Here is a 244,153-nt window from a genome sequence, read left to right on the forward strand (position 1 = left end):
GCTAGCAGCATACACATTTTACAAGATAAACATCTAACCACTTGTCCATTGTTGAAGCAAGACCTATTGGCAGCTTTGTCAAAATAAAAACACCCAGTTAGTCCTCCCCATTACTACTACAAAGACTGTGATAAACTACAAGAAATAGTGGGTTGGAGAGTTGTCCTTCCTGTAGTAAGATTAAAGTAATTTGATTAGCTAGGTAATCTCCATGTGTGCTTGGGGTGTTCTATTGGCTATCATTTGAGACAATTCATCACTTGACAAATTAGTGCAATGATTAAACAGCTGTAAATGTTGTTTAATTTAACAAGCCAAGAGTAGACAATCACAATCCCTATTGTAACATAATTTTAAGGAGAAATGTAGCCCATCACACAGATTATCCATTATATTGACCAGATACTCAAGTGGCCTCTATGAAAATAAATGTCTTCAAAAATGGAAGGCAGTCGGGAGGAGTCAATCAGGTGGGACCATTCTAGCCAATGAGAGAGCAGATACGTGTGAACAACTATTTAGTGTCATGTCATGTGCCCTACTTATATCAGTACACTCGTAACAACTTAAACATTAAGAAATGTCTATTCCAGCAAATAAGCCATACATTTTTTTTGTTAAGTAAATTCGACACTCATTGACCTCCATACAAAACCTCCTTGCATGGTGAGCGGGGAAAAACACTACGAGCTGGAGAAGGCAGATTTTGGGCCTAGTTATCCCTCTCGCTTCGCCACTTCCTCTGCCCATTGGCTGTTTTTATACACGACTGGTCAAACGTTTTATAAAACCTACTCATTCAAGGGTTTTTCTTTATTTGTACTATTTTCTACATTGTAGAATAATACTGAAGACATCAACACTATGAAATAACACATATGTAATCATGTAGTAACCAAATAAATGGTCAATCAAAATCAAATTTAAATTTCAGAATCTTCAAATAGCCACCCTTTGCCTTGATGACAGCTTTGCACACTCTTGGCATTCTCTCAACCAGCTTCACTTGGAATGCATTTCCAACAGTCTTGAAGGAGTACCCACATATGCTGAGCAATTGTTGGCTGCTTTTCCTTCACCCTGCGGTCCGACTCATCCCAAATCATCTCAATTTGGTTGAGGTCCATCACTGCAGCACTCTTATCACTCTCCTTCTTGGTCAAATAGCCCTTACACAGCCTTGGTGTGTTGGGTCATTGCCCTGTTGAAAAACAAATGATAGTCCCACTAATCCCAAACCAGATGGGATGGCGTATCGCTGCAGAATGCTGTTTAAGTGTGCCTTGAATTCTAAATGAGTCACAGTGTCACCAGCAAAGCACCATCACACCTCCTCCTCCATGCTTCACGGTGGGAAATACACATGCAGTGATCATCCTTTCACCCACACCGCGTCTCACAATGACACGGCGGTTGGAACCAAAAATCTCTAATTTGGACTCTAGACCAATGGACAAATTTCCACCAGTCTAATGTCCATTGCTCGTGTTTCTTGGCCCAAGCAAGTCTCTTCTTATTGGTGTCCTTTAGTAGTGGTTTCTTTGCAGCAATTTGACCATGAAGGCCTGATTCACGGTCTACACTGAGCAGTTGATGTTGAAATGTCACTTTTACTTTAACTCTGTGAAGCATTTATTTGGCCTGCAATTTCTGAGGCTGGTAACTCTAATGAACTTATCCTCTACAGCAGAGGTAACTCTGGGTCTTCCATTCCTGTAGCGGTCCTCATGAAAGCCAGTTTCATCATAGCACTTGATGTTTTTTGCGACTGCACTTAAAGAAACTTTGAAGTTCTTGAAATGTTCCAGATTTGACTGACCTTCATGTTCAAAAGTAATGATGGACTCATTTCTCTTTGCTTATTTGAGCAGTTCTCACCATAATATGGACTTGGTCTTTTACCAAATAGGACTATCTTCTGTATACCTCCCTACCTTGTCACAGCAAGCATTAAGAAGGAAAGAAATCCCACAAATTAACAAGGCACACCTGTTAATTGAAATGCATTCGAGGTGACTACCTCATGAAGCTGGTTGAGAGAATGCCAAGAGTGTCAAGGCAAAGGGTGGCTATTTGCAGAATCTCAAATATAAAATATATTACATTTCTTTAACAGTATTTGGTTTACTACATGATTCCATGTATTATTTCATAGTTTTGATGTCTTCACTATTATTCTACAATGTAGAAAATGGTAAAAATGAAGAAAGACGCTTGAATGAGTAAGTGTTCTAAAACTTTTCACCAGTAGTGTACATCACAGGTGTGTACCATCTGGCCCTCTTGAGACATGCAAGTGTAACCCTTAGTAAATGAGCAGCCCATGTATCAAATGGGCATGGCCTGTCTTAACTTGAAGGATCTGGGAATTGGCTCATCTGTATAACTTGTAAACTAGTGCTGTGTTTACACAGACAGCAAAAAAACATGCTGTTGTGCAAATGGAATAGACAACAGGTGGAAATTATAGGCATTTAGCAAGACACCCCCAATAAAGGAGTGGTTCTGCAGGTGGGGACCACAGACCACTTCTCAGTTCCTATGCTTCCTGGCTGATGTTTTGGTCACTTTTGAATGCTGGCGGGGCTTTCACTCATGAGACGGAGTCTACAACCTACACAAGTGGCTCAGGTAGTGCAGCTCATCCAGGATGGCACGTCGATGCGAGATGTGGCAAGAAGGTTTGCTGTGTCTGTCAGCGTAGTGTCCAGAGCATGGAGGCGCTACCAGGAGACAGGCCACAGTACATCAGGAGACGTAGGAGGGCAACAACCCAGCAGCAGGACCGCTACCTCCGCCTTTGTGCAAGGAGGAGCACTGCCAGAGCCCTGCAAAATGACCTCCAGCAGGCCACAAATGTGCATGTGTCTGCTCAAACGGTCAGAAACAGACTCCATGAGGGTGATATGAGGGTTCGACGTCCACAGGTGGGGGTTGTGCTTACAGCCCAACACCGTGCAGGACGTTTGGCATTTGCCAGAGAACACCAAGATTGGCAAATTCGCCACTGGCGCCCTGTGCTCTTCACAGATGAAAGCAGGTTCACACTGAGCACATGGGACAGACGTGACAGTCTGGAGAACGTTCTGCTGCCTGCAACATCCTCCAGCATGACCGGTTCATGTGGGCCGGCTAAGGAGTATTGGTGTCTTTGGCCTGGTTTGCTAACTACCTCTCTCAAGAGTGCAGTGTATAAAGTCAGAACATCTGCTGTCTCAGCCACTGCCTGTCACCAAGGGAGTGCCCCAAGGCTCAATCCTGTGCCACACGCTCTTCTCAATTTACATCAACAACATAGCTCAGGCTGTAGGAAGCGCTCTATTACATTTATATGCAGATGATAGTCATAATCAGCTGGCCCTTCCCCAGGTTGTGTTAAATGCTCCACAACAAGCTTTCTCTACCCTTAACCTTGTTCTGAACACCTCCAAAACACAGGTCATGTGGTTTGATAAGAAGAATGGCCCTCTCCCCACAGATGTGATTACTACCTCTGAGGGTTTAGAGCTTGAGGTAGTCACCTCATACAAGTACTTGGGAGTATGGCTAGACGGTACACTGTCCTCTCAGCACATATCAAAGCTGCAAGCTAAAGTTAAATCTAGACTTGGTTTCCTGTATCGTAATCACTCCTTTCACCCCAGCTGCCAAACTAACCCTGATTCAGATAACCATCCAAGCCACGCTAGATTACGGAGACATCATCTATAGATCAGCAGGTAAGGGTGCTCTCGAGTGGCTAGATGTTCTTTACAATTCGGCCATCAGATTTGCCACCAATGCTCCTTATAGGACACATCACTGCACTCTATACTCCTCTGTAAACTAGTCACAAGACCCACTGGTTGATCCTTATTTATGAAACCCTCTTAGGCCTCACTCCCCCCTATCTGAGATCTACTGCAGCCCTCATCCTCCACATACAACACCTGTTCTGCCAGTCACATTCTGTTAAAGGTCCCCAAAGCACACACATCCCTGGGTCCCTCTTTTTAGTTCGCTGCAGCTATTGAATGGAACAAGCTGCAACAAACACTCAAAACTGGACAGTTTTATCTCAATCTCTTCATTCAAAGACTCAATCATGGACACTCTTACTGACAGTTGTGGCTGCTTTGCGTGGTGTATTGTTGTCTCTACATTCTTGCCCTTTGTGCCGTTGTCTGTGCCCAATAATGTCTTTACCATGTTGTTGTCATGTCATCTGTTGCTGCCTAGCTATGTTGTTGTCTTAGGTCTCTCTTTATGCTACCCTAGTGGTTAAGTGGTTTATGCTACCCGGAAGGTTGCAAGTTCAAATCCCAGAGCTGACAAGGTAAAAAAAATCTGTCGTTCTGCCCCTGAACAGGCAGTTAACCCACTGTTCCTAGGCCATCATTGAAAATAAGAATTTGTTCTTAACTGACTTGCCTTGTAAAAGGTAAAAAATAAAAAATAATAAAATGTAGTGTTGTCTCGTCGTGATGCGTTTTGTCCTATATACAGTGGGGCAAAAAAGTATATAGTCAGCCACCAATTGTGCAAGTTCTCCCACTTAAAAAGATGAGGCCTGTAATTTTCATCATGGGTAAACTTCAACTATGACAGACAAAATGAGAAGAAAAAAATCCAGAAAATCACATTGCAAATAAATTCATTTAAAAAATCCTACAAATTATGGTGGAAAATAAGTATTTGGTCAATAACAAAAGTTTCTCTCAATACTTTGTTATATACCCTTTGTTGGCAATGACAGAGGTCAAACGTTTTCTGTAAGTCTTCACAAGGTTTACACACACGGTTGCTGGTATTTTGGCCCATTCCTCCATGCAGATCTCCTCTAGAGCAGTGGTGTTTTGGGGCTGTTGCTGGGCAACACAGACGTTCAACTCCCTCCAAAGATTTTCTATGGGGTTGAGATCTGGAGACTGGCTAGGCCACTCCAGGAACTTGAAATGCTTCTTACGAAGCCACTCCTTTGTTGCCCGGGCGGTGTGTTTGGGATCATTGTCATGCTGAAAGGCCCAGCCACGTTTCATCTTCAATGCCCTTGCTGATGGAAGGAGGTTTTCACTCAAAATCTCCAGACATGGCCCCATTCATTCTTTCCTTTACACGGATCAGTCGTCCTGGCCCTTTGCAGAAAAACAGCCCCAAAGCATGATGTTTCCACCCCCATGCTTCACAGTAAGTATGGTGTTTTTTGGATGCAACTCAGCATTCTTTGTCCTCCAAACACGACGAGTTGAGTTTTTACCAAAAAGTTCTATTTTGGTTTCATCTGACCATATGACATTCTCCCAATCTTCTTCTGGATCTTCAAACGGGCCTGGACATGTACTGGCTTAAGCAGGGGGACACGTCTGGCACTGCAGGATTTGAATCCCTGGCGGCGTAGTGTGTTACTGATGGTAGGCTTTGTTACTTTGGTCCCAGCTCTCTGCAGGTCATTCACTAGGTCCCCCCGTGTGGTTCTGGGATTTTTGCTCACCGTTCTTGTGATCATTTTGACCCCACGGGGTGAGATCTTGCTTGGAGCCCCAGATCGAGGGAGATTATCAGTGGTCTTGTATGTCTTCCATTTCCTAATAATTGCTCCCACAGTTGATTTCTTCAAACCAAGCTGCTTACCTATTGCAGATTCAGTCTTCCCAGCCTGGTGCAGGTCTACAATTTTTTTTCTGGTGTCCTTTGACAGCTCTTTGGTCTTGGCCATAGTGGAGTTTGGAGTGTGACTGTTTGAGGTTGTGGACAGGTGTATTTTATACTGATAACAAGTTCAAACAGGTGCCATTAATACAGGTAACGAGTGGACAGAGGAGCCTCTAATCAAGGAAGAAGTTACAGGTCTGTGAGAGCCAGAAATCTTGCTTGTTTGTAGGTGACCAAATACTTATTTTCCACCATAATTTGCAAATAAATTCATTAAAAATCCTACAATGTGATTTTCTGGAGAAAAAAAAAACAAATCTAATTTTGTCTGTCATAGTTGTGTACCTATGATGAAAATTACAAGCATCTCATCTTTTTAAGTGGGAGAACTTGCACAATTGTTGGCTGACTAAATACTTTTTTTGCCCCACTGTGTGTGTGTGTGTGTGTGTGTGTGTGTGTGTGTGTGTGTGTGTGTGTGTGTGTGTGTGTGTGTGTGTGTGTGTGTGTGTGTGTGTGTGTGTGTATCATTGTAAATAAGATTTTGTTCTTAACTGACTTGCCCATTTAAATTTTAAAAATAAAAAAATAACTTAACTCATAGGCCTGGGTGGGCTTCCTTTAAAATACTAATTATAATGCAGATTAAATTAACATTCTGCACACACAGCATGTGCACCCATTACTGTCACCTACGGCGATACACTCCCCTCTGTATGTATTTGCACAGTGAAGCTAACATTTGGCTCTATACTCCAGCATTTTGGATTTGAGATCAAATGTTTAATGTGAGGTGACAGCACAGAATGACCCTTAAATAAAAGGTTAATCTTCATACATGTTTTACTGTTTAGAAATAAATGAAAGCACTTGATGGATCTAGTCTCCGCATTTTAAGAAGTCCCAAGTATAATGGACAAATTTACTTAGTGTATTAAAGTAGTTAAAAGTTTAGTATTTGGTCCTATAATCCTAGCACACAATGACTACATCAAGTTTGTGATTTGTTTTGTGCGTGGGTTGTGGGTTGTTTTGCTCAATAGAAAGAAATTCAAGTCATCATTCAGTTCCTAAGTGAGTAGATACAGTAAGATGTTTTTGAACAAATCTATATTAATCCTGATAATGCCCTAATTAAGAATCGTGAATAATGACAAGTGAAATACCGTTCAGAGGCTACAAAACATGCTAACATGTATGGTCATCGTTATGATCCATATCATAGTAGCATCCACGTTAATGTAAAAAGTGTTCAGAAACACCTATTGTTATTTACAATAAAAAAAGGTCACTCCAAAATGAAAATACATGATTCAGTTCCTATTGAGCAAAACAATCAAAAACACAACTAAATCAAAACTACAAATGTATCCAACAAGTTTGTAGTCACAAGCGTGATGGTATCATTGAGTAGGAATATGAGACAAAATACTAAACTTAGTGTATTAAGTGAATTTGTCCAAATACTTGACTTTTTCATAAATGGGGGGAATAGATACAGTACTTTCATTTCTAAAACAGTACAAACGATATGAAAATACCCTCCAATAAAAGGTGACAGACATTCTGTAGTCTCATGAAACATTTGATCTCAAATCCAAAATGCTGGAGTATAGAGCAGCCCCCCATCCCAAATAATATTCTTCACTTTCAAATAGACTGAACAAAAATATAAACGCAACATAAGTGTTGGTCCCATGCAGCAGGGTAGCCTAGTGGTTAGAGCGTTGGACTAATAACCGAAAGGTTGCAAGTTCGAATCCCCGAGCTGACAAGGTACAAATCTGTCGTTCTGCCCCTGAACAGGCAGTTAACCCACTGTTCCTAGGCAGTCATCGAAAATAAGAATTTGTTCTTAACTGACCTGCCTAGTAAAATAAAGATAAAATTAAAAAATGAGCTGAAATAAAAGATCCCAGAACTGTTCCATACAACACAAAAAAAAACATCTCAAATTGTGTGCACAAATTTGTTAACATCCCTGTTAGTGAGCATTTCTCCTTTGCCAAATTAATCCAGCCACCTGACAGGTGTGGCATGTCAAGAAGCATATTAAACAGCATGGTCATTACACAGGTGGACAATAAAAGGCCATTCTAAAATGTGCAGTTTTTTCACACAACGCCACAGATGTCTCAAGTTGAGGGAGCATGCAATTGGCATGCTTGACTGCAAGAATGTCCCCCAGAGCTGTTGCCAGAAAATGTTATGTTCATTTCCCTACAATAAGCCGCCTCCAACGTAGTTTTAGATAATTTGGCAGTACATTCAACCAGCCTCACAACCGCAGACCACGTGTAGCCACGCCGGCCCAGGACCTCCAAATCTGGCTTCTTCACCTGCGGGATCGTCTGAGACCAGCCACCCGGACAGTTGCACAACCGAAGAATTTCTGCACAAACTGTCAAAAACAGTCTTAGGGAAGCTCATCTGCGTGTTCGTCGTGCTCACCAGGGTCTTGATCTGACGGCAGTTCTGTGTCGTAACCTACTTCAGTGAGCAAATGCTCACTTCCGATGGCCACTGGTACACTGGAGAAGTGTGCTCTTCACGGATGAATCCTAGTTTCAACTCTGACCTGGCAGATTGCGTATGGCATCATGTGGGCAAGTGGTTTGCTTATGTCAACGTTGTGAACAGAGCCCCATGGTGGAGGTGGGGTTATGGTATGGGCAGGCAGGCATTAGCTACGGACGTCAAACAACTGCATTTTATCAATGGCAATTTCAATGCACAGAGATACCGTGACGAGATCCTGAGGCCCATTGTCTTGCCATTAATTTGCAGCCATCACCTCATGTTACAGCATGATAATGCATGGCTCCATGCCACAAGGACCTGTGCACAATTCCTGGATGCTGAAAATGTCCCAGCTCTTCCTTAGCCTACATACTCAGACATGTCACCCATTGAGCATGTTCGGGATGCTATGGATTGACATAAGATTGTGTTCCAGTTCCAGCAACTTCACACAGCCATTTAAGAGTGAGACAACATTACACAGGCAACAATCAACAGCCCGATCAACTCTATGCGTATGTGACCAACAGATGTATCTCCGTATTCCCAGTCATGTGAAATCCATAGATTTGGGCCTAATTTATTTATTTCAATTGACTGATTTCCTTCTATGAATTGTAACTTTGAAATTGTTGCATGTTGTGTTTATATTTTTTGTTCAGTGTACATTACACACTGTTTGGTGCAGCATGAACACCTTCAAAAATAAATGGACTTTTGTTTCCACCTGCTTCTGCATCTGCTTACAACTCTGGTCTCAGTGTTGATCATAGCCTGACAACAATAACAGCCTTGTGAGAACAAGTTAAGCACATGTGAGGGTTGACACCACTTCCTTAATGAATTGTGGAGATGACACAAAACAGCCCTTTAAAATAATCTTTAAAAATATAATCAATACAGCTCTCACAGAGACAAGATACTATTTTCCAAATCAAACTAACATACTATGAACATTGACCTCCATAATTTAGTAGAGCTGAGAATTCCTTAAACTTCCCACATATTAAGTGGAGTTTTGGGGCTCTCTGCCAGAAAATTTTTAAGGAAGACATTAACAATGAACAGGCTAGAGGCTGAATAGGAAAGGGTGCTTGATAAATAGGGGATAAGGAAGTCCTTAATCCTCCCACTTATTCAGTGGAATTTTGGTGCTTCTCAACAATGTGAGAAGGCATTGACAGTGGACAGGCAGAGAATAGAGAGAAGAGCTAAAGAGATCACACTGCCTGTAGGCCTCTCTCGCACCCATCCAGCAGCACCTTAATTTTGTGCAGTTCCTCGATCTCCTGGTGGTGGCGCTCTGTCTTGTGGCTCACCAGTGAGCGGTAGAAGTGGATGGTGAATACCACAAAGATAACCCCCACCGGCACCATAATGATGGTGGAGGCCAGGGCTGCCTGCCAGCCACTGTGCCCTGGCGGAGGGGTGGGCTTGGGTGGCAGGGCGGGGCCACTACAGTTCAGCTTGGATAGTGCCAGCTCTGCAGCAGCCACCGCCACCTGGTTGGCGGAACTAGAGTCCACGGGCAGGAACTTGATCCAGCAGAGAAGCACTACCTCTGCCAGGAAAAGCAGGATGCCCAGGGCAGTGGAGAAGCCCCAGGCCAGCTCGATGTAGTGGTGCATGCGCTCATGGGGTGACTCGCTGACTGAGTTGAGGTTGTGGATATTGCTGACTGCCTCCACGTTGGGTAGGATGCAGGTGCTGATGAGTAGGGCGAGCAGGTGCACAGCCACCAGCACCGTAGTACAAACGCTAAAGGCAATGAGGAGCATTCGTGGGTAGTTGTACTGGATCTCCAACTGGACCTCCACCATTGCCACCTAGCAAAACACATAACACCATCACTATCACAGTCCACAGTGAGAAGGAAAGCAACTTGATTTTCAGACTGGTTAAAATGCTATTAATAGCAGCAGGGGAGTGAGTGCGTTCTTCCCCCCTCTAGGTTTATTTTTTTAAATTCTGTCTCCAGGAATACAGTGTACAGGCTGCCAGGGAAATTGAGCTTAAAAACAACTTTGAAGCGATTAGCCCTGCTATTATCCCTGAAAAACAGTGGGGTGACTCACCATAGCGAAGCCAGAGAGCAAGGCAGAGGTGCGGCTGGAGGCTTTCAGTTTGGCCCGGCTCAAGTAGAGCTTCCTCCAAGACAGCGCCTGCACAGAGTGGTGGTTGGAGGTGACCAGCTCCAGGTAGCTGCGGCGCACCCAGTCCCTGTAGTCCATCCCTCCACCCTCCGGCATCCGCTCAAAGCCCCCCGGGGCTGGGGAGCCCATGGGCACGTTCAGCTCACTGCTCATGGCAACTAGCTGACAAGAAGGGATGAAAATGTTAAAAGAAATAACACAAAAAGAGAATGATTCGAGATTTTCCCAGATTTCATGTTTATCATCAGTGGGCCAATTTGACAGTGTGGTCCAACATTGTAACATTATAGCTGAATTCCTGAGACATATCTGAACCTAGGCTACTCACATGGCTGGGCTTCTCTTGTTTTATGAGTGGCTTTCATCACCTATCTACAGTTGAGAGCAAAAAAAATTAACTCTTAGCAGTGAGTGCTTGAAAGTATTGATTGTGCCATAATACCATCTGTAGCAACAAGTGTCCGGGTTACATCCTGCGGGCAGAGCAAAATTCAGTAGATGGTACAGTAAGCAAAAAAGGTTCGGAACCATTGTACTATAACAGAGATAAAGAACTCAGATTGTAAAACATCTCCTTTTAGTCATACACTGAATCAAAATATAAAACGAAACATGCAACAATTTAAAAGATTTGACCGAGTTACAGTTCATGAGGAAATCAGTCAATTTAAATACATTCATTTGGCCCTAATCTATGGATTTCACATGACTGGGAATACAGATATGCATCTGTTGGTCACAGATACCTTTAAAAAAAATTAGGTTGGGGTGTGGATCAGAAAACCAGTCAGTATCTGGTGACCACGTGCAGCATGACACATTTCCTTTGTACAGAGATGATCCGGCTTGTGTAATGTTGTCCCACTCTTTAATAACTGTGTGACCTTGCTGGATATTGGTGGAAACTGGAATGCACTATCGTAGACGTCGATCCAGTGCATCCCAAACGTGCTCAACGAGTGACATGTTTGGTGTGTATGCAGGCCATGTACGAACTGGGACATTTTCAGCTTCCAGGAATTGTGTACAGGGCCTTGACAATGCATGGCCCCATGGTGCATGCTGAAACAAGAGGTGATGGTGGTGGATGAATGGCATGACAATGGGCCTTAGGCTCTCGTCATGGTAGCTCTGTGCATTCAAAGTGTAAATTGTCTGTAGCTTATGCCTATACCCATACCATAACCCCACCATGGGGCCCTGTTCACAATGTTGACACCAGCAAACCGCTTACCCACACGACACCATACAGGCTGTCTGCCATCTGCCTGGTAAAGTTGAAACCGGGATTCATTCTTAAAGAGCGCACATGTCCATCTTGCCAGTGGCCATCGAAGGTGAGCATTTGTCCACTGAAGTAGTTTACAAAGCCGAACTGCAGTCAGGTCAAGACCCTGGTTAGCCCGACGAGCATGCAGATAAGCTTCCCTGAGAGTTGAGCAGAAATTCTTCGGTTGTGCAAACCCAGTTTCATCAGCTGTCCAGGTGGCTGGTCTCAGACGATCCCACGGGTTAAGCAGCCCGATTTGTGGAACTCCTGGGCTGGCGTGGTTACTCGTGTTGGAAGTCCGGACGAACTGCCAAATTCTCTAAAACGAGGCAGTTTATGGAAGACAAATTAACATTAAATTCTAATGGTAGACATTCATGCAGATAGCATGCCAATTGCTTGCTACCGCAAAACTTGAGACATGTAGCGTTTAAGTTTGTGTAGATATGGCTACATCCTGGTCAGGGAAATTCAACCGGATACGACCTTGATGCCTACGTCGGTAAATTATTTACAACTTGGTCAAATTATGAATAGCTAATTAATTTTGTGCGTGATACTCAGGGATCCTGCATTACGATCTTGACAAATGACGTCACTGGCTAGCGTTCTACTGGTCACAATGTCACTGAGAAAAAAAAGTCACTGAGAATAGTTTGAGCGATAATTACAGAAGCTCATTCGCATCCCTCAGTCAAGGAAGTTTTTTGCTAAATTAAAATGTCAGTTTCTAAAAAAAACAACGTATGAATGTATCGCAATCGACAGCCTTGTGCAACGTAGGAGATAACTTTTTTTTTTTTATCCAGCAGGCTAGGTAAATATCTCGCGCTTACTTTAGTTAACAAGATAGCTAACGTTACCTGGTTAGTAAACAATAACCAAGCGTGGAATGTCAGCTAGCTAGAAAATAAGTGCAACCAAGTGTCATCATAAAATGTTTAATTCCTTAGTCATTTCAGCGTCCATCAATCCAAATTTTCGCTACGGCTACTTAGAAAATAGAAGACGATGCGACTTCCTGGCACTCTGGCTAGCATCGCGTTGGCGATGTTATGGGCTAGCTCAGTAGACAGCTACACGATTGACCTTTTTGCCAAGACGTCATTTGACCTTTTAATGCAACCACAAACCTTGACGTACTTCGGTGAATATTAAAGGGTGATGAACTTGCTGAGAGACTTCACTGCTATTTTTCCTTCACCGTACGGAGCATCCTGGTCACGTGACATCTGCATCCCATGAAGAGAATATGGCTACAATTAACAAAGTGGAGCCATATAAACAATGATAAGGAGTTTAAACTAGACCACCTCAATAACCCAAATTGTGGTCCTCACAATGAATGAGACTACAGGTTACATGTGTTTTCTACTCAATTTATGAATTACAATAATTGTAATTGCTCTGATAAATCAGTAGGTCTTCAGCATGTGGGCTGGTGCTGGTTCTCAAGGTATGGCTGACCTCACCAATTTGATTGAATTCAAAATGGTTCTCTCAAAAGGAGGAGGCTGGCTATGGAGGTGCTAGTAAAAACAGTTTGAATAACAAAATTATTACAACCGTAAAACATACAACTCGACCGGTCAGTCACTCTTTCAATTCAGTCATCTCTTTCCCTTTCACACCGACAGACAAACTTCCAATTCCACCCATGAATAGATTTTAATAATGCCCAAGAAAACTTAACAATGACAGCGTTAAAATAGACAGACACACAAGTAATCTATGCCAGTGCACACTGCAAGTAACCCACTCCATAATTTGGCAATGTATTAAAGGAGAAGGAAATAATATGGGTGTGTAAGCCTTCATTTCATGACCATAAAACAGTGTTAACAAAAAAAAGACCACAAAACCTATGACAAGTATGTTTCCGGAAAAGCCCCCCCTGCCCAAAAAGTTGACAGTAATGATGTAAAACGAGCATTAAATTATAGAGTTATGACTTGTATTAGCAGTAAAAAGCTATATAATATGCAGATTGTTTTTGTCAGGCTTCATCTTTTGCAAGCAGGGGGCAGATTTGAACAGGGCACATCATTCATGAGGTGACTGAATTCTAGCCAATAGGATTTGTCATGCTAGAAAGAGCCTAATATTCTCTACCTAGTCCCATCCCAAAAATGTAAAATCACAGGGAACGTCTGTTAATCACCAGAGGTATATTTAGCAAGGTGAAGCATTCCAAATGTTCCTCACTGATGTATATACATTTAAAGGATTTACGTGCCAATTCCCAGCATTCTTATGCCAGCAGGCCAGACCACATACCTAAAGTGAAATATCTGGATAATTCATGCACGTTAAAATGTCCACCATACTCAAAGTAAGGTTTCAAAAGTTTGATCAAACTTATTGACCCTTCCCGGAATGTGTTCAGTAACAAATACCTTCAAACAAAGAAAATAAAAATAAAATATTATTAACTTATTATTGACTGATTTAACACTTTCTCTGCAGATAAATAAGCAAAAACATTAATAAAAACATTACTTCTTTCGGTGTATTGGAAGCATTTTTTTTTTATAAACTCTAGTTTAGGTATTATAATGACACAGCAAGAAATGAGCCCCCCCACCCAAAAAAAGAAACGTTTTTCAACTTTCTATATTAGATAGACTAACGAGTGTGAAATTGCATTACAGATAAAGATGATATTGAGCAGTGCTAATGGTTATGTTAACATGTCGTCGTAGGGACCAGTATCACACACACAGTAAGGCAACTGAACATTTACTCATGACCTTGCCTAAGCGCTTGACAAAATGGCACTGAAGCAAGAGTTAACTTAACAGATCTTTCTGCAAATCAATTCATGAGCGTAGTTCGACTGGTGTTTTGCCAGTTTCCTCCATGGTGTCCTCCACAGGCAATTCAAGAGGTCTTTGAGGGAAGCTTCATCTAAACTTCAATAATAGCCACTGGAGTGTGTTAAATGAGACTCCTCTCTTCCCTGCTTCTTTAGTCTATTTATATTTGCAGAGGTTATATGCAACACCAGTAACTTGCAGGCAGACCAAATGAACTTCTTTAAGGCTGAAGTTTTTTTTTCCTTTTCCTTTCTACCACAGTCACATCAACACTAACCACCTTGCATGCTCTGTTAATGACCTGTATCCTCAAGAGTTTAAAAAACCTCATGATAAAAACAAAACACAAAACAAAAAAAGGTGAGAGCACCAAACCGGCCACCATCTTAGCCCGTTTAAAGTCTTGAGGCGAAAAAAGGAAACTTGTAGAAGTGAGTTGTGGGGAGCCAACTGTCAATTTATCACTGTAGACTAGCCCGGGCTAATGCTGAAATGGCTGAGCCCCTTAGTGGAAATGTCTCTGTGCTCCCTGTATCGCCACCCCCTTTCCTTGGTCTCCAGGGCTAAGCAGCAAGTGATCTTAGACGCGGAAGCTCTCTCCCTTGCCGTCTATGTGGCGCAGGCGCAGGTATACGTCGGTGCCGATGCCCTGCATGGACTGGATGGACAGGGAGCCACCCAGATACTCGGCGTACGCCCGGGAGGTGGGCAGCCCGAAGCCAAACCTGACGGGTACACAGAGTTTCTCATACATTAATATTATGGAGTTTTGTAAACTGGCACAATTAACATGAATTGATTATATCTTTATTTTGCATTGCAATGAGCAAGGACTTCCTAGAGAAAGCAAAAGGCGTATAAATTGTTAGGGGATGCTAAATGAAGATGCAAACATTACCCTCATACAGTCGCAAGATAAATAATTGCACGGACATATTTCGTAGGTGTCATCTCCATGACTACTTAAAAGCAAAGAACAGTTCATACAAAAAAAATAATGTTTTTTACTTACATATCCATTCCCCAACAAGTCTCAATAATTCATAAGATGAAGTAAACCAATGTGAATCAAATTAAATTGTATTTGTCACTTGCTTTGGAAACATCAGAGGAATGGAATCAGTGGAATGGAAGTGTGTGTCATTGACCGTTTTACTTTACATTGGAATTCCATGGCACACAGGAAGTCAATTCAACCCCGCATTATGAGTGTAAGAACCGATGCAGGAAACAGTGGGTATCCCAGTCTTACTCACCCGTGCATGGGGCCGGACTGAGGGCCGCTGTTGGTCATGGTGTTGAAGAGGTTGTTCATGCGAGGGTCTTGGTTGCTCTCTTCAGCTGTGCTGTAATGGTAGTCTGTCACCTTGTCCAGGATCCTGTGGGGGATTCCGCCACCACGGTCTGAGATCCTGACAAAGATGGAGGATTGCCCAGGGTTACGCAACCAGCTAATATTAACTGTGAAAATGAACACTAGTTGGCTATCCCTGACATAGTAGTATGATGCTGAACATTTCTTCAAAAGTAGGTCAACTGAAACCAAAGAAAGAAAGGGCAGACATTTACAGTATAAAGGATTACATGTCTGGCATTTTCTGGTGATTGCAATTATTTTTATCCCATTCAATGGTGGTCAATGGCAAACTGATCATAACCTAATGCTAGCGCAGAGAGCCAGTATCATCCTTTGGTCTTGCATTCTCCTATATGCCAACCTTTAGTAATTCCCAAATGTATTTACAGGAGTACAAAAGCACTTAATACACTGACCTGTTCTGCAATAATAGAAATAATGAAATACGAACATGAAGTAAATAGGGGGGGGGGGCGAATAGGGGTCAGGTGTAAACATTTAGCAGTATAATGAGATTCTGGTAGCAGCAGTTGTGTATGTGTCGCATGACTGTATATGTTTATACATTACCGTTCAAAAGATTGGGGTCACTTAGAAATGTCCTTGTTTTTGAAAGAAAAGCAAAAAATATATATATATATATAGTCCATTAAATTAACATCAAATGGATATACGAAATACAGTGTAGACATTGTTTAATGTTGTAAATGACTATTGTAGCTGATTTTCATTTGTTTTATGGAATATCTACATAGGCCCATAGGCAATAAAACTGGCCTTCTTTAGACTAGTTGAGTATCTGGAGCATCAGCATTTGTGGGTTTGATTAGAGGCTCAAAATGGCCAGAAACAAAGAACTTTCTTCTGAAACGTCAACAGTGAAGAGGTGACTCCGGGATGCTGGCCTTCTAAGTAGAGTTGAAAAGAAAAAGCTCTCCCATACTGGCCAAAGAAACTAAAAGATTAAGATGGGCAAAATAACAGACACTGGATAGAGGACAGAAGAACTGCCTAGAAGCCAGCATCCCGGAGTCACCTCTTCACTGTTTATGTTGAGACTGGTGTTTTGCGGGTACAATTTAATGAAGCTGCCAGTCGAGGACTTGTGAGGCGTGTATTTCTCAAACTAGACACTAATGTACCTGTCCTCTTGCTCAGTTGTGCACCGGGGCCTCCCACTCCTCTTCTATTCTGGTTAGAGCCACTTTGAGCTGTTCTGTGAAGGGAGTAGCACACAGCGTGTACAAGATCTTCAGTTTCTTGGCAACTTCTCGCATGGAATAGCCTTCATTTCACAGAACAAGAATAGACTGGCGAATTTCAGAAGAAAGTGCTTTGTTTCTGGCTATTTTGATCCTGTAATCGAACCCACAAATGCTGATGCTCCAGATACTTAACTAGTCTAAAGAAGGCCAGTTAAATTGCTTCTTTAATTGGAACAACAGTTTTCAGCTGTGCTAACATATTTGCAAAAGGGTTTTCTACTGATCAATTAACCTTTTAAAATTATAAACTTGGATTAGCTAACCATGTTCCATTGGAACACATGAGTGTTGGTAAATTCCAAGCATCTGCCTCTAACCCTAGGAAGCTCTTTACCACCTTCTCCTCCCTCCTGAATCCTCCTCCCTCCTGAATCCTCCCCCCCTCCTCCCTCTCTGCAGATGACTTAGTCAACCATTTCGAAAAGAAGGTCGACGACATCCGATCCTCGTTTGCTAAGTCAAACGACACCGCTGGTTCTGCTCACACTGCCCTACCCTGTGCTCTGACCTCTTTCTCCCCTCTCTCTCCAGATGAAATCTCGCGTCTTGTGACGGCCGGCCGCTCAACAACCTGCCCGCTTGACCCTATCCCCTCCTCTCTTCTCCAGACCATTTCCGGAGACCTTCTCCCTTACCTCACCCCGCTCATCAACTCATCCCTGACCACTGGCTACGCCCCTTCCGTCTTCAAGAGAGCGAGAGTTGCACCCCTTCTGAAAAAACCTACACTCGATCCCTCCGATGTCAACAACTACAGACCAGTATCCCTTCTTTCTTTTCTCTCCAAAACTCTTGAACGTGCCGTCCTTGGCCAGCTCTCCCGCTATCTCTCTCAGAATGACCTTCTTGATCCAAATCAGTCAGGTTTCAAGACTAGTCATTCAACTGAGACTGCTCTTCTCTGTATCACGGAGGCGCTCCGCACTGCTAAAGCTAACTCGCTCTCCTCTGCTCTCATCCTTCTAGACCTATCGGCTGCCTTCGATACTGTGAACCATCAGATCCTCCTCTCCACCCTCTCCGAGTTGGGCATCTCCGGCGCGGCCCACGCTTGGATTGCGTCCTACCTGACAGGTCGCTCCTACCAGGTGGCGTGGCGAGAATCTGTCTCCTCACCACGCGCTCTCACCACTGGTGTCCCCCAGGGCTCTGTTCTAGGCCCTCTCCTATTCTCGCTATACACCAAGTCACTTGGCTCTGTCATAACCTCACATGGTCTCTCCTATCATTGCTACGCAGACGACACACAATTAATCTTCTCCTTTCCCCCTTCTGATGACCAGGTGGCGAATCGCATCTCTGCATGTCTGGCAGACAAAGCAGTGTGGATGACGGATCACCACCTCAAGCTGAATCTCGGCAAGACGGAGCTGCTCTTCCTCCCGGGGAAGGACTGCCCGTTCCATGATCTCGCCATCACGGTTGACAACTCCATTGTGTCCTCCTCTCAGAGCGCTAAGAACCTTGGCGTGATCCTGGACAACACCCTGTCGTTCTCAACTAACATCAAGGCGGTGGCCCGTTCCTGTAGGTTCATGCTCTACAACATCCGCAGAGTACGACCCTGCCTCACACAGGAAGCGGCGCAGGTCCTAATCCAGGCACTTGTCATCTCCCGTCTGGATTACTGCAACTCGCTGTTGGCTGGGCTCCCTGCCTGTGCCATTAAACCCCTACAACTCATCCAGAACGCCGCAGCCCGTCTGGTGTTCAACCTTCCCAAGTTCTCTCACGTCACCCCGCTCCTCCGCTCTCTCCACTGGCTTCCAGTTGAAGCTCGCATCCGCTACAAGACCATGGTGCTTGCCTACGGAGCTGTGAGGGGAACGGCACCTCAGTACCTCCAGGCTCTGATCAGGCCCTACACCCAAACAAGGGCACTGCGTTCATCCACCTCTGGCCTGCTCGCCTCCCTACCACTGAGGAAGTACAGTTCCCGCTCAGCCCAGTCAAAACTGTTCGCTGCTCTGGCCCCCCCAATGGTGGAACAAACTCCCTCACGACGCCAGGACAGCGGAGTCAATCACCACCTTCCGGAGACACCTGAAACCCCACCTCTTTAAGGAATACCTAGGATAGGATAAAGTAATCATTCTCACCCCCCCCCCCCCTTAAAAGATCTAGATGCACTATTGTAAAGTGGCTGTTCCACTGGATGTCATAAGGTGAATGCACCAATTTGTAAGTCGCTCTGGATAAGAGTGTCTGCTAAATGACTTAAATGTAATGTAATGTAATGGTTGCTGATAATGGGCCTCTGTATGCCCATGTAGATAGCCATTAAAGAAAAACCTGCCGTTTCCAGTTACAATAGCAATTTCCAACATTCAAAATGTCAACACTGTATTTCTGATCAGTTTGATGTTATTTTAAAATGGGGGGAAAAAGCTTTTCTTTCAAAAACAAGGACATTTCTAAGTGACCCCAAACCTTTGAATGGTAGTGTATGTGTGTGTGCGTGGTAAGGTGCGGAGAATCAGAGCAGGCGGTCAGTCCAGTTTGTGTTCAGCAGTCTGATGGCTTGTAGATAGAAACAGTCTCTGAGCCTGTTGGTATCAGAACTCATGTGCCGATACCTAGTGGTTAGAGCATTGGGCCACTAACCAAAAGGTTGGTGGATCAAATCCCAGAGTGGACAAGGTAAAGATCTGTTGTTCAGCCCCTGAACAAGGCATTTAACCCACCGTTAGGCAGTCATTGTAAATAAGAATTTGTATTCACTCTTTAGAGTTTTCCCTCAAGTCAGCCTCGGAGAGTGAAAGCATCTAGTCATCCGGAGCAGCGATAGTCTTCCTGAATGGCTTGGAAGCGAGCATAGAATGTATTAAACTCATCTGGGAGGGAGGCGTCGGTGGGCACCACATAGCTGGATTTTCATTTGTAGTCTGTAATAGTCTGAATCCTTGCCACATGTGAGTCGGAGTTGTTGATCACTTTAAGTTTAAGTCTGTCTATTTGTGTCCCCAATGTATTTGCAGTGCCCGTACCTGCTTGCCTTCTACAAATCGTGCGCCACAGAGTCATCTGGGTTCATTCTGCTAACATTTAATGTTGCAGTACAGGTTCAACATTGTACAGATAGCCATTCATCCAGGGTTTTTTTAGCATCAGAAACTCCAGATCGGGTGAACAGGAGCTCAATGTTTACAACTTCGGTTCACCAGGAAATGTTTGAGGAAACAAAGCCCCACCCCACCTTACCAGAAGCCGCCATTCGGAATATGGAGAAGTTGTCTGGTTGAATAGCAGAGTCGAGTGTATTGTCCGTGAGCCACGTCTCAGTAAAAACTAAGACACAGAGGGACATCAGGGAATGCGGTGATTAGAGCTTTGCTCAGAGTTCAAAGGTCATTTTCGATTGGACATTAGCCAACAAGATACTAGAATCAGTGTCGGCATCAATTTAAAAGGTTCTTAAACACGGCACTTCCAACGTGGTCCGGAACCCATTCCCATGGTGACCACACTGGGCCCGATAAGAGTGCAGCTTAGAAACACTCCCCCTGATGAGTTGTCAGGTTTCCCATTTAAACGGTTAAGCCCAGAGTACGGGACTCCTAATTATTTAATGTTGTTAAAAGGAGTCTTGAGTAGATAGAGGTAAAGGTCTCCACTTGGTGTGCCAAAGGTAACCCACTAGGTAACCCACTCACCTGATGACAAAGTCCACGTCATTGTTGGCGATGGTGACTCCGACATCAGGTACATTGTAAGGCGTGTCGAGGTGGCTTTCCATGGTGGCCCTGTGGGGACACAGGTAGAGGGGAGGTCAAGAGCAGGCAGAGTGAAGATATTAGCCTCTGTGGTCCTTCAACGTAACCTGACACAGAATCTATTAACAGGATTGTTGAGGGATTCACTGATAGATGACACTTGTGTAATGATCATGCACCCTGAAACAGTCTTATGGGAACGAGGAACATAAGTCAGAGTGAATGGTTTCTCTGCTAACCGCAACATCTGAGAAAGAGCTCCAAGAATAGAAAACGTTCCTAATTGGATTTAATGGCTGATTAGAATCTTATTTGAAAACACATCCACCTGCTAACATACACAATCTAGCATCCCTCTCACAAGTTAGAGTGCCAGGGCAACATTTGACCGCCAAGATCAGTAGGCTGTGGCAGAGTGGAATGTTAGCTAAAACAACCTAACTACAAGAGCACACTGCTTAATACTTCATTAGAGGAGAGGTCAAGCTAGGGATTGAGTTATGTATAGTCATAAAATGGCTAACATGGAGTCTGATGTCCTGTCAGATAAGTTGTCATAATGGATGAGGGAAATAAGCTATTTAAAACTACCAGGGAACAACCATAGGCATACTTTTAAATTCTCAAGGGCACTCGCTCTGGCTGTGCAACAACACCAACAGTGTCCCTTTCGCATTCACAGTTCAGATTCACCCCTATTAGTCCAGAAGGAATGTAGTGGGGTTTGGGCCAAGACCTTCTGCCAAGGACACAGTGTTCCAGAAGAAAGACTGAGTCTGGGGCCTGTACAGTCAGGTCACTGCCATGGTGAGAAAGGACAGTGGGGTGGATGGGCAGGGAGTTCTAGGGGGCTAGAGTTACCCGTGGGGTTAACTCAACCCTCCCTCCCCAAAAAAACAATACTGCCGTTTAAGACAATAGACAACGATTTGTGCTTCAGGAAAGCACATGTAACAAAATGTAGGCTACCCGGCTGGACAAGACTTGTAATGTGCCACGTAAGCGCAACTAGGCCTACACATTGAATAAATCCTCATGTTTCCATTCATAGATCATAAATTAGCTGGAACCACAGATACAGTCACAGCAAACTGTCAGGGAAAGTCAAATAGCATGAAAGGTATACAATGGACCCCCCCTCCCCTAATTAGCACTGGCTCCCGAAACTACCTCCAACTTCCTTCATACTGGACACAGACATAAAAATAGTATCCACAAGTTAATCCGACTCAGGTGAAGTAGATAAAAAAATAAAAAAGTATCCCGTAACATACATTTGACTTAGTTTCAGCTGGGCCAAGAGCTTCCAAGATAAAAGGTGGTAGACAGGGGGAAAAGCATGGAAATAGGTCACATACACACAAATATATATATATATATATATATATATATACGTTGCAGCACTATGGGATTCACAACAAAAAAGAATGCTATGAACACACAACCAGTCAGAGGCTATGCAATGTTCCCAAACAAGAAAAACACTGCTGGCCCAGTTATTATAGACCATTGTCATAGATCATTCTAAAAGTCCGTTACAATGGCCTGGGCACACTTGTCACAGGCCGTTTTTTATTGACTGAGGTGTCACAATGTTGGCTACACCATGTTTGAAACTCAATGTTGGTTTAATTACACATTTCTGTGAGATCTGTTTGGTGATGAACAAGAACAACTCACAAAGGTGTATTTCATGTGACTGTCAGTTTACTGGTTAGGAGAAGGAAAGTGTTTTGGTACCTCATGGCGTTCTTCAGCAGCTCTGGCAGGATGTAGTCTAGGGGCAGAGGGATGAAGGGGAAGCGGGCCGCCACATGGCCATTGATACGCACCCGCGGGGAGTTACCATACTGGTGCTCACACAGACGCCTGCAGAAGACATGCAGGAGCCATAAGGAAACACATAAGATTACGATTGTGTATGGAAACGCATTCTAACCTATAGGCCTCAGCAGTACTTGCATAAAAATATATTTGTATAAGTATAGCCTATTTATACTGTGAGGGGAATTTGCAAAATGAGGCCTACATGTGACTTTATAGGTATGAATAGGCCTACAAATGGGTAGTTTGGTCAAATTAATCATTCATACCCCTTGACTTATTCCACTGTTAGTCTGAATTCAACATTTATTCAATTGACACTTATTCACACTTAAAACCAGGTTTTTCCTCTAGGATTTTACCTGTGCCTAGCTCCATTCAATTTATTTTTTATCCTGCAGTCTTTACCAATTACAAGCATACCCAAAACATGATGCAGCCACCCCTATGCTTGAAAACATGGAGAGCAGTACTCAGTAATGTGTTGTATCTGCCCCAAACATAACATTGTATTTGTTTGTATTCAGGACAAAAAGTTATTTGCTTGGACATATTTTTTGCAGTTTTTCCCTTTAGTGCCTTATTGCAAACAGGATGTGTGTTTTGGAATATTTTTTATTCTGTACAGGCTTCCTTCTTTTCACACTGTCAATTAGGTTAGTATTGTGGAGTAAATACAATGTTGCTCCATCCTCAGTTATTCTCCGTCACAGCCATTAAACTCCAACTGTTTTGAAGTTAAAATTGGCATCATGATGAAATTCCTGGGCAGTTTCCTTCAAGAGGAAGGCAACAGAGTTAGGAAGGACTCGTCTATCTTTGTAGTGATACACCATCCAAAGTGTAATTTTACCATGATCAAAAGGGGTATTCAACGTATGCCTTTTATCTTCTGACCCATCTGCCAATATATCCCCTTCTTTGCGAGGCATTGGAAAACCTCCCTGGTCTTTGTGTTTGAAATTCACTGCTCAACTGGAGGACCTTGTACAGATCATTGTATGTGTGGTGTACAGCGATGAGGTAGTCATTCAAAAATCATCTTAAACACCATTATTGCACACAGAGTGAGTCCATGCAACTTGTGACTTGTTAAGCACATTTTTACTATTCTTTAGTCTTGCCGTAACAAAGGGGTTGAATACTTGACTCAAGACAAAAAAACAATTACAATTTGACACTATGGGGTACTCTGTGTAGGCCAGTGACAAAAAAATATATATATACATTTGATCCATTTTAAATGACTTCTGAAAGCACTGTAGTTTATCCATAGCACACTGACAGTCCACATTGTGCCTAAAAAAAACAAGTGGTCTGCTTCATAGTTATTGACCACATACGCTCTAGCCTAGTGGTTAGAGCGTTGGACTAGTAACCGGAGGTTGCAAGGTTGCAAGTTCAAACCCCCGAGCTGACAAGCTACAAATCTGTCGTTCTGCCCCTGAACAGGCAGTTAACCCACTAGGCCATCATTGAAAATAAGAATTTGTTCTTAATTGACTTGCCTAGTTAAATAAATAAAAATATTTTGAGGAAAGACATCCAGTCTGCTCTAATGTGCTGATCAGTGCTAAAATGAGACTCATAACTCAGGGGGTCTGTGAACACAGGGCTGCATGTAGAGGAAAAGGACAGCTTGTTGATTCAGGGTCTGTCACCTTTGACTCAGAAAATCTGCATTAGTACCTTTGTTCTGATGCAGCCAGAACCCAGCGACTGGAAAGAGTTTGAGAGAGAAAGAGAGCAGCTGCACATTCCTAGAGAGGCTGAACTGAGACATGTGCACAGAGGCTTGTGAAGAGTGTGCTTGACTGTATGTGAGTGAGTATTGAGTGGACATTATTTGGATACGTTCATTGTGCCACACAGAGCTGTGACAAAGATGTTGACCTTGAGAAGACCCTGACACAGAGCCAGTGTAAAATACAGTGTCTTTCGAAAGTATTCGGCCCCCTTGAACTTTGCGGCCTTTTGCCACATTTCAGGCTTCAAACATAAAGATATAAGGAGACACGTGATGCCGCGGAGCTGAGCAGACGTTGACAAACCGAGCTCTTCAAAGTTATTCTATTTTTACCTAAATAACAACGTTGAAACAATATTCTAACATCGGCTGATAAATTGTCAAATACTTACCTTCCCAAAGAGCCATGGACCGCCGACCGAGAGGCAAGAAGGACGACCAAAACGGCGTTGATTCCCAAGATAACGATAACGCTACAGCTAGCAAGAATAGCATTAGCCCTCATAACTCAGACGACAGTTCCAGACTGCCGACATGCTGGCTACTTTCCGCCGGGAAATTCAGGATGGTAACAGAGGTCTTTCTCTGAAAATCGATAAGAAATCGACTGAACTCCATTCTTCCATTGACGACCTGAAATCCTTTTTTTGAGAACGACTGAGGCAGAGCTGCGCATTAGCACAGTTGAAGATACCATCGCTAGACATGACCAGGTCTTGACACAACTGCAAAAGGACAATGCCTACCTCAAAAACAAAGTAGATCAGATGGAGAACCAGAGTAGACGTAGTAATATCCGTGTGGTGGGATTGAAAGAGGACAGCGAGGGCCGTGACCCGGTCCGTTTCTTCACTCAATGGATCCCGGAGGTCCTAGGCATAACCAACTTCACCAAGCCGCTGGAAATCGAACGCGCCCACAGAACATCAGCGCCGAAACCCCGGCCAGATGAGCCCCCACGAGCCGTCCTGATCAGGTTCCTCCGTTTCCAAGACAGAGAGAAGATACTGCAACTCGCAAGAGCCAAAGGGGACATTGCCATCGATGGGAAGAGGGTCAGCCTTTTCCCAGATATGAGCGCGGACCTCGCCAGACGCCGCAAGCAGTTCAGACCTGCCGCCAAAGCACTGAAGGAGAAGAACATCACCGGCTACCTCATCCACCCTGCGCGGATGAAAGTTCAGTACAAAGGCCGAAGCAATCTCTTCAACACACAGGGAGAAGTGCACACTTTTCTCAAAGAACTGAGCAACGTCTGAGTCTGAGCCAGGACGGTCTCTCTGGGGGATAAAATGCAGTTCGTTTGTTTTCTCTTATCCGGATTGAACTGCTGGTATCTCCCGGTCACTTTAATTGATTTGTACATTTTCAACTAACCGAATCTTCCCGGAGTGAGATATATTACATTTACAGGAGAGTATATTTTGGTTTAGTCTATATCTACTGGGCAAAGCAATAAGTGGGTTTAGGCCCACTGCTTTCCCCCTCATTTATGTTAATCTTTCGTAAAGAGACTCAAGCAGCCCTTACCGCGGGCAGTAAATATTCAGCCATAAATATCTATTCACAATGTTTGTATTCAATTTAGAGAGCTCGCAGGTTTTAGTTTACGCCAAGGTTTAGCTAGTAAGAGCAAGATGGAAAGCGAGCAGCAACGTATCTCTACAAGTGTATTCATGTTTGATTGTTGGGACTGTTGTTCTAGTCTGACAATCGGGATGGGTGGGATTTTTATTATTTTTTTCCTCCCTAAAGAGACACACGTCACTTTTGTGCTCAAACCAAAGTTGAAACATTTCCTAATTATCTGCATATGATAGATTTCTATTCAGTTACATATTTCAAACCCAACCTATGCTTAATCCACTAAAATATGTCACATTCAACGTAAAAGGTCTTAACAGCCCAATTAAAAGGAAAAGAGTATATACATACCTTAAGAAATTAAAGGCTGACATTGTGTTTTTACAAGAAACACATCTTACAGCCAGTGAACACAAGAAATTGAAGAGGGAATGGGTAGGACAAGTTTTTTGCATCCTCTTTTAACTCCAAAGCAAGAGGAACTGCAATTTTGATAAGTAGACACATCCCCTTCTGTGTCAACAACACCATCTCTGATTCCTCTGGCAGGTTTGTTTTGGTGCAGGGGCATATGTTTTCAGAGTCTTGGACCCTATTGAATATTTATGCTCCTAACTTCGATGACCATATGTTTATTCAGAATGTCTTCCTTCAGGTTGCTCAAGCACCACCAGGATGGCTACTGGTTGGAGGAGATTTTAATTTTTGCTTAGATACAGTTCTTGATAGGTCTTATGATAAACCCTCACTTCTTACCAAAGCCGGCAAGCTCACCATGTCATTCATGAAAGATCTCAATTTACTAGACATCTGGAGACAGTTGCACCCACAGGATAGGGACTACTCTTTTTATTCACACCCACACAAGACACACACACGCATAGATAACTTTTTACTTTCGACACAACTGTTTCATAGAGTGTTAGATGTCGAGTATCTCCCCAGATTGCTTAGTGACCATTCTCCTCTGGTATTATCAATCTCCATTCCTACCAAGGTAAATGGAGCATATAGATGGAGACTAAATTCTACACTTCTAAAGCAACCTGAATTTTGTGCATTCATCAAAGAGCAGATCAATATTTTTACTTTGACAAACAAACCCTCTGCTCCTGACAGCTTCATTCTTTGGGACACATTGAAGGCCTACCTGAGGCGACAAATTATTTCCTATACTAAAGGGCTGAAGAAAAAAACACGGTGCGGAACTGAATGCTCTTGAATCTGAAATCTCCGAGCTAGAGAAAACCTACCAAAGGAGGCACGACTAAAGATCTATACAGGCTTTTGGTAAATAAAAAACTTAAATATAATATTCTGAACACATATCAAGCTGAAAGGGCCATCACTAAATCAAAACAACGTTATGATGAGCTTGGAGAGAAAGCTCAAAGTATTGGCATGGCAACTGAAAGCAGAGGAAAGTAAGAGGACAATTAATGCCATAGAAATGCTCACTAAAGAGATATCTTTCGACCCTACTGAAATTAATAATACTTTTAAGAAATACTATGAAGACCTCTACACTTCCCAATCAAGCGATGATCTATCAGAGATAGACTCCTTTCTCTCCTCTCTCTCTCTCCTCTCTCAACCTCCCATGCCTGTCAGGGGAAGACAGCGAGCGCCTTGAGTGAACACTTCTCAGTCCCTGAATTGTTGGAGGCCATTAAATCCTTACCTTCTAATAAATCTCCTGGGGAGGATGGCTTCCCTCCAGAGTTCTATAAAGAATTTAGGGAGCTGTTGGTCCCCTACCTTATGGAGGTACTTAAAAAAGCCAGAAGACAACTGCTTTCCAGAGTCCTTCTCTCAAGCAGTGATTACTGTAATCCACAAGAAATGGAAAAACCCGCTAAAGTGCACCTCCTATAGACCAATCTCTCTCCTTAACACAGATTGTAAACTGGTCACCAAGATGCTATCTAAGAGACTGGAGTCATGTCTTCCCCTGTTGGTCAACCCAGATCAGACTGGCTTCATAATTAATAGATTGTCCTCCAATAATCTCAGAAGGTTCTTTGATATAATTCACCTTGCTAACAAAAACAAAGTACCTGGTGTCACAGTCTCCCTCGACGCTGAAAAGGCCTTTGATAGGGTTGAATGGCAATACCTCTTTCGCATCTTGGAAAAGTTTGGTTTAGGTACCATGTTTGTAAATTTGATAAAAATCACTCTACAAATCTCTAAAGCTAGGATTGCTACCAATGGGATTACTTCCTCCTCTTTCCCTCTTTATAGGGGGAACAGACAAGGTTGCCCAATTAGCCCCCAACCTCTTTGCCCTCACCATCGAACCGTTGGCTGAGGCTATTAGAACATGCCCTGACATACATGGCTTTGAGGTGGGCCCCCATACCCATAAATTATCACTCTTTGCGGACGACCTCATCTTATTCCTAACAAACCCAGAACACTCACTCTCTCACTTGCAGATCCTACTACAGTGTTATAGTTCTTTCTCTGGATAAAAGGTCAATCTTGATAAAAGCAAAATCTTACCGTTGTCGGTCTTTGACCATCATACCATCAAGCACAAGTTTCCTTTTAGATGGTCGGCTATGGGCTTCACATATTTGGGCATAATGGTGGATGGTAATCTGAACAACCTCTATAAAACTCAATCTGGCCAGTTTGTTGCAAAAGGTGGAGGTTGACCTTTGTAAATGAATGGACTTACCTCTCACTCTACTGGGTAGAATCAATGTAATTAAAATGAATGTCCTGCCCAGGTTTCTATATCTGTTTCAATCTCTCCCGATCCCTGTTCCCGCAGCATTTTTTTCCTCTCTCGACAAGCTGACCAGACGGTTTATCTGGCACGGCAAAACCCCTAGGGTTGGCCTGGATAAACTGACCCTTGATTACAGTCAAGGGGGCTTAAACCTCCCCAATTTTAGAATGTACTACTGGGCTGCACAGTCTAGGTTTCTGGCTCAGAGGTTTGACAATGGTCCCTCTCCCTCATGGTTGAACATTGAAAAGCTTGAGGTAAATGATGACACTGGGGCAGATCTGTTTTACAAAATGGGACAGAAAATCTATAAAAACCATCAGACAACCCTTTAAATCATACATTCTGTCCTGGCATGGTGCAAACTGCATGAGCTGTTCGTACGAGGGGGATTCCTTTCCCCTAAAACCCCTTTATGGAACAATAGATTGATCCCTATGTTTTTCCAGAATAGTAACTTTAGACCATGGTCTGATAAGGGGATCACTCTTCTGGAACATTGTTACGAGGAGGGAGTTCTTATGTCTTTTGATCAGCTGAAACAGAAATACCACTTGCCTAACAGGGACTTCTTTAGCTAGCTACAACTACGAAACTTTATTAGGGTGACTCTCAAGGGACAATGGACCCTACCTAAGATGTCACCTATTGAACAACTCTGCCACGCAGACCAACCACTGTTCCAAGACCATTTCCCGTGTTTACAATGCTCTTATGTCAGGACTAACACTGCCTGGGCTAGATAAAACCCGACTTAGATGGGAGAGAGATCTGGGTATTGATCTTGATGAGGATCTATAGAGTGACCTATGCAGGGATGGGGTTACATCCACATTGAACTCCAGATACAGACTGATCCAGTTTAATTTCCTCCATCAGCTCTATATCACCCCATCTAGACTGCACAGGTTCAACCCAGATATTTCCTCCCTATGTTTTAGATGCGGCTCAGATGAAGGAACATTCCTCCATTCCACTTGGCAGTGTTCAAAACTACACGGTTTCTGGCAGGGGGTATGCGATACCATATCCTCAATTCACGGGGTTGCATAAATAAAGTGTAAAAAACAAAGATATAAAACTGTCTTTTTTTGTGAAGAATCAACAACAAGTGGGACACAATCATTAAGTGGAACAACATTTATTGGATATTTCAAACTTTTTTAACAAATCAAAAACTGAAAAATTGGGCGTGCAAAATTATTCAGCCCCTTTACTTTCAGTGCAGCAAACTCTCTCCAGAAGTTCAGTGAGGATCTCTGAATGATCCAATGTTGACCTAAATGACTAATGATGATAAATACAATCCACCTGTGTGTAATCAAGTCTCCGTATAAATGCACCTGCACTGTGATAGTCTCAGAGGTCCGTTAAAAGCGCAGAGAGCATCATGAAGAACAAGGAACACACCAGGCAGGTCCGAGATACTGTTGTGAAGAAGTTTAAAGCCGGATTTGGATACAAAAAGATTTCCCAAGCTTTAAACATCCCAAGGAGCACTGTGCAAGCGATAATATTGCTTAAATGTGGCAAAAGGTCGCAAAGTTCAAGGGGGCCGAATACTTTCGCAAGGCACTGTATCAATATCATATTTAGTTTGATTTCAAACATGCCACATTCCCAGCTAGGGGGAAAGCCAGCTCCAATGCATTACAGCACAAAACAACTCCTCCAGCTCTCAATATTGACCACCATTTAATTGGATATTTGAGTTATATAAAATAAATACAAAAGTATACGATACCTGACAGGCATCAGTGGTTTGAGTTCATTTGCCATCCATTGTGGGCTTTGCCTGTCAAGCAGCAGAAGGGCACATTTGCCCATGTATCGCAGCTAGAAATAATGTTTGCATGCTTGAAACTTTATAAAAGTTGCCTAAATATGTTAAGTTCTGTACTTTTTGTAGCGATGAGACAAGATAGTAGCTGCTAAACAATTGGATACCATGAAATTGGGGAGAAAAAGGTGTAAAATTCACACTATATATATATATAATACCCTTTTCAACATTGATTTTTAAGACCGTTTAATCATGATTACTTCTGAAAATCACCTATACACACAGACATTGACGGATCATGTCAATTTGGCTACCTAACAGGTAGACCAAGGTGTCAAACTTGGCCTTTGTCAGCCAATACAGAAAGACTTGTCTGAAGGTAACCAGTACAAAATAATATATATATGGAAGTATGGAGAGGTGTGCCTACCCCCCAAAGAGTTAAAAAAATAATATACACACTTCCTGAGCTTTCTGACACCTTTTTTAACAGTCTTGGATATTTTTTTTTCTTTACCCTTTTCTACCCAATTGGTAGTTACAGTCTTGTCTCATTGCTGCAACACCCGTATGGACTCGGGGGAGGTGAAGGTCGAGAGCCGTGCATCCTCCTGAAACACAACCCAACCAAGCCGCACTGCTTCTTGACACAATGCCCACAACCCAGAAGCCAGCCACACCAGTGTCGGAGGAAACACCGTACACCTGACAAACGTGTCAGCGTGCACTGCAACCGGCATGCCACAGGAGTCGCTATTGCGTGATGGGACAAGGACATCGCTGCAGGCCAAACCCTCCCCTAACTCGGACGACGCTGGGCCAATTGTGCGCCACCCCATGGGTCTCCCGGTCACGGCCAGCTGCAACTGAGTCTGGACCCCACCTCTTTAAGGAATACCTAGGATAGGTTAAGTAATCCCTCTCACCCCACCCCCCCTAAGTTTTAGATGCACTATTGTTAAGTGACTGTCCCACTGGATGTCATAAGGTGAATGCACCAATTTGTAAGTCGCTCTGGATAAGAGCGTCTGCTAAATGACTTAAATGTAAATGTAAATGGACTTGAACCTAGAATCTCTAGTGACACTGCGGTGCAGTGCCTTAAGACGACTGCACCCTTTTGCAATTATGTTAGCATAGCTGAAAACTGTTGTCCTGATTAAATAAGCAATAAAACCAGCCTTCTTTAGACTAGTTGAGTATCTGGAGAATCAGCATTTGTGGGGTTCGATTACACGCTCAAAATGGCCAGAAACAAAGACCTTTCTTCTGAATTTCATCAGTCTATTCTTGTTCCGAGAAATTAAGGCTATTCCATGCGAAAAATTGCCAAGAAACTGAAGATCTCGTACAACACTATGTGCTACTCCCTTCACAGAACAGCACAAACTGGCCCTAACCAGAATAGAAAGAGAAGAGGTAGCGCTCACCTTGTCTTCTCCGGACAAGCTTTTTTTCCGGATGCCCCAAAAAAAACAATCGGAAAGGGGATTCACCAGAGGAAACTACTTTACCCCAGTTCTCAGCAGTCCAATCCCTGTACCTTTTGCAGAATATCAGTCTGTCCCTGATGTTTTTCCTGGAGATAAGTTGCTTCTTTTCTGCCCTTCTTGACACCAGGCCATCCTCCAAAAGTATTTGCCTCACTGTGCGTGCAGATGCACTCACACCTGCCTGCTGCACTCACACCTGCCTGCTGCCATTCCTGAGCAAGCTCTGTACTGGTGGTGCCCCGGTCCCGCAGCGGAATCATCTTTAGGAGACGGTCCTGGCGCTTGCTGGATTTTCTTGCTGTGAAGTCCTATTTTTATTTTATTTTAAGAAAGTGAAATGTCAGAATAATATTAGAGTGATTTATTTCAGCTTTTATTTGTTTCATCACATTCCCAGTGGGTCAGAAGTTGAAATACACTCAATTAGTATTTGGTAACATTGCCTTTATATTGTTAACTTGGGTCCAACGTTTTGCGTAGCCTTCCACAAGCTTCCCACAATAAGTTGGGTGAATTTTGGCCCATTCCTCCTGACAGAGCTGGTGTAACAGAGTCAGGTTTGTAGTCCCCCTTGCTCGCACACGCTTTTTCAGTTCTGGCCACAAATGTTCTATAGGATTGAGGTCAGGGTTTTGTGATGGCCACTCCAATATATTGACTTTGTTGTCCTTAACTTCTTGACGTTACCCATCCCGTTAGCGGGATCATTTGTCAGCAACCGCTGAATAGCATAGCGCCACAGTCAACTAATATTACTAAAAATATTCATATTCATGAAATCACAAGTGCAATATTGCAAAACACAGCTTAGCCTTTTGTTAATCCACTTGTCTCAGATTTTAAAATTATGCTTTACAGTGAAAGCAATCCAAGCGTTTGTCGATAGCATAACATAACATTATGTACACTAAGCATTAAGTAGCTAGGTCACAGAAATCAGAAAAGCAATCAAATTAATTGTTTACCTTTAATGATCTTTGGATGTTTTCACTCACGAGACTCCCGGTTACACAAATGTTCCTTTTGTTCCATAAAGATTATTTTTATACCCAAAATACCTCCGTTTGTTTGTCGCGTTATGTTCAGAAATCCACAGGAAAGAGCAGTCACGACAACGCAGACGTATATTCCAAATAATATCCATAATGTCCACAGAAACATGTCAAACATTTTTATAATCAATCCTCATGTTGTTTTTAAAATATATATTCGATAATATCTCAAACGGGTGTGTAGGTTTTTCAAAAACACCGGGAGAAACAATGGCCGCTTTACTCTGTAGCGCAAAACTCACTCAGAGCCCCCACCTGTCCACTAACGCAATGTGATCTTTCACGCTTGTTTTTCAAAATAAAAGCCTGAAACTATGTCTAAAGACTGTTGACACCTTAGACCCATTGCCACCAAGCTTTAGCTTCCTGACTGTCTTCATATGTGGCTTCAATATATCCACATAATTGTCCTTTCTCATGATGCTATCTATTTTGTGAAGACAATTTTGGAGTGGTTGAAAAACGAGTTAATGACTCCAACCTAAGTGTATGTCAACTGCATGTTCTAATCCAGACGTAGTGGGAGATTTATTCTAAACCAACAATATAATAAGGTAACGAAACACACCACTCACCTTGCAAAATCAACCCATTTCTCAATGATCTTTTTGGGGGAAAGTCGCCTGCAGATGATGCCCACAAAATCAGGCTGCAAAGAAAGATGAAAGGTATATAAGAGGAGATGCACAAGCTTTATTACGGACATGGTAAACAGAGGATGGTTTGCCAAATTTCAGGTCAATGTGCAATGTAGTTCAATGGCCAGAATGTATTAGCATAATAAAGTAATCTCACAAAACAGTAACCAGTCATTTGACCAATGTTTCAGAAAGAAACCAGGTCTGAGCTGTGAAAGGAGTGGATTACAATAAATAGCGGGAGAGATTTAGGCCGAACTGTTGTTGGGTAACAAAATCATACATTTTGGCAGGAGTATCAGGTAACTAACACAATGCTACCCTGAGTCAGGGAGTCTCCAGAACTGGCAAACATGCTTCATCATCCTGAACACCGCCAGCCTGCTTTACCTGGTTAAAATAAGGATACAAAACTGGGCTCTCGTAAAAGTCATGGGGCCAGCAGACTGCACTGATAATAACGGCTTTCTCCATCTCGTGCTTAGTTTTTCCTGTTAGCTCGCATGAGAGGTGCAGGATCTGGAATCAGGAGTGACACTGCATTTTAATGCACCGGGGAGCTAGTGTGTGTGTGTGGATATTTGGAGAGAACCCAGGAAACTATACAACTGCACAAACTATTCAGATGTTTTTTTTAATAATACTTATAATCCAAACTAAAAGTATGGGTTGCGGACAGGTTGGATTTATGCAAGCACGCCCTTGTCAAAGGCTCCAGAGTGAAACATTGGGTTCATGTGCTGGTTGGCACATGTTTATAGTGTGAAAATAACCACGTTCTGAAAATGCTTTGCCTCTTCAAATTATAATACATAAAAATGTAATAATACCATACATGTTCCTTTCCTCAATAATAACATTTTTTCATCTGTTAGCAATTAATGACTAAAAGGTGGATGCGAGACATACGTTTTCTTCATGCAGGGCAAGGTGGTGTGTGGCCAACATCCGGATCCCCAGGCGGGAGGTGAGGGTGGTGTCCAGGAAGTTACGGACCAGGGTCTCATCCTGGAACATAATACACACACTCTTAAGGCCAGGAATACACCATTCTTTAAAACCTACGGTCACATTACAAAACACACAGTTCCAATAACCAAATTAGAACTTCTACATATGGCCATTACCTGAATGTGCCTCCGACACTCCCTGAAGCCTTCGGCCAGCAGAGTTACTACGTCCTTGTGGTCGTCCAGGAGCTGCTGCACCAGTTTACTGTAGCGAGCCTCCATCTCCTGGTCCTTGATCTGACAGACGATGCAGAGTGAAATCAGAACACATCTGACCATTATCAAAATCAGAGTTGGATGAATTACATTCCTATCAGATGAATAGGACAATTTCTCCACTAGAGTAAAATTCACTTACAGAACGGGTTGGAATCAACTGTTAATATACATACACACCCATACAACCATTAAAAATAACTAAATATACAGTGCATTCGGAAAGTATTCAGACCCCATCACTTTGTTAACTTATTCTAAAATTGTTTGGGGGGAGCTCTGTCAGAGTGACCATCGGGTTCTTGGTCCCCTCCCCGACCAAGGTCCTTCTCCCCCGATTGATCAGTTTGGTCGGACGGCCAGCTCTTGGAAGAGTCTTGGTGGTTCCAAACTTCTTCCATGTAAGAATGATGGACGCCACTGTGTTCTTGGGGACCTTCAATCCTGCAGACATTTTCCTTCGACCTCATGGCTTGTTTTTTTTTCTCTGACATGCACTGTCAACTGTAGGACAGGTGTGTGCCTTTCCAAATCATGTCCAATCCATTTAAATTTACCACAGGTGGACTCCCAAGTTGTAGAAACATCAAGGATGATTAATGGAAACGGGATGCACCTGTCCTCAATTTCGAGTCCCATAGGAGAGGGTCTGAATACTTAAATAAAAACTGCTTAAAAACAAACATTTTACAAATATATATATACACATATACACACACACACACACACACACACCTGCAAAAAAAAAAACATTGTACCCCCGTTTTCGCTTTCTCATTATGGGGTAGTGTGTGTAGATTGCGGAGGATTTATTTATTTAAACCATTTTAGAATAAGGCTGTAACACAACAAAATTGAGAAAAGGTCTAGGGGGTCTGTATACTTTCCGAAGACACTGTTGTCAAGAAGTTTCTATCCTCTGTATACCACATATTACTTTTCTTGGAAAGGGGGAAAAAAATCATGGAAAAGACAGGGACTCATGTTTTGTTCAACTTAGTGGTCATTTTATCTCAGCTGTATTTGTTGCAAATATTGCCGTTATAGAATCAAAATATCCATTCAAAATACTATACTTTTCAGCCAAGCAATGACACTTTCAGACAAACAAATACATTAGTCAGCCTGGAGGAGTTGCATGCATGCCAGTCTGACAGCCTCTCCAGCTCCACAGAAACTGGGACAGAGAAATATGGAAGCCCTGGTGGTCAAACACTTGAACTTGGCCAACCCAACCCCTCGCTGTGTGGCTGTTTGTGACTACTCACTGCTGGGAAGTCACTCAACACGTGGTAGGCTCGAATGTAGAGCTCATGCTGCAGGAGAAGGAAATAGACAAGGGGTGTTGGTTAGAATTTCCCCTCCTCCCAAGCCCCCATAAGTGGGCCTCAACACATCCCATGGTGTCCAGGCCTACAGTCCAAGAACGGAAAGGATGTTTAAGAGGATATAGCCTAGTCTTCCAATATGTCTCAAATGCACAACTGCTTAAATCCTGCCTAGTTCAAATTTTTAAAAATGTAGTCACATGCGCCGAAAACAACAGGTGTAGACCTAACAATATAATGCTTACTTACAAGCCCCTAACCAGCAATACAGTTAAGAATAAGTGATAAAAGTAACAAGTAATTAAAGAGCACAGTGAAATAATAGCGAGACTGTAAACAGGGGTACCGATACAGAGTCAATGTGCGGAGGCATCGGTTATTTGAAGTAGTATGTACATGTAGGTAGAGTTATTAAAGTGACTATGCATAGATGACAACAGAAAGTAGCAGTGGTGAAAAGAGTGGGTGAAGGGGGGCCCTGCAAATATTCTGGGTAGCCATTTGACTAGATGTTCAGGAGTCTTAAGGCTTGGGGGTAGAAGCTGTTTAGATGCCTCGGTACCACTTGCCATGCAGTAAGAGAGAACAGTCTATGACTAGGGTGGCTGGAGTCTGACAAGTTGTTTGAGTGAATGGATAATATTACCACATATTTAAAAAAATATATGTATTTTAAAAAAACAATGTACAATCATTTGTGAATCACTGGTTATGAGTTGTTGGTAAGGGTGTCGAAACTACTAATATGAAATTCCCCACACAATTGTTTGCTATTCTTATTTATTAGTTGGAAGGAGAATATTCTGGAGACAACACATGCTTCTTTACGACACATTCCAGGCACCATTTCATTACACAAAAGCACCTTGGTGCTGTGGGAGAAAATCTAGGTAAAAGTTCATCCATTTTAAAGACGCTTAGATGAGGTAAATAGGCCATGGGGAGGGAGGAGAGGACAGAGGGAGGAGTAGAAAAAGCTTAACACTGCACATGGCAGCTAGACAACAAAGGAAAACCTCTAATGTGACAGATGGCCCATCAACTCTAGCTCTATAGAATAACTTTTAGTTCTCAAGCCGAAACTTTGTATGCTGATAGACTAATGACTTAATTGAATTGATTACAGTTCCATAGGCATAGAGTGAGGGGCCATTGTTTGTTACATAATAAAGAGTTGGTGATTTAACCAATAATTTACTGGGATATACACACACACACACACACACACACACACAGATTACATGCACTTAGGTTGGAGTCATTAAAACTTGTTTTTCAACCACTCCACAAATTTTGTATTAACAAACTATAGTTTTGGCAAAGATATCTTCATCGTGCATGACAACTCATTTTTCCAACAATTGTTTAGAGACAGATTATTTCACTGTATCACAATTCCAGTGGGTCAGAAGTTTACATGCAAAGTTGACTGTGCCATTACACAGCTTGGGAAATTCCAGAAAATTATCCCATGGCTTTAGAAGCTTCTGATAGGCTCATTGACATCATTTGAGTCAATTGGAGGTGTACCTGTGGATGTATTTCAAGGCCAACCTTCAAACTCAGTGCCTCTGAAATCAGCCAATACCTCAGAAACAAAACTTTGTAGACTTCCACAAGTCTGGTTAATCCTTGGGAGCAATTTCCAAATGCCTGAAGGTACAATGTTCATCTGCACAAACGATTGTACACAAGCATAAACACCATGGGACCACGCAGCCGTCACACTGCTTAGGAAGGAGACATGTTCTGTCTCCTAGAGATTAACACTCTTTGGTGCTAAAAGTGCAAATAAATCCCTGAATAACAGCAAAGGACCTTGTGAAAATACTGGAGGAAACAGGTATGAAATTATCTATATCCACGGTAAAACGAGTCATATATCGACATAACCTGAAAGGCCGCTCAGCAAGGAAGAAGCCACTGCTCCAAAAACCGCCATTAAAAGGCCAGACTATGGTTTATAACTGCACATAGGGACAAAGATGGTACTTTTTTGAGAAATGTCCTCTGGTCTGATGACAAAAATAGAACTGTTTGGCCATAATGACCATCGTTATGTTTGGAGGAAAAAGGGGGAGGCTTGCAAGCCGAAGAACCACATCCCAAGCGTGAAGCACGGGATGGCAGCATCATGTTGTGGGGTGCTTTGCTGCAGGAGGGACTGGTGCACTTCACAAAACAGATGGCATCATGAGACAGGAAAATTAAGTGGATGTATTGAAGAAACATCTCAAGACATCAGTCAGGAAGTTAAAGCTTGGTCGCAAATGAGTCTTCCAAATGGACAATGACCCCAAGCATACTTCCAAAGTTGTGTCTAAATGGCTTAAGCCCTGACCTCAATCCTATAGAAAATGTGGGCAGAACTGAAAAATCATGTTTTATTTCACCTTTATTTAACCAGGTAGGCTAGTTGAGAACAAGTTCTCATTTGCAACTGCGACCTGGCCAAGATAAAGCATAGCAGTGTGAACAGACAACACCACAGAGTTACACATGGAGTAAACAATTAACAAGTCAATAACACAGTAGAAAAAAAAAGAGAGTCTATATACATTGTGTGCAAAAGGCATGAGAAGGTAGGCGAATAATTACAATTTAGATTAACACTGGAGTGATAAATGATCAGATGGTTATGTACAGGTAGAGATATTGGTGTGCAAAAGAGCAGAAAAGTATATAAATAAAAACAGTATGGGGATGAGGTAGGTAAAAATGGGCGGGCTATTTACCGATAGACTATGTACAGCTGCAACGATCGGTTAGCTGCTCAGATAGCAGATGTTGGAAGTTGGTGAGGGAGATAAGTCTCCAACTTCAGCCATTTTTGCAATTCGTTCCAGTCACAGGCAGCAAAGAACTATATAAGGTGAATGCACCAATTTGTAAGTCGCTCTGGATAAGAGCGTCTGCTAAATGACTTAAATGTAATGTAAATGTAACTGGAACGAAAGGCAGCCAAATGAGGTGTTGGCTTTAGGGATGATCAGTGAGATACACCTGCTAGAGCGCGTGCTACGGGTGGGTGTTGCCATCGTGACCAGTGAACTGAGATAAGGCGGAGCTTTACCTAGCATGGACTTGTAGATGACCTGGAGCCAGTGGGTCTGGCGACGAATATGTAGCGAGGGCCAGCCGACTAGAGCATACAGGTCGCAGTGGTGGGTGGTATAAGGTGCTTTAGTGACAAAACGGATGGCACTGTGATAAACTGCATCCAATTTGCTGAGTAGAGTGATGGAAGCTATTTTGTAGATGACGTCGCCGAAGTCTAGGATCGGTAGGATAGTCAGTTTTACTAGGGTAAGTTTGGCGGCGTGAGTGAAGGGAGGCTTTGTTGCGGAATAGAAAGCCGACTGTATATTTGATTTTCGATTGGAGATGTTTGATATGGGTCTGGAAGGAGAGTTTACAGTCTAGCCAGACACCTAGGTACTTATAGATGTCCACATATTCAAGCTCGGAACCATCCAGGGTGGTGATGCTAGTCAGGCGTGCGGGTGCAGGCAGCGAACGGTTGAAAAGCATGCATTTGGTTTTACTAGCGTTTAGGAGCAGTTGGAGGCCGTGGAAGGAGTGTTGTATGGCATTGAAGCTCGTTTGGAGGTTAGATAGCACAGTGTCCAAGGACGGGCCGGAAGTATATAGAAAGGTGTCATCTGCGTAGAGGTGGATCAGGGAATTGCCCGCAGCAAGAGCAACATCCTTGATATATACAGAGAAAAGAGTCTGCCCGAGAATTGAACCCTGTGGCACCCCCATAGAGACTGCCAGAGGACCGGACAGCATGCCCTCCGATTTGACACACTGAACTCTGTCTGCAAAGTAATTGGTGAACCAGGCAAGGCAGTCATCCGAAAAACCGAGGCTGTTGAGTCTGCCGATAAGAATATGGTGATTGACAGAGTCGAAAGCCTTGGCGAGGTCGATGAAGACGGCTGCACAGTACTGTCTTTTATCGATGGCGGTTATGATATCGTTTAGTACCTTGAGTGTGGCTGAGGTGCACCCGTGACCGGCTCGGAAACCAGATTGCACAGCGGAGAAGGTACGGTGGGATTCGAGATGGTCAGTGACCTGTTTGTTGACTTGGCTTTCGAAGACCTTAGATAGGCAGGGCAGGATGGATATAGGTCTGTAACAGTTTGGGTCCAGGGTGTCTCCCCCTTTGAAGAGGGGGATGACTGCGGCAGCTTTCCAATCCTTGGGGATCTCAGACGATATGAAAGAGAGGTTGAACAGGCTGGTAATAGGGGTTGCGACAATGGCGGCGGATAATTTCAGAAATAGAGGGTCCAGATGGTCAAGCCCAGCTGATTTGTACGGGTCCAGGTTTTGCAGCTCTTTCAGAACATCTGCCATCTGGATTTGGGTAAAGGAGAACCTGGAGAGGCTTGGGCGAGTAGCTGTGGAGGGGGGGGTGGAGCTGTTGGCCGAGGTTAGAGTAGCCAGGCGGAAGGCATGGCCAGCCGTTGAGAAATGCTTGTTGAAGTTTTCGATAATCATGGATTTATCGGTGGTGACCGTGTTACCTAGCCTCAGTGCAGTGGGCAGCTGGGAGGAGGTGCTCTTGTTCTCCATGGACTTCACAGTGTCCCAGAACTTTTTGGAGTTGGAGCTACAGGATGCAAATTTCTGCCTGAAGAAGCTGGCCTTAGCTTTCCTGACTGACTGCGTGTATTGGTTCCTGACTTCCCTGAACAGTTGCATATCGCGGGGACTATTCGATGCTATTGCAGTCCGCCACAGGATGTTTTTGTGCTGGTCGAGGGCAGTCAGGTCTGGAGTGAACCAAGGGCTATATCTGTTCTTCGTTCTGCATTTTTTGAATGGTGCATGCTTATCTAAAATGGTGAGGAAGTTACTTTTAAAGAATGACCAGGCATCCTCAACTGACGGGATGAGGTCAATGTCCTTCCAGGATACCCGGGCCTGGTCGATTAGAAAGGCCTGCTCACAGAAGCGTTTTAGGGAGCGTTTGACAGTGATGAGGGGTGGTCGTTTGACTGCGGCTCCGTAGCGGATGTGCGATCAAGGAGGCCTACAAACCTGACTCAGTTACACCAGCTGTCAGAAGGAATGGGCCAAAATTCACCCGACTTATTGTGGGAAGCTACCCAAAACATTGGACCCAAGTTAACAATATATATGCAATGCTACCAAATAATAATTGAGTGTATGTAAACTTCTCACCCACTGGGAATGTGATGAAAGAAATAATTCTCTACTATTATTCTGACATTTCACATTTTTAAATTAAAGTGGTGATACTAACTGAACTAAGATAGGGAAATTTTACTTGGATTAAATGTCAGGAATTGTGAAAAGCGGAGTTTAAATGTATTTGACTAAGGTGTATGTGAACTTATGACTTCAACTAATATATATATCTATATACACACACACACACACACACACACACACACACACACACGCGCGTAACTATTTTTATAGCTTATTTGCCATTAGTCAGCACCTCTACATAAAACAATTTTCTCTGGCGCATGTTTTTTTTATTAAGAAGCCTATCTCACAAAATATAGGAAGCTAAGAGATGCAGCTTAGCAAATAAATGCTAGCAGGCTTTTATGTAGAGCTGGGAAAATAAACCGAAAATGAGCAACACCGACCATACATTTCAGGCATTTTGCTAATATTGTTCATTACGATAAGTAGCCTAAACTAGAAAATGTGAAGTTTGAGATGAAATAGTCTGCCAATCTAGGTGATTGTTAATGGGACAATTGATGGCTACAACCATCAAACAAGTAACAGTAGTTTAAAGGATAGTAACAAAAACTGTGGTGCACATTAGTGTTACAACTGTAAATAAACTCAGCAAAAAAGAGAAACAGCCCTTTTTCAGGACCCTGTCTTTCAAAGATAATTAGTAAAAATCCAAAAAAAGATCTTCATTGTAAAGGGTTTAAACACTGTTTTCCATGCTTGTTCAATGAACCATAAACAAATAATGAACATGCACCTGTGGAACGGTAGTTAAGACACTTAACAGCTTACAGACGGTAGGCAATTAAGGTCACAATTGTGAAAACTTAGGACACCAAAGAAGCCTTTCTACTGACTTTGAAAAACACCAAAAGAAAGATGCCCAGGGTCCCTGCTCATCTGCGTGAACGTGCCTTAGGCATGCTGCAAGGAGGCATGAGGACTGCAGATGTGGCCAGGGAAATAAATTGCAATGTCAGTACTGTGAGACACCTAAGACAGCGCTACAGGGAGACAGGACAGACAGCTTATCATTCTCACAGTGGCAGACCACGTTTAACACCTGCACAGGATCTGTACAGCCGAACATCACACCTACGGGACAGGTACAGGATGGCAACAACAACTGCCCGAGTTACACCAGGAACGCACAATCCCTCCATCAGTGCTCAGACTGTCCGCAATAGGCTGGACTGAGGGCCAGTAGGAGTGTTGTAAGGCAAGTCATCACCAGACATCACCAGCGTTGCCTATGGGCACAAACCCACCGTCGCTGGACCAGACAAGAGTGGCAAAAAGTGCTCTTCACTGACGAGTCGCGGTTTTGTCTCACCAGGGGTGATGGTCGGATTCGCATTCATCTTTGAAGGAATGAGCGTTACACCGAGGCCTGTACTCTGGAGCAGGATCGATTGAGGTGGAGGGTCCGTCATGGTCTGGGGCGGTGTGTCACAGCATCATCGGACTGAGCTTGTTGTCATTGCACGCAATCTCGTCGCTGTGCATTACAGGGAAGAAATCCTCCTCCCTCATATGGTACCCTTCCTGCAGGCTCATCCTGACATGACCCTCCAGCACGACAATGCCACCAACCATACTGCTCGTACTGTGCGTGATTTCTTGCAAGACAGCAATGTCAGTGTTGTGCCATGGCCAGTGAAGAGCCCGGATCTCAATCCCATTGAGCACGCCTGGGACCTGTTGGATCAAAGGGTGAGGGCTAGGGCCATTCCCCCCAGAAATGTCTGGAAACTTACAGGTACCTTGGTGGAAGAGTGGGGTAACATCTCACAGCAAGAACTGGCAAATCTGGTGCAGTCCATGAGGAGGAGATGCACTGCAGTACTTAATGCAGCTGGTGGACACACCAGATACTGACTGTTACTTTTGATTTTGAAATCCCCCCCTTTGTTCAGGGACACATTATTACATTTCTGTTAGTCACATGTCTGTGAAACTTGTTCAGTTTATGTCTCAGTTGTTGAATCTTATGTTCATACAAATATTTAGACATGTTAAGTTTGCTGAAAATAAACAGTTGACAGTGAGAGGATGTTTCTTTATTTGCTAAGTTAGAAAATTAAGTTTATCGTATCAATTCTATCAATTTATTGAGATATGGATTTTTGTACACGTCTCCCAGCTCTAGTGTTTTGTAACAAGTGCATTCTCAATGAATGACTGTCAAAAGTCAGTCTACACAGAGTATAACAAACATTAGGGACACCTTCCTAATATTGAGTGCACCCCCCTTGCCCTCAGAACAGCCTCAATGTGACAAGGTGTCGAATGCATTCCAAAGGAGTGGTGGCCCATGTTGACGCCAATGCTTCCCACAGTTGTGTCATGTTGGCTGGATGTCCTTTGGGTGTTGGACCATTCTTGATACACATGGTAAACTCGAGCATGAAAAAAAACACAGCAGTGTTGCAGTTCTTGACACTCAAACCGGTGTGTTCAAAGGCACTTCAATCTTTTGTCTTGCCCATTCACACTGAATGGCACACACATACAATCCATGTCTCAACTGTCTCAATTTGCTCAAGGCTTAAGGCTTCTTTAACCTTTTTCCTCCCCTTCATCTACACTTGATTGAAGTGGATATAACAAGTGACATCAATGAGGGATCACCTGGGTTTTATTAATTTTACCTTTAACTAGGCAAGACAGTTAAGAACAAATTCTTATTTTCAAAGACGGCCTAGGAACAGTGGGCTAACTGCCTTGTTCAGGGGCAGAATGACAGATTTGTACCTTGTCAGCTCGGGGATTTGAACTTGCAACCTTTGGTTACTAGTCTAACACTAACCACTAGGCTACACTGCCAGGTTCACCTGGGCAGTCTCATGGAAAGTGAAGTTCTATTCTTAATGTGTGGTATACTCAGTGTATTTTGATCAGCACTGACTCAATGCGGTTTCTGGCGCCCTCCTGTCCCATACATGTCCAATGATTGGAATGAGGCTTGTCCTGAAAGTTTGGCAAATCGCAAAGGAGCGTTACTACACCAGAAAGGTAAACCAGACATGTTGACAAAGAGAGAAGCACCAGAGAGAGACCTCAACATCAAGAGGGAGAAAGGGAGAGAAAAAAATAAATAAAACAGAAGGAACTCACAACTTGCAGGATGGTGGGGTTGCAGCCAATGATGAAGGGCAGGCTGCGGAAGCCCTTGATACGGTGAGCGATCCGTACAGGCAACTCCTTGTGCAAGTACTTGGCACTGCTCTACAGACACAGGATGATAGGGTGAGACGCATACACAACGTGGACAATAAAGTGCAAGGCAAAGTGATCTCAATGACTAGGCTAATAAAGGAATCCCCTTGAATTTTGAACTTCACTACCAGTCAAACCGGTTTTACACCAGAGAAAAATCAGACATCTTCAGATATGACTCAGGTTATTTAGAGTAGTATAGTCTTATCCAGAGGTTGACCAAATAATCGGAATGGGCGTTTAATTAGGGCCAATTTCAAGTTTTCATAACTATCGTAATCGTCATTTTTGGATGCCGTTTATGACCAATTATATTGCACTCCAAGAGGAAACTGCGTTGCAGGCTGACCATCTGTTACTCGAGTGCAAGCAGCAAGAAGTCATGGTAAATGACTAGCTAGCACTAAACACATTTTTTTTAAACAATCAATCTTAACAATCACTAGTTAACGATACATGGTTGATGATATTACTAGCTTAACCAGCTTGTTGTGCGTTGCATATAATCAATGCGGTGCAATATTTAGACTTAGGGTTGCCCCCCGTTAGATAAAATATGGATCGGTTCCATATTTCACTGAAAGAATAAACGTTTTGTTTTCGAAATTATAGTTTCCGGATTTGACCATATTAATGACCCAAAGCTGGTATTTCTGTGTGTTATTATGTTATAATGAAGTCTATGATTAGATAGAGCAGTCTGAGCGGTGGTATGCAGCAGCAGGCTCGTAAGCATTCATTCAAACTACACTTTCCTCCATTTGCCAGCAGGTTTTCGCAATGCTTGAAGCACAGCGCTGTTTATGACTTCAAGCCTATCAACTCCCGAGTTTAGGCTGGCAATACTAAAGAGCCTATAAGAACATCCAATAGTCAAAAGTATATGAAATAAAAATAGTGGAGAGAGAAATAGTTTTATAATTCCTATAAAAACTACAACCTAAAACTTCTTACCTGGGAATATTGAAGACTCATGTTAAAAGGAACCACCAGCTTTCATATGTTCTCATGTTCTTAGAAAGGAACTTAAACGTTAGCTTTTTTTATATGGCACATATTACACTTTTCCTTTCTTCTCCAACACAGTTTTGCATTATTTAAACTAAATTGAACATATGTCATTATTTATTTGGGACTAAATTGATTTTATTTATGTATTATATTCATTTAAAATAATTGTTCATTGAGTATTGTTGTAATTGTCATTACACACACACACACACACACACACAGTGGGGCAAAAAAGTATTTAGTCAGCCACCAATTGTGCAAGTTCTCCCACTTAAAAAAATGAGAGGCCTGTAATTTTCATCATATGTACACTTCAACTATGACAGACAAAATCAGAAAAAAAAAATCCAGAAAATCACATTGTAGGATTTTGGCCCACTCCTCCATATAGACCTTCTCCAGATCCTCCAGGTTTCGGGGCTGTCGCTGGGCAATAAGAACTTTCAGCTCCCTACAAAGATTTTCTATTTGGGTTCAGGTCTGGAGACTGGCTAGGCCACTCCAGGACCTTGAGATGCTTCTTACGGAGCCACTCCTTAGTTGCCCTGGCTGTGTGTTTCGGGTCGTTGTCATGCTCGAAGACCCAGCCACGACCCATCTTCAATGCTCTTACTGAGGGAAGAAGGTTGTTGGCCAAGATCTTGCGATACATGGCCCCATCCATCTTCCCCTCGATACGGTGCAGTCGTCCTGTCCCCTTTGCAGAAAAGCATCCCCAAAGAATAATGTTTCCACCTCCATGCTTCAAGGTTGGCATGGTGTTGTACTCATCCTTTTTCGTCCAAACACAGCGAGTGGAGTTTAGACCAAAAAGCTCTATTTTTGTCTCATCAGACCACATGACCTTCTCCCATTCCTCCTCTGGATCATCCAGATGGTCATTGGCAAACTTCAGATGGGCCTGGACATGCGCTGGCTTCAGCAGGGGGACCTTGCGTGCGCTGCAGGATTTTCATCCATGATGGCGTAGTGTGTTACTAATGGTTTTCTTTGAGACTGTGGTCCCAGCTCTCTTCAGGTCATTGACCAGGTCCTGCCGTGTAGTTCTGGGCTGATCCCTCACCTTCCTCATGATAATTGGTGCCCCACGAGGTGAGATCTTGCATGGAGCCCCAGACCGAGGGTGATTGACCGTCATCTTGAACTTCTTCCATTTTCTAATAATTGTACCAACAGTTGCCTTCTCACCAAGCTGCTTGCCTATTGTCCTGCAGCCCATCCCAGCCTTGTGTAGGTCTACAATTTTATCCCTGAACTCCTTACACAGCTCTCTGGTCTTGGCCGTTGTGGAAAGGTTGGAGTCTGTTTGAGTGTGTGAACAGGTGTCTTTTATACAGGTAACGAGTTCAAACAGGTGCAGTTAATACATGTAATGAGTGGAGAACAGGATGGCTTCTAAAAGAAAACTAACAGGTCTGTGAGAGCCGGAATTCTTACTGGTTGGTAGGTGAACAAATACTTATATGTCATGCAATAAAATGCAAATTAATTACTTAAAAATCATACAATGTGATTCTCTGGATTTTTGTTTTAGATTCCGTCTTTCACAGTTGAAGTGTACCTATGATAAAAATGGCAGACCTCTACATGCTTTGTAAGTAGGAAAACCTGCAAAATCGGCAGTGTATCAAATACTTGTTCTCCCCACAGTATATAAATAAAATACATTTTAAACAATTTTAAAATGTCCAATTAATCGGCATCAGCTTTTTTGGTCCTCCAATAATTGGTATCGACGTTAAAAATCATAATAGCACGACCTTTAGTCTTATCAAATGATATTTCCAGTGATAGAGAGCTACACGTAAACCTTCTCGCAAGATGACATTCGTAAAGCAGCATACGGTAAAAAGAGAGATGTCGGACAAATCGTTTACTCTATAGACCACTTTAAGTGTGTATAAAGATAACACTTATCAAGTAACCTTCAAGACAGTCATCAATCACGAAGACAAAGCATGTATTCGGCCTAATATGATGAGAAATAACCATAAAATATGCTACAATGACTGGACAGAGTGGTCAGATACCAGGATGTGGTGTCCATCTGGAGACTTCCCAGCGTAGAGCAAGGTGGCTGGTGTAAGTCGGACTGAGGCCTGCGGAGAGAGGAGAAAAACAGTAAGAAATCCACTTAAACAGGCCTACAATATTAGTGGACACAAGCAGACAACTGTTGTGATTTCATTAGATACGGATACCGGACACAATAACCCAATCTCCCAAGAACAATGAGTTTACCCAACAACATATTTTCTACCTTTGGCATGTGAAGTGCATGTGACTGTCAGCAATATATATATATATATATTTTTTTTTAAACATTTTAGTCATTCAGCAGACGCTCTTATTCATAGGGACTTACAGTTAGTGCATTCATCTTAAGATAGCTAGGAGGGAACAACCACATATCACAGGCATAGAACGTACATTTTTCCCTCATTAACGTAGCTGTCAGTAGAGTCAGCGCTAGAATGGGGGGGTGGGGGTGGGATGGGCTATTGTTTAAAATACTGTTTGAAGAGGCAGAGTTTCAGATGTTTTCAGAAGATGGGCAGGGACTCTGCTGTCCTAGCTTCAGGGGCAAGTTGGTTCCACCATTGGGGTGCCAGGACAGAGAATAGCTTGGACTGGGCTGAGTGGGAGATGCCCTCCCCATAGGGGTGGGAGGGCCAAGAAACATGAGATATGGAGTGCTCGGGTTGGGTTTTAGCATAGCCTGATGGTAGGGACGGGCAGTTCCTCTTACTGTTCCATAGGTGAGCACCATGGTCTTGTAGTGGATGTGAGCTTCAACTGTAACTGATTGCAGTGTGTTACTGAGAGAGAGAGAAACCCTTTCCAAGTCACCTTCAGTATGATGGTAATCACAACTAATTACATCGAGGTTTTATTTTTTTCAATTCTGAACAACATTTTTAATCACATTAGGAATGTGACCAAAATAGCTTTTTTACCACCTGAGAAGCATTGCCAAGGTGCGGCCGTTTCTCTCAGGCTGATACAGAGAGACTCATCCATGCTTTTATTACTACTGTAATGCTCTCCTGTCTGGTATACCCAAGAAAGCCATTGGTCAACTCCAAAACATACAGAATCCTGCAGCACGGGTACTGACCAAGACAAGGCAGAGATCACACATTATGCCGTTTTTAAAGGTCTCTGCACTGGCTGCCTGTGAGTTTCAGAATTAATTGCAATATTCTTCTATTGGTCTTAAATCAATTCACAATTGTGCACTGCAATACATGTACCCAGTAGGTCACTCAGGTCCTTTTAACTATCAGCCTCTGGAATAGCCTGCCAGAGAACCTGAGGGGGGGAAGTAATGAGATATATATATATATATATATAGAGAGAGAAAGAGAGATAGATAGATAGATATATATATATACAAAAAAGAGACCTTAAAACACAATCTTTTTATCTTTGCTCAAATTCAGTTTGTCCCATTCTTTTGTTTTTTATCTTATGTTTGTTGTGTAGTAAATATGAGGTTCTCTTCTCAATTTTTTTTCTCTTTTCTGTAAAGCACATACCAATGTATGTCTGAAATGTGCTGCATACATACACATATACATATATATACATACATATATATATATACACACACACACACATACACATACACACACACACACACACACACACACACACACACACACACACACACACACACACACACACACACACACACACACACACACACACACACATATACATACACATATATATACACACACACACATGCATACATACACACATATATACGCATACATGCATACATGCATACATGCATACATACATACATACATACATACATACATACATACATACATACATACATACATACATACATACATACATACATACATACGACATTGGCTTATGCCACTTCTATCCTTTGAGGACGTTGTGTCACTGGTTTAATAATGAGATTCAACTAATGACCAAAATTGTTTGTAAACATAATTTTTTCATTGTGGGCCCTGGGCTGCTGGTGCCAAATGTCTGGGACATGAATTACATAAGGATTTGTAATTGTTAGCACAATGGTTTCACTATTTCAGTTAATGAAGGCCCTGCACATGTCCCACTACCAAGTCAAATAGGAATGAAAACTGTAGGTTGCTAGCTGCAGTCACACACAAATACAGCAGCCACATGACCATGTTATTGATTTTCTCGGTCGTTTCATGATCTGGTGAATGATAAACTGAAATATAAAATGATCTGGTAAACTCTTGAAAAAGTAGGGTACTACCAGTTCCCCTCTCGTTTACTAGTCCTATCATATAATTTAGTGTCCGCTGACTAATTTCTGTCTAGGTTAATTTACTGACCTTGGATTGACCCTTGTCTATGCCAGTGTTGTTCACTCCCACTAATCACAAACGATACTAGCTAGGTAGTTAAATGAACAAATCTATATTTTAATAATACCTAAATTAGGCTATAAAGCGAGCAAGTCGGGCACTTTTGCGGTTATTTCACATGGTGGTAGTTACAGTTGCTTGCTACTATAGCTAGCAGAATATCTACCCCAAAGCAATGCACGAGTGTATACATACGTTACAAACATTCTTACCAACGATTCTAGCTAACCATACCTGTTCTCAACAGCTACTGTAGCTAGCTGGTTACAGCGGTTCCCTTTACGACGCTGGTTAATAACTGCGCTAGCCAACGTCATCTAGCTAGCTCCTGAAAGCCAGTGCTGCGGCTTAGTACTGCATGGACAACAATGGCAAGTTTGGTTTACAGAATTTCCTTACCTTTTCTGCCGAGACATCGATTGCAGACTGGTTGTAAAATGACGTAACGGTTTTGGACCTCTCTCGTGCCAGTTCTGTATATCCCTGTATTGAAGATGTAGAACGAAATCTTTCGTTGTGTGTCGAGGTGGGGGTGATTGTTTTCGTGATGGGGGCAAGCAAAAGCCTTCTCACCCTCGGGGTCGTGATAGTACCACCACAGCCCAGCATCTCAAACGCAGTACCTGTCACTCTGCGACGCATTTTGAAAATCAATTAACAGGGACAGAGTCCTGTTCTGAGATTGTTTAAAATATTTACTGTCTCAACAGGCCATTATATTAGGCCACCCTTGCACAAAGACACGCTTACAGCCTCATGAACAGTACAGAATGGTCTTTATATGAAGAGATTGACCAGCCTGCAACAGTGTTTGTCAGAAGACGTGTTGGTTTAACCAATCGCAGAGACGAGAGGCGGGAATAGGGTATTTCCACTCCCACAATTTACTGGTAACGTTTTTGAGGGAGCAGGAAGAGCACACAATGTTCTTTTCCATGTCAATGGATGTTTATAAAATAAAACAGGTTTATATATACAGAATTTATTTGGCATAGTCCAATACAATGCAAAGGATTATGCTAAATAAGTGACTAACCAGTTGAGCAAAATAAAGAAAAAATAAGAGCCACTACTTTCTGTTTCTCTCCATGTGGTGAAATGTGCTTAAAAGGAATTGCTCAAGCACCAGTGAACACATTTAGGTTTCCCCCTCGAATAGATACACTGAAATTACAAAAGTGTTGGCCTATGTATGTATACCAAGAATGGAGTTACACGTGGGAAGATGGTTTTTACCACATTACAAATAAGAACATTTGAATTGACAGCCCTCCAGACATGCTGAACTCTGATGTCACATATGAAGGAAAATACCTCATAACAGCATTTCCGGCAGTTAAATGTAATAAAACATGTATAAAAAGCAATCTATTCATGTTTTTTTTAACTATAATTTATTTGCGAGCATAATAGCTGTACTTTTAGTTCATGGTTGCCTCAGCTTGGTTTTGTGTTGTAACCATTTCTCAACGAGTTCCAAGCATGTGAATGCATCCAAATTCACAAATGGCAATTACCACCTTCCCACTTGGTTATCAACGCAGCATTATGCTGGTTTTCACAGTCAGCTCAATTCTGATCTTGTGCCAAATTATTAGCAAAATATCTGATCTTATTGGTAAAAACTCCAATTAGTGGCAAAAGATCAGAATTGGGCTGCCTGTATAGCCGCATACAAAAACACACTACACAATTGAAATTTAGGACATCAATCCCATTTAATGTGGCAGATGTTCTTAATGTAAATCATATCCACCAACTCTCGAAAAGGCCATAATAATCTGCATGTACAATCATGCATTGTGGTTTAAACAGTTCAAACATCATTTTGATCATACGTTTCCATGTCAGTGGATAAACTGATATATGTATAATTTGGGGAAAGAAAATGTTTACAAAAAACAAAACAAAATCACATTAGACAATCTAACTGAATAGTAAAAGTACAATTAGTACAGTTGTAAAAATAAAAAGGTAAAAATGCAAATACATCCAATCTGTACAGGCATCACACATGAATTTCAGTACATGTATATTCTTATTCATCTTCAGAAAAATTAATATATTGTTCTTATCTTGCCATGAGGCAATCTCTGCATCAAAATAGACTACATCTAATAGATGCTGGCGAGGAGGGGAGATAAAATTAGGGCTGGTACGTTTAAGCCGAGTGGTAAGGTGAGAAGTCAATAGTAGAGAGTGAGGTCAAACAACAACCAGAAAGGGGCCAAGTCCAAGCTCAAGCATATTCCCAATAGCATTGAATAAATTCCTTTCCTTACTGAACATCACTGCCTTGAAAGGGCAGTCTTGATAGGTTGAAGTGATACCAGTAAAACCTACCCAGTATTTACACCCATCAGTGAACGTGGGAAAATTAACCCGGGAGAAGTTATGTTTGGTCCTCAGGAAGACTCTGTTCTTATCCACACCACTGCCATGTTCTTGTCACTGAGGGCCACCAGGTATCTGAGCTCAGGGTCCATGGCCACACTGTTGATAGGGGGACCTTCCACTGGGCCCTGTCCATTCCTCACAGGTAACGGCCATGCCAGGATCTGCAAAGCCCCAAACTGCTTTAGTAGGTAATCTAATTACATGGAAAACATTTGATGACGCCCAGAATATAATTTCAGTGAGAAATTATGACAGAAGACTGACCGGTTGTAGACTAGAGGGAAAGATGAAGGGTGCCATAGCAGAGCCTGTCAATTGCCCACCATGAGTGGCTCAGGGTTTCCGTTAGGAAAATATGGCACCACACATTTGTGAAATTTACCAGACCCATATGCATTGGGTACGTAACCTGATTATGGAATCCACCCAGCACAGTTAAAAATATATGGCAAATAGAAATCGAACTGGTTGGACATCAGAAATATATGAGGTTGAGGGTAGACGAAGGACAGGACTAAAAACAAACAAAATATAACTATTGTAAAATAGATTGTGTCCGTAAAATGTATACAGTATGTATAAGCTGGAAGTAGAAGCCGAAGTGTTGTTGTTCATTAGTTTATTCCAATTATGGGAGGGGTGGTAGGGTTAGTAGAACAATAATAAAAGGAATATATATATATTTTTAAAGATATGTATATATACAGTACCAATCAAAAGTTTGGACACACCCACACATTCAAGGGTTCTTCTTTATTTTTACTATTTTCTACATTGTAGAATAACAGTGAATACATCAAAACTATGAAATAACACAGGGAATCATGTAGTAACCAAAAAAAAAGTGTTAAACAAATTAACATATACTTGAGATTCTTCAAAGTAGCCACCCTTTCCTTGACGATAGCTTTGCACACTCTTGGCATTCTCTCAACTAGTTTCATGAGGTAGTCACCTGGAATGCATTTCAATTAACACACCTGCCTTGTTAAAAGTTATTTTGTGGAATTTCATTCCTTCTTAATGCGTTTGAGCCAATCAGTTTTGTTGTGACAAGGTAGGGGGGTATATAGAAGATAGCCCTATTTGTTAAAATACCAAGTCCATATTATGGCAAGAATAGCTCAAATTAGCAACGTTTGCGCTTAGTGGGACTATCAATTGTTTTTCAACAGGACAATAACCCAACACACCTCCAGGCTGTGTAAGGGCTATTTGACCAAGGAGAGTAATGGAGTGCTGCATCAGTTGACCTGGCCTCCACAATCACCCAACCTCAACCCAATTGAAATGGTTTGGGATGAGTTGAACCACAGAGTGAAGGAAAAGCAGCCAACAAGTGCTCTGCATTTGTTGGAACTCCTTCAAGACTGTTGGAAAAGCATTCCTAATGAAGCTGGTTGAGAGAATGCCAAGAGTGCGCTAAGCTGTCACTGCAAAGGGTGGCTACTTTGAAGAATCTCAAACATATATATTTTGATTTGTTTAACACTTTTTGCGTACTACATGATTCCATGTTACTTCATAGTTGATGTTTTCACTATTATTCTACAATGTAGAAAGTAGAAAAAATAAAGAAAAACCCTTGAATGAATAGGTGCGTCCAAACTTTTGACTGGTACTGTATATACAACACATATATGGGGGATAGAAAATGATGCAGACAATTACATTGATGGCAGCTACAAACAATCTGCAATACTAAAGCTGATCTACCACCCCATAAAAATCAACAAAAAAATAAAAAATAAAGGTTTGTGCCTTTGTCTACTAGGCAATGAAAGAAAGTTGATAACACAATTGCCTCTACAGATGGTCTGATTTTGGCTAGGCTATTTTGAAGCAAGGAAAGACATGCCTCATAATATCTATTGAAACCTTCAGGTTTTAAACAATTAAGTATGTTTTCAAAATGCATATTGCCTCCATCTTATTGCAAGGTGGTGTGTGACACGCTGGTGAAGCCTGCTTTCTGTTGCCTATGCATTTGGTATTTGAGATGCTGTAGCATCAGCTCTCGCACTGACTAAGACATTTTCTGCTCAAAGGCTCTCTGTATGCTGTATATGATAAAGAATATACATAATGAATATACTGTACATACGTGACAATTTAATTTCACAAAATTGTGCAAATTAACATACAGTCCGATAAACATGACCAGTCAAAAAAATTTCCATCGACTGGTATTTCCACCAATTAATAGGCTAAAAAGCATTATTATTTCGCAAAGGGATTTTTTCTTCTTTTCCCGGACAATTGACTGGTTAACAGAAACCCTGGAGTGCCTCAATATTTGGTTCAAGTTAGATGGTGACCATCTTTCCCATTCATTTAAGATTGAGACATATAGCTGGATCTACACAACAGATGGCTAGGACATGGATAATTACCTTGAGTAACCTGTACCCCCGCACAATGATTCAGTACCGGTACCCCTTGTATATAGCCTCGGTATTGTTATTTTGTGTTACTAAATAAACTAAAGGAAAAGTAAATATTTTCTTAACTATATCATGAACTGCATTGTTGGTTAAAGGCTTTTAAGTAAGCATTACACGGTAAGGTTTACCATACCTGTTATATTCGTAGCTTGCGACCAATAAACATTGATTTGATTAATCTCAACAGGAGACCACATTTAAGGTCTGAAAACTTCTGACAAATGTTATTTTGGAGTAAACTATCATTTTAATAAGTCGTTTCACTAATAAGTACCTCTGTGGCAGGAATTGCTTTGCCACTCCTAAAGTTGGCCTTGAGGTCTGTTACATGGTACGTCCACAGTCTCCCTCTTTCGTCACCACACACCACATAGCCTTTACCTAGGAAAGAAGAACATACACTCATTCACATTAAACTGTTTTATACAATAATGGTTTTGATGAAAACAATTTTACTATCTTCTTTCTTAGTCAACGGTTGCGGGGGTAATCCCTTCAATCGTGCCTTTATGTCTGTATTAGAATTTTAAGACTATGGGTTTGATCAATGCCATTTACACATTATGGTCTTGACTGAAAAAGTTGCATGCTGGAACATGCTATGACATGCTGTGTTGTGACATGTTGCAGTGTTGTTGTGACATGCTGTGACTCACTGGGGCAGGTGTTGAGGGACAGGTAGGGGATGTCCGTGCTGGACCACTGCAGCTCCACCAGGATCACAGCACATACCTTCTTCTTCTTCTTCTTCTTATTGAGCCGCTGGGCTCGCGTGTCGTTCCAGCTCCACAGGTAGATCGAGCCCTGCATGTGGCTCTTAGAGGCTGAGAGGGATAGAAAACACGTGGACAAAGTGAGGAGGAGGAAAGGGAAAAATGGAAAGGAGAGACGTGGAGGGAAACGAGAAGGGGAGGGGTGACTTCCAGGGTTAGCGCTTGTAAATGAACAGGCTCATGCTAGATTTATTCGAATTACATCAAACCCAATATCCACTTTAGGGATCTATAAAGTTGATTGAATTCCAGTCAAGTCAAATAAAATCTGCCTAAGTCATAAAAGACAATCTAATAACAGGGTCAGTGTCAGATCAAAACAGGAGCAGTTGACTCACCGACGACATCGTTTGTGAGGAATCCCAAGCCATCAATGGTGTGGTAGTCATGGTCCTTGTCATACACAGGGAATGTGATCTCCATCTCCTCAGACCTGTAGAGGGAAAAGAAGACCGTGAGTTGACGCTCAGGCAGCAGTCCAACTTTCAATGTCTCTCCACGCAGGCACACACAGACAAAGACAAACTACGGATCCTCACCTTTTCTTGGAGTCTTTGTTGAGCTGGATGTTGTAGCTGTGCAGCCCCTTCTCACAGGCAGCGATGAGGTGTGTGTCTGGGGTGGCAGGGGGTAGGCAGAAGTGCAGGGGTGTGGAGGTGGTCTCCAACACCAACAGCTGACTGTTGGGCCATAAAATGTGTTTACACCAGGACAGAGACATCAGACATCAAAAACTCTGAACATAATGACATGGACAAGTGTCCACTTCGTTATCATTGTTATACATTTTGACTCAACACTTGCAAACCAAATTAATTTGCCCACAATATCAACAAAAAACGAATATAAAGCACCGTCAGAGTGAACTCACGTGACTTTGAAATTGTAGTCGCTGTCCACTCCGCCAATGTCCCACAATAATATATTTTTATCGTACGACCCAGCTGGGGGAAAAAAAGAGAACGTTTGAACGAGGAAGCATACATACAACATATCACATTACATCACACTCATTTAGCATATGGATCTCATTTGGACTTCAGGTCCAGAGTAAAGTGCCACCTCAGCACGTGCAGTTTGGCGCCTTGTGACCCTTCTATTGGAGTATGGAACCTAAAACCATGATGTTATGCTCCAACAAACTAAGCTTATGAGACAACAAAATAAAATACACTGAACAAAAATATAAACAACATGTAAAGTGTTGGTCCCATGTTTCATGAGCTGAAATAAAAGATCCCAGAAATGTTCGATACGCACAAAAAGCGTATTTCTCTCAGATTTGTTTATATCCCTGTTGCGAAGCATTTATCCTTTGCCAAATTAATCCAGCCACCTGATAGGTGTGGCATGTCAAGAAGCATATTAAACAGCATGGTCATTACACAGGTGCACCTTGTGCGGAGGACAATAAAAGGTCATTCTAAAATGTGCAGTTGTGTCATACAACACAATGCCACAGATGTCTCAAGTTTGAGGGAGCGTGCAATTGGCATGCTGACTGCTGGAATATCCACCACAGCTGTTAACAGAGGATTTAATGTTCATTACATTACCATAAGCTGCCTCCAACTATGTTTCATAGTCCAACCGGCCTCACAACCGCAGACCACGTGTAACCATGCCAGCCCAGGACCTCTACATCCGGTTACTTCAACTGTGGGATTGTCTGAGACCACCCAGAAACTGTCTCAGGGAAGCTCACCTACATGCTAGTCATCCTCACCAGGATCTTGACCTGACTGCAGTTTCGCTTCAAAACAGACTTCAGTGGGCAAATGCTGACTTTCAATTGCCATTGGCACGCTGGAGAAGTCCTTTTCGCGGATGAATCCTGGTTTCAACTGTACCGGGCAGACAGTGTATGGCACTGTGCTGTTTGCTGATGTCAACGTTGTAAACAGAGTGGGGTTATGATCCAGGCAGGCATAAGATACGGACAACGAACACAATTGAATTTTATCGATCCTGAGGCCCATTAACGTGCCATTAATCCGCTGCTATCAGCTAGTGTTTCAGCATAATAATGCACACCCCATGTCACAAGGGTCTGTACACAATTCCTGGAAGCTGAACATTTCCAGGTCCAGGTTGTGAAGGAGATGTGTTGCACTGCATGAGGAAAATGATGGTCCCAGTCATGTGACATCAAAGATTAGGGCCTAATGAATTTATTTCAATTGACTGATTTCCTTATATGAACTGTAACTCAATCAAATCTTTGAAATTGTTGCATGTTGAGTTTATATTTTTGATCCGTGTAGAAGATAAACAGGAAGTGGCCACTCACTGAAGAGCAAGTTGCCCTGGCGGGGACTGAAGCAGAGGATGGAGAGGGCTTTGCGGCTGGCTCTGAACTCTCCGTACGCCATGTTGGCTCTGGGGTGAAGCAGTTTCACCAAGCCTCGCTTCCCCCCTGCCGCCAAGATACTGCAGGACCGCATGCAAACGTTGCCCTTCCGTGACATCAGCACAGTTGACCATGCCAGAGAGAAGAACTCCTGATGGGTGGAATCATAAATTAACATTTTAATCCCCATTATTTCACCATTTATTTTGTTTTCTAACATGGAATGTGCATGATAAACAAGAACATGGTGGGATAAAGTATGATGTTTTCTACCAAGCTAAATTGCCCTGTCAGGAAAAACGGTACATGCGCAAAAGCAGGACTGACCTCACCAGGGACCTTATACTTCTTCATAACCAGTCCCGTCTCACAGTCGATCAGGCACACAGACTCTCCTCCACACGTTGCCACAATACGAGTCGCATCATTCACATCTACAACATGACAGGGAGAAGAACACAGGGTTTGCTAGAGAAGATTATTTTTAACACCGTTTCTGTGGAGCTTATCATGATTATAAATTGGAGTAACATGCACTCTCAAATTGCTTATAACCACCCCCCTCCAAAACACATTCAGACAGCCGTGAAGAGGGCATGACAAAGCCTATTCCCCTTCAGGAGACTGAAAAGATTTGGGTCCTGAGATCCTCAAAAGGTTCTACAACTGCACCATCGAGAGCATCTTGACTTGTTTCATCACTGCCTGGTATGGCAACTGCTCGGCCTCCAACCTCAAGGCACTACAGAGGGTAGCGCGTACGCCCAGTACATCACTGGGGCCAAGCTTCCTGCCTTCCAGGACCTCTATACCAGGCGGTGTCAGAGGAAGGCCCTAAAAATTGTCAAAGACTCCAGTCACCCTAGTCATAGACTGTTCTTCCTGCTGCCACACAAGAAGCGGTACCGAAGCGCCAAGTCTAGGTCCAAAATGTTTCTTAACAGCTTCTACCCCCAAGCCATAAGACTCCTGAACAGCTAATCAAATGGCTACCCAGATGATTTGGCTAATCACTTTAATAACTCCACCTATATGTACATATTATTACCTAAATTACCTCAACTGACCGGTGCCCCCACACATTGACTCTGTACAGGTACCCCCTGTATATAGCCTCGCTTGTTATTTTACTGTGGCTGTTTAATTATTTGTTACTTTTATTTTCTATCTTATCCATTTTCCCTTGCTTCTTAAAGCATTGTTGGTTAAGGACTTGTATGTAAGTAAGCATTTCACTGTAAGGTCTACTACACCTGTTGTATTCGGCACATGTGAAAAATAAAATTTGATTTGAGACCCCATTGAAGGACAGGACAGTACTCACCTCCATTGTAGTCTAGCGGGGGCTGGAAGGAACAGGCCCACAGCTGGGTGCTAAAGTCATCAGGGCTGTCCTGTTTACTGTGACACTGCAGGACGTGAAGAGGCTGCAGACTCACTGGCTCCTGTGATGAATGCTAGAGGAGATGGAGGAGAGGATAAGGGGGGTAAAGTGGACAGGGTGGGGGATGTATTAATGTGTGAGTTCCTGTGTTAATCAATGAAAAGCTAATGGGCACATGATGAGCAACCATCAAGTCTCCAGCTAGTCACACCGTATCTTTATTGAGCGTAGTACTAGTATGTGCTATACCAAAACAAACCAAGACTAGAAAATCATACCGGAGACTTGGTGCAGATTACTTTCCCAGGTGTCTCGTTGACCTCTGTGGACCACTGTTGCGTGGCAGACTTGCGAGTCCGTTTGGCCAGTGGCATGTCTTCTTTGGACTGATGTCGCTTCTCTCTCAGGCCGTTCCTGGGGGTCACCAGGAGTTTGGACTGGCCCCTAATGGGGGTGGCTGGGATCTGTGCTGCCTTATGCGTGGTGCTGATGGGCCGCTCTGCCTTATGAGGGATGCTTTGCAGACGGCTTGACCTGTGTGGGCTGTCCTCGGCTTGAACACTCGCTCTGGCTATTTTCTGAGGGTTTAGGGTTACGTCGCATTTGACAGCCGAGGCGGAACGCTTCCTCTTGGCTGGGAAAGGAAAATTCTGAAAACATGGGGAAAATCTATCTTATCATAAAGGAAAGGTATACAATTAATCTAAAAGCTTTGTAAAAGATCTGTCCATAAACTTGATCTATTTACCATCTATTACAAATATTTATGATCCAAACACAGCATTTGGAACATTACCTGCTTAAATAATAACAACCCTTTGAACATAAACTCTATGAAAATAATTCAGAGCAGGATTCTCTGTATAGTAATGAGTATTGAATCCTTACGCAGTTCTTCTTTGTATCAGCAGGCTCCTCTGTATCTCTGTACTCTTCATTTGGCTCGGTCAAAGAGCGAAGGTGCTCTTTAGCTATCATCTCCACCTAGAAGCCAGTGATACAATGTCAGAAACCTAAACTGCAATGTCAGAAACCAGTGAGAGAATATGCATGGTTCCAGTTGTACTCCGATAAAATAAAATCATTGTCCTATAAGGAAAAGAGAATTGTAATAAGCAGTTAAAACCTACCCTCCATTTTGTGTAGTCGGTCAGAGAGCTGGGTCCATATTTCACCTTATGACGCACCGCACTGACAAAATCCCTCTCCACAATGGCTAGTTCCTCTGCTGTTCGGTGGTCAGGGAGTGAAAAGCTGGTCTCCCACAGCGCTAACACCTAGAAACCAAAGAATTCAACCGAATTGGTCACTACTTTGTAGCAAATTATGCATAACAGTGCTTGTTTGATGAAAGACACAAACGGTTATTAGGTAATGACTATTTTTATCAGTTCATTTTTAAGCAGGTAAATGGCAAACTATAATAAACTATAATAATTTGAACACAGTGGCTCATACCCTCTTCCTGAGGTTCTCACTGTTGGCATAGCGTACGTGGTTGGCTGTATTGCTGATATCCTTCCCATTGTAAAACCTCAACTTGGGCAGGAGGATTATCAGCTTGTAGTTGTCATTGACCTGCGAGACACAAGCATTAGCAATGCGTTCCAATGGGCAGTCATTGTTAGTAAAATGGAGATATATGAGAATGACTGACAAATAGCATACTGAAAAGGTGACAGAAATGACAGAATTGGTAAACCAGAAGGTAAACAAAGAAATAGCTTGAGATGTACAACTCTATGAGAGAAAAACATCATACAATAACAATGACTGAAGGCAGAATTAAAGGAGAAACAAACAGAGCAGTGGATCCTCACAGTGATGTAGAGGTTGTCCTCAATCCTCAGATCCTCTAGGGTGGTCAGTGTGTCCAGAGTGGTGACATCTTCCATCTCATTGTTGGTCAGGTCCAGAGAGCGTAGGGAGGGCAGGACTAGCCCAGAGGGCATCTCCTGAAGTCTGTTCCCAGACAGGTCCAACTGTTCCAGACAGCGAAGGCGAGAAAGCAGGGGGACAGGCAGGTCACTGGTCTTCAGACCGAGCTTGGAGAGACTTTATGGGGAAGCACTGGGTCAGTACTAGCAACACCAGATAAAATGGTAAAATAGACATGCTTGGCCTACTTAACTATTTCTCTAACAAGGTATTCAAGTAGTTTTGCTCTTCCTCAAAAACTGTTCCCATAGGATTGAGACAAAATACATATCCATTAAAACAGACTTAACATAGTCTTCAGACATACATTATGCTGTGACAAAACCATTCTCCACTCCTAGTTTGATAACATTCCCAAGTCTACAGAGGAACCAGCCTTTACTTACTTTAGTGTCTTTACTTCTTCCAGTTTGGTGTTTTTTGGAGTGCATTTCTCCAGCAGTAGTTTCTCTGTTATTTTCCCCATGTCTAGTCTGTACAAGCAAAGAGTAAAAGTAAGCAGTGTTCAGCTAGTTTGGTCATATATACAGTATATATGGTCGCAGACAGCTAGGGGCGAGACTATTATCTGCAGTAGACGATCGAAACTTGAATGTGAGAAAAACCTACAATGAGTAGAACGATCACGTGGAAGTTCGAGCAACATAGATTTGCATCACTGTTTGACGTCTGTACTTTGCAAAGACAATTAGGCGTGACAAAATTGACAAAGGTCGCGCATCCATTAACTGTTGATTAAGTGTTTCTTTTGTTACAACTAACTCGTGTGAAACTTGTCACAATACTATCGAAAACGATAGCTGCCAGTATTTACGCTCGTGCTACGTTGCCACTCAAGCTAATTGATATTCAAATAATGTCAGGAATTGCGGTTGTAACTATAATTCTGATTTAATTATGACAAAAGCAGTTAATTCAACTAGATTACTTATATTTAGTAGTATTAAACTATACGTACCAGAGCACAGTAGAACCTCTGTAACTTTCCCGCGAAATAATTGACAAGCCAGTCATATGGGCTTCCATCAACTTTCCATCCGGTAAGAGCCAGAGAGCCGCCATATTGAGTGTGGCAAAGTATTATTTTTTTAAACGATTAAGAACCTTTTTAAACATGACCCTTGCCTTTTGGCATTTGTGGTTTCAGGATGGGTGAAAACGGTGAGAGTAACCAGAAGTGGTCTTGTTATACTTGTTTGTGTTTCTGCTGGCCAGAGGGAGAAGGCGCTCCGGCTTTAAACAAATGGGGGCAATAAATGTGAATTGTTTTGATCTCAAGAAAAGGGCCCCATTGAAAGGAGTGATTACTGGGGTAGCGATAAATGTAAAAGGTGACCAACTAAAGGGGAAGATTCCCGGTGTTTGTGATGCTCGTTGTTTGGTTCAACGCAGACAGGGTGGCATGAGTGGTGAAACAGTCATTGTCTGTTCTTTTGAGTTTTGATGTTGAGTCTTTGAACCGACAAAGTGGTTCAAAGTGAGTTTTTGCAAGACAAAGTTAGAATATAAGTTATCATGTACGAGCTTTTGTGCCAAATACATTACGTTGTTAAAGGTGTCAAGCTTATGGGCATGTTATAGCAGTGTATAGGAGGAAGATTCCTAGGTGTGAGAAGTGTGCAGAAGGGCATAAGACAAATGAATGTGTAGCATTGGGGAAAGTAGTGGTATGTGTTTAATTTTAGGGGTGCCCATGGGGTTGGGGATCAAAAATGTCCCGTGCGAGAGGCAGGTTGAGGTTTCCATGGTTAGAGTAGTGCAGAAGTCTAGTTAGCCTGCTAGTTACCTAGAGCTACTTAGAACCCTACTAATTCCACGACTGGTCTATCGACGTCACCGCATGAAGAGGCTAAACAGACTCACCCCCATCGCGACGTCCCCCAAAGGCTAACTTTCTAGCCCCTACTATCTGCTTGCTTGCTAACCCGGTCTGCTAACTGCTAGCCCTTGCTAACTGCTTGCTTGCTAACCCGGTCTGCTAACTGCTTGCTTGCTAACCCGGTCTGCTAACTGCTTGCTAACCCGGTCTGCTAACTGCTAACTTGCCACGGTCTACTAGCTGCTAGCTTGTTTAGCCCCGGCCTACTAACTGTTATCTTGTTAGCCTGCTAACTGTCTGAATCACCGTGTCCCCAGCCAGCCCAACCACTTACTGGACCCATATGTTCACTTGGCTACGCATGCCTCTCTATAATATCAATATGCCTTGTCCATTACTGTCCTGGTTAGTGATTACTGTCTTATTTCACTGTAGAGCCTCTAGCCCTGCTCAATATGCCTTAACCAACCATGTTTTCTTTTGTGTTTTTATCAACTTAATTTTTAAAAAATGTATTCATAATACAAATATCAACTTACATTGCTACATCAAACATGTCTAACAAACCAAACACCGGTATTAACAATGCTCAAACATACAAAAAATATAAATAAAATACAAAAAAAGAAACAATTTAAGTGCAATTATATTCACTCTGAAAATATCTTATTATAATGATTCATGAAGATGTTATTCTTTTTGTTATTCACTAGGGTTAGTGTTTTAATAAGATAATTAAATTCAATCAGAAAAATTGGTAATTTTGGTATAGAATATTGGAATTTTTGTTGGTGTATAAAGTATTTGGCAACAATAATTTAAAAAATAATTAACAATCATTTCAGTGGTTTTGTTATCATTGCAATAGTAACATATTTTATGTTAAAATTATAGGCAGTGTTCATAATGGTAAATAAGTACTTTGCAAGGTTTTCCCAAAATTCAGACAAATTTACATTCAAAGAACAAGTGAGACAAGATTCTCACCTTTTTCACAGAAAACGCAGATATCATCAATAGCCTCAAATTTGGACATCATAGAATTACATGGATATATCTTATGCAAAATGTTTAAGTGCACTTCCTTAACTTTGTTTGGTATACAGTATTTGTAAGGTCTTAACCATGGATTTTTCCAGACAATGTCAGGAATAAGCATGTTCCAGAAGAATTTTCCTCTCGGTGTAAGTTGGTTTTGTGAATGAAGAATTTGTCTTATTTATTACAACAAGATTTCTCAAGTAAGCCCACGCCTTCCAATCTGAGTTCTGGATAAACTTTGTGATCATTCCCAAAATGAAGATGACTTTTCACAAGTGTAGTTAGACCACTGGGAACGGCTTTGATCACAGAAATAACTCTCTGAAAGGTATTGGAAACTCTTTCAATGTTATAAATTTTCATATGTGAGAATATTACCCTTGTTGTCAAAAATATCAAGGACAAAGTCAATATTCCTCTCATGCCAGCTGGGGTAGGTGGTGAGGGTAGGCAACAACATTTCCACCCCGCTGATCCTCAACAAGTCTCCGTATAAATGCACCTGCACTGTGATAGTCTCAGAGGTCCGTTAAAAGCGCAGAGAGCATCATGAAGAACAAGGAACACACCAGGCAGGTCCGAGATACTGTTGTGAAGAAGTTTAAAGCCGGATTTGGATACAAAAAGATTTCCCAAGCTTTAAACATCCCAAGGAGCACTGTGCAAGCGATAATATTGAAATGGAAGGAGTATCAGACCACTGCAAATCTACCAAGACCTAGCCGTCCCTCTAAACTTTCAGCTCATACAAGGAGAAGACTGATCAGAGATGCAGCCAAGAGGCCCATGATCACTCGATGAACTGCAGAGATCTGCAGCTGAGGTGGGAGACTCTGTCCATAGGACAACAATCAGTCGTATATTGCACAAATCTGGCCTTTATGGAAGAGTGGCAAGAAGAAAGCAATTTCTTAAAGATATCCATAAAACGTGTTGTGTAAAGTTAGCCACAAGCCACCTGGGAGACACACCAAACATGTGGAAGAAGGTGCTCTGGTCAGATGAAACCAAAATTGAACTTTTTGGCAACAATGCAAAACATTTTGTTTGGCGTAAAAGCAACACAGCTAATCACCCTGAATCACCATCCCCACTGTCAAACATGGTGGTGGCAGCATCATGGTTTGGGCCTGCTTTTCTTCAGCAGGGACAGGGAAGATGGTTAAAAAAATCCAGAAAATCACATTGTATGATTTTTAATGAATTTATTTGCAAATTATGGTGGAAAATAAGTATTTGGTCACCTACAAACAAGCAAGATTTCTGGCTCTCACAGACCTGTAACTTCTTTAATAAGAGGCTCCTCTGTCCTCCACTCAATACCTGTATTAATGGCGCCTGTTTGAACTTGTTATCAGTATAAAAGACACCTGTCCACAACCTCAAACAGTCACACATTATTTTTTCTCGTTTTGTCTGTCATAGTTGAAGTGTACCTATGATGAAAATTACAGGCCTCTCTCATCTTTTTAAGTGTGAGAACTTGCACAATTGGTGGCTGACTAAATACTTTTTTGCCCCACTGTAGGTCTATAACAGTTTAGGTCTAGAGTGTCTCCCCGTTTGAAAAGGGGGATGACCACGGCAGCTTTCCAATCTTTGGGGATCTCAGACGATGCGAAAGAGAGGTTGAATAGGCTAGTAATAGGGATTGCAACAATTTTGGCAGATAATTTTAGAAAGAGAGGGTCCAGATTGTCTAGTCCAGCTGATTTGTAGGGATCCAGATTTTGCAGCTCTTTCAGAACATCAGCTGTCTGGATTTGGGTGAAGGAGAAGCGGGGAGTGGGGGCTTGGGCAAGTTGCTGCAGGGGGTGCTGAGATGTTGGCCAGGGTAGCCGGGTGGAAAGCATTGCCAGCCGTAGAAAAATGCTTATTGAAATGATTGATTGTCGTAGATTTATTGGTGGTGACAGTGTTTCCAATCCTCAGTGCAGTGGGCAGCTGGGAGGAGGTGCTCTTATTCTCCATGGACTTTACCGTGTCCCAAAACTTTTTGGAATTAGTGCTACAGAATGCACATTTCTGTTTGAAAAAGCCAGTCTTAGCTTTCTTAACTGACTGAGTATATTGGTTCCTGATTTCCCTGAAAAGTTGCATGTCGCGGGGGCTATTCGATGCTAATGCAGTGCGCCACAGGATGTTTTTGGGTGGTCGTTTGCCCACGGACCCATTACGCAGGCAATGAGGCAGTGATCGCTGAGATCCTGGATGAAGACAGCAGAGTTATATTTACAGGGCAAGTTGGTCAGGATGATATCTAAGAGGGTACCCATGGTTACATATTTAGGGTTGTACCTGTTAGGTTCCTTGATAATTTCTGTGAGATTGAGAGTTTAGATTGTAGGACGGCCGGGGTGTTAAGCATGTTCCAGTTTAGGTCAACTAAGAGTACAAACTTTGAAGATAGATGTGGGGCAATTAATTCACACATGGTGTCCGGGGCACAGCTGGGGGCTGAATGGGGTCTATAACAAGCGGCAACGGTGAGAGACTTGTTTCTGGAAAGGTGGATTTTTAAAAGTAGAATCTCAAATTGTTTGGGCACAAACCTGGATAGTATGACAGAACTCTGCAGGCACTCTCTGCAGTAGATTGCAACTACGCCCCCTTTGGCAGTTCTATCTTGTCAGAAAATGTAATAGTTAGGGATGGACATTTTTTGGTGGCCTTCCTAAGCCAGGATTCAGGCACGGCTAGGACATCTGGGTTGGCAGAGTGTGCTAAAGTAGTGAATGCATGAAACCAAGGCTTTTATGGTTACAGAAGTCAACAAATGAGAGCGCCTGGGGAATAGGAGTAGTGCTTGGGGCTGCAGGGCCTGAGCAGGGCTGGAGGCTCTACAGTGAAATAAGACAATAATCACTAACCAAAACAGCAATAGGGATAGGCCAACAAGTGATATATGTTTCAGTAAGATTGGATTTTTAGCATTTATAGCAATGGTTATCAACTGTACTAAAGGGATGGAATGTATTTGTGTGTGTGAGACTAGACATCAGAAGAGTGACAGGGTGTGTTAAATGGCGGTGTCCCATCATTTCAGGTTGTTGGCCTGAGGTAGGACTAAATAGATTTAAATAGTGGAGTAGGGTGAGTGTAGTGTTAGATGGTATGGTATTTGTTAAAAGAATGTTTCATGCAAAGTATAAGTGAGTTGTACTCCAGTCTACTAGGTAGGGGTAAGGCAACATTTAAAGGATGCCAACCTCCATTAAACCTCATCGAAGAAGCCTTCTAACCACAGCTTTCAGCCATTAGCTCTGCCCACGGCTGGCTCATGTGAACTACAATCCCGATACGGTGTTTTAACATTTAGAAGCATCAATGATTGCTTGCGATACGGCTTTCAAAAGATATGTCCCTCATTTTTCATTCGTTATGAAGAATCGTTCAAATAAAAAATATACTTGCTGTAGCAGTTTCACAGATCCACACAGCTATGGATGCCTCCATCCGATGGAACTACACTTCTGCTACAGTTCCCGAGTTACACACACATGTGTTCGGCGCATGCTAAATAGCTAAATAGCACAGGTGGTCGCCTCTGATCTTCCGTCTGTTTCCATAAACAAGAGCTGTAATACAAAGAAATTACCTTGTGGGAACCCTAACCTAATCAAGTGGTGTATAAATGTAACCTTTTTTTCTCACTGATATGAAAGAAGGTCAATTTGCGTCCAAAACTGTACCGCAAGCGATGCGTGTTAATGTAAAAATTGAAAGTAGGGGTTCTTAACAAAACTCACCCATGGAGAAGACGCCTTCGTCCAATGACTTATGTGTAATGTAATGGAACTGAGAGGCATGATCAAGGGCTAGTGAAAGGGCTGGAAAGATAGCTAGATGGTCAAGTTTAAGTTTAACTCTTTTCCTAACCTGTTACGAAAAGTCACTTCTGATAGTCAACTGTCAGACCTGTGCTAAGAGCAGTGTGAGTATCCACTAATGCAATAGCCAATCACTACAATACATAGATTTCAATGGTCTGATTTATTTTACAAAATACACTCAAATACACACTCCTAGCAAGAAATGCAGTACAATGTGTCACCGTGTTATAACATAGTTATAAGAACTGTGAATTTACAGTTAAATTAATCAAACAATCCAACTGTATTCGTGCAATGCTTATCCAAAGCATGTCAAAATAGTGTGCATAGAGGCTGCTTTCAGTCAACAACGAGTGACATTGTAATGTGGGTGGTGCAGGACATAGGATTGTAAAAAAATGAAACAGTGATGATTGCAGTCTTTCTATATCGGTGTACCCTCAAAGCTCAGAGCTATGTCCAGCAGTTGGGAGCCCATGTTTTGCTGCTTTCCCCCAGACATGAACTCAGCAGACAGCTCCCTGTAGGTACTGCACACCCTGCGCTCATGGATGTCATGTCTATGGATGGCATGTTTCCATCTGTGACGTGCTTCGCTGTATACCACCACAAGGGATCTGCAGGGAAGGTGCACAGACACTCGGACCCCCCCCGGTCCTAGTTCTGTCAGGCCCTCCTCCAGGGACATTGTGAGAGTGGTGTCTGAGAGCAGGTTGACGGTGACCAGACGCTCCCCCCACAGCCAGCTGTCATCCAGGTGGGGATCAATAGCAGACCCACGCTGGGGGTGGTAATCCAGGTTGCACTGCTCCACTGGTTGAAACCCGGCTAGGACCGGCTCCTGGGACATCCGTAGCACCAGTTTACGGCTGATTGGAGGCAGGCCGCAGAAGCCACCAAGACGCACTTTGTGTTTTTTAAAGTTCACTTTCGGCCCAAAGTCCTGTAAAGACATTTTAAAAAGTGGGTTATTCTTTCTCGTTAGGAGTGAATGGTTGCTATCATGGGTACCTCCCATGATAGAAGAATGAACCACTGGCCATTGTCAGAGGTGATTCTGCAACTCATGCTGCCAGCCCCTATTCACTTGCCAAAATTGCGTCATCTTGCAGCAAACGTTAGAAGATGACAACAAACCTGTTTCCGTCGACCAGACTGTGACTCTCTCCAGGCGTTGAGGTCCATATCGGTTATCAACTCATTCTCCTCCTCTTCTGATATGAAGTTATTCCATAAAAAGATTCCAGGGAAGGGAAAAGACAGCTGCTGCCCACCATAATTGCGCACAGCTCGTCTCAGCAATGGGTCGTACATAAAATCGTGTCGTATCTAAAGAAAGTCAACAAATCTGTTTAAGGTATCTCATGAAGTCAGTGCTGTAATACGTGTTTTCCAGACACATCATACAGCTAAACAGTAATACGTAATATTACTGTAGTTTAACTATAATATGATGTATTTGTTGACAGTGCTCAGACAGGGGGGCTGGCTAACGGCGTTTGCTTCAGAGCGCTGTGTCTTGCAGCCGAACAGGATCTTATTTATATGATCTATTTTTCAGTTAACACAGACTTACCGGTTGACCATTCTCCGATAATAGTCCATTTCCATTCACGCTCTCACACAATAAACAAGTTCGAATCCCCTTACAACCACAATTAGCATGATGAATTTCCGTCGCCATGAGTAGATTACGTGTCCCACCATAACAGGACGTAGCAAAAACATCAAATGAATTGAGTTCCGCATTGAACAATGCAAAATGCATCAAATACAGTAGAATCATTCAATCATTCAAACCAACAGTAGAATAAATCAAATGTTTATTTGCTCTTTTCACATTAGTGTCTCATGTTGTAGTCACTGATGCTTGCAATAGAGGCTTTGTAAGAATGTAAAAGGTATGAAGAAATATTACAATAATTATTTATTTAAAAACAAAAACAAACCTTACAGTACATAACAAACCATTATTCTCAGACAATTTAGGGCCAAATATGGAGCATGTTGGGCATTGCAAAACTAAAACATTTAACAGCAATGAATATGATGCAAAATATTTCCATTAAATAAAGTTTTAAACCATGCTTGCCAACTTTCAGCTGGTTAGAACTACAGTACAGAATTGGATTCGAATGAGTTTAACAACATGTGCTTCTGTTTTGAATATACCAAACCACCGTATGAGCTCAGAATTTCAGTTTTAAATCACACGTTTCTATGTTAGAAAAATACAATTATTTGACCGATACAATTACATCCATTCCTGCAATAATGTTATCATGGTCTAGAATGAAAACTCCATTCAGTACTTAGATAAAGGGACCATGCTGTACCTTGTCTAAAATACAGTAATTTTAAAGAATCCTAGTCAAATGAAAAGTGGAACAGTTCATGATATTGACAACTCTTCAAAGTGACATCCTCTTTCTCAACATGCACCAATCCTCATTCAATTCCTTCTTGCTTGTCCTTATCCTAAAACAACCTGAAACCTGAAACAAAGTTTAAAGAGATATCATGAATTTATTTGTTACACATTCAGCCAATCTATCTGTGTCTATTGTCATATAGTCATTTAACTTTTGTTTTTATATTATATGTCTTGGTTAAAAAAATAGTTTGAAGATGAGTGTTTCAGGTATATTGCTAGTTATTGCAAGTGAAGATTGATGGAACGTAGATGGTGCTTACATACATTTTTGTCAAAAATGATCATTTTCCACAACCCATTCTAGTATAGAGAACGATAAATATAATGTTATAAAACATTCACAGTCAGCTACACTAGAACTGTTCCACAAAATACACAGACAAACCCTTGTCAATCCAATATTGAGAGATATTATGAAATGTGTTGACGGTATCTCATGTCCTCACCCTAAATCTCTCCTCCAACAAGGACAGCTCACTGATGAGGTCAGTGATGGCATTAGTGAAAGCCTCCTGAGGACTGTAGTCTGAACACGGATCACAATCTTGTGCTCCAGAGGATGAGGGATCTTATAGCCAGCAAAGAGCACCTGGGGGTCCTTCAGAGGTTGTCTGCAAAAACAAGAAAATTAAGTTATGAAGAGTTTTACAATTATATTTTAATGCACTAAAAATCTAAATGAAATTAAATAGTTGAACTCACTGTCTGTGTCACGCCCAGACCTTAGAGATCCTTTAAATTCTCTATTTGGTAGGTCAGGGTGTGACTAGGGTAGGAAATCTATGTTTATATTTCTTTGTTGGCCAAGTATGGTTCCCAATCAGAGGCAGCCCTTTTTCCCACCTTCAGTTGTGGGATCTTGTCTATGGTTTTTGCGTGTATTTGCACTCCTAGCTTTACGTTCGTTGAGTTGTTTATTGTTTTTTGGTGGAACATTTATAATTAAAAGAAAATGTATGCCTACCACGCTGCACCTTGGTCTTCATTTAACGACGGACGTTACAGTCTGATGATGTTGCCAAGTGTGTGATCCTCTTTGTTCAACGTGAAGAGGCAGGCGTTAGGGACTTTTGTGTCCTTGATGATTGTGATTCTAGAAACAAAAACATTCTAAGTAAGAGTATTTCACTTACAGATTCATATTCAGTGGCAATGGCAGGTACACAATCACAGTAGTTACCTAGCTAGTAGCTGAGAATTCTCAACTCCACGATACTCAATGGAGTTGAATGGCGATGAGTGTTGGCAGAGTGTACCTCTGACTACACCGTGTCAGTATCAGTTGATATTTGTTAAAATGTCCATTCTTTAATGCGTGTCCTGTACAATGCGTTCAGAAAATATGCATACACCTTGATTCAACATTTTGTGTTACAGCCTGAATTCGAAATTGATTAAATGTATATTTTTTCTGACCCATCTACACAATATCTCATAATGACAGTTAAAAAATATTTGGCGAATTTATTGAAAATTAAATACAGATATTTCCATGCATGGAGGCAAAAAGGACAATGTCATAAGAGAAAAGCTAAGAAATTGAGAGTTTAAAATAAAGAGAAGGAAGGGCCAGAAAAGTAAATTACTATGATAGCAATGCCAGCTATGTTGTCAAATCAAATGTATTTATTAAGCCCATTCTTACATCAGCTGATGTCACAAAGTGCTGTACAGAAACCCAGCCTAAAACCACAAACAGCAAGCAATGCAGGTGTAGAAGCATGTTGTGTGATGATTGTGAGGGCTATACAAATTTGGCAGTCACAAGAGGGTACTTCAAATAATCACTGTAGCCTACTGTTCAGATGGGTAAAATGGAAACTGAAATCTGAACACTGACTGTAGGTCTATAAACTCACACAAAGCCTTTATATGAATTAATCACACGGACGACTGTGTGATCACGCTCTACGTAGCCGATGTGAGTAAGACCTGTAAACAGGTCAACATTTACAAGGCTGCGGGGCCAGATGGATTACCAGGACGTGTGCTCCGAGCATGTGCTGACCAACTGGCAGGTGTCTTCACTGACATTTTCAACATGTCCCTGATTGAGTCTGTAATACCAACATGCTTCAAGCGACCACCATAGTCCCTGTGCCCAAGAACACAAAGGCAACCTACCTAAATGACTACCGACCCGTGGCACTCACGTCCATAGCCATGAAGTGCATTGAAAGGCTGGTAATGGCTCACATCAACACCATTATCCCAGAAACCCTAGACCCACTCCAATTTGCAGACCACACCAACAGATCCACACATGATGCAATCAATTCAATTTCAATTCAAGGGCTTTATTGGCATGGGAAACATGTGTTAACATTGCCAAAGCAAGTGAGGTAGACAACATACAAAGTGAATATATAAAGTGAAAAACAACAAAAATTAACAGTAAACATTACACATACAGAAGTTTAAAAACAGTAAAGACATTACAAATGTCATATTATATATATATATATATATATATATATATATATATATATATATATATATATATATATATATATACAATGTACAAATAGTTAAAGGACACAAGATAAAATGAATAAGCATAAATATGGGTTGTATTTACAATGGTGTTTGTTCTTCACTGGTTGCCCTTTTCTCGTGGCAACAATCTCTATTGCACTCCACAGTGCCCTTTCCCACCTGGACAAAAGGAACACCTATGTGAGAATGCTATTCATTGACTACAGCTCAGGGTTCAACACCATATGTAACGGATGTGAAACGGCTAGCTTAATTAACGGTGTGCGCTAAATAGCGTTTCAATCGGTTACGTCACTTGCTCTGAGACCTTGAAGTAGTAGTTCCCCTTGCTCTGCAAGGGCCGCGGCTTTTGTGGAGCGATGGGTAACGATGCTTCGAGGGTGACTGTTGTCGATGTGTGCAGAGGGTCCCTGGTTCGCGCCCAGGTATGGGCGAGGGGACGGCCGTAAAGTCATACTGTTACATTGATGCTGTTGACCCGGATTACTGGTTGCTGCGGAAAAAGGAGGGAGGTCAAAAGGGGGGTGAGTGTAATGGATGTGAAACGGCTAGCTTAGTTAGCGGTGTGCGCTAAATAGCGTTTCAATCGGTTACGTCACTTGCTCTGAGACCTTGAAGTAGTAGTTCCCCTTGTTCTGCAAGGGCCGCGGCTTTTGTGGAGCGATGGGTAACGATGCTTCACGGGTGACTGTTGTCGATGTGTGCAGAGGGTCCCTGGTTCGCGCCCGGGTATGGGCAAGGGGACGGACGTAAAGTCATACTGTTACACATAGTACCCTCAAAGCTCATCACTAAGCTAAGGAACCTGGGACTAAACACCTCCCTCTGCAACTGGATCCTGGACTTCCTGACGGGCCGCCCCCAGGTGGTGAGGGTAGGTAGCAACACATCTGCCAAGCTGATCCTCAACACTGGAGCTCCCCAGGGGTGTGTGCCCAGTCCCCTCCTGCACTCCCTGGTCATCCACGACTGCATGGCCAGGCACGACTCTAACACCATCATTAAGTTTGCTGACGACACAACAGTGTCTGATCACCGACAATGACGAGACAGCCTATAGGGAGGAGGTCAGAGACCTGGCCGGGTGTTGACAGAATAACAACCTATCCCTCAACGTAACCAAGACTAAGGAGATGATTGTGGACTACAGGAAAAGGAGCACCGAGCACGTCCCCATTCTCATCGACGGGGCTGTAGTGGAGCAGTTTGAGAGCTTCAAAAACCTTGGTGTCCACATCAACAATAAACTAGAATGGTCCAAACATACCAAGACAGGTGAAAAGAGGGCACGACAAAGCCTATTCCCCCTCAGGAATCTAAAAAGATTTGGCATGGGTCCTGAGATCCTCAACAGGTTCTACAACTGCAACGTCGAGAGCATCCTGACCGGTTGCATCACTGCCTGGTACGGCAATTTCTCGGGCCTCTGACCGCAAGGCACTTCAGAGGGTAGTGTGTACGGCCCAATACATCACTGGGGCAAAGCTGCCTGCCATCCAGGACCTCTACACCAGGCGGTGTCAGAGGAAGGCCCTGGAATTTGTCAAAGACCCCAGCCACCCCAGTCATAGACTGTTCTCTCTACTACCACATGGCAATCGGTACCGGAGTGCCAAGTCTAGGACAAAAAGGCTTATCAACAGTTTTTACCCCCAAGCCATAAGACTCCTGAATAGGTAACCAAATGGTTACATTGTGTGCCTCCCCCCAACCCCTCTTTTATGCTGCTGCCACTCTCTGTTTATCTTATATGCATACTCACTTTAACTATACATTCATGTACATACTAGCTCAATTGGCCCACACATTGGCTAACCGGGCTATCTGCATTGTGTCCCACCACCCGCCAACCCCTCTTTTTACGCTACTGCTACTCTCTGTTCATCATATATGCATAGTCACGTTAACCATATCCACATGTACATACTACCTCAATAAGCCTGACGAACCGGTGTCTGTATATAGCCTTGCTACTTTTATTTTCAAATGTCTTTTTACTGTTGTTTTATTTCTTTACTTACCTACACACACACACACACACTTTTTTTCGCCGCCGCACTATTGGTTAGAGCCTGTAAGTAAGCATTTCACCTGTTGTATTTGGCGCACATGACAAATACACTTTGATTTGATTTGAAGATATAATAGTTGTGATGACTGGTTGAGTAGTTATAAATATCACTGAAAACCCCTTTAGTAATAGTGGCTTTCATTTGCATGGTGGTATTGTGAAAGTGGGGTGTAATTTGACTTTATCACCCAATGAGGCACTACTCTTAATATGTATTCTTCAAGGAAGCAGATGTTTTTCTAAGGGACACCCTAGAGGCAACAAGGTGGTGCAAACTCCAAACATTTTAAAGGCACTGTTTCCTTCCCCAGTGTAGTGGGAGGGACGGGGAAGACCGCATTGCAACCCTTAAAGAACTACGGTTGTATGATGGCCTGGATAAAGAAGACAATATTCTCCTCATGGAACCATTCAGAGAGACAGAGAGATTAGGAGACGTGGAGGTAGTTAATGACAATAAAATAACTGTCTTTGCCTCTTTTGAGGAGCAGGAATGAAGCCATGTTTGAGTGGTCAAACCTTGTTTTTGTCAGCTTTGTCAATTGTTAAATGTGTTATGTTTTTTTAGTAAAGATGATGTAGTAGTCACCCGAGTCTTTGATCTCTTTGCTGGCACTGGTATAACTTAATGTACAAAGCACATTCAGCTTGTCAGTATGTCTATATGGAATAGTCTGTCTCCATTCTCATTAGGAAAGTAAATAGCATTATTAATCAGGATGGGTAGTAACTGTGTGTATATATGCTCAATTAAATAATATAATTAAACACTTATCAACACAATTTTAACAGGACACAAGTCTGCTCACTGCAACAATATTAGTAGCTTATCTCCAATATAGCATGAAGCTAAAAGAGTTACAACACATCTGCAGGTACCACTTTATATAATATTTCTTACGATCTTCAAAAATGCGTTTGTATTCAACGTGTGCCTTGCGCATACATGTTTGTTGTATTCAGTGTGTGACTGTCAAACCTCAAATGGACAAAGGGTGGGCGGGGTCAAACGTTTGACTCCGCCCACATTGAGCCCGGCCCCGAATTGCACGCTGCAGTCAGGGGTACTTGGAGAGAGGGGCTAAATAGCTGGTGGGACCAACTTCCTGTAGTGTTTTTTTTATGAATGGATTTCAAAATAAAGGGATTTTTCAAGATCTGAGTCTTAAGTGAAATCGTAGAAACGAAAGAATTATCAAATGTGTTTATCGGTTTATATACGCCGAATATAGTGCTCACTCGGGGTTTAAGATTTGTAAATGAGGAACTGCACTGGGATTAAATTATAACTAGAAACTATTTTGCCTAATTGCTTTACTGGTTTGTGCCTGAAGAGTCAAATTGGATTGACAAGGAGTGGTTTATTTCATATGCATGTCCCGTGGGCTATCAACATATCTAGTGTTCACTATCACAACCGTCAACGGTCTACGATACGACCATTACTCAGTAGACCTATGCACGCCGTTGTTTCGTTGTTATTCAAATATGTTAGGTGCTTGAACCAACTACAAATCGGGTTCCATGAGCCTTTCTTGGTAGTTGAGACGTATTATGTGCGCAGCCAAACTGACGTATGATAACATGCAAGTATTAGTTTACTAGATAAACTGCTTTGATAAAAATCCGTACATATGCTTTCTTTACTCAGGTTGTTTCAGGTCAAGCTTATGGTGCATAGCCTGCCCTACCTGACGCGGTGCAGAGACTATTGGAAAAGGTTGGATAGATGTTTGAGCACTGTGCAAGGTGAGTTGGTGTTTTAGAATGTAGCCTGGTAGGCTTTTATGTTATTTGTGTGTCACTGGTGGCACCTTAAATGGTGAGGACAGGCTCATGGTAATGGCTGGAACAGAATACATGGAACGGTATTAAACACTTCAAACATATGGTTTCCATTAGAGGTCGACCGATTATGACTTTTCAACTCTATACTGATTATTGGAGGACCAAAAAAAGCCGATACCGATTAATCGGACGATATATATATATATATTATAATAATAATGATGACAATTACAACAATACTGAATCAACAATGAACACTTATTTTAACGTAATATAATACATCAATAAAATCTATTTAGTCTCAAATTTGGTTTAAATAATGCAATAACAAAGTGTTGGAGAAGAAAGTCAAAGTGCAATATGTGACCATGTAAAAAAGCTAACATTTAAGTTCCTTGCTCAGAACATGAGAATATATGAAAGCTGGTGGTTCCTTTAACACGAGTCTTCAATATTCCCAGGTAAGAAGTTTTAGGTTGTAGTTATTATAGGACTATTTCTCTCTATACCATTTGTATTTAATATACCTTTGACTATTGAATGTTCTAATAGGTACTTTGTAGTATTGCCAGCCTAATCTTGGGAGTTGATAGGCTTGAAGTCATAAACAGTGCAATGCTTGAAGAGCGGCTGGAAAACGCAGTAAAGTGCTGTTTGAATGAATGCTTACAAACCTGCTGCTGCCTACCACCACTCGGTCAGACTGCTCTATCAAATCATAGACTTAATTATAATATAATAACACACGTAAATACGAGCCTTAGGTCATTAATATGGTCAAATCTGGAAACTATCATTTCGAAAACAAAACGTTTATTCTTTCAGTGAAATACGGAACCGTTCCGTATTTTATCTAATGGGTGGCATCCATAAGTCAAAATATTGCTGTTACATTGCATAACCTTCAATGTTATGTCATAATTACGTAAAATTCTGTCAAATTAGTTCGCAACGAGCCAGGCGGCCCAAACTGTTGAATATATATCCTGACTCTGCATGCAATGAGAAATGACATAATTTCCCTAGTTTAATATTGCCTGCTAACATGAATTTATTTTAGCTTAATATGCAGGTTTAAAAATATATACTTCTGTGTATTGATTTTAAGAAAGGCATTGATGTTTATGGTTAGGTACATTCGTTCAAAGATTGTGCTTTTTTCGCAAATGCGCTTTTGTGAAATCATCCCCCGTTTGGCGAAATTGGCTATCTTTGTTAGGAAGAAATAGTCTTCACACAGTTCGCAACGAGCCAGGCGGCCCAAACTGCTGCATATACCCTGACTCTGTTGCACAGAATGCAAGAGAAGTGATACAATTTCCCTAGTTAAAAGAAATTCATGTTAGCACACAATATTAACTAAATATGCAGGTTTAAAAATATATACTTGTGTATTGATTTTAGGAAAGGTGTTGATGTTTATGGTTAGGTACACATTGGTGCAAAGACAGTGTTTCTTTCACGAATGCGCTTGTTAAATCACCCGTTTGGCGAAGTAGGCTGCGATTCAATGATAAATTAACAGGCACCGCATCGATTATATGCAACGCAGGACAAGCTAGATAAACTAGTAATATCATCAACCATGTGTAGTTAACTAGTGATTATGTTAAGATTTATTATTTTTTATAAGATACGTTTAATGCTAGCTAGCACCTTACCTTGGCTCCTTGCTGCACTCTCATAACAGGTAGTCAGCCTGCCACGCAGTCTCCTCGTGGAGAGCAATGTAATTGGCCATGATCGGTGTCCAAAAATACAGATTGTTATGAAAACTTAAAACTTCCCACAATAAGTTTGATCCAAGTTAAACAATTTAAAGGCAAAGCTACCAAATACTAATTGAGTATATGTAAACTTCTGACCCACTGGGAATGTGATGAAAGAAATAAAAGCTGAAATAAATAATTATCTCTACTATTATTCTGACATTTCACATTCTTAAAGTAAAGTGGTGATCCCAACTGACCTGAGACAGGGAATTGTTACTTGTATTAAATGTCAGGAATTGTGAAAAACAGAGTTGAAATGTATTTGGCTGAGGTGTATGTAAACTTCCGACTTCAACTGTATTTGTATTATTGCTCTTTATGTTTTCCCCGATACTGTATTGCTTCACTTTATATGTGGGGAGGTTGATCCTATAGTGGAAGTTTCTCTTCATTGGGTTTGTCACAGCGGTAGCTCATACATTGCAAACCCCTTGTCCCCATGCCGTTTGCTGTCTCTGACATGGTTTTTCACTGGATGGAGATGTGGTGCTCGTTCCTCTTAGGGCTTGTTTGTATGTTAGTGAACATCAGATATCCCATTTGGGGCGATTGCCCCTTGTGCCCAAATTGGAGATAGGCTGAGGGTAATTTTCCCTCTCTATGTCCACCAGGTTATACTGTGGATTTGAAATGGTCTTCCGGCAGGTCATGTCGTCCTCAGCACTTAAGTGGATCCACTGCATGCTCTATTAGTGCAGGAGTGCACCACTTGAAGGTAATGTATATTTGAACACACTGCCTCGACTGGTAGGCGAGTACTGGTCATGTGCAAGTTGCCAGTTGTTAACACCTGCAGGAGGAGTTGTCCAATATGTCAACAGGTCATTGTGTCCTCAACATAAACGCATCCACTACATACTTGTTAAGGTTGTTACCGATGGCCTCCCGGGTGGCGCAGTGGTTAAGGGCGCTGTACTGCAGACTCTGGGTTCGCGCCCAGGCTCTGTCGTAACAGGCCGCGACCGGGAGGTCCGTGGGGCGACGCACAATTGGCCTAGCGTCGTCCGGGTTAGGGAGGGCTTGGTCGGTAGGGATGTCCTTGTCTCATCGCGCACCAGCGACTCCTGTGGCGGGACGGGCGCAGTGCGCGCTAGCCAAGGTTGCCAGGTACACGGTGTTTCCTCCGGCACATTGGTGCGGCTGGCTTCCGGGTTGGATGTGCGCTGTGTTAAGAAGCAGTGCGGCTGGTTGGGTTGTGTATCGGAGGACGCATGACTTTCAACCTTCGTCTCTCCCGAGCCCGTATGGGAGTTGTAGTGATGAGACAAGATAGTAGCTACTACAACAATTGGATACCACGAAATTGGGGAGAAAAAGGGGTAAAAAAATAATAATTTTAAAGGTTGTTACCGAGTGTAGCACTGGCTTTTGGCCCTCCCTGTTAACCTCACTAATGGAGGACTAGTCATCCTGGGTGGTCCAGGTACTACTGAGCATGTGCAAGAAAATTGCAGCACCCTCAGCAAGTGACTGATAACTTTTGACCCAGACTTCCTTGGCTGCTACAGGAGTACTGAGTGACCGCCCAAGAGGGTAGACTTTTGATGCCCACAGGTGAGATGCGATAAGCTCCAGTACAGTAATGGAGAAGTGCACCTTGAGGGTTCCCGGCTCATTGAACGCACTGTCTCGTTTGGTAGGCTTTTTGTGCATATCTGTTTTTAGTTTTTCACCAATGTGTTGGTGTGCCGCTCCTTGTTCAATGGAATGTAAGTTATTGTAATGGAGGCCTAGTCAAAATGCTGGATGAGAACATTACATTTGGAGGGCAGCTGTACTTCCTCCATCTGTACACTACGAACCTTACTGGTCAGCAAAAGATGAGACCTCTTTCTTTAGCCAGGCTGAGAGCAGGACATACTCTCTCTGAGGGTAGATGTGGACTAGAGCCAGCACACACTGCTGGCTTGACTGTCAGAGCCTGTTGTCAACTTGTTTTGCTCTTGAATGCTTTATCCAGAACACCATCCTCTACAGTTCCTACATACATTGTAACACATATGTCTATGAGCCTATGGGAGTCACTCTTGGCTTTGAGGCAGAATATAATAATATATTGCACTGCAGCACTTGGAATCCTAAAAAGTAGGTTAGGTGACCCAACAGCTGCCAACACAGACATAGTGCTGTCGTAGTCCTCCTTTGTTAGTGATTTTGTAACATGTAAAATATGTGGAACATACATACATCTTCTTCCTTTTTTACAAGGCACATAACTACAGTACATCCAAACCAACAATTATGACTGACAACACATCTTTGTTGAATTACTGAACTCAGTATATATAAAAATGTATTTCTCATTATAAACTGGGTGGTTTGAGGCCTGAATGCTGATTGGCTGACAGACGTGGTATATCAGACTGTATACCATGGGTGTGATGAAACATTTATTTGTACTGCATTAATTATGTTGGTAACCAGTTTATAATCGCAATAAGGCACCTCGGGGATTTGTGGTATATAGCCATGGTATATTGGCCAAGGGCTGTATCCAGGCACTCCGTGTTGTGCGGAGCCCTTAGCCATGGTATATTGGCCATATACCACACCACCTCGGACCTTATTGCTTAAATAAAGCATGAAGAATGTGCCTACGTTTTTGTCATTTGGTATTTTTTACATTTTTTTCTTGTTTTGATTGCATTGTAATGTTTGTATTCATTAAAAACGTAATTAATTGTCAGAAGTGCATTGTTTCATGGGTTTCAAAATTACTTTTATTTTGACATTTGAAGATCATTCCAAGCCGGAAGTTAGCCAATTCACTCTACAGGCAAAAAAAAAAAGCTGAAACATAGGAAGAAAACAGACAAATAGTAGTTACTTTCCTATTTCGCTGAATGTCTGAAGATGTACGCCTTTGTATTTACCTGTCTCCAAAGATAACAGACGGGTCAGAAATCAAATAAAAAACAGGCAAGAGGTTGAGTTATGCAAACCCCTGTCTTTTCCGACGAAATGAGAAGGCGAATGAGGACTTTAAATTAGCTAGTTAGCAAGCTCACGATTTTCTTCGTCTAGCAAGGTTTGTGTGATTATTACTCTTTTTATCAGATAACAATAGAGACCGTAATCACGGCAGTTGTCTGTAAATACGTGCCCAGAATTGTCATTCATTGACCGCCTCGGGGTTCTCCCCCGGCCGGCGACAGAAGCATGGCAGGAAATCCGAGGAGGGGCGCAGGTCTCATCGGCTTGATGAAGGACGCATTTCAGCCCCATCACCAGCTTCTCCAGCCTCACCAACCTGCAGTGGTAGACAAGAAAATGGTGGAGAAATGCTGGAAACTTATGGATAAGGTAGGTGACAAGCCATCTAATTTCCTCTCGGGTCTTATGGGATGTGCATTTAAATTGCAAGAATACTTAACATGTGAAATGCCAGGTTTACTGTTATGTCCATAGTGTAGCAATAGCAAAACAATAGGTCACAGAATATAGGAGAGATAATGTTTGACAGTCTTTTTTCTAAATGAGGGGAACAATTACCCCGACTAATCATGTAAATACTATTTATTCTGCAAAATGAAGCAAATGTTTTCAGACATTAGTTATTTTTCTTCATAAAACTGTATCTAATACGTTGTTCCCCCAAATGGCCCGAATTTCACAAATTATGCTAATTGAGCAATGTTTAGTATTTTGATTTCAACAGTGTACAAGTTGTCTTTGGCAGGAAGACACTTGGCTATTGAGTTTCACAACTAAGTCTATGTGTGATTGAACTATCACGTGTTTTTTTTTTCAATATTGATTGTTTTGCTCACTGACTCCGCTTGAATTAACACAATTGTACCTGATCCCTGTGTCAAATGGCCTATTCAACCAGAACAACAATACCAAATTATTTTGTCATGTTTTATATATTTGTCATACAATCGTGTAGGCCTATCATTTGAGGTTGTATATGTTCCCTTTCCTACTACTGGTGTGGTAAAAATATCAACACTTACATTTTTTAATTGTATTTTCTCAAAAACAAAGATGAGAACTACTTGGTGTATTGTCATTAGACAATTGAGACCATAACAAGGGACTGGCTAGGCCTGGTTGAATGAACCAGTTGAATTACAAACATCATCCAGACTGTAAATAATTGGTTTAACCACAAACAGGAGCCACAATGTAAACGTTGAATTCTCCACTTGAATGTAAATCACCAGGTCACTTATACCCCAAATTTACTCTCACACTGTGTATCATGATATGCTTTTTCTGTCTCTACATTCAAATATCCATCTTCCCCATTCATGCAGTTGGCCCACACAAGCAATAGAACATATTATCATAAATCATAAAGGCAGAACAAAACAAGTGCATCTGTATCCTGTGTCGTTGTTTTAATTCCATCCCAGTGTACGCATGATATTACTAGTGACACTTTCAGTTCTTGTAATTTCTAGAGCCAGACTTGCTCTCCTAACCACTTACCTTGAGCAATTTTTATGACCCAAGACAGTTTTTTTTTGTCTTGACAAAGATCAAGTGTTGACACAGCCCATGCATAGACAGATGTAGAGCAGAGAATGTAAGCTTTCAAAAAGCAATAAAGGGGTGGGGAAAAATAAACATCTGAGAACCCATTGTTATATGACCAGTCATTCTGGTATGCGGGACTGCTTTCTCCAGTTTCCTCCGACCTCGTCTCACCCTCCCTTTCCCACACAGGTGGTGCGTCTGTGCCAGAACCCGAAGGTGGCCCTGAAGAACAGCCCCCCATACATCCTGGACCTACTGCCAGACACCTACCAGCACCTCCGCACCATACTGTCACGCTACGAGGGCAAGATCGAGACGCTTGGGGAGAATGAGTACTTCCGGGTGGTGATGGAGAACCTGACCAATAAGATCAAGCAGACCATGAGCTTGTTCAAGGAGGCCAAGGAGCGCATGTATGAGGAGAACTCTCAACCCAGGTAAAATGGAGGGGTATATTGCGCCTGCTGATAGCCAGTCTGTTTCTGCTATAGCCAACATGTTGTTTCTTCAAGGCAATAGTTTATAAACCAAACAAAAATATAAATGCAACATTTAAAGTATTGGTCCCATGTTTCATGAGCTGAAATAAAAGATCCCAGAAATGTTCCACATATACTAAAAGGTTATTTCTCTCAAATTGTGCACATTTGTTTACATCCCTGTTAGTGAGAATTTCTCCTTTGCCAAGATATGCCACACCTGTCAGGTGAATAGATTATCAAGACGCTGATTAAAACAGCATGAACATTACACAGGTGCACCTTGTGCTAGGAACAATAAAAGGCCACTCTAAAATGTGCAGTTTTGTCACACAACACAAAGCCACAAATGTCTCAAGTTTGAGGGAGTGTGCAATTGGCATGCTGACTGCTAGAATGTCCACCACAGCTGTTGCCAGATAATCTAATGTTCTTCTATCTACCATAAGCTTCCTCCGTCATTTTTGAGAATTTGGCAGTACGTCCAACCGGCCTCACAACCACAGTCGATGTGTATGGTGTTGGGTGGGTGAGTGGTTTGCTCATGTGAGCAGAGTGCCCCATGGTGGCGATAGGGTTATGGTATAGGCAGGCATAAACTAGGCACAATGAACACAATTGCATTTTATTGATGGTAATTTGAATGCACAGAGACACCGTGGCGATATCCTGAGGCCCAGTGACGTGCCATTCATCCGCCACCATCACATTTTTCAGCATGAACAGCCCCATGTCGCAAGGATCTGTACACAATTCCTGGAAGCTGAAAATGTGGCCTGCATACTCACCGGACATGTCACACATTGAGCATGTTTGTGATGCTCTGGATCAACGTTTACGACAGCGTGTTCCAGTTCCTGCCAATATCTAGCAACTTCGTACAGCCATTGAAGAGTGGGACAACATTCCACATGCCACAATTAACACCCTGATGAACTGTATCCGAAGGAGATGTGTCACGCTGCATGAGGCAAATGGTGGTCACACCAGATATTGACTAGTTTTCTGATCCACACCCCTACCTTTTTAAGGTATCTGTGACCAACAGATATATATTCCCAGTTGTGAAATCCACAGATTAGGCCCAAATTTATTTATTTCAATTGACTGATTTTCTTACAGTGCATTCGGAAACTATTCAGACCCTTCACTTTTCCCACATTTTGTTACATTAGCCTTAATCTAAAATGGATTAAACATGTTTTTTTCTACATACAATACCCCATAATGACAACGAAAACAAGTTTTTAGAAAGCTATAAAAAGCATACCTGATTTACATAAGTATTCAGACCCTTTGCTATGAGACTTGAAACTGAGCTCGGGTACATCCTGTTTCCATTGATCGTCCTTGAGATGTTTCTACAACTTGGAGTCCACCTGTGGTAAATTCAGTAGATTGGACATGATTTGCAAAGGCACACACCTGTCTATACAAGGTCCCACAGTTGACAGTGCATAGCACAGTAAAAACCAAGCCATGAGGTCTAAGGAATTGTCCGTAGAGCTCCAAGACAGGATTGTGTCGGCACAGTTCTGGGGAAGGGTACCAAATAATTTCTGCACCATTTGAAGGTCTCAAAGAACACAGTGGCCTCCATTATTCTTAAATGGAAGAAGTTTGGAACCACCAATACTCTTCCTAGAGTTGGCCACCTGGCCAAACTGCGCAATCGAAGGATAAGGGCCTTGGTCAGGGAGGTGACCAAGAACCCGGTGGTCACTGACAGAGTTCCTCTGTGGAAATGGGAGAACCTTCCAGAAGGACAACTGTTTCTGCAGCACTCTACCAATCAGGCGTTTATGGTAGAGTGGCCAGACGGAAGCCATTCCTCAGTAAAAGGCACATGACAGCCCGCTTGGAGTTTGCCAAAAGGCACCTAAAGGACTCTCAGATCATGATAAACAAGATTCTCTGTTCTGATGAAACCAAGATGGCCTGAATGCCAAGCGTCACATCTGGAAGAAATCTGGCACCATTCCTCCGGTGAAGCATGGTGGTGGCAGCATCATGCTGTGGGGATGCTTTTCAGCGGCAGGGACTGGGAGACTAATCAGGCTCGAGGGAAAGATGAACACCGCAAAGTACAGAGAGATCCTTGATGAAAACCTGCTCGGGACTTCAGACTGGGATGAAGGTTCACCTTAGGGACAACGACCCTAAGCACACAACAAAGACAACGCAAGAGTGGCTTCGGGACAAGTCTCTGAATGTCCTTGATTGGCCTGGACTTGAACGCGATCGAACATCTCAGCAATGCTCCCCATCCAACCTGACAACTTGAGGATCTGCAGAGAAGAATGGGTGAAACTCCCCAAATACAGGTGTGCTAAGCTTGTAGCGTTATACCCAAGAAGACTAAAGGCTGTAATCGCTGCCAAAGGTGCTTCAACAAAGTACTGAGTAAAGGGTCGGAATACTTTTGTAAATGTAATATCTTTTTTAAAATATATATTTAAATTTGCTCATAAATTTCTAGAAACCTGTTTTTGCTTTGTCATTATGGGGTATTTTGTGTAGATTGAGGAGCAAAAAATAATTAATGCTAATGTAACAATGTGGAAGAAGTGAAGGGGTGTGAATACTTTCCGAATGTACTGTATATGAACTAACTCAGTAAAATCTTTTAAATTGTGGCGTTTTATTTTTGTTCAGTATAGTTGTTGATTGTATAACCAGGTGAGGTCAAAATTAGCGCAACGGCTAGAACCCAACTTGAAAAGTAGGCCTAGGTGATCCTATCAAATGTTTCCTTTCTTGTTGTCAAGATTACTGGTATGTCTTGTTTTCGGTGTGGTTTCTCATATGATGTCTTGGTTTTTTAGTTAATGTGGGTTGTTACACTTCCCCGCAAGTGGTAGAAATGTTTAAGCGCAGTTAAGCTTCAAAACAGGAACCCCTCCCCCCATGACCCTGGTGGGAGATGCTTTGTTATCAGTGTTTTGAATCTCCATGGTGGTTTGTGACAGAGTGCTGCATGCTGACTACGATTTCCAAGAAACTACCTCACACCTCAAACCAATGTTCCATTAATTAGGCACGTGTTATTTGAGGATATTTTTTGCCATTTTAGCCACAACAAAAAATACTAGAAAATAGGAATTGGGCATTTATTATTTCGTTGCAGGTCATGTTGCATAAAGGAAAGTGGGGATGTAAGAACCGCCTTAAGCTAAACAAACAGCTCTTTTTAGGGTATTTTCCTCTACTCAGAAATACATTGCTAAAACCCATCCTGTTTACTTTAGTTTCAGTTTAGCAATCATAAATATCTCATTCTAGTGCTGTGGAAGCAATGATGATATCGGGGATTCTTCTAACTCACAAGTAGCACAAATGCATGTGCCATTATAAGAAACTGACATGCTAGTACTCATATACCACATGCAATAGTTTGGTCATAAATAAGGTTAACATACACATTGATTAGTAGTTTGGTGTTGTGTGCCTTTGCAATGGGTTCTCAGCAGATGACACTTCTAAGAAGCTCATCACACATTCTTACAACTGAATGATTGTATACCAACCCCAACTCAAAGCCATCCAGTCCTGAAAGACTAGACTTATACTACCTAGCCTTAAATGTTTGACCTGGGGGTACCAAAGTCAAGAAAATACATTACCATTGGTCAACTTCAGGGATGAGGTTTGTCTGAGGACGCTAAGATGACATACCTTTTCTTCATAGGCGGAACTTGACCAAGCTGTCGCTGATATTCAGCCACATGCTGGCTGAGCTAAAAGCCATCTTTCCCAATGGCCTATTCCAAGGAGACAACTTCCGCATCACCAAAGCAGACGCCGCCGAGTTCTGGAGGAGGTCTTTTGGTGACAAGTGAGTTTTTTTGGGGGGGCTCCGTTATCTTATAAAATGTCCTTAGTTGGGATGCCATATTTAAAAATGGGTTAAAATGAAACAAACGCTCAAACTAAAAACATGCCTGGGGATAATTACTACTTTTGTATCACTAAACCCTCTCCTCTCTGTAGGACCATTGTTCCATGGAGGATGTTCCGCCAGGCTCTTCATGAGTTCCACCCCATCAGCTCAGGCCTGGAGGCCATGGCTCTGAAGTCCACCATCGACCTCACATGCAACGACTACATCTCCGTCTTCGAGTTTGACATCTTCACCAGGCTCTTCCAGGTAATGATTTCTCAAATGCAAATAATGATGGATGGGTTTTAATAACTTTTCCAGGTGCCTAAAGCACTTTAGATTGAATGGTGGAATCTCAACTCATCCACTACCAAAATAGTTGTACACCCCTTCCACCACCAATATGTAGGGAATCTGCTTTCACTGCTCCCAATTCCCATTGCTGACCCACTCATTATCATAATACTTTGGATAAGAGCATCTCCTAAATTAATACAAAGTGACTTACATTAAGTCAATTCAGGACCACTTACTGTAGCAGTTATCGTATTCATAAGTAATGAACTACCTTTCATGCAGTCAAAGTTCTCTGAGGAGCCAAATGTTTACAGAGCTCAACTGCTGTGTAGATAGTTAATTGTAGAAGCTAACAAAACATGGGTACCTTTTATTTCATCAGAGGCAATAAAGACATTTGAGTACAAAGCTAGAGATAGAGCAGCTATCATCATTTAGGGTGGGGTGGTTAAAGTACAGTCAGTACGTCCTCTATTGGATGTCTCACAACTGGGCGGGGCCTTTACAGTAGTTCCTTCGACTTTGTGTGCACAGAGGCTACAAGTGTTGGCACAGTCTGTCTGGGCAGACAGAAACCAAAATTACGTCCTCAAATTAGCCTTGAGAATTGAGCTGGAGCAGAGTTGCCTGTATGTTTAGTTTGTAGTGCAGCAGTGGTTACCGGCCAGTGGACAAAAGGAACACCTATGTGAGAAATGCTATTCATTGACTACAACTCAGAGTTCAACACCATAGTGCCCTCAAAGCTCATCAATAAGTTAAGGAACCTGGGACTAAACACCTCCCTCTGTAACTGGATCCTGGACTTCCTGACAGGTGGTGAGGGTAGGTAACAACACATCCGCCACGCAGATCAACAACACTGGAGCCCCTCAGGGGTGCGTGCTCAGTCCCCTCCTGTACTCCCTGTTCACCCGTGACTGCGTGGCCAGGCACGACTCAAGCACCATCATTAAGTTTGCAGACGACACAACAGTGGTAGGCCTGATCACGGGCAACGATGAGACAGCCTATAGAGAGGTCAGTGACCTGGCCTGGTGGTGCCAAAATAACAACCTTATCCCTCAACGTAATCAAGACAGAGGAGATGATTGTGGACTACAGGAAAAAAAGGCCTGAGCATGCCCCCATTCTAATTGACGGGCTGTAGTTGAGCAGGTTGAGAGCTTCAAGTTCCTTGGTGTCCACATCTCCAACAAACTATCATGGTCCAAAAACACCAAGACAGTCGTGAAGAGTGCACGACAAAGCCTTCTACCCCCAAACCATAAGACTCCTGAACCGCTTATCAAATGGCTACCCGGACTATTTGCATTGTGTGTGTGTGTCCAACCCCTCTTTTACACTGCTGCTACTCTCTGTTTATCTTATATGTATAGTCATTAACTATACACACATGTAAACTACCGTTCAAAAGTTAGGGTTCACTTAGGAATGTCCTTGTTTTTCTTTCAAAAACGTTTCTTTGTCCATTTAAAATAACATAAAATTGATCAGAAATACAGTGTAGACATTGTTAATGTTGTAAATGACTATTGTAGCTGGAAATGGTAGATTTTTTTTATTTTTGGGGGGGGCATACAGAGGCCCATTACACGGGCGTGCAGAGGCCCATTACACGGGCGTGCAGAGGCCCCATTACACGGGCGTGCAGAGGCCCCATTACACGGGCGTGCAGAGGCCCCATACACGGGCGTGCAGAGGCCCCATTACACGGGCGTGCAGAGGCCCCATTACACGGGCGTGCAGAGGCCCCATTACCGGGCGTGCAGAGGCCCCATTACACGGGCGTGCAGAGGCCCCATTACACGGGCGTGCAGAGGCCCCATTACACGGGCGTGCAGAGGCCCCATTACACGGGCGTGCAGAGGCCCCATTACACGGGCGTGCAGAGGCCCCATTACACGGGCGTGCAGAGGCCCCATTACACGGGCGTGCAGAGGCCCCATTACACGGGCGTGCAGAGGCCCCATTACACGGGCGTGCAGAGGCCCCATTACACGGGCGTGCAGAGGCCCCATTACACGGGCCCCATTACACGGGCGTGCAGAGGCCCCATTACACGGGCGTGCAGAGGCCCCATTACACGGGCGTGCAGAGGCCCCATGGGCGTGCAGAGGCCCCATTACACGGGCGTGCAGAGGCCCCATTACACGGGCGTGCAGAGGCCCCATTACACGGGCGTGCAGAGGCCCCATTACACGGGCGTGCAGAGGCCCCATTACACGGGCGTGCAGAGAGCCCCATTACACGGGCGTGCAGAGGCCCCATTACAGAGCGCCAGAGGCCCCATTACACGGGCGTGCAGAGGCCCCATTACACGGGCGTGCAGAGGCCCCATTACACGGGCGTGCAGAGGCCCCATTACACGGGCGTGCAGAGGCCCCATTACACGGGCGTGCAGAGGCCCCATTACACGGGCGTGCAGAGGCCCCATTACACGGGCGTGCAGAGGCCCCATTACACGGGCGTGCAGAGGCCCCATTACACGGGCGTGCAGAGGCCCCATTACACGGGCGTGCAGAGGCCCCATTACACGGGCGTGCAGAGGCCCCATTACACGGGCGTGCAGAGGCCCCATTACACGGGCGTGCAGAGGCCCCATTACACGGGCGTGCAGAGGCCCCATTACCAGCAACCATCACTCCTGTGTTCCAATGGCACGTTGTGTTAGCTAATACAAATTTAGCATTTTAAATGCTAATGGTCATTAGAAAACCCTTTTGCAATTATGTTAGCACAGCTGAAAACTGTTGTCCTGATTAAAGAAGCAATAAAACCGGCTATTTGAGTATCTGGAGCATCAGTATTTGTGGGTTCGATTACAGTCTCAAAATGGCCAGAAACAAAGAACTTTCTTCTGAAACTCGTCAGTTTATTTGTGTTCTGAGAAAACAACGCTGTGCACTACTCCCTTCACAGATCCGCGCAAACGGGCCCTAACCAGAATAGAAAGAGTGGGAGGCCCGGTGCACAACTGAGCAAGAGGACAAGTACAGTCGTGGCCAAAGATTTTGAGAATGACACAAATATTAATTTCCACAAAGTTTGCTGCTTCAGTGTCTTTAGATATTTTTGTCAGATGTTACTATTAAATCCTGAAGTATAATTACAAGCATTTCACACGTGTCAAAGGCTTTTATTGACAATTACATGAAGTTGATACAAAGAGTCAATTTTGCAGTGTTGAGCCTTCTTTTTCAAGACCTCTGCAATCCACCCTGGCATGTTGTCAATTAACTTCTGGGCCACATCCTGACTGATGGCAGCCCATTCTTGCATAATCAATGTTTGGAGTTTTGTTTGTCTACCTGCCTCTTGAGGATTGACCACAAATTCAATGGAATTAAGGTCTGTGGAGTTTCCTGGCCATGGACCCAAAATGTCGATGTTTTGTTCCATGAGCCACTTAGTTATCACTTTTGCCTTATGGCAAGGTGCTCCATCATGCTGGAAAAGGCATTGTTCGTCACCAAACTGTTCCTAGATGGTTGGTAGAAGTTGCTCTCGGAGGATGTGTTGGTACCATTCTTTATTCATGGCTGTGTTCTTAGGCAAAATTGTGAATGAGCCCACTCCCTTGGCTGAGAAGCCACCCCACACATGAATGGTCTCAGGATGCTTTACTGTTGGCATGACACAGGACTGATGGTAGCTCTCACCTTGTCTTATCCGGACAAGCTTTTTCCCGGATGCCCCAAACAAACAATCAGAAAGGGGATTCATCAGAGAAAATGACTTTACCCCAGTCCTCAGCAGTCCAATCCTTGTACCCTTTTCAGAATATCAGTCTGTCCCCAATGTTTTTTTTTTCCTGGAGAGAAGAGATTGTGTTGGCGCTTGCTGCACTTTCTTGGGTGCCCTGAAGCCTTCTTCACAACAATTGAACTGCTCTCCTTGAAGTTCTTGATGATCCAATAAATGTTTGTTTGAGGTGCAATCTTATTGGCAGCAATATCCTTGCCCGGGAAGCCCTTTTTGTGCAAAGCAATGTTGACTGCATGTGTTTCCTTGCAGGTAACCATGTTTGACAGAGGAAGAACAGTGATTCCAAGCACCGCCCTCCTTTTGAAGCTTCCAGTCTATTATTCAAACTCAATCAGCATGACCGAGTGATCTCCAGCCTTGTCCTCGTCAACACTCACACCTGTGTTGAGAGAATCACTGACATGTCAGCTAGTCCTTTTGTGGCAGGGCTGAAATGCAGTTGAAGTGTTTTTTGGGGATTCAGTTCATTTGCATGGCAAAGAGGCAATTAATTACAATTCATCTGATCACTTTACATAACATTCTGGAGTATATGCAAATTGCCATCATACAAACTGAGGCAGCAGACTTAGGAAATGTATATTTGTGTCATTTCTCAAAACTTAGCAACGACTGAACATTAGTGTCTAGTTTGAGAAATCGATGCCTCAAGTCCTCAACTGGCAGCTTTATTAAATAGTACCCGCAAAACACCAGTCTCAACATCAACAGTGAAGAGGCAACTCCGGGATGCTGTCCTTCTAGGCAGAGTTCCTCTATCCAGTGTCAGTTCTTTTGCCCGTCTTAATCTTTTCTTTTTATTGGCCAGTCTGAAATGGATTTTTATTTGCAACTCTGCCTAGAAGGCCAGCATCCCGGAGTTGCCTTTTCACCGTTGACGTTGAGACTGGTGTTTTGCGGGTACAATTTAATGAAGCTGCACAGCTTTTTGTGCATATGGAAAATGTCTGATCTTTTTTTCAGCTCATGAAACATGGGACCAACACATTGCATGTTGCATTTATATTTTTGTTCAGTGTTATAACCAGATGCAATCATTTTCTGTTAGTGAGATAAGAGCGTCTGTTAAATGACTTAAATGTAAATGTAAATGTAAGAAGAGCAAAAACCTAATTTGATCTATTTCCTGTTTGTTTTTTTTCCACGATCATTGCAGAATAAGTTCTACAACTCTTCTGATGGTTTCATACTCTTAAAATAGCCAATAGGCCTACAACAATATAAGATGGGCTACCATTTGTCCCATCTCTCATTTAATTGAACCCACTTCACAGTAGGAAATAGAAATTGGTCTATGCTGTCCAATCCAAAGCGCAGTAGAACAGACTGTTTTTTTTCTGAGTAGAGAATGTTTCAGAATTTGTGGGCAGTGCAGCTTATTTAGGTTCTGGAAAAAGTAAATGCAAAACATAATTGAATTTGAATGATCTGTTTACAGGTGCACAACAATTTAATTGTTTTTGTCTTTCAGAAACTGTCAAGCTACAGCAAATGTAACTGCAAAAGAAAACATTTTGCCAACACCTCCGAAGGCATTTAATCAAGTTTGCCATTGCTATTCCCTTTAGATACTACCAAAGTATACAAAAAATAAGGACCTTCTTGTCACCATAAAAACTGAAGGGTGTTTTTCAGGCAGAGTTGTTATGCTTGTTCACGGATACAGTTTGAAGACAGGTCTGATTTTATAAACAGAAAACATGCGTGTTCATGGCATGTGCCAAATGTATAAATCTCAATATTTAGTGTAAAATGTACACAACGGTTCTAAATGAGACCGGGTGTGAAGGCGTTTTGTTCTCAACCATCACTACTAAGAGGTCGACCGATTAATCGGAATGGCCGATTAATTAGGGCCGATTTCAAGTTTTCATAACAATTGGAAATCGGTGTTTTTGGGCTCCGATTGTTTATATATATATATATATATATATATATATATATATATATATATATATATATATATATTTATACCCTTTATTTAACTAGGCAATTAAGAACACATTCTTATTTTCAATGACTGCCTAGGAACTGTGAGTTAACTGACTTGTTCAGGGGCAGAACGACAGATTGTCAGCTCAGGGGTTCCAATCTTGCAACCGCACAGTTAACTAGTCCAACACTCTAACCATTGCATTCCACGAATAGCCTGCCTGTTACGCAAATGTAGTGGAAGCCAAGGTAAATTGCTAGCTTGCATTAAACTTATAAAAAACAATCAATCATAATCTCTAGTTATAACTACTAATCCAGTTTAGCAGGCAATATTAACCAGGTGGAATTGTGTAATTTCTCTTGCGTTCACTGCACGTAGAGTCAGGGTATATGCAACAGTTTGGGCTGCCTGGCTCATTGCGAACTATTTTGCCAGAATTTTACGTAATTATGACATACATTGAAGGATATGCAATGTAACAAGAATATTTAGACTTAGGGATGCCACCCGTTAGATAAAATACAGAACGGTTCCGTTATTTCACTGAAATAATAAACGTTTTGTTTTCGAAATGATAGTTTCCGGATTCGATCATATTAATGACCAAAGGCTCGTATTTTTGTGTGTTATAATTAAGTCTGATTTGATAGAGCAGTCTGACTGAGCAGCAGCAGGCCCGTAATCATTCATTCAAACGGTACTTTTGTGCGTTTTGCCAGCAGCTCTTCACAAGCACAGCGCTGTTTATGACATCAAGCCTATCAGCCTAATGGCTGGTGTAACCAATGTGAAATGGCTAGCTAGTTAGCTGGGTGTGCGCTAATACTGTTTCAAACGTCACTTGCTTTTAGATTTGTAGTAGTTATTCCCCTTGCGCTGCAAGGGCTGCGGCTTTTGTGGAGCGATGGGTAACGATGCTTCAAGTGTGGCTGTTGTCTGTGTTCCTGGTTCGAGCCCGGGTAGGGGCGAGGAGGGGGACGGAAGCTATACTGTTACACTGGCAATACTATAGTGCCTATAAGAACATCCAATAGTCAAAGATATATGAAATACAAATGGTATAGAGATAAATAGTCCTGTAAATACTGTATTAACTACAACCTAAAACCTCTTACCTTGGAATATTGAAGTCTCATGTTAAATATGACTTTAATATGTTCTGAGCAAGGAACTTCAACATTAGCTTTTTTACATGGCACACATTTTTACATGGCACATATTACTTTCTTCTCCAACACTTTGTTTTTGCATTATTTAAACCAAATTGAACATGTTTCATTATTTATTTGAGGCTAAATTGATTTTATTGATGTTTTATATTAAGTTAAAATAAGTTTTAATTCAGTATTGTTGTAATTGTCATTATTACAAATTTTAAAAAATCGTCAGATTTGAATCGGTATCGCTTTTTTGGTCCTCCAATAATCGGTACCGGTATCGGCATTGAAAAACATAATCGGTTAGCCTCTAATCACTACACATCAGCTTCAACTAGAAATCAATTGATCATTAAGGCATTGAGGAGATTTTAGAGCTGGGCTGAAACAAAATTATGCACGCCCTGTAGTTCTCCAGAACATCGTTGGTGACCACTGTTGCCGTGAATATCAGGTGAAGAACACAAGTTCTTCTTTGTTAACTAGGATAAAGATTTGTTGTCAATACAAAGACAAGCTGTTGTTGCTTAAGGGTTGTGTGTGTGTGTGTGTGTGTGTGTGTGTGTGTGTGTGTGTGTGTGTGTGTGTGTGTGTGTGTGTGTGTGTGTGTGTGTGTGTGTGTGTGTGTGTGTGTGTGTGTGTGTGTGTGTATTGTGCAGCCATGGTCATCTCTACTGAGGAATTGGAACAGTCTGGCTGTCACACACCCGGGGTATATGGCCTTCCTCACCTACGACGAGGTTAAGGCCCGACTGCAAAGGTTCATCCACAAGCCTGGCAGGTGAGACACACACACACAATGACACATACACTTGACGCTGAAGTAAATATTTTGACATGTACACTTGCATTCAAAAAAACATCACAGACCATCCAAGTACATCAACATGTACACAACTTCTCTCACACCACACATCTTTGGTCTGCCTCTGTCAGTTATATCTTCAGACTGAGTTGCACTCGGCTGGGCCAGTGGGCCATTGGCTACATCACTGCAGATGGGAACATTCTGCAGACCATCCCCCACAACAAGCCCCTCTTTCAGGCCCTCATTGACGGATTCAGGGAGGGATTGTGAGTATGACATATGTAACGGATGTGAAGCGGTAGCGGTGGTTTGTTAAATAGCGGTGGTTTGTGCTAAATAGCGTTTCAATTGGTGATGTCACTTGCTCTGAGACCTTGAAGTAGTGGTTCCCCTTGCTCTGCAAGGGCCGCGGCTTTTGTGGAGCGATGGGTAACAATGCTTCGTGGGTGACTGTTGTTGATGTGTGCAGAGGGTCCCTGGTTCGCGCTCGGGTATGGGCAAGGGGACTGTATAAAGTTATACTGTTACACATAGTTAAGATGAAAAAATTACCAAATACTATCTTTTCTGGTTCAGTCAAGGCGTTTCTAAAATCTGTTGTGTGACATTTCCTCTGTAGTTTGTAGTCAAACTGATTTTCAACCTCTTTCAATCATCACATAATTGCTCATTTAATTAGCCTCTGGCTTCAACTGGCCAATGTTTAGACTTTTTGCTCGCTCTCCAGCTACCTGTTCCCAGACGGCCGGGCCCAGAACCCAGACCTCACAGGGCTGTGTGAGCCCTCCCCACAGGACCACATTAAAGTCACACAGGTCAGACACATTCTCACATCCACTAAGTTCATAACATTCACTACAGGTTGTAATTCAGACTTCAGATGCACTTGTGACTCAAACTTTTGCCTAATGTAATTTTCAATTGCTTACAATGCCCTAAACATACATTTGTATACTTGTCAGAATACTGTCTGTTTAGATGGATGTTTCCTAAAATCAGAATTGGGCCAGAAAAATATTTGTCCTATTGAAGTATCTCATACACTGAGATGACAATTCTATCATTTACTTGTGTGATACTCATCCTTTCTCTTCTCTGTGCTACAGGAGCAGTATGAGCTCTACTGTGAGATGGGCTCCACATTCCAGCTATGTAAGATCTGTGCTGAGAATGACAAGGATGTGAAGATAGAGCCCTGCAGCCACCTCATGTGCACCTCCTGTCTCACTGCCTGGCAGGTATTTCCCAGAATTATGTCATCTTGCAAGAGTGTCTAATGTTTCACATTCATTTTGTATATTTTATTGGTCGTAAGTGTTGAGAATAGACGTTTTGCTCCTACTCTGGGTAAAATGAGAAAAAGAAACCCGCACTCTGCTCTTTTAATAAGCTTTATGTATCGGTTCCATGGCCTTCGTCAGAGCTTTTGAGTTTTTTAAAATTGGCACCCTCATGTAGACCTAGCCACACCCACATCCGTTCCACCCATAAAATTGGGTTTGAGTTGAGGGAAAACAAATAAGTGCTACCAAATATAACAATATGCATTTCATAAATATTTAAATAGTGTGTACATAACGTATTAAAGACGTCTGTAAAACCACAATGAGGACATCGACCTACCAAGCAAATTTTCATAAATCGCTGCGTACAGCGCAAGAAAAACGTCAGAGTAATCTGAAATAGGGGAATAATTCATGTTCACATTTACAACATAACATACATCATTAAGACCTTCAGGAAATAATGTCTGGAGAGTGAAAATCCCAAAACATTCTCCTTTGCTCAGAGTATTATTTTGATCACCTCCCCTGCCTCATATCTTAACTTTGTCTATGCCACAAAATCTAAAGGTAGAAATGTAATGTTTTAGGTCATTAAAATGTACTGCGACTGGATAATCCCTGAGCGTCTGCTAAATGACTTAAATGTAAATGTAAATGTTTCTCCTGATTGAACTTATGTTCACAGATTCTCTATGAGAGAATGAGAGGTTATACCTACATAGCACATCCTACTCTTATGGGTAAAACTAAAAGCAATGCATGAAGCTTCTTTAGTCATAGGCTCAAAAAAATAAAGAGAACACTCAAACAACACAATGTAACTCCAAGTTAATCACACTTCTGTGAAATCAAACTGTCCACTTAGGAAGCAACACTTATTGACAATACATTTCACATGCTGTTGTGCAAATGGAATAGACAACAGGTGGAAATTACAGGCAATTAGCAAGACACCGCCAATAAAGGAGTGGTTCTGCAGGTGGTGACCACAGACCACTTCTCAGTTCCTATGCTTCCTGGCTGATGTTTTGGTCACTTTTGAATGCTGGCGGTGCTTTCACTCTAGTGGTAGCATGAGACGGAGTCTACAACCCACACAAGTGGCTCAGGTAGTGCAGCTCATCCAGGATGGCACATCAATGCGAGCTGTGGCAAGAAGGTTTGCTGTGTCTGTCAGCGTAGTGTCCAGAGCATGGAGGCGCTACCAGGATACAGGCCAGTACATCAGGAGACGTGGAGGAGACCGTAGCAGGGCAACAACCCAGCAGCGGGACTGCTATCTCCGCCCTTGTGCAAGTAGGAGCACTGCCAATAGCCCTGCAAAATGACCTCCATCAGGCCACAAATGTGCATGTGTCTGCTCAAACGGTCAGAAACAGACTCCATGAGGGTGGTATGAGGGCCCGACATCCACAGGTGGGGGTTTTGCTTACAAGCCCAACACCGTGCAGGACGTTTGGCATTTGCCAGAGAACACCAAGATTGGCAAATTCGCCACTGGCACCCTGTGCTCTTCACAGATTAAAGCACTGAGCACATGTGACAGAGTCTGGAGACGCCGTGGAGAACGTTCTGCTGCCTGCAACATCCTCCAGCATGACCTGTTTGGCGGTGGGTCAGTCATGGTGTGGGGTGGCATTTCTTTGGGGGGCCGCACAGCCCTCCATGTGCTCGCCAGAGGTAGCCTGACTGCCATTAGGTACCGAGATTAGATCCTCAGACCCTTGTGAGACCATATGCTGGTGCGGTTGGCCATGGGTTCCTCCTAATGCAAGACAATGCTAGACCTCATGTGGCTGGAGTGTGTCAGCAGTTCCTGCAAGAGGAAGGCATTGATGCTATGGACTGGCCCGCCCGTTCCCCAGACCTGAATCCAATTGAGCACATCTGGGACATCATGTCTCGCTCCATCCATCAACGCCACGTTGCACCACAGACTGTCCAGGAGTTGGAGGATGCTTTAGTCCAGGTCTGGGAGGAGATCCCTCAGGAGACCATCCGCCACCTCATCAGGAGCATGCCCAGGCGTTGTAGGGAGGTCATACAGACACGTGGAGGCCACACACACTACTGAACCTCATTTTGACTTGTTTTAAGGACATTACATCAAAGTTGGATCAGCCTGTAGTGTGGTTTTCCACTTTAATTTTGAGTGTGACTCCAAATCCAGACCTCCATGGGTTGATAATTTTGATTTCCATTGATCATTTTTTGTGTGATTTTGTTATCAGCACATTCAACTATGTAAAGAAAAAAGTATTTAATAATAATATTTCATTCATTCAGATCTAGGATGTGTTATTTTAGTGTTCCCTTTATTTTTTTGAGCAGTGTATTTAGGATGCATCATAAGCTGCCCTGAACAGTTAATAGTTCAACAGGTGTCTTGATAATAAAGATTCAGCGAGTCAGTGTTTCCTGTGTCACATGCAATTGCTTTTGAGTTGTTCAGAATGTTTTGATATTTCATCAATCCATAAATAATCTAGACCTACATGTAAAAGTATCGCTTGCACTTTTGACAATTTCACAAGACATGTTTTATGATGTGCCTAAATACTTAACCACTTGATTATTTAATTACCTACATGTTATTTAAAGTTATCCGTTTGGAATGCAACATGTTATAAAAAAGAAATAGAAAATCTCTAAATTGGGCATGCCTAAAAGTAGTGCAATTGAAGGCATATATATGTGTTAACTTTGATAGTGTTGTATGCAACATTATCGCCAAGTGACTTGATGCCTACTGTGCCAAAGTGATTTAGAGTTGTTCAACGGGAGTGACAACGAGTGTGTGTTGATTAACAATAATGTTGTGAAAATGAACTTTTAACCATATAAATTTGATTAAAATAAATGTTGTGCATGCAAATGTTGTGCATGTTAACATTAGGTGATAATTAAGAGTAAGTAAAGTGATTGTCAGGCAAAAATGATTAAAACATTTTACCATTACATTTGATGTATAGTCACATTCACTGTGGTCTGAAGCATGCTATATAGAATTCACGCTGGCGATGCCGCATGTCTAAGCAGTGTCTTATCATCCTAAAACTTACTCTTGAGCTGGGAGGTTTTTTTCCTTCTTAAAACAGGTTCACAGGATTCCTTGGACCTTTTCTGAGATGCTTTGTGGATATCAGCCCTTTGCCCGATTTTATTTTAAACTGCAATATTGCTCTCTCCTAGGAATCGGAGGGGCAGGGCTGTCCGTTCTGCCGCTGTGAGATTAAAGGCACAGAGCCCATCGTGGTAGACCCCTTCCACCCCAAGAACAGCAGCAGCGGGGCCTCCTTTGCCAGCTTCCAGGGGCCCTACGGGGTGGAAGGAGGGGGCTCCCTGTCAGTCTCCCCCAGCAACGACGAGGACGATGACGACCGCCTGGAGGATCCCCACCTCATTATGAGCAGGCTGGCCTGCACCAAGGCAAGACCACCAGCCACCATCTATGACCAGCTCGGCTTTGTCATGTTCTCTCTCTTTCTCCTACACACACCATCTCACATCATCATTGTGTCCTTGTGGTAAAAGTAAAAAGACGATCTATAAAGACTTGGTAGTTTTCAGAATTCGCCAATTAGATACACCACCCAGTAAATCAACAACTAAAAAACCATCTCCCTCCATCTACATGTTTTAGAAACAAGCTCACGTATTACTTGTTTTGATGTCTCCCCTGTGTTTTCAGGTGGAGCGCCCGCCCTCCCCTGTGACGCCCCTGCCTCCCGTGCCCCCCAGGCTGGACCTGCTGCAGCAGAGGCCCCCCAGCTCCCCAGGGGCCCCGGGCCAAGGAGCAACAACCAAGGCAAGTGGAAGACCTAATCAAATTCAAGCTTTCTTTATGTATATAATGGTGTGCCCATGCATGTCATGTGATTTTTACACTTGACTATTTTAGCAGACACTCTAATCCAGAGAGATAGTATTGCATACAGTCATTAATATCTGCTCTCCCCAGATTGCAGCCCTCCACAGAGACAAACCTTTGCCCCTCCCTCCTGCCCTGCGAGAGTTACCCCCACCTCCCCCACCCGAACGCCCTTCTCCCCTTGGACCCCCAGAGGGCCGGCTTCAAAGGAGACCTCTGCCAAGCACCCCTCCAGAGCCCAACTGGGCCTCCAACTACATGGTTCCCCGGCACGTAGCCAAGGCCCCCCCACAGACCAACGGACCCAGTGACAGTGACTGCATCCACAGAGCAAAGCCCCTAGCAGCTATCTACTCCCTGGCAGTCGGGTATGGCATTTGTATAGAATCTGATAAAATGTGGTATGGATGTAATGTAGATGTTCAATAGAGAGAAGTTACTCTTGCCCTGAAGAGTTATGGGAAATGCTGATTTTTATTCTAGTCCAGCACTTAAACAATATATTTTTTAAAAATATAAATAAATATATATATATATATATATAACTAAGCAAGTCAGTTAAGAACAAATTCTTATTTTCAATGACTGCCGAGGAACAGTAGGTTAACTGCCTTGTTCAGGGGCAGAATGACAGATTTTTACCTTGTCTGCTCGGGGATTCGATCTTGCAACCTTCCAGTTACTTGTCCAACGCGCTAACCACTAGGCTTCTTGCCACCCCAAATGTAATGGTGGCCTTCCATTCCTGACGTGATTGGTTGAATCAGAGGCTCTCTGGGACTTAGATTGTCTATATACCCTGTAGTAACTCATGGAGTGACTGATTGGTAATTCAATGTGTTGTATGTATTACCTGGCTCAGTCTGTCTTGCTCTCTGTTGTTAGACCACAACAGGAGTCTACTGGTGAGAAGTCATCTGGGAGTGATGAGGAGAATGAGTACATGAGCCCCACCTCTCTCCCTGCAGCAGGACCCTCCTGGGCCATGGCAGGTGCTGTCGTGCCCTCGCCACCACCGTTCCAACCCACTAACCGCGACTCACGGTGAGTGCTCAACACTGTCACTATGAGGTGACCTGGTTGATTACGATCAGTACAGGGTCCTGACTAAGGTTTTTCTGATGCCCCTCCCTCTGCCCTTTATCTTCTTCCATCCCTACCTCTCTCTCCTCTCCCCCTTCTCTCCTAGGACTGTGGCGTGTGATGTGGACTGTGAGGACCCTCAGGTGTATGAGTCCATGTGTAACATCCAGGCTACTGCTACGGAGCCCCTCCCTCTGCCCTCCCTGCCCCAGCAGCCACCAGAGTCAGGTACATGGAGATGGATGAAGGATCTCTATTCTCACTTTTCTGATTGCACATGAAGTCATCCCCTTTGTACAATCAGAAAACCATCATGAAACTTGAATCACACTGGCGTCTTTTGCATGTCTACACCTGCCAAGAAACATACTAGCTCAATGAATGTGGCCACAATCCGATTACAGTTATGTATCTCAGCAAGTGGAAAATGCACACTACTGTTCAAAAGTTTGGGGTCACTTGGAAATGTCCTTGGAAGAAAATCACATTTTTTTTGTCCATTATAATAACATCAAATTGATCAAAAATACAGTGTAGACATAGTTGTAAATGACTATTGTAGATGGAAACAGCTGATTTTTAATGGGATATTTACATGAGGGGGTACAGAGGCACATTATCAGCAACCATCACTCCTATGTTCCAAAGGCACGTTGTGTTACCTAATCCAAGGTAATCATTTTAAAAGGCTAATTGAGCATTAGAAAACCCTTTTGCAATTATATTAGCACAGCTGAAAACTTGTTCTGATTAAATAAGCAATAAAATGGGCCTTCTTTAGACTAGTTGCGTGTCTGGTGCATCAACATTTGTGGGTTCGATTACAGTCTCAAAATGGCCAGAAACAAAGAACTTTCTTCTGAAACTCTGCAGTCTATTCTTGTTCTGAGAAATCAACGCTGTGTACTACTCTCTTCACAGAAGAGTGCAAACTGGCGCTAACCAGAATAGAAAGAGGAGTGGGAGGCCCCGGTGCACAACTGAGCAAGAGGACAAGTCCTCAACTGGCAGCTTCATTAAATAGTACCCGCAAAACACCAGTCTCAACGTCAACAGTGAAGAGGCGACCCCGGGATGCTGGCCTTCTAGGCAGTTGCAAAGAAAAAGCCCTCTCTGACTGGCCAATAAAAAGAAAAGGTAAAGATGGGCAAAAGAACACAGACACGGGACAGAGGAAGATTGAAAAAATGTGTTATGGACAAGTTTCTAAGTTTGAGGTGTTCGGATCACAAAGAAGAACATTTGTGAGACGCAGAAAAAATTAAGATGCTGGATGAGTGCTTGACACCATCTGTCAGGCATGGTGGAGGCAATGTGATGGTCTGGGGTTACTTTGGTGGTGGTAAAGTGGGAGATTTGTACAGGGTAAAAGGGATCTTAAAGAAGGAAGGCTATCACTCCATTTTGCATCACCATGCCATACCCTGTGGATGGCTCTTAATTGGAGCCAATTTCCTCCTACAACAGGACAATGACCCAAAGCACACCTCCAAACTATGCAAGAACTATTTAGGGAAGAAGCAGTCAGCTGGTATTCTAACGGAGTGGCCAGCACAGTCATCGTATCTCAACCCTATTGAGCTGTTGTGGGAGCAGCTTGACTGTATGGTATGTAAGAAGTGCCCATCAAGCCGATCCAAGCATGGGGTGAAATCTCTTCAGATTACCTCAGCAAATTGACTACTAGAATGCCAAAGGTCTGCAAGGCTGTAATTGCTGCAAATGGAGGATTCTTTGACGAAAGCAAAGTTTGAAGGACACAATTATTATTACAATGGAAAATCATTATTTAGAACCTTTGCAACTCATTTCATGTATGTTTTCATGGAAAACAAGGACATTTCTAAGTGACCCAAAACTTTTGAACAGTAGTGTATATCCTGTGTTCAGGGTATTCAAATCACTCTTTTTATCCCTTCAATCCTGTTGTTCACCCTCCAGACTACCTCATCCCTCCCCCTGCGGTTCCCCTGCACCATATGGTAGAGGAGATGGAGGATGAGTATGACTACCCCCGACCCCAGGCTCCCCCAGCACCCGCCAGGCGTACCCTCTCTGACGTCACCGGCACCTCGGCCGCCTTCAGCTGCCGATCAATGGACAGCCCTACCATAGATGCCTGTATGTAACTCAGCATTAGTTTTCAGTCCTTTTCCTCTCTTGCTTTGTCATGTTAAGAGTTATATTTATCAAACACCACGAACATGTTCTTTCCTCTCTCCCAGCTACGTTTTCATCAGGTCAGGACTCCGAGTGCCCCCCTAAGCCCCTCCCACGCCGGGTCAACTCAGACCACCGGCCCCGCCCCCTTACCCCAGAAGCCCTGCTCCCTCCGCCAGTCCATCAGCTGGCTACCGAGGGGGGCCCGTTCCCGGTGTGGCGCTACCCATCAACGGGGAGATAGAGCATCTGATGAGCCAGGGCTACTCGTTCCAGGACATTCAGAAGGCCCTGATGATCGCCCAGAACAACCTGGAGACGGCTAAGAACATCCTGCGCGAGTTTGTGTCCATCCCCTCCACGGCCCACATCCTCACGTAGCAGCCTCAACACCACACCCTATATCCTTTACCCACTGTGCCATAATGGATAGCATTTCTACTGTGCTGGTTGTGACCGGTCTGGAAGCACTGTAAATTGTAAGGGGAAGAGGACTCGATCCCATGCACAGGCATCTAAGTGAGAGGGAGAATGCTTGACGTGGCCTCTGTATGGCCAAGCCTTTGACCCTTGTATGGTTGTTTGTGCTTGCCTCCAGTCTTATTGTACGGCTCTAAGCATTTCCTTGTTTCTGAGTGCAAGGTAGAGTAAGCCGAAATTCACACGGTGTGCTTAGGCTGCAGTCAGGAATAGTTATGGACTTATTGTGCAGCAGCAGTAACTGTTGTTGGGGCATACCTGATTCATTATTCCCACTCCCTCTTCACCCTAATGGTGACCATGTTAGTTTTGATTGTGTCATAGTCGTACATACAGTTTGTAACTAGATAAGCCAGGTGGAGACTAAACCATTTGATTCTGTGGTTTGTGCTAAAGCCAATGAATGTGAACATTTTAGTTGGATTGCAGTATTACAGGGCTCCATGTCATGCATTTCACTGTAATTGCAGTAGGTGAAGTAACTCTTTTTTTTAAAGTAAGCAAAATCCAAATTGCTTTAGTTCCTAGTTTACTTATAATATATAAGCCTGAATGACGTGTACGTAATCTCAGAATGTATTCAGTGTAGTGCTAACATTGACTGGTGAACTAATGTAACATTTCTGATGTCATCATTCACTGTTAGGCCTTATTGTTAATTCTGTGAATAGCTTATATTTTAAAGTGAGTGTCCTTTTTTTAATGTCATACTTAAAAATAAAGGGAGTATATCTGCATTTTGCTCTCTGCTAATCAGTGTGCAATTGGACTTCTGCTTGTAAGGGTTTGTTTTTTCGGATCCATACTATTCATTTTCCAGACAATAATATATTGATTGGGCAGAGAAGACAAAGTGATCCAAGTCATGTATATACCATGATATTTAGTGAAATGAAGTACTTAATTGGCACTACCTCAGACTTGCTTTGCTGCCTCCTCTGGGAAAGAACACTTTGTACAACGTTCTTGTTTATACGTTACAAACAGAATATGGCCCCATCTTAAGGTGGCTCAGTATGCGTTTTGAACTAATGTATTTTCTTTGTACCTACGTTGATTAGGATAGTTTTTTTTTCTCCCATTGATGTGGCTTCGACACATTTGAGAAATCTGTTATATATATATAATCTGTTATATATATGAATCATTTAAATCTCCTTTTGAATTTGAAACCCCGTTGAACATGGAGTTTTTGTCATTGTCCTCTGGACTCGGGTACAACAGACTGAACAATGTGCAGTAATATGCCAAGGTTATTTGGGGACTCACACCAGAAATGTTAGGTGTTGGATTCAAAGCCAAATATTTAAATACAGGTTTAAATCACATTATTAGTTGTAAAGAATGGCCATGATATTTCTGCATCTGTTTTTCGCTTGAGTTCAATACTGTTAACTTCTTTCAAATTGTGATGTACTTTGACTGCAATTCCCTGATCATCAACTTAAGTGCCACTCCTTGTAAAATCATTTGAGAATTGACTTCATGCCTCTGCTTTCCGCTGTGTCGCTCATATGTGGACTCACCACAAGAGGACACTCTGTCATAAGAGATTGCTGTGGCCTCATAAGCCACACTAGTCATTGCTCAATAGTTGCAGAATTTACTGATGTACGGAAGCACAGTTTGTGCTTTGTCGTTCGATCGAAGATAACAATGTGAAATTGTATGTTAGAATTCATTGTGCGCCTCACCTGTACATAGAGAGAACTAACAACTTTTTTCATTGCCTTATTGCATGTGTAGTTAAAGTATTTTATTTATTCATTTGAATGTACTCAGCATTCATTATGTTGCCATGTGTTCATTCCTCAGCCATTAAAGATTTTCAAATAAACAATATTTTCTTTAACATTTGATTGGTATATTTTATAGAAAATGTTAATACTGTAAGATATGGTCCATGTAGCTCTTGTTACAAACCTAATAACTAGCCTACTAATATTGTTTTGCACTTTGTCTAGGGGTCCCAGGCCTAGTTACATGGTCTGTCACCTGAATGAATGTGCACATGTGATTAATCAGCAATTTGAGGACCGTGCTGGTCCTCACTAACCCCCCCCCCCATGTGCCCAGGAGACAGTGACTTACTGAGTTCAGGGCCAGCTCTGTCTTGTTTTATCTGCATAAGCAGATTATTATTAGTTCAGATGGTGACAAAACATATCTGTACAAAAAGGAAAAATTCTAAAGGCATGGCCAAACAAAACCAACAACCTCATGGCTTGCAAGCTGGGACAGACTGACGATCACCTTAATTGCCAGTACCTGATGTGCTTAACCAGGCTCAGCACCAGGACAAGGTTGCCTCCTGGGGGAATGTAGTGTGGAAGTGTAACCGTCTGTCTTAACACTAACCTCCTGCCCAATATAATACTAGAAGAGAACAGTTTCCAGTCTGGTAACTGGAAGAGCATGCTGTTCTAACATGTCTAGACTATTGTGTTGAACATCCTCTTCTACCAAGCCTGCACTCTGGAAATCTGAAGCTATTGTGCTACTCACTCCAGGAGACAGCATAACAGTGGTTAGATGGGAAAACTCACCCCTTTCCCCTGTCGATCACATTCTGGGTCTCTGTTATAGACCATAGTGAGGTGTGTGTCATGATCAATTTTATCTGTTGTGAATTAAATCTATCAGTGGAAATATGTATTTTCAGTCATGCCTTAGCCATTGAAATGCACTTGTAAGTTTTCATTTCTCTATGAACTTTTATTTAAATATTTAGTGTAAAGATAATGGAAAAAGATCAAATGTAGCTTTTTAATTTGGCATTTTCTTGCAAAAAAAATAATTATAAAAAGGCAAGCATCAAATCACAAGAACTGTACTTAATTTACACACATTTGCAAGATCAGACCATTATAAACCAATAATGAACTGTGCAGGTCCAAACATTCCTGTCCAACGGTAGCTGTTTCATATAGTCAACAAAAACACATCACTCAAAGAAAGTGGTTGGGGTGGGAGGAAACCGGTATAACTGTCCCCTCAAGAAAAGTTTCTGTTTTCTGAGCCAACTGCACAACAAGCTGTTTTTACTGTTGTTGGTGGCCAACAGTGAACCTTTTTCACATAATGATGAATGATGGCCAGTCATCCACATACTGGCATCAAAAAGCGTTTCCCGTGTTGGGATCTGTCTTTGGGCAACATGAATGTAATTCAAACAGTGTTATTAAGTCCAGACCTCTTCCTTCCATAAGCATCAGAACACTACACTACAACACAACTAAACCAGACTGAACATAAAAAGGCACACAGTTGAGAGCAGTGACTTTACTGGAGTCATACTACCAAAAGTCCACTATCTGCAGTCCTATGGCCGGATGTAAGCAGGCTGAACAAAATGGGTCATTTCAACTAAACATAATGACCACTAAAATATTACCTTGAAGGCAATATTTGGATCACAACATACAGTATTTGTACCAATTGAACTCTCCCCTTTGTGTACAATATCAAAAATCATAATACCTTTAACATATCATTCTGTAAATGATGCACGTCAGGCAGTCTTTGCGCTAGCAACAGCTTCTTCCATGCACATAACTTACAGTAAGCATCCAAAATGTATCACACACAAAATGAGCTTCAGGTCTCCTTGGCCCTCACCCAAATATAAAGAAATAAACAGCAAATCATAAAATAAGGAAACATTTCAGTGTATCTTACATCAAAGTGAGACAAATTTCCACAGGCACTGCAGATAACACAATAGGCCATTTCAAAAAAGACAATCGAAGGCCACAGCTACAAACGGTTCTTATGCCACGATTATTTACAAACAGTACAAGAGCTTGACAGTAATTCACAAGAGAATTACTCTGAAATTATGAGTTTTGCTGAGAAAATGTTGACGTGGCGTTTCTCCACGAACATATTGGTGGTCATTTATGGCCAGAGTACCTCCATAAAATAATGTAGAATCGCCAAATCAAGGACCATGAATGGATAGCTAAAGTAAGTGACACCATAAACAGATAATACCATACCAAGTCTGAATTTGAAAGGTCTGTGTCAAAATATCTTAAATAATGAAATATATATATATAATATATACAGTTTATAAAGTTTATAAACACACAGTTAATGAACGTCATCATCGTACACTTGAAACCGGCAAACGAGAGAGTAAAAAGGCTTTGGGGAAACAGTGTAAAATTACAACGGGTAAAATGGAGCAATCAAAACATCCTCCAAACACCTTAAAATCAGTTGTGTGTGTTCCTGTGTGGTTTTGGCCAGATTTGGTGTATACTGCTGAACACAAATGTGGGGAAAGTGATTGATTGGTTGACTCCTAATTAGAGTCCTAACTAATTTTACCCAAGGCTTCCAGTAGTCTAGCCTTGGCTTGTGGGTGGATTTGGTGGGGTGGCGAAGAGCTTCGGCTGGCTACGTCAGAGCTCAGCCCTCTGCATATATCACTTCCTCAGGTCCATGTACTTTACTCCAGGGAAAAGCACACAGGGAAAGAGGAAAGGGAGAAAAAACACCAACAAATGTCAATACAGCGGGCAATGCAAGATTCAAGAAAGACAGACAGTAAGCTACTTCTGTTTAGCGTATAGCTTTCATATTCATAGTTACCTGGTCATTGGGGCCATTCTTGTCACCGTTAACGCCCTTCAGAAGAACAACCTCCTCGGTTTTGGTGTCAGTCTTCATCTCTACCACAATGCCATCTGTGTTAGGGTTCTCCTTAGTGCTGTGGATAGAGAGCACAAACTCAGTTTCCTCTCAATACTCCTCTCCAGTGAGGACAGTATCACATTATTGGAGGCAGAAAGACTCAATTATGGATGAACATATGGAATACATTTACATAACACTTTTTCAAGTGCTCAGAGTGCTTTACATTGTAATTCACCCTCATCCACTACCTATGTGTAGCACCCACCTTATAGAACTCGACACAAAACCTGGCCCTAGACCAGTTGTTGAAGTAGAAAACTCACATTTCCTGCTTGCCAGAGCGGCCACAGGGGATCTTGCCCTTCTTGTGGAGGAAGTAGAGCACACTGCCCAGGACGGCCAGCAGGAGGACACAGATGATGACGACCACGATGATCACACCATTTCCTTCAGCTATACACACAGACAGACAGGCAGAGGGGAGGGAAAACTCAGGTTAATTCTTATACCTGATCATGGAGAATCATCCGGACATGATATGTGTAAACATTTCCTGGTTACCTGTGCTGCCTATACATGTGTGACCAGTGACCCATAACCCCATGTGAGAGTGCCCCTAGCATACAAAACAAGTGAAAACATCCCTTGACAGACAACATAAGGCCAAAAGGACTCAGATTTGTCTACATCAGCAGTTGTCAAAGCAGTTGTGACAACGTTTTACATCAGCAATTGTCACAAAGTGTTTGCAGTAAATAACCCGGCCAAGACCCGAAAGAGCTAGTAGAAGCAAAATCAGAAGCATAGTGGCCAGGAAAAAAAACAAGAAGGAAGAAGCACAGAGAGGAACCCAGCTCAGATAGGAAGCCCATCCTCTTCTAGTAGGACAAAACATAGGAAGATGTGGAGGATAACCACTAGCCAGGACAGTCCACTCAGTAACACATTACATTTTTTCCAGGGAGTCCTGGGATCCAGGTTGTAGAACAGTGTTAGAGTATGATGATATTGGTCATGATTTATGGGTCAAGTCATAAGAAGCAGATGGGAAACAGATCAATTGCTCTATTCAATCCACATCACAGAACTTCAGCTTTACAGGGTGATTGAAATTTAAAGACAATGTTCCTGCTTTAGCAGTGACTGCATTCACGGTAAACGCTGCATATGTCAGCACAATCGGAAATTACCTTTAAATTTATATGCAGAATCAAAAATATTAGTTAAATGTTGATATTTGGTTGGGTTGTCAACAAAACAATTTAATATAACTTTTGTATTACAGTTAAATAGCATAACGTTAAGGCTGTCTTACAAACGAATGTAACATTCAACCTTAAAATGTGTAACACATCCATGGCCACATATTTAAGTTACTATAACTATACATTTCTTATTAAGTAATCAGTAAAGTGTGCATGTTCGAGAGAGCATACATCGCAGGGTTGTAGAGATCGTCACAATTACTGTAATAATGTGAAACAGCCCTGGCCTGCCCCTCTGACAGAGCCATCAACACTTCAGTGCAATCACCCCCAGGAGGAAATTAGTTAGTGCTCCACCCTACCAGAACTACTAACTCCTCTCTTTAAACATGGAGTAAGCCCTTGTTAAAAGGAACAATATGGGTTTATGAGAACTTCTATTGCAGCAGCAATAAAAGCAGGGAGACAGCGTATTAACTTCCCCCAAATTTAACTCAATATATGTGCTTTTGGCACTCAACCACTTCAAAACATTTCTTGAAATGCTAGACAAACTGTAAAAAACATTAGGAAAATATAAGGATGTCCAACACCTAAGTGTTGTCTTGTTCTTTTTTTCCTATTTTTCTGTCACATATAATTTTCAATGTACCCACAGGCGATGAGCAGAGCCAATTCTCCCGCCTTTTCCTGCAAACACTATGCCCGTATGAAAATCATGAATTATTTAGTTACCTTGTTGGCTAATCCTTCATGGTCTGGATTGGTGTGGATTCAGAAATCATTTTTAAAAAGTTGAGAAAAAGCAAAGAAACAATCTCAACTGGATCAGAGTGATTCAAAGGTCAATAACTTCTTCTTGACCTTTGAATCACTCTGATCCAGTTGAGAAGCGCTTTTAGATTGTTTCTTTGCTTTTTCTCAATTAACGCTGGAGCGTTATCCATAGTGGCATGGGTACGAATCCCACCCCACAAGTTCATGCTGTTTCCTTTCTATACTCTGTACTCTGTCTAACTTCCAACTGTCTAGGGTTAGGGTTATCCGCCTTGCATGATCAAACACGCTCCTGTTCTAATCAGCAAGAATACAATAATAGCAAGATCTCTGTCTTACCAGGTGAGTAGGGTGCAGTTGAAGTAACCATGGGAACTGTGGACAAGCAAAACAACACTTAAAATGTAAGAGGTTCCCATCATCAAATATATTTCCACATAATATGCCCATATACAGTATTCCATACATTCTAAATACAAAACATTAGGAACACCTGCTCTCTCTCCATGACATCAGGTGAATCCAGGGGAAAGCTATGATCCCTTATTGATGTCACTTGTTAAATCCACTTCAAATCAGTGTAGATGAAGAGGAGGAGACATGTTAAATAATGGGTTTTAAGCCTTGAGACAACTGAGACATGGATTGTATATGTGTGCCATTCAGAGGGTGAATGGGCAACACAAAATATATACATGCCTTTGAATGGGGTATGGTAGTAGGTGCCAGGTACACCGGTTTGAGTGTGTCAAGAACTGCAACGCTGCTGGATTTTTCACACTCAACAGTTTCCTGTGTGATTCAAGAACGGTCCACCACCCAAAGGACATCCAGCCAATTTGACACAACTGTGGGAAGCAATGGAGTCAACATGGGCCAGCAACCCTGTGGAATGCTTTCGACACCTTGTAGAGTCCATGAGGCTGTTCTGAGGGCAAAAGGGGGTGTAACTCAATATTAGGTGTTCCTTATGTTTTGTACACTCAGTGTGTATGCCTATATATTCCTATGTAGTGTATAGTATATGGCAGGGTGGCTTACTGGCACTGATGCTGAAAGACTTTGCCTCTGTGCCCATCTCGTTGGTGGCGTTGCAGAAGGCTGTGATGTCAGAGGTCACTTTGATGGACACCAGGCTGATTGTGCTGTGCTCCGTGGCGCTGGTCAGCACCTCGCGCCAGCTCTGTCAACACACAAGCATACACACATGTCATGTCACCAGTCACACCAATATGCATTGGAACAGACACACCAAGAAAATTAAATGTTAATGTTTTAAAATCATAGGAATACCTAGGATAGGATAAGTAATCCCTCTCACCCTCCCCCCCTTTAAGATTTAGATGCACTATTGTAAAGTGACTGTTCCACTGGATGTCATAAGGTGAATGCACCAATTTGTAAGTCGCTCTGGATAAGAGCGTCTGCTAAATGACTTAAATGTAAATGTACAGTTGAAGTCAGAAGTTTACATAAACTTTAGTCAAATACATTTAAATTCAGTTTTTCACAATTCCTGACATTTAATCCTAGTAAAAGTGCCCTGTCTTAGGTCAGTTAGGATCACCACTTTATTTTAAGAATGTGAAATGTCAGAATAATAATAGGGAGAATGATTTATTTCAGCTTTTATTTCTTTCATCACATTCCCAGTGGGTCAGAAGTTTACATCCACTCAATTATTATTTGGTAGCATTGCCTTTAAATTGTTTAACTTGGGTCAAACGTTACGGGTAGCCTTCCACAAGCTTCACACAAACAGTTCTATTTTTGTTTCATCAGACCAGAGGACCTTTCTCCAAAAAGTACGATCTTTGTCCCCATGTGCAGTTGCAAACCGTAGTCTGGATTTTTTATGGCAGTTTTGGAGCAGTGGCTTCTTCCTTGCTGAGCGGCCTTTCAGGTTATGTTGATATAGGACTCGTTTTACTGTGGATATAGATACTTTTGTACCTGTTTCCTCCAGCATCTTTACAAGGTCCTTTGCTGTTGTTCTGGGATTGAGTTGCACCTTTCGCACCAAAGTACGTTCATCTCTAGGAGACAGAACGCGTCTCCTTCCTGAGTGGTATGATGGCAGCGTGGTCCCATGGTGTTTATACTTGCATACTATCGTTTGTACAGATGAACGTGGTACCTTCAGGCATTTGGAAATTGCTCCCAAGGATGAACCAGACTTGTGGAGGTCTACAATTTTTTTCCGGATGTCTTGGCTGATTTTCCCATGATGTCAAGCAAAAAGGCACTGAGTTTGAGGGTAGGCCTTGAAATCCATCCACAGGTACACCTCCAATTGACTCAAATGATGTCAATGAGCCTATCAGAAGCTTCTAAAGCCATGACATAATTTTCTGGAATTTTCCAAGCTGTTTAAAGGCACAGTCAACTTAGTGTATGTAAACTTCTGACCCACTGGAATTGTGATACAGTGAATTATAAGTGAAATAATCTGTCTTTAAACAATTATTGGAAAAATGACTTATGGAATGCACAAAGTATATGTCCTAACCGACTTGCCAAAACTATAGTTTGTTAACAAGAAATCTGTGGAGTGGTTGAAAATTTAGTTTTAATGACTCCAACCTAAGTGTATGTAAACTTCAGACTTCAACTGTAAATATGCCCACATAATCTATAAATACAAAAGTATGTGGACATTCAAATTTGTGGATTTAACTATTTCAGCCACACCTGCTTGTGACAGGGGTATAAAATAGACCAAAATTGGCAGTATAATGACCTTAATGAACAGCTCAGTGACTTTCAACGTGGCACAGTCATAGGATGCCACCTTTCCAACAAGTAAATTCATCAAATTTCTGTCCTGCTAGAGCAGGACAACTGTAACTGCTGTTATTGTGAAGTGGAAACGTCTAGGAGCAAGAACACCTCAGCCCAGAAGTAGTCAGCCACACAAGCTCACAGAACTGGACCGCTGAAGTGCGTACACATCGTCTATCATCGGATGCAACACTCACTACCGAGTTCCCAACTTCCTCTGGAAACAACATCAGCATAAGAACTGCTCGTCGGGAGCTTCACGAAATGGCTTTCCATGGCCAAGCAGCGGCACACAAGTCTAAGATCACCATGCTCAATGCCAAGCTTTGGCTGGAAAACTTATTGTTATTTTATTGTGTTACTTTTTATGACCTTTTCCTTATTATTTCATAAATATTTTCTTAACTCTTTCTTGAACTGCACTGTTGGTTAAGGGCTTTTAAGTAAGCATTTCACAGAAACCTGTTGTATTCGACGCATGTGACAAATAAAGTTTGATTTGAACACCATCGAACACCTTTGGGATGAATTGGAACGCCGACATCGAGCCAGGCCTAATCGCCCAACATCAGTGTCCGTCCTCACTAATGCTCTTGTGGCTGAATGGAAGCAAGTCCCCGCAGCAATGTTACAACATCTAGTGGAAAGCCTTCCTAAAAGAGTGGAGGCTGTTATAGCAGCAAAGGGGAACCAACTCCATATTAATGCCCATGATTTTGAAATGAGATGTTCGATGAGCAGGTGTCCACATACTTTTGGTCATGTAGTGTACGTTAACTGCCCAGTGCTCTGCCAAGCCCTGTTTTACCTGGCTGCCAGTGACAGTCCAAGAGATGGTGGGCAGGGGGTGTGCATGTGCCTCACAGCTCAGGTTCATCCACTTCCCAGATCCCTCCTCCATCTCCACCTCCCTGTCAGCATCCTTCATCTGGGGAGCACCTGGGGGACATATTATAGACCCTGCTAAAGACCGCTTGTTAGGTATGAAAACATCTGATCTGACAAACTCAGTGTTTCTCGATCTATTCCTGGTGGGAACCCCAGGGTGGAAGCACATTTTTGTTGTATGCCTTTACTAATTACACCTGATACAACTAATCACCAAGGAGTGATAGTGTTGGGCTAAAGCAAAGATGCGTACCCCCTGATGGGGGAATTCCTCAGAAATGATGGTTTGGTGACTAACCCTGGACGATGATGTGGACAGAACCAGAGGTGTGCAGTCCAGGCAGAGAAGGAACAGTCACCTCACACACGTACTCTCCTGCTGTGTCATAGGTGGCATCCTGCAGAAACAGCATGTGGCCTGTGCCAACCTTCTGCCCATTCTTCACACAGGAAAACAAATAGACTAAGTCCACAACTGAATAACAACACATGATTAGCTACATTTGGCAAGCGACATGTTTATGTCAGTCTTATAATTGTGTTGCATTTAAAGCACTAAGTTGGTGCTTATTACAGGGTGCAATGTACCTTGAACCAGACAGTGAAGGTTTCCAGAGAAGACAGAGCATTGCAGGTAGCAGTCAGACTCTCTCCTTTGAACATGATCTCTGAGTCTTTGGGCACCACCAGGGCTGGGTCCAGATCTGGAGAGAGAAACATGATGTGAAAAAGAAACATGGCTAAGTGACATGCTGGTGTGTGGTCCATGCAACCGTATTCCAATCAAATGTTTTCTTGATTTGAGTTACACCACTGCAAATCATAAAATGTATCGACTGTGAAAATGTTGACATCAATTAAATGATCATAGCCCTTTCCTGCAATCAAATTACCTAGTGGACTCATGAGTGGAATGTTATTCATTTTCATAATTTCATAATTAATAAACATTTGTTTTTTTACGCTGAAAATCCGGTGTTTCTATGTCCAACAGTTTTGCTATATTTCAGTGTTCAGTGATGTACAGTGCCAGTCAAAAGTTTGGACACACCCACTCATTAAAGAGTTTTAAAAATATTTTTTTAAACTATTTTATACATTGTAGAATAATAGTGAAGACATTAAAACTATGAAATGACACATGGAATCATGAAGTAATCCAAAAAAGTGTTAAAGAAATCAAAGTATATTTATATTCTTTAAAGTAGCCACCCTTTTGACTTGATGACAGCTTTGAGCACGCTTGGCATTCTCTCAACCAGCTTCGCCTGGAATGCTTTTCCAACAGTCTTAAAGAAGTTCCCACATATGCTGAGCACTTGTTGGCTGCTTTTCCTTCACTTTGCGGTACAACTCATCCCAAACCATCTCAACTGGGTTGAAGTCTGGCTTCCAGTTGAAGCTCGCATCCGCTACAAGACCATGGTGCTTGCCTACGGAGCTGTGAGGGGAACGGCACCTCAGTACCTCCAGGCTCTGATCAGGCCCTACACCCAAACAAGGGCACTGCGTTCATCCACCTCTGGCCTGCTCGCCTCCCTACCACTGAGGAAGTACAGCTCCCGCTCAGCCCAGTCAAAACTGTTCGCTGCCCTGGCCCCCCAATGGTGGAACAAACTCCCTCACGACGCCAGGACAGCGGAGTCAATCACCACCTTCCGGAGACACCTGAAACCCCACCTCTTTAAGGAATACCTAGGATAGGTTAAGTAATCCCTCTCACCCCACCCCCCTAAGTTTTAGATGCACTATTGTTAAGTGACTGTCCCACTGGATGTCATAAGGTGAATGCACCAATTTGTAAGTCGCTCTGGATAAGAGCGTCTGCTAAATGACTTAAATGTAAATGTAATGTAAATGTAAGTCGGATGATTGTGGAGTTCAGGTCATCTGATGCAGCATTCCATCACTCTCCTTCTTGGTAAAATACCCCTTACACAGGCTGGAGGTGTGTTGGGTCACTGTCCTGTTGAAAAACAAATGATAGTCCCACTAAGCCCAAACCAGATGGGATGGCGTATCGCTGAAGAATGCTGTGGTAGCCATGCTGGTTAAGTGTGCCTTGAATTCTATATAAATCATTGATGGTGTCACCAGAAAAACACCCCCACACCATCATACCTCCTCCTCCATGCTTCACGGTGGGAACCACACATGCGGAGATCATCCGTTCACTTAGAACCAAAAATCTAAAATTTGGACTCATCAGACCAAAGGACAGATTTCCACCAGTCTAATGTCCATTGCTCGTCTTTCTTGGCCCAAGCAAGTCTATTCTTACTGGTGTCCTTTATTAGTGGTTTCTTTGCAGCAATTGGACCATGAAGGCCTGATGTGTCTGTTACTTGAACTTTGGGAAGCATTTATTTGGGCTGCAATTTCTGAGGCTGGTAACTTTAATGAACTATTCCTCTGCAGCAGAGGTAACTCTGGGTCTTCCTTTCCTGTGGCGGTCCTCATGAGAGCCAGTTTCATCAAAGCGCTTGATGAATTTTTACTTCTGAGCTTGAAGAAACTTTAAAAGTTCTTGAAATTTCCCGTATTGACTGACTTTCATGTCTTAAAGTAATGATGGACTGTTGTTTCTCTTTGCTCTGTTCTTGCCATAATATGGACTTGGTATTTTACCAAATAGGGCTATCTTCTGTATACCACCCTTACCTTGTCACAACACAACTGATTGGCTCAAACGCATTAAGGAGGAAAGAAATTCCACAAATTATCTTTTAACAAGGCACACCTGTTCATTGAAATGCATTCCAGGTGACTACCTCATGAAGCTGGCTGAGAGAATGCCAAGAGTGTGCAAAGCTGTCATCAAGGTAAAGCGTAGCTACTTTAAAGAATATCAAATGTATAATATATTTTGATTCGTTTAACACTTTTTTTGGTTACTACATGATTCCATGTGTTATTTCATATTTTTGATGTCTTCACTATTATTCTACAATGCAGAAAACACTAAAAAGAAAGAAAACCGAGGTTTGTCTAAACTTTTGACTGGTACTGTATATTAAGTGTAATATTGGGATGCACACTAAATTAAATACATTTCAGCTCTATAGCTGACATGGTACAGTTGTCTTCTTTTTTGTAAGCCCCTAAGGTGTATACTTTTGTTTCAAAGTAGATTTGTTTAAGACTACCAAGAAACGCTCTGTGTCACCCTGATTTAGCCCACTGCAATAAAAGGTTAATGAGGAGTTCAGTGATGCAGTGACAGTGAGTGAGTGGAAGACAACAGCAGAGCTGTCTATCTTGGTAATCAAATTATCGATGGTGTGAAACTCAGTCAAGCAGCTGACGGACATTGATACTCTTAGTATCAATCTCAGAGAAATTCAACTACTTCCAGTCCAAACCAAAAGAGCATAAATACATGTGTGCATGCACATGTTTCAGTGTGTGCGTGTGTTAGCTAACTCACAGTGGACAATGAGCTGCACGTCTCCCATGACCTCCTCGTAAGTGTCCAGATCCAGTGAGCGGCACTGGTAGACCCCACTGTCCCCACGAGTCACCTCCCTCAGCACCAATGTGTCATCGCTGGCCTCCAACGCTGTCTCCTGCTCCTGAGAGGGGACGACATCAGGTTTACACTGTCATATTACAGGATCTACATTTAGGCTAATCAATCTTTGATTTTGGGATGAACTATCCCTTTAAGTCACACCCAAACAACAGCTGAATTAGTCTGGTTTCTGTGAGCTACATAAACCCTTTAACATGTTCCCGTGACACTCTAAATGACCAAACCATGCCTCTATCCACATCCCAGTCTTGAGACCCAACAGGGGAACCCCCCAAATGTGTTGTTGTGGTCAAATGAACACACAGGAATGAGAAATGTTGATCTCCAGTCAGTCACAGACCTTGAAAGGGTCTAAAGATTTATCCCAGAGCCACAGGGTCAGACATGATGAGCTCCTGTTCACAAGGCCTACACTTCTACTCCAACGCTGCATATAAAAACACATCCACAGATAAAAAAACATATTAAAAAAACCATTCACAGAAAGGATGGCCCTTCTTACTTGTTGTCGGTTGAACGTGAAGGGCGGTGGGGGGTTGCCATCACCTTGGCAACGGATCTCCACAGTGTCCCCCTCTTTGACCAGGCCCTGGGGGGATTCCTTCCACAGCTCGACAACGGTTGTGGGGTCTGCGGGACAAAACCCATAAATCAACGTGGCTATGCAATGCCTGGTAGTCACTAGGCTAATCAGCTTTACAAGCCAGTCATTTACTCAGCATTGACAACAGCAGAGTTTGTGTTTTGTCATTGCTGTCATGGTATGCAAAATTGGTTCAAACAACACTAGATATATTGAGAAAATATTGTGGGCTAAAATTTAAGAGCGCCAAAGATGGGTGGGTATGGGTTACATTAGTTGGCCTACTACTTTGACAGCCCAGAAGCTGTTGACTTGTTCGAGGTAGGCTGATATCATTTCATAGGCTTTAACTTGGGTGTTGTAGAGAGAAACATCAGTGACCATCCTACTAGTTTCATGGTAGGGACAGTCATAAAAACAATTGGAGAGCACCATTAACACACTGAAGTAGTATTAGCTCTAGCTAGCATTACAGTCAATTGATACTTTTTTATTTAACCTTTATTTAACTAGGCAAGTCAGTTAAGAACAAATTCTTATTTACAATGATGGCCTAGGAACAGTGCCTTGTTCAGGGGCAGAACGACAGATGTTTTACCTTGTCAGCTCGGGGATTTAATCGAGCAACCTTTCGGTTACTGGCCCAACGCTCTAACCACTTGGTTACCTGCTGCCCGAAAGCATGCTGAGTTAAGTTGTGTGGTTAGAAATAGCATGTCTGGGGTATAGGATATGGAGTTAGTTGGGTCCTTACAGTGCACAGTGATGTTGATGCCCTTGGACTCAGCCGTCCTCACAGCTCCTGGGACGTAGTAGCTGACCTCACAGGAGAACAGGACATCCTTGTCCTCTTTGGCAACTTTATATTGCAGCTCACTCTGGACCGTGTAGAAGCCACTGGACTCACGGGTCACCAGAATTACCACATTGATCTCTGGGAGGGGTGAGAAAACACTGATTTAGCTACCATTACAGGCTGGTAGATAGATGATATACCCGGAAACAATTCTTCATGTAACGACAACATGTAGTATTTCAGTGACAGTTGTGAGTATCACCACATGGAGTCAAAAAAAGATAATTGCTTGACTAGTTTTTCTCCAGTAGTCCATTAGTGAGAGTGGCAGTGAAGATGTTAAAACTGCTCTAAGATTGGTTAATTTGTATTGGTATTCCTGCTACTCACGGCCATCCGTGGGGGTCAGTGGGCTGATGCCACGGTACCAGGTGATGTTGGGTCTGGGGAAGCCATTCCTTGCCTCACACGACGCAATCTGTACACACACAGAGAATAAGATTGCTTGTTCAATGGTGCTTTCATGGACTGAGAGCTAATTTGAGATGTACTCAAGTATACTGCCTAATGCCTACCCTTGATGGCAGCTCGTTGGTCACAGAGATTCCAGCATGGACACCTTCAATTACTGGGGCCATTGGAGGATCTGGAATATAATATAAAATGGTATTATCAATGCAAACAAGCATTCTATCAATAACCACTGAAACACATGGTAATGGGCAGAGCATGTACTCATACTGTGTGTGCTGTAACCAAATCCTCTATCATTGGGATAACAAGAAATTAACATACAGAGATGAGTTGGGGCTCCTGTGTGGCTTTCAACGCCAGGGTTAAGGGTTAAATTCCCAAAGGGGACAAGTAGGAGAAAGAAGTATGAAAATGTATGCACTCACTACTGTAAGTCTCTCTGGATAAGAGCTTCTGCTAAATGACTCAAATGTCAAATGGTCAGTAGAGAGATGAATTGGATCAAGTACAAACAGATCTGGACCCCCCCAGGCTTGGAAGAGATTGATGCTCCAATGTCTTACCGAACACCCTGAGGTGAGTCTTGCCTTCTCCGTTGCCTGCAGCCATGCCGTTGACCTGGCAGAAGAACTCCCTCTCGTCAGTCAGCTGGACATCCTGGATGGTCAGCAGCACACCCTCCTTGTCCCCGATGTTGGACACCGTGATGCGGCCTGTGAAGTCTGTACCATCGTCCACTATCTGCTGTGCATTGTCACCGTAGTAGATCCGCTCCCGGCTACTGCTACTGGGATTCCTCTGTAGGGAAGGAGATAAAAATAATAATAATAATTTGGGCGGTGCTGATATTTGTTCTGTTATACACTTGTACAAGCGAAAGGGCCACCAGGCATAGGTTGAGTTAATTTCATTCAATTTAGAAGATGAACTAGGTTGAATGGCAAAAACACCTTGCACCGTACATTGAAACAAATTGGTGTTTGTGTGAGATACATAGAAAGAGAGAGATAGACTGAGTGGGTGGCTGGGTGGGTGAGTCAGGGGGGGGGTGCAGGTAATGGTCCAGAAGTACTCACCACAAACCACTGGATCATGAATGCTCTGGGCTGCTCACTGAAGACGTACTGGCAGGGGATGCCTGCTGAGTCGCCCAGGTACACCTCCACACTCCCCTCCATGGTCATGTCCACCTTGGCCCAGGCTGCAAAGAGCAAACACAACAACCCAGTCAGTATCTTGTCTCATCAAGGACCACAACAACATATCTGGCAGGCAAAAAGCAGGCTTTGAATATTCATGTTTTAGCATTCAGTTCAATGTTTTATCTCCAAAAAAGTGATTTCAAAATACTATTATTTATTGCCACTTTTGTTCCATACTATAATGACACACAGGCAGTGTGGGAGCCAGAATGTTTACTCTATTGCAAACTGATGGATCGTCTATGGATCAGTGAGACCAGTGTTTTAACCGCTCTAACGGTGTGAGAACTAGACTCTGGAGCTGGCTAGCAGAGGGGAGAGATGTTACAATGTGTGGAATGTGTGAAGCAGGGTCCACCCTGGTCCCTCCAGCAGCACTGGGCAGTGTCCAGCACTTAAGCGAGTCAGCCGCCAGCACATAGAAAAGGCTTGATTTACACACAGATTGATGAATTACTGCAATGTTCCCTGTTAACCTGCAACAGAGCCAACAAACTAGCATAAAACTGTCCCATAAGAATCGTCATGGGAACCACCAGACACAAGACAGAGTTTGACCTATAAGTGTTATAAAGACAACTGTTTTTATAGGATGTGGAATCTAGCACTATTCTTGCCAGATCTGGGAAGTTGTGTAGGGTCACAGAGCTACCCAAAGAAAAGTTCTATGGGTTGCTATTGCAGGGTTTTGTAATTTGAAGTAACAATGAAATACGCAATAGTAATTGAATTGTGTTATAATCATGTTTCACACTCATGTCTGGTTTGAAGGTCCCTTAAAACATTTGCTGGTAATGTTGTTCTCAAGCTTCTTCCCACGACATTGGAGCTGAGCCACACAAACACTGTCTGAGACAGGCTTAAAATATGTGTTGTTTTTGTTTACCACATTGTTATTGTGTTCTCCACTAGGTAGCCTCCTCCACCCAGATCTCTACAGTGATACCCTGTCTGAGCCAGACAGACGGAGACATGCCCCAAATGAAGCCTCCCATTCATGGTGGAGAGATATCCTTGTTGCAACAGCAATCAAACAGACTGACTTGTCAGATATGACCCCTACTCTGTTCTCTCCCTCTCTACCCCTTACATTCCCCTCTTTCTGGCTCAAAGACATATATCTAGCCTGATCCTCCTAGTCCACTGGGGCCCCCATGCCCCTCTACACCCCCTCTTCTTATAATTCTTCTCTCTCTCCATCTCAACCCTACCTCCCCTCCCCCAACCCTCTCTTGCCTTCATCTTCACTTCAGCATGGAGAGAGGTGTAGAGACTTGAGAGAGGCTTCCTGTTAATTGGTAACGTGGGAGATGGGGGCTGGTGCTGGTGGGGTGCCGTGAAGAGCAGACATTGGCAGGGGTTAGGGGGTGAAGTTGGTACAGTGAGTAGTCTAAGAGTAGGAATGCCAATGTCAAAGACTAGGGGGGCCAGGGGGGGTCCTGGGTGAGCAAGAGGGAATGGAATTGGAATCGGCCTCGTTCATTGTTTGTATGGTGTGTGGGCAGAGGGTGTGTTGCGGGGACGTATGTGTCTGAGTATATCTGTCTGTGTCCAGGCCCATAAGCCACAGAATGTTGAAGATTTGCACTTTCTGGAAGTATTTTCAAACATTATAGATCACAAACACACACACGTGCAAGTGCACACGCACACACCCCTTATTAAACTCAGTCACATACCGGTGATCCTATTGAGCTCTCCCACCAGCATTGTCAGCCTGCTTTTCCCTGACTACCCCTTCTTTATCCCATCCACAGCGCAATGCAACCAGTCTGCTCTTTGTGGCCCTGCTTGGTGGGGCTTTGCACTGTGTCCATTCTCTCTCTCTCTCTCTCTCTCTGTCCTTTGCTATGAGCTGTGAGGCTCAAGGCTGTGTTCAGCCAGCCGTGACCCTAAGACGCACACGCCATTGTCTTCTTCAGAATGCATTTTTCCATCTCAGAGGTTAGAGGGAGTTTGTTATGTACGGCAGCAGTGTAGCCTAGTGGTTAGAGCGTTGGACTAGTAACCGAAAGGTTGCAAGTTCGAATCCTTGAACTGACAAGGTACAAATCTGTCGTTCTGCCCCTGAACAAGGCAGTTAACCCACTGTTCCTAGGCCGTCATTGAAAATAAGAATTTGTTCTTAACTGACTTGCCTAGTTAAATAAAAAGGGAGAAAAAAAAATGTACCACCAAGGTTGTTTGCTGTTTAACTCCTGAACTGTGGTGGTTTAGCTCATGATGGAACCGGAGAGGAGGTGAAGTTGATGTAAAAGATTGTGTCTCTTGGGACTAATCCGGTTAACATGGGGACAGAATATCTACTCATTTGGAGATTTGACTCCAAAGCCAACACGAGCTGCCTTATCTACAGACACACCAGCAGAATACCTGACCTATAGACATTGGGCATCACAGCTCCCCAGCCAGAGTGTTAACCCTGTTAACACAGAGTCTGCTGGCTGAGGAACACTCCACCAGTCTGGAAACAGCCACAGGATATTTGGACGTGTTGACAGGGCCCTTAATGAAGCCCAAACTGCTAGGCTGTCACAGAGGCGGAGGGGGTGTTTGTGTGCATATCGAGGAGAAGTACAGTTTGTCCCGTTCTTAAAGAATGTTGCCCATTGAGTCCAACCTGCATTGTTAACGGATGGGGCCTTGCAGACTATAGCACTGAGACAATGGGAAGTGCTGCCTGGATTGTTTGAGGGGAGTCTTGCATACAGTCGGTCATTATGCAGACAATAGCATCAGACGCTAATCACAGTAGTCACAACATTAGCTTATGTGCACAGCCTCTCTCTCGCTGACAAAGCAGATCAGCTTGGGTTGAAGGCCCAGCTGAGCTCCACTAAAGCTCCAGCTGTTCCTTGTCATCCTCTTTATCCACGGCAACAGACCCACCCTGCCTCTGTCAACCGCTGACAACACACATAATCATCTGTAACATGAGAAATTAACGTTATTTAAATGGGAGATATAGCATAATCCCTACATGTCTAGGCAGGCATGAAATGGTGCCATATGTATGTTGTGGCTGATAAACAGTGCCCTATGTATGTTGTGGCTGATAAACAGTGCCATATGTATGTTGTGGCTGATAAACAGTGCCATATTATGTGGAATCTTGCTAACACGGGGAAAGGAATGTATGTGGGGGTAGGCCTATAAGGTTTATGTGCCTATGTTGGTTTTCCTTGGCCCTGACTCCCTGAGCCTGTTTCTGCTTAGAGGCCTTGCCTGCATCAACTCCTCATATAGATCATGGACACACCTTCCAAAGAGGAGTTGTTGTGCTCAGGCTTTCTATTGATTCCTATTGACGTGTGATCCACTTAATTCCAAAACATTGTTCTAACACTCACATCTTTAGAGTCACCAAAGCCTATCCAGGCAATGGTGATTCCTTCTGTCGTTCTTCAAACTCCAGGTCTTCTATGTGGTGTGGTTTGAAAATGGCAGCCCTGGTAGTTCTAAACCATCTCAGGGAGTCAAAGGGGTCAGTCGGTGGGGTTGGTATGTAACCTGGGCTGACAGTTAGTTCTGATAGTGTTAGCACTGCCTATGAACAGCACCCCCTGGTTCCTGTGAAACACCTGGGGGAGTCCACATAGTACCCACCTGAGATCAAAGAGAGCCTGAGCTCTGCTCTGCAATCTGAGTGCTGTGTGATGCACACACACACTGTGAAAGCACATATCCCTAGACTGGAGTAATAAGACCCCTTGACCTACTGAGCTCCCCTGGCTTTGTGAACTACACTCTGGCACAAATTTCCCAAGGAGGGGCATTCATTCAGATGGCAGCAAAGAGAGGGTTAACGTCAACTCTTTCCAAGATAAAATACTGGAAGTGGTGGTCTACATCAAACATGTAAATCCCTCAAAGCGGGCAGGCCGCCGTGTGTGCACATGAACTTGACACACAGAATCCCCTTGCACAGGCAGGCAAGCACATTTGCAGCCCCCAGCACAAAAATACACTCTCTGTCACACACACCAAACATCCTTCTCAGTCACACCCCTTACAGAAAAACCACATGATTTTACATAGAAAATCACATTTTCACATTACATCATGTGAAAATCTGTTTTTGGAACATTTCACGTGTAGTTTCATGTTATCACGTTGCTTAACACATTAACGTCACATAAGATCATGTGATCACATGAAAATGTGTTTTTGGAACACTTCACATGTGTTTATGCAAGGGATACCACAAACAGACTCTTTTTCACAACTGAAATGTAAACATCAACCTCGACGTGCACATAAGCCCTTGTCACGAACCTGGGTGTCAGTAAAGGGTTTATGCAATGGCGGTTGAACCGTGGAATACCTTGCAATGACGGTTGAACCGTGGAATACCTTGCAATGAAGGTTGAACAGTGGAATACCATGCAATGACGGTTGAACCGTGGAATACCTTGCAATGACGGTTGAACAGTGGAATACCATGCAATGGCGGTTGAACCGTGGAATACCTTGCAATGACGGTTGAACAGTGGAATACCATGCAATGACGGTTGAACCGTGGAATACCAAAACACAATGGCGTGCCAATGTGTTTTGCTACTTGTTACGCATATTCAAATGTGTTCCTGCCTTCAACAAATATTGCGGATCCTAATGTTTTTTAAACAGCTGTAATTACTCCCGGTGGGTTAGTAACGTCTTAAGCCTCGACATTGCTTCTTGCCCGTGGCGAAGCCGTCCTCCTTGAAGGAGCAAAATAATGTTTTATTTACACTTCTAACTAACATGCTCCACTGTGAACGATGGGTTCCAGGCCTCATCAATATCAAACCCCCAGTGTTTCTGAGGTCAGACATGCATGTTGGTTAACTATCAGTGGGTGCTTATAATTAAAGGTCATGGATGTCCATAATATGTTTGAGTAACATTTTTAAGGTTGTTTAAGTGTAAATTGGTTGACATCTTTGATAGGCTTACATCATTCATCTTTAAACCTGGACTCTGAATGGACTTTCTTCGCCAGCTTCTTGGTCCTTTTGGCTTTCTCAACATTTTGCAAAGCATAGTCTCCCCAGAGATCATAAATATAGCCACAGGTCATATGATACAAAAAGGGTCTGAAAAATGTACGGCAGTCAAGAGTGACATTCATATGCGTTTCCAGGTAGACGACCCGAAGCTGATTAAGGTGATTCTATCTTGAATTAAAATCACAAGGAATGACAGACAAGCTTGACTGACATTAAAGCAGAAAGGTCAGGTGTCCCATTGCAAAGATACAACATATCAGACGTTGGCTTGTGATGTTATTACAACCCTATAAATAGAATCCCTGCTTCACGTCAGCTCTCACAGAAACCTGACAAAAGAGATCCTTGTGTCTGCCCTCAGGCCAGTGGTTAGCAACATAATAGCTACTCTCAGAGAGGTCCAGAAGGAGAAAATAAAGGGTGGTCCAGAAGGAGAAAGCAAAGGGTGGGGGTGGGGAATAAATCCCACTGGCCTTAGGTGGCTTTATCTTTACTTTGGAATAAGTATTCTATGTATTTTTGGCAGGAAATACACTGAAAACCATCATTTGGACCAGATATAAAGAGCACTATGATTTTCAATACAACCTTGCCAATAATCTGACTCCAACCCCTCTAGCACTTCTCCACTATTCCCAGCACACACACACACACACACTGCTGTCTGCCTGTGTGTGATGCTACAACAACCAACTAAACCCTCTTGTCCTGACAGAACTCTCAGCCCACTTCTACAAGTCACACAACAAAGGCCCATCTGCATTTACCCGTTCTTTTATCCCATCGATCAGACGTCAAGATGCTGTCAGCCAGGCAGAGCCACACCCGAGATGAGGATCAACCAGCAGCATTTCTGCAGTCCTCTGAACCCCCCTCAACGAGGGCTTAATGCCCTCAAAGAGAATAGCAGAGTGATCACACGTGCACTACAACGTTAATAAGGGTACCCCCAACCCAACCCCCCCATTCTCAAACTCCCGGCTGTCAGCTAATGAGAGCCTTGGCTAGTCTGAATTCTAATCTTTTATTTTAAAGGGATTCTTTAAATGGGACTTGAGATAAACCTGGTTTTGTGGATTATGGATTTTGCACTACCTCATCACATGCGCTGCTGTTACTGTTTATTGTCTATCCTGTTGCCTAGTCACTTTATCCCTACCTACACTGAGTGTACAAAACATTAGGAATTACTTCCTAATATTGAGTTGTACCCCCTTTTGCCATCAGAATAACCTCAATTCGTCGGGCCATAGACTCTACAAGGTGTCGAAAGTGTTCCGCAGGGATGCTGGCCCATGTTGACTCCAATGCTTCCCACAGTTGTGTCAAGTTGACTGGATGTCCTTTGGGTGGTGGACCATTCTTGATGCACACGGGAAACTGTTGAGTGTCAAAAATCCAGCAGCGTTGCAGTTCTTGACACATTCAAACCGGTGCACCTGGCACCATACCCCGTTGAAAGGCACTTAAATATTTTGTCTTGCCCATTTTTTATATTTTTTACTTTATTTAACTAGGCAAGTCAGTTAAGAACATTCTTATTTTCAATGGCGGCCTAGGAACAGTGGGTTAACTGCCTTGTTCAGGGACAGAACGACAGACTTTTTACCTTGTCAGCTCGGGGATTCGATCTTGCAAACCTTTCAGTTACTAGTCTAACGCTCTAACCACTAGGATACCTGCCACCCCATTCACCCTCTGCATGCCACACATACACAATCCATGTCTCAAGGATTAAAATTACTTCTTTAACCTGTCTCCTCCCATTCAACTACACTGATAGAAGTGGATTTAACAATTGACATCAATAAGGGAACATAGCTTTCACCTGGATTCACCTGACCAGTCTATGTCATGGAAAGAGCAGGTGTCCTTAATGTTTTGTACACTCAGTGTATATGTACATATCTACCTCAATTACCTCGTACCCCTGCACATCGACTTGGTACTGGTACCCTGTGTATATAGCCAAGTGGGGCTGGGAGATATGGTCAAAATATCATATCACAGTATTTTTTTTAAATATGACGGTATTTTATGTTTTTGAAATTTGCTTTATGAGTAGTACATGACCCTTGGGTGGCAACACATATATTCTAAGTGATCGTTTTATACCGTTCAATTAAACCCAAACAAATGTTCAGCATTTTCATCAATTTCTGCATTTCCTGCAATCGGAGATCATTTCCACATTGCCACGTAGGGCTGCACGATATGGGCAAACAATCTAGGCCTTGTTTTAAACAAATGTTGCAATTGCGATTTGACTTGCAATGTAGAGCAAAACACCATGGTGAACTGTTGGAATCATAGAAATAGAATGATTATTCTCATTCTAAAGTTAGAATATAATAGTGGGCACTTTAAATACAGTGTTGTTTGACATGACAACAAATGAAAATGCCAGGGAAGAGTTATTGTGAAAGGGTAGGAACTAAAGTGTTGATAAGGAGACCCTATAATCTTTGGCTACATTGAAGTTTTTTTCTCTTAGCTACTTCATGTAGCTAACATATTCATGCTTTGCGTATTCCTCTTTGATTTATAAGATACAGTTGCATAAACAGCATGCTAATTTAGGTCTACACCATCAATGGTATTATCAGGCTGTATAGCTAATTACTTTTGCGCTGACACATTTAGGCAGTGGTGGGCCGTCAGGGCCAGCAAGGCCTTCTCTGCTGGCCTAAACATCATCAGAATATAATTTTAAAAATATATACTTTCCCACAAATATGTATTAAATTATTCCCCAGAGTAAGAGTTACAATCTTCATTTCATAGCATTCCTCTTGGATGCACTGCTTCCAGCCCCAGGTTGAGATTTGGAGGGCTGGTCTTTATGTTAGATCTTTTATCCAATCATATTCAGCCATCATGTGTTTCCAGGGGTCTAAAATCTGCCCTCAGGCCTTCAGAATCAACAGTGCGGGCGCTTGTAGCTTAAAGTGAATGGAAATTAAAATTTAGTGTCAACCAATCAGCTTTGGAGTTGGCTATTGTACGCCTGCTGGCTGGCTCCAGTGTTACACAGGAGCCTGCTAGCAGGCGTAGTGCGTGCACGTCTTTTGATTGGATTACCAATATTGAGAGGCAAGTCCTATATGGGCAGGTCTCAGAACTAGGAAACTGAAATTTATCAACAAATGAATTTGCGTACTACTAAGCTGTTTTTTAAACCCACAATGGTGGAAGGAGAAGATATCGATTTGGTCGAGGATATAATTATAACGCCATTCTCAAGACAAACTTTTCAAGAAAAGTTAGACATTGTCAGGAGAGGTAGACGCCGACGCTACAAAGCCTGTCACAGGCGGGAAAGGGGTTCGTTCGCCACTTTCAACTATGAATGACTCACAGGCTCCGAGAAGCACTGCAAACTGTACTGCTGGGAATGCCTATTATTTGCAAGTGATCAATTTGGTGTTTGGAGCCACACTGGCTTTGCAAACCTGAATTGTCTAACCAAGGCAGCAACGAGACAACAAAGTACGGCTGGGCACTTACAAGCAATGGTGCTTTTGAAAACTTTTGGGGACACCCGAGTGGATCTACAGCTCAACGAACAAGCGCGTAGGGCAACGAAGCCCTGCAATTCTCTGAATAAAAATGTCAATTTCAAGGTGACGCAACGCCTGGTTATACTGCGTTTCTGTCTAAATGTATAGTGTCTAGAGCCATGGCATCATAATGATGGTAATAAGAGGTGGATTAATTCAGGTGGGACTGTGTAGGACTTCACTGAAGGCCCAGGCCCCAGAACCACGGCACGCTACTGCATTTAGGCTAGCGATTAGCGTTAGTGGCTAACACAATTTAGGCCCAACTTGCTAAGAAAAGACTAGCTGTTTGCAGATGTAAGAAACAAACAAATAGTGTAATTATAGAACGCTAGTGGATTTATACTGAGAAGCAAAGTGAAAACAGCATCGTTGTATGTACTGCATTGACCATGCAGACTGAATGCAAGTGTCTCGTGGTCAAGGAACAACAAATGCGCTGCATTGTTGGGAAAGGCCCGTAAGTTAGCATTTCACTGCTAGTCTACACCTGTTGTTTACAAAGCACGAGACAAATAAAATGTGATTTGATTTGAGTAGATTAGTTATTTTTGTGTTTAAATTAAGATGTGCCGTTTTAGAGGTACACAGCCCCAAAACAAACTGTGCTTTGGGAGACAGGGCCTGATTAGGCTTTCGAATGGCTCGATTTGGACTGAAATAGTAGCTCAAGCTCGACAGGAGAATTCAGTGTTGTAAATGTTCTGAGGTTTGGCACGGGAAAGGTTTGTGTGTGAAATCCTACTGCCTGGAGCAGTTTCAGCTGCCTACCAATCCCAAGCCTCTCTCCCCACCAGCAAGTGAAAAAACAACTGTTGGTTTCCTCCGCACACCCCTCAGTGTATTATACTCTTCATCCCCAGTTCGCACTGTCATCTCTCTAAAGCACTGTTTACAGCAGCCACAAACAGCCTAGCACTAAACGACAGGACTAGAAGTCCTACAACAACTTCTGTTTTCACAACCAAGTACCAACTGCCCATGTTTCCCATTGAAACAGATTCTCAACTCCAGGAACAAAAAACACAGCCTCCTTTACCTCGACTAAATCCACTACCAGTCAGACAAAGTCAAGCTCAATGACATATCAACTGTTTTCATAACTCCAAGCCACGGACTTTCATATCAGAATGTTGAGTGCTTTCCCTTTCCTATCTACTGTACATCTAGATTTGTGATTGGGACTAAATCCTCTGTGGAGGGAATAATAATAACAGCTCTTTATTGACTGAGTGCCGTGCCAAGACCTTGAGAGGTCTGCTGGGTGTCCGCTGGGTGACCCGTGTCACGCTGTGCCGGGAAAGAGGACAGAGTAGTCCTGGGTTAGATAGAGAGGTGGAGTTCACGCTGACATGGGCAGCTGCAACAAAGGGAACATCTGTCAGATTCACATGCTAAAGATAGGCACAGCTGGGGACAGGGAACTCTCTTATTGACACCTGCCGCCTGGCCATTTGTCAAGTGATTTAGTGGGAAACGGTAGAGGGGGGATTGGGGGTGGTCAGAGGGGGAACAGAGGTGCGAAAGTAGAGGAGAGGCAGTAGACCACACACAATGACACACTGTTCTTTATCAATTTTTGATTTATCCTCTCCCAAGCCTGCCCCACCTGTGCCCATAACAAATCTTGCATTTCCTTTCCCCCTCATTCAGAGGGCTCAGTTCTGAAGTTTCTCTGCAGAAGTCTGGGTCATGGAAACTGTCTCTGGGTAATGTCCCTGCTGGGATGTCAACAGCAGGTGCTCTGGTGCCTTTAACTGGATATGCCTTTTGCACCTTAGGCCATAACTTTGATTTAAGAGCAACTTTATGTAGCCTTCTGTTTTGTAGCATTTGCATACATAATGCATAGCTGCTGTTCTGTTTGAATATGTCCTTACGCAGTCATAGGATAAGGGCGAGTCATTATAGATCCTTTTCAATACTACTGAACTCATGAACAAATTCAGTCTATCAGTCTTGTTGAGTTAATTCAGCCTGGTTTGAGTTACGCCAGTGAGTACACCTGTTCCTATTATTCTTTAGTTTCACACTCACAAAGACTCTTTCCTTCAGTACTGCAAAAAAGTCAAACTTACATTGGTTCCCAAACTAGGGGTCCCCATGTATTTATTAGGGATCCTCATTAGCTGCTGCCTCTTCCTGGGGTCCAAATATATATATATATATATATATATATATATTTATTTAACCTTTATTTAACTAGGCAAGTCAGTTAAGAACAAATTCTTATTTACAATGACTGCCTACCCCGGCCCAATTGTGGCCACCCTATGGGACTCCCAATCATAGCCAGATGTGATGCAGCCTGGATTCAAACCAGGGACTACAGTGATGCCTCTTGCACTGAGATGCAGTGCCTTAGACCAGTGCGCCACTCGGGAGCCCAAAGCACTTACATTACATATAAAACAAAAGCTAAATATTACATCATATAACATTATTACACCATTACATTTATACAATAAATGTTTAATACCACCATACAACAATATCACGATGTATGCATGTGTCTGTACCTTTGTGTATCTCTTCACAGTCCTCATTGTTCCATAAGGTGTATTTTTACCTGTTTTTAAAATTTGATTCTACTGCTTACATCAGAACTGATTCTACTGCTTGCATCAGTTACCTGATGTGGAATAGAGTTCCATGTAGTCATGGCTCTATGTAGTACTGTACGCCTCCCATAGTCTGTTCTGGACAGTGGAGAGACCTCTGGTGACATTTTTTTTATTTTATTTTTTATTTCACCTTTATTTAACCAGGTAGGCTAGTTGAGAACAAGTTCTCATTTGCAACTGCGACCTGGCCAAGATAAAGCATAGCAGTGTGAACAGACAACACAGAGTTACACATGGAATAAACAATTAACAAGTCAATAACACAGTAGAAAAAAATGGGCAGTCTATATACAATGTGTGCAAAAGGCATGAGGAGGTAGGCGAATAATACAATTTTGCAGATTAACACTGGAGTGATAAATGATCAGATGGTCATGTACAGGTAGAGATATTGGTGTGCAAAAGAGCAGAAAAATAAATAAATAAAAACAGTATAAAAACATGAGGTAGGTGAAAATGGGTGGGCTATTTTCCTATAGACTATGTACAGCTGCAGCGATCGGTTAGCTGCTCGGATAGCTGATGTTTGAAGTTGGTGAGGGAGATAAAAGTCTCCAACTTCAGCGATTTTTGCAATTCGTTCCAGTCACAGGCAGCAGAGTACTGGAACGAAAGGCGGCCAAATGATGTGTTGGCTTTAGGGATGATCAGTGAGATACACCTGCTGGAGCGCGTGCTACGGATGGGTGTTGCCATCGTGACCAGTGAACTGAGATAAGGCGGAGCTTTACCTAGCATGGACTTGTAGATGACCTGGAGCCAGTGGGTCTGGCGACGAATATGTAGTGAGGGCCAGCCGACCAGAGCATACAAGTCGCAGTGGTGGGTGGTATAAGGTGCTTTAGTGACAAAACGGATGGCACTGTGATAGACTGCATCCAGTTTGCTGAGTAGAGTGTTGGAAGCCATTTTGTAGATGACATCGCCGAAGTCGAGGATCGGTATGACAGTCAGTTTTACTAGGGTAAGCTTGGCAGCGTGAGTGAAGGAGGCTTTGTTGCGGAATAGAAAGCAGACTCTTGATTTGATTTTCGATTGGAGATGTTTGATGTGGGTCTGGAAGGAGAGTTTGCAGTCTAGCCAGACACCTAGGTACTTATAGATGTCCACATATTCAAGGTCGGAACCATCCAGGGTGGTGATGCTAGTCGGGCATGCGGGTGCAGGCAGCGATCGGTTGAAAAGCATGCATTTGGTTTTACTCGCGTTTAAGAGCAGTTGGAGACCACAGAAGGAGTGCTGTATGGCATTGAAGCTCGTTTGGAGGTTAGATAGCACAGTGTCCAATGACGGGCCGAAAGTATATAGAATGGTGTCGTCTGCGTAGAGGTGGATCAGGGAATCGCCCGCAGCAAGAGCAACATCATTGATATACACAGAGAAAAGAGTCGGCCCGAGAATTGAACCCTGTGGCACCCCCATAGAGACTGCCAGAGGACCGGACAGCATGCCCTCCGATTTGACACACTGAACTCTGTCTGCAAAGTAATTGGTGAACCAGGCAAGGCAGTCATCCGAAAAACCGAGGCTGTTGAGTCTGCCGATAAGAATATGGTGATTGACAGAGTCGAAAGCCTTGGCGAGGTCGATGAAGACGGCTGCACAGTACTGTCTTTTATCGATGGCGGTTATGATATCGTTTAGTACCTTGAGTGTGGCTGAGGTGCACCCGTGACCGGCTCGGAAACCAGATTGCACAGCGGAGAAGGTACGGTGGGATTCGAGATGGTCAGTGACCTGTTTGTTGACTTGGCTTTCGAAGACCTTAGATAGGCAGGGCAGGATGGATATAGGTCTGTAACAGTTTGGGTCCAGGGTGTCTCCCCTTTGAAGAGGGGATGACTGCAGCAGCTTTCAATCCTTGGGGATCTCAGACGATATGAAAGAGAGGTTGAACAGGCTGGTAATAGGGGTTGCGACAATGGCGGCAGATAGTTTCAGAAATAGCGGGTCCAGATTGTCAAGCCCAGCTGATTTGTACGGGTCCAGGTTTTGCAGCTCTTTCAGAACATCTGCTATCTGGATTTGGGTAAAGGAGAACCTGGAGAGGTTTGGGTGAGGAGCTACGGGGGGGGCGGAGCTGTTCGCCGAGGTTGGAGTAGCCAGGCGGAAGGCATGGCCAGCCGTTGAGAAGTGCTTATTGAAGTTTTCGATAATCATGGATTTATCGGTGGAGACCGTGTTTCCTAGCCTCAGTGCAGTGGGCAGCTGGGAGGAGGTGCTCTTGTTCTCCATGGACTTCACAGTGTCCCAGAACTTTTTGGAGTTGGAGCTACAGGATGCAAACTTCTGCCTGAAGAAGCTGGCCTTAGCTTTCCTGACTGACTGCGTGTATTGGTTCCTGACTTCCCTGAACAGTTGCATATCACGGGGGCTATTCGATGCTATTGCAGTCCGCCACAGGATGTTTTTGTGCTGGTCGAGGGCAGTCAGGTCTGGAGTGAACCAAGGGCTGTATCTGTTCTTGGTTCTGCTTTTTCTGAACGGAGCATGCTTATCTAAAATGGCGAGGAAGTTACTTTTAAAGAATAACCATGCATCCTCAACTGACGGGATGAGGTCAATGTCCTTCCAGGATACCTGGGCCAGGTCGACATGACTTGTGTGGTATGCATTAGAGGTCGACCGATTATGATTTGTCAACGCCGATACTGATACCGATTATTGGAGGACCAGAAATGCCGATGCCGATTAAAATCTGCCAATTTGTTTTTCTGTAATAATGACAATTACAAAAATACTGAATTAACACTTATTTTAACTTAATATAAAACATCAATAAAATCAATTTAGCCTCAAATAAATAATGAAACATGTTCAATTTGGTTTCAATAATGCAAAAACAAAGTGTTGGAGAAGAAAGTAATATGTGCCATGTAAAATATGTGCCATGTAAAAAAGCTAACGTTTAACTTCCTTGCTCAAAACATGAGAACATATTAAAGTTGGAGGTTCCTTTAACATGAGACTTCAATATTCCAAGGTAAGAGGTTTTAGGTTATAGTTGATATAGTATTTATAGGACTATTCCTCTCTATACCATTTGTATTTCATATACCTTTGACTATTGAATGTTTTATAGGCACTATAGTATTGCCAGTGTAAGGCTGTTCTGAGCCAACTGCAATTTTCCTAAGTCCCTCTTTGTGGCACCTAACCACACTGCTGAACAGTAGTCTCGGGGAGACAAAACTCGGGCCTGTAGGACCTTCCTTGTTGATAGTGGTGTTAAGCAATTTATTATGGACAGACTTCTCCCTATCTTAGCTACTGTTGTATCAATATGTTTTGACCATGACAGTTAACAAGCCAGGGTTACTCCAAGCAGTTTATTCACCTCAACTTGCTCAATTTCCACATTATTCATTATGAGATGTAGTTGAGGTTTAGGGTTTAGTGAATTATTTGTCCCAAAAACAATCCTTTTAGTTTTGGAAATATTTAGGACTAACTAACTGCAGCTCTTTGTGTTGCAGTCATTTCAATTGGTGTAGTAGCTGATATAGTGTTGAGTAGTGTATAGTTGAGTCATCCGCATTAATAGACACACTGGATTTACTCAAAGCTAGTGGCATGTTGTTAGTAAAGATTGAACAAAGTAAGGGGTCTAAACAGCTACCCTGGGGAATTCCTGATTCTACCTGGATTATGTTGGAGATGCTTCTATTCAACAACAAAATCTGTGTTCTGTTAGACAAGTTACACTTTATCCACATTATAGCAGGGGGTGTAAAGCCATAACACATACGTTTTTCCAGCAGCAGGCTATGATCGTAAAGGGGGCTTTACTATTCTTGGGTAGTGGAATGACATTATCTTCCCTCCATGCCTGAGGGCACACACTTTCTTGTAGGCTTAAATTGAAGATGTGGCAAATAGGAATGGCAATATCATCCGCTATTATCCTCAGTAAGTTTCCATCCAGATTGTCAGACCCTGGTGGCTTGTCATTATTGAGACAAACATTTTTTTCACCTCTTCCACACTGACTTTACGGAATTCAAAAGTACAATTCATGTCTTCCATAATTTGGTCAAATATACTGTACTTGGAAGTGTAGTGTTTGTTGCTGGCATGTCATACCTAAGTTTGCTTATCGTGCCAATGAAAAACTCATTAAAGTTGTTGGCAATATCAGTGGGTTTTGTGATGAATGAGCCATCAATGAATGATGAGCTGAGTTTGCCTTTTCCCCCAAAATTTCAATTAATGTGCTCCAAAGCTTTTTACTATCATTCTTTATATAATTTATTTTTGTTTCGCAGTATAGGTTATTTTTCTTTAGTATAGTCACATGAGTATAGTCACAATCTTTAGTATAGTCACAATCAGTTGGGCTGCCAGACTTATTTGCTATACCTTTTGCCTCATACCTCTCAACCATACAATTTTTAAAATTCCTCATCAATCCAAGGGGATGTAACAACTTTTACAGTGATTTTCTTAATGGGTGCGTGCTTATTAGAAACTGGAATAAGCAATTTCATAAATGTGTGAAGTGCAGCATCTGGTTGCTCCTCATTACACACCACAGACCAGCAAATATTATTTACATCATCAACATATGAACCATTACAAAACCTATTTGTATGAAGTTTGTGGGGTCACCTGATATGATAATGGGATAATGGGAGAATTTCCAAAATCCTGGTAAAAATAAATAAATAAATATTTTTATCATTAAAATCATTAAAATCGAAAAGTAAAAATTCAATCAGAGATCGTGGATCAGGCCGCACTTGACCTTTGCACTTGAATCATTCACACTGTCGGAACAACTCAAACTCCCCACTTTATGCTCTCTCTCTCTCAAATGGACGTTAGCTGTAAGGAACGAGGTGCCCATGCATTTACTTTTGTTCGCTCCATGTCGGGGGATGCTCTTTACGAGGACATATTGTTCAGTCTCATGATTCCCGAACATGAAACGGCTCAGGTGATGTTCAGTGCACTGCGTGGCTATATTGACGAAAAACAGATTCCATGGGATCGAATGGTGGGCTATTGCACAGATGGGGCTCTATCACAGGACTGCAGGCAGGCCTCTGCACAATCTAGTTATGAATGTGTCTCCCTCTGCTATATGGACAGATTGTATGATACACCCACTGAGCTATAATGGATACATAACTGGCGGCAATAGAGCTGAGCGCAGAACTCTGAGATATGCAGCAGGTAACTTTGATTGTAAACTTATAAGGGCACAGGGTGAGACCCAGATGCAGACACGGGAGGCAGACGGTTTGAGTCTCTGATATTTATTAGTATCCAAGGGGCAGGCAAGAGAATGGTTGTGGACAGGCAAAAGATCATAACAAGGTCAGAGTCAAGGAGGTACAGAGTGGCAGGCACACTCGAGGTCAGTGCATGCAGTATGGTCAGGCAGGCGGGTTCAGGCAGGCAAGGGTCAAAACCGGGAGGAGTAGCAAAAGAGATAAGAAAAAGAAGGCGCACGGAAAAAACACGCTGGTTGACTTGACAAGACAAGACGAACTGGCACAGAGAGACAGGAGAAACAGGGATAAATTCACCTGGGAAAATAAGCGACACCTGGATGGGGTGGAGACAATCACAAGGACAGGTGAAACAGATCAGGGAGCGACAAAACTACATTGTGCACGCCTGTTTGCAAAACTATGTGGAGATATGGGATCAGAGCATGACAATGATCTATTTCACTTCGAGGTTTGGCGGGTATCAAGGGGGGGTGTTGGAAAGATTTTTTAAATTGAGAGACAAACTGTTGTCATTCGCAATGGATGTAAAAAAAAAAAACTTTCTATGTAATGAAAAGAAAATACGACTCCTTGCCTATGTAACAGACATATTTGGGAAACTGAATGAACTGAACGCAAGCATGCAGGGGAAATACAAAAAATATATACAGATGAGTGACCGAATCTACGAAATCCATTTGACTGTGATCCTGCTTCAGTTGACATGCCTGAAAGTGAAATCGAACAGTTGTCATGTGACCGAATGCTGCAGACAACGCATTCACGGGTCACTATGGAGGAGCTTTGGTTCCTGACTCAAAGCAAATACTGGGCGGTCTCGCTCCGAGCATTAAAACTCATAGTATGGCAAGATGGCGCAGGAGGAGATGGCTGCCGTTTTAAGGTCTCCTAACCAATTGTGCCATTATGTTTTTTTTCTCCGCGATATTTGTAAATGATTTTGTACATAATGTTTCTGCAACCGTATCTTACGGCAGAAAAGAGCTTCTGAACATCAGGACAACGATCACTCACCCCGCGTTAGACAACAACAACAAGCAGGACTCACACGATATTCTCCAAACACCCCACAGGGAAGACATCCCAATTATTTGCAAAAGGAAGCGATGCAGAGGAAGAGCCGGATGCCTTGTCCAGACCCACAGAAGGCGAATAGGAAAGCTGCAGTTACCGTCAATCTTACTCGCCAATGTGCAATCATTGGACAATAAACTAGACGAGGTACGATCACGAATATCCTACCATCGGGACATCAAAAACTGTAATATCCTATGTTTCACCGAATTGTGGCTAAATGACAACATGGATATTCAGCTAGCGGGATAAACACTGCACCGGCAGGATAGAACAGCACACTCCGGTAAGACGAGGGGGGGGGGGGGCGGTCTGTGCATGTTTGTAAACAACAGCTGGTGCACAAAATCTAAGAAAGTCTCTAGATTTTGCTCGTCTGAAGTAAATATTGTGATAAATTGAAGGCCACACTACTTGCCTAGAGTTCTCAGCTATACTTTTCGTGGTTGTTTATTTACCACCACAAACAGATGCTGGCACTAAGACCGCACTCAGTCAGCTGTATAAGGAAATAAGCAAACAGGAAACCACTCACCCAGAGGCGGCGCTCCTAGTGGCTGGAGACTTTAATGCAGGGAAACTTAAATCAGTTCTACCAAATCTCTATCAACACGCTAAATGTTCAACCAGAGGGAAAGAATTCTAGATCCCCTGTACTCCACACACAGAGATGCGTACAAAGCTCTCCCTCGCCCTCCATTTGGTAAATCCGACCACAACTCTATCGTCCTGATTCCTGCTTACAAGCAAAAATTTAAGCAGGAAGCACCAGTGACTCAGTCTATAAAAAAAAGGTCAGATGAAGCAGATGCTAAACTCCAGGACTGTATTGCAATCACAGACTGGAACATGTTCCAATGACATTGAGGAATACACCACATCAGTCACTGGCTTTATCAATAAGTGCATCGAGGAAGTCGTCCCCGCAGTGACTGTACGTACGTACACCAACCAGAAGCCATGGATTACAGACAACATTTGCACTGAGCTAAAGGGTAGAGCTGCCGCTTTCAAGAAGCGGGACTCTAACCCGGAAGCTTATAATAAATCCCGCTATGCCCTCCGACGAAGCATCAAACAGGCAAAGCGTCAATACAGGGCTAAGTTTGAATCATACTACATCGGCTCCGACGCTCGTCGCATGTGGCAGGGCTTCAAACTGTTACAGACTACAAAGGGAAGCACAGCCGAGAGCTGACCAGTGACACGAGCCTAGCAGACGAGCAAAATAACTTTATGCTCGCTTCGAAGCAAGTAACACTGAAACATGCATGAGAGCATCAACTGTTCTGGATGACTGTGTGATCACGCTCTCCATAGCCGATGTGAGCAAGACCTTTAAATAGGTCAACATTCACAAGGCCGCTGGGCCAGGACATGTACTCCGAGCATGACCAACTGGCAAGTGTCTTCACTGACATTCTCAACCTCTCCCTGTGAGACTGTAATACCAACATGTTTCAAGCAGACCACCATAGTTCCTGTGCCCAAGAACACTAAGGCAACCTGCCTAAAAGACTACAGACCCGTAGCACTCACGTCTGTAGCCATGAAATGCTTTGAAACGCTAGTTATGGCTCACATCAAATCAAATTTTATTTGTCACATACACATGGTTAGCAGATGTTAGTGCGAGTGTAGTGAAATGCTTGTGCTTCTAGTTCCGACAATGCAGTAATAACCAACAAGTAATCTAGCTATCAACACCATTATCCCAGAAACCCTAGACCCATTCCAATGTGCATACTGCCCAAACAGATCCACAGATGATGCAATCTCTATTGCACTCCAAACTGCCCTTTCCCACCTGGACAAAATTAACACCTATGTGAGAATGCTATTCATTGACTACAGCTCAGTGTTCAACACCATAGTGCCCTCAAAGTTCATCACTAAGCTAAGGAACCTGGGAATAAACAGCTCCCTATGCAATTGGATCCTAGACTTCCTGACGGGCCGGCCCCAGGTGGTAAGGGTAGGTAACAACACATCCGCCATGCTGATCCTCAACACACGGCCCCCTCAGGGTGCGTGCTCAGTCCCCTCCTGTACTCCCTGTTCACTCATGACTGCACGGCCAGGCACAACTCCAACACAATCATTAAGTATGCTGATGACACAACAGTGGTAGGCCTGATCACTGACAACGATGAGACAGCCTATAGGGAGGAGGTCAGAGACCTGGTCGTATGGTGCCAGGTCAACAACCTCTCCGTCAACGTGATCAAGACAAAGGAGATGATTGCGGACTACAGGAAAGAGATGATTGTAGACTACAGCAAAGAGAGTACCGAGCACGCCCCCATTCTCATCGTTGGGGCTGTAGTGGAACAGGTTGATAGCTTCAAGTTCCTTGGCGTCCACATCAACAACAAACTAACATGGTCCATGCACACCAAGACAGTTGCGAAGAGGGCACGACAAAACCTATTTCCCCTCAGGAGACTGAAAAGATTTGACATAGGTCCTCAGATCCTTAAAATATTTTACAGCTGTACCATCGAGAGCATCCAGACGGGTTGCATCACTACCTGGTATGGCAACTGCTCGGCCTCCGACCACAAGGCACTACACAGGGTAGTGCGTACGACCCAGTACATCACCGGGGCCAAGCTTCCTGCCATCCAGGACCTCTATATCAGAGGGTCAGATAGTCATTGACTGTTCTATCTGTTACCGCACAGCAAGCGGTACCGGAGCGCCAAGTCTAGTTCCAAGAGGCTTCTAAACAGCTTCTACCCCCAAGCCATAAGACTACTGAACAGCTAATTAAATGGCTACCCAGAATATTTGCACCCCCCCTGGCTGCTACAACTCTGTTATCATCTATCCATAGCCACTTTAACAACCCTACCTGCATGTGCATAATTATCTAAATTACCTCCATACCAGTGCCTCCACACATTGACTCTGTACCGGTACCCCCTGTACATAACCCCGCTATTGTTATTCACTGCTGCTCTTTAATTATTTGTTTTTCTTATCTTACTTTTTTCTTTATTTTACATTTTTTAGGTATTCTCTTAAAACTGCATCGTAAGTAAGTATTTCACTGTAAGGTCTACACCTGTTGTATTCGACGCATGTGACAAATAACATTTGATTTGATCATCTCATCTCTATAGAGCTGCTTCCTATGCTGTCTGTCAAAATCACTGTTTGAGTAGTTCTTATTTATAGTAGTAATTAAGGCATACTTTTATGACAAGATGAATACCACCTATACATCACTTAGATCATGTATTTTCAGGTAGAGATACTGTACTTCGCGAAACAACTGCACTATCCCTATCAATCACACGTCTTCTATCTCCTCTCTCCCCCTCCGTGTCTGCCACACACAGACCTAATCTATGGATTTCACATAACTGGGCAGGGACGCAGCCATGGATGGGCCTGAGAGGGCATAGGCCCACCCACTTGGGAGCCAGGCCCACCCACTGGGGAGCTAGGCCCAGCCAATCAGAATGAGACTTTCCCCACAAAAGGGCTTTATTACGGACAGAAATACACCTGTTTCATCAGCTGTCCGGGTGGCTGGTTTCAGACGATCCCGCAGGTGAGGAAGCCAGATGTGGAGGTCCAGGGCTGGTGTGGTTACACGTGGTCTGCGGTTGTGAGGCCAGTTGGCTGTACTGCCAAATTCTCAAAAAAGACATTTGAGGTGGCTTATGGTAAAGAAATGAACATTCAATTCTCTGGCAACAGCTCAGTTGGACATTCCTCCAGTCCACATGCCAATTGCACACTCCCTCAAAACTTGTAACATCTGTGGCATTGTGTTGTGTGATAAAACTGCACATTTTAGAGTGGCCTTGCGTTGTCCCCAGCATAAGGTGCACCTGTGTAATGATCATGCTGTTTAATCAGCTTTTTGATATGCCATACCTGTCAGGTGGGTGGATTATCTTGGCAAAGGCAAAATGCTCACTAACAGGGATGTAAACACATTTGTGCACAAAATTTGAGAGAAACCTTTAGTGCTTTTGGACATTTATGGAATATTTTTTCAGCTCATGAGACATGGGACCAACACTTTACATGTTGGTCCCATATTTGTGTCCAGTATAGTTGTTTTTAAACAATGCCAATTGCATTTATAAACAACTATACAGAGTCTGCATTATCCTTTCAAATGTTTTGAAACATTACTACAAGATGTTTTAACTGATAACGTTCTTATACTAACAAAGACATATGAGACTTGTGTGACTAAGCCTAAAACATACATGTAGGACATACAGTACTAATACGTCGTCCACATTTAGACGGACTGCAACAGCATCAGACATTAATCACGTCACACAGTGATAAGTAGACATGCCAACATCTTACTGAATGTAGGCTAAATGTATATGCATCTCCTAAGACCTGGGCTTGATTTGTATGTGTATTCTGATATGTGTACTTAAGAGACGTGTGAAGCCATTCATAAGTTTGACAAGGCGGGCTTGAGTGTGTGATTAAGTGCCACACTCCCTCAGTGTGCCCTGACCCGCCGCAACAAAACAAGACCTCCCTTTAAGTCCTGTTGTCAGGAAAGACAAGCCAGATATGAAATCTGGGAGACCGCTGGGAGGAAACTCAAGATCAGTTACATGGAGCTGCTCTCTCTAAGTCCCAAAAAATTGTAAACTTATGTTTTACCTTTGCTGTTCAAGCAGCATGCAAATCTATTTTCATTCCAAATTATAAAAGACACAGAGGTAAAATACATCAAGCAGCTATGACATGAAACCAAATAAACTGATTTGAAGTTGTCAGTTCTCATTGGAACTTAGAAGAATTGTATTTCCAAGCAGTGAGGGCTTGCATTGCTAAAGACAAATGGATAAAAAGCATCTGGTTACCACAAAGTATTGGTCTCTGCTTTCAAAAATGCACTATTGAATGTATCATGATTCATTTAGGACGTAGGCAGTTTCTATGACAAATTCAGGAGTCCCCTGCAGGATAAATGAAATGACCTCTTAGATGACTGGTCTTCCAAAAGTATCAATGAAAAGTGCCTCAGGTCCATAAGCAACTTAAGTATATTTGAGAATAAGCCAAGTATATACATCGCCTTCGGAAAGTATTCAGACTCCTAGACTTTTTCCACATTTTTATCTCATCAATCTACACACAATATCCCATCATGACAAAGCAAAAACAGGTTATTATTTTTTTGTTGCAAAAACAATACATTTAAAAAACGAAATATCACATTTACCTAAGTATTCAGACCCTTTACTCAGTACTTTGTTGCAGCACCTTTAGCAGTGATGACAGCCTCTAGTCTTGGGTATGACGCTATAAGCTTGGCACACATGTATTTGGGGAGTTTCTCCCATTCTTCTCTGCAGATCCTCTCAAGCTCTGTCAAGTTGGATGGGGAGCTTCGCTGCACAGCTATTTTCAAGTCTCTCCAGAGATTTTTGATCAAGTTCATGTCCTGGCTCTGGCTGGGCCACTTAAGGCCACTACCAGTTTGAGATCCTGAGTGCTCTGGAGCAGGTTTTCATCAAGGATCTCTCTGTACTTTGCTCTGTTCATATTTCCCTTGATCCTGACTAGTCTCCCAGTCCCTGCCGCTGAAAAACATCCCCACAGCATGATGCTCCCATCACCATGCTTCACCGTAGGGATTGTGCCAGGTTTCCTCCAGACGTGACACTTGACATTTAGGCCTAAGAGTTCAATCTTGGTTTCATCAGACCAGAAAATCTGGCTTCTTATGGTCTGAGTCTCCTTTAGGTGCCTTTTGGCAAACTCATAGCGGGCTGTCATAGCGGGCTGCCTTTTACTGATGAATGGCTTCCGTCTGGCCACCCTATCATAAAGGCCTAATTGGTGGAGTACTGCAGAGTTGGTTGTCCTTCTGGAAGGTTCTCCCATCTCCACAGAGGTACTCTGGAGCTCTGTCAGAGTGACCATCAGGTTCTTGGTCACCTCCCTGACCAGGGCCCTTCTCCCCCGATTGCTCAGTTTGGCTGGGCGGCCAGTTCTAGGAAGAGTTTGTGGTTCCAAACTTCTTCCATTTAAGAAAAATGGAGGCCACTGTGTTCTTGGGGACCGTCACTGCTGCAGAAATGTTTTGGTCGCATTACCCATATCTGTGCCTCGACACAATCCTGTCTAGGAGCTCTACGGACAATTCCTTCGACCTCATGGCTTGGTTTTTGCTCTGACATGCACTGTCAACTGTGGGAACTTACAGGTGTACTGTGTTGTTATGTGTTAATAACATTTAGACTGTTACCCAGCAGGCTATGCGGGCGGGGCAGGTGGTTGAAGAATGCCTTGCATGGCTAAACAAGGAGTTTTCTAACTGAAGTATACGTTTATTAAAAGTAGTTGACAAACATAACATGGTGTCAGATTGGTAGTCACTATGATGAGACAGAGAAAAGAAAGGAGTAACTGCAAATTTCCGCGATAAAAATGGAACATTCTACCACAAGTCAAGTCAAGTGAAGTGAGTAGTCGAAGATGCTAGCTTGCAGCGAGAGTGACAGCAGTGAGAGCGAGGCTGCATTGGAATCTGATTGACGAGCAAGTTGATGAGCAACATACTGAAGAAGAGAAATTGACACTGTTCCTGTTCTCCGTCATGGATAGGCTTAGTCCTCCTATTCTTATGCAGTTAGCAGGCAATCTAGCTGACAATTGGAAACGTTTCAAGCAGAGATTCAATATCTACATAGCAGCCAGTGGTGCAGGGGGAGATGACGACAAATTGAAAGCTTCCATTTTTCTGCATGTTATTGGAGAGGACGCATTGGACATTTACAATAGCTTTCAGCAAGACGAGGCAAACTTGACATTGACTGTGCTAATGGCTACATTTGAGGAGTACTTTGTACCAAGCCAGAACGTCACGTTTGAGAGATACAAGTTTCTCTCACGATCAGAAACAGGGAGTCAGTTTTAACCCGTATTTGGCTGTGCTGAACACACTGAGCAAAACGCGTGAATTTGAAAATCTGAAAGACTCCCTAGTGAAAGACAGGATAGTCTGTGGCATACTTGATAATGGACGCAAGGAGAGATTGCTGAGTGAGCAAGATGTAACTTTGGATAAAGCAGTGAATGTGTCGAGCAGCTGAAAGGACCAGAGCACAAGCTAAAGAGCTGCGCAGGGATGACACGTCTGTACATGCAATAAAAAGAGAGGAGCACCACACACAACGCCTTACAAAACAAAAACAAGCAAGAGAGAATTCAAAACACTACATGTGGAAAATGTGGATTTGTCCACAAGCCAAAAAATTGCCCTGAATATGGCAGATGATGTAAAAAATAATAATAATAAAAATCTCAAAATGCTGCAAAGCTGAGGCTACAAAGAAAAAGGTTCACACAGTCAAGGAGGATATTGAAGAATTCTTACTTGATTCTGTGGAAATATGAAATGCAGTAAATGCTGAATGGATTGTGCCATTGACTGTGAATGAAACTATAATACCATTCAAGCTTGATACTGGAGCACAGGTAAACCTGTTGTCGCTGGATGACTACAAAAAACACTGAAGGTGAAGAGCAAAATACACCCGGTGAAAATTAAGGTTACTGGTTATACTGGGGAGAACATACCAGTCAAAGGAAACTGCATAGTAACTTTACAGCACAAAGGAAGACCGTTCAGAGCACAGCTGATGATCGTGGAAAAGAGTGTACAGCCTATTTTAGGAATCAATGCATGTGAAAAGCTCAATTTGTTGAAAAGAGTGTATGTCGTGACATCACAGACTGAAAATGACCAAGAATCGCTACTGGCTGAGTATGAGGATGTGTTTGAGGGTATTGGATGTTTACCAGGAGAACACAATATGTACTGATTACAAAATTACTCCAGTTGTGCATGCATGCAGAAAAGTTCCATTTGCACTGAGGAAAAAGCTCAAGGAGGAACTGGGACACATGGAAAAGATGGACGTCATCACAAAAATGGATGAACCTACAGACTGGGTAAGCTCACTGGTTATTGTGGTGAAAAATAACAGGCGATCGCAGGATATGTCTAGACCCGAGAGATCTCCACAAAGCAATCAAGAGAGAGCATTTCAAGTTGCTAACCAGAAAAGAGATAATGTCGCAGTTTGCTGGAGCAAAGTGGTTCATTAAGCTTGATGCCATATCAGGGTTCTGGCAAATGAAGCTAGACAATACAAGCTCAAGGCTATGCACATTCAACACATCTGAGGGCAGGTACAGGTTTCTTCGTCTACCATATGGGATTCTCTCAGCTACAGAGGTCTACCACAAGATAATCCACATGATCTTCGAGCACATTCCAGGGGTGGAGACCATGATGGATGACATCGTCTGGGGGTCCACAAAAGAAGAACACGACGCGAGAGTGAGACAAGTGCTGGACCTGACACGGAAAGTCAAACTAAAACTAAACAATGACAAATACGAGTTTGCTGTGAAAACACTTACCTTCATGGGAGATGTACTTTCAGAGGATGGAGTCAAACCAGACCCAAGGAAAACATCAGCCATCAACAACATGGAGCGCCCGAAGAACAAGGACGACGTGAGACGCTTCATGGGCATGATCACCTACCTTGCACAGTCCGCTCCACTCAGATGACTTCTGGAACAGAAAAATGAATAGGAATGGTCCCATGAACAGGAAAACTGCTTCAAAAACCTAAAGAAGAGAATCACAGAAGAGCCAGTGCTCAGGTTTTATGATCCAGAGAAAAGCACAAGTGTTTCTGCAGATGCGTCACAGTTTGGCCTGGGAGCAGTTCTTCTGCAACAGCATGACGACACAACCTGTCGCTTATGTGTCCAGAGCCTTGGCAGGCGCAGAGACAAGGTATTCACAAATAGAGAAAGAACTACTGGCGAGCACATACGCTTTCAAAAGGTTTCACCAATACATCTACGGACGAGACTTCGAAGTAGAAACCGACCACAAACCATTGGTGTCAATCATGTCTAAGCCACTGAATGATCTTCCAATGAGAATCCAGAGAATGTTGATCAGACTGCAAAAGTATGATTTGAAGATGATCTATACCCCGGGAAAGTTAATGGTCGCCGCCGATACTCTTTCTCGAGCAGTCGACAAGAAAGAGAGCTTTGACACATAGAAAAACACTGAGATTCAGGCCTACTTTCGACATGATCGTAGCATCACTTCCTGTGTCTTCTGAAAGAATGGAGCAGATCAAAAGAGAGACTGCAGCTGACGAAACAATGACAGAGTTGAAAGAAAAAAACACTGATAGCATGGCCCGCACAGATAATCAACTGTCCAAGGAGAATACAGGATTACTGGATGTGCAAAGCAGAGCTCTCAGTTGCAGATGACATAGTGTTCAAAGTCAACAAGATCGTCATTCCCATGACACTACGCAAAAAAAATCTACAGAAAATACAAGAGGGCCATTTGGGTGAGGAAAAATGCAAACGACGAGCATGAGAAATAATGTCCTGGCCAAGAATGAACCAGGAAATCAGCCAGACCACTGCTTCATGTGAACTGTGTTTGACCTCCAGGCCAAAGCAGCAAGCACACCCTACAAAGTTGGAGTTGACCTTTTTTGACTGCAATGGCAAAAGTCACAAATGTTGATGGGATGTCGCATCAGAACCAACCTACCCATCCATGAGGACTTGCTAACACCCAGAGGTGCTCACAAAGTCAAACTCTAAGGAAAAACAGAAAGACAAACAAAAACAGCGACATGACAAAAGCACAAACACTTACCTGAACTGAAACAGAAACCTGGATGCAGCAAGGGTGTGTGCATAGAGAAGTTGCAGTGCGATTCTATGAGATCCAGACGGAGCACAACTGAGACGAAACAGAGTGGATCTAAGGCTTCAGCCATTCACTCAAGGGACTGAGGATCATCAGGAGGATACTGCTGAAGCGTCAAATGCCTTTAGAAATGGACAATTCAGTCAGAACACCCTGACTGACAACAAACGCTGTCCAACTGTTTCAGGAAGCACTTTAGCAGAATGACCAAAAAGGACCGTCAGAGCCCCTGAAAGGCTTACTGAGAATTGCTATTAAAAAAAGTTTTTAAAAAAAGGGTCACCTGGACTGAATGTTTTGTTTAGTTGAAAAGAAATAGAGCCACAATAGAGTATTGTTAGACAGACTGTCACGCCTTGGTCATTGTATCTTGTGTTTTTGTTATATGTTTGGGTAGGCCAGGGTGTGACATGGGTTTATATGTTGTATTTCGTATTGGGGTTGTATTAATTGGGAGTGTGTATTATTAGGGGTGTGTCTAGTTAGGCTTGGCTGCCTGAGGCGATTCCTAATTGGAGTCAGCTGATTCTCGTTGTCTCGGATTGGGAACCGTATTTAGGCAGCCTGAGTGCGCGTTGTATTTCGTGGATGATTGTACCTGTCTTAGTGTTAGTCACCAGATAGGCTGTATTAGTTTCACTCGTTTGTTGTTTCTGTATTTTCAGTTATTGCATGTACCGCATTATTTTTCATTAAAAGTCATGAGTAACCTACACGCTGCATTTCGGTCTGACTCTCTACAAACAACAGATGAAGTTCATTACACAGACTATATTTAGTTTTTTTTTAAACAAAAAAACATCAGAATATGTGTATGGCCTCTTAAGTGATGAGAGACATGTAAAACAAAAAAATGGGTGGGTGAGTAATGTGTGTTATTGAAAATTGAGTGTTATACAGGTTGAGTAAACAAATGTTATGTGACATGTAGTTACATAGAAAAGTAGTTTTCTTTTAAAGGAAGGAAGATGTGTTGTTATGTGTTAATAACATTTAGACTACGTTACCCAGTAGGCTATGCGGGCGGGGCAGGTGGTTGAAGAATGCCTTGCATGGCTAAACAAGGAGTTTTCTAGCTGAAGTATATGTTCATTAAAAGTAGTTAAACCTACACCCCGGTTTGTCATTATATAAGGAACAAACATAACATGTGCCTTTCCAAATCATGTCCAATCAATTAAATGTACTCCAATCAAATTGTAGAAACATCAAGGAGGATCAATGGAAACAGGATGCACCTGAGCTCAATTTTGAGTCTCAAAACAAATTGTCTGAATACTTATGTAATTAAGGTATGTTTTTTCTATATAAATTAGCCCCCCCCACCCCCCCCCCCCCAAAAAAAAATACTGTCTTCACTTTGTTATTATGGAGTAGTGTGTGTAGATTGATGAGGATTTTCTTTTTTTAAATACATTTTAGAATAAGGCTGTAACGTAACAAAATGTGGAAAAAGGGGTTTGAATACTTTAAGAATGCACTAAGTTCCACTTCCAGGCTGCTCCTCTGTGTCTAGGCCTAATCTGTTAACACCACCTGCCTCAGTTTATTATAACATTTCCTGAACACTTCAAAAACTTTCAACTTAAATAGAACTCTGAAGAAAAACAGACACACTTGGAGAGCAAATGTCCCCTCAAGTTTACTCCAAACTGGCTGAGTCGAGAGTAGTTTTGTGCACAGAACCTCTGAAGCACCCCTGAACAGTTGCCTACATAAACTCCATTAGTAACGCCATACTATACAACACATTACCAAGTCTGTCATAACCTAAAGTGGTTACTAATATGATTACATAAAGTCTTCTCTAAAAGCTAAGTTTTAGTGACTCCACCTCACACTTAGTGACATGGACTGTAATTGGAAATACACTAGGATACATTATCAGTAAAGGGTCATGGATGAGCTCTGAACTGACTAACTCAGGGAAACCTTCACGAAGGCAGGTGGCTGCCATATCTGTGTATTGACTTTCAATAAATAATTTGCATCTGAGAGACAGTGTGCGGCTAAATTCTGAAAAGAATCAATTATTTTCTTCATCCTATTTCACTCTTTCCTTTCCTTCAATTTTGTCACTATAAGTCTGTTTAGGTCCAAATAGTGTGGTATTTCTGCTGGTATTTTATCAATTACTTCCCTAGGATGAGTGGGATGAATGAATGCATATTTTGATTATAAGATGTAAGATTCCGGTTCCCCTTGGAAAATCAGCTGCACTGGATGGATAAGAGGGTGCATTGTCCCATATTCATTGACGCGTCACATGCTAAATGTCACCAAATGCTGAATGGAATACCTACAGGAAAGGTCTAAAAAGAACCACACAAAACACGTCAGCAAACATTGTGGAACTGGAAGCCTGTCTAGAATTAATGTATTCACATACTCATACAGATTTTAGGGACAGACTTCAATATACACTACCGGTCAAAAGTTTTAGAACACCTATTCAAGGGATTTTCTTTATTTGTACTATTTTCTACATTGTAGAATAAGACATCAAAACTATGAAATGGCACATATGGTATTCATTGTCTGAAGAAGAGGAATCATCGGACCAAAGCGCAGCGTGGTAAGTGTTCATGCTTGTTTTATTAAAACTGAACACTATAACAAAAATAAACAAGAGAATAACCAAAACAGTCCTTTAAGGTGAAAACACTAAACAGAAATTAACTACCCACAAAAACCATGTGGGGAAAAGCTACCTAAGTATGGTTCCCAATCAGAGACAACGATAGACAGCGGTCGTCCCTGATTGAGAACCATACCCGGCCAAAAACAAAGCAAAAACAAAACATAGAAAAAGGAACATAGAATGCCCACCCAAATCACACCCTGACCAAACCAAAATAGAGACATGAAAACTCTAAGGTCAGGGCGTGATAACAGCTTGGCATTCTCTCAACCAGCTTCATGAGGTAGTCACCTGGAATGCATTTCAATTAACAGGTATGCCTTGTTAAAAGTTAAATTGCGGAATTTATTTCCTTCTTAAAGCGCTTGGGCCAATCAGTTGTGTTGTGACAAGGTAGGGTGTTTCCAGAAAATAGCCCTATTTGGTAAAAGACCAAGTCCATATTATGGCAAGATCAGCTCAAATACGCAATGAGAAACGACAGTCCATCATTACCTTAAGACAAGGTCAGTCAATACAAAACATTTCAAGAACTTTGAAAGTTTCTTCAAGTGCAGTCGCAAAAACCATCAAGCGCTATGATGAAATTGGCTCTCATGAGGACCGCCAAAGGAATGGAAGCCAGAGTTACCTCTGCTGCAGAGGATAAGGTCATTATAGTTAACTGCACCTCAGAAATTGCAGCCCAAATGTTTCACAGAGTTCAAGTAACAGACAAATCAACATCAGCTGTTCAGAGGAGACTGTGTGAATCAGGCTTTCATGGTTGAATTGCTGCAAAGAAACCACTACTAAAGGACACCAATAAGAAAAAGAGACTTGCTGGGCCAAGAAACACGAGCAATGGACATTAGACCAGTGGAAATTTGTCCTTTGGTCTAGAGTCCAAATTAGAGATGTTTGGTTCCAACCGCCGTGTCATTGTGAGACGCGATGTGGGTGAACAGATGATCTCCGTATGTGTATTTCCCACCGTAAAGCATGGACAAGGAGATGTTATGGTGTGGGGGGGGCTTTGCTGGTGACACTGTCTGTGATTTATTTAGAATTCAAGGCACACTTAACCAGCATGGCTACCACAGCATTCTGCAGTGACACACCATCCCATCTGGTTTGGGCTCAGTGGGACTATCATTTGTTTTACAACAGCAGAATGACCTAACAAATAAAATAAAATCTTATTTTTCACATGCGCAGAATACAACAGGTGAAATGCTTACTTTACAAGCCCTTAACCAACAATGCAGTTTTTAAAAAAACAAGTAAAAAATAACAGTAACAAATAATTAAAGAGCAGCAGTAAAATAACAATAGCGAGGCTATATACAGGGGGTACCGGTACAGAGTCAGAACCGGATAGTCAAGGTAATTGAGGTAATATGTACATGTAGGTAGAGTTAAAGTGACTATGCATAGATAATAAACAGAGAGTAGCAACAGTGTAAAAGGGGGGGGGGGGGTACAATTCAGAAATGCTGGGTAGCCATTTGATTAGCTGTTCAGGAGTCTTATGGCTTGGGAGTAGAAGCTGTTAAGAAGTTTCTTGGGCCTAGACTTGGCACTCTGGTACCGCTTGCCATGCGGTAGCAGAGAGAACAGTCTGACTAAGGTGGCTGGAGTTGTTGACCATTTTTAGGGTTTTCCTGACACTGCTTGGTATAGAGGTCCTGGATGGCAGGAAGCTTGGCCCTAGTGATGTACTGGGCCGTACGCAGTGTAGTGCAGTGTCTTGCGGTTGGAGGCCGAGCAGTTGCCATACCAGGCAGTGATGCAACCCGTCAGGATTAGAAGTCGACCGATTATGATTTTTCAACGCCGATACCGATTATTGGAGGGCCAAAAAATGCCGATAACGATTAATCGGCCAATTTTTATTAGAAGTTTTAGGTTGTAGTTATTATAGGAATTATAGGACTATTTCTCTCTATACCATTTGTATTTCATATACCTTTGACTATTGGATGGTCTTATAGGCACTTTAGTATTGCCAGTATAACAGTATAGATTCCGTCCCTCTCCTCGCCCCTACCTTAGCTCGAACCAGGAACACATCGACAACAGCCACCCTCGAAGCAGCGTTACCCATGCAGAGCAAGGGGAACAACAACTCTAAGTCTCAGAGCGAGTGACGTTTGAAACGCTATTAACTAGCTAGCCATTTCACATCGGTTACCCCAGCCTAATCTCGGGAGTTGATAGGCTTGAAGTCATAAACAGCTCAATGTTTGAAGCATTGCGAAGAGCTGCTGGCAAAACGCATGAAAGTGCTGTTTGAATGAATGCTTACGAGCCTGCTGGTGCCTACCATCACTCAGTCAGACTGCTCTATCAAATCATAGTCTTAATTATAACATAATAACACACAGAAATACGAGCCTTAGGTTATTAATATGGTCGAATCCGGAAACTATCATCTCGAAAACAAAACGTTTATTCTTTCAGTGAAATACGGAACCGTTCCATATTTTATCTAATGGGTGGCATCCATAAGTCTAAATATCCCTGTTACATTGCACAACCTTCAATGTTATGTCATAATTACGTAAAATTCTGGCAAATTAGGCGGCCTGAACTGTTGCATATACCCTGACTCTGCATGCAATGAACGCAAGAGAAGTGACACAATTTCACCTGGTGTCACGGCTGGCTGAAGGACTGGACCAAGGTGCAGCATGGTAAGCGTACATTTTCTCTTTATTAAAAATGATGCCGACAAAACAAAGAACAAAACCAAACTTTGAAGCTTTGGTCTATGTGCCCTGAACAAAGTCAAAGTTAACTTCCCACAAAACAGGTGGGGGAAAAGGGTACCTAAGTATGGTTCTCAATCAGAGACAACGATAGACAGCTGCCTCTGATTGAGAACCACACCCGGCCAAACACATAGAAATAAAAAACCATAGAACAGACTGCCCACCCAAATCACACCCTGACCAAACCAAAATAAAGACATAAAACACTTTCTACGGTCAGGGCGTGACACCTGGTTAATATTGCCTGCTAATATATACTTCTGTGTATTGATTTTAAGAAAGGCATTGATGTTTATGGTTAGGTACACATTGGAGCAACGACATTCCTTTGTCGCAAATACGCACCGCATCATTTATATGCAACGCAGGACATGCTAGATAAACTAAGTGATTATGATTCATTGATTGATTGTTTTTTATAAGATAAGTTTAATGCTAGCTAGAAACTTACCTTGGCTTACTGCATTCTCGTAATAGGTAGGCAGTTAGAGCGTTGGACTAGTTAACTAAGGTTGCAAGATTGAATCCCCGAGCTGACAAGGTAAAAATCTGTCGTTCTGCCCTTGAACGAGGCAGTTAAACCACCGTTCCTAGGCCGTCATTGAAAATAAGAATGTGTACTTAACTGACTTGCCTAGTTAAATAAAGATTAAATAATGGTGTAAATAAATAAACATATATATGTATATAAAAACGGCCAAATTGGTGTCCAAAAAGATTTCCGATTGTTATGAAAACTTGAAAATCGGCCCTAATTAAATCGGCCATGATAGTTTGTTGGTGATGTGGACACCAAGGAACTTGAAGCTCTCAACTTGCTCCACTACAGCCCCGTCGATGAGAATGGGGGCATTTTCTTGTAGTCCACAATCATCTCCTTTGTTTTGATCATGTTGAGGGAGAGGTTGTTGTCCTGGCACCATACGACCAGGTCTCTGACCTCCTCCCTATAGGCTGTCTCATCGTTGTTGGTGATCAGGCCTACCACTGTTGTGTCATTGGCAAACGTAATGATTTTGTTGGGAGTGGTGCCTGGCCGTGCAGTCATGAGTGAACAGGGAGTACAGGAGGGGACTGAGCACGTACCCGAGGGCCCCCGTGTTGAGGATCAGCATGGCGTATGTGTTGTTACCTACCCTTACCACCTGGGGGCGGCCCATCAGGAAGTCCAGGATCCAGTTGCAGAGGGAGGTGTTTAGTCCCAGGATCCTTAGCTTAGTGATGAGCTTTGAGGGCACTATGGTGTTGAATGCTGAGCTGTAGTCAATGAATAGCATTCTCACATAGGTGTTCATTTTGTCCAGGTGGGAAAGGGCAGTGTGGAGTGCAATAGAGATTGCATCATCTGTGGATCTGTTGGGGCAGTATGCAAATTGGAGTGGGTCTAGGGTTTCTGGGATAACTTCCAGGCTGTGTAAGAGCTATTTTACCAAGAAGGAGAGTTGTTCGCTGCATCAGATGACCTGGCCTCCACAATCCCCCAACCTCAACCAAATTGAGTTGGTTTAGGATGGGTTGGACAGCAGAGTGAAGGAAAAGCAGCCAACAGGTGCTCAGCATGTGTGGGAACTCCTTCAATACTGTTGGAAAAACATTCCAGGTGAAGCTGGTTGAGAGAATGCCAAGAGTGTGCAAAGCTGTCATCATGGCAAAGGGTGTCTATTTGAATAATCTCAAATCTAAAATGTATTTAGATTTGTTAAAACACTTTTTTGGTTACTACATGATTCCATATGTGTTATTTCATAGTTTGTCTTCACTATTATTCTACAATGTAGAAAATAGTAGAAATAGATTTTTAAAACCTGAGTAGGTGTTCTAAAACTTTTGACCTTTAGTGTATAAACACAAACAAATTACTGAGTGCAGTAATATTTTGAATGAATGATATTACTTAATCATCAACACCCCCCCTCTTATTCCATCCTACCCCATCTCTGTCCTCTTTCTCATGATCCCCTTGTGACACACTTAAACAAAGAGGTCTTTCCCATGGGTGCCTGGGCCAATGACATGGTGGATGAATAAATGCCCTGAAACTCATAGAACGTCCACCCAGCCAGTCCTTGAATAAGCCTCCTGAAGAGAAAAGGCACACACAAAACAAAAAGTTGTTCAGCCTAATTTTGCCCTTTTTCACTGCATGTGTGCTAGTCAAGAAACCATAGGGCAACCTTAGAGTTAGCAATAACATCTAACCACCACGGTGCTGCTGTTTTTTACTTTCTGCTCATGATTGCATGGCATGCAAGTGCAATCCAGGCTGCAATTACCTTTGAATCAGGGTGGGTGGTTCCTCTACAAGAGTCTGCACAACCCTCTTTGAACTTGTCCTGCTATAGTTAGTGTCATGTTGTGCCATTTGTTCCAGTATTTAAGGATAATTTGCTCTATTACATACATAACATTTGGAATATATTATGGTCTACCAGGATACAAGTTATGTTGAACAAGAAAATCTATTGGAGACACTAAATGATTGAACTATTTTGACCATTTGTGTCAGATCATGGTGGATGTCCAATTTTTTACTTCTGGAAAACCGATCCCTCTGCTGTCACAAATAGTCACTTTGAGGCAACACCATTCCACAGATGACTGTAATGAATGTACTATAAGCAGCATTTGCTAATAACAGACCAATCCCATCTCTGACAACAAAGGAACCGATGGAGCATCTCATAAATTGACACCCTATCCCCAAACATTCCGTCACTAAGATACAGTATGTCAGATTCTAGGTGTCCTGCAGTCTCATTCCAATGAATAAGGTCACTTCATATCATCATTCCTAAGGGGCCACCCACCAAACACCATAACCCAAATAATCTTGTCAATGGTAAATACAGTAGGCCTTCTTCAAAGAGCCAGTGTAAACATGAATATTTATGTGCATATGCACAGCCTTTATGCCTATCTTTAATTTTGCTGCCAAAGCTGCCATTACATACTCACTAGGGACTCATTTGAATTAGATGGGATGCATGTGAATGTATGGGATGAGAGCTGCTAGTGGCAGGAGGTTGGCATGGCACCAGAAAAAGCATAATATGTTTCACCAATTGGCTTCTCCTCTTCACTTGTCTCTGCACCGACAGCCAATCTACCAAGGGCTTAAGACGGAGCCAGCTAGAATCTAAGAAGCAGGTTAGCATGGTTATTCTAGCCTTTACAAAACTCTTCCCTCTGGGGTTCTTGACAACTCACCGTACCCTTGCTGAATAGAGTTCTAAGTTTGGTTTGGCTGGCGATATCAAAAAGTGGGCAATTTCTGTGAGTTCTGCGACTTATTTGTTGTGTGTATGTACTGATGTATGTGTAACTGATAAACACACACACACACACACACACACACACACACACACACACACACACACACACACACACACACACACACACACACACACACACACACACACACACACACACACACACACACACACACACACACACACACACACACACACACTACATGTATGTCAATTGTAAAGTCCTTTGTCTGTCATTTCTTCGTCGTTATGTGTCGGACCCCAGTAAGACTAGCTGTCGCCATTGGCGTTGGCTAATGGGAATCCTAATAAATCAAAGTTCTGCAGATTTCCTAATGTTTATTTGAAAAACTGCCTCGAGTGCAGAACTGAGGAAAACCACTGCCAGGGCTATGTTCAGACATAGAATATTCATGAAGTACAAACCTGCAATGAACCGGGGAGAGAAAATTCAGCATTTTGAGCCGAGCAACTTCTGGTAAAAATACTCAAACAAATACTGTTCTAAAATTGGAATTGGAGACTATTTGCGAATCTGATAGCACATTCAAAGGTGAAAGAAAGTGAGTCATTGGTTAACAAAAAGGAACAAAAGGAGTTAGCAAAAGCACATTCCTCAAGTCATTGATAAGGTTTGAGGGTATGTTCAGAGAGATCATTCAGAGAAGAAGGTTGGCAGTTGCATTGTTCTATGAGGAAACATTACCATATCTGTTACAATATAGAGTCCAGACCAAAGATGAAAGTAGAACTTCGATCTTATGACATATTGCCTTGTTAGAATTTCACCATTCCTCAAGTGTGTCCCTTGAGCATTAAAAGGTAGGAAGCATGAGTTTTTACTAACCAAAGTAACAACATAGTTGTAGTCACGATCTGGTTACTAAAAACATAATGTTTCAGTGTTTTCACATAATTATTCATTACTTATCTCAATGTCATATGAAAAAAACAGTGTTTCCTAGCTAGTTCCAGCTGGCTAATATTAGCTACTAGCCATGCTAGCATGTAATTACATTCCAAACCAAGTGTTGGCACTGTTGAGCTACTATGTACATCCATGAAGAAGAAACCATATAAATGAATGCGAAAAACTGCAACTATTTTTTCTCCTGTGTGTTTGGTAGTGGTAGTCGAGGGAGCAAGTAAGTCTTGTAATAAGTTTTCCATAATTTGTAGCTAGTGCAGCAATACCCACATAGTGCAGTCATACTCACAACGACGGGGTTACGAATAATTTGTGGTCCATAAACGAGAAGCAAACTTTGAAGTCGGAAAGGTTTGTCCAGTTGAAGCAAGCAGATTGGAGTATTGATGGCTAACCAGTGGAAGGCAGGATTTGGAATGAGACTGACTGAAACCAGGTGCAGTGCCGAGTGTGAATGTGAAGCCTGCAACCTCTATTTCCTAACGACCTTCCTGGACATCACGAGTGCCAGCAGTGATGAAGATAAACTGGGTAAATTCAATGTTGATTTACCTTAATATATCGCTATAGGATTACCTAGCTGAATCTCCCTCTGAAGGCCTCTACTTGGCTCTTCTTTGACTTTGGTAGCTAACTCAGCCATCAATCGGTAAGTCATCGCTCTCTACTTTATACCTGCTGGATTTATTTGTTTTGTTCCGTGGGTTCCTGCATGTGCTAGACTAATTGTTCCAAATATATTTATAACTAACCCCATTTGTGGTTGTTCTCTTGCTTACTACTTAGCTATGTCGATCGTGGTGGTTGGCTAGCTAGGTTAGTTAGCTGGATAGGCTAACAAGCAGGCTGAAGTAACTAACTTTAGCTGGCTGGCTTGCTGGCTAAGATAACTGAATATACTGGTAACATTATTGTCACGAGTTCGACCGAGGGTGTTTCCCCTTCCCGGGCGGGTGGAGCACGCGGTCGTCGTCACCGGCCTATTAGCTGCCACTGATCGTTTTTCCTCCCCTTCCTTGTATGTTTAGTGGTAGCACCTGTTTATGTTAATTAGTTTGTCTTTATTAGACAGCCGGCCCGCCTGGTTGTTGTGCGGGATTATTTAATTGTAACCTTCGGCTCTGTTGTAAAGGTACGTGTTAGTGCCTGATCGTGTATTTTTCCATTGTATTTTTTGATTCCCTGTGTTTTGGGAACATAACTTTTGTGAGCACCCTGTGGTGCGTTGGTGCTATTAAAATACGCACAGCATTGAACTCTGTCTCCTGCATTTGACTTCACACCTACGACACCCGGAGCATTACAGAATCCCGCACCCCCAAATCGAATGGAGTCATCAGGAGCAGCAGCCAACCCTCTCCCATCGATGGAGGAACGGGTTCTCCACCACACCATCCTCCATCGGATCGGACCCGCGATGGATCAAGTGATGGAGAGAATGGACAGATGGGAGAGGAAGGGTCTCCTCTCTCCACCTTCGGCACCCATGGTTCTGGACTCCCCATCTCCCGACTCCAGCACCCTCAGTTTGACGCTACCGAGGGCTTATGATGGAGCGGCGGCGGGTTGCCAGGGGTTTTTGCTTCAGCTGGAGCTATACCTGGCCACCATCAGACCCACTCCCTCAGGAGCAGAGAGGGTGAGTGTCCTCATCTCCTGCCTCACGGGTCGTGCTCTGGAGTGGGCGAACGCAGTCTGGAATGGCCCAGACTCAGCGCGGGAGCACTACACAGAGTTTTCCTGCCGCTTCCGTGCCGTGTTTGATCACCCTCTAGACGGCCGAGCGGTGGGAGAACGACTATTTCATCTCAGGCAGGAGAAGAGGAGCGCCCAGGATTATGCGCTGGAGTTCCAGACCTTGGCAGCCGCATCTGGGTGGAACGACAGGGCCCTTATGGACCACTACAGGTGTGGTCTCCGAGAGGACGTCCGCCGGGAGCTAGCGTGTCGGGACACCACTCTGTCACTGGATCAACTGATTGACATGTCCATTCGACTGGATAATCTGCTGGCTGCCCGCGGGCGTTCAGAGGGTTCTGTGCGTTCCACCACCCAGCCCCTCCGCTCCCATTCCAATGGAGTTGGGAGGGGCTGCGCCGAGGGGTACCGGAGGAGGAGGCCTTCCCTGCACCAACTGTGGTCGGAGAGGACACACGTCTGATCGGTGCTGGGGGGGGGGGTCTGTCTGGGAGTAGAGATGGCAGGCGGAACGCTTCTCGGTCACCCCAGGTGAGTCAGCATCAAACTCACCCAGAACCCCTTGTTGGCCACATGTTTGTCTTAACCTTTTTCCTTCACTTTTTCCCCTCTTCCCAGCATAGGGCGCTAGTCAATTCAGGCGCAGCTGGGAACTTTATGGATCGCGGACTCGCCCTTAAGTTAGGAGTTCCGCTGGTGCCGATAGATTCCCCTTTCCCCGTGCACTCCCTAGATAGCCGGCCATTAGGGTCAGGGATGGTCAGGGGAGACCACGGTCCCACTGGACATGGTGACGCATGGGGAATCATAGGGAGCGTATCAGTTTCTTTATTATTGATTCGCCTGCGTTTCCAGTGGTGCTGGGGACTCTCTGGCTGGCCCGGCACAATCCTAAAATTTTGTGGAGACAGGGGGTTCTCCAGGGGTGGTCAGAGGAGTGTTCTGGAAGGTGTTTGGGAGTTTCCATCGGTGCCACGTCGGTGGAGAGTCCAGACCAGGGTTCCACGGTGTGCATTCCCCCCGAGTATGCCGATTTGGCAATCGCTTTCAGTAAAGTGAAAGCGACTAAATTACCACCTTATCGACCGGGAAGGGATTGTAAGATAGATCTCCAGGTAGACGCTGCGCTTCCCAAGAGTCACGTGTACCCGCTGTCCCAGGAGGAGACGTTGGCAATGGAGACATATGTCACGGAGTCGCTGGGACAGGGGTACATTCGGCCCTCCAATTCACCCGCCTCCGAGTTTCTTTTTTGTGAGGAAAAAGGAGGGAGGTTTGCGTCCGTGTATCGATTATAGAGGTCTAAACGCCATCACAGTGGGGTATAGTTACCCTCTAACTCTCATCGCTACGGCGGTGGAATCGTTCCACGGAGCGCAGTTCTTCACAAAACTGGATCTCAGGAGCGCGTATAGTCTGGTGCGTATTCGGAAGGGAGACGAGTGGAAAACCGCATTTAGTACTACATCCGGCCACTATGAGTACCTCGTCATGCCGTATGGGTTAAAAAATGCTCCAGCCGTTTTTCAATCTTTTGTAGATGAGATTCTCAGGAACCTGTGCGGGCAGGAAGTGGTTGTTTATATCGATGACATTCTGATCTACTCGGCCACTCACACCGCGCATGTGTCTCTGGTGCGCAAGGTGCTTGGTAGACTGCTGGAGCATGACCTATACGTCAAGGCTGAGAAATGCGTGTTCTCTAAACGAGCCGTCTCTTTTCTGGGATATCGCATTTCCACCTCGGGGGTAGTGATGGAGGGTGACCGCATTAGGGCCGTGCGTAATTGGCCGACTCCGACCACGGTAAAGGAGGTGCAGCGGTTTTTGGGTTTTGCCAACTACTACCGGAGGTTTATCCGGGAATTTTGGCCAGATAGCGGCTCCCATTACCTCACTGCTGAAGGGGGGGGCCGGTGCGGTTGCAGTGGTCAGCAGAGGCGGACGGAGCATTCAACAAGTTGAAGGCGCTGTTCACTGATGCGCCCGTGTTGGCGCATCCGGACCCCTCTCTAGCATTCATAGTGGAGGTGGACGCGTCTGAGGCTGGGGTGGGTGCCGTGCTATCACAGAGCTCGGGTACGCCACCAAAACTCCTCCCCTGCGCTTTCTTCTCAAGGAAGCTCAGCCCAGCGGAGCGTAACTATGATGTGGGGGACCGGGAGTTGCTAGCGGTGGTTAGAGCTCTGAAGGTGTGGAGACACTGGCTTGAGGGGGCTAAGCACCCTTTTCTCATCTGGACTGACCACCAGAATCTGGAGTATATTCGGGCAGCTAGGAGACTTAACCCACGTCAGGCAAGGTGGGCCATGTTCTTCACCCGTTTCCGGTTTACTTTGTCTTATAGACCGGGCTCCCAGAACGTGAAGGCTGACGCACTGTCCCGTCTTTACGACACGGAGGATGGGTCCACCGAACCTACTCCGATCCTTCCCGCCTCAAAGCTGGTAGCCCCAGTGGTATGGGAGGTGGACTCGGACATCGAGCGGGCGTTACGGTCTGAACCCGCGCCTCCCCAGTGTCCAGCGGGGCGAAGGTACGTGCCGCTTGGTGTTCGGGACAAACTGATTCGGTGGGCTCATGTCCTACCCTCCTCGGGTCACGCTGGGGTGACGAGGACAGTGGGGAGCCTTCAGGGGAGGTATTGGTGGCCTACGTTGGCTAAGGACGTTAAGGGTTATGTCTCCTCCTGTTCAGTGTGCGCTCAGAGTAAGGCTCCTAGGCACCTTCCTAGAGGGAAGCTACAACCCCTCCCCGTTCCACAGCGGCCATGGTAACATCTGTCCATAGATTTCCTGACCGATCTTCCGCCATCTCAGGGGAACACCACGGTTCTAGTGATTGTGGATCGGTTCTCTAAGTCCTGCCACCTCCTCCCGTTGCCCGGTATCCCTACAGCCCTACAGACTTCGGAGGCATTATTCACCCATGTCTTTCGGCACTACGGGGTGCCGGAGGACATCGTTTCTGATCGGGGCCCCCAATTCACGTCTCGGGTATGGAGAGCGTTCATGGAACGTTTGGGGGTCTCTGTCAGCCTGACCTCCGGTTATCACCCCGAGAGTAATGGGCAGGTGGAGAGAATGAACCAGGAGGTGGGTAGGTTTCTGCGGTTGTATTGCCAGGATCGGCCAGGGGAGTGGGCACGATACATTCCCTGGGCTGAAATGGCTCAGAACTCATTACGCCACTCCTCTACTAACTTGTCCCCTTTTCAGTGTGTGTTGGGGTACCAGCCGGTCCTGGCACCATGGCATCCGAGCCAGACAGAGGCTCCTGCGGTGGAGGAATGGGTACAGCGCTCCAAGGAGACCTGGAGGGCCGTCCAGGAATCTCTACGACAAGCGAGTGGACGGCAGAAGAAGAGTGCTGACCGCCACTGCAGTGAGGCCCCCGTGTTTGTACCGGGGGACAGGGTCTGGCTCTCGACCCGAAACCTACCTCTCCGCTTGCCCTGCAGGAAGCTGGGTCCGCAGTGTGTAGGGCCCTTTAAAGTCCTGAGGAGAATAAATGAGGTGTGTTATCGATTACAACTCCCTTCCTATTATCGTATTAACCCCTCGTTTCATGTGTCTCTCCTCAGGCCGGTGGTAGCTGGTCCCCTGCAGGACAGTGAGGTGCCGGAGGACCCCCCCCCCTGGACATCGAGGGGTCCCCGGCGTACACGATACGGGCCATTCTGGACTCGAGACGCCGAGTGAGGGGCCTGCAGTACCTCGTCGACTGGGATGGGTACGGTCCGGAGGAGAGGTGCTGGGTACCGGTGAGGGACATCTTGGATCCATCCATGTTGAGGGATTTCCATCGCCTCCATCCGGATCGCCCTGCACCTCGTCCTCCGGGGCGACCTCGAGGCCGGTGTCGGTGCGCTCGCATCAGGGGGTTGGGGGGGTACTGTCACGAGTTCGACCGAGGGTGTTTCCCCTTCCCGGGCGGGTGGAGCTCGGCGGTCGTCGTCACCGGCCTATTAGCTGCCACTGATTGTTTTTCCTCCCCCTCCTTGTATGTTTAGTGGTAGCACCTGTTTATGTTAATTAGTTTGTTAATTAGTGTTTAATTAGTGTTTTGGGAACGTAACTTTTGTGAGCACCCTGTGGTGCGTTGGTGCTATTAAAAGACGCACAGCATTGAACTCTGTCTCCTGCATTTGACTTCACACCCACGACACCCGGAGCATTACAATTATTTGATAACTGGTTAGATGGCGTCATGCATTTCCAAAACGTTTACTTTAATTTAACTGTAAGCTAGTGTTGATCGCAACTGGCTGACTCAAGCAGTGCTAACGTAACATTAGCAGGCTAGTAGCGCTAACGTTGCAAGCTGATTTGTAACAATAAATTAAGAAAGTATTTGCTTGTAAATTGTCTGACAATTAAATTGAAACTAGTAGTCATGAGTGCCAAAGATTTGGTTTAAGCTGAAGTTGTACATTTGAAGTTATTTATGTTGGAGTTTACATAATAGGGAATAGGCTGGTTTGACAGGTCCTCCATATTACATCACACCCCGCAAATGTTTTGTCCAGCATGACTTAAGTATTCTTCTGTATTCTGATCTGTTTTATGTAAAAACTCAAAAAATCTCAAAGTGAGGTAACTTTGCACTAGGACTTTTGATGCATATTCTAATGACTATCCATATGTTACATGTGGTTACGTTTATGCTACCTACCCTTTAAGGACAATAGGTGAAGCTATGTATGTGTATAAGTCAAATCAAGCCCACATTACAGCCCCTTCACCAACCGCAAGGCGCGACTTTATTCCTAGTTATACAGTGCAATCGTAAAGTATTCAGACCCATTGACTTTTTACACATTTTGTTACATTACAGCCTTATTCTAAAATGGATTCAATAGATTTCCCCCCCTCAATCTACAAACAATACACCATAATGACAATGCAAAAACTGGTTGAGAATGTTTTTGCAAATGTAGTAAAAATATTTTAAAAACTTAAATATCACATTTACCTAAGTATTCAGAACTCAGTACTTTGTTGAAGCACCTTTTGCAGCGATTGCATCATCAAGTTTTCTTGGGTATGATGCTACAAGCTTGACACACCTGTATTTGGGGAGTTTCTCCCACTCTTCTCTGCAGATCCTCTCAAGCTCTGTCAGGTTGGATGGGGAGCGTCGCTGCACAGCTATTTTCAGGTCTCTCCAGAGATGTTTGATCGGGTTCAAGTCCGGGCTCTGGCTGTGACATTCAAATGTCACAATCTTGGTTTCATCAGACAAGAGAATCTTGTTTCTCATGGTCTGAGAGTCTTTTAGGTGCCTTTTGGCAAACTCCAAGTGGCTGTCATGTGCCTTTTACGGAGGAGGAGCTTCCGTCTGGCCACTCTACCATAAAGGCCTGATTGGTGGATTTCTGCGGAGTTGGTTGTCCTTCTGGAAGGTTCTCCCATCTCTACAGAGGAAAACAGGAGCTCTGTCAGAGTGACCATCGGGTTCTTGGTCACCTCCCTGAAAAATGTCCTCCACCGATTGCTCAGTTTGGCCCGGACAGCAAGCTCTAGGTAGTCTTGGTGGTTCTAAACTTCTTCAATTTAAGAATAATGGAGGCCACTGTGTTCTTGGGGGACTTTCAATGCTGCAGACATTTTTTGGGACCCTTCCCCAGATCTGCATTGACACAATCCTGTCTCAGAGGGCTATGGACAAGTCCTTCGACCTCATGGCTTGGTTTTTGCTCTGACATGCACTGTCAACTGTGGGACCTTAAATAGACAGGTGTGTGCCTTTCCAAATCATGTCCAGTCAATTGAATTACCACAGGTGGACTCTAATCAAGTTGTAAAAACATCTCAAGGATGATCAATGGAAACAGGATGCACCTGAGCTCAATTTGAGTCTCATAGCAAAGGGTCTGAATACGGACCTTTTTTTAAATGTACATTTACATTTACAAACATTTCTAAAAACATTTTTTGATTTGTCATTTTATTTCGTCCATTTCAGAATAAGGCTGTAACGTAACAAAATGTGGAAAAAGTCAAGGGGTCTGAATACTTTTCGAATGCACTGTATGTATATGTCTACCTCAATTACCCCTTACCCCTGCACATCAACTCGGTATTCCTGTATATAGCCAAGATATTGTTACTCATTGTGTATCTATTGTTACTTTTATTATTATGTGTTTTACTTTTCTATTTAACTTTTCTTTCTCTCTGCATTGTTGGGAATGGCCCATACGTAAGCATTTCAATTTTAGTCCACACCTGTTGTTTACGAAGCATGTGACAAATCAAATATTAGATTTTTCAATTTTAAACCGACAGTAAGACAATCTATTCAAGGTGTTTGCCTATGCCTGTCACGCAGACTATGTTCTGAATTTCTGATGAATCGCAAGATCAGGACACGATGCCAGTCTTCTCTATTCTGTCCATTCACAGTACAAAGGGATGGAGTAATAATCCCGAGCCAAAACAACCTGAAAGTGCCATGTAGAAAATAAATGGCCTTGAATAGACTGAATAAATGAAAGGATTTAAAATTACAATTCATATCAACAATTAATCTTTCTTTGACAGGACTGCACATTGCCCCACACTTCCAACCTGTCTCTCCCTGTATCTAAAAACCACTGGTGTTTTATTCTGCTATTGGTACGTTAATAAAATACAGTTTCCTACAGATACAGAAATACATAGAGGCCTGGCAGTCTCAGGCTCAATCCACCAGTCAAACAAAGACAAGGGGGGGGGGTCGACAGTGGCCACAAGGGAAGGGGGAGGCATGAGAGGTGTGGGAGGACACATTTTCAACTGAGAAGAATGGCGGTGGCTAGGGTGGGGGGGGGCATTGTAGTATAAGATTTCTGTGTAACCTGAGCAGCGTAGCACCCCAACCTCTGCCCATTCCCCCACAAAAATCTGCCTTGCCTGTGAATTGGGTGCCAGGTGTGTGCAGCTGCTGTTTGTTGAACTGTTTTTGCGGAGGAATAGAGAGGTTTGGGGCAAAGGAAGAAGAACGGGGGGGGGGAAGTTTCAGCAAAGACAACATCAGAGAGGTTCTTAGAGTCCCTTTGGAATCGTCATTACAAAGATACTGTCACCTTTTAAGGTAAACCTGCTTACTGATATATAACTCTTAAAGGGTCGAAGACAGGGGTGACACTTGGCGCGTAAGCAGCATTACTGGCAGCAGTTTTTGATCTCCCCACATCTTCTTTTGGTTATCCCGGATCCTGGCCCAAGAGAGTGTCATGTGTCCCACAGACGGGCGCTCCCAATATAAGGGGACATACAGTACAGACAGGCAGGATGGCTAATATAAAATCAAATCTTAAATCAAATCAAACTTTATTTGTCACATGTGCAGAATACTACAAGTGTAGACCTCACCGTGAAATACTTACTTACAAGCCCTTAAACAACAGTGCAGTCCAAGAAAGAGTTAACTAAAGTAAAAGTAAAGTAACACATTAAAATAACAATATATACGAGGGGTACCGGTCCTGAGTCAATATGCGGGGGTACAGGTTAGTCGAGGTCATTTGTACATGTAGGTAGGAGTGAAGTGACTATGCATAGATAAAACAGCAAGTAGCAGCAGTGTAAAAACAAATGGGGGGGGTGTCAATATAAATAGTCCGGTGGCGATTTGAATAATTATTCAGCAGTCTTATGGCTTGGGGGTAAAAGCTGTTAAAGGAGCCGTTTGGTCCTATACTTGGCGCTATGGTACCGCTTGCCATGTGGTACCAGAGAAAATAGTCTATGACTTGGGTGACTGCAGTCTGACAACGTTTGGGGCTTTCCTCTGACACCCACTAGTATATAGGTCCTGGATGGCAGGAAGCTTGGCCCCAGTGATGTACTGGACCGTACGCACTACCCTCTGTAGCACCTTACGTCAGATGCCGAGCAGTTGCCATACCAGGCAGTGATGCAACCGGTCAGGATGCTCGCGATGGTGCAGATGTAGAACCTTTTGAGGATCTGATTGTCAGTCTGCCTCCTTCACCACCAGCATCTTCGAAGGGACCAGTGGACAAGGGGTCCTCAGATTTGTGGTTCTCAATGGCTACAAGGTTGAGGGGCAGCTCCTCACTGTCACTTTCAGAATCTGATTCCGGACTTTCATTCTCAGACTCATTGTCAGAATTTTAAAAAATCTCCAGAATTTCCGCATTGTCTCGTTTTGAAAGACATTGCTAATGCTACAGCTTAGCTCACTAGCTACATACATAAACAACAACACTGAATGGCTCAGAGTGGGAGTGAGCGATTACAGTTGAAGTCGGAAGTTTACATACACTTAGCTTGGAGTCATTAAAACTCATTTTTCAACCACTCCACAAATTTCTTGTTAACAAACTATAGTTTTGGCAAGTCGGTTAGGACATAGTTTGTGCATGACACAAGTATTTTTTTTTCAACAATTGTTTACAGAGAGATTATTTCACTTATAATTCACTGTATTTACATACACTAAGTTGACTGTGCCTTTAAACAGCTTGGAAAATTCCAGAAAATGATGTCATGGCTTTAGAAGCTTCTGAAAGGCTCATTGACATCATTTGAGTCAATTGGAGGTGTACCTGTGGATGTATTTCAAGGCCTACCTTCAAACTCAGTGCCTCTTTGCTTGACATCATGGGAAAATCAAAAGAAATCAGCCAAGACCTCAGAAAAAAAATTGTAGACCTCCACAAGTCAGGTTCATCCTTGGGAGCAATTTCCAAACGCCTGAAGGTACCACGTTCATCTGTTCAAACAATAGTATGCAAGTATAAAAACCATGGGACCACGCAGCCATCATACCACTCAGGAAGGAGACGCATTCTGTCTCCTAGAGATGAACGTACTTTGGTGTGAAAAGTACAAATCAATCCCAGAACAACAGCAAAGGACCTTGTGAAGATTCTGGAGGAAACAGGTACAAAAGTATCTATATCCACAGTAAGAGTCCTATATCGACATAACCTGAAAGGCCGCTGGGCAAAACAGAAGCCAGACTGTTCGCAACTGCACATGGGGACAAAGATAAACACTTTTTGGAGAAATGTCCTGTTTGGCCATAATGACCATCGTTATGTTTGGAGGAAAAGGGTGAGGCTTGCAAGCCGAAGAACACCATCCAAACCGTGAAGCACAGGGGTGGCAGCATCATCTTGTGGGGGTGCTTTGCTGGAGGAGGGTCTGGTGCACTTCACAAAATAGATGGCATCATGAGGTAGGAAAATTATGTGGATATATTGAAGCAACATCTCAAGACATCAGTCAGGAATTTAAAGCTTGGTCGCAAACGGGTCTTCCAAATGGACAATGATCCCAAGCATACTTCCAAAGTTGTGGCAAAATGGCTTAAGGACAACAAGGTCAAGGTATTGGAGTGGCCATCACAAAGCCCTGACCTCAATCCTATAGAAAAGTTGTGGGCAGAACTGCAAAAGCGTATGCGAGGAGGCCAACAAACCTGACTCAGTTACACCAACTCTGTCAGGAGGAATGGGCCAAAATTCACCCACTTATTATGGGAAGCTTGTGGAAGTCTACCCAAAACGTTTGACCCAAGTTAAACAATTTAAAGGCAATGCTACCAAATACTAGTTGAGTGTATGTAAACTTCTGACACACTGGGAATTTGATGAATGAAATAAAAGCTGGAATAAATCATTCTCTGACATTCTGACATTTCACATTCTTAAAATGAAGTGGTGATCCTAGCTGACCTAAAACAGGGAATTTTTAAAAGGATTAAATGTCAGGAATTGTGAAAAATTTAATTTAAATGTATTTGGCTGAGGTGTATGTAAACTTGACTTCAACTGCACAAGCATTTCGCTACACTCGCATTAACATCTGCTAACCATATGAATGTGACCAATAAAATTTGATTTTGATTGACTGCCAGCAAGCACCACTTGTATCAATAAATCACTATCAGAAAATATTTTGTGGGAATTATTTATATATTTACTGTTTTATTCACATGTTTTCAAGTACCGGTCACAAATCATGCATTCCCGATTCTTGCATAGATTGTAATTTGCACATATTATGTGTGTAAAATACTTTTTTGAAGGTTGTACTGATGTATGATGAGCTAAGCTAATTCCAGCTGTGTGTGGAGCCATGTTTGTTGACGTACAATGCATTCTGGGTTTCACGTAATCGTCTGTTGGACCAAAGATGTAATAACAAAATGAGGTGAGTAAGGGTTCACTCATTTTTTGCAAACTTCCGGAAGTGAATGGTGGGATGTGAACGATGGTAGATGACACACCCCCTTCAACATGCATACTATAAACAGACCAAACTCCTCGTCTTCTCTTATTATCTTTGGTTTCTGTGAGAGAGAAGAAGCATGGCAGCGGCGCAAAAACTGCCCATCGTCAGATTACTTACGATTTCTAGAGTGTTTTATTCAATTATTTCGATCAATGGTGAGCTCACCTGTGATGTGATTAATTATAAATAGTAAGTGCTCATTCATATTGTAGTTTATGTCAGCCAAGAGTTCTAAAAATATGACCGCTTGTGTTATGTCAATCTTTCCTCAGATAGCACTAGGACAAATGTAGCCTACATTTTTCTGTGTTATGCTGTAGATACTTCTGTGAATGTCTGAACATTGCATCAAAAAATGAACAGCTTACATTCTGGACATAACTTTGTAAGGACTGTGTTTGTGCAAAATGTTTCTGAAAAAACTGTGTGGCCAGCTCAAAAGCTGATTGTTGCGTCATTTGAAACTGGCAGTTCTAAATAAGCATTCTAATCACACCGGTTTGATCGTACCCTACAGGGACCACTGTAGAATGATCACTCACACCAGTGTGTTGGAACGTGTGAAAAGGTTCATGTCCCGCTGGTAGGATAATCCTGATCGTAGGTCATTGATTTTATTTGTCCAATTATTGCATGTTGGCCTATAGAACCGACGGCAGCGGCCGGTTGTGATACAGCCCGGGATCGAACCAAAGGGAAAGGGGGATACATAGTCAGTTGTCCAACTGAATGTATTCAACTGAAATGTGCCTTCTGAATTTAACCCAACCCCTCTGAATCAGAGCCAGGGTCTGTAGTGACGCATCTAGCAATGTGACGCAGTGCCTTAGACCGCTGTGCCACTTGGGAGCTCAAATGAAGTCTATTAATATGAAGACTCATGCAGACATAATATGCGCATTTTGAGCTACTCCAGGAAGTGATGTTGCAGGCTAGCTCAGTGCTGCCTCCTCTCATTGAGTAACTCCAGTTGAAGGCTGACCGCGGTATTGCAGGCTGCCATTAGCAACTAAATTATTAGAAACTAAACTCAAATTTATTCTGTGTGTGATTATAAAATAATTGGTTCAAGGACATATATCTGGTGTATTAAAAGCAATTATTGGTACCACTTTTAATTAATTTATCTTTTTACAAGAGGATTGCCAACCAAGATCCCATTCCCTATAATGGGGGATGCTGTTTTCTGCAAACAATGACTGCAGTACAACGGTCGGCATTGAACTTCCGTGCTTCAATGAGAGGGAGCAGTCGTTCTCCCCGGGGTCTAACACATTCCATTCTGATGAAAGAGATGCCCTAAATAAAACGGTTAATCTCAAGAGGGTTTTTTTCTGTTTTCTGGCATGAATAAATCAATGCTGAGGAATTCCATACAAGAGGGCAGGAATAATTCTAATCACTTTATATAGACCAACTGTTCAATATGAAAACCGACACTAAAATGAATAATCCACAGTCAGGAGATACTGTATGTATGGCAAAGCCGTCAGCTCAGGCCCGGGGTGGATACCTGCTCATGCACTGGTTGCTGGATGCCTCTTTTATATACAGTCTGTGCCTGGTTTATTTTTTAACGACGTGGCAAAGACGTCCAACCAAAATCTAAAGCCTTGGGTATGTAACCATAATCAATGAAAGAGATCCACTAACGAAACTGAATCAAAACAAACCGAGACTTTCTTCAGATCAGCACACAGCCTCTAGACCCCCTATATACAGGTCTAGATACACTTCGGAAGACCCCCCTCCTCTAATCAAAGCCTGGATGGAGCAACCTGGGGCCCGTAGAAGCCCCTACTCATTGTTTTGGTCCACCCTTCAGTGAACAACTTCAAATGGTGCAGGGGGGTGGACTGTTTCACCTTATCACCGTGGTCCTGTCTCACCTCATCATTGCTCAAGGGGGCTTAGCACAGCAAGGCTCAGGACCTAACTCCATGGCTCTTTGGCCTTGATCAATGAGCCTCCAGAATGAGAGGTGTCATGTTCGTCTGAGCTCCTGAATGCAGCCGTCAGGGCTGTGGACGTTTAAGGTCAATCAGAATAAATGATCCGGAAGTTTAAAGGTTCAATTAATGTTTTGGTAAAGTTGGGAGTCCCAGCACCAAGCAAAACGTATTTGGGAATGTAAACTGCATGGCTTGGCCAAAAAGGTCTACTGAGACACGGTGCAAACAGATTATACTTTTTAAGCTCTACTCTAAATCGAATATCAGTTCAAGAGTATATTTGCCACCAATACCTTTTAGTCAGTATTTCCATCAGTAATTGTATGTACACACACCCCACACAATATTATTCTTAAGCTGCATTGTTTATTTTGTGTTTCTCTTTAGTTGTAATATACAGTACCAGTCAAACGTTTGGACACACCGACTCATTCAAGGGTTTTTCTTTATTTGTACTATTTTCTAGATTGTCAAATGATAGTGAAGACATCAAAATATGAAATAACACATATGGGATCATGTAGTACCCAGAAAAGTGTTATATATATATATATATATACACACACAAATACATACAGTGGCACTAAAATATATTTGAACCCTTTGGAAATACCTGGATTTCTGCATAAAGTGGTCATCAAATTTGATCTCATCTCCATCTAAGTTACAACAATAGACACACAGTGTGCTTCAACTAATAACACAGAAATTATTGTATTTTTCTTGTCTATATTGAATACATAATTTAAACATTCAGTGTAGGTTGGAATAAGTATGTGATCCTCTAGGCTAATGACTTCTCCAAAAGCTAATTGGAGTCAGGAGTCAGCTAACCTGGAGTCCAATCAATGAGACGAGATTGGAGACGTTGGTTAGAGCTGCTTTGCCCGATAGAATACACTCACAAAATGTGAGTTTGCTATTCACAAGAAGCATTGTCTGATGTGAACCTTACCTTGAACAAAAGAGATCTTAGACCTAAGATTAAGAATCATTGACTTGCATAAAGCTGGAAAGGGTTACAAAAGTATCTCTAAAAAGCCTTGATGTTCATCAGTTCACGGTAAGACAAATTGTCTATAAATTGAGAAAGTTCAGCACTGTTGCTACTTTCCCTAGGAGTGGCCATCCCGTAAAGATGACTGCAAGAGCACAGCATGCTCAATGACGTTAAGAAGAATCCTAGAGTGTCAGCTAAAGACTTATAGATATCTCCGGAACACGCTAATGTCTTAGTTGACGAGTCTATACATAAGTATATACAATACATAAAACACTAAACAAGAATGGTGTTTATGGGAGGACACCACGGAAGAAGTAACTTCTGTCCAAATAAAACATTGCTGCAGGTCTGAAGTTTGCAAAAGTGCACCTGAATGTTCCACAGCGCTACTGGCAAAATATTCTATGGACAAATGAAACTAAAGATGAGATGTTTGGAAGGAACACACAAGACTATGTGTGGAGGGAAAAAGTCACAGCACACCAACATCAAAACCTCACCCCAACTGTAAAGTATGGTGGAGGGAGCAACATGGTTTTGGGCTGCTTTGCTGCCTCAGGGCCTGGACAGCTTGCCATCATCGACGGAAAAATTAATTCCCAAGTTTATCAAGACATTTTGCAGGAGAAAGTTAAGCTATCTGTCTGCCAATTGAAGCTCAACAGACGTTGGGTGATGCAACAGAACAACGACCCAAAACACAGAAGAAAATCAACAACAGAATGGCTTCAACAGAAGACAATACGCCTTCTGGAGTGGCCAGTCAGAGTCCTGACCTTCAATTAAGATGCTGTGGCATGACCTCAAGAGAGCAGTTCACACCAGACATCCCAAGAATATTGCTGAACTGAAAAAGTTTTGTAAAGAGGAATAGTCCAAAATTCCTCCTGACCGTTGTGCAGGTCTGATCCGCAACTACAGAAAACGTTTGGTTGAGGTTATTGCTGCCAAAGGAGGGTCAACCAGTTATTGAATCCAAGGGTTTACATACATTTTCAACCTTGCACTGTGAATGTTTCCACGGTGTGTTCAATAAAGACATGAAAACATATAATTGTTTGTGTGTTATTGGTTCAAGCAAATCTCAACAAACCATTTCTCAACAAACCAATGCAGTTTATCACAGTGCCATCCGTTTTGTTACTAAAGCACCTTATACCACCCACCACTGCGACCTGTATGCTCTAGTCGGCTGGCCCTCGCTACATATTCGTCGCCAGACCCACTGGCTCCAGGTCATCTACAAGTCCATGCTAGGTAAAGCTCCGCCTTATCTCAGTTCACTGGTCACGATGGCAACACCCACCCGTAGCACACGCTCCAGCAGGTGTATCGCACTGATCATCCCTAAAGCCAGCACCTCATTTGGCCGCCTTTCGTTCCAGTTCTCTGCTGCCTATGACTGGAACAAATTGCAAAAATGGCTGAAGTTGGAGACTTATCTCCCTCACCAACTTCAAACATCTGCTATCTGAGCAGCTAACCGATCGCTGCAGCTGTACATAGTCTATCGGTAAATAGCCCACCCAATTTGAACTACCTCATCCCCATACTGTTTATATTTATGTACTTTTCTGCTCTTTTGCACACCAATATCTCTACCTGTACATGACCATCTGATCATTTATCACTCCAGTGTTAATCTGCAAAATTGTAATTACTCGCCTACCTCCTCATGCCTTTTGCACACAATGTATATAGACTCTCTTTTTCTACTGTGTTATTGACTTGTTAATTGTTTACTCCATGTGTAACTCTGTCTGTTCACACTGCTATGCTTTATCTTGGCCAGGTCGCAGTTGCAAATGAGAACTTGTTCTCAACTAGCCTACCTGGTTAAATAAAGGTGAAATTTCCAAACGCCTGAAGGTACCACATTCATCTGTTCAAACAATAGTATGCAAGTATAAACACCATGGGACCACACAGCTGTTACAACGCTCAGGAAGGAGACACATTCGGTCTCCTAGAGATTAACGTAATTTGGTGTGAAAAGTGCAAATCAATACCAGAACAACAGCAAAGGACCTTGTGAAGATGCTGGAGGAAACGGGTACAAAAGTATCTATATCCACAGTAAAATGAGTCTTATATCGACATAACCTGAAAGCCCGCTCAGCAAGGAAGAAGCCACTGCTCCAAAACTGCCATAAATAAGCCAGACTACGTTTTGCAACTGCACAAAGATCGTACTTTTTGGAGAAATGTCCTCTGGTCTGACAAAGGGGGAGGCTTGCAAGCCGAACACCACCATCCCAACCGTGAAGCACGGGGGTGGCAACATCATGTTGTGGGGGTGCTTTGCTGCAAGAGGGACTGGTGCACTTCACAAAATAGATGGCATCATGAGGTAGGAAAATTATGTGGATATATTGAAGCAACATCTCAAGACATCAGTCAGGAAGTTATAGCTTGGTCGCAAATAGGTCTTCCAAATGGACATTGACCCCAAACATACTTCCAAAGTTGTGGCAAAATGGACAACAAGGTCAAGGTATTGGAGTGGCCATCGCAAAGCCCTGACCTCAATCCTATAGAAGATTTGTGGGAACAACTGAAAAAGCGTGTGCGAGCAAGAAGGCCTACAAACCGGACTCAGTTACACCAGCTCTGTACCAAAATTCACCCAACTTATTGTGGTAAGCTTGTGGAAAGCTACCCAAAACGTTTGACCCAAGTTAAACAATTTAAAGGCAATACTACCAAATACTAATTGAGTGAATGTAAACTTCTGACCCACTGTGAATGTGATGAAATAAATAAAAGCTGAAATAAATCATTCTCTCTACTATTATTCTGACATTTCACATTCTTAAAATAAAGTGGTGATCCTAACTGACCTAAGACAGGGGATTTTTATAAGGATTAAATGTCAGGAATTGTGAAAAACTGAGTTTAAATGTATTTAGATAAGGTGTATGTAAACTTCCGACTTCAACTGTATATACATCTATAATGTCTATGTTAATGTTTAAATGTATGCAAATTATAAAGTTTTTTTGTCTGTATTGTCTTTTTCGTTATGTGTCGGTCCCCAGGAAAACTAGCGGTCTCCATTGGTGTTTCGGCTAATGGGGATTCAAATAAAAATCATCAGCACTATTTCAAGGCCCTATTTTAAGCCTCTGGGCTCAGCTAGCACCCTCTCTCTAAAGAACACAAAGAGTCAGTATGTTTGAGTATGTGCCGTGGCTAGCTGTCACTCATGCACTAACAGTATGGACGAGGCCCGCAGCTGCACACATCCCAGCTGCCTCTGGACCGTCACACGGCAAATCCACCTCATTTCCACAGCTGCTCAATTCTGTAACGGAGGAGTTGTGAAGAAAAGAGGGGGAAAGTCACAAAAGGTATGAGCTTATGGGTACAGTATGTTCTCATGGTATTGACTTCTGTTCTTTCAGTCTTGGCCTCAAATTTTTTATTTTATTTTATAGAATATGTTTTTCCTCTGTGAGAAAGCATGGCTTGAATATAATAATTCATCTGAAGCTTTGCTGGGAGCCTGAGAGTTTGCTTTAGGATTAAACATATTTATATAGCTAAATGGCATATATTATTATATTATTATCCATTTAATAGACCATCCATAATAATTTACCCTCTTGCTGCCCCCTGTTGGATGTCTATGACATTACATCATCATATTCAAGTGATGATCAACATTCAATTGCATTATACTCTCATGAGCATGCAGAGTTCCCCCATCAGTAAGTGACAGGTTGATATCTCAGCCAGGGGCTCTGGTTAATGGCATTACATCTTATCTAGATGTACATGTCAGAGAACCACTAGCAACTGTGTATTATTATGCCATGAATGTTTCCATTCGTGATGAATAGTGTGTAATCTGGGGAGCTCTTCAAATAGATTTTTAGGAAGGGCTGAGTGCTCCTTTCCTCAGTAAAATAACGACTGCCAAAACTAAGGTTATATTCAGTCTTGAAAAACTCTCTCTCTCTCGTTCCCTCCCCCCTCTTTCTAGAAGAGAAAATCATTGAAGATGTGAAGAGAACATCTTCCTCTACCAAAGATGCTTAAAATATGTCCATAGAATGTCCTTCAGTCGTTTTAAAAGCTTCCTTTCAGATGCCTTCTTTAATTTAATATTTTTGGTCATCCGAGTTCAGTCTCGAATACATACTTAAAGAACTGTAATACTTCTGAATATTAAGCTGCAGGAAAAGCAGGGCTCCATTGTTGATGAACCTAGCAGTGTGCAAAGACTGGTCTCTGAGAGGGAACAGCATCCCATTGTGCTTCCATCAGCAGAGGTCAGGGGATGCTCCATCAAGCAGGAAGTGGGCTGCTCACTGAGTGGGCATAGGCCTACTGAGGCTCCTATGATGGACGGGGCCAGTAATGTACTTCCATATTCGAATAAAGGCTTAATTTGAAGTCTATTATTTCCTTAATCTGAATTAATATAAAAATGTATGCGGGGAATGGGCCAATGCGTCAAGAAATATGGAGAGATAATAAATAATGGCAGTGTTTGTGTCATTCAAAGAAAGCCAGGCCTGATTTCTCTGCTCAGGGAGCAGCACTACTTAATTTTTTTGGGATGATTTGGTTCTCTAAAACTTGATTAGAGAATCTCCAACCTCAGGAGCCTGATTATAGATGGTTAGTAGTGAAATGCCTTCATGTTTTGGAGCTACAGTAAAAGGCAAGAATAGATTAGGCATGCATGCTCAATATCATTTCAAGTATTTTGTTGAATTCCTCATATGGAAATGCTGTTATCTACTTTTAAGAATTTAAGATACAAGTGCCTTCAAAATGCCTATATGAGGAGGGGCATCATACTCACAGCAGTCTCTGTTTAGAGGCTCCAGATGGGCCAAGGGTCTCTATCTCTAGTCAATAATCCCAAAACTGACAGCTTTACCCCATCTCCCAGGGGGATGAGGAGGAGCTGAGGATTAAGTGGAGATGACCCAATTAAGACAAGGTTAAAAGAGGAAAAAACAGAAATTGGAGGCAAAATTAGGGATAAGGCCAGGGCAGAGTGAGTGTTGTCCTGTTGTGAAGTGGTGGAGGGAGAGGGAGAGAAGGACATGGGGAGGAGAAGAGGGAATGCCACACCATACTCAGAGATAGTTAAATGAACAGGGAGTGTCCGCTGAACTATGAGTGGAGGATTTAGTGGGTGGAGAGGAAACGTTGTGCCTTGTGACCAGCAGGGTCAGACGATGAAAACGACACTCACACACACACTGTTAATGGGAGCTGCACTTAGTAAAAGCAACACTCAACCTCCACCCCATCCTAGTGTAGAGTGCACAAACATGCACACACAATAATGTAGATACACACAAGTAGGCCTACTCATGCAAAGTATTTACAACACAGTGTCAGATGACCATATCCTAACTTTACATTCATATGACCACAGTAACCCAAACCTATGCATTTTCAGTCACAACTGTGGGAAAAGAATAGAGTCAAAATGTGACTAATACCTGACTTATGCCTGATATTTTATCTGCAGAACTCTGTCCTGGTATTATGATTTTTATCAAAGCAGGCACAGTGAACACCTAACATAGTTTATACTTAAAAGAAGGCCCCTGTCCAGGAGATGAAAAACAGAGATATGCCATTGACAGCAGTCAGCCATTGATTAAACAATGTAAACCTCTTGGTCATTGGAGAGGGGTGTCTAACAGTTAGCACCATGGACTCTGGCGGTCCAACACATATCATATGATAATATTGGTAAGCAAATTATGTTTATAATGCAAAAACACATCAAGGTTTACCCAACGGGTATTCAAATCTTAGCCTATACCTAATGAATAGGCCACTTAAATTACCATTTTAAAATTGAGACTTCAATAAAATGTTCAGTTAACTCTGTCTATGGCAGGTTTTTACTCGTTTGGAAATGTAGACCATTTTTAATTTCCCCAAAACAACTTCCAAATAATGAGTTGCACTTCCGTTTGCCCTTATAACATCCTCAATTCATGGACTCTACAAGGTGTCGAAAGCGTTCCACATGGATGCTGGCCCATACTGACTCCAATGCTTCCCACAGTTGTGTCAAGTTGGCTGGATGTCCTTTAGGTGGTGGACCATTCTTGATACACACGGGAAACTGTTGAGCGTGAAAAACCCAACAGCATTGCAGTTCTTGACACACTCAAACCAGTGCGCATGGCACCTAGTACCATACCCAGTTCAAAGGCACTTACATCTTTTGTCTTGCCCATTCACCCTCCGAATGGCACATATACATAACCAATGTCTCAATTGTCTCAAGGCTTAAAAAACCTTATTTAACTCCTCTTCGTCTACACTGATTGAAGTGGATTTAACAAGTGACATCAATGCGGGATCATAGCTTTCCCCTGGATTCACCTGGTCAGTCTATGTCATAGAAAGAGCAGGTGTTCACTCAGGGTATGCTCCAACCGTTCACATTTCAATATTTGCACACTGGCACTTGCTTCTCCGAATCTGGAAATACGCTACAAAATCTTGCCTCAAAGTGTGTATTATGGCCAAGGCTTCGCAAAAAGTCTAAAATCTATTTGGTTTTAATGTGACTGTGTTGAAATAAATTACATTTTACATTCAAAACAGCCCCCACTCAGTCGGGATGCATGCCGAAGTGCATTCAAACTCTCCCCGTTGTAAACATTTGTCAACCCCTCGAGAAAAGTTTCCCAATATCAAAAACAAAGCAAAAGGGTTGTATTTGTCTTACTTACCATTCAAACTGAGGGAACAAATAAGAACAAACAACAATATGAACGAGTTCTTTGGGAAAGCCATGCTGTTCCTCTCGTCTTATCCAGTCTTTAGAATGAAACTGCTTCGTTTGCCGCGCAAGGAGAGCGCAAGCCAGTCTGGACTGTAGGGAAGGAAAGCGAGGGAGGGAGGGGTGAGGGCGTGGAGTTGCAGAAAAAGGTCTGTCGTCTACTCTATTGTAGTGTCTGTAGGAGAACATTTTGGATTTCCAAATTCCTTCCCTTTTATATTTAGTGAGAAACACGAGTTTTTTTCTTGGGAGAAAGAAACTGTATCTATTATGGATGGTAAGTTTACATCATGCCTGGAATAACACATTTTGGCCAACACGGTATCTCATTTTGCTATCTTTATGTATAGCATAGCTTTCGTCCCTCTCCTCGCCCTTACCTGGGCTCGAACAAGAGACCCTCTGCACACATAGACGACAGCTACCCTCGAAGCATCGTTACCCACCCCGCTAACTACCTAGCCATTTACATTCACAATAGGGTGGCTGTATCACGAACTAGGACTGATAAATGAAATGAGAAAATATGATTTATATGATTATGATTTATTTAGCTTGAATATCATCAGCTCATGTAATATTCCAATAAGGTAATGCCATGACATAAAATGATTTGAACAAGGAATTAACATTCTATCCTATTAACACGACCATTTGTTCTCTATAGGTAAAGAATTAGCCTACTGTAAATTGGAAGAATATTGGAAGAGATGCAATGTCCACCAATCCAGGCTGTATCACATCCAGCCGTGATTAGGAGTCCCATAGGGTGGCGCACAATTGGCCCAACGTCGTCGGGGTTTGCCCAGAGTAGGCCGTCATTGTAAATAAATAAAATACAAATTATGTGCCCTTGTAAACACAGTAGTGGCCCCAACTCTCAACCCTAGAAAAAGGGATTCTCCGGAGCGTCTTAGCTTTCAGATCGTTAATGACCTCGGCTGTTTTCATCACTTGACTGTCACCTCCGCTAACAGCTGCAGCAGAGAGGGGCTCCAGAGCAAGGCTGCCGGGCCTGGGACACAGTGCAGGGAGATATAGGGTTACAAATGGATGTAAGATCAACCCATAGGGCAGACATGAAGAACTGTACGCTCTTGTTGGTTGGCCCTTGCTACATACTTGTCGCCAAACCCACTGGCTACAGGTTATCTACAAGTCTCTGCTAGGTAAAGCCCCACCTTTTCTCGGCTCACTGTTCACCATAGCAGCACCCACTATACCTGCTGTAGCACACGCTCCAGCAGGTATATCTCACTGGTTACCCCCAAAGCCAATTCCTCTTTTGGTCATCTTTCCTTCCAGTTCTCTGCTGCCAATGACTGGAACTAACTGCAAAAATCTCTGAAGCTGGAGATTCATATCTCCCTCACCAGCTTTAAGCACCAGCTGTCAGAGCAACTCACAGATCATTGTACCTGTACATAGCCCATCTGTAAACAGCCCATCTATCTACATACCTCATCCCCATACTGTATTTATTTATTTATCTTTTTCCTTTGCACCCCAGTATCTCTACTTGCACATTCATCTTCTGCACATCTACCATTCCAGTGTTTTAATTGCTATATTGTAATTACTTCGCCACCATGGCCTATTTATTGCCTTAACTCCCTTATCTTCCCTCATTTGCACTCACTGCATATAGACTTTATTTTCCTACTCTATTATTGACTATGTTTTGTTTATTCCATGTGTAACGCTGTGTTGTTGTTTTATGCTTTATCTTGGCCAGGTCACAGTTGTAAATGAAAACTTGTTCTCAACTGGCCTACCTGGTTAAATAAAGGTGAAATTAAAAAACAGTGGCAGTTATAGAGCTATGTTGAGCTATGATGAACAATAGATGTAACAGGACACATATGTTCTGTTTTTACATTATTTTAGGTTGTGCAGGATATCTGGTTTGGCAATATGTTTTCTTTTTGGTGAATTAAACATTCAATCTCCTCAATGGTGGTATATTTAGACTTCTAAATCTAACAAGGACCACATCAGAAACAATGGTGAACAATTGTGTTAATATTTTACTCAAGAATTTCTGCTTACAAAATGGTCTCTACAGGTACCACACTGTCAGTGTAGTTAAGGTCACCTACATCCATCACACACTCCGCATGCATTACCCCATGTGGGTGTGTTTGTTCACCTGCGGGTACAAACAGTCATCACTGTACACAGTAGGAATTGACATTGCTACCACCCCTGCAAGTGCGCCAAATCTGGTCCAGTGGATTTAGAAAGAAGGTCACAAAGGCAGCATGTAGCACAGTCCCTTGAGGCCGGGGTACAGTAAAGTCCAGACTATAGAGCAGAGAAGGCAAGTCTGAAGTAAATGAGAAAATGCCATTGATGTGGACCCAGAGCCCAAAATACTTTATTTTCTATGTGATAGAGAGAAGGCAGAAAAAGACGATTCCATGCTTACATTTAATTTTCTCTATTTCAAATTGATTGTACCTTTCGCTCTTGCTCTGTCTCTCTTTCTCTCTCCCTGTTATAAGTAATTAAGCAATTCACTGTTAGTCTACACCTGTTGTTTACAAAGCATGTGACAAATAACATTTCATTTGTATCAGTTTCCCATCTGTCTCTCACACTGTTGTGTCACCGGAGAGCAAACAGGGTGGGGAGAGATGGGGGTGACAGTAAGGATTTAATGGTCAAACACCATTAACACAAACACAAATTACTTTACCAAGAGACAGGTGCCAGTTCAGATGATCTGCACAGTCTCGTTAAGTCTCCAAGTTGACTTTTCCAGAATGATTGTGGTCTGGAAAGACAAGCAGGACTTTTGTCGACTCAACTACAAGTGTCTCATGAACAAGTCAAGATCACTGTGACAAAGCAGGTTGCCACTTCATTAAAATGGGGTTCAAAGTACAGCTGGGCGGATACCTCGTATAAATTAATTATTTAGTCTGAAACAGACAGATTAACAAGAGGTTGAAACTCAGTCAAAAACACACAGTATTTGTGCTTTCCTGTTTCTTGGATATATTTTTGTAGAATGGTTGACAAAAAGTCATTATCGTGCTAGATTAATGTAATGCATATTCTGCAAATACCAGAATGATAACCGTTACGACTAATCATCATTCACAAAACACATGATATCTCTATTCCTCACCCTAGTATCATATGACGAATCCACTCCCTTTGGGCTTACTGGGGTGAGGTCAGGTGCTGATGATGTGGAGGACATGAGGGAGAGATGAACCAACAGAGGATTAGGAGTAGCCCTGAGGCCCCTATATGCTGCTGCTAAATCGTGGCTGCCACTGCAACAATTATTCTTTTTTTTTGGAGGGGGGGGGGTCATTTTCAGGATGGTAAAACTTAAATGACTAAAACCAGATGTAAAGTATGTAAAAAAGATAATGGAGAAATACATGATTTAATGAGATCATCTTTCAGAACTAACAATGACCAAAATAAAAACTAGACAGTCAGAGATCTGAAATTCCAAAAATGTTATGGCACAGGGTCCCCGTTGATTTTGTTGTTTGAGTCACTCCGATAGCATAAGAACAAGGCATAAGCCATGGCAAAATGTGTATAATTGCAGGAAATAAGCTTTAAAAGGGAAAATTCTCTCAACCCATGGCAAAATGTGTCGAATTGCTGGTAATTAGCTTTGAAACTGCAATTTTTCTCACAGCCCCATGACAAATGTGTAAAATTGCAGGAAACAAGCTTTAAAACTGTAAAATGTTTAAAGTTAAAAGTTTTAATATCACGTGCACAAGCACAGTGTACTGCCTTTATTGCAAGCTCTAAAATAGCCAAGGCAAAATTTATAGAATTGCAGGAAAATTTCTTTAAAACAGCAACATTTTGAATCTGCGGCCAAGAGGAAGGCCTTTAAAACTGTGCACTTGGCCACGCCCACTACCAAAGCCCTTGCCCTGTAACTTTGCCACATCTGCTCAAAATAAATCCTAGGGGAAACACTGCCTGAGGTGTGATTACTTTGATTACTTACTGATTACAGTCAGTCACCATGAAAATCCCTAACAAAGTTATTTGTTTCACACACCATCCAAAACAATCATGAGAAATAGTGAATGGAGAATTACGGGAGAAAAGCTGTGGGGATCAAAGTCAAGTTAAAGGCGCTTCTCTCCTGACAAAACCTGCAATCAGTACAGGGATCTTTTCTCCTACAATGTTTGATTTTGGTGGTTGGTGTCTGTCTGGTTGAATAAGACCCCCCACTGTATGGGCTTGGTAACGATGCAGCATCAGGAATGTGTATTCTTCTCCTGACAAAAACCACCTCCATTGCCACAGGCACCTGCAGATCCCACCTGGATAGTAATCTTATACCAAAACTGGAGGCGTTCTGTCGCTAGGGAATGCTGGTGTGATGATATCTATGACTGTGTGAGTGTGAGTTTTAAAAAACTGTATTGTTGGATTTTCACTTTCTACTGGGTTGATTGATTTGATGGCAAATATCATTAATTAGTGATGGGCTGTGGCTGCATTTGGTGTACATTTAAATTAAAATATTATAGTAGCATACATCTTTTACACCTCCAATCTTTTTCTCATTACTCGTTGGTTACCTCATTGCCTTGCTGTTAAATTTGGCACCACTGTAAAGCAATTTCCAAACCACAGCACTCAAGATGTAGACTGTAGATAGTTCCAGATCAGTTCTTACAACAAATGCACCACAACACCAGTTAGGGTGGAGCACCTAACCCAAAATGGCACAGGTTTTTGTTTGAAGACATTCAATGTGAGGCGGCTGGTATAAGCTAGTGATACAGAGCTAACGTGATTAGCCTGAGCATTCTCCTCCTTATTGCCGGGAGTGGTAGCTTGCACTGGCAGGTCTGGGTACACAGATTGGGAACCGAGTGTGTGTCCACGGGGGTGTCAGACTCGCCAGAGCCAAAAGCGAAGATGACATGCAAGAGCTGAGGACAATATCAAGGTCCTTTTTCCTCCCTGTTCAGATAGTCTAAGGTTATTTCTGAAGGTCTTACTGAAGGTTTTGGGTTCCTAATACCTTAATTATAAGTCATAGGGTACAAAAAGGGACCTCGACCTCTCGTTGTTCTGCCTTTAAAGGAATATTAACAAAGTCAGTCATGTATGTCATTAGCTGGATCTGTATGGTCCTGGTCCCCATGTAAGTGTCTATGTTGGGACAGAAATTCACCTCAAGGTATCACACATTTCACTCATCTCAGTTGTGGCATTTCACTAATGTTTAAGACTCAGGTTATGTTTGATCTCAATGGTAACAAACATTATGTATGCCCTCTTGAGGATACTCAATTATACTCAATTCGTTTTCCTGTACCTTATTCAACCAAAATCTGAATTCATCCAGTGAAAATCATGTTAAATGTCTGAGTGAGTTAAGCAGCTAAATATTCATGCCACAGTATGACATTTCAAGGATCGTGATTAGGGGTTAATTAAAGTCAATTACAAATCAGTACTTATTTAATAGTTAATTCACATGACTAGTCATCAACAGTTCTGCTTTAAGACACCATTATTCAAGAACATGAGGCATAGTGCACATTAAAAGATCAAAGTGAATCCACATTGTCAGAAGATGCTTTTTAGCTAGTGGAGTATACTCTCCAGATGGAAGCTTTGACACTACTGCTTATCGTTAATGGAGGGGAATTCAGAAACATGTGCAAGATTGTGCCAGGAGCTAAACAGCTCTAATCTAGAAGTTGGCTCATTGCAATTGAGTTTGAGTCCATGACATGTTTGTAATGATCATTGCCAGGTCTAGCTTAGGAGGCCTTTTGAATCATTGAGAAATTGTCTGATCTGCACTTGGTGTGTGTGTAAGTAGAAAGGGGATCTCTGAGGGGTTGGGGGAGGGGTACCAGGGGACTGGTGCTAGTCTCTACATTGCTCAGTTACAATGACATGTCTTGTGCTGAAGGGGACTCTAACATCTACGCTGACTCCTTATAGCAGCCGTTGCCATGGTGACCCCACATTATGCCATAATTAACTAATGAATCACCATGGAGTACCTCAGCTCAGGCACATCCAGTTCTGGTTGGTCGGGTGAACAGAGGGGGTGGGACCTAGGCTGAATCCTAGGCACAATACTGGGCTGGGTAAAGGGAAAGGGTGGGGCCAAAGAGGCACCCAGGTGGCCACTTGGAGCCAAATATAGTGCATTCTTTTAAAATGGGATCAGGGCACCTCTTAATATTGAGGGTAAGAGTCTAATAGCTAATAGAAATTCAGCTCAGGACGGAATGATAAGTAGGGAATATGCTTTTTTAAGCTGTGATTCTACATTTTCCACAAGCACGTAGGTTCCCTATCAAAAGCTTCCTTGAATGGCCATACTAATACAAACCAGGGGCTAGTCTTGGATTTTAAAAAACATATCCTACTTTTGATTTAGATATACATTATTTATCCCTTCCTCTTGATAAAGCTGTTAAAGACTAACACTTTGTTCTAAGTTGTGCACATGTTGTGTTCAATTGTCCTTGTAATATTTTTGGTTCAGAACTAGGGCGTAAATGTAATGGTTGTAGCCTATGCTTCAGGTCAGCCTCTAGGCTTCTTTGACAGACCTGTGACAAGGTCCCTATCCTCACACAGACCCAGACAAGGGCAGCCAATTCAGCAGATTTCACCCCCAAGCATGGCCCATGAGCATCAGCTGTTCTTGTAAAGGAGACTTTTACAGGTCGAAAACCTCAACCTTTGAAATTGTGAGAGTGCCAGAAAATGTGAATGCTATTCATTAGTTCAGTTACATACTGTCTTGTTCTATTTAGGTGATCAGGATTTCATATAGGCTGAATAAACTATAGGTAATGTTGTTCGGTGTCCTTGGCTATATGGGAAAAAAACACCAGTCATCTCAACAATAAGTTGATTGAGCTATTTCATTTCACCATTCTATAATGTCTGTCCCATTGTGATTAATCTCCCGACCAATCTGTCAATTATCTGTCCTCTTTGGTAAATTGAAAGAGCGTTGGACTAGTAACCAAAAGGTTGCAAGTTCATATCTGCGAGCTGACAAGGTACAAATCAGTCATTCTGCCCCTGAACAGGCTGTTAACCCACTGTTCCTAGGCCGTCATTGAAAATAAGAATTTGTTCTTAATTGACTTGCCTAGTTAAATAAAGGTAAAATAAAAATACAAAAATAAATATTGTAGCGACCTTAACCCAAAACCTAGCAACCTCGTCAAGGGCTAACAGTTAAGGTGTTGGCTTGAAAAATCACTGGACCTCGAATTCACTACACTGGTGGCAGAAGCGGGATGGCGCCCTTGAGGGACTTGGTATAGAGAGGCGTGGGGATCCCAAAAAAGGGTGTAAAGTAGTCACCTTAAACTAGTGACATCGTCAAGAGGTTCAGACCTCTTGGCGTGACGGTTAAGGCACAGATAGAACAAGGAGACAGATGTTTCAGATATTTAAATCTGAAGCATCCGGTTTAAATTTCCATTCACCACCAAATGGTGAAGAGAGGAAGCCCAGTGGTTGGCAGTGGGAGAGCATGAAGCGAGATTGAACTGGGCCGACATTCTGCAAATTCTCATCAATGAAACATTTAATCTCAATACGGTTCTGTCCCAAAACAAGAATCTGCTACGAACAGAGTGGACTAAGTTTAGTAGACTTTACTGTTTAAAAAAAATGCATGGTTTAGAAAGAGTGCAAGGGTGAATTGAGTTATTGCACACACGTACTTCACATACTTTACTGACTTTATTGTCCCCATGGGGAAATGTTCTTGCAATGTCATGTACACGTTTAAAGTGGCATTTAAATACAAAACAAATTGACAATACAACTTTCATAACAGTTTACATACCAATAAAAAGAGACTGGCCTGCTGGCCTTACTGGGTCGATAGGAACATTAGCCCGAGCTATTTAGGAGGGATATCACACCTGGCACAAATTATTGTCTAGTTCTGTTTTTCCTGCAGAGAGGTGCCCTACACATGCGCCCAGAGGGGAGTAGTTCATAGTCTAGATACAGGGGGTGGCATGGGTCTAAAATGATTTTGTGACCCTTGCGGAGGGCCCTGACCTTAAAGATCTCATCCAGGCCTGTCTGACTCCAAGTACCTTGCTTGCTGTGGTGATAATCCTTCTGTGACGGGATTCTTCTGTTGAAGGAGAGGCAGACCAAAACGCAGCGTGGTTATTTAGATACATCTTTAATAAGGATGAAAATAGAACAATATACAAAAACAAGAAACGTGCAAAACAGCCCTATCTGGTGTACCAAACACAAAGACAGGAACAACCACACACAAAACCCAACACAAAACAGACTACCTAAATATGGCTCCCAATCAGAGACAATGACTAACACCTCCCTCTGATTGACAACCATATCAGGCCCAAACAAGACATCCAACATAGAATGCCCACTCAGATCACACCCTGACCAAACAAAACATAGAACATACAAAGCAAACTATGGTCAGGGTGTGACACCTTCTCAATATATTTCTCTGGCTGACAGTGGAAATGCCAAACCAACAAACAATACAAAAAGTTTAAATACTTTCAATGAAAGATTTGTAAAACAGAGTCATTATAGTACAATTAACATTAAAAGATGCCATGTTTTTGAAAAAGTACAGTCTCTGTTGACTCTTTTTGTAGACCAGGTCTGTACATTTACTCCACTGAAGCTTATTGTCCAAGAGGACACCCAGATACTTATATTCCTCTACAATCTCTATGTTCTGACCTCACCTGCACTTCTGCCCACTATGCTTAATTTGCTCCCAACGGAAACGACAGGCTGCGGTGTATCTTGGGTTAGTTATAAAATATTTGGTTGGGTTTGAGTCCCAGTCGGGGCTACTCCCCGAATTTGCTACAATATCAAACATCAGGATACCGACAGTGCACTTCCACCAGCAGAGTCTTCCAAAGCCTTCCTGTTCCTAGCACATCTTAAACATGAACAACTATTTTAGGGTGAGACAGTGAAGGCATCCAATTGTGCTATTAGTGAGGACAAGTGTTGAATGCTCTGAAGGCCTGGTGTGGGTGGATAGGGGTGGGTATATGAGGAGTGTTTAGTGATGAGAACAGGGGTGAAGGTCCTAGTTGGCAGGAGAAGGGGGCTTATTCGGTGGATGTCTGATGCCATTTTTCCACAGTGGGCTTGAAGGAGAGCAGCAGCTGTGATACGATTGGTAAGAACAAGAAAATAGGAGAGGAGTGAAAACATAAGAGAGTGAGCTAGTGCAGCTGTCTGAAAAAGGTCTGGAAAATAACAAAAGACTATTAACGGGAAGAGTTCTGCTTGACAGAAGAACCCTATTAAATGTCTTACCCACCAAGGTTTAAATATAAGCTTGTTTGAGCTTTATGGGTTTACTTTATCAGACACTGCTATCACCAGTAATTTGGTTTAAAAAATAGTTGTCTTTCAATATGTGAATAACTTATGCCAGAGGCCTAGAACATATTGATGCTAATGTGGTTCTCAATTGATAAAAATGTGCAAATCGTAAAGGTCAAATATTGATAACATTTGTTGCAGAGTAATTATGGTCATAAGAGAAGCATAACAGAAACTCAGTGCAGATATTGAGAAACAGATTCTTTAACTATGGATATTGTTACCTATATGTTAACCTGGAGGCTCATCCATGGAATACCATGGTGTCACTTAAAGAGCAAGAGGGCTTGATGTATGGTTGAAGTCATTTGAAGAGGGTAACACCATATCCTGTACTCCAAATGGAGGCATTTGGTTGACTGGCTTGCTTGAGTCTGTACACTACCACATATTTTTGGAAAGCCAAGTAGAAGGATACAAATGGTGGGGAAAACACAGTGGTGGGTGCAAAATGGCTCTCTCTTCCAAGACACCATTACGCACACACAGCTGGGATGAAGGAACATGACTGATGTTTTTCACACCTCCACAGAAGCCATATATTCAGGCTGTGTGATGATTTGATAAGGGCCACGGTTGACTGCTGTTCCAGAGCAGACAGGATGGGGGTGGAGAGGAGCATTAAGCAGTCTAATAGGGGATTTTTTTGGCACTACCATATGACCGTCCTCAGGGCATGGGACTCACAGTGAGACTCACAGGGACTCACAATGAGATACAAGACGTCCATTAGCTAAAGCATGCCGTAGTCTCTCTCAACATGGACTAAGATAATAGATATGTGTTAATGAATAACTGCCATACATATATTTCCATGCACATACATACTCTGTTTTTAATGGCAATCATGAGTTCTGTATTTGTCTACAATTTTAGCGAGCTATCATTAAGTAATACTTTGATAACATCATTGAATTCCCCTTGGTGATAAAAACAATTCCTTAACAATCTGTCATGTACTATACACCAGCTCTGATGTATGGGAGGCATCAGACGGAAATAATACCATACAGTGAGCTCCAAAAGTATTGGGACAGAGAAACATTTTTTTGTTGTTTTGGCTTTGTACTCCAGCCCTTTGAAATTATACAATGACTACGAGGTTGAAGTGCAGACTGTCAACTTTAATTTTAGGGTATTTTCATCCATATCAAGTGAACCGTTTAGAAATTCCGGCACATAATCCCCCCATTTTAGGGGACAAAAAGTATTGGGACAAATTAATGTGGATGCTACCATGATTACGGAAAATCCTGAATGAATTGTAAAGAATGATGAGTGAGAAAGTTACAGAGGCATAAATATCATACCCCCCCAAAAAATTCTAACCTCCCCTGTTATTGTAATGGGCGAGAGGTAAGCATGTCTTGGGGGTATGATATTTGTGCGTAACTTTCTCACTTATCAATATTCACAAGTCATTCAGGACTATCCGTAATTATGGTAGCATCCACATTAATGTAGAAGTGCACAAAATAATCTGAAACACAACCAACGCAAACAGAAAATTCCCAAGCTTGATGCAATCATTACATGCTTAGAATATGGGACCAAATACTAAACATTTTACTACTTTAATAAACATAAGTGAATTTGTCCCAATACTTTTGGTCCTGTAAAATGGGGGACTACGTACAAAAATTGCTGTCATTTCTAAACGGTTCACCCGAGATAGATAAACAAACCCTCAAATTAAAGCTGACTCCGTTTTAACCTCAGTCATTGTAACATAATGAACTACACATTCTAGCATCTAGGCTATAGCCCATAGCACTACCATTTTATAACTCCGTAAAGGGAAATATAGTATTGTTTCTAACAAAGATATCTACATATATTTTAGTATGTTGTGTATCCCTGGAATTAAATCAGAATCCATGCAACCATTACAGTTTGTAAAGCACAGCTTGTCCAAAAAAAGTGGTCTCTTTTTCTGCACTGAATTAAATATTACCACAAACTTTTTAAAACCACGTTGACCTTTATTTCGAATAAACAATTCAACACAATCGCTTTTTTGTCTTTTAATAATACTCAGACATAGTTTACAAATGAAGCATTTGTGTTTAGTGAATCAGCCAGATCAGAGGCAGTAGGGAGGACCAGGGATGTTCTCTTGATAAGTGTGGGAATTGGACAATTTTCCTGTCAAAAGGTAACAAGAACTTTTGGGTGTCAAGGAAAAAGTCATGAGTAAAAAGTACATTATTTTCTTTGGGAATGTAGTGAAGTAAGAGTAAAAGTTGGCAAAAATACAAATATTAAAGTAAAGTACAGATACCCAAAAAAACTACTTAAGTAGTACCTTAAAGTATTTTTTACTTAAGTACTTTACACCACTGCTAGTGATAATGCATTTCCTTGCATTATGCCTGGGATGAAAACAACTTGCCATTGGCTCAAATTACGCAAAGGCAAACATTTTGACTATTTAAGACCACACAGCTAGGTTTAGGACCCCGTATTGAAGTCCATAGAGATCCCAACTGATGTATAGAACAATCTTAAAAATCTATGTTTTAGGTCTAACTTGCTTACCACTTCTTTCATGTGGTTTCTTCCCTCACATACTCCATGAAATGATGGCCTCTTCCTAGATATTTTGTAAAATTATACATTTTTGTGTATGGTTTCCAAAAAACAAGAGTGGCTCAACTTAGCTTACCCCTTGGGTTCAACTTACCCCACTCTACCCTACAGGTAATAACTCTCTAAAAACAATGGGAACTGTCTTGTCTTTGGCATCATTAAACTTAGTATTACGCGATTAAACTGATTAATCATGTAACTGTAATTAACTAGGAAGTCAGGGCACCAAGGAAAATATTCAGATTACAAAGTTATAATTTCCTAATAACTTTTCAGATATTTTATATCTGATCAATTAGTCTTCGAATTAATGAATTATTTACTTTACCTCACCTTAGTCTCATTCCAAATGTTGTAAATTGTTGGAAATCTGCACAAACCCAGTCTTCACTATGAGTCCTCCATACATCAATTGTCTTAAATAATTGATTTACTAACTAAGCAATTCATATAATTGCATAAACAAACAAACAAAGTAAATATGGTTCCAAGAAATTATAGGAGAATGTGCCCTAGTGGGCTAAACCGGCATGGCGGCTTGTTAGACAAAAGGAGGAGTGGGGTTCACCTGAGAAGTCACTACAGAGTTGATAATTATAACAATTGAAATACTAATCCTTTGCACATGAACGCTCACTCATTCGGGAACAATTGCAATCAATATATATATATTTACGCTCAGTGTGTCATCTTGATCGCTGTTGAAAAGTTTATTTCTTTTGTAGAATTGTCCATCTCTCTCTCTCTGTCGTGGTTATAGTGATTAGTTCAGAGTGACATTCATTCATGTTGTTGTAGAATGGATGTTTCGGCGGTTGTCGTTCTTTGCGTTCAATGTTACCGAATTCCGAGCTGCAGAATAGTAATTAATATCAAAGACTTGTTCTTATTCTGTCGGTATCGATAGTCTAAGAGTTTAACCACATGGTATGGTTAACAGATTCAGCAATGGTCTGCAACCTTTGTCCCCTCTTAATGGAGAAAAACATGGTCTGGTTGAGGAATTCTCAAGATTGGGGTTTTATTCGGAATTGCAGAAAAGGACCTGTCCCAGGATACCCGTCCCTAACTGGGCTCATGGGCGGTCCTCTGATTTAGTTAAACTCAAAAGGGAATTGGAGTTTCCTACAGTAAACAGTCCAAAATCACATAACACAAATTTACAAACAGTATCATCCTCACTCATTCATCTTATACAACAATTAGATGTAAACCTCATATCTGAGGCTATTATATAAACAGCGTTATGGTAATGTCGCCTCACCGTCTCCCATGAGCTTCACTAAAATGTAACAAACCGACCAGTTCGTAGCTGGATTCTTCACCGATCTTTTATACCTTCTCCGGAACATAAATGTTGTTCGGACCTCAAGTTCTGCGAGGTGGAAGAAATTCCTTTGTTCTCTATGAAAATTCACTCTGTCTCTATACTGTGTCCATGAGGAGATAATCTCTTTGAGGAATTTAAGACCTCTCGGCCACAGCAGCCTAGTTGTAGGAGGCAGGGAGAGGCAGGGAGAGGGGGATGGGGCTTGCTGTGCACAATGAGGGCAACGTCATGACAGAACCCAACACCAATTTAATTCAACATTCTGCCCAAGATACATTTTCTCATTCTATTATCATTTGTGAGTTTATGGCTTGACATTTGGGATATCCTACAGTACAATTGCTAATGGTGTTACCACTTGAATGGTGTTGCTGGGTAAGTAAGTGAATACATTACATATATCAAATGACTTATTGTCTCTTAAAGCACAGAATGCTAGAGGGTGACATAAGTGTGCAATATCTCACAGTTTTGCTTAAAGAGAATGTTGGCCAATGTCTAGCCAGGTAACACCAGGAGGAGACAATTTAAATAAATGCTAAAAGGAAATGTAACAGCCCTCAATATGCCAATGCAAAAACAGGATAATATGGACATGACAGTATGAGGGAAAAAATGATATGATTAAGAGTATGAGATAACTATGATTGGTGATAAACCAACTTCTGTTAAAATGTAATTATTAGTTAGAATATATATATTTGATTTATTATCTATTATTATTTTTTCTATGACAATCTTATTTCTTTCACAGCAATCAATGTTGAAGCAGTCACCATCACAATATCTGAGCTGTTGTATATTGCTGGCTAAAATGATGTCTTTGAGATGGCAGTGTTACAGGTGAGGAAGCGCCTGTAAAGGTCAATGGCCAGAAAACACTGGACGTTGGGGAAGATGGCGGAAGTGGACACTGAGCTCGAATTAAGCAGCGCGTCGAGTTAATTTGGTGAAGACGAATGTTCTGAATGGACAACAGTAATATCGAAAACTGGAACAAAAAATAGTCTAAAATTGGAGTTGCGGATACATGTGTAAATGATAGTGAATCACTTCTTGTTGGGATAGGTTTGTTGAGTCAATCAAATCAAATCAAAAGTTTTTTTGTCATATACAATTGTTTAGCAGATGTTATTGCGGGTGTAGCGAAATGTTTGTGTTTCTATCTCCAACAGTGCAGTAATATCTAACAAGTAATATCTAACAATACACACAATGTCACGACTTCCACCGAGGGTGGCTCCTCTCCCTGTTCGGGAAGTGCTCGGTGGTCGTCGTCGCCGGCCTACTAGCTACCACCGATCCATTTTTCTTTTTAGTTTGGTTCTGTCTGTTTCTTACAACTGTGGTCTATTGAGTTCATTTCTGTGGGTTTATTAACCTTGTTGCCTGCTGGTATTTTGTGCGGGATTATTTCTGTGTTTGTTTGGTACGTGTGCTAGATTACGCCACAGGCTATTCTCACGGTCGTTTGAGCCATTGTGATTTATTTAGGAGTAGATTGTTGTTTCCTCCTTGTTGTCACTGGGAATTCCTGTTTTGTTGGGCGCCTTCGTTGGGTTTGTTTCCCGACCAGTTTTGTTGTGTTTTGGGACTTCCAAATAAATATTTTCTAGTTGGACGTCAGTGCTGTCCTGCTCCTGACTCTTGCACCCACCTCGTCCTAGTGAGGCATCGTACACACAATCTACAGTAAATGAATGGAATTAAGAATCTATAAATATGTAGACGAGCAATGTCAGAGCGGCATAGACTAAGATACAGTAGAATAGGATAGAATACAGTATATACATTTGAGATGAGTAATGCAAAATATGTAAACATTATTAAATCAAATCAAATTTATTTATATAGCCCTTCGTACATCAGCTGATATCTCAAAGTGCTGTACATAAACCCAGCCGAAAACCCCAAACAGCAAGCAATGCAGGTGTAGAAGCACGGTGGCTAGGAAAAACTCCATAGAAAGGCCAAAGCCTAGGAAGAAACCTAGAGAGGAACCAGGCTATGAGGGGTGGCCAGTCCTCTTCTGGCTGTGCCAGGTGGATATTATAACAGAACATGGCCAAGATGTTGAAATGTTCAAAAATGACCAGCATGGTCAAATAATAATAATCACAGGCAGAACAGTTGAAACTGGAGCAGCAGCACGGCCAGGTGGACTGGGGACAGCAAGGAGTCATCATGCCAGGTAGTCCTGAGGCATGGTCCTAGGGCTCAGGTCCTCCGAGAGAGAGAAAGAGAGAATTAGAGAGAGCATACTTAAATTCACACAGGACACCGGATAAGACAGGAGAGGTACTCCAGATATAACAAACTGACCCTAGCCCCCCGACACATAAACTACTGCAGCATAAATACTGGAGGCTGAGACAGGAGGGGTCAGGAGACACTGTGGCCCCATCCGATGATACCCCCCGGACAGGGCCAAACAGGAAGGATATAACCCCACCCACTTTGCCAAAGCACAGCCCCCACACCACTAGAGTGATATCTTCAACCACTAACTTACCATCCTGAGACAAGGCCGAGTAAAGCCCACAAAGATCTCCGCCACAGCACAACCCAAGGGGGAGTGCCAACCCAGACAGGAAGATCACATCAGTGACTCAACCCACTCAAGTAACGCACCAGTAGGCCAGTGACTCAGCCCCTGTAATAGGGTTAAAGGCAGAGAATCCCAGTGGAAATCGGGGAACCTGTCATGTTTTGTCTTATATTGTCTTGTCATTTTGCTTTCCCTTCTGTTCGTTTTCCCCCTGCTGGTCTTATTAGGTTCGTTCCCTTTTTTTCTCTCTCCCTCCCTCTCTCTCTTCTCGCTATCGTTCCGTCCCTGCTCCCAGCTGTTCCTATTCCCCTACTCAATCATCTAATCTTTTCACACCTGTTCCGTATTTTGCCCTCTGATTAGAGTCCCTATTTCTCCCCTTGTCTTCCGTTTCTGTCCTGTCGGATCCTTGTATATTGTTCGCCGTTGTTATGCAGGTGAATGAGGACCCAAAAGCGACTTGGCGAAAACAGAGTCTTTATTCCAGTAAAGGAAAATAGGCAATACTCCTAGACAAATCGGAGCAGAAAACAAAACATAAAAAACTAATTCCACTCGTAGTGACGAGGACAGACTGGAGACTCGACCATAAACTGTAGGTTGCCTCGGGAAGGCACCGACCGTAGCAGACTCAGACACCTGCTCACACGCAGCATCTGAGGGAAACAAGACACAGCACGGCGAACAATATACAAGGATCCGACAGGACAGAAACGGAAAACAAGGGAAGAAATAGGGACTCTAATCAGGGGAAAAGATAGGGAACAGGAGTGGAAAGACTAAATGATTGATTAGGGGAATAGGAACAGCTGGGAGCAGGAACGGAACGATAGAGAGAAGAGAGAGAGGGAGGGAGAGAGAAAAAAGGGAACGAACCTAAAAAGACCAGCAGGGGGAAAACGAACAGAAGGGAAAGCAAAATGACAAGACAATATAAGACAAAACATGACAGCCGTGCTGTGTCTTTGTCTCGCCCTGTCGTGTCTTGTTTCCCTCAGATGCTGCGTGTGAGCAGGTGTCTGAGTCTGCTACGGTCGGTGCCTTCCCGAGGCAACCTACAGTTTATGGTCGAGTCTCCAGTCTGTCCTCGTCACTACGAGTGGAATTAGTTTTTTATGTTTTGTTTTCTGCTCTGATTTCTCTAGGAGTATTGCCTATTTCCTTTACTGGAATAAAGACTCTGTTTTCGCCAAGTCGCTTTTGGGTCCTCATTCACCTGCATAACAGAAGGATCCGACCAAGAATGGACCCAGCGACTATGGATTCTCTCTACTCTACTCTCGAGTTCCAGGGAGCGATGCTCGGCAGACACGAGCAGGAATTGTCTGCTGCTCGGCATGCCGTTGAGACCCTGGCCGCTCAGGTCTCCGACCTCTCAGGACAGTATCAGAGTCTTCGTCTCGTGCCACCAGCTACTTCCGGGTCTTCCGAGCCTCCGGAACCTAGGGTTAATAACCCACCATGTTATTCTGGGCAGCCCACTGAGTGCCGCTCCTTTCTCACCCAGTGTGATATAGTGTTCTCTCTCCAACCCAACACATACTCAAGAGAGAGAGCTCGGATTGCCTACGTCATATCACTCCTTACTGGTCGGGCTCGGCAGTGGGGCACAGCTATCTGGGAGGCAAGCGCTGAGTGTACTAACAATTATCTGAACTTTAAAGAGGAGATGATAAGGGTTTTTGATCGTTCAGTTTTTGGGAAAGAAGCTTCCTGGTCCCTGTCTTCCCTATGTCAAGGTAATCGATCCATAACGGATTACTCTATAGAGTTTCGCACTCTTGCTGCCTCCAGTAACTGGAACGAGCCGGCGTTGCTCGCTCGTTTTCTGGAGGGACTCCACGCTAAGGTTAAGGATGAGATTCTCTCTCGGGAGGTTCCATCCAGCGTGGATTCTTTGATTGAACTCGCTATTCGCATTGAACGACGGGTAGATCTTCGTCACCGAGCTCATAGAAGAGAGCTCACGTTAACTGTGTCTCCCCTCTCTCCGACACTACCATCTTTCCCCACTGACTCTGGCGTTGAGCCCATGCAGCTGGGGGGTATTCGCATTTCGACTAAGGAGAGGGAACGGAGAATCACCAACCGCCTCTGTCTCTATTGCGGTTCCGCTGGTCATTTTGTCATTTCATGTCCAGTTAAAGGCCAGAGCTCATCAGTAGGCGGAGGGCGACTGATAAGCGCTACTAGACGGTCCTCTCCGTCAAGTACCTGTACTACCTTGCCGGTCCATCTACGCTGGACCGGATCGGCAGCTTCCTGCAGTGCATTAATAGACTCTGGGGCGGAGGGCTGTTTTATGGACGAAGCCTGGGCTCGGGAACATGACATTCCTCTCAGACAGTTAGGGGAGCCCACGGTCATGTTCGCCTTGGATGGTAGTCCTCTCCCCAGTATATTATGTGAAACACTACCTTTAACCCTCACTGTATCTGGTAACCATAGTGAGACCATTTCTTTTTTGATTTTTCGTTCACCTTTTACACCTGTTGTTTTGGGTCATCCCTGGCTAGTGTGTCATAATCCTTCTTTTGATTGGTCTAGTAATTCTATCCTTTCCTGGAACGTTTCTTGTCATGTGAAGTGTTTAATGTCTGCTATTCCTCCTGTTTGTTCTGCTCCCTCTTCACAGGAGGAACCTGGTGATTTGACAGGAGTGCCGGAGGAATATCATGGTCTGCGCACGGTCTTCAGTCGGTCCAGAACCAACTCCCTTCCTCCTCACCGGTCGTATGATTGTTGTTCTGGTCTTATTAGGTTCGTTCCCTTTTTTCTATCTCCCTCCCTCTCTCTCTTCTCGCTATCGTTCCGTCCCTGCTCCCAGCTGTTCCTATTCCCCTACTCAATCATCTAATCTTTTCACACCTGTTCCGTATCTTGCCCTCTGATTAGAGTCCCTATTTCTCCCCTTGTCTTCCGTTTCTGTCCTGTCGGATCCTTGTATATTGTTCGCCGTGCTGTGTCTTTGTCTCGCCCTGTCGTGTCTTGTTTCCCTCAGATGCTGCGTGTGAGCAGGTGTCTGAGTCTGCTACGGTCGGTGCCTTCCCGAGGCAACCTACAGTTTATGGTCGAGTCTCCAGTCTGTCCTCGTCACTACGAGTGGAATTAGTTTTTTATGTTTTGTTTTCTGCTCTGATTTGTCTAGGAGTATTGCCTATTTCCTTTACTGGAATAAAGACTCTGTTTTCGCCAAGTCGCTTTTGGGTCCTCATTCACCTGCATAACAGAACCAGCCAGGCAGAGACAGCAAGGGCGGTTCGTTGCTCCCGAGCCTTTCCGGTCACCTTCAAACTGCTGGGCCAGACTACACTCAATCATAAGACCCACCAAAGAGATGATTCTTCAGTAAAGACTTAAAGGTTGAGACCGAGTTTGCGTCTCTCACATGGGTAGGCAGACCATTCCGTAAAAATTGAGCTCTATAGGAGAAAGCCCTGCCTCCAGCTGTTTGTTTAGAAATTCTAGGGACAATTAGGAGGCCTGCGTCTTGTGACCGTAACATAAGTGTTAGTATGTACGGCAGGACCAAATCAGAGAGATAGGTAGGAGCAAGCCCATGTAATGCTTTGTAAGTTAGCAGTAAAACCTTGAAATCAGCCCTTGCCTTGACAGGAAGCCAGTGTAGGGAGGCTAGCACTGGAGTAATATGATTAAATATGTTGGTTCTAGTCAGGATTCTAGCAGCCGTATTTAGCACGAACTGAAGTTTATTTAGTGCTTTATCCGGGTAGCCGGAAAGTAGAGCATTGCAGTAGTCTAACCTTGAAGTAACAAAAGCATGGATTCATTTTTCTGCATCATTTTTGGACAGAAAGTTTCTGATTTTTGCAATGTTACGTAGATGGAAAAAAGCTGTCCTTGAAACAGTCTTGATATGTTTGTCAAAAGAGATCAGGGTCCAGAGTAACGCAGAGGTCCTTCACAGTTTTATTTGAGACAACTGTACAACCATTAAGATTAATTGTCAGATTCAACAGAAGATCTCTTTGTTTCCCTGGACCTAAAACAAGCATCTCTGTTTTGTCCGAGTTTAAAAGTAGAAAGTTTGCAGCCATCCACTTATTTGTATTGCTTTTAATATTTTTAATGAATTTATCTGGTCAGACCAAGCTGACTCTACACTCCAAGACTGCTTCCAGCACGTGGACTGGGACATGTTTCGTATTGCGTCAGATGGGAATATTGACGAATACGCTGATTCGGTGTGCGAGTTCATTAGAACGTGCGTCGAAGATGTCGTTCCCATAGCAACGATAAAAACATTCCCTAACCAGAAACCGTGGATTGATGGCAGCATTCGCGTGAAACTGAAAGCGCGAACCACTGCTTTTAATCAGGGCAAGGTGTCTGGCAACATGACTGAATACAAACAGTGCAGCTATTCCCTCCGTAAGGCTATTAAACAAGCTAAGCGTCAGTACAGAGACAAAGTGGAATCTCAATTCAATGGCTCAGACACAAGAGGCATGTGGCAGGGTCTACAGTCAATCACGGACTACAAGATGAAATCCAGCCCAGTCACGGACCAGGATGTCTTGCTCCCAGGCAGACTAAATAACTTTTTTGCCCGCTTTGAGGACAATACAGTGCCACTGACACGGCCTGCAACGGAAACATGCAGTCTCTCCTTCACTGCAGCCGAGGTGAGTAAGACATTTAAACGTGTTAACCCTCGCAAGGCTGCAGGCCCAGACGGCATCCTCAGCCGCGCCCTCCGAGCATGCGCAGACCAGCTGGCCGGTGTGTTTACGGACATATTCAATCAATCCCTATACCAGTCTGCTGTTCCCACATGCTTCAAGAGGGCCACCATTGTTCCTGTTCCCAAGAAAGCTAAGGTAACTGAGCTAAACGACTACCGCCCCGTAGCACTCACTTCCGTCATCATGAAGTGCTTTGAGAGACTAGTCAAGGACCATATCACCTCCACCCTACCTGACACCCTAGACCCACTCCAATTTGCTTACCGCCCAAATAGGTCCACAGACGATGCAATCTCAACCACACTGCACACTGCCCTAACCCACCTGGACAAGAGGAATACCTATGTGAGAATGCTGTTCATCGACTACAGCTCGGCATTCAACACCATAGTACCCTCCAAGCTCGTCATCAAGCTCGAGACCCTGGGTCTCGACCCCGCCCTGTGCAACTGGGTACTGGACTTCCTGACGGGCCGCCCCCAGGTGGTGAGGGTAGGCAACAACATCTCCTCCCCGCTGATCCTCAACACGGGGCCCCACAAGGGTGCGTTCTGAGCCCTCTCCTGTACTCCCTGTTCACCCACGACTGCGTGGCCACGCACGCCTCCAACTCAATCATCAAGTTTGCGGACGACACAACAGTGGTAGGCTTGATTACCAACAACGACGAGACGGCCTACAGGGAGGAGGTGAGGGCCCTTGGAGTGTGGTGTCAGGAAAATAACCTCACACTCAACGTCAACAAAACTAAGGAGATGATTGTGGACTTCAGGAAACAGCAGAGGGAACACCCCCTATCCACATCGATGGAACAGTAGTGGAGAGGGTAGCTAGTTTTAAGTTCCTCGGCATACACATCACAGACAAACTGAATTGGTCCACTCACACTGACAGCGTCGTGAAGAAGGCGCAGCAGCGCCTATTCAACCTCAGGAGGCTGAAGAAATTCGGCTTGTCACCAAAAGCACTCACAAACTTCTACAGATGCACAATCGAGAGCATCCTGGCGGGCTGTATCACCGCCTGGTACGGCAACTGCTCCGCCCTCAACCGTAAGGCTCTCCAGAGGGTAGTGAGGACTGCACAACGCATCACCGGGGGCAAACTACCTGCCCTCCAGGACACCTACACCACCCGTTGTTACAGGAAGGCCATAAAGATCATCAAGGACATCAACCACCCGAACCACTGCCTGTTCACCCCGCTATCATCCAGAAGGCGAGGTCAGTACAGGTGCATCAAAGCTGGGACCGAGAGACTGAAAAACAGCTTCTATCTCAAGGCCATCAGACTGTTAAATAGCCACCACTAACATTGAGTGGCTGCTGCCAACACACTGTCATTGACACTGACCCAACTCCAGCCATTTTAATAATGGGAATTGATGGGAAATGATGTAAATATATCACTAGCCACTTTAAACAATGCTACCTTATATAATGTTACTTACCCTACATTATTCATCTCATATGCATATGTATATACTGTACTCTACAACATCGACTGCATCCTTTGTAACACATGTATCACTAGCCACTTTAACTATGCCACTTTGTTTACTTTGTCTACACACTCATCTCATATGTATATACTGTACTCGATACCATCTACTGTATGCTGCTCTGTACCATCACTCATTCATATATCCTTATGTACATGTTCCTTATCCCCTTACACTGTGTATAAGACAGTAGTTTTGGAATTGTTAGTTAGATTACTTGTTGGTTATCACTGCATTGTCGGAACTAGAAGCACAAGCATTTCGCTACACTCGCATTAACATCTGCTAACCATGTGTATGTGACAAATAAAATTTGATTTGATTTGATTTGATCTTATTAACACTTTGTTCTAGCTAGCTATTAGTGTAGGTAGCTATCAAGTAAACACAATGATATAGTTTCCTTATGTCTGAAACACAGGCTTCTAGCGAGGGCAATTTTGGGGCTTCACCATTTTAATTGAAATGTACAGCTGTGTGTCATCCGCATAGCAGTAAAAGTTAACATTATGTTTATGAATGACATCCCCAAGAGATAAAATATATAGTGAAAACAATAGTGGTCCTTAAACGGAACCTTGAGGAACACCGAAATTTACAGTTGATTTGTCAGAGGACAAACCATTCACAGAGACAAACGGATATCTTTCCGACGGATAAGATCTAAACCAGGCCAGAACTTGTCCGTGTAGACCAATTTGGGTTTCCAATCTCTCCAAAAGAATGTGGTGATCGATGGTATCAAAAGCAGCACTAAGGTCTAGGAGCACGAGGACAGATGCAGAGCCTCGGTCTGATGCCATTAAAAGGTCATTTACCACCTTCACAAGTGCAGTCTCAGTGCTTTGATGGGGTCTAAAACCAGACTGAAGCATTTCGTGTACATTGTTTGTCTTCAGGAAGGCACAGCAGCCTTTTCTAAAAATTTTGAGAGGATTGGAAGATTCGATATAGGCCAATAGTTTTTTATATTTTCTGTGTCAAGGTTTGGCTTTTTCAAGAGAGGCTTTATTATTGCCACTTTTAGTGAGTTTGGTATACATCCGGTGGATAGAGAGCCGTTTATTATGTTCAACATAGGAGGGCCAAGCACAGGAAGCAGCTCTTTCAGTAGTTTAGTTGGAATAGGGTCCAATATGCAGCTTGAAGGTTTAGAGGCCATGATTATTTTCATCATTGTGTCAAGAGATATAGTCCTAATACACTTGAGTGTCTCTCTTGATCCTAGGTCCTGGCAGAGTTGTGCAGACTCAGGACAACTGAGCTTTGAAGGAATACGCAGATTTAAAGAGGAGTCCGTATTTTGCCTTCTAATAATCATGATATTTTCCTCAAAGAAGTTCATGAATTTATTACTGCTGAAGTGAAAGCCATCCCCTCTTGGGGAATGCTGCTTTTTAGTTAGCTTTGCGACAGTATCAAAAATAAATTTAGGATTGTTCTTATTTTCCTCAATTAAGTTGGAAAAATAGGATGATAGAGCAGCAGTAAGGGCTCTTCGATACTGCACGGTACTGCCTTTCCAAGCTAGTCGGAAGACTTCCAGTTTGGTGTGGCGCCATTTCTGTTCCAATTTTCTGGAAGCTTTCTTCAGAGTTCTGGTATTTTCTGTATACCAGGGAGCTAGTTTCTTATGAGAAATGTTTCTAGTTTTTAGGGGTGCAACTGCATCTAGGGTATTGCGCAAGGTTAAATTGAGTTCCTCAGTTAGGTGGATAACTGACTTTTGTCCTCTGACTTCCTTGGGTAGACAGAGGGAGTCTGGAAGGGCATCACGGAATCTTTGTGTTGTCTTTTGATGCTCCTTGGTTGGGGTCTGAGCAGATTATTTGTTGCGATTGCAAACATAATAAAATGGTGGTCAGATAGTCCAGGATTATGAGGAAAAACATTAAGATCCACAACATTTATTCCATGGGACAAAACTAGGTCCAGAGTATGACTGTGACAGTGAGTAGGTCCGGAGACATGTTGGACAAAACCCACTGAGTCGATGATGGCTCTGAAAGCCTTTTGGAGTGGGTCTGTGGACTTTTCCATGTGAATATTAAAGTCACCAAAAATTAGAATATTATATGCTATGACTACAAGGTCCGATAGGAATTCAGGGAACTCAATGAGGAACGCTGCATATGGCCCAGGGGCCTGTAAACAGTAGCTATAAAAAAGTGATTGAGTAGGCTGCATAGATTTCATGACTAGAAGCTCAAGGGACGAAAACGTCTTTTTTTTTTTGTAAATTGAAATTTGCTATCGTAAATGTTAGCAATACCTCCGCCTTTGCGGGATGCACGGGGGATATAGTCACTAGTGTAACCAGGAGGTGAGGCCTCATTTAACACAGTAAATTCATCAGGCTTAAGCCATGTTTCAGTCAGGCCAATCACATCAAGATTATGATCAGTGATTAGTTAATTGACTATAATTGCCTTTGAAGTAAGGGATCTAACATTAAGTAGCCCTATTTTGAGATGTGAGGTATCACGATCTCTTTCAATAATGACAGGAATGGAGGAGGCCTTTATCCTAGTGAGATTGCTAAGGCGAACACCGCCATGTTTAGTTTTGCCCAACCCAGGTCGAGGCACAGACACGGTCTCAATGGGGATAGCTGAGCTGACTACACTGACTGGCTAACAGCCTGCTGCCTGGCCTGCACCCTATTTCATTGTGGAGCTAGAGGAGTTAGAGCCCTGTCTATATTGGTAGATAAGATGAGAGCACCCCTCCACCAGTATGTCACTCCTCAGCACAAGTCTTGAAGAAGTCAAAGAAAGTGGACATTATTGTGACTGCAGCAGAAACGTTTTTGGTACTCAAGGATTTTAAAATGGAAGACTTGCAAAGGGTACTGGCACCAGAAGACCCGCCCTCCCAGGTTCCCCTTGAGCCTGTGTAGGGATCAGATCTGTTTTATTTATTTTTAACAGAAAAGTTGTTTGATTTATACATTTTCTCGTCCTTATTTGGTAGTTCCGTTTTTTTTGAGAATCCTGTTTCCATCTCGCATAGTAGGTGGCAGGATGCACATTAAATTATGTGATCACTAATATAATGAAGAAGAAGAGGGTGTTACAGGTTCGGATTTTTTCCATTTATGTAGCACTATATTGGAACACTCCAGTATGGGGAAAAGTGGAGGGTAAATTTTTCTGGTAGACAGTGCAGGACCCAAACAAGACAGTGCAGGACCCAAACTCAAAAAGGAAGCGAGACGGTGGATGGTGGTTGAAAGAGCACGCTTGTTTGAAATGGAAAATCATTGCGGTTTGTTAAAAAAGAATGGTAGAAAGTGTAAGCGGAGTGAGCTGAAGACAGGAGGGGAAATGGAAGTGAATGAAGGCTTGTATTGGAGGTGGTAGGTGTGGTACATTTCTTGGAGATCGAGGCTTGCACTGAGGGTCAGGATAAAGATGAGTCTGTGAGACAGTAGGAGTGAAGTTTTCAGAAAAAGGTGGTCCCTTGCCTTTTGGCTGATCATTTGTGCTTTCAGGGTGGGTGAAAACAGAGTTGGGTGCTGTGGAATCAGTGAGGGTAACCAGAACGGGTCTTGTGATAATTGTTTGTGTTTCTGCTGGTCAGAGGGAGAAGGGGCTCCGTGTTAAACAAATGGGGATGGCAGGGTAGCCTAGTGGTTAGAGCGTTGAACTAGTAACCAAAAGATTGCAAGTTCAAATCCCCGAACTGACAAGGTACAAATCTGTCATTCTGCCCCTGAACAGGCAGTTAACCCACTCGGACATCATTGAAAATAAGAATTTGTTCTTAATTGACTTGCCTAGTTAAATGAAGGTTTTAAAAAATGTGAATTGTTCTGCGCTCAAGAAAAGGGTGCCATTGTAAGGAGTGATTATTGGGGTAGCGGTAAATGTTGACCAACTGAAGGGGAAGATTTGCAGTGTTTGTGATGCTCATCTTTTGGTGCAATGTAAACAGGGTGGTGTGAATGGTGAAACAGGTGAAAGAGTCTGTTCTCTTGAATTTTGATGTTGAGTCTTTGCCCGACAAAGCGATGTTAGGATTTTTAAGTTACCCTGTACAGGTTTTTGTGCCAAATAAATTACGTGGTTACAGGTGTCAAGCTTATAGGCATGTGGCAGCATTGTGTAGGAGGGAGGTTCCTAGGTGTTAGACGTGTGCAGCAGGGCATGAGGCCAAGGAATGGGTAGCATTGGGGAAAGTAGTGGTATGTGTTAATTGTAGGGGTGCCCATGGGGCTGGAGATCAGAAATGTGCGAGCGAAGCAGGTTGAGGTTTCCAGGGTTAGAATAGTATGGAAGTTGTCATATGCTGAGACAGGAAGATGGGTCAAGGCGGAGGGATCCTGAAAGGAGTGGGGTGAGTAGTAGATCTGTACCAGTACAGAGGGATAAACCATCAAGTGATATATGTTTCAGTAAGATTAGATTTTTTGCATTTATAGCAATGGTTATCAACTGCACTGCAGGGATGGAACGTAAGTCCCAGAAAATTGAGGTTGTGGCGACAGCTGCAGAAAGGTATTTGGGTGTGCGAGACTTTAGAAGTGTTACAGGGTGTGTTAAGTGGTGGTTTTCCATCCTTTCAGGCTGTTTGCCTGAATTAGAATTTAACAGATTGAAATAGTGTAGTAGGGTTGTGTTATTTTTTATTATTTTCATTTATTTTGATGAGTATAGTGTTAGATGGTAGGGTATTTGTTTATTTAGACAGGGCAGGATGTCTCGAGGGTGCTCCAACAATGTCTTGGCCCCCCTCCTTCCCTGCCGAGACATCAGGGGCAGGGGAATGGGAACCGGCGTTTTACACCCCGACAGCACAAGGACAGGAATCGTGACCACTCTTACAAGCAGTGGCACATGGCTAAGAAGGATGGGCCCCGGCAGTCCTCCCGTCAGCATCGGCTGTCCTTCCCAAGCCCAAAGGGCAAACTGGGAGAGGCAGGTGGAATCTCACTGGGCACAGTCCTGGGGGGATACAAACTCCAATTCCCACAAGAATGGGCTTTAGGTGAGGCAGATGAACCTGTAGCCATATTACTTCAATAGTATTTAATATTAGATCGTCTCTAAGCTTTACAGGAATGTGGTTCTGAATATAGACCGCAACATCGCCTCCGTTGCCATTTCTGTCTTTTCGGTAGATGTTGTAACCATGTATTGCTACCACTGTATCATCAAATGTATTATCTAAGTGAGTTTCAGAGATAGTCAGAATATGAATGTCATCTGTTACAAGCAAGTTATTGACTTCATGGACCCTTGTTTCTTAGGCTACATATGTTGATATGGGCTATTTTTAGCACTTTTCTGGGTTGCTTGATTGTTTTTAATGCTTTACTGGGAAGCTTATCAGAGGTAGACTTACTCATGTTATTTACATAGGAGCTGATTATGCAGCTCAACCTGCACTAAGTGGTCTTCCTACTATTGCACACCGTGCCTCAGTGCTAACAGTGTAGCTCTGGTTTATAGATTACTGCCTACAATTGCTGTAGGATAAACAGATGTATTCGGTGCAATTAGGGGTACATCAATTAAATTATTTTCATTGTGTTTGCCAATGCCCCTAAGATCATGTACATTTGATACAGCATTATGAGGACTCACTGTCACAATGGTAGGGATTAACTGAGCTAGTCTTAGATCATTTACCAGTCATTGTTTCAACGCAGCCTTGTAAATGCATGGACAGAGTCCAGGAGCCAAGATGTTTTGGATGGACTCCGTCATTCCTGTAGAGTATCTTCTGTTTCCAGAAGTTTTAAAAGTTATCAATAAAAGTGACTCCAGCAGAGCTAGGGTAGTCTTTTAGCCAGATGTGTAATTCCAGCAGTCTGCTGAATCTTTCACACCTGCAGCCCAACGATGGTACTGGACCTGAAATTATTGGCCGTTTTTTTAGTCTTTTAATGCTAAAATCAGTTCTTTAAAATCAATTTTCAAATGTTCCGAGCTAGCCCTCCTGATGTTGTTTGACTCCACATGGACTACAACAGTGTCAGCTCCCGGCATCTGTGGTAGAACAGTCGGAAGCAGCCTTGTTATGTTCTGTACTCGTGCTCCTGGGTAGCACAGGGTTTTTGCCTTGGGGATAGATATTTCTCACCACAGAGCTGCCTATGATGACAGCTGGTGATGTTGAATGGGTCGGTCTCTCAGGCAGCCTTACGGTCTGGTGAGCACCGAGGATCTGAACCCGAGGTAGAAGCCACCGAAGAGGAAGACAGAGCCAAGAACGAAGATGCAGGTACCTCCGGATCCAATCCTGATTGGGAAGCCACCACGGACGAAGGCGCCGGAACCTCTGGATCCAGGGCAGCAAAGCTGTTTCCAGGCTCAACATCTCCATGGAGACCCCAATTGCCAGAAGATGCCTTCTTCGACTTCCACGGCGAGTGACATACCTCCATGGTTGGTTAGTCGAGTCAAGATCAGCTCCGTTCTCCAGGGATGGGGAGACCCCTTCAGGGATGGAACCGTTCCTAGCCCCGGCCAGTCGCTGTGGAGAGCCCACACGGCGGCAAAACTTCCACCAGACCATAGCGGTGTCCGGCTACTGGTGTGGAAGAAAAAGTAGATGGGCGTGGGTTCCCCAGTAGCTTATGTAGGTTTGCTGCTTGCTTACTAAGAGTAGATACTTCGCTCCTGTAGTCCTCCGCAAGCAAGATGTTGCTACATTGAAAGTCAACGTGGTCCACATTGTCCCGGAACAAAGCAAAGTCAATGCAGCTCCTGCAACATTGGAATCTTTCAATAGCGGCCTCCATTTGACACCGCCGAGCCAGCTAGTCTAGCTGGGCTTTCGTGTCTCTCCCCCTATACGGAATCTGGCAGGATCCCGGGACAGATAGCTGTTTAGCCCAACAGAGCCGTAGATTTCAAAATAAAATGAAAGTATATAAAAACACTGTCAGATTTTAAACCGATGTCTTTAGTTCAGGTTCCAGCGTTCGACAGGTTTCAGGTTCGGCGTTCAACAAAAACAATCATACGTTGTGCTCTCATGCGTGAGGAGTCTGGTGGAGGGAGTGATACTGAACAGAGTCCCTCGCAGGGAGCTAGTGTGCACCAATGCCTCACTAGCGGGATGGGGGGCAGTGTTCAGAGGCATGGCAGTGAGCAGATGCTGGAGCCCCCCATGGAGTGGCAAGCACATGAATGCGCTGGAGCTCAGGGCGGTTTGCCTAGCACTCCAACAGTTCCTGCCCTACTTAGAGGGGAAACATGTCCTGGTCAGATTCCTACAACACCACAGTAGCATTGTATATCAATCACCAGGGGGGACTGAGATCACGGCACCTCCACAAAATGTCTCGGAAGCTCTTGCTGTGGGCTCAGATCCGCTTAGCTTCACTACGGGCAGCGCACATCCCCGGGGTCTTGAACCAGGCAGCGGACATGCTTTTGAGAAACACCATACCAGGAATGGAAGAGGACCATCTGTAGACTTTACCTGCTGGCCATGGAGCGAGCTCAAGCTCTTCAACATAATGCTGCCAGACCACAGGCCATGAGGCAGGTGGCACAAGCCAGACAGCCAAGAAGCAGAACATTATCATTAGAAAGCAAATTACGGACTCCTCTTTAAATCTGCGTATTCCTCCAAAGCTCAGTCGTCCTGAGTCTGCACAACTCTGCCAGGACCTAGGATCAAGGGAGACATTCAAGTTTTTTAATACTATATCTCTTGTAACATTGATGAAAATGATCATGGCCTCTAAAATTCAAGCTGCATACTGGACCCTATTCCAACTAAACTACTGAAAGAGCTGCTTCCTGTGCTTGGCCCTCCTATGTTGAAGTTAATAAACGGCTCTCTATCCACCGGATGTATACCAAACTCACTAAAAGTGGCAATAATAAAGCCTCTCTTGAAAAAGCCAAAGCTTGACACAGAAAATATAAAAAACTATTGGCCTAAATCGAATCTTCCAATCCTCTCAACATTTTTAGAAAGGGCTGTTGTGCCTTCCTGAAGACAAACAATGTACACAAAATGCTTCAGTCTGGTTTTAGACCCCATCATAGCACTGAGACTGCACTTGTGAAGGTAGTAAATTACCTTTTAATGGCATCAGACCAAGGCTCTGCATCTGTCCTTGTGCTCCTAGACCTTAGTGCTGCTTTTGATACCATCGATCACCACATTCTTTTGGAGAGATTGGAAACCCAAATTGGTCTACACGGACAAGTTCTGGCTTGGTTTAGATCTTATCCGTCGGAAAGATATCCGTTTGCCTCTGTGGATGGTTTGTCCTCTGACAAACCAACTGTAAATTTCAGTGTTCCTCAAGGTTCCGTTTTAGTTCCACTGTTGTTTTCACTATATATTTTACCTCTTGGTGATATAATTTGGAAACACAATGTTAACTTTCACTGCTATGCGGATGACACACAGCTGTACATTTCGATGAAACATGGTGAAGCCCCAAAATTGCCCTCCCTGGCAGCCTTTGTTTCAGACATAAGGAAGTGGATGGCAGCAAATGTTCTACTTTTAAACTCGGACAAAACAGAGATGCTAGTTCTAGGTCCCAAGAAACAAAGAGATCTTCTGTTGAATCTGACAATTAATCTTGGTTGTACAGTTGTCTCAAATAAAACTGTGAAGGACCTCAACGTTACTCTGGACCCTGATCTCTCTTTTGACGAACATATCAAGACTGTTTCAAGGACAGCTTTTTTCCATCTATGTAACATTGCAAAAATCAGAAACTTTGTCCAAAAATTATGCAGCAAAATGAATCCATGCTTTTGTTACTTCAAGGTTAAACTACTGCAATGCTCTACTTTCTGGCTACCCTGATAAAGCAATAAATACACTTCAGTTAGTGCTAAACACGGCTGCTAGAATCTTGACTCGAACCAAAAAATGTGATCATGTTACTCCAGTGCTAGCCTCTTTGCACTGGCTTCCTTTTGGGTCAAGGGCTGATTTCAAGGTTTTACTGTCCTTGGACACTGTGCTATCTAACCTCCAACAGCTCTTAAACGCTAGTAAAACCAAATGCATGCTGTTCAACAGTTCGCTACCTGCACCCGCACGCCCGACTAGCATTACCACCCTGGATGGTTCCAACATAGAATATGTGGACATCTATAAGTACCTATGTCATGACTTCTGCCGAAGTTGTTGCCTCTCCTTGTTCGGGCGGTGCTCGGCGTTCGACATCACCGGTCTTCTAGCCATCATTGATCCATTTTTCATTTTCCATTGGTTTTGTCTGGTCTTCCCACACACCTGGCTAAACTGTAAACTCTCCTTCCAGACTCATATCAAACATCTCCAATCTAAAATCAAATCTAGAGTCGGTTTTCTATTCCGCAACAAAGCCTCCTTCACTCACGCCGCCAAATGTACCCTAGTAAAACAGACTATCGCCTCGACGGCGATGTCATCTACAAAATAGCTTCCAACACTCTACTCATTAAACTCATTAAACATCCGTTTTGTTACTAAAGGACCTTATATACCACCCACCACTGCGACCTGTATGCTCTAGTCGGCTGGCCCTCGCTACATATTCGTCGCCAGACCCACTGGCTCCAGGTCATCCACAAGTCCATGCTAGGTAATGCTCCGCCTTATCTCAGTTCACTGGTCACGATGGCAACACCCACCCGTAGCACGCGCTCCAGCAGGTGTATCTCACTGATCATCCCTAAAGCCAACACTTCATTTGGCCGCCTTTCGTTCCAGTTCTCTGCTGCCTGTGACTGGAACGAATTGCAAAAATCGCTGAAGTTGGAGACTTTTATCTCCCTCACCAACTTCCAACATCTGCTATCTGAGCAGCTAACCGATCGCTGCAGCTGTACATAGTCCATCGGTAAATAGCCCACCCAATTTGACCTACCTCATCCCCATACTGCTTATATTTATTTTATTTTCTGCTCTTTTGCACACCAATATCTCTACCTGTACATGACCATCTGATCATTTATCACTCCAGTGTTAATCTGCAAAATTGTAATTATTCGCCTACCTCCTCATGCCTTTTGCACACAATGTATATAGACTCTCTTTTTTTTCTTCTTTTTTTTCTACTGTGTTATTGACTTGTTAACTGTTTATTCCATGTGTAACTATGTGTTGTTGTCTGTTCACACTGCTATGCTTTATCTTGGCCAGGTCGCAGTTGCAAATGAGAACTTGTTCTCAACTAGCCTACCTGGTTAAATAAAGGTGAAAAAAATAAATAAAAATAAAAAAATTACATGGGCATGTGTTGGTTCCGTTTTTTTGTGCTCCGTTTTATTTCCTTAACAAATAAGGAACAGTCAATGTGCACTTATAAATCATAACAATTTTAATCAAAATACAGCTGTAGACATAAGTCAAAGATCAAACATCACACATACAACTGATGTCTCTCCTGAGTTCTGCCCCATAAGAAAAGTCCCAAGTTATTTTATTAAGCCCGAAGTCCAGTCCTAGTGATGTCACTGCATAACGTCATTACCTTCTACTCATCAGACCAAGCCCATGCATACACTGCTCTACAAAGTTGCAAGAGAGATACAATAGTTCCAGTGTTTTCTAAGGCCTCAGCAGTAAATGTCCACTCCCCCAAGTTGATTTATAGAGGTATTGCTGACTGCAGGGTTCTGCAGGAAGCTCAGGCAGGTAGTTGGCTCCGGCAGATCTTGGCTGGCTGGCGGATCTGGAAGAGTCTGGTTGACTGGCAGATCTGGAAGAGTCTGGTTGACTGGCAGATCTGGAAGAGTCTGGCTGACTGGCAGATCTGGAAGAGTCTGGCTGACTGGCAGATCTGGAAGAGTCTGGCTGACTGGCAGATCTGGAAGATCATGGCTGACTGGCAGATCTGGAAGAGTCTGGTTGACTGGCAGGTCTGGAAGAGTCTGGCTAACTGGTAGATCTGGAAGAGTGTGGCTGACTGGCAGATCTGGAAGAGTCTGGCTGACTGGCAGATCTGGAAGAGTCTGGCAGACTGGCAGATCTGGAAGAGTCTGGCTGACTGGCAGATCTGGAAGAGACTGGCTGACTGGAAGATCTGGCTGTTCCATGTAGACTGATAGCTCTGACTGCTCCATGCAGACTGGCAGCCCTAGCTGCTCCATGCAGACTGGCAGCCCTGGCTGCACAATGCAGACTGACAGCCCTGGCTGCACCATGCGGACTGACAGCTCTGGCTGCTCCATGCAGACTGACAGCTCTGGCTGCTCCATGCAGGCTGGCAGCTCAGGCTGCTCCATGCAGGCTGGCAGCTCAGGCTGCTCCATGCAGGCTGGCAGCTCAGGCTGCTCCAATGTAGGCTGGCAGTACTGGCAGCGCTGAACATGCGGGAGACTCCGGCAGCGCAGGAGAGGAGGAAAGCTCTGGCTGCGCTAAACAGGCGGGAGACTCCGGCAGCGCAGGAGAGGAGGAAAGCGCTGGCTGCGCTGAACAGGCGGGAGGCTCCGCCAGCGCTAAACAGGTGGGAGACTCTGACAGCACTGGAGAGGAGAAAGGCTCTGGCTGCGCTGAACAGGCGAGGCACACTGAAGGCCTGGTGCGTGGTGCTGGAACTGGTGGTACTGGACCGAGGACACGCACAGGAAGCCTGGTGCGGGGAGCTGCCACCGGAGGACTGGTGTGTGAAGGTGGCACAGGATGGACCGGACCGTGAAGGTGTACTGGAGAGCCTGAGAGCAGGGCTGGCACAGGACGTGCAAGGCTAGGTAGGTACACAGGAGGCCTAGTGCGTGAGGCTGGCACAATTTTCACCAGCCGACTAACACGCACCTCAGGACGAGTATGGAGCGCTGACCCAGGTGCCATCAAATCCCCGACACGCTCCGTCAGACGAATATCGTACTTAAAGCACCAAGCTAGCAACTCCCTCATTACTCTCTCATCCACTTTCCCCATTAACTCCTTTACAGTCTCTGCTTCGCTCACCTCTAACACCGGCTCTGGTTCTGGTCTCCTCCTTGGCTCTTCACAATAAACAGGGAGAGTTGGCTCAGGTCTGACTCCTGACTCTGCCACACTCTCCCTGAGCCTCCCCCCCAATAATTTTTTGGGGCTGACTCTCGGGCTTCCTTCCGCGCCGCCGTGCTTTTCTCTCCAACTCCATTCTCCTATAACCCTCTTCGCACTGCTCCAGCGAATCCCAGGCGGGCTCCGGCACTCTCTCTGGGTCGACCGCCCACCTGTCTATTTCCTCCCAAGTAGTGTAATCCCGATATTGTTGCTCCTGCTGCCGCTGTTGCTTCTCCTCATACCAGCGCCTCTCAGCTCTCTTCGCCTCCAGTTCTTCTTTGGGGCGGCGATATTCTTCAGGCTGATCCCAGGGTCCTTCTCCGACCAATTCATCCTCCCATGTCCGTTCCTCCTTTTGCTGCTTCTGCTGTCGCTGCCTGTTGACACGCCGCTTGGTCCAGGTGTGGTGGGTGATTCTGTAACGGTGTTCGTCTGTTGAAAGAGAGTCAGACCAAAATGCGGCGTGGTGGTTACTCATGTTCTTTAATGAAAAATTAACGATACATGAAATAACTTAATATACAAAACAACAAACGAAACAAGAAAACCTATACAGCCTATCTTGTGACAAAAAACACAGAGACAGGAACAATCACCCACAAAACACACAGTGAAACCCAGGCTACCTAAATATGGTTCCCAATCAGAGACAACGAGAATCACCTGACTCTGATTGAGAACCGCCTCAGGCAGCCATAGCCTATGCTAGACACCCCTACTCAGCCGCAATCCCAATGCCTACTAAAACCCCAATACGAAAACACAACAAAATAAACCCATGTCACACCCTGGCCTGACCAAATAAATATATAAACACAAAATTCTAAGACCAGGGCGTGACACCCATGCAATAATTCACACATTTCTCAGACCATTTCTTTATCAGAGGCAGAGACTTAGAAAAGACTGTGGAACACAAAACCTTATAATGAATATATATATATATATATTGTTAATCTGTAGTCTAGGACCCTATAAATGTGGAGGAGGGGTCCCATAGCCCCTCCCCATCTATTAATACAACATAAGCATAATAATTTATTATAACACATCAAACATTTGGTGCAGCGCCTATCATGACCCCAATTTGACCCCATCACCTGCTCCTACCTATCTTTCTGATTTGGTCCTGCCGTACATACCTACACGTACGCTACGGTCACAAGACGCAGGCCTCCTTAATGTCCCTAGAATTTCTAAGCAAACAGCTGGAGGCACGGCTTTCTCCTATAGAGCTCCATTTTTATGGAATGGTCTACCTATCCATGTGAGACGCAGACTCCGTCTCAACCTTTAAGTCTTTATTGAAGACTCATCTCTTCAGTAGGTCCTATGATTGAGTGTAGTCTGGCCCAGGAAGGTGTGAAGGTGAACGGAAAGGCACTGGAGCAACGAACCGCCCTTGCTGTCTCTGCCTGGCCGGTTCTCCTCTCTTGTCCATGCCATCCTTAAGAGTCTCTCTCACTCTCAACTCTCAACTCCTGAGGTGCTGACCTGTTGCAGCCTCAACAACCACTGTGATTACTATTATTTGACCCTGCTGGTCATCTTTGAACATCTTGGCCATGTTCTGTCATAATCTCCACCCTGCACAGCCAGAAAAGGACTGGCCACCCCTCATAGCCTGGTTCCTCTCTAGGTTTCTTCCTAGGTTCTGGCCTTTCTAGGGAGTTTTTCCTAGCCACCGTGCTTCTACACCTGCATTGCTTGCTGTTTGGGGTTTTAGGCTAAGTTTCTGTACAGCACTTTGTGACATCAGCTGATGTAAGAAGGGCTTTATAAATACATTTGATTGATTGAGTACAACCTTCTGTTGCCGAAGGTGGAGTGGGGCACCCAGTTATGGATCTAAGGGCCCCAGGTAGCCATACTGATCACACAGATACCCTTCTACCCCAGAGCAGATTGGAAGAGAACAAGTGGAGTTATACTCAATACTTCAACAGTAGGTGGAATGACATCCATCTTGACCCAGACCAATACCACCACCCGTCTACAACAACAAGGACTACAGTGAAGCAGCAGTTGGGCCCCTACAGTAGACACTGGCCTCCTCAGCCTGTTGAAGGAGCATGAGGAGGGGAAGAAGTGTGTGATCTGTCAGGACAGGGTCAAGAACGTGCTGCCCTGCTGCCGCCTGTGTCACAACTACTCGGCCATCTTGCTGCAGCAGCCCCCCTAACAGCACAGCGGTCCCCTCTGGCGACAGGCCATCACATAGATGTCTTCCTCGGAGAGACCAAGGGGCTTGGTAGTGCACTCTGGGGTGCCATTTTAGGCACCTCCAGAGTCAAAGAGAGGGACACTGAGATAAATTGAGAGAATGAAATGCAGACATTCTGAAAACAACCAGAGTTAGCTGTGATGAAAAACATATTACGATACTGATATCATGGCAAAAATTAAAACAAGAAACAGACCAAACTCCTTGGTACTTTAACCTGCTGTCTGTAAAAAAAAAATGGGTGCCTCTGGATGAAAACATATTGATGTCTGTTTCCAATATTAGGGCTGTTTTTCTAAAGTTAAATCCCCTTTGTGTTTAGTTTCCTTGCCACAATAGTTACGAGTTTCGCGATACTGGTATCGATCCGGCCCTATTAGCAGTATAGGGATGGTTCCAGCTCCCCTTCCAATGGGTTTTAAAATAGCTTCTGCTATGTTGCATCTCTCTATGCTGTACATTTTAGATCTGCAAACACTGAAGGGGAAGACTTTACACTCAGGATGATGATAGACATCCATAATCTAGAGTTGTGCTGATAAAACACAACTCTTGCTTGTCTACTGTCATGTGAAAAATGGTACAGTATGTATGGGGCCTATTTAGTGGGGTGAAACATTCAGATAGACATGACCGCAGATAGACATACATTTTATAGAATAGCATTGACTATAGAGTTGTTGGATCTGTGCAGTACATTTCTATCTATAAATGTTCAATGTTCTACCCTGAATAAGGCCATGGAGTTTCTGATGCTTACACTTTGCTTCCACCAGTTCCATAAATTCATATTGCAGCTTGCATTTTAGGTGTTTGGTCCTTTAGGTATAGTTTATATAAATTTGGACATATCCTTGATGGTTTTCCACAGTTGCACTAACTATATTGCACTGAACACAAAGCTGTTGTGCTGGCTTGTACAATGAACAAAATATGAAACTGCATACTTCCCAGTTCCATCTTTCAGGCACAGTACTGTAGGAGAGCTGTACTTGTACTGTCATATATTTTATATAGATTATGACTACTAGGCCTATAACAATGTACAGTATAAATGGTGAATAATCCCGTTTCTTTTGAAACTAATAAATTCAGAAAAAAGACTAACATTGCTCTAATTATATATTTAGTGGAACTGTTTGTAACCTCCCATAGTGTAGCACTTTCCCAGCAAACATACAGTATCTTGCAGTGTTATGATTTGATGCACAAGGTCATACATTTTTCTACGTTTTGTACATACAAATGTTTTGTAAATTATTCAGATACATGTTGTCATTTCAATACCCTTGTCAATGTTTTTGTATTATATCAAATATACATGCTAGCATGCCTTGCTTGATGTAGGCTATAGTTCCACATTTGTCATGTGTATATGCCAGTGTGTATTTATCCTTAAAAACTAAGAAGCTGAAATACATATTTTAGGCCTCCAGAGTGGTGCAGCGGACTAAGGCACTGCATCACAGTGCTTGAGGTGTCACTACAGCCCCGGTTTGATCCCAGACTGTGTCACTATCTGCTGTGGCCGGGAGGCCGATGATTGGCCCAGCGCAGTCCAGGTTAGGGGAGGGTTTTAATGTATTTTTTGTACCTTTATTTAACCAGGCAAGTCAGTTAAGAACAAATTCTTATTTTCAATGACGGCCTAGGAACAGTGGGTTAACTGCCTGTTCAGGGGCAGAACGACAGATTTGTACCTTGTCAGCTCAGGGGTTTGAACTCGCAACCTTCCGGTTACTAGTCTAACGCTCTAACCACTAGGATACCCTGGTCGTCCAGGATTTCTTATCCCATTGCGCTCTAGCGACTCCTTGTGGCGGCTGGGTGCCTACAAGCTGGCTACGGTCACCAGCTGGACGGTGTTTCCTCCAATACATTGGTGCGGCTGGCTTCTGGGTTAAGCAAGCAGTGTGTCAAGTAGCAGTGCAGCTTGGCAGGGTCGTGTTGCGGAAAATGCATGGCTCTTGACCTTCGTCTCTCCTGAGTCTGTAGGGGAGTTGCAGCTATAGGACAAGACTACCAATAGGAGAAATAGGGCAAACATTTTTTTACCAAAAATTATATATATACAGTTGAAGTCGGAAGTTTACACCTTAGCCAAATACATTTAAACTCAGTTTTTCACAATTCCTGACATTAATCCTAGTAAAACTTCCCTGTCTTAGGTCAGTTAGGATCACCACTTTATTTTAAGAATGTAAAATGTCAGAATAATAGTAGAGAGAATGATTTATTTCAGCTTTTATTTCTTTCATCACATTCCTAATGGGTCAGAAGTTGAAATACACTCAATTAGTATTTATTTGGTAGCATTGCCTTTAAATTGTTTAACTTGGGTCAAACCTTTCAGGTAGCCTTCCACATGCTTCCCACAATAAGTTGGGTGAATTTTGGCCCATTCCTCCTGACAGAGCTGGTGTAACTGAGTAAGGATCGTAGGCCTCCTTGCTCACTCACACTTTTTCAGTTCAGCCCACAAATGTTCTATAGGATTGAGGTCAGGGCTTTGTGATGGCCACTCCAATACCTTGACTTTGTTGTCCTTCAGCTATTTTGCCACAACTTTGGAAGTATTCTTGGGGTCATTGTCCATTTGGAAGATCCATTTGCAACCAAGCTTTAATTTTCTGACGGATGTCTTGAGATGTGGCTTCAATATATCCACATAATTTTTCTTCCACATGAAGCCATCTATTTTGTGAAGTGGACCAGTCTTTACTGCACCAAATCACACCCACAACATGATGCTGCCACCTCCGTGCTTCACGGTTGGGATGGTGTCGTTTTAGGAGCAGTGGCTTCTTCCTTGCTGAGCGGCCTTTCAGGTTATGTCGATATAGGACTCGTTTTACTGTGGATATGGATAATTTTGTATCTGTTTCCTCCAGTATCTTCACAAGGTCCTTTGCTGTTGTTCTGGGATTTATTTGCACTTTTCGCACCAAAGAGCGTTCATCTCTAAGAGACAGAATGCATCTCCTTCCTGAGTAGTATGATAGCTGCGTGGTCCCATGGTTTTTATACTTGCGTACTCTTGTTTTTACCTTCATGCATTCGGAAATTGCTCCAAAAGGATGAACCAGACGTTTGGAGGTCTACATTTTATTTTCGGAGGTCTTGGCTGATTTCTTTTCATTTTCCCATGATGTCAAGCAAAGAGGCACTGAGTTGGAAGGTAGGCCATGAAATACATCCACAGGTACACCTCCAATTGATGTCAATTAGCCTATCAGAAGTTTCTAAAGCCATTACATTATTTTCTGGAATTTTCCAAGCTGTTTAAAGGCAAAGTCAACTTAGTGCATGTAAACTTCTGACCCACTGGAATTGTGATACAGTGAATAATAAGTGAAATAATCTGTCTCTAAACAATTGTTGGAAAAATTACTTGTGTCACGCACAAAGTAGATGTCCTAACTGACTTGCCAAAACTTTAGTTTGTTAACAAGAAATTTGTGGAGTGGTTGAAAAACAAGTTTTAATGACTCTAAGTGTTTGTAAACTTCCGACTTCAACTGTGTGTGTGTGTATATATATATATAGACAATAAAATGTCTTTAATGTTGCGACTACATTAGTAACACTGCATCATACCTTTATTTGTCACACACTGGTGAGTAAGCAAAACTGAAATGTTCAATTAAACACTTTCACCACACATTAACCATAACCTATTTTTGCAAAGGAAAAATAAATATGTTAATAATGAAATTTTAAGTGGTTAGTTGTTTTGGTAGTCATATTCCCTCTATGAGCTCTGATTTGTCATTGTGTAATTTTAAATGGTACTGAGAGACAGGTGTGTACAATAGGTGTGCTCTTTCACCTGCACCCCTGTCAATTCTTTGCTGTATGAAGAACAGTAGTTTAATACAGAGCAGTTCCTCAGTTGAAAGTGCTTGAATCCTGGTTACACTGCATTCAATCTGAGAAAAAGTTTAAAGCCAATACCAACTTATCTATCAACTAGTATGAAGCAGTACAACATTTATGATTGATTGACTGCCATGCCTGATTTGTAAATGAATTCAGGATTGGCCAGAGTAAGTTCTCACTGCCACCCACACTCATTACTAACCCTGTATTTTCATCAAAAAACCATTGGGGAATTAAATTCAGGCTTTATATTTTTCTCTTTCAGCACGAGAGAAGTTACATGGGGAGACAGCAGTAGTGGTAAAGGCCTCTTCCTTAGTGGGACATCCTGCTCTTGAGGCTGGGGAGTGGCCCTGTCCTGCCCTTCTCTGGGCTAGCTGTTGTTCCCCTCCTGGCATTGGGCCAGCAGAGCTGCCATTATGGGGGCTTTGTTGGTTCTGGGAGGATAATTGGCCAGCAGGAGCCATCTCTGCACCCTCTAGGCTTAGTGACAGCCAGGAGAAAGACCCAACTCCCCGTGTCTGCTGTGACAGCTGCCTCACCCAGCCACTCAGGCCTCGCCCATTGTCTGAGGTGTCCTAATAGCTGCCTATGTATAATAAAGAAAAAAACATGCATGTATTTTCATAATGAGGCATGTTTTTGGAGGGTTTTGCTGTGAGGTGCAAATTTTATATTCTCATTGAAAGGTTGTGGTGCTGTTGAAAATTGAAGTCCCATCAGTCATGCCGACCTCAAAATTGCTAACAGACCATTTTCTTCATCATTTTCTATCGCTTCAATGGACAGTATAATCAAATTAGACCTCCTCAGAGGCTGTATTCTATGTCCATCTCTAGCTATCCATTGCCTGTCCACAATGTCAAGTGTTGCAAGTTGTGGTAACCATGGAGCTCCACATAGCCCGAGAGAAGCTCGAGGGGGAGGGTTTCTCCTCCACTCCCAGACTGCGGGCCAGGCAGAGCGGGTGGGTGGGTAGGAGGGCTTGTCCTCTCTTCTCCCTGAATCTAATGGACTGCCAGCCAGGAACACTCAATCTGTCACCAGCTGTCTGCCAGTCCCTCCCTGTCACTGCCCACACTCTCTGGCTGAGTCAGGTCACACCCCAAAGGCCAGGGGATGAGCCTCTGTCTACTGGGGAGCCCTACTCCAGGCTAGCTGCCATTACATGGTGGGAAATACTCTCTGATCCCACCCAACTGGGATCAGTCATGCCTACTTACTATAGTTAGGGACAGTTTGCTACTCTTTGTTTGTTTACAAGCACGGTGCATTATGGAGTAGAAGTGCTACCTCTTTATTGAAACTGTTGTAATTTAGGCAGTATGTTGAAATTTGTAGTTGCTCCAAAAACTCAAATCTAAGAATGTTAATTTATTTAATTTAAATCTGAGAATGTTAATTTATCACTTAATCACGCTTGATACTTTATATGTAAAGTTGTGGTACAGGTATCAGATTTGACTTATCCACCCCCAAAAGTTTACCAAAAATAAGAGCATATTTGAGAGGAAAACATGTCTGAAATGTTCCCTTTTTCCAAAAAATTACATGCTTGAAATTGGGGTTTTACAGTTGAGAACAGCAGTATGTTTTAATGAGGCAAAAGTCTAAAAAGTTATGGTTTTGTAAGCTTTCCAGAATCCCTTAGATGCTGTTAGGAAATTACAAGTCTGCTTGTCATCAAATCAAACTTTGTCACTTGCTTCGTAAGGTGAAATGCTTACTTAGGGGCCCTTCCCAACAATGCAGAGAGAAACTTCAAATGAATAGAAAGATAATAAAACAAGGAATAAATACACAATGAGTAAAGATAACTTGGCTGTATACACAGGGTACCAGTTCTGAGTCAATGGGCAGGGGTACGAGGTAATTGACGTAGACATGTACAGATAGGTAGGGGTAAAGTGACTAGGCAACAGGATACAGTTGAAGTCGGCAGTGTATATACACATAAGTTGGAGTCATTAAAACTAGTTTTTCAACCACTCCATAAATTTCTTGTTAACAAACTATAGTTTTGGCAAGTCGGTTAGGATATCTACTTTATCCATGACACAAGTAATTTTTCCAACAATTGTTTAGAGACAGATTATTTAACTTATAATTCACTGTATCACAATTCCAGTGGGTCAGAAGTTTACATGCACTAAGTTGACTGTGCCTTTAAACAGCTTGGAAAATTCCAGAAAATAATGTAATGGCTTTAGAAGCTTCTGATAGGCTAATTTACATCAATTGGGTGTGTACCTGTGGATGTATTTCAAGGCCTACCTTCCAACTCAGTGCCTCTTTGCTTGACATCATGGGAAAATGAAAAGAAATCAGCCAAGACCTCAGAATTTTTTGTTGTTGACCTCCACACATCTGGTTCATACTTGAGAGCAATTTCCAAACGCCTGAAGGTACCACGTTCATCTGTACAAACAACAGTACACAAATATAAACACCATGGGACCATGGGAGATCTGAGATCCTCGATGAAAACCTGCTCCAGAGCACGTAGGACCTCAGACTGTGATGATGGTTCACCTTCCAACAGGACAACGACCCTATGTACACAGCAAAGATAATGCAGGAGTGGCTTCGGGAAATGTTTCTGAATGTCTTTGATTGGCCCAGCCAGAGCCCGGACATGAACCTGATCAAACATCTCTGGAGAGACTTGAAAATAGCTGTGCAGCGACGCTCCACATCCAACGTGACAGAACTTGAGAGGATCTGCAGAGAAGAATGGAGAAACTCCCTAAATACAGTTGTACCAAGCTTGTACCATCATACCCAAGAAGACTCAAGGCTGTATTCACTACCAAAGGTTCTTCAACAAAGTACTGAGTTAAGGGTCTGAACACTTATGTAAATGTGATATTTCCGTTTTTTATAATTGTAATAAACTTGCAAAAAAATCTAAACATGTTTTTGCTTTGTCATTATGGGGTAGTGTGTGTGTGTGTGTAGATTGATGATGGAAAAACTATTTAATCAATTTTAGAATAAGGATGTAACGTAACAAAATGTGGAAAAAGTAACGGGTCGGAATACTTTCTGAATGCACTGTATATGTGATTTCTTTAGAATAAATTAAAACTATGGTGTTCTTCATTTCAGTTCGGAGATCTTATAACAAATGTTTGTTTCAACTCCACCAAAAAATGGCACATAGCTGATTAGAGCAGGCTACACTTGGCTACTTCAGAATGCAGTTTGAGTGTCTGTAATAAACTAAAAGAACCTAAGGTGGATAACAAGCATAGTTTCTGCTGCCTGAATTTTGTGGTTGCTATAGGACCATGCATGTAGTGGAAACCACTGAAAACCTGAACTTGTAATCATTGTGGGGAACTCTTGCCAAGGCTGTTCCCCAAGTGCCATGATGAATAAAGATTAAATCTCTTTTTACTTCATGTTCTGCCGGCCGCAAGCGTACTGACTTGTTTTTATGTGCCTTTTATGTTCATATAAGAATAGGACAGAATAGATATTTTTATATACATTTATATAAATATAAACTTATAACATTGTAAGTTTCTCAATGAGGAAAGAAGTTGCTAAAAAAGTAGCAACGCTCAATGAAAATCTCAATCTTATTGATCTGCATGTAAGGACATATGACCATGAAAGGTTCACAATTTAGCCTGTTTTGTTTAACCATCTACAAAGTGGAATATGTACGCATAATTGATCAGCTACTTTCTGTTGATTGGCTGCATAATCTGTCCACGTAGGTTTAGCCCAAGGAGAACTTTCCTTCGTACATCAGCTGATATCTCAAAGTGCTGTACAGAAACCCAGCCTAAAACCCCAAACAGCAAGCAATGCAGGTGTAGAATTTTCTAAAGGACTTACCAATAGATGGAAGCACAATGGAAACGGAACAAGATCATAACAGAACTGGTACCACCTAAAAAATGTAATGTTTGCATAATCCACATGACGTTCCTCCTGTAATCACAATTCTACATGGTTTAAAATGCTCTTGGGGTCAAATTCTTCCCCTTTATTGCCACGCCCTGACCTTAGAGATCCTTTTTATGTCTCTATTTTGGTTTGGTGAGGGCGTGAGTTGGAGTGGGCATTCTATGTTTTGTGTTCTATGTTTTATATTTCTTTGTGTTTGGCCGGGTATGGTTCTCAATCAGGGACAGCTGTTCTATCGTTGTCTCTGATTGGGAACCATACTTAGGTGCCCTTTTTTCCCACCTGTATTTGTGGGAGGTTGACTCTGTTTAGAGCACTTTGCTTTTGAGCTTCACGGTTTGTTTTTGTAGTGTTTAGTTTGGTGTCATTTTGATTCAAATAAAGAAAATGCACACTCACCACTCTGCACCTCGGTCCTCTCCTTTGTACAGCCGTGACATTTATTTGATCTCCGAATCACATCTTCTAGTTACATTAACACATGTATTTACAATATTATGCAATTTAACTGAAAATAAAGCCTTAATTTCAGTAGTCACCTCAGCATACTACCCACCAGCCTTAGAGAAACCTGACTAGACCCAAAGTATTGATCATACTACCTTCCTTGCATATAATGATTTTCAAGACCAATCGTAGCTGAGTGGCAATATAGATTGGGATGTTAAAATTTCACCCCTAAAGAGTGAATCTCTTTTCACTGACCTACCTGTGCATAAGCACACATAGCAAACCTGCACATATTCACATCAGCATTCTCTCTGTATCCCCCATATATGGAGAAAGAGCTCTCTCATTCTATCACTAAACTAATGGGGTTGGTCTCTTCCCCCTCACCCTTCTTAATCACCCCATCCCAGATTGAACCTAATTAATGCTGCCCTCCTGCATCACTCACTGGCTCTCTATCTGACAGAAACACTATTTCAGGCCCATTCAGGGATTGCTGCTACTCTACAGCCCTGTCAGGAATGTGTCCTGGCTGAGTGAGAAGGTGGAGAGAGAGATAAGAGTTATTTATCAGTGGAGTTGAGCCCCAGAGTGATCCCAGTGGCAGGGTAAGGAAAGAGGTGATTTGGGGAGAGGAGAAGAGGGATTGGGAAAGTGGATTGAGGAATAAGCAAAGAGAGGGGAAAGGGGCTTACGGGAGACAGCCTGTCCAGTCTTCCTATTCCACACTCCTGATGTGAGGCTCCATCCCTGCATCCTTGGGCTCATTTGGGCAGCCCCCGCTGCTTTGGCTTTAATGAGAGCGAGAGACAGATGAAAGAGACAGAGCGGTTGAGGCTGCTAACCCAGTCCCCCCTCCCCACTCCGACCCCTCACTGCTCTCCTCGTCCCTTTTATTATGCTCAGGCTCACAGTGCTAGCCCTCCAGCAGCACTACATCCAAGAATGTCACTTTTTTAGGGAGCAGAACTACTGCACAGTATACAGTATTGTGCCATAACATTCACAATAGTGCTATGTGAATTATGCAAAATGGAATGGAATTCATTTTTTCAGACAGTACCAATAATTTGTGCTCTCTCGTAAAATGTCAATTTCTATTGTGCTTCCATCTATTGCAAATGTTGTGCCTTTTTACATCATAAACCACAAAAATGGTATGCTTCTACTTGTGAAAAGAAAGGCAGAGTATACCAAGATTTGTAATAGTACTCCCAAGCTCAAGAAAGAAAAAAAGGAATCGGGACATACATGTCTCAGGTTTAATTATGAGCATGAAAAGGTTTGAACCTGGCTTCACAGACATGTTATGCTACTTTGAGATTACCTGACTAGATCCACCACAACAGGCTAAAAACAGTAGGAACAAAAAATACTTTTGGGAGCAGAAAAACCCTGTTCTTACAAACATGTCCCCAACACAAGAACACATTTTGGATGTGCAGTTCATATTGCCTTGTTTGGGAGAAAATCTGTACACTTATTTAATGGATACCGGGAATGTATTCATGTTTAATAAAAATACATTTAATTGAATGTTGACCTACATTTTACCAGCAGATAATTTAACAGGAAGGACCCTTGTGAAGAGGTAGTCTGGGATTCCAGACATGGACATCACACAACAGTCTAATCACTGCAGGGTCTCCCACTGAGACCACGGTGTCAGAGCAGCCTACTGTCAAACAAGCTGTTTATCAGTCAGTCAACATCATACAGCATTAAACATCACAGTCCTCACAGACAAGCTCAGACTGTATCTGACAGACAGACCATGATTGGCAAGGGAAAGGATTTACATTTTATCAGATGCAATTGCACAATCACATCTTTATTCATTCAAAATTAGGCAAGTGTTAAATGTTTATAATGATAGTGCCTAAAAGATATTACGGAACAAAGAATCCAAATCATTCACACCGTACAAACGCACTTCTTGGTCAATTGATTTTTGAAATGAAATAACAAAGCAATGGTTCCCCCTTGTGGTGACTATGGCTCCAAAAAATGCCTTTCATAGATCCAGAGTTAAAGGGGAAGTTCACCCATTTAAACATGTTATTTTCACTCTTTGTGAGCTTGTAGTTGATCCCCCAAACAGTTATTATATTAGATATTTTGTGACAGAGGAAATTGTTTGTCACAATGTGATGGGTCATGACTTGCCATTGACTACAATGCACTATATAAATTTGTCTAAAATATGTCATAAAATGCTCCATAACACTTAAAGCCAACTCCTATTACATCAGAATCTCATTATGGATGATGTCCCTGTATTTTCTTTTTTTTCTCCCACTGTGGTATAAATGCATGTTTGAATGATGCGGTTTACAACAAAACTATGCAAATATGGATCTATAGGACAAAGGAATGTTTTTCACAACATTTCTGTGCAGAGACATTATCCAGAATAAGATTCTGATATGAGTTAGTTGAGTGTTTCATAACGCAACGTACTCTATGGCAAGTGATGACTAACAAAGCTTTTTTATATATTTTTTTACAGTTTGGCGGATCAACTACAAGCACAGAAAGAGTGAAAATAAGGCCCCATGTAAAAATGGGTGAACTTCCTCTTTAAGACTGGGAGATTCAAAAAATACTAACAGCTTGAGCCTCTGTTACTATTCAAATGTTGTGGATAATATATTTACAATGTATAGAAAGCCATCAAAAAGGAAATACATCAAAACAAAGATGATTTTTTTCGTTGAAAAAGTGCTCACATTCTTGCCGATAATACTTGGGTCTGACGAATTGTATAATTGTTCATACATCCAAAAGCTATTTGTATCTTATGTTGAACAGGGGGAGCTATTCAAAGTCAGAATGTAATTACACCTGTGACCTCCCTTCTCAAACAACCACTAAGTATTTTACACCATGTGGGTCCATCCCACTGACGAGTCCTCATCCAGTCCTTTTCTTATTGACCTCTCCAATGACAGCCTGCATTTTCTTGACTGATTACATCATCACATGGAAGCTGTCGTGGAAGCTGGCCATTCCCTCCTGCATCCACGCTGCCTGTAGTTCTACAATCCACCTCAGGATTCCATCCAGCTTGGACCTCTCTTTGCTCCTCCAGTTCTGCCAGCAAGGCCTGCCTGCCACACACCTCTGCCTGGTACACCAGTTGCAGCTCCGCCAGGGAAGACTCCAGATTAAGAACCTCCTCTAAACGTTGAAAGTACTTTTTGTGTGGCTGGTCATCAGGTAACAACACATTAGGCGGACTGAGATGACATTGTTGACTAAAACAGTTTCCATGAGACAAGTCAGACATTTGAAGCTTTCCTGAAGGAATATCTGCAACTTTTGGGAGCATTCTCTTGCCCTTGAACATAGTTGCTCTCCATTGGGCTCAGTCCCGCTTAGTTTTCTCACGAACACCGCTTCTACAACGAGCAGTAATTCGTTCAGGAAGTCCTGAAAGGCGCTGTATACCCTCACCATGCAGGTCTGAGGGGTGAAGCCAAAGAACTGTGCCTCGTACAGCTTGAGGGAGGAGGGAGACATTGCTTCCTCTAGAAAAAAAGGCAGAATATTCTGTTTACATTCGGATAGCTCTACTCTGTATGTATATTGGTTAATACTGCTGTCTGTCTATTCCTTCAAGGACCACATTGGAAATGTGCTCTGGTTGTTAGTGTAGCCTACCTGTAAAAATTCACCCAAAATGAAACGATCTACAATGCATTTACACCTGCTCATTCTCTCCTTCCCTCTGGTAACAATGTGTTGTTGCTAAATATGAATGTGTTCTCAGACATTATGATCTGGTTGGATAATGTTAATGTCAACAAAAATACATTTTTATAGTTAACCTCAGGTTTATGGCAATAAAACAACTGACCAAACATTACTGCTGCTGTAGCGAACTAACGATAATAACTGTTGTTGCACAAAATATTCCAAAACATGTCACACAAGCCATTTCTAGATGGACACCTTCCTGACCTAGGAAACAACTAGGCTAGCTAGTATAGTCACATATGACTATATTATTATCAATATATATTTGTTAGGCGTGTGCAGGCAAGGATTCCTACAAACCTGCCTCAGTTACACCAGCTCTGTCAGGGGGAATGGGCCAAAATTCACCAACTTATTGTGGGAAGCGTGTGGAAGGCTTTCCAAACTGTTTGACCCAAGTTAAACAATTTAAAGGCAATGCTACCAAATACTAATTGGGTGTATGTGTCACGTTCTGACCATAGTTCTGTTATTTTATTCTTTGTTTTAGTATGGTCAGGTCGTGAGTTGGGTGGGCAGTCTATGTTTGTTTCTCTATGTTGGTTTTTGAGTTCGGCCTAGTATGGTTCTCAATCAGAGGCAGCTGTCAATTGTTGTCCCTGATTGAGAATCATACTTAGGTAGCCTGGGTTTCACTGTTGGGTTGTGGGTGTTTGTCTTCCGTGTCAGTGTTTGTCGCCACAAGGGACTGTTTCGTTGATGCACTTTGTTTTGTTCCAGTGTTCTGTTGTTTTTATTAAACATTATGGACACTTACCACCCTTGGTCCTCCGATCCTTCTCGCTACTCCTCCTCAGAGTAGCGATGTAAACTTCTGACCCACTGGGAATGTGATGAAATAAATAATAGCTGAAATAAATCATTCTCTCTACTATTAATCTGACATTTCACTTTCTTATAATAAAGTGGTGATCCTAACTGACCTAAGACAGGGAACTTTTTACTAGGATTAAATGTTAGGAATTTTGAAAAACTGAGTTTAAATGTATTTGGTTAAGGTGTATATAAACCTACCAACTTCAACTGTATATATATATACACTACACTCAAAAGAATTCAACATACTCCACTATTTAAATATATTTAGTCCTACTTCAGGCCAACAGCCTGAAAGTATGGGACACCACCACTTAACACACCTTGTAACTCTTCTGACGTCAAATCTTGCACACCCAAATACCTCTATTTTCTGTGACTTATGTTCCATCCCTGCAGTACAGTTGATAACCATTGCTATAAATGCCAAAAATACAATCTTACTGAAACATACATCACTTGTTGGTTTATCCCTCTGTACTGGTACAGATCTACAACTCACACCACTTCTCTCAGGATCCCTCCTCCTTGACCCATCTTCCTCTACTTTCTTCACTGCCTCAGCATATGACAACTTCTGCACTACTCTAACCCTTGAAAACCTCAACCTGCCTCTCTCGCACGTGACATTTCTGATCCCAGAGCCCCATGGGCACCCATACAATTAACACATACCACTACTTTCCCCAGTGCTGCACATTCCTTTGTCTCATGCCCTTCTGCACACTTCTAACACATAGGAACCACCCTGCTACACACTGTTGCCACATGTCCAAGCTTGACACCTGTAACAACTTAATGTATTCGTACCTGATAACTTATATATCCTAACATAACTTTGTCAGGCAAAGACTCAACATCAAAACTCAAAAGAACAGACAAGCTCTTTTTGTCAGTGGTCGTTTTCTTCTTCTATGGTATATTGGCTTTCGCACAATTTAGTGTGCATGTTGCCACCTACTGAAGTCCCAAAAACTTTTCTGCCTCAGCCACAATAATTTCCAGTTTCTTTTAGTTCTTTGACACTTGAGCCGTACAGTTTATAACTGTGGCAATGAATGCCACAAAATCTACCTCTAATCTTTTGACTTGCAGCAAACATTTACTACTGGCTGTGGTGCATCCACTACCATATCTTCAAAATTATCACTTGTTTTCTCAACTCTTTTAATAGCCTCGGCATAGAAGATTCGATTGACCTCTCTAACTTTTGCCACCTTAATCTTCTTCCCCCTTACAGGGCACTCCAGGAACTCGGGATCATGTTCCCCACCACAATTGCAACACCATTGTCATTCTACACACCGTTCTTCAGTTTCTTTGTCCATTTGTACACATTTGAAACATGTCCAAATCCATAACAATTTTTCCACTGCCATAGTTTGGAAAAAGTTCTTACAGTGTATTTTACATAACCAAGCTTCACATGCACAGCTAGCTGTTCATTACCAAAATATAACAGGACTGACAGACTTTCTTATTTTTCTCCATTCACCCAGCGTGTCAGACACCGAGCACCAACCACACCAGGAATTATCTTCTGTATTCAACCTGAACATCCGTCGCCACCCCTGAGATGACTCCTTTGACGGGCATTCTGTTCCGAAGTAGGGCTGTTGCTGTGACCGTATTACCACCACACCGACGGTCACGAGTCATGAAGGCAGTCAAATTCCACGTGACCATTTAGTCACCGTAATTAGGCTTCTCCAAGCTCTGATGCTGCTGATTGTCATTAGTAGCCTACCAAACTTGCCTGATAATCAGCACTATAGTTTCTCTAATCACTCTGACATCAATGTAAATGTAAACAAAAATCTAATCAAACACTTCATGTGTCACGACTTCCACCGAAGTCGGTTCCTCTCCTTGTTCAGGTGGCGTTCAGCGGTCGGCGTCACCGGTCTTCTAGCCATCGTCGATCCACTTTTCATTTTCCATTTGTTTTGTCTTGTTTTCCTACACACGTTGTTTTCATTTCCCCCATTAATTGTGGTGTATTTAATCTTCTGTTCCCCCCATGTCTTTGTGTGGAATTGTTTGTTGTAAGTGCTTGTGCACATGTTTAATGGTGCATGTCGGGTTTTTGTACCCATGTTAGTTATTTATTTATGTCATTGGTTTTGCAATTAAACTACTCCGGCTATTTGCCTAGTTCACGTCTGACTTCCTGTCATGTTTTGTCTTATATTGTCTTGTCATTATGCTTTCCCTTCTGTTCGTTTCCCCCTGCTGGTCTTATTAGGTTCGTTCCCTTTTTCTATCCCTCTCTCTTCCCCTCCCTCTCTCTCCTCTCTCTATCGTTCCGTTCCTGCTCCCAGCTGTTCCTCATTCTCCTAACTCACTCATTTAGTCTTTTCACACCTGTCCCCTATTTTGTCCTCTGATTAGAGTCCCTATTTCTCCCCTTGTTTTCCGCTTCTGTCCTTGTCGGATCCTTGTATGATGTTCGCTGTGCTGTGTCATTGTCTCGCCCTGTCGTGTCTTGTCTCCTTCAGATGCTGCGTGTGAGCAGGTGTCTTAGTCTGCTACGGTCGGTGCCTTCCCGAAGCAACCTGCAGTCAATGCTCGAGTCACCAGTCTGTCCTCGTTACTACGAGTGGATTTAAGTTTTTTCCTGTTTTGTTTTCGTCTTGAGTTTTACTGGAATAAAGACTCTGTTTTCGCTAAGTCGCTTTTGGGTCCTCTTTCACTTGCATAACAGAAGGATCTGACCAAGAATGGACCCAGCGACTACGCATTCTCGTAACACTGCCGTCGAGATCCAGGGAGCTATGCTCGGCAGACACAAGCAGGAATTGTCTGCTGCTCGTCATGCCGTTGAGACCCTGGCCGCTCAGGTTTCCGACCTCTGGACAGTTCCAGAGTCTTCGTCTCGTGCCACCAGCTACTTCCTGGTCTGCCGAGTCTCCGGAACCTAGGGTTAATAACCCACCTTGTTACTCCGGGCAGCCCACTGAGTGCCGCTCCTTTCTCACCCAGTGTGATATTGTGTTCTCTCTCCAACCCAACACATACTCAAGAGAGAGAGCTCAGGTTGCTTACGTCATATCACTCCTTACTGGCCGGGCTCGAGAGTGGGGCGCAGCTATCTGGGAGGCAAGGGCTGATTGTTCTAACAATTACCTGAACTTTAAAGAGGAGATGATACGGGTTTTTGATCGTTCAGTTTTTGGTAGGGAGGCTTCTAGGGCCCTGGCTTCCCTATGTCAAGGTGATCGATCCATAACGGATTACTCTATAGAGTTTCGCACTCTTGCTGCCTCTAGTGACTGGAACGAGCTGGCGCTGCTCGCTCGTTTTCTGGAGGGACTCCACGCAGAGGTTAAGGATGAGATTCTCTCCCGGGAGGTTCCTTCCAGTGTGGACTCTTTGATTGCACTCGCCATCCGCATAGAACGACGGGTAGATCTTCGTCACCGAGCTCGTGGAAGAGAGCTCGCGTTAACGGGTTTTCCCCTCTCCGCATCGCAACCATCTCCTTCCTCCGGCTCAGAGACTGAGCCCATGCAGCTGGGAGGTATTCGCATCTCGACTAAGGAGAGGGAACGGAGGATCACCAACCGCCTGTGCCTCTATTGCGGATTTGCTGGACATTTTGTCAATTCATGTCCAGTAAAAGCCAGAGCTCATCAGTAAGCGGAGGGCTACTGGTGAGCGCTACTACTCAGGTCTCTCCATCAAGATCCTGTACTACTATGTCGGTCCATCTACGCTGGACCAGTTCGGCTGCTTCATGCAGTGCCTTCATAGACTCTGGGGCTGAGGGTTGTTTTATGGACGAAGCATGGGCTCGGAAACATGACATTCCTCTCAGACAGTTAGGGAAGCCCACGCCCATGTTCGCCTTAGATGGTAGTCATCTCCCCAGTATCAGATATGAGACACTACCTTTAACCCTCACAGTATCTGGTAACCACAGTGAGACTATTTCCTTTTGGATTTTTCGTTCACCTTTTACACCTGTTGTTTTGGGTCATCCCTGGCTAGTATGTCATAATCCTTCTATTAATTGGTCTAGTAATTCTATCCTATCCTGGAACGTTTCTTGTCATGTGAAGTGTTTAATGTCTGCTATCCCTCCTGTTTCTTCTGTCCCCTCTTCTCAGGAGGAACCTGGTGATTTGACAGGAGTGCCGGAGGAATATCATGATCTGCGCACGGTCTTCAGTCGGTCCAGAGCCAACTCCCTTCCTCTTCACCGGTCGTATGATTGTAGTATTGATCTCCTTCCGGGGACCACTCCCCCTCGGGGTAGACTATACTCTCTGTCGGCTCCCGAACGTAAGGCTCTCGAGGATTATTTGTCTGTTTCTCTTGACGCCGGCACCGTAGTGCCTTCTTCCTCTCCTGCCGGGGCGGGTTTTTTTTTTGTTAAGAAGAAAGACGGTACTCTGCGCCCCTGCGTGGATTATCGAGGGCTGAATGACATAACGGTTAAGAATCGTTATCCGCTTCCCCTTATGTCATCAGCCTTCGAGATTCTGCAGGGAGCCAGGTTCTTTACTAAGTTGGACCTTCGTAATGCTTACCATCTCGTCCGCATCAGAGAGGGGGACGAGTGGAAAACGGCGTTTAACACTCCGTTAGGGCATTTTGAGTACCGGGTTCTGCCGTTTGGTCTCGCTAATGCTCCAGCTGTTTTTCAGGCATTAGTTAATGATGTACTGAGAGACATGCTGAACATCTTTGTTTTTGTCTACCTTGACGATATCCTGATTTTTCACCGTCACTCGAGATTCATGTTCAGCACGTTCGACGTGTACTCCAGCTCCTTTTAGAGAATTGTCTCTACGTGAAGGCTGAGAAGTGCGCCTTTCATGTCTCCTCCGTCACTTTTCTCGGTTCTGTTATTTCCGCTGAAGGCATTCAGATGGATCCCGCTAAGGTCCAGGCTGTCAGTGATTGGCCCGTTCCAAGGTCACGTGTCGAGTTGCAGCGCTTTCTAGGTTTCGCTAATTTCTATCGGCGTTTCATTCGTAATTTCGGTCAAGTTGCTGCCCCTCTCACAGCTCTTACTTCTGTCAAGACGTGCTTTAAGTGGTCCGGTCCCGCCCAGGGAGCTTTTGATCTCCTCAAGAAGCGTTTTACGTCCGCTCCTATCCTCGTTACTCCTGACGTCACTAAACAATTCATTGTCGAGGTTGACGCTTCAGAGGTGGGTGTGGGAGCCATTCTATCCCAGCGCTTCCAGTCTGACGATAAGGTTCATCCTTGCGCTTATTTTTCTCATCGCCTGTCGCCATCGGAACGCAACTATGATGTGGGTAACCGCGAACTGCTCGCCATCCGCTTAGCCCTAGGTGAATGGCGACAGTGGTTGGAGGGGGCGACTGTTCCTTTTGTCGTTTGGACTGACCATAAGAACCTTGAGTACATCCGTTCTGCCAAACGACTTAATGCACGTCAAGCTCGTTGGGCGTTGTTTTTCGCTCGTTTCGAGTTTGTGATTTCTTATCGCCCGGGTAATAAGAACACCAAGCCTGATGCCTTATCCCGTCTCTTTAGTTCTTCTGTGGCTTCTACTGATCCCGAGGGGATTCTTCCTTATGGGCGTGTTGTCGGGTTGACAGTCTGGGGAATTGAGAGACAGGTTAAGCAAGCACTCACTCACACTGCGTCGCCGCGCGCTTGTCCTAGTAACCTTCTTTTCGTTCCTGTTTCTACTCGTCTGGCTGTTCTTCAGTGGGCTCACTCTGCCAAGTTAGCTGGCCATCCCGGCGTTCGAGGTACTCTTGCTTCTATTCGCCAGCGCTTTTGGTGGCCTACTCAGGAGCGTGACACGCGCCGTTTCGTGGCTGCGTGTTCGGACTGCGCGCAGACTAAGTCAGGTAACTCTCCTCCTGCCGGTCGTCTCAGACCGCTTCCCATTCCTTCTCGACCATGGTCTCACATCGCCTTAGACTTCATTACCGGTCTGCCTTCGTCTGCGGGGAAGACTGATTCTTACGGTTGTCGATAGGTTCTCTAAGGCGGCACATTTCATTCCCCTCGCTAAGCTTCCTTCCGCTAAGGAGACGGCACAAATCATCATCGAGAATGTGTTCAGAATTCATGGCCTCCCGTTAGACGCCGTTTCAGACAGAGGTCCGCAATTCACGTCACAGTTTTGGAGGGAGTTCTGTCGTTTGATTGGTGCTTCCGTCAGTCTCTCTTCCGGTTTTCATCCCCAGTCTAACGGTCAAGCAGAAAGGGCCAATCAGACGATTGGTCGCATACTACGCAGCCTTTCTTTTAGAAACCCTGCGTCTTGGGCAGAACAGCTCCCCTGGGCAGAATACGCTCACAACTCGCTTCCTTCGTCTGCTACCGGGCTATCTCCGTTTCAGAGTAGTCTGGGTTACCAGCCTCCTCTGTTCTCGTCCCAGCTCGCCGAGTCCAGCGTTCCCTCCGCTCAGGCGTTTGTCCAACGTTGTGAGCGCACCTGGAGGAGGGTGAGGTCTGCACTTTGCCGTTACAGGGCGCAGACTGTGAGAGCCGCCAATAAACGTAGGATTAAGAGTCCTAGGTATTGTCGCGGCCAGAGAGTGTGGCTTTCCACTCGTAACCTTCCCCTTACGACAGCTTCTCGTAAGTTGACTCCGCGGTTCATTGGTCCGTTCCGTGTCTCCCAGGTCGTCAATCCTGTCGCTGTGCGACTGCTTCTTCCGCGACATCTTCGTCGCGTCCATCCTGTCTTCCATGTCTCCTGTGTCAAGCCCTTTCTTCGCACCCCCGTTCGTCTTCCCCCCGTCCTTGTCGAGGGCGCACCTATTTACAAGGTACGTAGGATCATGGACATGCGTTCTCGGGGACGTGGTCACCAGTACTTAGTGGATTGGGAGGGGTACGGTCCTGAGGAGAGGAGTTGGGTTCCATCTCGGGATGTGCTGGACCGTTCGCTGATTGATGATTTCCTCCGTTGCCGCCAGGATTCCTCCTCGAGTGCGCCAGGAGGCGCTCGGTGAGTGGGGGGGTACTGTCATGTTTTGTCTTATATTGTCTTGTCATTATGCTTTCCCTTCTGTTCGTTTCCCCCTGCTGGTCTTATTAGGTTCGTTCCCTTTTTCTATCCCTCTCTCTTCCCCTCCCTCTCTCTCCTCTCTCTATCGTTCCATTCCTGCTCCCAGCTGTTCCTCATTCTCCTAACTCACTCATTTAGTCTTTTCACACCTGTCCCCCATTTTGTCCTCTGATTAGAGTCCCTATTTCTCCCCTTGTTTTCCGCTTCTGTCCTTGTCGGATCCTTGTATGATGTTCGCTGTGCTGTGTCATTGTCTCGCCCTGTCGTGTCTTGTCTCCTTCAGATGCTGCGTGTGAGCAGGTGTCTTAGTCTGCTACGGTCGGTGCCTTCCCGAAGCAACCTGCAGTCAATGCTCGAGTCACCAGTCTGTCCTCGTTACTACGAGTGGATTTAAGTTTTTTCCTGTTTTGTTTTCGTCTTGAGTTTTACTGGAATAAAGACTCTGTTTTCGCTAAGTCGCTTTTGGGTCCTCTTTCACTTGCATAACACTTCCCTGCCACCAGTTACGTACCCCTTTACAGAATTCCACACCTCTATATTGAGTCAGCAGGAGCAGGTGCCCCTGGTATAAGGGTCGAGGAGCGCATCCAATGATCCACCATCTCGGCGCCGCCATGTACCACGTCGTCCAAACCATGGACCTCTGGGAGAGGCAGGGAGTTCCTCCAGCGCCTCCACCAGCACAACCAGGGCCTCCACTACTCACCTTCACTTCACCCGGTCCCAGTGGGATTTGTTACGCCTGGGAGTATAGTGGGATGGCTGCACGCTGCCAGGGTTTCCTATTACAGCTAGATCTCTACCTGGCAACCGTCCACCCGGTTCCTTCGGGCCATGAGAGGGTGTCCGCCCTTGTCTCGTGCCTCTCAGGGAAAGCCCTGAAGTGGGCCAACACCGTGAGTGGAGAAGGAGACACGGCGTTGGACCATTTCGAGGATTTCACCCGCCGTTTCCGGGCAGTCTTCGACCACCCGCCCGAGGGTAGAGCGGCGGGTGAACGTTTCTACCATCTGAGGCAGGGGACGAGGAGTGTCCAGGAGTTCACCATGGACTTACGAACCCTGGCCGCCGGCGCGGGATGGAGCGACAGGGCCCTGATCGACCACTATCGCTGCGCCCCTGTATTGACTATCGAGGTCTAAACCAGATCACTGTGAGGAACAGTTACCAGCTATCTCTCATAGCCACAGCGATTGAGTCAATGCACGGGATGCGCTTCTTCACCAAACTAGATCTCAGGAGCGCTTACAACCTGGTACGTATCCAGGAGAGAGACGAGTCGAAGACGGCTTTTAGTACTATCTCAGGGCATTATGAGTAACTTGTCATGCCGTACGGGTTGATGAATGCTCCATCAGTCTTCCAAGCCTTTGTAGACGAGATGTTCAGTGACCGCAGGGTGTAGTGGTGTATATTGATGACATTCTGATATACTCTACATGCACCGAGCACGTGTCCCTGGTGCGCAGGGTGCTTGGTCGTCTGTTGGAGCATGACCTGTACGTCAAGGTTCTTCCAACAGTCCATCTCCTTCCTAGGGTACCGCATTTCCACCTCAGGGGTGGAGATGGAGAGTGACTGCATTTCAGCCGTGAATAATTGGCCGACTCCCACCACGGTAAAGGAGGTGCAGCTGTTTCTAGGGCTTGCCAATTACTAACGGAGGTTTATCCGGGGTTTTGGTCAGGTAGCGGCTCCCATTACCTCACTGCTGAAGGGGGGACCGGTACGTTTGCAGTGGTCGGCTGAGGCGGACAGGGCTTTTGGTTACCTGAGGGCTCTGTTTACCTCAGCTCCCGTGCTGGCCCATCCGGTTCCCTCTTTGACGTTCATAGTGAAAGTGGACGAGTCCGAGGCTGGGATAGGAGCCATGCTCTCTCAGCGCTCGGGTACGCCACCAAAGCTCCTCCCCTGTGCCTTCTTCTCGAGGAAGCTCAACCCGGTGGAGCAAAACTATGACGTGGGGTACCGGGAGCTGTTGGCTATCATCAAGGCTTTGAAGGCGAGGAGACATTGGCTTGATGGGGCTAAACACCCTTTTCTCATCTGGACTGACCACCGCAATCTGGAGTACATCCGGGCAGCAAGGAGACTGAACCCTCGCCAGGCAAGGTGGGCCATGTTTTTCACCTGTTTTGTTTTCACCCTTTCTTACAGACCAGGTTCCCAGAACGCTAAGGCAGACGCACTGTCCCAGCTGTATGACACAGAGGAGTGGCCCATGGATCCCACTGCCATACTCCCGGCATCCTGCCTGGTGGCGCCGGTAGTGTGGGAGCTGGATGCGGACATTGAGCAGGCGCTACATGCAGAGCCCGCTTCACTGCAGTGTCCCGTTGGGTGTCTGTACATTCTGTCTGCTGTCCGTGACCGGTTGATCTCTTGGGCCCACACGTAACCCTCCTCTGGTCTTCCAGGCATCGGTCGGACGGTGCGCTGTCTGAGTGGGAAGTACTGGTGGCCCACTTTGGCTAAGGACGTGAGGGTTTATGTTTCCTCCTGCTCGGTGTGCGCCCCGTGTAGGCCTCCTAGTCACCTGCCCCTACACCCCTTATCTGTTCCACAGCGGCCGTGGTCGCACCTGTCGGTGGATTTCCTTACTGATCTTCCTCCCTTACAGGGTAACACCACGATCCTAGTCATTGTGGACTGTTTTTCTCAGTCTTGCCGTCTCCTCCCTCTGCCCGGTCTCCCTACGGCCCTACAGACTGTGGAGGCCTTGTTTACACAGGTCTTCCGGCACTACGGGGTGCATGAGGACATAGTGTCTGATCGTGGTCCCCTCAGGTTTTCACCCCGAGAGTAATGGGCAGGTGGAGAGAGTTAACCAGGATGTGGGTAGGTTTCTGAGGTCTTATTGCCAGGACCGGCCGGGGGAGTGGACGGCGTTCGTGCCCTGGGTAGAGATAGCCCAGAACTCGCTCCGCCACTCCTCCACTAACCTTTCCCCCTTCCAGTGCGTACTGGGGTATCAGCTGATTCTGGCTCCTTGGCATCAGAGTCAGACCGAGGCTCCTGCGGTGGACGACTGATTCCTACGTGTGGAGGAGACATGAGAAGCCGCTCATGTTCACCTTCAGCGCGCCGTGCTGCTACAGAAAGCCAATGCAGACCGTCACCGCAGTGATGCCCTGATGTTTGCACCCGAAACCTGCCCGCCTGTCCTGCCGGAAGCTTGGTCCGCAGTTTGTGGGGCCATTTAAAGTCCTGAGGAGACTGAACGAGGTGAGTTACAGGTTACAGCTTAACCCCGATTACTGTATTAACCCCTCGTTCCATGTGTTTCTCCTCAGGCCTGTGGTGTCTGGCCGCTCCAGGAGTCTGAGGTGTGGGAGGTTCCTCCGCCCCCTCTGGTCATTGAAGGGGCTCCAGCGTACTTCGTTCGATCTGTACTCGATTCGAGGCTTTGGGCGAGGGTTCTTCAGTACCTCGTGGACTGGGAGGGGTGCGGTCCGATGGAGAGATGCTGGGTTCCGGTGGAGAACGTGTTGGACCCTTCAATGCTGCGGGAGTTCCACCATCTCTGTCCAGATCGCCCTGCAGCTCGCCCTCCGGGTCGTCCCCGCTGCGCGCTGCTGGAGCCACGCGTCAAGGGGGGTACTGTCACGATTTCGAGTCGGTTCCTCCCCTCTCTCAACTTTCTTAATATTAAGCACATTGCTTATCTTTACAACAGCCTACCTGGCTGGCATGAAAATAAACCACAGGAAAAGCATCCTCCATTTGCTATTTAAGTGCATAGATGACATGTATTTTTTCCGCTGCCCTTGTTTTGAGATGAGTGCATGATAACGGTTCATTCTAAATCAAAACAAATGTCACACATATATTATTTAGTATATGTAAAGACAAGATTAAATCCAAAATAGTCTGATGGGTGACAATATTAGCCTATCACTTGTGAATTATATATTATCAGTTGTGAATGATGCCCAGCATAAGAAACAATGCCTTTTTGTGCGACTTTTTCAAATAGTGGCACACCTCATGTAGCCTAGCCCATAGGCATATATGTTTTGATAAGGTTTGTATCAGAACTAAAGTCGCCAAATAACTTCTTAAAATTTAGCACATTAATCCACTTTACAAGGGGTGTAGAGCGTAACTGGCATACATAAGCAGCGTGTGAGTTTCAAGTTTGGGAAGATAATTTCATCATAAAAATGCACTTTTATAATAAAAGCATTACATGCATAATCACATTTGCGGTCACTTTTGATGATGGTGTTTTCCTGCAAACTGAACATTTGTGCTTATAGCCTACTGCCATGTGCACATTGCTGTGCTTATAGTGTGAAGAAATAGCCTAATAGTTTATCAACATTCAAAGCTAAAAGTTCTGATCTGTTGCATCAGCCACATTGAATAACAAAGTTTTAGTTCATTTGAGATCTATCGCATCCCACAACTGTCTCAGACTATGTTTGGAATATTTATTTCTCACACAGAATAGGCCAACTTTTGTACTATTTGGGATAGTATATTGACATAGGTTTGTGTTTTTGCTGTTCGTTAGACCTACTCATCTTGTCTGCCGATTAAATTGTAAATATGGACAGTGCTTCCAATATCTTCAATATGCACTTCGGAATTGGATAAGTGCAGTCTGTGAGAAAGACCAGATCACATGATGATAACTCTAAATTGAGTACTTAGGAGTACGTATTTCTTTGTTAAGCGCTCAACACAGAATAGCCTCATGTGCGCACTCCCTCAAATCTTTAGAGAAAATATCCTTTCTGTTTTATTCAGCTTTATTCAATTGTATTCATACTATAAAATAATATAAAATAATGCAATGGAATTCTAAGCAAATCTTGTCTGCTAAATGAACTAGTTAGCCCACAGCCATTTGGCATAGCCAGATCAGGACCTAACATCAGGACAACTCAGAGTATGATATTCTGTTCTTCTGAAATAGACTACATTTTCTTCATATCATTTTTCTTTAGACCTGTCTAAAATAAATAATGGATTTACTGTGACAGTGTAGGCTATATTTCATGGATTTTACTTTTTAAAATGTAATGTTCCAAAGGTCTGCATCAGTGGCTTGTAGGCTATGTGTGGAAGCCAGGAGATGCTATTTATTTATAACATTTCTATTTAACCTTTACTTATTTAGGCAAGTCAGTTAAGAACAAATTCTTATTACAATGATGACCTACCAAAAGGCAAAAATAAATAATATATATATATAGGTCACATTACGACAAGAGAGACAACACTACATAAAAAGTGACCTAAGACAACAACATAGCAAGGCTGCAACACATGACAACACAGCATGGTAGCATCACAACATGACAACAACATGGTAGCAACACAACATGGTAAGAGCACAAAACATGGTACAAACATTATTGGGTACAGACAACAGCACAAAGGGCATTAAGGTAGAGACAACAATACATCACCCACAGCAGCCACAACTGTCAGTAAGAGTGTCCATGATTGAGTCTTTGAATGAAGAGATTGAGATAAAACTGTCCAGTTTGAGTGTTTGTTGCAGCTCGTTCCAGTCTAAGCAGTCAAAGTCCCAGCTAAGGCTGCAGCGAACTGAAAAGACGAGCAACCCAGGGATGTGTGTGCTTTTGGGACCTTTAACAGAATGTGACTGGCAGAACGGGTGTTGTATGTGGAGGATGAGGGCTGCAGTAGATATCTCAGATAGGGGGAGTGAGGCCTAAGAGGCTTATATAAATAAGCATCAACCAGTGGGTCTTGCGACGGGTATACAGAGATGACCAGTTTACAGAGGAGTATAGAGTGCAGTAATGTGTCCTATAAGGAGCATTGGTGGCAAATCTGATGGCCGAATGGAAAAAATATCTAGCCGCTCGAGAGCACCCTTACCTGTCGATCTATAAATGATGTCTCCGTAATCTAGCATGGGTAGGATGGTCATCTGAATCAGGGTTAGTTTGGCAGCTGGGGTGAAAGAGGAGCAATTATGATACAGGAACCCAAGTCTAGATTTAACTTTAGCCTGCAGCTTTGATGTGTGCTGAGAAAAGGACAGTGTACCGCCTAGACATACTGTCAAGTACTTGTGTGAGGTGACTACCTCAAGCTCTAAACCCTCAGAGGTAGTAATCACATCTGTGGGGAGAGGGGCATTCTTCTTACCAAACCACATTACCTTTGTTTTGGAGGTGTCCATAACAAGGATAAGGGTAGGAGATGCCAGGAGATGCTAAATGTGTTTATGTTAATTAACATCAATTACCGTGAGACCGACAGTTATTTACTTGAGAATCACCGGCTGACGGAATTTCGTGACTGCCACAGCCCAACTCCGAAGTTCAAAGCATTATTCTGGATTATTTTGAGGCCCACTACAATCTGTCGGTGGTTGTCAACTGGTACTACAAAATGTTGTACGCACAGTATCGCCACCTACAGATCTGGAGGCGCACATAAAGTGTTTGAACCTCTGGGTTAAACTAAGAAATCTGTGGTTGAACCAGGCTTTGGATCACAAGGCACAAGGACCACTGTGGAGACTGGAGACCAAGAAGCCCAACAACGAACCATATGACCATTTTCGCACACAAAAACGCATTGAATTATTAACAAATGTCTTTTTTTAAATCAATTTCAAATAGACCACATTTCTTTGGCTGCAAATGTAAGATTTATATCTGAGAATTGAGACCACATCTATAGGCAGCTATAAAGACAAAAACTGAACTAATAAGTACCTATAGCTAGATTTTCTAAATAGAAGGCTAGGTATGACTTTTGTCTAGACATAACACAATTAAAGTCCAAATCAAACTGCCTCAACTCCCACCCTTTCACCCAAAGCCAAACAGAAACATTCAATCTTCATTTCAACATAAATTTGTTGTTTGCTTTGCTTTTTATGCGTTTTGAGATTATCTGTAATAAAAAGCGCTATTAAAGCTAAATAGATATTATTATTATTAATAATTTTGTATTATTCTAAAATCTCCAGAATTCTGCGATTTTAGACCAGTAGGCCACATTTCTAATCTCATTACAATGCAACAAAAAGGCTAGAACTACAGAAAGAAGAACCAAAGAAAGAACCACTAGCCTGGACCATAGTCATATATTTAGAAAATACATGGCTCTGACCTGGACCATCCACATTATAAAACTACAGCATAATTTCTTAAGTGTGTACTTTTTTTAAACTCTTGACAACTGCATGTATACGACCAACAGGCGAGTCAGAAAATAATATGTAGCTAAAAGTGTTTCTGTATCACTTAGAAATGTAGGTCTACTCACTAGTATTAACTAGATTATACCAGATAGCATGAGGGTATCTGAAGTTCGAAATCTGGCATGGTCAGACAGTAAGAAAAAGAAAGGAAAAAATATTCACACAGAATAAAAATGATGAATACACGTTCTCCACATATCAATGCAGAGACGAGATAGTGAGGTGTAGAAAGAGATGACTGAAAGTGAGGAGATGGAGAAAGACATTAATAGAATACTGAAATTTATAGAATGCAAAGGGAGAATGAAGAGAAATGGGTGAAAGAGAAATGGAGGAGGGAATTGAGGAGGAAATAAAGCTAAACCAGTTGCAGAATGAGCAATAGCAGGCACAGTACACAATTTAACCAGACAAAGAGGTCACAAGTCACCTAAGTATCATACTATAGAGATGGAGTAAAAATAATATCTCAGATCATTGTCTAACATAAAGTGCATTCGGAAAGTATTCAGACTCCTTCCCCTTTTCCAGCAAAAACAGAAATACCTTATTTACATAAGTATTCAGACCCTTTGCTATGAGACTCAACATTGAGCTCAGGTGCATCCTGTTTGCATTAATCATCCTTGATGTTTCTACAGTCCAAAAAGAAAAGGTTCCTGGAGTATCCTTTCGGTGTCCTTCAAATTAAAACTGTGGGGGAACCACTATATGTTCTTTGAATAACCCCTCAAAAGGGTTCTTCAAAGAGCTCAGTTTAATGGATCCTCGAAGAACCATTTGGGGTTCGTTTTTGTTATTATTATTATGAATAATAAAACACATAACAATAACAACAATAACACCATATTTGAGTTCTTAGTGTTTATTATGATTTAGGTGGCAAAGCAGAATAAAATAATTCAAATATGAGGTAAACTCCCAACAGAACACCAAGTCCAACGCATGGGTATACTGTATCATCTGGTGTGTTGATGTTAATGTGTTGATGTTCTCCGTATCCATAGCCAGAATTATTTTGCAGTGCATGGTGATCGAACACGTTTCCTGTTATAGTCATCAGAGGTGTAGGGCAGCTGAAGTCTGTGAATCTAAAAAATTGTAATTATACTGATGATTAATAAAACATGCACACAACAGTATTCATACCTTGGTTTTTGTGGTGAAACACTCCAGTGTTAATCTGCAAAATTGTAATTATTCGCCAACCTCCTCATGCCTTTTGCACACAATGTATTTAGACTCTTTTTCTTTTTTTCTACTGTGTTATTGACTTGTTTATTGTTTA

General features: G+C 43.2%; 7 protein-coding genes and 1 pseudogene across 20 annotated transcripts; 1 reads left to right on the forward strand and 7 right to left on the reverse strand.

The window, feature by feature from the left end:
• Nucleotides 1–9,015: 9,015 nt before the first annotated feature.
• On the reverse strand, nt 9,016–13,093 carry orai2 (ORAI calcium release-activated calcium modulator 2). Of its 12 annotated transcripts, none has more exons than XM_046324612.1 (4): nt 12,718–13,093; nt 10,633–10,676; nt 10,227–10,462; nt 9,016–9,977 (listed from the first exon to the last, which is right to left on the reverse strand). In XM_046324612.1, the coding sequence occupies exons 2-4, from the start codon at nt 10,667–10,669 to the stop codon at nt 9,372–9,374; spliced, it is 879 nt and encodes a 292-aa protein (XP_046180568.1). In that variant the 5' UTR covers nt 10,670–10,676; nt 12,718–13,093; the 3' UTR covers nt 9,016–9,371. The 12 variants fall into 12 exon arrangements, with proteins under 12 accessions (XP_046180568.1, XP_046180602.1, XP_046180576.1 ...); XM_046324646.1 differs by having other exon boundaries at nt 10,227–10,466; XM_046324620.1 differs by having other exon boundaries at nt 12,708–13,093.
• Nucleotides 13,094–13,223: 130 nt separating this feature from the next.
• bckdk (branched chain ketoacid dehydrogenase kinase) lies at nt 13,224–50,764 on the reverse strand. The gene is made up of 11 exons (XM_046324565.1): nt 50,372–50,764; nt 47,627–47,695; nt 44,484–44,594; nt 36,078–36,125; nt 34,711–34,830; nt 34,493–34,591; nt 33,521–33,594; nt 22,466–22,594; nt 20,666–20,755; nt 15,647–15,802; nt 13,224–15,115 (listed from the first exon to the last, which is right to left on the reverse strand). Exons 1-11 carry the CDS (start codon nt 50,612–50,614, stop codon nt 14,971–14,973), a joined length of 1,284 nt encoding a protein of 427 aa, XP_046180521.1. The 5' UTR covers nt 50,615–50,764; the 3' UTR covers nt 13,224–14,970.
• Nucleotides 50,765–51,665: 901 nt separating this feature from the next.
• lrwd1 (leucine-rich repeats and WD repeat domain containing 1) lies at nt 51,666–63,153 on the reverse strand. 2 transcript variants are annotated; one of them, XM_046324545.1, is made up of 16 exons: nt 62,217–63,153; nt 61,645–61,731; nt 61,141–61,375; nt 60,779–60,898; nt 60,451–60,597; nt 60,209–60,304; nt 59,599–59,970; nt 59,261–59,393; nt 58,264–58,370; nt 57,877–58,087; nt 56,458–56,530; nt 56,126–56,266; nt 55,925–56,019; nt 55,470–55,637; nt 55,088–55,194; nt 51,666–52,530 (listed from the first exon to the last, which is right to left on the reverse strand). In XM_046324545.1, exons 2-16 carry the CDS (start codon nt 61,722–61,724, stop codon nt 52,378–52,380), a joined length of 2,238 nt encoding a protein of 745 aa, XP_046180501.1. In that variant the 5' UTR covers nt 61,725–61,731; nt 62,217–63,153; the 3' UTR covers nt 51,666–52,377. The 2 variants fall into 2 exon arrangements, with proteins under 2 accessions (XP_046180501.1, XP_046180509.1); XM_046324553.1 differs by lacking the exon at nt 62,217–63,153 and adding an exon at nt 61,868–61,886.
• A 4,945-nt stretch (nt 63,154–68,098) lies between these two features.
• Nucleotides 68,099–69,657, reverse strand: alkbh4 (alkB homolog 4, lysine demthylase). The gene is made up of 3 exons (XM_046297482.1): nt 69,528–69,657; nt 69,089–69,280; nt 68,099–68,894 (listed from the first exon to the last, which is right to left on the reverse strand). Exons 1-3 carry the CDS (start codon nt 69,633–69,635, stop codon nt 68,376–68,378), a joined length of 819 nt encoding a protein of 272 aa, XP_046153438.1. The 5' UTR covers nt 69,636–69,657; the 3' UTR covers nt 68,099–68,375.
• Nucleotides 69,658–70,819: 1,162 nt separating this feature from the next.
• On the reverse strand, nt 70,820–71,821 carry polr2j (RNA polymerase II subunit J). Its single transcript, XM_046291521.1, is given in 4 exon segments — nt 70,820–70,914; nt 70,917–70,996; nt 71,389–71,478; nt 71,802–71,821. Coding segments are annotated over 4 exon segments (285 nt in total).
• Nucleotides 71,822–81,255: 9,434 nt separating this feature from the next.
• On the forward strand, nt 81,256–106,041 carry LOC124011372 (E3 ubiquitin-protein ligase CBL-like). Its single transcript, XM_046324688.1, has 15 exons — nt 81,256–81,815; nt 83,184–83,431; nt 87,162–87,308; nt 87,464–87,620; nt 95,171–95,292; nt 95,448–95,585; nt 96,047–96,134; nt 96,426–96,557; nt 99,798–100,034; nt 100,297–100,413; nt 100,567–100,844; nt 101,362–101,520; nt 101,666–101,787; nt 103,501–103,680; nt 103,785–106,041. Exons 1-15 carry the CDS (start codon nt 81,672–81,674, stop codon nt 103,961–103,963), a joined length of 2,448 nt encoding a protein of 815 aa, XP_046180644.1. The 5' UTR covers nt 81,256–81,671; the 3' UTR covers nt 103,964–106,041.
• A 910-nt stretch (nt 106,042–106,951) lies between these two features.
• On the reverse strand, nt 106,952–179,732 carry LOC124011379 (cell surface glycoprotein MUC18-like). Of its 2 annotated transcripts, none has more exons than XM_046324699.1 (16): nt 179,538–179,732; nt 120,953–121,077; nt 120,440–120,674; nt 119,978–120,048; nt 119,793–119,880; nt 119,361–119,540; nt 118,526–118,653; nt 117,919–118,063; nt 115,080–115,195; nt 114,790–114,931; nt 114,412–114,542; nt 111,864–112,005; nt 111,162–111,197; nt 109,164–109,293; nt 108,796–108,913; nt 106,952–108,650 (listed from the first exon to the last, which is right to left on the reverse strand). In XM_046324699.1, exons 1-16 carry the CDS (start codon nt 179,599–179,601, stop codon nt 108,630–108,632), a joined length of 1,872 nt encoding a protein of 623 aa, XP_046180655.1. In that variant the 5' UTR covers nt 179,602–179,732; the 3' UTR covers nt 106,952–108,629. The 2 variants fall into 2 exon arrangements, with proteins under 2 accessions (XP_046180655.1, XP_046180663.1); XM_046324707.1 differs by having other exon boundaries at nt 106,952–108,655.
• A 47,239-nt stretch (nt 179,733–226,971) lies between these two features.
• LOC123990720 lies at nt 226,972–230,763 on the reverse strand (annotated as a pseudogene).
• Between the last annotated feature and the right edge of the window lie 13,390 nt (nt 230,764–244,153).

This window comes from Oncorhynchus gorbuscha, linkage group LG02 (genome assembly GCF_021184085.1).
Source record: "Oncorhynchus gorbuscha isolate QuinsamMale2020 ecotype Even-year linkage group LG02, OgorEven_v1.0, whole genome shotgun sequence".
Lineage (NCBI taxonomy): Eukaryota > Metazoa > Chordata > Actinopteri > Salmoniformes > Salmonidae > Oncorhynchus > Oncorhynchus gorbuscha.

Coding starts and splice junctions, on each gene's coding strand:
- orai2 (XM_046324576.1), bottom strand. CDS start 10,589: ATGTTACAATGTTGGACCACACTGTCAAATTGGCCCACTGATGATAAA. Junction 9,978..10,226: donor TGCTCTCTGGCTTCGCTATG/GTGAGTCACCCC, acceptor GTGTTTTGCTAG/GTGGCAATGGTGGAGGTCCA.
- bckdk (XM_046324565.1), bottom strand. CDS start 50,614: ATGCGTCGCAGAGTGACAGGTACTGCGTTTGAGATGCTGGGCTGTGGT. Junction 22,595..33,520: donor AAATGGGTTGATTTTGCAAG/GTGAGTGGTGTG, acceptor TGTCTTCTGCAG/GCGTCTGTGTGAGCACCAGT. Junction 15,116..15,646: donor CAGTCCGGCCCCATGCACGG/GTGAGTAAGACT, acceptor TGTACCCGTCAG/GTTTGGCTTCGGGCTGCCCA.
- lrwd1 (XM_046324545.1), bottom strand. CDS start 61,724: ATGGGGAAAATAACAGAGAAACTACTGCTGGAGAAATGCACTCCAAAA. Junction 60,305..60,450: donor CCGACTACACAAAATGGAGG/GTAGGTTTTAAC, acceptor ACTGGCTTCTAG/GTGGAGATGATAGCTAAAGA. Junction 56,531..57,876: donor CCAGGGCAACTTGCTCTTCA/GTGAGTGGCCAC, acceptor TTTTTCCCCCAG/CTGGGTCGTACGATAAAAAT.
- alkbh4 (XM_046297482.1), bottom strand. CDS start 69,635: ATGGCGACGGAAATTCATCATGCTAATTGTGGTTGTAAGGGGATTCGA. Junction 69,281..69,527: donor TATCGGAGAATGGTCAACCG/GTAAGTCTGTGT, acceptor GACTTTCTTTAG/ATACGACACGATTTTATGTA. Junction 68,895..69,088: donor AGTCTGGTCGACGGAAACAG/GTTTGTTGTCAT, acceptor ATGTCTTTACAG/GACTTTGGGCCGAAAGTGAA.
- LOC124011372 (XM_046324688.1), top strand. CDS start 81,672: ATGGCAGGAAATCCGAGGAGGGGCGCAGGTCTCATCGGCTTGATGAAG. Junction 95,586..96,046: donor GACGGATTCAGGGAGGGATT/GTGAGTATGACA, acceptor CTCGCTCTCCAG/CTACCTGTTCCCAGACGGCC. Junction 100,845..101,361: donor ATCTACTCCCTGGCAGTCGG/GTATGGCATTTG, acceptor CTCTGTTGTTAG/ACCACAACAGGAGTCTACTG.
- LOC124011379 (XM_046324699.1), bottom strand. CDS start 179,601: ATGGCTTTCCCAAAGAACTCGTTCATATTGTTGTTTGTTCTTATTTGT. Junction 118,654..119,360: donor CATCAACATCACTGTGCACT/GTAAGGACCCAA, acceptor TTTGTCCCGCAG/ACCCCACAACCGTTGTCGAG. Junction 108,914..109,163: donor CGCTCTGGCAAGCAGGAAAT/GTGAGTTTTCTA, acceptor CTCTATCCACAG/CACTAAGGAGAACCCTAACA.